Here is a 243,793-nt window from a genome sequence, read left to right as displayed (position 1 = left end):
CCCCTTTGATTTTTAACCATCTTTGCAAAAACAAAATGCATTTCCCAGGAGGTTCCCTTGAGGAGCTGCTGACAGTCGCCTCCGGCCGCTAGCCACGCTCGTGCCCCTGTGTGAGCGCTTTGTGGGGTTAAATCCATTCCTGCACCACCAGCTTAACACCAGCCCCCTAAAATGAAGCTTCAGAAGCCTCAGGGTCTCGTGCTGCGGGGAAAACATCATCCCTGGGGACTGAGAAAACCCCTTCTCCAAGGAAGACACACACTTTGGGCTCAAACGCTGTTGATAAGGCTCCTTCTTTTTTTTTTTTTTTCATCTTTTCTTGCAGCGAGCATTCCTTTCACACCCACGCACACCCCAGCATCCTCAGCCATTGGTCTGCCGACGCATCCGTCACACTTTCCGTCGGCCAAAGTAGATACACATTTCAACTGCTTCCATTCCTCATCTCCTCTGGTGTTAACAGCCAGCGCAAACAAAGGGCCCGAACATCCATCGCCCTATTAAATTGTTTTCATTTGTTTCTTGTGCCACAGTTGGTTTGGGTTAGAGGGTTTGTCTAAGTGATTTGGGGTGGGTGGCTGATGCGGTAACTGTATTCTGGGATGGGGTGGCATTGCATTGGATACCCGTGGCAGACTTTTTGCTCCGCTTGGGCTGCAGGCTGGGAATCACGAGGGGTTTGCAAGCAACAGGCAACATGGAGACTTTTTGGGTGAGGGGAGGGAGAAACTCCCTGGGGAGCAGCTGGGATAATGGGAGATGGTGCTCCAGTGAGGGCTTGGGGAACCAAAACCCCTCTCTCTCACCGTGCTTTGGCTTTTCTGCTTCCACTGGAGGAAATGGGAACAAGCGTTAGCTCAACCGTTAGCTGAGCTTTTCCCGATTTCAAACAGATGTTGGGTTCGTGGCTGGATTTGGGCAGAAAGCTCTCGCTTTCCCCACATTTGCTGGCCATACCTAGCCAGGGGATGCTGGCCCCGAACCGCGGTGGCTGTTCTCCCTTTAGCTCACAAGAAGGTCTCTGATCTCACCGCGTGGGTAAGGGACGATGTCCCACGCCAGCCCGTTGTCCCCGAGCTGTTCGCCTCCGTCTGCCCCCGTCACAAGCGTTTGCCGATGAATCACGGAGCCCGGATTCGTGCAGCTGGTGGGAAAACCTCGGCTCTGTCTGCAAAGCCACTGGGGCAGATGTTTGCCAGTGGTCCCAGCTCGTGGTCCCACTGTCACTGTTATCTGTCCCCAGCCCCACGCAGGGATGGGTTCGGGCTGCGGCGGTGTTGCGACACTGCCCAGCAAGGATGAGCATCCCTCTTACACAACCGCATCTGCCTCATCCGTCTCATGCTCCTCGGCCTTTCTGCCCCGGCTACCTCTCACAGCGTTAAACTGGGGGGGCTCAAATCACCCCCTGAATGGGGGAAAGACCTGTATGTGACCCGGGAAGGGGACCCCAAATTGTCTCAGCCCCCCCCCGGGGTCACTGCATGAGCTGAGCAAGTGAGAAACATTATCGGGGAGTCGAAGACGGTGTTTCAAAGCACCTTGGCATGTCCCTGTATTTCTCACCACTGAATTAATCAGATTTGGGCCTGTCCATGCAGCCAAAGCCTCACCCCACAAAGGTGGGCTTGTGCTGGAAATGGGGGCACAGGCTACCCTGGTGCCCCCGAGCTGCCCCTCTCCAGCATCTCCCCTTCCCAATGACTCCCCGGAGCTCCCCGTGACACCCCACGGGTCTGTGCCATGGGGTCGCACCTCCCGTCTGCCACCTCCCCATCGGCACGGAGCACCAGCGGGGCCAGTCCCGGCAGCGGGGACGCCCGGGGCGTGCGGGGCTCCGTGGGACCACCAGCCCGGTGGGGTCCGGAGGGATGCCGCAGAGTGCCGGGGCGGTGAGAGGCGGGGGCACGGGGGGCTCGGCGAGGCCCGTCTGGGCACTGAGCGTGACTCAGCACCGTACCACACCTTGTGAGTCACCCCAGCGCTTCCTGGTGCACCCAGAGTTTTCCCTTCCAGGTCCCTCTTGGCAGCACCGACCCAGCCCGGCCCCGTGCCGGTGATGCCAGCTTTGCCTCACGTGGCTGCCGGCCCTCCTCCGCCGGCACCAGCTTCCCTCGGCACGTGCCCACGTGCCACCAGTGCTCTGGGTGCCAGGGTGCTCCTCAGGGACCTAAATCCCCAAAGGGTTTCCAGGCAGTGGGGTTAGACCCAACCGGTGGAGAGCCCGAGGTGTGCAAAGACACCGCGGGCACCCCACAGCTGCTGGTGCCAGGGCAAAAATGGGGCAAACCCGGGGTTTGGTGCCCGGTGGGCATTGACCCGGGCAGGAGGTCCCTCGCTGGGAGCTTGGGCAGAGCCCGGCCACATGTGGGCTCTGTACGCACTTATAGGATGAGGAAACATGAACGAGGAGACCACCAACCCCCCTCTCACTGAGAGATGGAGCTACAAAATACAAACCAGAATCTAAAAAAAAAAAAAAAAAAAAAGAAAAAAAGAAAAAGAGGGATGAGTTTCCAGGATCCGAGTCCAAGAAACATCTCAAAGGGATGAGATCGGGATTGCAGTCAGCCTCATCTGCTAAATATACCCCGGGCCTGACGCTGCCATCTGCCCCAGACCAGTGATCTGTCCCAGATTTGCCCGGAGAGGGTGGCCACGGCTGGATGAGCGTCCCATGGCACTCTGTGGGCACCGTGCACCTCGAGCCACCCCAGGAGCAGCTGTAACCGTGAGCGTTCACCAGGCAGAAGGGGGAAACAGAGGGATAGGATGGGGATGCAGGAGCAGGATGGGGATGCAGGAGCATCCACCGGGCACCGGTGCACAGCCCCAGCATGCGGCCCCGGCAGCCCCGGCAGCCCTGGCACGGGTGCTACTCGCAGGCCAGCTTCCCGTCGAAGCTGGAGAGGGCGATGGCGAAGGCCTGCACGGCACAGAGCGGGTAGTTGTAGTCCATGGTGAAAGCGTCGTCCGCCACGCGCCCGAATTGCATCACGATGTAGTCGGCTGCGGGAGAGAGGGCGAGCGGCTGGGACGTCACCCGCGCACCCATCCCACCCTTTTCCCAGGGGACCCACGCAGCAGCGTCCCAAAGAAGCCACCCCCGCCTTCCACCGAGCTCAGCCCATGGTCTGTGCACCGGCGGCACCGTACCGCAGCGGGCGTTACCGAAAACCATCATTTTCCCATTGCGCGCTCCAGCACAGGACCACGGCACCCTTCGGACCCCCAGCACCCCTTCCCCAGGAGCCGCAGCCCCCCAGGGGACAGGGACCTCACTCACCCCCCCCATGGGACCTCTGCTACCGGAGGGCGGGTGACAGGAAATCTGTAAAAATAACCAGGGGCCCCCGAGAGGTTTTTTCTGTCCCGTAACCCAACACCCCGGAGGCCGAGGGTTTCTGACTGCGCCGGACAGGTGACGAACGGCCGTGTCCGGCCGCTCACGCGGGGACAGCCACTGCCACCCCCGAGGGACAACGCACCCCAGAGTGAGCCTGCCGGCAACGTGGGGTGCGTGCTGGAGGTGATGCTCTGGGATGGCCTGGGTTGAGTGGGTGGCTGTAGTGTGATAAGGGGGGGGCTCAGCACCCCACAGGATTTGTCCTTGCCCTAATCTGCCTGGCAACAGGTGACCCGCGCGCTCCCTCTGCCGGCACCCGGGCCCAGCAGGCAGCTGCCTGTGCGGTGCCGCACACCCTGTCCACCTTCATCCCAGCTCCAGCAAAGGCAGGCAGGACCCCAAAGCAGCCACGCATGGAAAAAAACTAAACCTCGGCAAAATAAGGGGTTGCTGGGACCAGCTGATGGCAGCGCTCCTCCGCCGTCACCCCCCCGTCCCGTCCCCTTCCCAGCTTACGGTCGCTGCCGTGCACGATCTGGAAGTTTTTGACGGAGGCGTGCGTGACCCGGCCGTGGAAATTGAGGACGTAGGACTGGGTCTCGTCGTTCCACACCGGCGCCTTGTTGTGCAGCTCAATCACGTTGTCCATGTTTTTGTTCTGCCATCGCATCAGGAGGCCGTCGTTATCCTGGGGAGGGGGAGAGGGGGGAGAGCAGAGTTGGGGTGACCCTACCCGGAGCCTTGCCACCCCCCATGGTGTGCCCAGGGGGATGCTCTGTAGCAGTACCCAGCTGAGAGATAGGATCCAGCGCGAACAAAAAAATACAGATGCCACATCCCCCACCTCCCGGGAAGGTGCCTTGAATTTCAGGGACACCTGAAAGTATTTCCATGCCCCAAAATGGGTAGAATCCAAGGTGAACCCCAGCAAATCCAGCCCCCCAAGGAGTTTCTCCCAGTCTGGGCCCTGACTTACATTTCGGGGCCGGATGGGCACCCTCTCGCTGTCGGCATTCATCCCGGGGATGATGACCGTCATCTTCCGGGGGCCTTTGAACCCTAAAACGTTGGTCTCCTACAAGAGAAACCCCGTTCCTAAAACCAGCAACCGCCGTGTGCTGCAGCCTCTCACCAGTGGCTGAACGAGGGCTCAGGGACGGATCCAGCCCATCCCGCGTCTCTGCAAGCCCCCAGGGCAGTAGCCCAGCGAAGGGGTGCAGGTTGGGACCCCCTCGCCGCCTGCCCAGGAGGTCCCCGGGGTGGTGGGTGTCCCCGTGCCGCTGCTTACGTAGACCACGGCCGAGAGCTCCTGCCGCACGTTGGACCAGTCAGCGTTGGCCCTGTCGGGGTTCGCGCCGTTGTCGAACACCGTGAACTTTGTACCCATCAGGTTGGATCTGCAGCCGAGGATGGGAGATGGCCGTGGCCGGTGCCACCGAGTCCCCTCCGACCCCCCTGTCCCCCCCACTCCAAGCACAACCCCAGCTGCAAAACCCACGTGCAGCCCCCAGCTAACACCGTCCTTCCCACCCTTTAGCCATTTGCTCGGGTTCAGGGCACCCCTAAATTGGGGCGTTATAGGGGGGACCCCCCAGCATCGCTGTGCAGCTGCCAGCAGTGCAACGGGCCGGGACTTGCCGGGCTCACAGGGCGCCGTTTCTAGCTGTGACCTGTCTGCTGGGAGGAACCAGACAAGCCTGTTTTCCCCTCCCGGCCCCCCGACACTCCTCGGGTCAGGCCCGGCAGTGGGGAACTCCGAATTTAGCCTCTTGCCTGACCCAGCCATTGCTTGAGGCAGCCAGCAACCCATGGAGCAGGAGCAGGGTGCTGCAGGAATGGGGTGCCACTGAGACGGGGTGCCACCTCCACTCCTACCTCAGCTTCCCGATGAAGTTCTCTCCCCCCCGTGACAGGTCGGTGGGGTCGATGGAGATGAGGTAGTTGGAGGTTTTGCTCTTCTTACGCTTCCTCCCGGCGAGGAGGAACACCTGGGAGGGTGGTGGGACCGTGTTGGGATGGGGCATTGTCATCGCCATCGCTGCCGCCGTCCCTGGCTCACCGCCCCGCCGTGCCCTCTGCGCAAGGCTTGGCCCAACAGGTCACTGCCACGACCTTGCGCAAGTGATGGAGTGAAGACGATCCCCAAAATACTGGCTGAGCCATGGGGGCGGGAGGGTCTGAGCCCAGCCCGGCATTAGCGTGGCTCTCCGGCAGACGTTTGCTCATCATTCATCCCAGGTACCATCGACATGGGGCATTTCCCAAGAGGAATTGCAGAGGAGGGGAGCAGCCCCATCCAGGACCCACCACCACAGTGGGATGCAGGCAGGCATCCCCCCAAAACCCTGAGGTTGCTCCCCGGGGTGGGTGTAGAGCCCCAGGAGTCTCCAAGCCCCCAGCCCATCTCACCTTCTTGTCATTATCCAAGTGGAGGTAATAGGTGGGGTAAAGCCCCCGGTCCATCCCCTTCTTGTCCCGAGTCACCCGGCACTTGATGGTCACCCCCTGCGGCGCCGGCCGCAGCACAAACTCCTCCAGGTTGTCCACCTCGATGACGGGCGACGGGGGCCTTTCCTCCTTTGTCTGCAACACGAGAGGGGATGGTGACCCCAAAGCCAAACCTGCCAAAAGCTCCTCTCCCAACTAATTGCTCTTTGCTCCTGATCACCCCTCTGGGCTGTGGTTCCGCAGCTGGTGGTTTTGGGGACGGTGCTGCGGTGGGTCTCCCTGGGGGATGCTCTAGCCCCCTCACCCACACTGGGGGGGGAAGAGCTGCTGCCCCCACCCCAAGGGGACCCCCACAGCTCTGAGGGGGTTTTTGTACCTTCTTTAATTTCTTCCCTTTCCCCTTCTTGTTGGAGTTTTTCTGCGGGGTGTCTGGGGTCTCCTCCTCGCTCTCGGCCGCTTTGGGAGGAGCTGCAGGCAGGAACGGGCAGGGGCACAGGGCAGGGGAAGACTCCACCGAACCCCAAAACCACACTCGGCATAGACCCATGCCAACACCATTGATCATAACCCCCCTCTGCATGGCCAGGATCACCCACACCCCCACGAGCCCCTCCAGCACCCACCACCCTCCATCACATCACTGCTGCAGGGCTCTGACCTTTCTTTTTGGTTTTCTTCTCCTTCGGGGGGTCCCCGCCAGTCTGGAAGAGAGATGCTGGGTTTTTCTTCTTCTCTGACCTGATGGGTTTGGTGCTGGAGTCGGAATCGTCCTCCTCATCGCTGCCAGTGGCGGCTGGGGGGGGACACAGGGGACACTGTCACAGGGCACCGGGTGCTGCCGGCTCAGGGTGATGCCATGGGGCAGTGGGACTGGCTGCCACCCCCTCACTCGCCCCATACCTTTCTTCTTGCTTTTCTTCTCCTTCTTCTCTCCATTCACCTGGAACACGGACATCGGCTCCTTCTTGGTGCTTTTGGCAGATTTGGCTTTGCTGTCAGGGTCGCTCCTGTCTCCTAGTGGGATGGAGGAGCCGATGAGCAGCCGGACAGTGGGATGGGGATGGTTGGTGATGGGGACAGGGAGGTGGCAGGGTGGGGGCAGCAGGAAAGGTTGAGCTGGGGGCAGATTGCATGGGGAGGGGGCGATTGCCCCGCAGCCCCCCCAAGCCTCCCGGGACAGTGATGGGGATGGGACGTGGGCCGTCCCCTCGTCCCGGCAAGGACAGATACAAGTGGCAACGGAGCTGGGCTCGAGCCGTGCCCATCCCCTGGGCACTCACCCTTCGGCTTCAGCTTCTTCTCCCGGCTCTCACCCGAGGGGGGCTCTTTGGGCAGCTTCTTCTTGAGCTTTTTTGGCGGGTCTTTATTCTCCACCTCCTCTTCCTCCTCGTCATCCTCCGAGTCCTCAGCTGGCTCTGCCCGGAGGTGACAACCACGGCATCAGCAACGCGATGGCCTCTTGCATTGGGGACCCACCGCCTCATGATTTGCGAGCAGGCAACCTCCCTCGGCAGCGCCAGCCGGCGTGGGCACCCATCCCACCATGGCCAGGGTGCTGGGGCCATGGGTGCCCGGCCCAACCACGGTGGCCAGCGGCACGTTGGACGTGTCCAGTGCCGGACACAGCGTGCAAAGTCACACTGCCATCTCGCGGCTGCAGCCCCGGGGTGTGGACTGGGGAGGGGGATGAGCCCCATCTTTTTGCCCACCCCATCTTTTTGCTCCAGTAGGATGTCCGGGGAGCTGGTGGCACCGGCCAGCCGCCAACTGCCACATTCCCAGGGAGCATGTGTGTCCCGCGGCCCTGATCCCAACTCCCCAGTCAATGCCATGCATGCCGGTCCCCTGCCACATCCCCTTTCCTCCCAGTATGCAGCTGGGTTTTGGCCAAAAAGCCCCCCAGGGACATGCGGAGCCCCTGCAGACACCGGGAGCATCGATGGCACTGGCAGGACGTGGTGCGAGGGGCCGTGGTGCACAGGGATATGAGATGCCACGAGCGGGTGCCCGCAGAGGGGTGGGAGCTGCCCCCCCACCTTGCTGCTTCTTGGGGCCCTTGGCCACGCGGGAGTGGGCAGCCGGGCTCTCCTTCTTCTTCCGAGGCTCCCGGGTTAATTTGGAATAGGGGTCCTTGTCGCTCTCCTCCTCCCCCTTCTCCTCCTTCTTCTTCCTCAGCTTCTTCACCCCTACACATTTCAAGAGATGCTCGCAATGGAGACACAGCGGGTGCAGGATAGGGCCATGGGAGGGACCAGCGTGTCCCCCCATTTCCATGCAAGTTGTGGGGGGGTGTCTGTGCTTACCCTGTGCCGGGGCACCGGGGTCCTCCGCAGCCCCCGCCTCAGCCGGCTTCTTCACCCGCAGCCGCCGGGGCTTCGCCTCAGGCTCCGGCACAGGCTCCTGCCGCTTCTTCTTCAGCTTCTGCCCCGCGGATGGTGCTGCGGAGATGGTGCCGGCCTTAAATCCCTTTTCACTTTGCAAGGCAAGCCCTGCTCATACAGCACCATCTCCCCTTCCAAAATACAGGCAGGCTTTTCCCTGGCCCCACATGGGAGCAGGGACCCGTTTCGGGGATGGGGACATGGTCACACCTTCAAATGAGCAACTTACCATGGGGCAGCCCCCCGGGGAAGGCAGAAGGAGGAAAACAGAAAAAGGCTGTTAGCAGACAGACAGGAGAGCATCAGCGCTGGGACAGACAGCCACGTGCCAGCCCCAGGGATGAGGGACATGTTGCTGGCGATGCCCTGACACTATGGACCGTGCTGGCATGGAGGTACAAGCCATGCTGTGCCATACGGACCCCGGCCGGGAGCCACCCTGGGCACCGGCTCTTCTCCCGATGGGCATCCCGGGGGACCTGAGCTGGGACAGGGGACACAGGGATGGGCAGGCAGCCTGGCTCCGCACCTCCATCTCCTCTTGTCCCCACGAAAGTCTCCGGTCGAAGGCAAGGAACCGTGGGGCTGTGCTGGGATGGAGGTCAGCCGGAGCGGAGAAGCAGGAGGATTAGGCACAGCACACCTAATCCTGGTTAGTCGGGGCTATAAATAACTCTGATTTACCAAATACGGAGCATCTGGGGCAGCACTTGCCTCCGGACAGGAGATATTTGGGGAGTGGGTGTCAGCTCGGGGCCCTCAGAAAGTGATTTAAGCAAACCCAGTTGCACCAGGGCACCCACCACCCAACAAAGCACCTTCCCCCTCGCAGGGGTTTCATCCCTCCCCGATGCCCCAGCCCAGTGGGTGAAGGTGTTTTGCAAGAGGCGGGATCTGGCCGGATCCCAGCGGGATCCCAGCGCGGTGGATTTGGGGGGTGGAAGCTGGGGGTCCCATGGCAGAGCTGGGAACCGGCTGGTTTCTTCCGTGTCATCAGCTCACACCGAAAAGCTCCTTCGCATCCTTTAATCCCTTAAGCAGCTGGGGGGGAGGACAGCCACTCTCTTCATTACTTAACGAAGCCCTTCGAGGAGGGGCTGCTGATTAAATTGGGTGGTCCATGAAATTGCTGCCGAGACCCCTCTGAGGCCGGGCAGCACCCGAGGGCTGTGCCGAAATGCAATGAGGGGGGTCTGGCCTTTGGGGTCACAGCCTGGGGAAAGTGAGTCACGGCTGCCAGCTTAACTGAGAGGCTTAATTAAATTGTTAATTAGGAACTGAGAGCCTACCTCATGGGGTGTTTCGAAATGATGGAGGGGGGTTTAGAAGGATGCACAAAGGAGCAGGGGGGAGGCTGTGGGATGTCCTCTGCCCACCTGCTCTGGAGGGGGGGGGGTCCCCAAAAGCTCATGCTCCCTCCAGAGCTGCAGCACCCCAATGGAGCAGCCCATCCAGCCCCAAGTCAGTCTCGGTGTGGGGCTGGGGTTTGGGGATCTCTGATGTCCCCAGCCCTTGGGGACAGTCCGCAGCAGGGGACAGTGGCACCGGGCATGGGGGGGGGGGGGTTCTCACCTGCTTGGGCTTGTGCTGCTGGGGGCTCCCTGGCTCCTCGCTGGGGCTGTGGGGCACAGAAAGCAAAGGAGTGAGGGATTTCAGCCCTCCGCAGCTTCCAGGGGGGACGAGAGCCTCTGGCCGAGCACCACCCCCATTTTTGGGGTGGGGGAAAGGCCAGCCTTTCGTTTGGCTCCAGAAGCAGCTCCCCCCCCCCGCCCCATCTCGACCAAGTCAAGCTCGGCCAACAGCATCCTTCCTAGCAGGGAGCACAGGACGGGCTCTGCCTTGACCAAGGGTGACAGCAATGAGGTTCATTTGGGGACCCCCCCTCACTAATGAACACTATTCCTCTCTGTAAACCAATGGGCATCATCACACCAACCCCCGGAGCAAAAAACCTGATAAAACAGCTCATTAAATTGTAATTTAACTGAAAATAGGAGAAAAAGGCGCTGGAGGAGATGGGAGCCTAGTGGGGATACCCAGCACATTGCCCACCCCGTGGGTCGCATCCTGCCCGCCAGCACTCACCTGTCGGCAGCCCAGACCTCCCGCAGGATCTCCGTCTGCAGCGGCATGGCTCCGGGATGGCTCCCTCTGCCCTGTCCTGACCTTCCCTCCTCCCCGGCACCGGCCGCTGACCCCCCCGGTGCTGTAGCTCCTACCAGTCCCGGGCCGAATCCATGGGCTCAGCCACAGCCACGAGGGTCCGAGCGGCCTCACGGCATGGGCTCGGCCACCTCCGCGAGCCCCTGTGGCGAGACGAGGAGGAGGAGGAGGAAGAGCAGGTGAAGGAGATGATTAACTTTTTATTTCTCCTGAAACTCAGTAATAGGATTTCAGGGGCTGCTGGCCAGGCGTGCCGGGAGAGCAGCTGGCAGGGCGGTAATCCCAGGAAAAGGGGGCCCTGCGGGAGCGCAGGGGGGCACAGGGGGTCAATGGGACCCCGGGTGCCTTTTGGGGGTGCCCAGCTCCCCCCACGCTGGGTGGGATCCCCGGCAGGGCGGGGCCGCTTGCTCCAGCCTGGTGTGGGCAGAGGGATGCTGCCTGACCTTGTTTGGGGTCACCCTCCCTGGATGTGCCTTTTAACCACCCAAAAATGTCTTTTTGGTGATAGAAAAGCAGGATTTGGGCTGTTTTGCATGAGTTGGGCATGGGGAGCCCATGGAAGGCAGCATCCCCGGCTCCAGGTGATGTTAAGGGCTTCCCTACAGACCACCGCTCTGCTCTGACCCCCATCCCACGTCCCCAGGTCCCTTCGGGTGACAGGTTTCACACCCTGCACGTCGCTGCTCCTGCCTCACCTCGTTGTTAACAGCACTTAATATTTAGCTGTTACCATTCCCCTCCAAAGGCTGCCCGCAGATGCTCTCCAGTTGCAAAGCCGCATGAGCCAAGTGCCCCCAGTGACCCCCACCGGACTCTCGGCCTTGCTCAGCCCACCACAGACCCCCCAAAACCCCCCCACACCCCATTTCCCACCCCGTGCCCAGTGCCACTAGATGGCATTTGAACACCGCACACCCGGCATCCCACCAGCACGGCAAAGGTTTCGACGCCTTCGGTACAAAATCTTCCTGGTTTCCCTTTAATCTCTAAACCGCATCTCATCACCTGCCCGAGTTTAATTTCTCTTCCGAGGGGGAGAAAAGCACCAAGCCACAATAAGCCAAAAATCTGCTTAAAAACGGGGGGGAAAGCCCAGAAACTGCAAAGCAAGTTGGTTGTTTTTTTCTGGAGAGGGTTGTTTCCTATGGAAAACGTGGCTTCGGCTGCCCCCAAAAAACTTTTTTGCCCTGCCTGCAAGAAAAAAATGCCAGTTCTTTGCAGAGCCCCTAGGTCTTGCAGCACCCACAGAGATGCTTTGCTGGCTACGAGACACCCCGGGGGTGGTGTAAAACCGGAGACCTGGATGAGCAGCTGGAGCAGCCGCACGGCTGCCGTGCTGGGAATATCTACTGCAAGTGGGAAAACAGACAGGCTTGAGAAATGTGGACTACAAAGGAAGTTTAACCAAAACTGGTTTATCCTCCCAGGATTGCTGTGGTGGGGATAAGAGGATGGGCAGACCCACAGTCCCGGCTCTCTGCTCCCTCTACACCGTCAGCCAAGGGGCACAAACCCGTCCTCCACCCACTCGGGTACCCCCCAGGGAGCCCCCTCCCAAAGGTACATGCTGGCAAAAAAACCCAACAGCATGAGGATAAACCCCCCCAGGCTGGAAAAACAGCTGAGACCCCCAAGTAGCATCCCCTAGAGCCAGGCATCTCTGAAGCACAGTGTGCTGGCTCTTCCCTGGCTCTCCAGGGAACGATGGTGCTGGTAAAAAGGGGCAGCAGCATCCTCGGGGACGCCAGTAATTCCTTAACGAACCCCTCGCTGGAGCCAGGGAATCTCCACCCAGGGGTGAGCACACCCAGCCTCCCCGCAGCCACCCCCTTTGCTGAGCAGGATCCAGAGAAAAAGCACTTTTTTTTTTTTTTTTCTTTCAGTTGTTTATTTTCAAGCTCCAGAAGGGGTATTACAAAGAACAGACAGGAAAAATAACAACCGGAAAGCTGTTCTCACACAGTAGTGACAGCGTCCCTTTAGTATGGAGGGGGACTATGGCCGAGGTGGCAGCAGCATCAGTGCGGGGACACGATGTGCCCCACGCACGCTGGGCTCCCCTCTCGCCACGGGAAAGCTGCTCACTGATGAGATGTAAACCCACAGTACCAGCTCAGACCCAGTCACTTGCTTTCTGAACCACAACACGTCAACCTGCTCTTTTTTTCCCCCGTATGGACCCCAAATAAGCAATAAAACCCCCATCTAAAGATGTGAGCTGAGGGATGGGGTGCAGGCTGCGGATTGAGCACCTGCAAGCAGCGGAGCTGGACAGGAGGCTTTTGCTCTCCAAGGAAATAGAAACCAGCTTCTTCAAAAGATAAAATCCGCCCCTCAAAACAGTGCTTTAAAGGCAAATTACATCCCTGCACGATGGGGCTGCAGCAGAGGTCATGCAGGTGATGCCACCTCACACCTGGCTCCACATCACAACCCCTTTGGCCACAGGCAAGAAGCCACCAGGAGAGAAAACCAATTTCCCCCCCCAAAACCAGTGAGCACCCAGGTGGCCTGGGCTCCAGCAGCCCACCGTGCCTGTGCCAGCACTCCCCTCCGTGCTCGGGGCTGGCGGAGGCAACACGGCACCCAGTGCTGTCGCCAGTACAGTACAGCACGGTCGTGTGCCTGATGCAACCGGAGGCAGCACCACAGTTTACAAGGAGCATCTCCCACATCCTAACTCATCTCAGAGGAGCCGGGATGCTGCGCCGACAGCCAACGCAAAGCCAACGGAGCCGGGACGAGCTGTCTACGGAAACCTCCCAAGAGCCAAGAGTTTCAATTTTTATTTATTATTTTTTTTCTCTTTCTCTCTGTTTAAAAGCTATTTGTTCCATGTGCGGTGGTCCCACGGCATCCCGCCGCTCCCGCTGTGCCCCCGAGTGCGCCCAGGGCGGTGGGACGGGGTTCATTTTTCTTTGCGAGGCGCTTTTTGCTTCCACGATCACACAAACTGTAACAAGCTTTACAAGAAAACACTGGCGAGTCCCGAGGTCTGGCAGCAACCTTTTTCTGCACGGGCTGAGGGCAGGAGGCTCTCCCTTCCCCTCCTCCTCCATCATACATGTCCTTCAGCCTCTTCATCTTCAGCACCGGGAGTTTTCGGTCCCTTTTCACAAGCTGCTTTCTCCACTGCTTTTTCGACCCCAGTTTTGCTAGCTGCTTCCTGCAAAACAGCAAATAAAGGACATGGAGCTGGAAACAGGAGAAGGAAGTAGCAGGCAGGTGATAGTGATGCTGGGGATGGGTACAGGCAGCCAAACCTGGCAGGGCAGGCAAAATTCCCCCCCTCTTGGCTCTCCCCTGCCTATCGACCGCTGCAGCTCACATCAGAGGCTCCTGTTTTCCTGGCTCAGTGGCTGGTGGAGGTTAAACCTCATGGGCTGTGAGCCTTTGGGGAAGGTATGGGATCATCATTCCCACCTCAACAGGAGCAGGGCACTGACACAGAGCAAGCCAGGATGGATGGATGCAGGGGCACAGAGGAGAGGGACACGGAGATAAAGCAGCAGCATTGGAGTGGAGATACAGGACTGAGCCATAGGTGCAGCCCATCCACCCGGCCGCGGGTGTAGCCCATCCAGTGGGTGCAGGAGAGGAGCACTAAGGCACGGTAAAGCCTTACGCCTGCTCCAGCAGTGACCCTCCCCATCACAGCCAGCTGCACGAGTCAACGCACCACAGTGCCAGCAGCTGGCTGGGACGGCTCCGCTCCCTGCCCCGGGCCGGTTACCCCGGCATGCTGTTCCCCAGGGTCTGCACCGGTCACTTATTCCACAGCCTCAACCTCCAGGCACTGGTTCAGAAGAGATTATACTAAAAATGACCCGTGCAGACAGCTTGCAAAGCTGTGTCCTCTCTCGTTACAGTACACCGGGTTTTGGTCAGAGGAATTTTGGATGAGAGCCTGTTACAAGACAGCAATCTCTCCATACAAGCAGAGGAGCAGGCTATTGCCTTACCAGGTTCAGGAAATCCATACTATCATGTCTCAAAATACCCTTGGCCTTGCCAGAGACAGGATGACATTTCATTTTACCGGCGACCAGGAGGTCATCAACAGTCACTAGATGGGAACAGCAAAATTAAGTACAAATGCCAACCCTGTTATCAGCCCTCAGGAGCTCGCACTGCAAATACTTCTATTGATGACTGAGCATCTGACAGCAGTCTCTACGTAGGAGAGACCAAGAAATAAACCACTTCTTCCCACTGCAGCAGGCTCTATCCCTCCATCCTCAACCTGATCTATAATTTAATTGGTTTCAACCCATCTCTTCTCATGACAAATCTGCCAAGCATCCTTCAAGCGCAGCCTGCTAGATGGCCAAAAACAGGCAACACGCACCTTTGCATCCCTCTCCGCAAACTTTGTGAACATGTTGGCGTAGATCCTCCGGTCCCGCTCGTTGTGCTCCTTTGTCTTCTTCTGGCAGACGGAGATCTGGGATTTCGCTGCTTTGTTCTGGGGATTCACTTCCAGCACTTTTTGAAAGTCACATTTTGCCAGCTCAAACTCATTCATCAATAACCTGGCTTCACCCCTCCGGTACAAGCCCTTCTCGTTGTCCTGGTCCAGTCCTAGTGCCTGGAAACACACAGGTCCCTGTTAGTAACCTGGGGATCCCCCAAAGACTCCCTTACGGTCAAAGCCTCATTTAATCTGCCAAAATTAGGACAAGGTGGCTTCAAGTCTCCAGACCACTTGCATCTCGCTCAACGAAAATTGACTCATCTACATCAGCAGTTGGCAGGTCATTAATATAGTTTAGTTATTTCTCCTTGCTTAAAATCCCCCTGAGAGTGGCAGTCAGTGGGAGACAAACTCGCAGACAAGAAATCAGGTGTAAACGCTAAACCTGAGCCCAGGGGAGCACAAAGAGCTCAGAGGCAAGGGAGCTGATGGATTAAACAGGGTTTTCTCTCCCTGCTTTAGCAATGACATTCTGTTCCTTTAGTAAAAGCCACATATGCATCTCAAGAGATGATTCACCTTTTAGATTAAAGCAACTAGCCTTACTACCTTTCCCATATGCAAAATGCTTAAATTTAAGCCTTTTATAAGAAAGGATTAATAGTTTCCTGACAAAGACAAGGTTGCAGCTCTTTTAGGGACTGGCAAAGCCCCATCCCACCCCTCAAGAGACTTGGGAGATCCGCTGCAGCTCTGGCGCAGACTGCCTCTGTCGTACCCAGATCAGCACCCAACGCCTAAATCCAGCCTGGGCAGACCCAAACAGTGTCCTAAGGCTGCCGGTCCACACGGCACCCATTCACGTGGATCTGGCTTTGGAAGAAAAGATGTTGTAAGCGCATGCCCAGGTGGATTCTCAACCCCAAAAGGCACTTTTGCTCCTGCAGTCTCCAAGCATACAGCATCCACAGAGACCTGGAGGTGCAGAAGGGATGCCACCATCCCACTGCCGCTTGGAAATTGCTTCTTATACAAAAAGAAATTAAGAAAACCCCAAACTCCCAATGAAAACATGCAGGAGGAGAGGATGCTCCAACGCCCAGGCTCATGCGCCTCTACCTTATCGCAGCACTCGACAGCTTTGGCATACTCTCGCAGCTTCAGGTAGCACATGGCCAGGTTGAGGAAGGCAGCCAGGAGGAAAGAGTCAGAGGCTTTCGACTCTTTTTCAGACAAGCCATACTCCATTTCCAGCCAGGACACAATCTTCCCATACTGAATCACTGCCTGCAGGTATTTGCCTTCCTGGGATGGAGCAAAGAAGAAGAGGCTAGAGGAACCCGTGCCGACAACGCTTGGTCTGCTCCCGAAACGTCCTGGAAACAGGTTACGAGTTTAACGCAGCATGTTAAATAAATAAATGAATGAAGGAGGATGCCTAATACCTACAAACACACTGGGACCTGGCTGGAGCTGCTGGTGTGCAGCCCCTGTAAAAAGTCAAGTCAGAGCTTGCGTTTCTCCTCTGTGCAAAGCAGAGGAGGACCAGGATGCCCCAGCCCAGGAAGGGGAACTGCAAAGCCCCTCGGCATTAGCCCTGGCCACATCCACCCCTGGGAAGAGTCCGATCTGCCATCCCGCTCCACAGGGAGCACACATGGGCAAGGCAATGCTGGGAAAGGAGGAGGTATCTCAGCGAGTGAGAAAAAGGCAGAGGAAGAGCAGGGCTCGCCATCCCCAGCACTGTCTGGGGGAACACGGCTTCTCTGACACTGATGACTGCTAAGTCATGTATCTGACAGTCACCCCCAATTTATTTCTATCTCCCTTGCTCCGCCTCCACCATCCCCAAGTTTACAAACCTTGAAGTACATCGTGCCTTTCTCCTTGACGATGGCAGCCTGCTCCAGCTTCTCTTTGGTGTCCATCTCCCATGACTCCTTGGCCTGCAAAGAAATGCTTGGAGCGATCCCAGCGGAGCATGGCAACCCACTGCACCAGCAGGACCACATGGCTTTCTAGGACTGCTCGTTAACAAGCTGGGCTCGTCAGGGCAGTAATGGAGAAGGCAGATCTGGCAGCTTTTTTAATTTGAGGGGCTGGGAACAAGGAGACACCCAGAGCACATGTGGGGGTGTAGACCTAGAGCCCTTTACAACAGCGAAACCCCCACCAGCTTTGGGACTTCACCCTGAGCAAGATGGTTTGTCCACCACAATCCCACAGGAGGAAAAACCCTGACAAAAAATAAACCCCAAAAAGGGAAGAGGAAGGTGGGGAGAGACATCCCCCAGCAGAGAAGGGATGTGGTGGGTCTTGCTCCCATTCCAGCCAGGGTGATGGGGTGGGAAGGGGACCCAGCCAGGGATGCGGCACAGCCGCACCTGTCCCATCCCATGGGCATCTCCCGTCCCCAGCCTCCCCACGGGCACAGCCAGACTGGCATGCCAGCCAAGCTCCTTGGGGTCAGCTGGCCGACCACACCAAATTTGAGCTGTGCAGCCCAGGAAAAAAAAAAAAAAAAAAAAAGAAAAGGAAAAATATAAAAGAAACAAAATACAAGGAAAAACAAGAAAAGGAAAAAAAAAGAAAAAATAAAAGAAAAAAAAAAGAAAGTACAAAAGGAACAAGGCTAGGAACAAATAAGAGAACCAGCCTTGGACCCCAGCCAGAAAAATAAAACAAACCAACAGAGAAGAACAAATTAAGAACACAGAGATCCTTGGTGACGTATCCACTTCAGCAGGGGCCGGGCTGCAGCCACACCAGGGACAAAGGGTGGACGCTGCAAAGGGACTGGCATCACCATAACCTGGGGAGGGACCAGCGTGCTCCTACCCTCACCTTTTCAAAGCTTTTCAGCGTAACCTCGTACACCAGCTCCGCATTCGCCTGGATGCCGTATTTCGGCTTCCCTGCCTCGCCAAAGCCGTACCTGAAAGGGCAGAAAGAGGCTGTCAGAGGAGGGGGAAGGGGGAAATCTTCATTTTGGCAGCATTTGGCCATAAACGCAGTCCCAGGTTACTAATTCTGGTTTCACACCCAGCTCCGTGCCTGCAGCCTTCTAATGTTTTGGGGCCAGGGTGACGTTATTCTCCACGAGCAAAGATGTCTGACAATATACAATGAATTATATATTAGGAATCATCCTCTCCGGCTGCATCAAACTCATCTTCTTATACAGGTTTCTCCCCAGTGTGAAGATGCAGCCCTAGCGATTTCCAGGGACACATTTTCCTTTCAGCCACAGGACTCGGACAAACCCCTTTTACCTGATTTTTTTAAAGCATCTTGAGATTCCTGCCTACGTACCACCGGTCACTCTTGCCATCCCTGCTGGCATTGCTAACCCGAGGCTCTCCTGGAGAGTCCTATTTTTGGGATTGCCATCTTCCATGAGCGCTAAAAAGACCGCGGATGCCGGAAGCTTAAAACTAGATGACATCCCCAGAGGGATGCTCCTTACCGTGGCCCAAGGTAGAGGATGCAGTGCTCTCCCCTCTGCATCTTCTCGAGGGCTTTGTCGATGCCGATGGGGATGTCATGGTCCTCCCCTTCGCCCACGACAAACTTCACGTCTTTGCAGTCAAACCTGGTGCCGCCACAGAATCCCTCGAGGTGAACTGCAGGGGGGACAGGGCAGGATCACACCCAGAGCCACCCAAACCAAGGCAAGGTGGGCTCCAAAGAAAGCATCTTCTAAAGTATCTTATAAAGCCTATCTCCTGAAATCCAGCAAAGCCTCCAGCCCTGGAAGGAGGAAGACACAGGGCTGGGGGCAGCCAAGCAGCCCCTGGTGAGCAGAGTGGGATGGGGAGGGCTTGGAAACATTGCTGAAAAGCAAGGCAGGCATATCTCATCTAACCAAGGACCAGACAACAGATAAACATCATGACTAATATGTTCCCCTCAGTACTCAACTGCACAAGTCAAGTCTTACTGGAACTGGATATTGCTCCTGGCACGCCGCCACACAGAGTTTATCACGGCGATTACAAATCTTCTATACGGTGCTATACTGCCTTGCCTTCCACCTCGAAAATAAGGCTATGTTCTCCTGCCTCCAAGAACTCAAAGTACAAGATATACTTTTTTTTTTTTTTTCAAATCTTCAACCAATAACCGTACTGTTCCAGCCCCAGACGCTGGCAGAAGCGCAGCCAGAGCGGACACCAGGTACCTGGCACATTCGCCACCTGGTACTCCTGGCTGGGTTTCCACAGCAAGATTATGCTTTATTTATTCAATCCTGAAGACGTTATGGGCTTTGGGGAGAGTTTTATGTTCTTTGCACTCTGCTTGCAGGATACAAGGCATACGTGTATGAGCAGGTATAAAGTAAAAGCAATTTCATAAGGAACTCCTACGTACCGTTTAAAAAAAAGCCAAAACAAACAAAAAAGCTTTTAAGAGGAAAAACTAATGGTAGGCATCACAACTGTGCTTAAGGACTTTGCAGGCTGGAAGGACACGAGCTTTACCTTTGCTCGCTGCAGAACAGAGAGGAGACATCGCCTGTGCAAGCACTGCTGAAGGGGGGAGAGGAGGGATGCTTGGAAAAAAAAACAGTCCTCGGGGTCGGGGGCTGCTCTCAGAACCCCTCCAGCACCGCACAGAGCCACAGGATGCAACCCGAGCTACCGTGCGGCACCGAGCATCTTGCCCTGGGTGGCAGGAGGCGAATGCAAGCAGATGCCGTGCCAGGCACGGCAGAGAGAGTCTGGGCTCCGTAAGGGAAATCTGCAGCCTGAAGGAAATCTGCCCATCTCTGCCCCACTTCCCTGCCCTGGGACCTATGGCAAGTCCCCGGAATGAGACGCACAGACTAAGAGAGACCACAGGCAGACCCCGGTTCCCAGGGCAGGTCCAGCCCTTGGGCATTAAACACCGTCGTAACACAACCCAAGGATGCTCTCCCCACCGCGGGGGCGAGACATCAAGCTCTGCCTCACCACCCTGCTCCTGCCACCAAAGCCACGCTAGGACTCAAGGGCGGTACAGCGGAGGATGCTCATGTGCTTGCCAGCATCCCGGGATGCATCCTGCATCCATCACTGGTGTGCAATGACCACAAGGCTCAGGCTGGTGTGTGCTCACCCAGCTCGGGATGAGGACAAAAGGCAAATCCAGCTCCTCCGGGGCTGACCTCTGCTTTTACATTACACAAAACCAAGCTGGCTATTTTCTTAAGCATAGGAAAGCGGAAAATTCAGCCTAAAGTACAGGTAACCCAGCAACCCCACAGCACCATACCATCTCCCTACATGTTCCCAGTGAGTATGGATCCATAATCTCTAACCCCAAAAGCAGCACTACAGCTATCCCGGGTCCCCTGTCCCCAGTGGGATGCGGCAGTGACAGGAAGATCCCGCTTTAAAACAGAACACGCAGGAGGATGCCGCGATCCTTCCCTTGGAGGATAGTTTCCCTCTATTTTAATTGCGCATAAAATACACCGGGCAAAGAGGGGAAAAATCTCTGCTCGGGTTTCCAGGAGCGGGTCAGCTGGCTGCAGTCGCTCTTGAATTACAGGGAAAAAAAAAGCTGCTGAAGGAACATCACTCCGGTTGCAGCCCTGACTTATTGTTCTCTCGGTGCCTGCAGCGATTTTGTTTTTGAAGAGCTGAGAACAGAGTGTACCGAGTGCGGCTGGCACACGAACTTGATGTGCTGACAGCAATTTGTACTCAGATTAAAAATGGAGAAGGAGGAGGGGTGGGGGTGGGGGGGGGAAAGGTTGTAACAAAAGCTGGAATTGCAGATTTTGACTGCAGCCTGGGTTTTAGGGACCGGAACTGTGAATTAGGGTCTGTAAAACTTAAAACCTATAAAAACACTTTCAAAACTCCAGCTTGGAGATGCTTGCTCCTGGAAGCATGGTTTTTTCCAATCTAATTCCAGTGGCAACACACCTCCCAAATACACAGCTGAGATAAACCATCACTGCTCCCCTGGGTCACAGCCTTGCCCCAGGGTGGGCTGCTGTGCCATCCCCACGGCTGCCGTGCCATCCCCAGCACAGTGCCCATCATAAATAGCGTTGCATTTGTTTAAAAAAAAAAAAAAAAAAAAAAAAAAAGCCTATTTGCATCCAAAATGCTCACTGCAAGGCTGCCTGGTGCTGCTTCTCCTTGTCCTCTCTCACGGGGATGTATTTAAGGGTCTCCTTCCCTGGGATGTATAGGTCCAAATGAATTAAAGGGCCACACGAGCTGCAAATGGAGCGGCTGGCACAGCAGGCGGGCTGCCGGCGGAATCAGTGCAGCATTCCCTATCTCTGCCCTGCACATGCAGCGCCGGCTCCACAGGATGACCTGGCAGGGCATCCATCTCCATGATTCTAACCACGCGTGTGCTCTTGCTTGCAGCGTTTGCTCCGATGGATGCATTCATTTGAAATAGGTAAAGCAGGGACAATAGGCTGTGGGGCATCAAGCGTATGAGGAGCCTTGTTATTTAGCTCCTTATGTCCTTTCAGAAAGATGATTCCTGGCTGGTGCCCCCCCCACCCCCTCAGTCCCCTCCTGAGCCATTAAAGCATCCTCGCATTCCAGAAAACCTCGAGCTGCAAAGGGAAACATAGAGGGACCAGGGCTCTCCCCGTCCTCCGCACTGGGCACAGTGCTGCCCATAAAGCGCTCAGACCTAATCAAAATAAAGAGGAATGCTGGATCTGTGACAATTTCAATTATATTTAGTCTTTTAGTTTAATCTTTGGGGTAGCGGAGCCGGCTTGATGCTCAGCTTGCGGCTGGTCCCCAGCTAAGATGCTCACCACAGGAGAGGCAGTTGAATCTGAGTCAAAAACTCATTTTTCCTTAAAAGAAAGCCTCATTAGAAGAACCAGCCATTTAAGCGGCGAGCTTTATGAGCTGTCACAGCTCAGATCCAATTTCTCCTTTGCTAAAGGGAGTTAATCTTTGTGTACAGGAGCTCTGAAAGAGAGAAAGGAAAGTAAATGCCTCCTGTACAGAGCAAGCTCTCTGTCTGTGGCTGAGTGGTTCTTGGGAAGGAAAACAAAATAAAAAAATTAGCCTGGCTTCCCCCATCCAGCCCCGTGAAATGTTTGCTCCACAAACGTGATCAGAACAGGGAGAGCCCAACGGGACCCAAGCTCCTCATCCTCCCATGTCAGCTGAGACCACCCCCGTCTCAGCAAATCCCTTGCATTAATCTCCTCCCCCCCTCCATCAGCAGCAGCGCTCTGGCCACAGGGGAAGGAAAAGAAAAAGTTCCATTCTGCAAGAGATGTGATAAAACCCACCAAAACTACAACCAACATTGGGACAAGGTGGCCAAAGAAGCTGCTGAGCGCCTGTGTCGGTGCCCAAAACGCTTAGCAAGGGATGCCATCAAGGGAAGATGTCCTGGCTACTGATGCTTTCAAGGCAAGGCAGAGCTAGGCTTTTGGCAGCCAGTGCATCCCAGAGCAGCCTGGACACTGTGTTGGATGCAAAAGGGTTGGGGGGAGATGGCAGAGCCCCAAAACCCCAGCCGGGTTTGCTTCCTCCATCCTCCCCCCAGCCACCGACTGAGCAGTTCCGGGGCTTGCAGGGATGTGTTTGTCAACACAACTAAGAAAACAGAGCGCAGGTTATATTCGAGTGGTCGCTCCATCATCGCCTGGCTGCTCCTGCGGCTTGTGGTTTTCCAATCAACCCTTCTGGCCAGCAGCTCTGGCAGAGCCACCGCCGGGGCCATGCCAAGGGAGAGCTCAGAGGAGCATCCCCGGGTGGGCGGGCAGTGAATCACAGCTCTCCCAGCCCCCCTCCATCCCATCCAGCCTCTGGATGGATGGAACTGCATCCCACCATGATGCATGGCCACCTGCAACCTATGTAGTGCCAGCAGTTCCTTGCCAGGAAGAAAAAAGCTGGGCTGCTCCGAGACCGGCTCACCCTTCCAGCCTCCCCCACAAACAGACCAGTACTCACTTTCCACTGTAGCACCTTCATTAGGATTGGAGTAACCTTCTCCCTTCCTCTTAATCCTCCGGATTATCCCTCCATCCTCAAACAAGTCCTCACCTTTGAAGTCAAGCAGCTCGACCTAAAAAATAAAATAATCAAGAAAAGGTGGGCAGAGCTTGGGGAGGGGTGGAAGGAGAAGAGAAAAACAACAGAAAAACCACAAAGCAGCAGTTCATCCTCTGGCTGGAGAGCTAAGCCAGCTAATTCTCCATTCAGCTGACGAGCAGAAGTTGCCCATAAAAGCCAGCTCCAAGCCACAGCATAATACACTTGATTTATTAGAAATTGGGACACATCCAGTACCTGAAGCATAACACAAAGTAACAGTAAAAATAAGTTTATTAAGCCTGTAAGGGTACAACACGGCTGGTGCTGGAAGATGCTGTGAAAGCTGCCTGGGACCAGTGTGGACAGGACTTTCCCCTTCATTCTCCGGCAGGACCCGCTCTGACCCACGGCTTAGTCCCCACTCGACTTGGAAGGACTAAACCTTAATTTAGGACAGACCCATTCCTCCTGCCCCACTGCCTTGTCCTGACGAGCCCTGCTCAGCAAGCACACCGTGCCAAAACCTTGGCTTTCCTACCGCCCCGCGGCACTAATCGGTTTTTAGCACCCAGAGGCATTTCCCAGACGCTTTCTCCTTCCCATGTACATTTTTAAACCGTGAATCTGCCTGCTCCCCCCCACCCGCCCCGGCACCAGGGCTCTCCCCAGCCGGAGTTTCAGTCCCAGCCTCCCAGCTCAGACACACATTTCTGAGAAAACCCTGGCAGCGGTTCCTGGAGCACAGGGACACGTTTCAGGAATCCAAGCTGGTTTTTTTGGGTTTTTTTTTTGTTTTTTTTTTTATTTCTGAGTTGGCTGGCAAGGCAGAAAGGGAGCAAGCGAGCTCATCCACGCGCCGGCTCGCCAGCATTACTTGCCTCAAAAAAGAGGGTGGCATTGGAGGGGATTTTGGGGGCACTGCCAGCAGAGCCATATGCGTACTCGGGTTTGCAGAGCAAGTAGCAGATCTCTCCCTTCTTCATGGTAGCCACCCCGATGTCCCATGCCTTGATTACCTGACCTAGGAGAGAGGCAGATGTCAGGCAGGAAAGAGCAGCTGGCAGCCCAGAAAAGACCCAGCCTCGGTGCTGCAAGGATGGCACCCCAAAAAACCCCACCCTCAGAAGTCACTTAAGGAAGGGCTGACACTGTCCATCTGTCCTGCAACAGGGTCTCACCCCCCAGGATCATGCCACCCCGCCCCGGGATCATCCCACGCTCAAGCATCCCCACAGACAGATCCCCCAGACTGGCTTACCCTTGCCCAGGCTGAAGACAAAGGGCTCGTTCCGATCGCGGCTGGAGTCAAATTTTTTCCCGTTGGCCAGTTTGCCTTTGTAGTGGACATAAACTTTGTCCCCGATCATGGGGGACTCATCTTCACTCCCAGGTCGTTTAATGATCTGAAAGAGAGAAACCACCTGTGAGAAGGGAGGACATGGGACAGCTAAGGATGCACATGGAGAGAGAGGCAGCGATACAGATATATACACACACACGCATACATATATATACACACACATATATAAAATATATACACACACATGGATATACACCCCAGTGCTGCTCTAAACTAAAGGAAGGCTCGAGGGGGAGTCATTCAATTTGTCTGCCATCAGCCCCTAAAAATAAATCCCAATCCAGAGCCACGGTGATGGAGTGGGACAGGGCTGGGAGCGGAGACCTGCCCATACTTTGCGGAGGAGTCTGGATAAACACTGCGGTTCGAAATCTGAAGCGAATGCAATTACGCTCGCTTTCTGTCCGTACGCATTTTACTCGCAGGGGTGTGTCATTTCACTACTCACATCTTGTCAACACTTCTTTTTTTTTTTTTTTTTTTTTTTTTTTTTTTCCTTTTTTTGAATGCTACAGCCTGGAACAAGCAGTTCTTAAGCTGAGGATGGAGCAGGGGAGGATGCTATTCTTAGAGGAAAGGTCTTATTCAACTGGAGAAGAGCAAGCGCTGGGGAGCAGAACTATCCAGAAACGGCCCTGAATATGAAAAAGGGGCTGTGGAGCAGACTGGATGACCTCAGTAATGTGCTCTTTCTAATGTCTGTGAGTCACACACAAAAATGCTTTGTGGATTTACAGCTAATAATCTGATTAGGAACACAAGAGCAGCGAAATTCATTGAGCAGCCTGAATCCATCAGTCTCAAACGCCACTCCGCCCTTCTTTATTCCAAGTGATGCTCATCTTTGCCTTTCAAATAAAAAAAATCAGTCCTACAGCCCTGGAAGTACTACATGACCCCAAGGGCTGGGGATGCAGCCCACTGACGTGACCATGTACCCCAAAATGCAGAAAGAAAGGCAGGACCCTCCCGGCAGCCCCCCTCACCTTCAGGACCCCTCGGTCTCGAGCCGGCGTGATGTCCTCCCCGCGCTCGGCGAGAGCCGCCGCCTGCACCTCCCCTTCGCTCTTGGTGGCCTCATCAGTGGTCATGGTCTCCTTGCATAAGCCCCGGACCTGGGGAGACATGGCACGCACCCCGCCAGCCCGTCAGGACCACAGGAGGTGGGGTAAGAGGAAAGGGTTAAAGAAAACAAGCAGCTCGCTCTGCTGCGGGCCAGGGCAGGAAGCTTCGAGCACATCTCAAGCGTGCAGAGCGGAAAATCCCTTCCCAGGGGCCACCCAGGCCGCGCAGAACCACAGGGCACAGGAAACCCCAGTGTGCGATGACGGCCGTCCTCACCGCCCAGGGACCGGGGACAGCCCCACAGGTTCGCCTGGCCGCAGCAATGGGGATGCATCACGGAGGTCCCCAGCCTTCACCTTCAGCCTGCCCAGATCAACACTGCACCCCCGGCATTGCCCCGGGAGGCTCCCCCAGCAAGAGTTTTACCCAAAAAAGCACTGGCAGGTAACGCACGTGCCAGCCGACCGACTCCTGACACCAGGAAAAACATGGAAACTCATCATGGGGTGCTGCACCCAAACCACAGGGATCTTCCGCAGTGATGCTCTACCGAGCGTCCACTTTGACACAGGACTAGCTTTGGAGCACCTACATCAGCAGACATCAAGGGCAGCAGTGAAGCCAGGAGAGATCAAAGTGCTCACGGGCAAGAAGCAAAGGGCTGATGCCCACCAAGCTTCACCAGTCCCTTCTGGCTCACGTAGAGGTGGGCACCCCGTGGGTACGGGTGCTAGAAATAGGTGCACCAGGCTAGCATTTGCCTTTTGAGTTATTTTATACAGTTCGAGATTATTTTCCACAAGGAATTGCCTATTTGTCAGAGACTCTATTATTCGGAAAGCAGCACTTTAACCTCAGGCAAACCTCGCTTTCTCTTGCCCACTAAAAACACCCTAAAAAGAGAGAGCAGGCTCCAAGTTGCAGGCAAGCAAAGCATCACCCTGCATGGAAAGACCTGAACACACAGCAAGCATCTCTCCAAAAACTGAAGCAAACCCAACACCAAGAGAATCCCAACTATTTGCGTAGATAAAGAGAAAATTCACAGCAAGACTCTAAGAAATTGGGGGGTTTTGGGCAAACTGCTGGAGCACCACGCTCCCAACATCACCGCGCGAGCGGCCGAGGTGCCAGAAAAGCCACGTTTTTCGTCAAACACAGACTTTTTCCAACAGTGCCTGGTGAAAAGAGAATTGCCTACAGTTTAAAAAACATATTTCCTGATGATTTCCTTCAGGCCGTAAGGTTATTTTGGTAGCCGCACTGCTGCGCGACACGTAATCAAGGAAACATGTGATGGAGAATTAGAAAGCGATGGGGTTTTTTAAGACATAAACCAGATCTATTAAAGTCACTCTAAATTGCGAAGCTTTCCCACAGTCTTTGGTGTGGAAGCTGATGTTAACCAGCAGGAGAAATCATTCATTCAGGGGATTCAAAAAGAGCAAAGAAAGGATGTTTTCAGCTCCAAGGGCAGATAAGTCGTGCTGCAAGAATTGCGCTCCTCGCACCCGGGTGGAAAGGGAAGAGCTGGAGCCCGGCCCCCCCCGGCACAGGAAGCCACTGAGACACAAAGAGTCCTGCAATGGAAGAAGCAAATAGAAAAATAAGGGAACTACTTGCTGCAATGCTCAATTATCACAGTCTTTGGGGTAACATTTAATGAAATTTTGCATCTGCTCCCTTTCACCTGCTCTGCTGAGGTTTCAGAGGGGAACACCCGAAAAAAAAACCCACTAAAAAAAAGCAACTTTGGTGGTGAGACTCTTCATCTCATGGGTATTTATACATTGGAAAACATGCCATTGGTTACTTCAGAAGGAATTTTTTTACAATGAGGATGGTGAAACAGGTTGCCCAGAGGGGCTGTGGATGCCCCATCCCTGGAACCATTCAAGGTCAGGTTGGACAGGGCTCTGAGAAACCTGATCTAGTTGAAGATGTCCCTGCTCATGGCAGGGGGGTTGGACTAGATGACCTTTAAAGGTCTCTTCGAACCCAAACTATCCTATGATTCAGGTACTGAGACGGTCTCCAAGCCACCATGGTCCATGCTGCCCTGCCACCACCGTGGCCATCCTCTTGGAGATGAGAGAGGAGGTGGTGGTCCCCATCGTGGCACAGGCACGCTGCCAGCACCGTGCACTAGCTCAGGGCTTCCCGGCACAGATCCTGTGCAGCACGAGGGACGCAGCATCCATAACTCATTTATTAAAGGCCAGGAGGAGCCCAAAAAGGGGAGAAGCTTGCAAAAGAAGTGCCACCTCCTGGGGCGGAACCTCCCGAAGTCCAACAAGCAGCCACCACTGGGATGCAAAAGACGGATGGGGAGGTGCTGGCTCCGGCTCGCCGGTTGCTAAATCCCACCAAGAGACATCTAAAAATACATCATACGCATCCTTCTCATTATTTTTCTACGTAAGCAATTAGTGGAGTCATCCAGGGAAGCTGGCCAAGGCGAGCGGGAGGGGAGACGCTCTGCGTCAGAAGCAGTGGGAGGGATGGAGCCCACAAGACTGGCTATTAAGATGTGGTCCATGTTATGAAAGAGCTCGAGACTTCTCTGTCCAGCAAAAACGGCTCCAACTAGGTTAGAGAAAAGACCGCGCCGTTCCTGCTTATCTCCAGTTTCGAGTGACAGAAGGAGGCTGGCTGGGGTCCAAAATCCCAATTAATTTGAAACAAATAGTTGCAGGGAAAAAAAATATCTGCTACTCCCTGAGATTTAAATACCAGGGAGCCAGGGACTGTCGCCAAGAGCCGTGCAAGCTTGCTGGAGGTGTCAGAGCCTGAATCTTCTCATTGCAGGACCACGTGTGCTCCGGATACAGGGAGGGGATTAATTAATTACCCCATGCAAAAGCCTCTGGGTGTTTCTGACACCCCAAGCAGATCCCGCTCTCCCGTTGCTGTTACCCACAAGCTTAAAGTTGTAAGTCTGTAAGTGAAGCCAGGCTAAACCATCCTCCCTCCTCCAAATACCCACACTGCTTCATTTCCCTGGGACGTAAATACGGACAGGTGGGAGGAGGAGAGAGGTTGGGGAAGGGTTAAACCCCTCCGGGGTCCTCCTCTACCGAAAGGTGCAGCAAGGTGCAGCAATTCCGCAATGCATAAGGGCAAAGAAAGGCCACCGAGAGGGAAGGTATTTCCATGCACAGAGAATAAAAGCAATGGGAAAGTGATTAAAGAAATCCAGAGCATGCCCCAGCAAAGGCGCACATGGACGACAGGGCGGTTTTGCATGTTTTGGAGCGGTTTTGCACAGCTTGGTTCTTCCCATTCTGAAGCAAAGTCCCTTGCAGGAGCCTGTAAACCCCCAAAAATGCCCCTGCTCAAGCTCCAAGCCCGATGCTGGGCTCTGGTCCGTACCTCCAGCCACCACTTGGGTGCTCGTGGCTGGGCTCGGGGCTGCTTTCCAGCCGAAGGGACCCAAACCTGCCACCTCTACGCTCCCCAGGCCCTGCAAAAGGGCAAAGTTATTCCTCACTGCTAAAGGAAAAGGTTTGGGGTTTTCACTTATTTGCTTTTAATCAGTCCCCGCTCTACCGGATGATCTGAAAATGCAGCATAGCCGTTTACTATAGCTCTTAAATTACAGATTAAACAAACTTTAAAATCCAGAGATTTCAACATCTGGACACAATCTCTCCTTCAAGTGCAACTATTTCAGCATTAATTAGTATGAAATACATTGAAGAGCTTCTAGCTGAGCAAACAAAGAGGCTCGCAAGTTCAGGAAACTCCTACACACACACGACATGCTTCACTTGGACCAGCACATCCCGACCCACGGTGCCGACACACGCCTGTTCTCATCCCCGCTAAATTAATATAAACTCCTTAAACTGCTCAAAAGCAACAACGGCTGCATCCTTCCTTCTTGCCAATCTGTTGTTTCCCCAAACGCCGGCCTGCACGCTGGCACGAGCAGTTGCAAATATTATTTTTTCCCTCCTCCAGATGGAGAGCGGCATCACCGCCATTGACGCTCATGAGCAAACGATGCCCATGTGCAATTAAGCCACAATGGATGCCCACGAGCAATTAAGCTGCAATCAATGTCCACGAGCAACTAAGCTGCCTGCAGTGGGCACAGGCTGCCCAGGCAGAGCACGCTCCTGCACACCCCAATACAGCTGGGCAGCACTACAGCTTTGACCCCGATTTTAGCACTTCCATACAATCAGACATGAATTCAGCTGCTGCTTCAGAAAAATACGCTCTGTGCTTTTTTGTCTATTTTTTCAAAAGCAGGTACAACAAAAGGCTTTTTTTTCTTTTTTAAGCTGGGCAGTGGCTAGTGTCTTCCCCACCTTCGTTATCCTCCGAGCGTTGCATGTTTTTCAGGCCGTTAGCCAACGATGCCAGGGCACCGCATGGGCGCTTGCAGAAATGCAACAGGTGCATCTCGAAGCCCTTTCCCCTTTGCACACACCTTTCAAACGAAAAAAACTCTGCTCCGGGAGGATGCACGCCGTACGACACCAGCACACACTGTGCGTAAAACCACGCCATAAAAACAAGCCATTTATTTTTACAATCCCCTCTCCGCATGGAGGTTGCTATCTTCCAGCCCGCCCAGAGAAATAGGAGAAAATTCAGAGCAGAGAATGGGATGCAGATGTCCGACCCCAGGCTGAGGACAGACAGGTATCGCACATGCTAGGGTTTCACCAAACACACGATCCCGAGCCACGTTTCCTAGAAATCGGCATACCAGGAATTTGCCAGCTCCAAATGGAAACTTCATGTCGCAGATCCCTCCCGGAGGCTCACGGGAGGGGAAAGGGAGGGGAGGGAAGAGAAAGGCTGGGGAGGGTTTTGAGGGGGTCTCACCTTGCCACCATGCGATGACTGGAGAAGGTTTGAAAATCCAGGGAGGGTCCTGGTAGGTGCCTACCCAAAGACACAGTGGGGATTTCACAAAAATACCTGGTAAGAAGAGGAAAAAAAAAAGAAATTAAAAATAAAATAATAAAATAAAAAAACACATGTGCTTTATTCTAAAACAGGATTTAAGAAGAAAAGAGAACTGAGATGGTGGTTTTAAGCCACAGACCACGCTCCACCATGTTCAGAAAGGGGTGACAAGACCATGGACAAAACCTCCTGAGGCAGCTCCTCTGCTGCCCACAGCCACGGGAAGATGCTTTGACTCGCTGTTTCCATAAAACAGCATTCAGCATCTTACCATCAGCTTAAAAAAAAAAAAAGGGGGGGGGGGAGGCTATATTCTGTCCAACTTTTTTATTGACTGTTGCTGAAAGTCAGGATGAAAATTAACAGGATGGAAAAATAAGAGCTGACTGCTCAGGGGTTTGTTTTTTAAGACCCACTTAGCACAAAGCACTTTCACTTCCAGGGCACCACAACAGCCTAAAAAGCTCCGGATTGCAACATGGGAGGGAGTTTCTTTAAAATGCAAAGGTCAGGCTAAAAACCAGCAAGTCTAAATGCACAGGGGGGAGACGTGGGGCCCCAAACCCTGGTCACCATCACCCCAAATCAAAGAACGACCCCATTAGCGCAGCAGCTGGGCTCTCTCCACTGTCCCACCGTGGTTTCACTTCCCCCTCGATCGAGAAAACTATTTTTTCTAATAAAATACCTACTTACTGAGCGAACCGTCCCCGTGCAGCAGGACAGGGAAGACCAGAGCAGCGATTTTCCCCAGGTGAGGGTGTTTTAAGACGCCTGCAACGCCAGCCTGCAGAGCAGAGACCCAGGGAGACAGCGTTTGAGTTGGTAATAAATTAAAATCAGAATATCTAAGAAAATACGACCTTCTTAAGCCCAACGAGGCAGCTCCACGTAATCCTCAGCTCCACTCCAACACATAAGGATGCACCCAGACACTGAGTGCTATTTTTCACACTCATACACCACAGCTTGAATTAAAAATTAACAATTTTTTTTTTTTTTTTTAAATCCTGGCCACTTGACGTTTACCCCCATCCTTTAAAATAAACGGGGAAGCCATAAAATTTAAATTATCGCTAGCTGAATAAGACTCACATGGATTGATTTACTTCCTAGCGTGCACGTTGTGCAAGCAGCTAACATCCCGACGGGCCAGTCATGGCAACTTTTATTCAAACAAAAAAACAAAACGCAAACAGAGCTGCTTTAATTGCCCAGCACCCTGACGAACCTCCATCTTGCCCAGGGTGAACCGGGGACAGAAGCAAACTCCCTGGTCTCCTTTATCCACAGCCAGTTGCTGCTCCAGGGTTAACTCCTTCTGCCCACGGAGACCCTGGTACCCCCCGAGCATCCCGGTGCCACCCGCCCACGGGGACACCCCGGAGAAGGATGCAGTCACCGATCACCTCCCAAGGGCCAGAAGGTATCAGTGCTATTAACAGAAGAGCAGCAGCAAAGGAAGGTTTTTATGCAATTAAGAGAATAACAAAGGGAGAGAAAAGGGAACTACTGCACACGGCTAACTTAAATACAACGGTATGTGTTCCCGTCACACTTGCTTAATCATTTTGCCTAGCTAATATTTTTAAGCTTCTGAAGTGGTTTTAGTTATGACCCAAGTCATAACTAATTTTTTTCTTTTTTAAATATGTGAATAAGAGGCTGCACTCAAGTTTCAGCTGCAGCAAGAGGAACAAGTGAGCAGGATGGCTCACTGCTCCCTGCCAGAATAAATATTTCAACAGAAAGCAAGATGGGTTCAGCCTGTCTGCATCCCCCGGGAGCGGGGCGAGCACACTCACACCAGTGACATGCAAAAGACTTTCAGAAAGGTTTTTTTTTTTTTTGCCTCCAGTTTACAATATAAACCCATTAAAAATAATCTGGCTCTTTTGCTCATTATCTAGCAAGGCACCAACGAGGAAAGGCTTGCTCGGTGGTTTTTCCAAGTTGTTTCAAAATAAGAAATCGCAGGGATAAAGCTCCTTTGGACTCGACCCTCTTGCGAGCATCCCATCAGCAGCCCATGGTCCATCCCCTCCAGCACAGGTACCCAGAGACACAATGCCCCCCCTACTTTAATGTGAAACAGACAAAACCCAAGCAATATATTTTTTTTTTCCCCTCCTGTATTCCAAAAGACAAACATATACTGAGGAAAGAAAAAGCCATAAACATTTATGGGTTGTTGCTCTTTCAAGGGAAGAAGGTGCCAGGGACGGGATGCGGTCAAGGGTTTTACACACCGATGCTTGCAGTTCCTACCCCGCCTGCCCCCAAAGCCATCCGCAGCCCCAGCAAGGATTTCAGCTGCTCCCACCACAAAAATCACGACAAGCCTCTGCCACAAGCAGCATGTCCTGAAAATACTGGAAAAAACAGGAATGCTGGAGCTGGCAGCGAAGCCTCTGCTCTCCATCAGCAGGGACAGGCACCAGCCTGCACCCATCCCACTCCTGGAGGGGCTGACACAGCCTCGGATGATGGTAAAAAAATTTAAAAATAAATAAATTAAAAAAAAAATAATAAGTGTATAAATAGCTGTTCCACATCTGCCTGAGCTTCTCAGGAAACGGCTGGCAGAGGGGCCGAGCACAGCATCCTAACAAGCTCAGAGGCCATTATATACAGACACTCACATAACAGTGGGGAATGCAATTTCCTAATGCTTTCATAAGTTAGGATTATGTAACTGGAGAGGAAAAAAAAATATAATAATATAGCCAAGCAGGTTATATAAACCATCTTTAAAAAGTGTGAAAGTACTTGACATCCCACTACCCACTCCTTGGCACCCTCTAACTGGTTTTTTTGCCATCGAAAATGAGCAGGCTCCTTTCATCGTGTCTTCTCCACTGGTCAAAACAACCAGGGAAAACAGACCCAGCCAGGCTTTTCGGGACACTGGAAAGAAATATTCCACCTCTGGCTCTTGAACGTGAAGTTCCCCTCCCTGTACAGCACACTCCGGTAAAGCTCGACCCCTCCACGGGTGGCTCAGAGCATCCTCCTGGCAGCAGCTACACCAACACCAAGCAAATTCGATTTTAAGAGACAGCTTGGGGGAACTAAAATAAATACAAAATGGGAATAAACAAGAAACGCCTTGTTTGCCAATTCTGCTCCAATTTAGCCTTTTCTCCAGAATAAATTCAACAAACAAACTTGGATTTACTTAAATTTTTTTTAATTTCTAAAAGCATCTCATTGCTCGCAACAGATTTAGGGGTTTCTCCAACAAACTTTCAGCCAGGTTACCCTAAACCACAGCCCCCCCCCAGCAGCGGAAATGCTGTATTTAATCACGTATCCCCACGCACAAGGGCTCAGCACCATCTCAAGAGCCCAGGTGCCAAATCCCAGGGGGGGATCCCCGACTCACCATCCGGCATTGCCACCGGCAGCGCCACGCACCCAGAAATAACCCGGCGCCCGAGACCTTTTTTTGAAGCCACGTGTGCACCAATGGTCTATAAATGCCAAATTATATCGGGCAAACGGCAATTCCCGGCATGTTGTGAAACACCAGCCTGTTCCCGCGCCAAATCGGGATTTCTTGGAGAGGACAAAGAAATGCTACGAGCGGCCAAACTGATGGAGGGGAACCGGGACAGCCACCGACATCGCTGGGGGGTGCTGCGAGGCGCGGGGGGCTCAGCCCTGGGGCGCGGGGGGAGTGAGGGGGGGTCAGGAGGCTGCCGAGGATGCTGCGGCTTTGGGGACGATGCTGCACCGCTGCCGGGTGACCCTCAGCCCTGCCAGCCCACAGGAGCAGAAACACACATGTACCAACTGTGCACACGCGTGTGCGCACGCACACACACACGTGTGTGCATCGCTCAAGGATGGGGAGGGAGCCCGCATCCCCGCTGGGACAGGGGTGACATCCCAGAGATGATGCTATTTGCGAGGCAGTGCCTCCTAGGGCTTGTTTTATTGAATTAAAGGGTTAAATTTAACATAAATCAAAAGTACTTGAAATGGGAATACTTTCAGTGAGGCTAATTTTCTAAGAGCGATACTACTATTTATGAAGATGGGACATCACAGGTAGAAGACGATTTAATTTCAGTCCCTCATGATCCCCCCTCTCCACTGCTGACAGTTACTTTACTACTATTTTCCTAATTTTCCAGTACACTCACTTGCAAAATCAGAAATCCTTATTTCAATCACAATTCCTGACTACGGAAAAAACTCGTCGGCTCCATGACAAACAAGTTACATGAACAACTCGTACATTAGAGCACTCATGGCCATTTCTTTATACCACAAACACACAACATTAAAATAAAAAATACCTTGCTAAGTAATTTAGTATTTCCCTGCAATATGCATAAGATCGGTACGAGCTCCGCAGCTCCCTCAAGGGGCTATAACAACTTTACATAAACATATATAACTGAGAGCAACTATAAAATAAAATATTAAATAGTGTAAAAGTATAAATAACTGAGAACAAATTATTCTCCAAATACTTTACAGAATATTTCCCCCCCCCAAAGCCAGCCTGGGGAGCCACGGGGGGGGAGGTCTTGGTGCTGAGCATCTCAAGCCTTACAGCAAACTTTCTCCTTCTGCAAGCTGGTAATTAAAACACGCCTAATTACACAGCAGTGATGTTCCTGAAGGACACAGTTTGGTTTTTACTTGGGCATTGTCCTTATTTTCTGGCTCGTCTCAGCAGGGAGATGCTCTAACAGCACTGGGAAAGGACCTCAACGTAATTCAAGCGTGTGCTGGGCAAATACAGCCTTGGAAAGCTACGATTATTTATTTGCTTTTATTTTTTTAAAAAAGAAGAAAAAATAATTGCACAAGCTCTCATCCTAGCAGACACCTCTGCTCAAGGCAGGATGGGCATCACAAGCAGCCCCCATCGTGCCAGCCTTCCCCCCCGAACCCCCTCCAGCACTGGTGCCGCTCCATGCTCCAAGCCCAAAACCACGAGAGAGGCTATGTGCCGTCATCCCTCCCAGCGAGTTTCAGCAGAAGCGATAACTTCTCCACCAATTCCCTAGAAATCTGCTTTTTTTTTTCCACACCGTCACACATTTTCTCCAGCACAAGCCCCACCTGCTTCATCACCCCAAACCCCCCCCAGAGACGTCCCTGGCCACCCCTTCCTCCACCAGTACCCCATCACCTCTGGCTCCCGTGAGCACCCAGCTCCATCGCACCCTCGCCTTCCTCCTCCTGCGTCACACAGGTTGCTGTCGTCACCCGTCACGCCGCGGGGCCGAGGACCAGCACCTCACCAAGTACCAGCATCCCACCGATGGACCCCAGCATCCCCAACAAGGGACCCCAGCACCCCACCTTTGGGCTGCAAAACTCTCAGCACCACTGGAAAGTCATTCCTGCTCAGCCCCGCACCCCTGGTTAAGCCTTCGCCAGCAGCAGCCGTCGCTCCCTCTGCTTTGGCAGCGTTTCTGTCCCCTCCCCAGCAGTTTTGTCCCATCTCTAAGGTACCAGGCTGGAAATAAAGCCTGAGCATCTCCAAGTCGCAGCAGTATCACCGCCCGACCCAAACCCACTACACCTCTGGGAAAACAGCCCATAAAAGCCAGTTATAGGCTCTGTTGGACAGATTTAATGATTTTCTTCTTCCCCTCAGCCCTTCGCAGGGCAGGGAAGGAGGCAGGAGGGATGCAGCTTCCCCACATTTTAAAGGAAGGAGCAATTTGTGCTTCCAACTTTTCTTTTTTTAACTTTTAATCCCAGTCTCCAGGCTGGATTTGACGTCCCAGCGACGCCCCAAATCCAACTCAAAAGTTTAATAGCTCATTATGGAGAGACGCCATTTAAACTCTACCTTTTAAACCCTAAAGTATCAGCTCTTGGCTTTTTTTTTTTTTTTTTTCATTTTTCAAGTTTTTTTTCACCGGCAGCGGCATGGTCCCATTTGCTCGGCATGGCGAGGACAGAAACACGGCTGCAGCGTCGGAGCCTCGGCTGGAAACTGCTGGCTGGGAACGCACCGATGATGGACGTATACCCCACAAGCTCTTATAGCTCATCGTGTAAAATACTCTTTCCTGCTAAAAGCAAGCTCACTCGAACGTGCATTTTAAAAACAGAAGCTTTGAAAGAGATTTTGTGCCCAGAGAGGAGGAAAAAATAGTAGAAGCTTAGAAAAATATTCACGTTTACCTCGCGCAATCACTTATACCTACTGCCAATGAAACTATATATTTGTGCATACACTCTATAGGGTATTTTTGGTAGGTGGCATTAAAAGAAACGTTAGAGCCGAGCACAGGAGCCTCGTTTGGCGAGGGAAAGCGCGAAAAACAAAAATCCTCTCCGACAGGACACTGACCCCCGCCCGCTGCGACCCCACCCTGCCAAGGCCACCTCACCCCCCATCCCCATCCCAGTGCATCCCAGTGTCCCCAGCAACCTCTGTATTAACTCCCCTCGGACATCCCCTGCCCTGGGGGGGGGTGGGGACCCCCATCCTCTCCTCACCCCACAGCAACAGCTGGGGGCACCATCCCCTTCCCCACCCGACTCCCCAGCCCCACGCAGGACCCCAATACCCCCCATACAGCCCCAAGGAGGGTCCCTCAGCCCCACGCACTCCTCACCCCAACCCCATACCGCCCCACGCTACCCCCCCCCCCCCCCACTCCCCCTCAGACCTACGGTATTTCTCCAGCCCCACACAGACCCGACCCGACCCACCCCAGCCCCACACAGACTTCCCCCAGAACCACGCAGCCCCACGCAGGGCACCCCCAGCCCCCCGGCCCCACGCAGGGACCCACCTGCCGCCGCCGCCCCCACGCTCCGCCGCCGCCGCCCGGCTCCGAGTGACACTGCGCGCCCGCGCCGGCCGAGTCTCCCCGGCCGTCGGCGCCCCCACCTTCCCGCCCTCATCCCATTGGCCGATCCGCCTGCCCGTCCGGGCGAAGGCGCCCGTTACGCCTTCTCATTGGCTCGGGTGGTGGCGGTATGCAAATCAGAACGTTCTCCCCTCCCCTGGCGGGCCGGCCCGCCCCGCGCACTTGCCGGGGGCGGCGGCGGCGAAGCCGGGCGGGAACCGGGGGGGGGGGCCGGTCTTGTGCGGTGGCCCTGGGGGGGGGGGTCCCGGCCCTGTGCGATGTCCCGAGGGGGGCCTGGCCCCGTGTAATGCTCGGAGGGGAGCGGGGGCAGCCCCGTGCAATGCCCCCGGGGGGGTGTTTGCCCCCGTGCAATGCCCCCGGGGGGGGTGCTTGGCCCAATACAATGCCCCCGGGGGGGTGTCGGCCCCATGCAGTGTTCCAAGGACACCTCGGCCCCACGCAGTGCTCCAAGGTTTCCCCAGCCCTGAGCAGTGCCCCTGGGGTTGGGGGGGGAACACCTTCGTGCAACACTCCCCCCCCCCCCCCGCCCTCCAAGGGCACCCCAGCCCCCCCAGGACCAACCAAACAACCGTCTCCCACAGCTGGGGACGGAGAGGTGCGGGTTTGGAGGACACAGCGGCTGCTGGGACAGGCAGAAATGTTCCCGTTCAGTATGAAGGAGAGAAGATTTTTGGTAAGAGCTGCCTCAAAATACCCCCGAGATTAGAATTAATGTGCATTTGCAATTAAACATCCGATCGCTGCTTGTGCACCGTTCAGCTAATTGCAGTGCCTGAGCCCAGAAGGGCAAAAAAAAGCCGGGGGGGGGGGTGGATCACTGGGCCAATTTAAAATTCAGCATCTCTAAGTCTTTTTCTCAAGTGTGTTTTTACCAGATTTGTGTTGGAGCTGGTGCTCGCAGCTCCCAACCTGCACCCCGATTCCTGCGCGTTGTTCCAATACCCCCCCCCCAGGGCCAGGCTTGCGGCAGCGCTGCTTTGACAGATGCTTGCTCGCAGGTCTGCTCTTTGATACGGAGTTCGATTTTCCCAGCTGTAATTTATACACCCATGGCACTCATTGGAAATAGGGAGTTAAAAATTAAAGCCCACTTTAGAAAAAAAAAGATTTATTTTCACGACGTTTCATTTTTCCCTCTCTAAAATAACCCAGGAGAATCTTGCATTTTGGTTTTAAACACTTCCCGCCCAGCCTCCGAGAGCTTTAAATTTCCATTTACCAAAGAAGTATTGTGGGTTTCCAGTATCAGGAAACCCCGCAGCTTAATTTTATGCAGGCCCCTTAGATAACACCTAAGCCCTGAAAAATAGCATGGGACTGATGGCGGCGGCAGGGGGGGGTCCAGCCTGCTTTGTTCTTGCACCACAAAAAAGGTAAATTTGTTTGCATAGAGAAAAAAAAAGCAAAATACATGGGAAGAAAACACCAGAGTGGTTTTTTTAAAAGACATCCTCCAAATCACTGCGGTACCAGCGCCGGACCCCCTGGCTCGCTCTGCTTTCTTGGGTGGTGGGATGCCCAAAAGGCACCCCCTTTCCCCAGTGCCGGGGTCTGCCCCGTCCCCCCCATCCCTGTAACACAACCTGGAGGAAATCTGCTCCATAAATAATCCCAGCCGGCTTCGGGGCGGCTGCCAGGGGCACTGCTTGTTCCCCCTCGCCATCCAGCTGGCCGCACATGTCCTGCCCCAGCCCTGTGCCCGCCACGCGACCGTCACCCGGCCCCGAAAGGACAAGGGGTCTGGGGGAAACCCTTGCCCCCCACCAGAACCGGGGAGCAAAGCCCGGAGACCTCCCTTTTGCCGGTGATGTCCTTCCTCGTGCCAGCCCCCGAGCACCTTGCGTGATGTGAGAATGGCAGTTCTGGAAAAAAAAGAAAAAAAAAAAATTTTAAAATAAAATAGGGGATATTTTTATTCATGCTTGTCTTCTGCTAAAAATAACCGGCGTTAATCTGCCTTGAGAGCGCGGGGAGGAGAGGCGTCCCTCTGCCTCGGCTTCGCGGCTAAAAGCTGCATCGGTGAATCTCTCAAGCGTGTTGGAGAGCAGAGGAAATGGGTTTTCTCCCGGTTTCCTTCCACATGTGACAGCACGAATCGATGGCCCCGGGTTTAAATCGATGGCCCCCGGGCAGATGACCCATGCGAGATGCTCCCCTTCCAGGGGGACCAAATCCATCCTTCGCCCCCGGTACCCAGATCCCTGCCCGCTGCCCATTTTGGGGAGCAAAGCCGCTTTTTGCAGCCTGGCGGTGCCGTGGCACCCCCTCCCCCCGCCATGTGCACCCCTCCGAGGGCCCGGTTTGTCACCCGGGGCACGGGGTGCAGCGTGGCAGGAGCCCGGCAGCGCGGTCGCGGGGAGCCGGGTGTTTACAGGAGGTGCAGCCGGGTGTTGCACAACAGGCAGCAGAGTACGGGAGGACACGCTGTCCTCGTCACCGGCGGCAGGGACGGACGGTGGGGCCAAGGGGACATGGGGGGACACTGGGGGGGAGTGGGGGGGGGGGCAGCAGGGCAAGACCACCCGCTTGGCATGGGGATGCTTGAGCCAGGGGGTGCAAAGCAGCCGGCGAGCTGCTTTCTGCATGAAATCCCCCTCCTAATGTTGCTACCGGAGAGGCCACGGGTGGGATACTGGGTGTCATCGTGGAGCCTGGCCGGTGGCAAGCGGCCGGATCCAGCCCTGGGTGATCCCTCCTCCGGCTGCGACCCCCCTCTCTTTGCTCGGACTCACGGCTCCTGCCATAAATTTTTACCGGCAGAGGGGCCGAGGCATCCCCGGCACGCGGGGGGACCCCCGGAGCAGCCCCTGGCTCCATCGCAGGCCTGATCCTGTCCCGTCCCCCAGCGTGGCCAGGGCTGGCCCTTTCCCCACGCATTTCCAATCCATAAATTTCCGGGTTGCGATCCGAACGCCGGCCCTCGTTGCAAAAAAACCTCATGCAAGCAGGCGGGGGTACCTCCAGCCAGAGGCTTTGCCGGGGCTGGATCGGTCCCCAAGTCCCCGTCTCCCCCCAGACACCCGGGACGGCTTTTACCGGTCGAAAGGACACAAATATTTTCCCAGATTATTTCCACCCTGGGGAAAAGAGGGAAAATCCCTGCACCCCCTGACTGGAGATGAGTTGGGGGGGGGGGGGCAGGGTCCAGAGGTCCCCCAGCCCCACCGGAGATCCAACCCCGCACAAGCGAGGGCAGGATGCAGCGGGGCCGGAGCGGGGAGGATAAATAAAGTCCGGCTTTGCCGTCCTGGCCGGGGGCCACTTCGAACACAAAGTACATTCCGGTCTGGACGTAACGAACTGTACCAGCCTCTGCCGGGGCGGGCGAGTGACTGGGGGTGGCTGGGGCTCCCCGCCGGGGTCGGGGTGTCGGGGTGCAAGGTGGCACCCCTCTCCTGGGTTAGGTGCAGGGGTCGGCGGAGGGTGCAGCACCCCCGGGGATGCTCAGCAGCGAGGCTGCACCGTGCCGTGGGGATGCTCCCACCGGAGGGATCTGCACCCCAAAAACACCCAGGAGGGATCCCCCCCCCCCCTGCCCTGGGGTGGGGGGGGGACATCGCACCCAGCAGGGACATGCACAAGCGTGACTCAGGCCAGTGCTACGGTTGCACCCCCCCCCCCTCCAAACTTTCCCCCCCTCCAGCTCCCGGGGCTTCGCTCCCTGCCGCAGCATCCCCAACCCCGTAAGCCGCAATGGGGGGAGCCCGGGGGGGTGGGGGGGGCCGGGGTCGGCTCCTGTCCCTGCTCGGAGCAGCCCCGGCCGGGCCGGGTGCCAGGAGCCCGCCCTGGGGACACGATGTACCGGCGGCGGGAGCGCAGGGACAGCCTGCCGCGGCAGCCGGGGCCGGGGGGGGGCACCGGGGAGGTGGGGGGAGACCCTGCCGGGGGGGGGGAGGGGTGCCTGCAAGGGGGCATCACCCCCCCACCCCCCTTTCAGCATCCCCCGTAGCGTATCCCCAGCACCACCCCAGTACCCCCACCCCAGTATCTCCCCTGCATTTCCCTCCCACCCCCGGTGCTGGCCCGCTCCCCCCCTCCCCAGCTCACCAGCATTTCGGGGGTTTTAATGCTAAAAATACCCAGCCGGGGGGAGCCACCCCCCCCCCCCAAACCTGGCTGTCACAAAGCACCCAGCCTCGAGCTCTCCCTGGGCTGACACAGCCCCTCGGCCCCCCCTCGCCCTCCCCACCGCCCCATATTGCACTAATTAATTCCTCCAGCAGCGCAAATAATTCAGCCTGAGGATTTTTCCACTTGTGCCCCGCTGGCAAACACCAGGAGGGGTTCATGGAGGTGCGTGGGGTGCCTGGATGTCCCCCGGGGCCACCTCTGTGTCCCCATGTCCCACTTGCAACCTCCACTACTGCCCCGAGCTGGGCAGTCCTCAGCCCTGGGCTGCTCTGGGCTGGGGGAGCATCCTCAAGGGCCCCCACCCCGGCCATGCTCCCAGCCCCAAAGCCAACCCCGAAGGATGGAGGAGGGACGGGGACCCCCACACCAGGTTTTGGGGCCCCCGGGGCTGCGGTTTGCCTGGAACTGGTCCCTGCCCTCCCACCGGGTCCTTCCCTTCTTCCAACCCCAGGGAAAAAATATCGGAGCGGAAAAACAGGAGAGTGTCTGACATTGTTCCCTCCGTCACATGTGAAGGCAAAGCCGGAGAGGCCGGGAAAAATCTTCAACAATTGGTTTTGGCAAGAAGAGGCAAACCAGAGCTTTTCATGAATTTTTTTTTTTTTTTTTTTTTTTTTTTGTTGCTAGAAAGGTTGCTTTCCCTCCAGCGAGAGCTTGAAGCATGGCTTCTTGCCAGCTCCATCCCTAAACCATCTCCCCAGGATGGTGCAAACCTGGCCCAGATTTAGGAAAACGCAATTGGAAGTCGCAGGATCAGGCCCCCACATCCCTGGGGGCTGCAGTTGGGTGTGCGGGGGGTCTGCCCCCCGTTGTACCCCATGGCTTGGACCTGCCGTGGGGGCTTTGCTGCTGCAGGTCCAGCTTGAGGTGCCCCATGTCGGCACGGGGTGGTGGGGGCAAACTGGGCCAGCTCCCCAGGGATTTGGGGTTCCCCGAGCCCCCGGTGCTGGCTGGGGTGTCCCACACCCCGCAGGGACGTGCTTCATCCCCGCGGCTCCTCCTTTGCAAACGCAGTGGCCACCTCCAGCCAAAAGCCACCCTGGCCGAGGGATACCCCGAGGGGGGCCACTGCCCCCCCAGCTGCACCAGCCACCGCCCTGCCATGCCCCAACCGAAACCGGGGGGGGGAAAAGTCATCCGGGGAGGGGGAAATAAAACCCAGCCGCAAAAGCAAGCAGGCAGCCCCAGATGCCTCTGAGCACCCCTAAACACCTCTGGGGCACCCCCCCAAATACCTCCGTGTACCCCCAGACGCCTCCAGGCAGCCCCTCGGGTGCGTTCCCGCAGCACGAGCCTCCCACGAAGCACAGGCACCCCCAGCACCCACCCACCCAAACCCCATGAGACCCCCTGACCCCGCCGCAGGATCAGGCCCCTGCATGACACCAGTCTGCAGCAAACTGGGGGTGTGGGGGGGGAAATCAGGCTGTGCCTGGGGTCTGCCCCCCCCCCAAATCACTGCCCTAAGCTAGGTGCTATGGGGCTGCTGCCTGCCCAGGGTCCTCTGTGAGAGTGGGGGGCAGCTCAGCCCCCCCCAAAAGCATTTACCCCACAGGGTGAAGGCTGCAAGAGCAAACCCCCCCCCCTGGCCCCCTCTTTTGGGGGGAGTTGGCAGAGCTAGGAGGGTGCTCCCCATTTGGGGGGGGGGTCTTTGCTGGGGGTGTCTGCGAGGATGGGCATCGGGTGGGCACCCCACTGGAGACCCCCCCCTGCACCCCCCAACTCATGATGGTACACGGCGGGGGGGAAGAGTGCGGTGAATTGGGGGTGCAGGGACACCCCGGGATGGGCAGAGAAAAGGAGCTTCGACCGCATCTTTGCAGAAACGCAAAAAGAAATTACTGCTGAGGAGAGGAAAAGGCAGCGTTTTGCGAAAAAAAGGGTTAAAGCAGCGCGGAGGAGAAGAGGTGAAGGCCGAGGGCTGGCGGAAAGGGGGGGGGAAAGAGGGAGGAGGGAGGTTGGGGAGAGGGAGCGCGGCTCTGCGAGAACATCCTGTACCCTCCTGGTAAAAACAGCCCAGGCGGGGGGGGGGACAGCGGGGGGGGGGCGGGAAAACCTTCCAGGCCACCCCCCCCGGTGTACTGGGGGACACTGGGGGCGCCCCATGGGTGAGCAGGAGGGGATGGGGGTGCAAAGTGGGGTGCAAGCCTGGTGATGGGGTGACACGGGGGGGGAGGGCGTGGGGTACCAACCCCCCCCCCCGTAACGCCCCTTCAGCCTCATACTTCTCCTTATTGCTTTTTAACCAAGGGGGGGGCCCTGTGCAAAGCAGGGTGGGAGGAAGGGGCACCCCAATGCTTGCACCCCTTCATTGCCCAGGGTGAACTGAGATCCCGGGGGGGTGCATGTCCCCATGCACCCCCCGCCAAGCTCCAGGCAGGGTGCGGGGGGGGGGCACCAGGGTCACGCCAGCAGCTGGGGATGGGGTTGCACTGCTGCCAGCCAAAGTGGGGTGTAACCCTGGTGATAGGGTGAGACTGAGGGGGGGGGCTTGGGTTGCCCCCCCGCGATGCTCCTTCAGCCTCGTACTTCTCCTCCTTGCTTTTTAGCCGGGGGGGGACAGCACTGTGCAAAGCAAGGTGGAAGGAAGGGGCACCCCAACACTTGCACACCCTCCATCACCCAGGGTCCCTGGCTGGAGGGGGGCATCCCCCTAAGTCCGTCCCCCCCCCCCCCCCCCAGCCCAGCCAAGAACCTCACTGCAACAAAATCCGCCGGCACAAGGATGCCCTGTTCATACCCCCCCTCCCAGCTCAGGGTGCCCCCACCCTGGTGTAGGCCCCCCCCGTCCCCAGGGCTGGCAGCACCCCCACACGCGCCGGGGGCCCCTTCCTGTGTTTGTTAAGACTCCGTGAGTCAGGCGTCTGGTTTTCGGTTTAAGCCAATATTTACCAGCCCAGAGCTGCCAAAATAAAGCTGCCGCTTCACCAGTAGATATAGGGCCGAGATGGGGCGGGAGCCCGTTCGTGTGGTGTCGTCCCCCCCCAATACAGAGACCCCCTTCCCACCTCTCCGGTGCCCCCATCCTCCTCCTGCCAACATAGGGACACCCCAAAAATGGGGACACCCCAAAATCCCCATCATATACACCAGGAATTGGCCCAGGCTGGCCACCCCCCCCAATATCTTCCCCCTCCAGGGAGGGGGTGAACCCCAAAGCAGGGCTCAAGGGGTGTCAGGTCTATGGGGCTGGGTGCATTTCAGGGCCCCCCCCCTGAGGCTGAGCTGCCCCTGGGGTTGGGGGGGTCCCTGCTAGGCTGGGGGGGGGGTCCCCAGGGCTGGGGGGGGGCCCAGGCTGCGGGCACGCTGCGGCTGCCCTCTGCTGGTCCTGGCACTGCCGGAGTCTGGACGTTGGCCGCATCCTGCCCATGCCAAGGATGCAAAGCCCCGGACGAGGCTGGCCCTGGGCAGAGGCAGGGCTCCCAGTATCCCCAGTACGTGTCCTGGGTGATGCCAGCCTCTCCAGGGTGCTCCCCACTGGTGTGGAATGGCGTGTGGGGCTGGGGACCCCATGTAGATGGCAAAGCCAGGGAGAGACCCCGTGTCCCATGTCACCTGCCCCACGTCCCCCCTCGCTCTGCCCGGGGGTGCCTGTCTGCGCAGGAGAGGGGCTGCTGTCCCCGTCCCTGTCCCCATTCCCATCTCCCCCTTCCTCCAGGCCTCATCCCACACCCACGAGGACGTGGACTTGGTGGCCTCCTGCCGGGACCACCACATCAACGAGACCAAGACCCTCAACGCTTTCATCACCCACCACAAGTTTAAAACTAAAATCCAGGTCAGCATTTTCCCCTCTTGCAGCTCCACTGAGCCAGGCTTGCAGGGGCCAGCAGGTCCCTGAAGCATCCCCTGCCCTGTCCCCATGCTGCCCCCCGTATCCCCCCACCACGGTGGGGACCCCCCCTGGCCGTGCCACCCTCCCAGCCGTGTCCCCAGTGTTTCTGCAGGTGCACATCCTCAAGCTGCTGGTCACCCTTGTCCTGGAAAGAAAGTTTCCTGCAGGACATCCTCAGCTGCCCTGTACAGCCCCCGTCCCCCCATCCCATCCCCCCCCGTGCAGAGCCGCCATGGGGTGCCCGGCCCCTCGGGGCGATGGGGAGCGACGCTGTGGGTGCTGGTGCTCCTTCCGCCCCCAGGGATAGAAACACGCCGGGTGAGGATGGCACCGGAGAAGCCAAGAACCCCCCCTCCGGTGACCCCCTCGCCTCCTGCTGCCCCCCCAGCTCTGCCAGGCAGGTGCCTCCTCTTCCTCACTCCTCCACAGCACATCTGTGCCCCCTCCCCATGCCCAAACCACTGGCTCCGAGCTGGGCATCACCCCCCTGCAGCCCACCCTGTCCAGGGCACTGCTCTGCCAGGGGCAGAGTTAAGGGGATTTGTGGCCTTGCTGCCAGCTGGGGCTGCTCCCAGCATCACCTCGCCCCAGGTCCATCCCGAATTCCCAAAACTCGCTGCACATCTCGCAGCCAGACAAGCTGCTGTAAAAGATGCTGGTGGGGGTGCTGCATGACGGGCCCCCATGGTGTGTACAACCGCTGCCCGTACAAGGTCCTTTTCGGGGAGGACTCCCGCCCAGCCGCTGCCCGCTCCGAGGAGGAGGAGCAGCTCCCGGCGTGCAGGGTCACCCAGCGCCCGCAGTGCGACACGGCAGAGGCAGACCGAGCACCCCGAGCACCCACAGCTTCGACACCACCTTCAAGTCCCTCTTTTTCGGCAACATTTTCTAGGGGACGTTTCCAACCAAAGCAGCGGCAGCGGCAAATAAACCGAGTCAAGCACAACCCGACAGCTCCCTCGGATCCTGGGGCTGCTGCATCTTCCCCTTCCCTGCACCCCCTTTGCTAACGCTCCCCCTGAGCAGAGCTCACCCCATGGCTCGCTGCTGGCCTGGCCCAGATTATTATACAATTGCGTACGATGTGCACGCGCATATAGGTAAAGCCGTCATGTCCCTCTGGCTTTTTCCGGCACCTTCTAGCCCTGCTGCTCCCGTCCCAGGCCAGAGGGACACGTCGAGTGAAAACGCTGGCTTGCAGCTCGGCAGAAGATGCTGTTTACTCGAACCTCCCCCCGCAGCCGGGGCAGCGCGGGCAGGTCCGGGCATCCCTGGGGAGGGGATAAAAGCAGGGTGGCAGGGGCAGCATGGGGGGTGACACCGGGGAGGGTCTCTTTTCCTTCACCGTGACCCGTCGGAGCTCCGGGGATCCTTGCAGATACCGAAGTCGCTGTTGGTGATGGAGCCCACGATGGTCTTATCAACGTCGCAGTTCAAGCCGCTCTCGCAGGGACATTCGTAGTAGACCCCATAGAGGCTCTGTGGGGAACCGAGGCACGGTGCAGCGCGGGGGACATGCCCCTGTCCCCGGCCACCCCCGGGAGAAGAAGGGGAGGACGTACCTTCGGAGAGCACTTCTGGAACTCGGCCGCCTTCGGTGCACATCGGGCCAGGCTCAGGCCGCTGTGCCGGTGGCAGCAGCCGCTCTTGCACTGGGCGCTCTGCAGGCACAGCTCCCCCGTGTCCTGCACCATGAGGCAGGGCGTGAGCACCAGGTCCTTCTCTGTCGCCCCCTTAATCCCCCCCAGGCATGGGTCCGGGGGGTTTGGGTGGGTGTCGGACACCAGCTCTGCCTTTTGGCTGGGGCTCAGCACTGCTGCCAGCACCCCCGAGCCTCCCGCCCTGCAGCATTTCCTTGGTCTGGCCCAAAATACCACCCGCTGAAGTGCTGGTTTCTGCTGGGCTCACGGGAATAGGGCTGAGACACCGCTGGGAAAGTGTCCCCCCTGCCCATTGCCTGCGAGCCCCCCAGGGAGGGGGTCCTCACTGGCACAGGCAGCTGAGAGCTTCAATCCCATCCACGTTCAGGCTTCCCTGTCCCTTTGCACAGGCACTTTCCCAGGCTCTGAGATCCCTCCAACCCCCAAAAACACAGCATGCCATCCCCACCTGCCTCAGTTTCCCCAGCCACAAAAAGTTTTGCTCTCAGCAGCTGCAGCCGTCACCCCGGGGCTCCCCCACGTAGCTGCTGCCAGAGACCAAAGCACCGCGGAACCCTCTGACCCCCCCATTGCAGCACTCGGGGCGTCCCCCGGCTGTGGCAAGGACCGGCTTAGCATCCCTCTTACCAAGTTGAAGATGAGCCCTCGCTCATGCGGGGCGGACAGGGCCGGGGCCAGGAGCAGCAGGACCAGGAGCAGGCAGGGGGACAGCACGTTGGCCATGGTGGGCTCGCTCATGTCTCCGCCACGGGGCCGGCGGGCGCTTTATAGCGGGCGTCTCCATCAGCTGATGTGGCTGCTCCTATCACACCCCAACTCGTGGCATTGGGGCTGCGCCGCGACGCCCTGCCCAGGGCAGGAAAACAGCGATGGCCGTGCTGCCAGGCGGTGCCACGGTGGGGACAGCTCGCCCTGTCTCCAGGTGAGCATCCCACACCGGCGATGCCAGCCCGCCCTTTGGCAGCTCCTTTGGCCAAAGCCAATGCGAAGTAATGGCACTCCTGCGCTTCCCCCGGGGGGGATTTCCAGTCTTCCCTCCTCTCCTTCGCCCTGCCTGCAGGGAGCCGTGGAGCTGGGGTTCTCCAGGACACCCTCCTTGCTGGGTGCTGCTGATGGGTTCGTGGGCAAAGCGAGAGCCGGTGCCACGGCAGGAGCTCTGCTCCGTGGGAAAGCACCAATCCCCAGATCCTCCATCGCTCAAACGTTATGATCACAGATGCCAAGAAACCCACTCGAGAAAGCCCAAAGTGTGGCAGAAGCAAGCCCACCCCCCTGCTAGCATCCCACCGGCCTCGCTCAGTGCTCCGGAGCCCACCGAGGTCCCCAGCCCGTGGGCTGCCATCTCACCTTGCCCTGCCCGATATTTGCTCTCGGTGTTTCAGTGCTTGGGGGACACGACTGATGAAAGGAAAACAGCCCTGGGAACGGCACAGCTTTTCGCGCCCGCCTTGGCCTGGCTGCTTTCGGCAATGATTAACGCCGGGGCAGCCCTGGCCTTCGGCGGCCGCAGGGGTGACACCGAGGCTGGCGCTGGCTGCAGGGTGACCGTCACGCTGGCACGTGTCATCCGGGTCCCACGGTGGGAGCTGAGCCTCTGCGGTCCCTTGGGATGCAGAGCAGATGTGACTCCTGGAGAAAGGTCCCAAGGTGGCTGCAAATGCCCGCAGCCTGTCGGGGCAGGCTCCCGGGCTGCCCACGTTCCTCTGGCAGCAGGACACCGGAGCCTGGCAGAGAGCTGGCCCTGCCCCAGGTGCTGGCTGATGCCCCAGAGCGTCCCGGCAGCAGGATGAGCCTTTTCCCTTTCTGCAGCGGAGCTGTGGGGACTGTCCCCTCCCTGCCTGCAGCCCCAGCCAGCCCTGGAGTTGACAGGGGGGGTCCAGGGGTCCGCAGCCCCCCATCCCAATGATGCAGCACCCCACGCAGCCCCCTCCAGTGGGGGAAGACTCTGGTGACAGCAGCTGGGAGGGCAGAGGGGAGCAGCCAAGGGGGCACAGCATTTGGGGGACATCCTGGAGGTCACGGCACGGCCCCTGGCACATCCTGGGGGGCAAGACTCACCCTGGGGAGCATCCCAACGCGCACGCTGGGGCATGTGGCACATCCTGGGATGCATCCAGGGGCGCATGGTGCAGCCCAGGCGCGTCCTGACACACATCCTGGGGGTGCACGGCACGTCCCGGGGCACAAAGCGCATTATGGGGGGGCACTCCGTGCCCCCCAGAGTACACAGCAGGGCATGGGCCGCATCCTGGAGCACAGCCCAGGGGCACAGGGCGCATCCCAGGGCAGATCCGTGGGGACACAGGGCTCATCCCACAGGCACTGGGGCGCATCCCGGGGTGCATCCCAAGGCACGTGACGGAGGCACAGGGCACATCCCGAGGGAGCATCCCAGGGATACGGGGCACATCCCGGGGCTGCATCCTTGGGGCACGGGGCTCGTCCCGGGGTCCCATCCCGGGGCCACAGGGCACACCCTAGGGGCGCATCCCGGGGGTGCAGGGCACATCCCGGAGGCATATTCCCGGCGGTACGGGGCTCATCCCGAGCCCATCCCGGCTCGGGGCGGAGCGGGGGGGGGGGGTGGTGGGAGGGTTGGGGGTCGCGCCGGCTCCTCCCGGGTGCCCCCCCGGGCTCGTTGAGAGGCGGGAGGGGGGGGGTCGCGCCGCCGCCCCCCGGGGCGGTCCCGCCGCCGCCGCTCGCCGCGTTCCGCCGGGGCGGGGCAGCGCCGGGCGCCCCGGGGAGCGGTGCCGGTGCCGGTACCGGTGCCCCCGCCATGCCGAAGCTGCTGCCGGCGCAGGAGGCGGCTCGGATCTACCACACGAACTACGTGAGGAACGCGCGGGCCATGGGGGTGCTCTGGGCCCTCTTCACCCTCTGCTTCTCCATCTTGATGGTGGTGACCTTCATCCAACCGTACTGGATCGGCGACAGCATCGACACGCCGCAGGCCGGCTACTTCGGCCTCTTCTCCTACTGCATCGGCAACGCGCTCACCGGCGAGCTCATCTGCAAAGGCAGCCCCCTCGATTTCGGCACCATCCCCTCCAGCGCCTTCAAAACCGCCATGTTCTTCGTAGGCATCTCCACCTTCCTCATCATCGGCTCCATCCTCTGCTTCAGCCTCTTCTTCTTCTGCAACGCAGCCACCGTCTATAAAGTCTGCGCCTGGATGCAGCTGGCGGCAGGTGAGCAGGGCCGGGGGCGATGCATGGGGGGGCCGGGGGCTGCCGATGGTCGGGCCAGAGCTGCTTTCCCCTCTCGGCCCCCACCTCAACTCTACCGTGGGGGGGGGCTGGCCGTGAAAGGGACACCAGCGTAACCTCTGTGCCCCATTTGCTCCCCCTTACTGGTTACCAGTAGGGAATTTGCGGTAAGTAAAGCCTGTCAGAGCAGCTGAGACCCAGCAGACTCGCTGCGTGTGGGCGATGCTCCCCCCCCCCCATGTGCTGCTGCTGCAAAATCGTGCAACACCAACGGCCCAGCCGCAGCCTGGCCCTGCTTACCTTGGGGGGGGGCTTTCCTCCAGCCACCGCCCAACACCGTCACTCCTGCTCTGCCCCACAGCGCAGCTTCAGAGCATCCATCCGAGAGCACCGAATACTGCAGGGCCGGGGCACGGGGCTCCCTGCTGTATTAGGGATCCTGCGGGAATTAACGAGGATACGGCGATAACTTTTGCTGGGTTATTTGGTACCTACAATACCCCCCGCAGCAACCGGTAACTCCCTGAGCTCAGGGGATGACACACTGGGAAGGTGGAACAGGAGGAGGGAACTTGACCATAGGATTTGATATCATCACCCATGTTCTCTTACTTTTCCACTCATCCCCACATCCCTCTGCTCATCCCTGTGGATCTCCACCTTCCCCATCCCTCCCCCAACACAGTGAGACACCCGAGACACCCGGTAACCCAGCTCCTGCCTTCACAGCCCCAGCTGAAACCCAACCCAGCCCTTTGCTGCTCCTGAATCATTTATGCCAGGACCCGCCGCAGCCCCCGCGCCCCTGTGGCAGGGACACCCCGGCTGACACCCCACGGGAGGACGGCCGTGGCATCGGGGTTGCTCCAGTTCCCGGCTAAAGAAGGCAGCTCAAAGCAAAGATTTAGATAAGAGGCTTGAGGCAGCTCAGCCTCCCGGGGAGCCGGGAAGGCTTTGCTGTTGTATTTGGGGCTTTTACGTACGTATTTGTGCTGGATGGGGGAGAGAAACCTGGCACAGGTGCCTCCAGCCACACGGACGAGCCCAAATCATCCCTGACAGCCCAGTTTCTCTACCCCAGACTGGCTCTCGGGAGTTTTTGAGCCACCACGGGGCAGTGCAGGTCCTGCTGCATTTCTGGGAGTTATTTTAAAAAGGGTTCAGGTGACAAGTGGATCCATTTTCTGGCCTTTGCTCCGCACCCAGGATGTATTTTCACAGGAGAAGCAATTTCTTTCCAGCTTCCCCCATTTCTCTGTGCCCCTCCTCTCTCTTAGCTACAGGGAAAAGTAATTAAATAGAGGAGAAACCAGCTGCTTCTCAATGAAGAGATATGCTCTCTGCAGACCTAGGAAGCTGCCCACTGGCCTTGCAGCTCTCCTGTCCCCAAGCCAAGGGAAAAAACCATTGGCAAAGCATGAGGCAACTGCCCCAAAAGTGTTTTCTGGTTTACCAAGCACCCAGTGACAGAGAAAAGGCACCGGTACGGGGCAGGGAGCATCTTGCTGCTGCAGCAGGCTGCGCATGTCCGAGAAGGGCAGGGACAAACATCTGCTTGTCCAGAGCTCCCACCACAGGGTCATTTTTGGTGTGAGAGGAGCCTGGGAAGGCCTCACACCTGCACAAAAACATGTAAAAGACCAGTTACTTCCATGGTCTGCACCAAGGTAACAGTGGAGGACACAAAGAGCCTCCGTTAATCACGTCCCAAAGCCTTGCAGATGAGCTTGGCTATTCTCCCTCCTGAACCCGGTCACTCTTCTTGTCCAGCAAATACAACAAATTCTTTGAGCTTGTGGGGAGAAAAAAAAAAGCACTTCTGAGATTTTGGGACACGAGCCGCTTGGCAGAAGATGGCCCTTCGGCAGCTCGCGCTGGGTTTGTTGCAACTCCCGTGGCAAAGCTGCAAAGTGGATGTGCCGAGGGCCGAGCGGCCGCCGAGGTCGCGTGCATGCCGGGGTCAGGCGATGAGAGCAGCCGCAGGAGGAGCCGGTGGCTCATGGCCGGGCTGGAACCACTGCAGCTGAACAAGCAGAATTAATCTGCCTGCAAAGCTGCTGCTGACGGCAGCTCTACATTAGCAAACCGTAAGCTGAAATCCAGCTACTGCACAGGGCAATAACAAGGTTCTCCCCTTCGTACAGACTAAATCCATCCCAGTTTTGTTTGGAGAAAATATTTCTTTGGAGCGACATGGCCGGGGATGTGTGCGGAGGCAGGAGAGGAGAGATGTTGCCTGGGCAACACGGTGATGGGAGATGCTGCTGCAGCCTGTCCTTGATGGGGAGCCGCGTGCTGAGCGCGTGGGAAGGCAGGGTGCTCAATCCTGCTCCTCCCTGGCTGCAGCAACATGAACGAAGCAGAGCCCACGCATGACGGGCAACCACAGGGCACCTTTAAGCCCAGTTAGCCGGCCCATAGTATTTTATCTGTTTGTAGCATCGTGTTCCATGCTCCTCCACCTACCCTCTCCCCGTGCAATTACCAGCTCAGGAGATAACTCACAGCCGCTCTAACGTCTCCCTCTCCCCACAGCTACCGGGCTGATGATCGGCTGCCTGATCTACCCCGACGGCTGGGACTCGAGCGAGGTGAAGCGCATGTGCGGGGACAAGACGGACAAGTACACGCTGGGCGCCTGCACCGTGCGCTGGGCATACATCCTCTGCATCATCGGCATCCTCGACGCTCTCATACTCTCTTTCCTGGCCTTTGTGTTGGGGAACCGGCAGGACAACCTCCTCCCGTCCGATTTTAAAGTGGAAAATAAAGGTAAAAGCAGCTGGGGCTGAGCTCCCAGCCCCAGTCCTGCTGCAGAGCATTTCCACCCTGCAGCTGATTGCTGTTATTTGGGAGGATGGTGGCTTCCTCTAGTAGAAGCAGGAGAGCTGTCATGGTCATCACACTGCTTCAGAGGGACAGAGAGAGCGCCAGCAACAGGCAGAAAATTGAAGGGAGCACAAGGCAGGAGCCCAAATTGAGCTGGGCTACATTTCACCCACCGGGGGCTTTCTCCCCATCCTGTTTTAAATTGGAAAACAAACCTGGAAACCACACCTGCACCTTCAGTTTTATACCATACCCCATTAACACTGTAATTATCTTTTTGTTTTACAGAAGAGGGCAATGACTGACAGAGCTGATCACCAAGTAAGTGATGCCCATAGTGGTTTTTAACACTTTTTCCCAGCACATGTAATGTTGCTGAAGGACTGACACCTGTATAGATTTCAGTGCTATACTCACATTGGTTTTATTTGTGGTTAAAGGGGAAATAGTCTTTGTTTTGCCTCCTGAAACCAGGAAAACAGAAATCCTTGCCAAGTGACCAAAAAAAAAAAAAAAAAGTTAAAATTTGAAGTAATGCTCCATGTGGCAACAGCTGACCTGTTCTTTCTCTTCCCAGGGACACCTAGAGCTCTTCTTCCATCAGCCCTTTTCTTTAAAGTGACTTTTCCAAGAGCTTTAAACTTACCAACTTCTGTGGATTTTCTACAACAGTTCTTTTCACCAAAGGGACCGCTATCGGCTCACAGCTCTCGTAGAGTTTATTTGATGGGAAGAGCCCAAACTGGACACTTTTTTTTTTTTTTTTGAGTCTATCAGAAAACCTGGGGAAAAGGGGAGGGGCAACAATTTGCTGCTTCTTGGGGTTTGTACACCTTCTTTCAAGGAAATTACTTCTGAATAAAAAAAAAAAAAAATTAGCATTTTGGGTTTTGTGCTAGTCTGCTCAGGGCAGGGGAAATCCTCTGCCGTGTCCCAGGTTGCCCCCTTGTACTTGAAAAAATACGGTGACACAGCCAATTCCTAGCAAAGCCATGAATCAGCTCCCCACTCCGGGCAACAATTACCAACCACAACGTTTCAAAAAGGGCACTTTTCTGGGGGAAAGCCCCCCCCCCCAAACCCATCTGCTGGGCTGCAGCAGGCCTGCAACAGTACCTGCAAACTGCAGCAGATGGTGCCAGTCAGCATCAACTCACTGCACCGCCTGATTAATCTGATTTAGCCATCATTTCTCATCACATCCAACACCTACCTGCGGCAGCCTTCGGCACAGTCCATTTCTGCAGAAGACAAAGCAGCACATCTTCCCATCCAGCTCTTACCTGGTCAGTACCCCAAGTTAACCTGTATTATGATTTTCATTTCTACTTGCTGTAAGTGGTTGGTTCCTGCAGCAGTCAATTCAGTTCAGTTCTAACAAGGACCTTCCAGTTTTACACTTCCCCCTTAAAAAAAAAAAAAGTGTTTGGGAAGGTTTTAAGACACTTTTCTAGGGAAGACAGCAGAGAGGCTTGGAGAAAAACCTATTTTAGAATGGAAAAATGCCAGCAGAGCTGTCCTGCTATTGACCACTCTTCTCCCCCTTTTAAAACAGATCACAATACCAGCAACAAAATCTTCATCTACACCATCTCCCTGCATCTCTTTCTGGAAATCAAAACTAAGTGCTCAGTAGCAAAGAAAATTCCATCGATGGGCCACTAGCTCAGAAAGAACAGACTTACAGAGGGAACATATGAGGAATAGGGCTCAGTTATTAAATAATCTGTTTATTGTATGGCTTTCACAAAGAAAAAAGACAAAGCACCCAAGTAGAAAGAATAAAAATGTATTTTCCTTCAGGTTTTAGACTGACACAGCAAGTACAAATCCTTTAGTGTGAGCACTTTACGGCAATTTGGAAATTTAACAAACCCCAAGTGAACGAGCACACGGTACAAGGCTGAATCCTGACAGCTACTTCTGCAGGTCTTCAACTCACAAGCTGGCTCTAGCCTTGGCTATCATGGTAAAAAACATCCTCCTCCAGTCAGGGGTGGCAGAGGGAAGGGAAGGAAGGAGCTCTCAGAGTCGAAGCGTGCAGACCCCTTCTAGGAGAAGTTCTTTAATCAGCCAGTCTCAAGTACACAGGACATGGGTGAGCTTTCAAGACAACAGAAATTGTTTGCCCTGCCAATGTATCTTCACAGTATGTAGACAGTAGGTATTTTGGAACCCAGTCCTGTCTGCAGTCCTTCTCTAACAGATATGGAAGTGACAGGCGACTGGAAAACTCCAGATGAAAGGGAAAAAAAAGTCAAATCAGCAGTTTAAAACTCTTTTGGTATGTTACCTTCCTTTAATTTTAGATTATATGCATAGAGAACCTGATCTACCCCTAAAAGAACATGCAGCATGATTTGCATTAATAAGCCCAGTCAGGCACCGGACTGGAGAAACCCTTTTCAAGTGGATTAAAAGACACCAAGGTTTATGAATGAACAATCCTTATGAACCAGGATTTCCAAACACACATACAGAAGTGACACGCAACAGTGGTCTTGGCAGCTTTGGCAACATAATCATCTTGGATAGCATCTGCGTGGCCTCCAGCATGCTCCTGCAACAACTTCTATCCTCTGAGAGCCACCACAAATCCAAAGGCCTGTTTGGTCCAGGGTAAGGAAGTGCCTCTGAAGTCTCAATGCTGCCAAATCTTGCTTTAGAGTAGGATGCACTGAATCTGTAACAGGACGGGCAAGTCTAGAAGAAGCCATCATAAAACTATCAAATGCCACAGTGATTTAACTTTTAATTAAAATTAACCCATTTACTCATTATATCCAACCCCTTCTGAGAAGTTTATATAGAAACCCCACAGAACATTTTTACTTGGGATAACTCTAGAAACAGCTTCTAATCCAGTATCTACATGGAAAAGTCAGTTCTCTTCCACTTCTGCTAGCTCTCCTTGTGCTAATGGCCCAGAAAATAAAAAGGCAGTCCCATCCTGGGTAGTTATTTCTGAAGGCCAGCACCTGAAGCAAGTTAAAGGAAAAGAAATCTTTACACTAGGCCTTCAAGTGTTGATTTTGAAAGTCAAGAGCTATAGCATGGCTGTGACACAGATGCTGCCACCCTTTTCTTGGGAAAAAGTGAATGGCCAAAAATTAAGGGCCAGAGTAGACTGCATCAGTGAAAGCCAAACTCTGAGATATAGCAACCGCCTCAAGCAAGGCAAAAAAAGTGCCAGTAAGGGATAAAAACCAAAAAACTTACAGCTCACTAAAATGTTAGAAGAGTTGCCTGCAACAAGGCTACGTCTCTGCAGCCAAAGGGCACACCCATCTGTACGCTGAAGATTGTGCGTTGAGTCAGTTCCAGCTTTTGCTTATTTTGCTTGTCACCTTTTAGTCACAGGCACAGGCATTAAAGTAGAAAATGTCACCAAGTTCAGAAACTATTCTGACTATCTGGGTACAGGGAAGGAAAAAGTAAAGGGGCAGGGCACTTTGGAAGAAGAAATAAAGGACACTAAAACCTAGGTTTAAATAGCTCTCTTCAAAAGATTTAAACAGCTAGAACTAAAGAAAAGTTATGCGACTGGAAAGCAAAGAATACAGTAGACACCTAGAAAATGATGAAGGATTTGGAGGTCTTTGCTCTACAAGGAACTAACACCACCTTGGTGCCATCTGTTACTTCTCACCCAATTGCTAGCTACTGGATGAACAGCAGGAAATTGACTCCTGAGTCAGTGAGATAAGGAGGCGTTCAATCTTCACATCCCCTTCATGAAGAAAGGAGAGTTGGAATTTAGCTAAGGGAGCTTATATGAGCACAGGTGAGCTCACATCTGTAACACACAGTGCGTAACAGTGAGGAGACTCAGGAAAAACTTCATATTCTAGTCAATTAGTCTTTGGCGAAGCCTAATCAAGGCAAAACACAGATGATGCCCACTGGCTGAGGAGAGTCGCCATTGAGTCACACAAGCAAACTCAGCAGAACAGGTTAGATTTATCTAAAATCTTGGAAGCCTTGAAGGAAGAACTTCACACTGAAAATGAACAAGGAAAAAAAACGGATCTGGGAAGGGGCAGCTGGGTGCATGTATGCTATGCTGTAAACCAGAGTGTAGTGCTGTGGCATTGGGTTGAAGCCTCTACGAGTTAAGCCAGGGGTGCCTGAGACACTCTGCTGCTGTAGCTCGTTTCTCTGGGATCAGCTCCAACATAGGTAATAAGAAGTCTGTGAATGCAGCTGCCTCATCTTGGGACCACTCGTATTTTTCCACCAAGACTTCAAAAAGGCCCCATGGCTTCAGTTTGGTGATGTGCTTCAGATCACCTGAAAACGAAGACAGGTTAAGTGCAAGACATGGGAGCAAAGCAGCTGAATAAAATAGGCCAAACAGCTAAAGACGACACACTGAATTCAGAAACTGTTCTGAATAGTTGGGCATAGGGAGTATAAAATGGTAGGGCGTGCTAAAGGAAGAAATAAATTATCTTACAACCCCTTTTCTATCTGCTTTTGAAGACTGTTCTAGAAATGTACTTCCTTGAAGGCTTCTTTTTTCCCTCCTGCTATTTCTGATCCAATATCAGCAAATACTGTTTAGCTTCATTAAATCACCAACTATACTGGTTGACATCACAGATAAACACTGTGCCGTTGACTTTGGAATACATGCAATACATGCAGCACTGTTTGAGGAAGCAATACACTACTAACAAAAAAGGGTTTGTTCTATAAAAAAAAAAGTATTAAACTAGGTCAAAAACTTCTTCTTGAGACTCAATACATTTCTGGGGTACTTAGGGCTTTATGGTAACTGTATAATGCATCCTGAGCAACATGGCTCAGGATGCAAGGCACTATTTAGGTGACTGGCATGCTAGAAATGGAACAAAGCTGTCTAGAGAAAACTTCAAAGGTGAGTCAACAACTGCAGCTGACAAAGATCAGCTAAATAAAGCCAAATCAAGTCTGAAGAAATATCTACAGTACTGTTTTTCTACCTGCTGCATTTGATCAACACCAAGATGTCAAGTACTAGGATGCAGGATACTTTTAGCAGTTAGACAAGAATGCCTTATATTTAGCTGCAGTTTTACTGAGAAAGCTTTTCATAAAACAAAAGGAAACACTTAAAGAGGCATCTTTGCTAGCATCTATTGTTAACTGGCATTTTCCAGCAAGGCACTCTTGTGTATTTGGGGCAGGGGATGAAGGGGTAAGTGACATTTGCTTTGTTTCCTTTTACCTTTTTTGGTGAAAAACTCCTTGGAATATTTTCCTGCCAAAATGAGCTTGCGAGGTATTTTCCCCAGAAGTTCTATGATCAATGCAATGTGATCTGCATTTTTTCAAAAGAAAAGACAATGAGACACATCCACACAAGACATCTCTATGCCCCAGTTTCTTTCTCTAGGATATAAGGACAAAGACATTCTCTCCCTTAAAAATTACTTTGAGATCCACCTGAAGTCAGATTACACTAAACAAGGACAAAGTCAAGGGGCAAGGGGGGAAAAAAGGTAAGGGCCATTTGAGGCATGAACAGTTTGAGAAACAAGATAGAGAATCCAGTGGTAAGACGAATGGAAAACATCAGAACAAGAACATGGATTTTACTGCATGGTGGTTTACTGCAGAGGCTCAAGCACAGTTGTCCCCTAACACCATTGATTTGGGTAAACAATCTTTTTGCAAGGAGCCTCTGCATTACTAACTCATAAGAGAAGGCTCATTGTGAAGAAGCATCCATTGTTTTTCACATCCCATTTTAAAAAGGAAATACACTTAGACAAACACACCTTCATCCCGTGAGTAATCTTCCCCAGAATGAGGCTCAAACAGATAGTCTCCTGTTGCTAACTCAAAGGCCTAAACAAAGAGAAATGAGCACGTTAAATCACTTTAATGCACTTCACAGTTAGACGTACCGCAAGTTGATTCTGCGTATCTCTGGGCCAGAAGCAAAGCAGTGGGAAGAATAACCTGTAGAACTCTAGTACACCATTACCATCTTATGATGTACAATAACTTTGCAACATTTTAACGACTGCATTAAAAAAACATCACAGGCATATCTATGATGAATTCTGGATCGCAGCATAATGCAGTATGGTTGTGTGAAATTGTACAAAATTAAGGCATTTCACAGGCTTAGCCTCTCTTCCGCCTCAACAGCATTTTGCAAAATGATGTCAGGTCCAAATTCTAGACTTTTTACAAAGATTCTCCCCTCCCTCCAAATTTTAGATACTAAAGACATTTTTCAAACAGTTAATTTCTGAACATTCATATGTAGATACGAAAACATATTTTAAATGAGAACATTTGCATTCACTTCACCTCACCACTTCTAAATTCCATGATGCATTTATCCTTTTACATATTCACTTTTACTCAAAACAGTACCTCTGACCTTTTGCATTCTTAGTTTTCTTTACAGACTGCTGTAGTCTAACTATTGAATTAGGCACTCGGAGTAACCACTGCATAATTTTGGCCACACGTTCTGCAGAGGCAACATGACCATACTGCATTTTGTTTTACCACATTCATCAAAAATCACAGCCTGTTTTCCAAGACGGCAAAAATGACTTCACTTACAATTTTCCGAGCTTAAAAAATAAAACCCAAGCTTTGATTTGTAGAAAACACAGAGTGGAGACTGCAAAGAGGCACATGCAGTAACTGACTAGACTGATTTTTTTTTTTTTTTAATTTTTTTTTTGTAAATCAGCATATTCTACATTTGCCAGCTATTACAGGAACAGCTTCAGCCTCGTCTCAGCATTACTCAGATTATAAAATGATTCCAAACATGCAGAGGATGCATATGATTAAAATACAAATTTATACTGAAGACATCTGTGAAACAGTGCTGGATGCAGCGGAGACGCTCTTTTATATAAAGGTTTTGTCTTCACAATTGCATAGCTGTCTTGTTTCTCCACAGAGCATGATGTCAAAGTACAGTTATATTTGAAATCTGCTGGTGCTGTACAACAAAACTAACTTTCAAAAGGAAAGCCACATGTGGCAGAAAAAACAAACAACTTTTGTATGGAAACATGGTATGCAGCAAGTCTGGAAGTTGGCTGAACACCTGTGAGGTTTTTGCCAGGCGTGGCTAGTGACTCAGCAGTCCAGAGTGCACAGCATACAGGAGTTTCCCAGAATGCTCTGCAGAAATGGTTTAAACTCTCCTGGATGACCCCACTCACCATACATGCCGTGCTCCAGATGTCAGCAGGGGTGTTATATCCCGATCCTATCAACACCTCCAAGGATCGGTACTGTCTTGTCTGGATGTCTTCAGTGAAGTGCTTGTGCTAAATAGAAGATATGTTTTACTAAACAGTTAGAGACTGTTTAAAAGAGGAGAATCAACAACCTGGAAGGTCAGAGCCGATCAAAGCTCATTCCCATTACATTTAATCCAAATTTTACATCCTCTTTAAGTATTTCCCTATATTCCTACAAGTACTGTTTAAATGCTCTACATGAGACACTCCTTGAGTAAAACAGTTGTATTGGCTTTGTGTGGCAAGGTTTTGGTAGTGGGGGCAGGTTACAGGGGTGGCTTCTGTAAGAAGCTGCTGGAAGCTTCCCCTGTGTCCGACAGAGCCAAGACCAGCCGGCTCTGAGACGGACCCACCGCCGGCCAAGGCCGAGCCAATCAGCAATAGTGGTAACGCCTCTGTGATAACATTTTTAAGAAGGGAAAAAAAGTTGGGACAGTCAGAAATGGCAGCCAGAGAGAGGAGTGAGAACATGTAAGAGAAATAACCCTGCAGACACCAAGGTCAGTGAAGAAGGAGGGGGAGGAGATGCTCCAGGCGCTGGAGCAGAGATTCCCCTGCAGCCCGTGGTGAAGACCATGGTGAGGCAGGCTGTCCCCCTGCAGTCTGTGGAGGACCCCACACCAGAGCAGGTGGGTTCCCGAAGGAGGCTGTGACCCCGCGGGAACCCCGCGCTGGAGCAGGCTCCTGGCAGGACCTGAGGATCTGTGGAGAGAGGAGCCCACGGAGCAGGTTTTCTGGCAGGACTTGTGACCCCGTGGGGGACCCACGCTGGAGCAGTGTGCTCCTGAAGGACTGCACGCCGTGGAAAGGACCCATGCTGGAGCAGTTCTTAAAGAACTACAGCCCATGGGAAGGACCCACGTTGAAGAAGTTCGTGGAGGACTGTCTCCCGTGGGAGGGACCCCACACTGGAGCCGGGGAAGAGTGTGATGAGTCCTCCCCCTGAGGAGGATGAAGCGGCAGAAAATAACGTGTGATGAACTGACCATAAACCCCATCCCCGTCCCCCTGTGCCGCTGGCGGGGCTTGGTAGAGAATCCAGGAGTGAAGTTGTACCTGGGAAGAAGGGAGGGATGGAGGGAAGGTGTTCTGAGATTTGGTTTTATTTCTCATTACCCTACTCGGGTTGATTATGAGTTAATTTTCCCCAAGCTGAGTCTGTTTTGCCCGTGACGGTAATTGGTGAGTGATCTCTCCTGTCCTTATCTCGACCCACAAGCTCTTTGTTATATTTTCTCTCCCCTGTCCAGCTGAGGAGGGGGAGTGATAGAACAGCTTTGGTGGGCACCTGGCATCCAGCCAGGGTCAACCCACCACAACAGTCCAGCAATTTAGACAAAAGCAAGCCACAAAAATAGAATAAGGGAAGACTGTTTCAGAAGCTGCACCCGCTCCTATCTGGTCATGACAGATAGGCCATGATTCAGCTACCTTAAAGCAGATAAGCAACACCAATGTAAGAGACCACCTTGCCAGACGCTGCAAGCTTGATGTGCCATTCTGAGTTTAAGACTCATCTCTCCCATAAGATCTGAAGTATTTTGCCATTGAAGAAGCCAAGTAAAACAGACATTTCTATTTGAAATGTCAACCGCTTAAAAGCAGCACAGCACAACCACCAAAGAATAAAACTGTGAGTCTCTTTCATGTGCTCATGAATCCACTGAAATAGTTTGACAAACTAATTAACTACAGAACTAGCACATCAGAGCAATTGTTTCCCACTTTCTTATTCTCCAGGAGAGCTACAGACTCCTTCAGAAGTTTCACACATGCAGATTTCTATGCATTATATGTGACACTGTTCACAGGCCTATTAGAAGTAATCTAATGACCAGCGAGGCACCCAGAACACAGGCTGAAATCCTATGTTAGAAGATCATTTCTCTTTCTTTGTGTCCCTGCGCCCCCCTCTTTTTTCCCCAACATAAGTTTCAAACTGTCACTACCGTCACAAGCAGGTCTAAGAAACTGTTTTACAGATTCTTTTCCACCTTGGCATACTGTGAATGAATTAGCAGGTTTAAACAGTCAATGTGAAAAGATTGTAAACTTACCACCCAGCAGGCATTTCCTAGGTCAGCTATCTTCACTTTGAGCTTATCTGCATTCTTGGGCTCAAGAGGATTAAGAAGGAAATTCCCAGCAGTTGATTTTCCTACAGGCAACATGTACAACAGCTGATTAAAGCTACATAGACAGTGTCACCATCTGTCACCCAAATCCTATCACCCTCTCCCTACCCAGGAAGGGTTTTGCTTACAGATCAGAACCTGTCCCTCCCCAAAGCCTAGGTATAAAAATCAGCAGTCTGCACTATGAAAAACAGAGCTACCACCATTAAGACCTGACCAGTGTTATAAAGCAGAAGGACAAGAAAGCATATGCAACAGTGACTGTTTCCCAGCACTCTTTGTACAGACTTAAAAAGTCTGTCTATATCTAGACAGGCTTTTTAAATAAGGGCATTGCCAGAAACACAACAAGCCTCTCAACCCTTAAGGCTTCTTAAATCTTTGAAGAAGGACAGTCCACATATTATACCATCTTTTTGACATACCCATCACTCACTGCTGCAACGCAGACAGTTACAAGAGCTAAAGTATACATTGGGAGAACCTCAGTGACACAGTGGAGAGCAAAAATATTAAGTCACTAAATTACACCCATCTGTACCTCTCAAGCAATTTGGGAGAGAGCTGAGAGAAGCAAAATACACCTAGTAATCTAGCAGAGGCATCCAACTAAATGCAGTTCAAGATTCAAAGTCTTGACGCTTCACTTGCTACTTTTTGTCCATGTAACTCCCCAGCAGTACTCTGCCAAGAAAATGCTGCAGAAATTTTTTTTAAAAAGAAGTACAAATGTTAAGTTTCACCCTCCTTCTCCAAGCAGATATACTTCACCTGACCTTAACTCAAAGATGCAAAAAAGGACAGTTTTATCAATTGATTCAAGTTTTTAAAAAACACACACCTGGAATGTGTTTAAACTGCTGCACGCTATTGTGCATCTTATGTTCTCCTAAACCTACAAGACTTAGAGTTTTTCTTCCCCCTGAAACAAATCATATTTAAACAAAAGCATTAAGAGTTTTTTTCCCCCTACGCTGTATAAGCTTTCAGTCAAGCTGCATTTCCAATTGTGGGAAAACATTTGCTCATCTCAAGCAACTGAGAGGAGTTACCTGTACTCCATGTTAAGAACAAAACTATCAGAACACACTAAACAGTACTTATACCATAATTTAAGAGCCAGTGGCAATTTGTAGACTTACATTTCTAACTATTAATGAAAATCACATAAGAAACACCTGATACAAAGGAAGGAATGTTCCTATACTGAAAAACAAATGTATAGGTGCTTTCTAAAAGTGGGAATACTTATGCATTCAATAGTCAAAACTAAGGTGCAACTACCAGTGGAAGCTACAAACAGCAAATGTCTCAGAGTAGGACTGTCAGGTTAATTACTCCTGGCAGGGAAAGTCTCAAACAGGCAGTTCTGATCACTTCAGCCTATAAAAATGGAGGTTTCTATTAATACTCTGCTGAAGTGTTGTAACACAACTCTCCCACATCAAGGAGAAAGGAGCCCTTTCTCACAGGGTTCCTCTTATACCTTTGTTGTCTGACGGGCTATTATTCTCATTCTCGTCCTCTGAAGGTATCTCTGTCCGGATGCTTTCTTGCAAATGGTTAATCTCCTGCTCATTGAATGATCGCTCTTCATTGGACGTGGGCTGACACACCATGGAATCTTCTGAAACTAAGGGCACGAACGAGTCCGACATTGCTTCTTGAGGCCTGTTCTCCGAGTCACCATTACGCTGACTGTAATTACAACTATGGAAGTTTTCCTTTTTCTGTGTATGAGGGTGATCGCCACAGTCATTGGCATTATGAAGGTCATCCTCAAGTCGCACAGACCCTTGATTGCTGGAGTCTGGGAAGTCCGTCATTTGTATCACTCCATTGCAGTTTATTTCTGTAACACATTTTTCCACGCTGCTTTCCATTAGAACAGATTGCTCTTGTACAACGACTTCAGCTGGAAGAGTGGAAAAGGAGAAGATAGCAGAATATGTCTAAACAAAGTAATAGCTGAAGCTGTTCAAGGGAGCTCTCAGAAGCAGGTAGGTCTCAAAATGTAACTGAACACAATCATTCATTAATTCAGTTTGTAACAGGACATTTCCTAGCCTCTTTAGATGGGTAGAACGCAATGCAAACAGGTTAAATGACAATGGCCACCTCTACTAAAGGTGCTCACTCTACTGATGCCAGCATGAGTGAAAGGACAACACTGGGCTACTTCAGCAATATTTTAGGTCTATACCTGTCTTTTTGCTGACGTTTTCCTCTGGTGGACTAACTTTTATGAGCATTTCCAGAGGGCTCTGAGCTTCTTCCTCCTCTTCAGGCTGTGTCTGCCCAGGGCTTGCTTCCTTCTCCATTTCCTCTATCTCTTGCATTCGCTTCTCTAACAACTCAGCCTGGCGTTTCTGCTTCTTTTTCAACTTCTTTTTCTTATTCTTTGACATTTTGTCAGCCTACACAGAAGCAAGCAGAGAAATTGGACTTAGCATTTCATATTTCAATAAATCTAAAAGGCATCAAGTTTTAATTTATTTTAGAGCTGAGGAAGCAGTCTGGGATGAAAACTCTGGAGACAGTTCTTCTCTCAAATAAAAAGCAGACTTTAAGGTTTTTGGAGCAGTTGTCTATGCCTCTTATCAGTGCATTTCTGTCCTGACCTGAAAAACCTCCAGTATTCTCCAAACGAGGGATCTCAGACTCCACAGACAGGTCACCTTCACAACAGACCTTGAGACCACCAAAAAGACTACTTGTTCTGGTGATATATGAGCTAATACTACTTAAATCTCCAAGACAGCATTGAACCTGATGCCTATGTCTATGACAAACACAAATCACACTTTTCCTTCTGATAGAAGGTTGCTTTCCCTTAATGCTGACTGCATTATGAAACAATGCAGTCGATACTGTAAGTAGATGGATACTTATGTATGAAAGCTATTACACTTACTGGTTTTGGCTGTGGTGCAGTGCTCACTGAAAGGGAAAGGAAGATCAGTAAATTAGTATGTTTATATTAAAAAACTGCAACTGCATTATTATCTTAAGGTAAGTATTTTTCCTACGTGGTTTGGTAACAATGTTTTAAGATATCAGCAAATGTTATTTTGAAGGCTCATTTCTCTACAAAAGTAGAGCAAGAATAAAAAAAATAAGAAAAACATTAAATGAGTAAATGCATAATTAAAATTCCAGATAGTAGACTTGCTTGACTGATATCAGAGACTTAAACTTCCTGTCATGCAGCTTCATTTACTGCATGTATTATGCACCTTACTGAAAAGGGAATGCAAACCAAAACATTAAAATACCAAAGTTAAGGGAGCTTCCCTGAGCTAAGCTATGCTATGATGGGCTCAGCTAAATGTTGGTGGCATGAGATTATGAGTGACAGAGCCTTCCAGTACACACTGCAGTAGTTCTTGAAAACTACACACTGGTACAGATGGATATTCTGAGGAGGAACAAGAGGAACTAGGAACAAGAGAACATTTGCTCTCATATCTTTAGGGATGTTAGCATGTCAAGGAAGCTGTTTCTGTTACAAGTTTTTCAGACTTCTGCAAACTGACAACAGGTAAATCATCTCGTTGAGACCTTCATGAAATGCATTTCCAGCATTATGCAATGGAAAGAAAAACTTTTGAAGAAAACATGAGAAGTACCTCACCACATTTTCACTCCAGCAATAGCTTGAGTGCATTAGCATTTATGCAGTGTGTGCTATACAAGACTGACTGCCCTACCGCTTTATCAGTGCCAGATGAGCTGTGTTAAAAGCAGATGCCAGCATGCATGCATCCTCCCTCCATTTTTCTTAGACAAACAACTGCCTTCCTGATCATCTTTAAGTTACAGCTTATGACTAACTTCACAATTTACAGTTGGCTTTTCAGAGGTTACTTGCATTATTGTTCCACTGTACTCAGGCAGACTTCCCAAGTGAGGTTAGTGATGATTTGGGGGTGTAGGGGGGAAAATAGCACCAATTTTCAGAAAGAGAAAGCACCTGCAGAGCCAGATGGTGGGGGAGCCCCAGATCTCTGCCACTCTGTTGCTTCTGCAGCCAGCCTGCGGATATACTGGTCATTAACACACAGAAGAATGTTCTCAGGTTTAATATCTGTATGAATGATTCGACATTTTGTGTGCAAATAATCCAGACCCTGAAGAACCTGCAGACAGAAGAGAAGGAAATTGATCATTAGAAAAAGCAAAGAATGAGCAAACAGAGTGAAGTGAAAATGCAAAATTGCCTAGGATGACCAATGAACCTGAAGGACTTCTGTGTTTGAGAGTGCTCCAGATTAAAGCTAATGTGATCAGTGGTTACTACTCAGTTCCAGAAAATACAGATTCACATCAGATTTTAGCTACGAATTTAAAATACTGTCTCTCTACCCTCATAATGTAACTTACTACAGTTGAAAATCTAACCTTAATACCCTACAATAAAATCATGCTTTCCTCCTCCCCTCCACCTCACATGTAGAAAGATGTTCTTTCTTAGGCAACCATCCAGTAGGAAGAACAGGTTTCTCTTGCTCTTCCCATCATTAAGCACTGTACTTACTGTGACAGTTTGAAAAAAAAAATACTTGCACTTATGAGGAATAACCAGGGTAAGAAGAAGTTAAAAGCAAAGCCGGCCTCCCATCATGGTTGAAATGTCAGAAAATAAATATCTGTAGCAGAAGGTTTTTGCAGTAGAGAAAGGAAATATTAACCCAAGAATGATTTTCTTGCATGAGAGATACACCACTAATTTTTAACTTTCGTTTTCTTGGATCTGAGAAAGATTAGTGAAAGAGTTCTCACTAGGCCAAGGGGAACAGTGCAGTCAGAACTGGAACTTACCTGTTTGATGATCTTTTTGACACAAGGGAGTGGAAGTCCCTGATAATTTGACTTGATGATCCACTTCAGGAGATGATGCCCTAGAACTTCAAACACCATACAGATATCTGGAACTCAGTCAAGGAAAAAGATGGACATCCTGACCCAAGGAGTGCTGAGTTCCCAGGACTGAGGATCAAAAGAAATCCATACCACTTAAGCATTTTCTATTAAAGAACCCTCATCCTTCTGACACAGTTTAGAGAGGCTGCCTTCCTTAACAGCACCATCCTATCCTACACATCAGTGTTGTCATCTAAAAGCTAAAATACAGCGGGATGGAGTTGGTTAGGACAATGGTCCTAATGCAGCAGTAGCAATCTCCTGCTTTGAGTGAAAGCCAGTTACACAAGCAAGTTTGCATTAGTATTTCCTGCTAGTACTGAGACAGCTTCAAGCCAACACTGTACGTTTTGGAACTGCCTAGGCTCTTGCCCCAGGCAAAACTCAATGCCAGATCTCTCTGTACCAGCGTTACCTGAAAAGATAATAAAATTTCCATTTCATAAGTCATCTTCAGAACAATTAAGTTACTTTCTCCACCCTCCCTTGCCTCTTTACCAGTAAAACAAACTTTTGACAAGCCTGGACTTCCAACAATATTTACATTATCTACTTTTTGTCCATAAGATCTCAACAGCTACAGTCACTCTAGTGACATATTCAGTATTGTGCCTTTGCTTTAGAAGCCAAACTTCTAGGAGTTTATTAGGCTGCTTTTCTTCTACACTGGCAGAAAGCACACATGTGTTTCACAAGAGTGAAAGAAATACAAGATGAAGTCAACATTTACTCGGTGCTATGTACTGGAAAAAAGTTAATTAATAGAGGAAATACATTACAGGGCTCCTGTTTTCTAAAAGTGTTAGAATGTTTATAACCTACAGCTCGAGTCTCTCAAGCAGCCTAGTAATTCTCACCGAAATAAAATTCAAGGTACCGCAAAGCAGAAACATGCGCAAAAGTCCAACTTTCAAATTTTATGGATGCATTATTAGGACTTGCCACAGATCACTGCCTATTAGAAGGCTATTCACAGAACTACAAGGGATTTGCAAAGCAATACACTTTAAACATCCTAACAATGTTGATAAAGTCCAAGGTAAGATGCTTCCATAACTAGAAAACAACCTCATTATCAAGTCATAGACTGCATGTGTTTGCCATTTTTAATTACTGATCTTAACATTTTGTACTGCTTTACTTAAATAAGGGGTTATTACCAGGCTGCTTGCAAAATTGAGGGGTTGAGATAGATGGGCTCTCTTACCACAAAGGTACCTCAGACACTAAGCCATTCAGTCCTGATTCACAAATCAGATGCAGCCACCCCATCTCTCATGTTAAAAGCATGACTAAGCAGTGCCATCTCCACAACTTACACATATTATGTCAGGCAGAATGATCATTCTGGATCTGAGCTTAGCAAGCAGTTTTGAGGCAGATGATTCTACAGCAGGTTTCCTTGGGCAGTGAAAGGGATGTCTGGGCATTGCTCACCAGCACTGACATGACGGCTACCCAGCAAACTCCCATCTTTATGCAATTCTTTGCCTTTATTCCACAAAAGGATATGAGAACCATTAACTCCTGAAATCTTGAAGTCATCTAATAACTGAACAACTCTCTCTTTACTTGGATCATTTGGATCACTGTTGCGGACCTGCAGAGAAAAAAAGGATTAATTTTGTGTTCCTTGAGGTAATTACCAGGCAAGAATATATTTTGAAGTTGGAGCTACTGCACTACTGTTAAGTTCCTATCCAAATTCTTTGCAGCTAGACAATCCAGAAATATCAAGCATGTGACTAATGTGAAGTTCTCAGAATGAATTAAAAAAAAAAAAGATTAAAGATTGAACCCCACTCTCAGGCACTCACCGATTTTAGCAACTTGATTTCATCCAGTGCCGTTTCTGTGTAGTGCTCTGCACTCTTCACCACCTTCATTGCCACAAATCTCCTCCCTCTAGGCACACATGGTAAGTAAATTGGAGACTGTTAACACTCATACAAAGAACTTATTCTCCAGGATTATCCTAATTCTTTTGCATATAAGACAGCTACTTATTTAAAGCATCATGGAAAAATAAGGTTTAAGCACTCATGAAGATTGTCTTTGGGTCTCTCTTATAAAAACATTCATGTTAATAATTTCTCATAAAATTAAATAATAGGTCAGAGACTGCTGAACACAAGAGCACTCTTTCCACATATATGGTTTGTCCTGTTAACTCCCTGCCACACACTTGCATGCACAATATCAAAGGAAACTTTTGCATTAGAATGTGGACAGCTACATTTTGTGTTTTTATCTAAAAGTAAAAAGATGCTTTCTGATCATCTTTGTGCAACGCTCTGCATTCCCACCAGAAACACTAGCTAGAACAGAAAGACTTACTGGATGTCCCAAGCTAGCCACACAGTGGAGAAATGGCCCCATCCGAGCTTCCGAATCACATGGTATCGTCCATTAAAGAGATCTCCTATTTTCACAAGGTGATAACCACCTAGAAAAACAGTGGGAAGTTTATATGTCAAGAGGTCACGCAAGTGCTGAAGAGCAGCTACATGGAACAAGCATCACAACTTGAGGAAGACTTATTTGATGTGTTTACATTTTTAATCATATAAACAAATGCAAATACTTCTCTAATTGGATCTTGCTAGAACAAATATACAGCATGTTAGAGGAAGAGCTGCGAACAGCCCTCTAGTTGATAGAAAAGTTTTAATATAATTGAACTAGAATGACTGACTTTTCCTCCTTTTCAATGTAGGTCAGCGCTGCAGCATCACAAAAGAATATCTCCTCAGTGAAAGCATCTGAAGTCTGCTAGGCTGACCACCTTTGGAAAACACAGCTTATGACGTTCAGCAACAGAATGTTACAGCTAAGTATCAGCATTGCTTTCGCATGCTCTGGCCCTGTAACATGAAAGAGTACTGCACCCAAGATCCCAACGGAGTTTCCCTTGCAACTGCTTTCCTGACTGAAAGGTACTTTGCCATTTAACATCACCACTGAAAATAGGAAAGTCTCCTCCCTGTACCCCTAGTAACTCTCAAGCTGCTGACTATGCAGAAGGATTCCATGATGGAAGCAAAGATGTGAAAAGCCAGACAAAGACACAAGGGAACTGGCAGAAAACAGAACGAAGAGAAGAATCTGTGATTGCTAAGGCATAAATTTTTGCCAGAACCTGGAATTACACCCTAGATTCCAGGCGTTTACTATTCAGTTGTGGTCAGCAAATACCACCCATGAAATTCATGCTTTGCCAGCAAGATTCGGCTCTCTTGATTGGTTCACAAACAAGACGCAGAATTGCTATCCATTACTTCATTAGCTCAAGCAGCAGAAGTCCCTTTTCTTCACTTAAAGATTTCAGTTACAACAGTGACAGCTGCACCAATTGCTAATTCACACAATGGCTTTCTTCTTCCTACTTGCTTTACGACAAAATCCCACAAATACTTGGGTAGCATGCTAAAAGTAATGTAAATGCTTTTAAGTAAAGCACTGAAGGGTAAGAAACATTGCAATTCAAGTTCCCTGTGCTATTTCTACTTTGCATTTTTTTATACACATATGTGGCATTTGTTACATGATTCTCCCTCTGTCTTATTCAATATATACAATGAATAGTATCACAGAAGTAGTCTTACAAAGCGCTTTGAAGTGGGAACACACACTCAAGCTTCAATTAATTGATCAGTTGAATTTGTATGATCAGTGTTCCATCTTTTTTTGAAGTATTTGCTATGTTAAAAAACAGCCTGACCCTTCTGATATTGAATTATATACTGTGGAATTTCCACTTGCTCTGTAATTAGTTTCTACTCAGAGAAACAGTGGAAGACTATATTTGCAGACACGAAGTTACCTAAGAATGGATACTAAGATGATGATCTTCAAAAGAAAACAGTGAAGAATTTGAAACAGATTTGAAAGTGTCCTTTTGCTGATGAAAATCAAAAAAATTCAAGGCCTACTTGCTTTTACCAATTTTGAAAGCCCTCTGGCACAGAGGAAAAGCTAACAGCTTTAAACACATGCATTAAAAACAGCTCTTCAACTCAAATCTAAACTGGTGACAGTGAGAACCTTAGAGAATAGTTTTTCCATTTCAGGTTAGCTTGAAAGTGTTATTATCATCATACAGTTTCAAAAAACACTTAAAGTAAGAGAAAGCCTATTTTCATGCTCTGTAGTAGATAGGAAATCAAGGGAATTTCTTGATTACATTGAAAAACCTATGTCTTAAACAGGCAAGTTCTCACCTTTACAGTAATCATTTGGATCCTCTTGTTCATCGTCATCTGATCCCAGGATTTCTTCCTCTTGCTCTGGAAGATCATTCTCTGAATGAGCAGCAGGGCCCCGATGCTGAGTGTCGGGTCTGAAAGAGAACACACTGCATGTCTCACACATGTTACTCTTCAATTCAGTAGCTTTCATTTCACATGAGGGACTGCTAATAATGGAGGAGATGCAATATTCAGCCTTCAGAAAAACTATTTTCACATTTAAATGCTTTTATAAATACAAAAATTGTTTCTGTCTATTTTTATATATAAGAAATACAACTTAACGCCCTAGATTCACTTTTACAGTGGAAGAAAAGACCAGACAAGATAGTGAGTTAAAAGCTTAGTGATCCCACCAAAACATTAGTGCCTTTGAACCCCTTCTCAGCCTTTCATTCAGTGAGAACTTTTCTAACGCAAGTTTATATTTTGAGACGTTACCTCATATAAAACCTGAAGATTTAAATGTTGATGAATGTTAAAGACTAACACCAATTAATTCTTACTCCTTTGGAAAAAAAATTAAACCAGTGTTTTAGAATCTGTGCCCTTTGTCCCTTTGAGATCATATGAGCATTTAACAATCCTTCTGCTTCTAACACTTTAGAACTCTAAAATCCCTAGTACTGCCCTTGATTTCTCCTGTCCTCCTGCGGTAGGCTGCGCTTCTAGTTCATCTCTTCACTGAAGGTCTAAAGTTTGTTAGTTGTCTGAACTATGGAGAGTGGGAGTACGCCAAGCAGATGTTCTGTAAACTCTTCCGAGAGCTTGTGATTACAGAGGAATTGAAATCAGGCACCAGGGTGATATTTTTTTTTTTCACTCCCACTTTCATAAATAAAAACATTACTTTTGTGTGTTTGACTTTTTACCAAATGTGCTACTCTAAGTTCCTGCTTGTGAAGATCTTGTTAGCAAAGGCCACCTCATTGCTCTCACGCATTTAAGCTGTGTTCTAGTTCCCTAAGCTAAAACATATTGCTATCTCCCCTGTGCCCCAACTTCTTCATGGCAGTACACTGCTTGCAGCCAAACAGCTCATGAAATGATAGTACTAAAACAGGTAAGTTATTTACTTTACAAAGCATTAAAGAGAATGGTTAATTGTCTACAAAGTTTTATCTTCAATATAGTTTTGTACAAAGCAAGCATTTATAACAAAAACAGTGCCTATAGCCCATTTGCATTGGCAAGATTTAATGGCAAAGTACTGCAGGATATTAACATCAAGCTTTCTTTTCTTAGAAGTATGAGATATTAAAAAAAGCTGGAGTTGTCCAAAGAGGTGGGCAACGTATTTCTTTACAGCAGTGATGTACAAGCACAAGATAACATTCTTTACAATGAGTTTCCCTGTCAGCGTGAATTAGCGGAAGTTTCTTGTATTGACACTATTGTTCCAGTGAAGCAGCAGATATAACCGATGCCTTCCACCACCCTATTTCAAATTCAACTAGTTTTGCTCAAAGGAGGAGTGGCTGTTGAGACAGCCACTGGTTATGCCAGTGGGTATGGTAATGCATGTGGGCTTTCAGATGCAGTTTTTCTAGCTTATAACTGAGCTGGAGTTCTGTGCATCGTATCATGGCCATACTAACTAATCTTAATCCATGGGACAAATTTAATATTTCGAGTAGCTATACAGCAGAATGAATGTTCAACATTTACTTACTACACATGCACTCTGCTGAGACTTCGTACATTAAATACATTACTACACATTAAAACTACAGCCATCTTAAATATCTATGGAGCATAAAAGCGAAGAAATCACACGTTCCAATCTGATCATGACTAAACTTGTAGCCATTTACAATCTGGAATTGAAGTTCATTAAACCAAAGAGAAGCTACAAAGGTCATCCCAGGCACAACCAAACCACCTGACATTTATTTCAGTCAGTTGTCACAGCTAGCAAGTCCTGCTGATTTTTTAATTCAGGAACAGATACGCAACACAGATTAGTGGTCCTGAACCGTAAAACAAGACTGCCAGACAGTCCATTCCACTGCTGCCAGGCTGAGACATTTATTAACAACCCCACAGCTTGATCTAGCCCCAAGATATTTAGTATTTAGACATTTCCCCCTCCCCGTGAGCCACAGAATTACAAGTCAGGGGTAGGAAGAAGGAAACTGGGGGAGGGGGGGAAAGTCTTGGAGATCAAAAAGCTACCTTAAAACTGCTGCATTCCTTTGGGAACAACTGAGCTACGAATAAAGTCACATACTATCCCCAAATTAAGAGCCATAGCCAAGGCAAGAAAGGGCCACAGACAGAACAGTTGAAGGGCAGACTGGAGGCTCACATATAACAAACCCTATAGACAGGGTAAAGAGAACCAGAACACAGAATTGGATAGAAAGGAGAATTTAAGCCCAGGAGCCACACCCATAGCATAAGTAGTAAAGAGTAATTCTCCCCAATGCTGTTTTGTGATTTTCACTTTGATATCTCCACAAGATGTAGGGGATTAGAACGGATTCAAAAGGAAATTCATCTTAAAAACCACTGATACAGACAGAAACATCATGCCATTCTGCAGTCCCAATGCTTTTCAATAATAGTAATTTCACGCATCAAGGAAGAAGTTACTGGAAGCACTAAACCCCATTCTCTTGGAAGCTTTCTGCACCCCTCCTAAGAAGGGGCTGACGAATCATGCTGCTGACAACCTCGTACATGACACACCCTATAGTCTGCATCTGAGTCTGTCCTGGGGATCCAAAAGCATTTCAATTCTATATTATAATCTATTATACCAACTAATGTGAGCTGTATTCAGGTCACGTACATTTCTACTGTGCTATTTCCTTTATGAAATCACCTCCAAAACACATCTCATTCCTTTGCCTTCCTGCAAAAATTCATTAGATGTTGTCACATCCCACCACCTTCTTCCCCCAAAGTGACCATGTCAAGTGCAGATATGTATTGAGAGACTTAATCAGTGCAGAATATCTATTAATACCAAAGAAAAACTGATACACAAACCCACAACCCTCATCTGTCTGCTTCGCTCACACAGACAGTACTCTAGAAGGCACAAAAGGCTGCTCCAGACAGCAGAAAAATCCATACTTGGTATTTAAAGATCACAGCTGAAACAGCTGTCAGCAATACTGCAAAATGCAGGTAAAATATATAAAGAGGCTACAAAAAATGGTTAATGGTTTACCCATTAAAAATCAAGTGTTCTAGGGTACTTTTTTTTTTTTTACAGCCATCTCTATTCTACTTAAGAACACCTTGATCACCTTTTACTTTTGCTCTCTCAGTGTGCTAATTAATCATCAGAATTAACGGGATTTGCAGGGTCTCTCTACAACTATATAGCAATATTTTACTTAAGGAAAACAATGTGGAACAGCAATGCTAAGGCAAAATACTAGATCTTTTATGGAATTTGTGTGAATCCATATCTAGAGACCCTCCCAAAAGTCCTTATTCTCTCAAGAATGGCTGAAGAACTACAAATTCATGAGGCAAAAAAAATTTAAAAAGAAAGGGTAACCTACCTGCATGAAGCACGGCCTCCCATTGATAAAGATATTCCCGAAGACAGCCCAATAGTTTTCGAAAGAGCCATTAAAAATCAGATGCCACACTGTTCAGGAAGCAGGGGGACATCAACGGCAGGCGGAGGGGCTGGTTCTTCTCGAACGCAGCAAAGCTTTGTGCAAGAGTGAGGGAGAAGAGGGATTTGCCTCCACCACCTAGCTGCAGATGCGCAGCACTGCATTGCAGGTAAAGGGCCTTGCAGCAAGGCTGGGGGTTGCTCTCAGCTGATCTTCCTGCAAATTCAGTCATGTTAGGGGTTGAGCATAATTAGATTCATCTCCTTCTCTTGATGTTTACCTGTCTCAATCTTCCCTCTAATGAAATTAGAAATTCAGTCTGATACTTTGTTTCATCTTCCTGAACAAGCCGGTTTTATTTGCCTATTCAATAGTCCACTGGATTCAAAGCTTGGATGAAGACAAGGATCATGGTAATTGCCAACAGTCCAACCCTTTTGATACAGAAATGCCAGCACAATCACACAGGAGAGAAAGGGCGTTCAAAGTAAAAATGAATTTTCTGAAGTAATTCCAAACCTCCCCATCCAGAGTTACAAGAAAAACTTATCCTTTATGCTTAAAAGTAACAAAAAAAGCAGGAGGAGTCAAATCTTCTTTAGAAAGGTGAACTGAGTATTTTTCACAGCAGCAGGCACTTAACATCATCATCTGACAATGTAGAAGAATTACCAGCCATTTCCTGTGCCTTTTTATCCTGATGGTTTATCCAAGTGATAGGGCAAACAAGTCAGCAACAATGCAACATAGCAAGTAATAATTTAGAGATATTCTCTGCTATGGAGGACTGTTTATTAGTGAAAAACAATCTGAAGCTGGCTCTGCAGTTTTAAACCAAGAGGTTTAAAGAAGAATTGGATTAATCTGATTTTACGTCTAAAATATTTTCACCTCAAAAGCTCGCTGAAGTTTGAACATCCTTTTCACAGTTTAGCATTGCCAAACCTCTTCATATTAGAAGAGGTGCTAACAACACACAAAATTTTCCACTGTAGTCAAGATTTTGCTCCACGTTCATTGAATATATCACCCGACAACTCTGCTCACCTCTGCAATACATAGCAGGGACAGTAATAGTTATTTGCAGGAACTAAGATTTCAGTCACTCACTTGTTCCTTACAGAAGGCATTCAAAGAGTTTGGAAAAAACACTTTTGTATTCTCTTGCCAGTTTCCCATAGAATCACTTATCTGGTCCACACACTAAAAATAAGGTAAAAAAATGATTAAGAAGCCTTGATTGCACAATGTGTGTTCTCACAGATCTGCACTCAGGCAGATCCAACAGCATCAGGAGGACAAGATGATGAGAGACTACAGTCATGCCCGTTAGTACAGACGGTGCAATGAAAAAGCAGTGTTTGTGCTGTGGAGTGGCACCAGCAAGGGCTCCTTTGCTGCTCTCTATACATTACTAGTGAAGCTATCACAACAGCCAAGTCTCCACATGCAACTTCACCGTCAAAACTCAGAACTTGTTTTCTCCACTCTGGTAACTTACATAACAAAACATTTGGAGAGAGGTGTTTGGTTCTCCTATTTAAGAGCAACTTCTTCAAAACTCTATTTTGTACAGGAAATAAGTATTTTTCCTTGTCCCCAAAACAGCAGAAATACTGTCCATGCTACCTGTCTACCTGCTGTGAACAGATACAAAAGCAGACCCCTTCCAACCTTCAAGCAAGGAAGGCAGCATACATTTAATCCAAATCACTTTTGTCACACCTATCATCCTCATATATGGGCTAACAAAAAAGATACTCTCCTTACTCCTCTTCATCTGTTTGCTATTCCCTTGGTATTTGCAGACATGACGCCTGTCTGTAGGAAACCAAAGACAATTGCTTTCCGAAATGATTTTTAAGCCACCTGCAGCACAACCTTTATAAACACTGTCATTCCTTATTTGTGAGCTCAAATTACACACGAGGCATCCCCAAACAGAATTCAATTCACTGAATGCAAGACTAATGACAAATCCAGCTCATACTGTAGGAGATGCAGATAAGAGTACTATAACACACCCCGGGACTCTCGCTGAAGAAGTGTTGCTTTCCACCTTAACCATCCAGCCAACAATTTCCAGGGCAGTACACCCACTGCAACAAGATCTCGCTTCAAGTGCTGTTAAAGATTCCTTGTTTTCATTTGGGGAAGAGGAAAAAAAAGCTCCATATGGCATGGTGAAAAGCCAGGATTTAAAATCTCTCTCCCGTTTTCACATCCATGCATCTAGACAATGTCTCTTTAAGGGAAGTATGCCTGCCAGACTGCATCTCATTACTATTCCTTAATGTGCCTGTAATTTCAAGATCATGTTAAGGCACATCTAGTCAGAATGACTGCTTCTGGTGCCACCCTCCAACGTGCTTACAGGCAGATCTGCTGGCATCCTAGTGTTCAATAAATACTGCAACCGTTCAGACTCAAACTTTCAGTATGAATTCAGATCTGAAATGATAGCAGTATTTTCCTGCTTTTATGCACTTTACCTTTCTGCTCAAGAAAATTTTAAGTATTTGAGGGGAATTATAAATCATAGATTGTGGGGGACTTACAAGTCTATAATCCACATTATTTTGGATTACTGCAACTTGTTCACTCTTGCATCCCTATTTTTCTGAATAAAAAACTGGTATTTTCTGCCAGTAGGTCAGATCCATAATACTTGCTGCTGTAGGGCAGTCATCCCAGAGCTACAGGAACACCATTGTCAAGAACTTAAGACGACTGGAGATGGTCTAACATTTAGTTTTGAAAGGACGGTGCTCAGACGCACCAAGACATACTTTTGTTTAGTGGATCTGTGGGAGTTCAGTTTGAAGATAAGTAATAATGAATTTCACATGAGAACGGTCCTAATGCACAAGTAACAGAGGCAATCTTGTTTCTCACTCCCCATACCCACTCCCCCACACAAGCACTTAACAAGCTGTTTGTAGAACCCTCTGCTATTCCAGCTATTACAAACGAAGGGACTTCCGTGGAAACCAGCCGATCTTCAGTTGTGTCCTCTCATAGTCTGATAATTACTTCTGTATTTGAATGAAAAAATCCTGTGGGTGATGCATTCCGACTCTACCTTAAACTTATGTTCAAAATACTTATGAAAGATGTAGCCCTGGTATTAATTATGAAAGACAAGTGAAGAAAATGTAATCCAGGATCCTGATCCCAGGCAAAGTTTTGAATAAGGAAGTCGAGGAAGAACCCAAGAGGGCTGTCAGAACTTCAGGGCTCCTCAAAGACAGCAGGAAAGTGATACAAGCAAGACATGCAATAACCAACTGGAAAGTATCAGACTCTACTAGAAATTTTCTGCTCCCCAGATTGTATAGATGGAAAAATTACCAACTTCCTTAGCTCTCTTCATAGCAATTCTGTTGAGGAGAAAGAAAGAAGTGAGGCTTCACTGCACATCAGGAGTCTGGCCAGAAAAATTGCAGAAACTAAACCAGTTTCTCAAAGATACTGAATATTGCATGCATTTGGGAAGAGGGAGAGGAAGCGAGACAACAGTACTGCACCAACTCAACTCTGCCACTGTCTTCCCTCCAGGAGTAGAGGGAGCCGGAGGAACTATTGAAAGTCCTGTGAAAAAATATCTCCCACTCAGTAAAGCCTGTAAGAAAGGATTAAATAAATTCACCAGTGCATGCGGAAATAAAGTACTTCAGATCATGAACATTTTTCAGAACAAGCCACATACTGTTAAATGTATGGCTGCTACTACCTTTGTAGTTATTCATGCTTACAGTAATAAAATGTTCTGCTTTGAGACACAATTGGTTCAACACCCCTTACACAGAACTGCTGGGTTTGTGTGCGAGTAGGCCAACTTTTCCTGAAACATAAAAGACTGCTGAAGCAAGACACTGGACTTAGTGAAACTATTATCATCTGGGCCCGCCAATGAACATACCCATCATCTACACATCACACAGTCCTGTAGCCCAGTTCTAGTCATATGCTTATTTTCTTCATTTCAGAGAAAACGAGCTATAATACAGAACTATTTGTTCAGTTTCTCATCTGTTTCTGTAACTGCTTTGAACCGGGATGGGTTTTTTAGCCTAGTTTTTAAACTCTGGGTCTTAATCTCAGTAGTAACCTAAACAGTCATTTTTTCCCAGGACAAAGAACAGTTTGAGCTTCTCAGGGTTTGCAACATACGAAGTAGACAGAAAAAAAGCCACAGCATTTTACTGGCAATTATGATCTAACAGTCACAAGTGCCTGATTCCATTACAAATTACCAGAGCCATTGGTAAAATACATCTATATTAGTATTTTAGTTGAAATAGAAGCTTGTATTTTCAAACAGAAGCATAGTTTTGAAGTAAATACCAGATATTCCTCACATATCGTGCTTTCATTCACATAGTACAACAGTCTTGCAGCATAGAAAATTAATCTCTTTCAAATGAAAGCATGTAGCTGGCATATTCCAGCTTCACTTCAGCCAGGAACAGACGTTCTGTCCACACCAGAGCTAACTCAAAGCAACATTCCCCTCCAAAAAGCACATGGAGGCTTAAAAAAAAAAAAAAAAAAAAAATCGAGCTTGTAATCTCCTGTTAGCCAGCACTGCTTCCTAATCAGACACTACCTTACTGCACCAAGGCATTACAAGCACACACGTGGCCTGGTCTGTGCTGCAGGACCTGCAAAAAGCAAGAAGCAGCCACCTCGTGGCCGATGAAAGGCTGAACTGTTGGGACACCCATCACTCCTTCCTCCTGCCACTGCGTTCATGGACATCACCATCCAACACAGCTCATGAGACACCAGAACACTGGAATTCTGTTTTCAGTTCCCTAGAAGTCATATGAGGAAAACTAGCACAAGAACTGCTCCCAGGAAAGCACTGTGCAGCTCCCCCACCTTCCTAAGGACCAGGGCAAATACTCTGCCAAACACATTTTTGTCTACCAATGCTGAACTCCAAAGATATTAGTAACTGCTTCAAACAAAGAATTGCAAAAATCTTCTGCATTTCTGACAATTGGGTAAAAGTAACTACCTGAATGCACCTCACCAGATAGACTGTAAACTCTTCAGACAGCTGTAAGTTATTAAAGTTTTAGTAAGAAAAAAGCTTGTAAGCCTACAAGCTCCTTTTTTAAAGACAGGCTTTTTTGAGTGCCTTTGGGAATCAACTGACTCTCAGTGCCTGAGATGTTCACACCTCATGAAATGATAAAATTAATACATCACATACTTCCCAGATAGCTTTCAGCAAAGCTATCTCTTGGCAGCAACACACATTGCAGTAGCCTACGTACCAAACTCCCTATGTTTTATTAGCAACTAAAGCTCTGACATGCATATTTCCTGACATATTCTTAATATTAAGGAAAAGGCCAAGCAAAAGCTTGCCTCTCATTTTCTAAAAATAATTTAGATTAAAGCAATTTTAATTCTAATTCCTTGCCTTTTTGACTGAAAAGGCTGAGATAAGAAGAAACTGAAATCAATGCTTCACTCAAGGCGACAAAGCAACCCAGTGACAGTCAACATTAGAACTCAGGATCTCCCTGTATCTAGACTTGCTTTTTGTCCCTCCAAGGCATTCAGCTGTCACTCTCCCTGTCCTTCCTCCTCCTCAATTCTCAAGGAAATGGGAGCTGGGCAAAGGTACACAGTCACGATATTCTTCCAACTCCACAATGGCAGACACAGGACTGACGAGCAAGCTGGGCAAGTAGAAGCTTCCTAAGCAAACATTTGAGACAGCTGGTTTAATGATTATTCCAGATTACCAAAAGATTTGGAGTAGTTTTACTAGAGTGGGAAGACACAGGTACCTCACCTTTGTATTACCAAGAAACTTTGCCTGCTCTCTTTCTGCAGAAGAGTATGTTGGGATAAATGCACTCACTCCTTCATTGATATCAAATAAAACTTTGAAGACAGGAAGGATGGGAAGAATTAGCAAGATCCTGAATTTGTGGAAAATTAAGAACTTGGTTAACCTTCCCATTAAAAAAAAAAAAATCCTATACACAGAACCGTAATTAGTATTTACAAGGGTTTTCTGTAAATAACTAGTTTAGGCTGGTCTTGTCTGAACCTAAATAGCAATTTTAACTAATGAATGACAAAAAAAAGGGTAACTTTCCAGTTCTGTACTATACACAGCCCATTGTGATTATTTTAACCTTTCCAAGTGGTGTGGGTTTTTTTTTTTTTTTAAACCGGATTAGGTTGATAGGGAAACTTAAAGCAGGTACAGTTCATTTCTAAAGTGAAAGATACCTTGAATTTCTTTAAATCCCTTCAGAACATTCTCTGCATTTTTACACTTACCCATAATAAGGTAATTCCTAATACTCACCAACCTTAACCTTCTAAAATCAGTTGTTTCATGCTTTTTACTGCCCTTCATATCGAAAAAATTACATGTGTGTGATCTAACCAACTACCATGGAACGTTAGGTATTAAAAGGACATTCCATGTGGTTTTAAGTTTATGTTTTATGGGAGAAGTCTTGCAACAACCCAGTTAAGCTTATTTTAGAAGATTTAACTAGAGCAGCTTTGTATTTAAATAGCATAAATGTCGTGGAACTGTACCTAAAGTTAGAGGCTGACACTGGGTTCTTTTCATTGTACAATGTAAAGCATAAAGTACATGCAAGTTTCTTTAATTTCCGAGGCAGGATCTAACAAACCTATGGTACCAGAAAACAGAGTTGAAGCGTGTAGTTTAAGAAGATAAACACAGCATTTTACAAATAGTATGGTTCTCCACTCAAATCAAGGTTAGTGGCAAAAGCAACAGCTAACCAGCAGTGCAGTTAACCTGTTCTGGCTACACAGTTAAAAAGAATTTTTAAAAAAAAAACATGCCAGCACTGGAAGTTACCATTCAGCAACCTCAGAATTTACACAGAAATCAGTCTTTCCAACTGCAACTGTGGACTCTATTGGCAGAGTCAGTATTGTTTGTCTGCAGGTGAACAAGAAAAAAAGAAAGTAACAGGTATAGAATTAAACAATGAATTATTCATTCAGAAATTAGGATGCAGATAATACTATAGAAAGAGGAGAGCTCTTAAAAAATTGTCCTAATGCCATCTTCAAGAAATACCAGGAGAAGGTACAAAATAGCACAGAAACATAATGCACATCTCCCAAAGGGTTTAGTCAATGCTCTTCACCCCTCAGAAGCCCCATCTCAAAACAACCGAATCTTTGCTGGAGACAACCAGAAAATTTTTTAAAATCCATGATTTGTTTGAGGAAGTGACTAAGATAGCATTACTCTAGGCCTAAAGAAAAACCCCTCCAACTCCCACCCCCAAAGCTTTACTTCCTAAATACCTTTGGTTCCCAGGCACCAGTGAGTATAAAACCTCCTGGGGTACCAGAGATTTTACGCGAATAAGCAGCATTTTACTGAGCACACAGAACCGGCTCTAGGATTTACATCACCTTTCACTAGAAAGGAATTCACGAGCAGCACTGAATGCAGTACTTAATGCAGTCTGGTGGGAGCCATTGTTTAGTATTTACTCGAGATCTTTTTAATTTTTATATCTGCATCCAAAAGTTCACCACATACAAAGACTTGTGAAATTCCTGTGGTAGGAGAGAAGCCACACGAGAGCATCAAAGTTAGAGAAAGAAGTAAACAACACATCACAGCATTCTTATGGCAAGATTAAAAAAAAAAAAAAAAAAAGCGGCGTTGGAGGCGGGGGGCAAGAGAATAAAGAGAAGCTAGTTCCTAAAGCCAGCTCTGGAGGCTCCAGAGAGGAGAGGGGACGCTGGCATCGCCCACCGGGTACAGCCCGGGGCCGAGTGAAGGAGCCAGCAAGGACAGAGCACGACGGCAGCTCCGTTCACCGAGTTTCGGGGCAGAGGCAGGGAACGGAGAGCCTCCTTACACACCGAGGCAGCTCCGCTCCCCCGCCCGCCAAAGGAACCACGACACGGGACGGCGAGAAACCGTCAAATCCTGAGGAAAACCAGCCCCGGCGGAGAGCCAGGGCGGCAAAACCCGCCGCCCCGGGCCACCAGCCGCGCCGGCTGCCTGCCTATGCCGCGAAACGTGCCTTCAATTAAACTCGCGTTCAAAACCCGTCTAGCCCGAGGGGTTCGCACGCTTCTCCGCCCCGGGAGCGCCCGGCTCCCGCCGGAGCTCGGGGCACCGCGGGGCTCGGCAGCCCCTTCCCCGCGAGGGAGGGCCGGGGTAACAAAGAGGCGGCGGCGGGAGGCAGCGCCGGTGGCGGGAGCTGCCGCCTGAGGGGAGCCGGGGGCCGCACTTACTTCCTCTGGGCCTTGTCCTTCTTGGCTTTGGTCCGCTTCTTTCGGGCCTGCAGCGCCAGCACTGAGGGAGAGAAGGGGAGAGAAGCGTGAGGGGCGGCGGGCCCGGCAGAGGGGATGGGGGGGGGCACCGGTGCCCCCCCGGGATGGGGGGGTAGGTGGGTGAGGGGATGGGGGGGGCCCGCGCAGCGCTCACCTTTCCGCTCCATGGCCGCCAGAGCCGGGAGCCCCGGTTGCCCCGCGCGCCTGCGCGCTCCGCCCGCTCCCCGCGCCACGCCGGGCCGCGCCGGCCCGAGCACGCGCAGCTTGGACACCTTCGCGCGCCGCCCCGCGGCCACGGCCTCGCTCTCGCCCTCGCTGCGGGTGCCGCTCGAGAGGGAGCTGTGGAGGGAAACCACGCCTCCCCGCTCCCGGCCGCGCCCCCGCCTGCCCTCCGCGGGGCGGAGCTCCCCGAGCGCCGGCACCGCCTCCGGCGGCGGCATGGCGGGCGGCGCGCGCGCGGGCGCGGGCACGGGCGCGGGCGCGGGCGCGGGGCGGGCGGCGAGAGCCGCGCGTGTGACGAAAGCCGCCGCGGCTGTGACGCCAGCGCCGCGCGTGGGACGGCCGTTCGGGAATCCATTCTGAGCGTTCCTCAGCCCTGCCGGGGAGAATAACAGCGGGGAGGCCAAGCCGCGGTCACACGCCGCGACGTCAGGGCGGACGCTTCCGAGGGATGTCACGCTACGAGCAGCCGGTCACGCACCCACGGGGAAAGCGCGGGCAGAGGGGTGAGCCGCGCCTCGGGGTGAGCCTCGGGGTGCCTGCAGGCCGGACCACACCTCACCCGCTTCTCCTGCTCAAGGGGTAGAGCTTTGCACGGAAGAGATTTGTAAATCGCGTCCCTTTAGCGGAGTGACGTGCCCGTTAGAGATTCGTTATTAAACTGTTGATTTAATCATTACGATTGAAAGAAACCTTTTCGTGCTACTGGGCCATTCGGGCATTTCCCTGTAAGCACTGAACAAATACCTGTGTTTTAAGGTGGTTATATATTCACCTTTGAACTTTTGCCAGTTCTGTTCCTATCTGCGGTTTTGCTTAACGCTATTTTACTCCTAAAAAACTTCTTACAGCTCTGTTACAAGCACGTTATATATCGTATCAGGTTTCTATCAGGGATTCTCACCCCGAGTTCCTGCTGGGAAGCCGGCAGAGGGAGTCACAACTGGAGCATGAGCCATGTCTGCTCTGCTTTTTGATTTCTAGGACACGGCATTTTAAAATGTGCCCGAGAGCTGGGCCCTTTGGCATCAGATTATAATTATCTTCATGGAAAGGTAGGTATGCGTGTGTGCAATTTTGGAAGACAGAAAAATCCTTTTCATAATTTGCGGTTGTTGCTCCCTACAAGCATGAGATGTTTAGCACATCTGTCTGTTCTCCTGCAGAGAGCTATGAGAAACTACCACAAGATTTTTGTGATGATAATGCAACAGAGAGGGGCAAATTTCAGCCTTTGCACAACTGCTGTGTTCAAGGTAACATTGAGCTGAAAGACCTCAAGCACGACAGAGTCCCCCCTGCTAGCATCGCACAGCAACTCCCTACCTCAAAGAAGTCACGATACAAACAGACCACAGAAGCTATTATAATCTCAATTTAACAGGTAGCCTGTCTGTCATCCCGTATTTGTAATAAATGACTCGTGCCGTTGGCTCTAGCAAGGTGTGTGCTCACACCTGCCGTGACTACCGCTCTGTTTCATACTTCCACTGGCCTAGGCTGGGTTTCTTCACGTGAAGACATCAAAGACGGCACATGGCCAGATTTGGAAAGCCACACAGCAAAGCAAGCATGCAGGCAGGTATCGAACAGTAGCTGCCACCCTAGTCTGAACGAGGAGCCTCATGCAGAGGTCTTCTACAGAAGCAAGATACTACTCAGCGTCTTCACTCTTGCCAAGTTTCTTCTGTAACTCTTCTGATTTGGGATAGAAAAACACAGTCTGGGGTAGCACCCTCAAAGGGTTGCTGAGCCAGGCCTAAGCCAAGATACAGTCATCTTGCCACAACCAGCCTGGCACTAATTTTTAAAGCAGAATAAATGCCTGCGAACTATGCCCATACGTAACTGGTTTATCTGGTCCTTCCTCATAGCTTCCTGCGAAGTGTGACACACTGCAGTGCATTGCTCCAAGAACTGCTTTTGCCACGTTCTGCATGACTCCTGAGGTTCCTCCCCTGCTTTATGTGTTCTGCAGCCATTTATGCACCAGAATAATATGTTAATAAAAAACCAACAGGGTTGGGGGTGGTTACCATACACTTTGCACTGTCTGCAAAGATAACGCTCGTGTCTGGGGATCTGTATCCCCTAATTCAATGCAGTGGGAGAGCTGCCTGGGTTTCTGCAGCATGTCTTACTAGGAAAACATCACAGCATCACACTAGCTGGGAAGGACATTAAAAAGTTGCTGCATGCACAAAACAACTGCAGTTGTTGCAACTAGGTCAGGTGAGAACATCAAGCTGCCTACAAACACATGATTACAGAGAGGCCTTTGAACTCTGACTTCTGTGGCTTTTTAGAGGTATAGGTGGAGTCCTTGGCCATAAAGTACGTGCTTTGTCACTTTGCAGCCCGTGTCCAGGGATTTGTGCTTGGCTAAACACAGGAGCTGCGTGTATGTATGTGGGAGCAGAGTTATGGCACTGCACAGCTGTAAGGGAAAAAGATCGGGATTGTCTGGACTTCCTCTCGGCAAGATATTTGTTTTGCAACACCAATACCCATAATTTGAATGCTAACATGCTGACGTCTGAGTTGTCCCCTGGTGCTCAACTCTGCAGAGTCATGGGGGTAGGAAGGAAAGATTCGGAACTTTGCTGAACAAGCCAAAAAAAAACCCCCAAACCTCTTTAGTTTGCAGTGGAGACTTTTGATGGTGCCAACAGCGAGGAATGCCATTTCATCTTAAATCAAGGCTGCTGTAGGAGGGCCAACAGGATCTGGAAATTAGGGCTATGCTTTTCATGGGTTTTGTATTACTCTGTTTTGAACAGAGCTGCAGAGCTGAGAGGAGCTTGGCATGAAGCCACTGTCCAAAACAATGTAGGGAAGCATATGTGGTTTGAGAATTACTCAATACCATTTCAGCTTTCAGTTTTTCCTGTCTTTCAATCCAAAAGGTATGAGGGTTCCACGACTCAGTTTCCTCTACAGTAAGCAACTGCACATAGTAATGCTCACTAAAATCCTTTACCATTGCAGTTCACACATGCAGTACTGTGGCTTCCCTCTAGAAAATGCTTGGAATCAATAAGAATTTAAATGAAAAAAAGATTAGAACTCCTCACTGGAATACATTACAGATAGTTTAATATTAATATTCCTATTAGCCATTGTATTATTGCTAAAATTTAGCAGCCAGGAGCAGCAGAATTCAGAGGAGCCACCTTGCTGTTACTGCACATCCAGAAACCACACAATGCCCAGCAGCAGAAGTTAGAGCTGGTCACATGTTAACAAATTTAGCCCAGAGCACAGGATCTGTACACAAAGGATCCATCATTTAAATCCAAGCTTTGCCCTAAAATGGGGTCTGAATGGTGTATATATACACAGTGCTGGCCACCCATCTAAAATTAATTCACCTGCAGCTCTTCACACTAGACAATTTGTGCCATGAGATAATCCTCCAGATGAGGGCATGGTGAAGCCTTGTGATGTGTGTTGCTGGTATAGTTAAATGCTTCTGCTTTCAGTGGAATCCTAGCTCACACTTCTGTACTGATATTACTACATCAAACTCTATGGCTGATCTACAGAAAATATAAGCTGATTTTTTTCCTCAAGTGCTAACCCTATCTAAGCCTACAATTTTCCTGGCTCTTGAGAACAAAGTGAATACATTCCTCCATTCTTCACTATTTCAGTAAAGGACTACAAAAACATGAAAAAAATAGTACATTGTTTACTGGGAATTAGTTCTGGTAGGTTAGAGAAGGACTGAGGAAGAAATAATGGATGGACACCATGTTATGTTAGTGCAGACAATATCAACTTCAGCATAGTGTTGAAGAGTAATAATAAAATGGTTTTTTTGAAGCTTCACATCATTCTAAATACATCTGAAAATAATGAAACTGCCTGCATGTAATCTGTTGAAATATGGCAGATTAATTTTACTTACTAGCAAGCAATAAATATATAAGAAGTGCTAAGTTAGGACATTTAAACTTCTACAGAATTTCAGAAAACAAGTGCAAATAATTTGCTAGATTTAACTACAAAGTTAGGATTGTCTTATACGTTGAAATTTCTCTGCTTTTGGCATTGCTGGGTAGCATATCTATTTGAAAATGCTTGAAAGCAGTATCATAAATGTTGCTTTTTATTCAGAACAACAGAATTACTGGAGGCATTAGGCAGGCCATCTATTTTAAGAACTCTGGAACAGAAAAAAATAAAAAGAAGATCGAAGGCTGTTGCTTAACTGTACCTTTCTCCTCTCTACTGAAACCCCAATTCCCCAACACTTGTAATTCAGGGATTGCTGGTATACTTCCATCTCTTCCCCCAGCCTGGGTCCTGGAAATCCGATTGAAGGGGTGGAGTATCATGCTGCCGGAGAGAGCTTGGCTCTGCTTTATTCTGGGCTGAGCATGAGTTATCTGATATTGGCTCTTCATACAGAAGTTTGTCATCAGAATTCTTTGCAGAGAAAAAATCTTTGTTCTTCTTCAAGAGCAAACTTCTTCCCTGAAATGTAGACAAACATTACTGTAAGCCAAGGGTGGCCAATCTGTTGAGCCAGTCAAGCGCAGTTCCCATGCCAAGGCAACATCATGTGAGCAGCGAGAGGGCCATGCTGGCGTGGGAGCACAGGGTAGTCCAAATCCCCAGCTGCCGAGGAAATGAGCCAGCAGGGACTGCGAAGCTGACATCACCGAGCTGCTGTGGGTCCCATCTGCATGCCCAGCCTGGCCTCATCTCAAAGCGGGGTCCTGGGGACCCATTGTTACCTCCTGCCTGGTAGCTGCTCCCAACCCTCCCCGCCATCTCCATTAAAGGGAGATTGGTGAATATATATTGTCACCTTCATTCTTTGAAGTTTTTCCTACAGGGGGGGAGAGAGTCCGGAAGGTCAATACCCTTGCATTAGACTATTCTGTACAATGCCAAGATAAGAGAGTTAAACAAGTTGTTCCATGAGCAGCAGAACTCAAGAACCCAGTTTTTCTGCAGATTTGGATAGGTTTTTGCCTTCATTCTCCCCTCCTTCAGCTATAGGACCCCAGCCTGGCAGTATGCATAGGACGATTCGCCAAGGCTGGGTTCTTTCCCTAGGTGGGGCAATTACTGGAATCTTCTGCTCAGAACAAGGGCTTTTCCTGGAACTTGCAACCGTCTGCCCTATTCAAACTTGGCTGAGATGGCCAGTGAGCTTAAAAATTATTGCAGAATACTGACAGAAAGAGCATGTGCATAAACTTCAGTTCTTCAGGAAATCAAGCTAGCACTGTCCTTCACTTCCCCTATCAGCCCCAAGGTAGCTGGTGCAGTAACCTCTAGAATAAAAAACTTGGAGGTTTTGCTCTGCCCTGGCAGGGTCCTTGCTCTGTTGGAGAAATGGAAACAATTTAAAATGCAACAAAGTCATTCCCTGCCACAAAACTCAGCTGGATGCCTTTCCAGCCTGCAAAGAAAGATGCCTTTCCCCAAACAGGAACACAGGACTCAAGGAAACAAATTGGATTATCGATCCATTGCAAAAAGGCAAGTACCTGTGAAAAACTGGAGAATTCACAAGAGCATCTGCTCTGCCCTATTTCCTCAGACACATGACAAGGTTTAAGTTACTGACAGGATAATTTACCAACATGAAATCTTAAATGTTAAGCTAAATATTCTACCTTCTGCTGTTCAGCTAGTGGTTCTTCAGCAAACTCTTTCACAGTAGGTTCTAGCTCATCTGGCTTTTGATGCTTGTCCAAAGCAGCCAGCACAGCGTCATGAAGCGTTAGAAAGAACCTTTCTTTGGTGACACAGCTGTCAAAGAAATCATTCTTCTCAAAGTCTGCTATCACAGAGGCTATAAAAAATGGGGGAAAATAAATAAAGCAGCAGAGTCGCACCAAGCAGTACGGCTAAAACATTTCACTTAAGTTTAAAACTTATCCTTTGAGATAAGTCAGTATTAGTAAAAAAATACTATACTCACAGTGACAGCCAGCTATAAGGACTGTAATGCCAATAGCGTGAAACATACGGATGATCTGTGGAAAGAATTCCATACAGGCATTAGAGCAATTCTGCGTTGTACAAATGCACTAGAAGGTAAAACATAAACAGGGAAATAAAACCTCCCTTGTAGTGTTTTAACTCTGAAGAAAACCCTTATTCTGGTATCTCAAATCCTGTTTTTGAGTTGAGCACTAAACAGGCAAGTTGTCCAAGATCTTAGTGAATGCTTACTCCAGAACCAGGGCAGGTCACAGCCAGACTCCATGCTGGCCCTCCTACAGTTCACTATGCAGCACCCAGTGTTATTTCTTCACTTAAAAAGTTCTCACAGGAACAGAGTAACTTGAAACATATGTCCATACGCAGATGCCATGCCCACATGTAAACAAGAATAGGAACCCCTATTTTCAAGTGTGACCTGTAATTCTGGTTGTCTCAATTTTCATGTCCAACATTTTTAGATCTATCAAATTAGTGTTAAAGGAATCAGATTTTAGAGGGGATAGATTGTCACCATTTTCTCAATGCCTGACCCTTAGTAATTAAAAGATCTCAAAGTAGTTTGTTTTGTTTTTTTAAAGGCAATGAAACTCATTATTTCAGAGAATCACAGAATTTCAGAATATGGGGATGGAAGGAATCTGGAAAAACTTTAACTTTATCCCCCTTCCCAATGGGAGGGCCATTCAATGGGTGGCAAATAAATCTTCAAGGATTTTAGGGACAACAGCTCAGTCCACAATTATTCCCAGTAGGTGTTAGTCTGACCTGTTATTAAACAAAAATCCTTTGAAGTTGAGCTACAGAGTTTGAGAGCGCTGACTAAGAATCCATCTGGAACTGTATCTTTCTGAGAAGCACAGCTACACGAAATTTATTTTCGCTAAATATATATCTCCATTGGCTAGGATCCCCTCTTGAAGATTTAAAAGTTCAAGGCATACTTCAAAGAAAAGGCTAATTAGGCAGTCAGCAATAACAACAAATTCACTCTAGGGGAAGACAGCTGGTAGTTTTATATCTGACACTTCTAAAGAGCATTTTTTTTAAATGTCCAGCTAGAAGAAAAAATAAACAGCCAGAATGGAAAAATCAAATTAGACATTTTTATAAATGTGTTTTTAGTTTATGTGATTCTACAACTGGTGACAATGCATGACAGGTTTTTGCATGTCTTTTGTGTGGACAGAGGGGCTTTGTGTTTTTTTTTTAAAAAGTGGTTTTATGGGAATTTATTAATTTCTGAAACTTGATAGCTAAATCTTGCACCCTTAAAGGTCAATTGGAAGATAAGCGGATTATTATGTAGTAGGGCATTTTAGGCTAACAAGAAACATAAGCCACTGGGTAAACTTCAGGTTTCACATTTATGTGCAGTTAGGTTGCTTACCTGTCGCAGTAACTCTGAACCTATCAAATCCACAAATTGCACCATGCTGAAGTCTAAAATAATGGTGTGAACTGGACATGGCAAATGTATCGGTTGTTCTTCCTGAGCTAACTGTACTGAGGAATTATCTATTGCAGAGCCTGGTGAAAGGCAAGCTTTTCTCTCTTCATCTTTGTTCTTTTCAGTTGTAAGTCCCGTGTTAAAGCCTGGGGGTGCACACTGCGTATCGGCTGCTCCCACCAAGAGCATCCTAGACCTGAGTTTGTCTCCATACTTTGACCAATGTACCAAATTAACTGAAGATGACGAGGAATTGCTGTCTGCGTGATGTTGCTTCACCAATTTCTCTGTATATGGTATCTAAGATGGAAAATGGAGAGTATACCAGTGGTTGGAAGAATTGGGCCCAGGAGGTGGAAAATTTTTTGCTGCAAGTAAGACAGTAATGTAAATCGTATGACATTGCTTCTCTCATGGTAAAAAACACATCTGAAATAACAGTAAATATAGGAAAAAGCCACAGGAGTATGCAAAGTAGCAGGTGACTTGGGCAAGCCCCAGATGTGGTTAGCAGAGTGCCTTCAGCCACCAAATAGTACCTCACTCTTCCACACCTTGCAATGGCCCATGATACTGGAATCTGACTTGTTACTTCTACCTTTCAGAAAAGACAAGAAGGGAAAAAAAAGACTGCCCATGGCCATTGCCTTTCTGAGCAACAGTAAGCTGACCCTTAGTGGCTCAGTTCTGCAGACCTTTGATTCATCTACTTTCTTGTATGGCAGCTGGTCACAGAATGGATCGATTTAATCAATTTTTCTTTCTTAATAGTTCCAAATGTGTTTTTTAATTTTTATAATGCAAGAAAGGAAAAGTCACTCTCTGCATTTTTATACTTTAGAAGATAATGTTAAATTACCTATCACTTCAACTCCCTAAGCAGCTCGGTGCCACGTATGTTTTCCAAACCACTATCTTTCAACCCATTTCTCATAGAAGGGCTTTTTCAAATCACATAAAACTGCTTGAAAAATGTCTTCTGAAGCCAGTCCATTCCCTGAAGTTCCTTCATGTATTGTCTAAGACAATTCAGAAAATTCAGATAAAGAGGGACAAGAGTGACTCTAGACGATGCACAGTGGCCAGTTATAGTAAAGATGAGAAATCCTCTAATCATGATAATCATAGCTGCCTTTGAGGTATTTTGTACTTGCACTTGGCAGTATTGGAAGGAACAAATTCCTCATAAGCAATGGAATTATCTCACTTCTGTGGGGAAAAAGGGGAAAATCCCTACTGAAGCACCTGACAAAATTAATTCTTTCAGCTGAGGAGAGGATACATTGAATACTTCAATTGCTAGTTAATTCACCCAGTAAGCTGAGCTACTATTGCACTATCACATAAACTATGTGTAAAGAAATACAGTGGTAATGTTTGCTTATTTTCAAACAGCAAATATATATATGCTTTATATAAACATTTACAGCGTTTTCAGTTTGGGCAAGTTAAAAACATTGTCATCGTTAACATAAAACCAGGCACCTCAAACAAACAGACTAGATAAATATACTTTTAAAGCTGACCCTAGGTGGTGGTAGAGGTGGATCACAGACACAAGAGCATTTAAGATCTTTCCTTTCCACTGCAGTGTCAGACAGACTAAGTGAAATTAAAGCTCTCATTTCACTTTCATCTAGAGGCACTGCTTTCATGTCCATCTGAAAAAGAAAGGCAGTTTTATTAGGGTTTTTATCTCCCTAATGCAGGCTCTCAGACACTTCAGCTGACTGAAAAAGTGGCATTTACCTTGCGTAACAAATAGGTTTTGAAGTGATTCATGTTTGCAAAAGAGATGGAAGAACAGCACTGGAAGATTTTGATACCTTCAATCTCCCTTGCCTGTAAAACAGAAGTTTTATCTGTGAGGGTTGTACCTAGAAGGAGCTATTTTTCCCCTCCTGACTGTCTATGTTGTAGTCTGCAAGGTCCTACCCTAAGGACAGTTTGTCTGGTCACATTGTTGACTACACTGCATTCTGGCAGTGGCACTGGCAGCATGGACTTAATTACCATAAACTAATCTGCTTCTCTGGCAATTAAAAACATACCTCCAGCACATCTATCACAGATGACAGTTGGCTGCTCTAATATAAAATAAGCAAATTACTTTTAATGCTCATTACAGAAAACATATACTATACCCTTGTCTTAGTAAATTTGTCCTTGTATTATTCCATTTTTTGCAAATCCATCAGCATCGCATTGGGAATGTACCCGTGTGGCAAAGGCAAAGCTCTCTACTGCTGTGTTGCCTAACTCTATGGTGCAGGACTTGAAAATAATGTGTTAAAAAGGCCTGTGCCCTACCTATTTTCCCATCACGGGGAGAACCTGTGAGTCAGTCTAGCACATGCACAGTCGTTATTGTGAAAACATATGTAGAGTGGACAAAACCAGACTGACAAAAGCAGGTCAGCAAAAAATGCCAAACAGCTCTGGAAATGACAGCAGTGCAGCTTCCAGCGTGGAGACAGCCCAGATGGACATAAGGAGCTCCACAGGCCCAAGCAGGCTGAGCTAGGTATCTGAATCACTTCACACTACAGATACTTAAGCATTCTTCAGTTTTCAAAGTTTTGAGTCAAATGAACTGAGTCTGAATGGTCCCCCCCAGGCATTTAAGGGAAGAAGCTAGATTAGAGAGAGATGGAACATTTGGTTTTTGTTCCCTCTTACGGCTCTGTAGACGGATAAACTTCTATAAATATTCATGTTTGGAATCTGTCCCAGCACCACCATCTTCATTCTGAAACAAGATGTTTATTAGGTTTTCACAGAGAACAGAGAAAAACCATTTGTTCCCAGAAGCTTGATCTCCATTTCTCTCCACTGGATACACCAACTGTAACTTAGAGGGTGCAAGTACAAAAAGTTATTCACTCATAATTAGGGTTCTTTGAGTAGGGGAGCAGTACACAAGCAGAGTCTTCAGCTACATTGGTGTCCTCAAGAATGTATAATGTCCCATTTCTAGCTCTGGAACACTTGTATTATTGTTATTACAGTAGAAAGCATGTATTCTCTCCATCTCCCCACAGCCCTCCTCAAAGATACATCTACACAGGCAGGTGGAGGCAGTTATAACTTGTGCTTAGAGCTGGATGCACACAGGCTAGGTCTGATCCAGAGGTCGTGTAGCAACATTAATGCAGGGGTTTGACTTGAAGGAGAATATCCTGGTTTGGGTACCATGCTTTGCTAATGGTGCTGCATGGTTTTGGGGCAGGTTCTGGTCAGTTCAGGGCATGGGTGAAATAAACATGTGGCTGGCTGCCTGGTTGCTGGAGAACTGGAAGGCAGTGGGCCCTGATGTATGGAAAATTGTTGTCAAGACAATCTATTCAAAGCAATCTGTTTGCAGATAACTTCCCATGCTTCTTCGAGTGTTGTTGGCATAATGCTCCCACTGGTAGGAAATTCATAAGTGGTTATATATTCTGAAGATAGTATGGACAACAGGGATACTTAACTGAACAGTGGCCGCAGAAATGCCCTTTCACAATGCTCATTAAATCCCAAGGCAAACCCAAGAGCATAACTCTGACTAGAGGTAATACAGTGAGCTTCAGACAGCAACTGAAGGTATTCTTTCAGAGCCACTCCGGGTCAGATCACAAGCAGTTCGATATTTGCAGCAACTGAATTATTTCCTACCTCCTTCCACGTTATTCTAGAGGCTTCAGTCTACTCAGACAAGCACCTCCTTATCATGGTAAATCTCAAGAGGTGCGGCTTGGATTTATGAATGATTTTCCTGTTTGGATTAGCAGCTAATAAACTGAGTAATGTGTGCCTGATGTAACCTCCCTCCCCTATCACGAACTGAGTTTATGGAGAAGATGAAGCAATTTGGTAAATGGCAGTGAAGACTGAGGAATGTATCTGAAACAAAGGCACAACATCTCATTTTATCCCTATAGCAGTATGTACACAGATCACCTCTCCTGGCTGATGCCTACACCACAATAAGCAGTCTTCAATAGCATGGTACATCTGCAGAAGGGACCAATCCAGAGCCCATAAACTTGAAACTGGCTTGGGATAGCATTAGAGAGACTCCAGAATGACCTGGCTGAAGTGTTTACAAACATGAAACAGCTTTTTAATTGTCACATGTATAACTATCTCCAGAACATCAACTCTAAGAAAAACTAGTATTTTGTTTTAAAAGTTACAAGTACCTGTGTGACCTAATGGTGATTATAAGGAACGTAAATCCCATGGCGATCGCTAAACCGACATCAAGATCAAAACAAAGCACTGCAGCAAAAGTTACAAGCCAAATAACCTTTGAACAAGAGACAGAGAGAACATGAGCAGTAAAAAGATGCAGAATGACCTCCAACTCAGCCCCAGCATTTGCAAATTGCAGAGAATATAAAAGGCTAGAAATGGTAATATGTGAAATGCTTTGTTGGCACATCTAGACCAACCCAGTCCTAGAAGTAGTCGCAAACAAGGATCACAAATCACAGTTCAGATCTCCAGACTTTTTAACAGGGCTTCAATTATTAGGAAAACACACATCATATTGGGGGTCTTTCTCTTTATGAGAAATCCTGCACAAGAGTTGACATGAGAATGTGGCCCCGGCTGGCAGCTAGACAATTTCCTTCTTAGGGGATGTAGGAAGCAACAACAATAATCAGTTTTCCATGTACAGAATTAATTGCAAATTGATTTGAAGAGATTTCAATACATTTCTTTCAGCGGATATTTCAAAGGATCCCTTTTCTAAAGGAATGGCCACTGCCGTGCCTTGCCCTCACAAAACATCCATTTCTTCCTTTAAGACACATTCCAAATCCTAGGTGGCTTTTTTTGTCACTTACAAAATGATACTTATCCTGTCTCCACAGGATGGGAATGTCCAGAAATTTTTCAAGAAAAGGGAGCATGTTAAATACCACGACAGCAGCCAGTATACCCTGTGGAAATCAGAAAAATAGCATCTATTATTTTGTTGTTTTTTGTTTGCAACCACAAACATGCTAAGGAACAGATATCCACAACAGAAAAACCACTTGAAATTAAAATCTTATAATAGCTTTATTTCCATAATTTTTATAGATAACAGTTCTCCTCTGATCTGCAAACCAAGATGAAACTAGCATATAACTTCTTGTTTGTTTTCACAATCACTTCTGCCAATACAACTGGACTTCCTCTTGAAATGCTATGTGTAGTTTCCATTACAGTGTTCTTCAATGAATCCCTATGCCTCCTGCAGCACTAGGAGAAAGGCCAACACTATCTACAAAATTAAGAGTTGCTGTTTTCAAAGAATGGTTTCAATTAGCATGGGTAGTTCATTGCCAGATTTAGGAAGTTGTTTGACACCATTTGTTGAAACAGCCTCTTGGCAGAGAAGAGGAGACTGAAGGGAAGTAGATGGTTAAATTTTTTTTGTCAGCTAGTTTTGGGAAAGGGATTAACTCTCCCATCTTACGAAGAGGCCAGGAAAAAAATCAGGAAGTAATGCTCCATCAGTGGTTCCCTAAGAAAACTTAGAGAAAAAAAGAAAGTCTACATAAAAATTTAAGGGAAAAGTAGAAAACTGAGTACTTTGAATAATCTACGATAACAAAATGTTTATGTTTATTGCACTGGCAATGCAAAATCCACAGAAGGCAGTTTAGGAGTCCATATGGTTTTAAAATAAACCTCAAAGACCAAGCCAGAATCAGAGACACTGAATCCAAATTTTCATTTGGAAGCTTTTATTTACCTCTTTACACTAAGGATTTTGAACCACCCATCTTGGAACTACTTATGCTGATGCAAGAGAGAAACTCATGAATTTGTTATACAAGTGTGCAAAAGCTTGGAAGATGTGAAACCAAAAGTGAAATACAACGTTTAAATTATAGGGGCTGGCAGTGAAATTTTAATCCAGTTTTACCCAATTAATTTTAGCTTGTACTGATCAGTGAGAGATGGGAGAGATGCAATATTAATTACCTAATACATTAGCCTGCTGAAATTTAGGAGAGTTTAAAGCCGTTGTTTTGGTTTGGTCCATCCCTGAAAACAATTAACTCTAGAGCATGATCTAATCCCTAACTCTCCCAGAAAAATCTTCATATTATGCTTAGAAAATCTTCATTTTATGCTTAGGAAGTAAGTAGGCTTCTGCCATAACTATTTCAGGTTCACTTACATTAGGCATCATCTGGAAAAAGTGTCCTAGTTTCAGTGCAATCACCAGCATCATAGATGCTCCAATCGCTGCTGCTAACTGAACAGAAATACTTCATTAGAGAGGCCTGACAGAACCATTTACTTACTTGTCCTCTCTAAACAAGTAGATATGTCCCATGTAACACCACCGACTGGGAAAAATAACCAGGGAACAATTAGCAAAGGCCACAGGTATGCTTCAATGCATGGTACAAATTCTAGACTACTCAAGCTGAAAGAGTTTTCTGTACATACAGATTTGGCCTAAATGGACTATTCTTAGGCACAACAGAACAATGTAACAAAGGATTTTGGTTTGATAATTTCACCTGACTAATAGGAGACTTCTCTTGCAAGTCAGACTTTGGAATAAAATCTTTATTAAACAAAATTATTTCTATCCTGCAGTGAAGCGTGTACAGACATTCAGTTAAGAGGTATGATAAAACCATTATTACATATTATTATTACATATTACACCCTCTTTCCCACCTGAAAAAAAAAAAGCACAAAGTCAAGTACTCAAAAGTTAGGAAGAAGTGACAGAATTAAGGGTGCATGAACAATTTTCCATTTGGCTTTTTGGGTATATTCACTAAAATACAGTTTTAAACTGCATGAACATATCCTATCCTCCCCACAGGATCCTGGCTTCCTTCATGGCATGTCATGTGCTGTAAATATCATGTAAGTATAGTACATAATATAACATACACAGAGAGGGTATCTGAACTCATGTTGCATGGGTATGTAACTTTACTTCTCACAAATTGTTTAGATTAAATATCAGCCTATACTCCGTATACAGGGATTTTCAATGAGAGTTTGGAAGCTTAAAAAATCCAGCCCAGCTCACCTGTGTTCTTCCACCTGTCTTCTCTTGAATGACAGTTCCAGAAATAGCACAGCTGACAACAAAGCTTTTGAAAAATGAGCTGCAAATATTGCATAGCCCCACAGCTATTAGCTCCTGTAAAACAGAACAGAAGGAAGCAGAGAAAACCCCAAACGAATGACTTACCTTCACAGAAGTAGCTTACCAGGAATTCCTTTCCCTTTGCTCACACTTGCTAGTTGCTCATCTGTGTTGCTAAGCTCAGGAAACCTTCTGGAAAGCCAGGTCTCCTATGGTTAAAATGAGCTCTCTTAAAAGGCATACCGTTTTCACAGCTGAGGATCTCATGGACCCAAAAATTCAATTCCTTCTTTCAGAGAAATCCACTTAGAACCCCAAAGCTATGAAGCACTGGCTTTCAAGCTAACATGTGGCAAATCTCAGTATGCAGCATAGTACACCTGGACAAAAGTTGAGTGGAAAAGACATTCCCTTTATATTTATCCCCAGAGGCTTCAAGAACTCAGGGCAGCTTCCTTAGTGGCTTAGTTCCATTCTAGTAAAGATCCAAAGCCATCACAACAAGCTAAACGTGGAGTAGTGCAAAATACCTAATGCTTACTAACTCTAGCACGCTGGAAACTAACATGGTTTTAGCTTAAAAGTATCTCAAAGCAATCACTGATCAGAGAATCCATACACTGGGGCAGTAGCCACATATAGAGAAGAATTACAGCTGCTCTGGACATTTACAATTTCAGCTATTAATTTATCATGCTTTTGTAGTCTCATGGATTCATGACAGCAAGGGTCCTCAGCTATCAGTTGCAGCACTATGTGTGTGTGTGAGGTTTATCATCGTAATCGCTGGGCATATACAAAGGTGTCTTGGTCAAAGAAGGCCATATTTTGGCCTTCACATTATTGGCTTATAACATCCACTTTCCATAGGGAAGGGTAACAAGTTGCTACAAAACCATCATCTGGCATATTCACTCCGTCCTTGAATTTCTACCACTGTCAGGTAGTTAGTGGCTTTGCAAGTTGAGTTCAGCTTGCTTCTTGGCCTAGGAAGTATGTGTAGTTTTGTTCTCACCTGATTGCTGGCAATATTGTAGTTGTGAAGTGAAGCATACCTCTCCCCAACAAAACCAAGAAGGAAATAGCTTACGAAAGCAAGGGAGAAGGCATGCAGTATGATCTTGCTCAGGTTTGATAAATCTGGCGGTGTAGGAGGCAGAAACCTACAGGATCAGAGAACAGATAAATTTAGACCTGTTCTGAGCTCTGTCCACAGTAACTCCAAATGCAGGATCAGAGGCATCCAGCACCCCACAGGAGATCCTCTCAATCTGTAAGACTTCCACCTCACAAAAAATGCAAATTCCTTCCTCTGTGTGCTAATAAAACCTAATACAGAAAACTATAGTCTGAATTTTGCATATGCTCAGAAATGATGATGCAATTAAAATTCCTGAAGATTTATTCCTCTAGCTGTACTTCCCAGTAAAAGTCAGCCCATGTCAGATTTCAAGAACAGGCTGAAACATCTCTTTTGTATGTCTAAAGTACAACCTCATAAACAGCACAGATTACTAACCTCTGCGGAATCATACTGACCACAGCACTACTAGATTCAGCGTGAAGATGAATGTGATTAGAAATAATGCTGAATGTGATAATCTGAGAAAGAAAACAAGAAGCAATACCAGAGATCATACAGCATTTACTCCTGAAACTGTACACAATCCATCTAAAGACAGTTAATCTTGTAGGAGTATTCAAAGGACTTAAGCACAGATTCAGTGTGCAAATATAACAGCATCCTGAAGCAATATTTGAAATGTTTTTTGAAATAAAGTATATTATACTCTCTGTTAGTTCAATTATCACAATGGCATTTTGGAGATCACTTACCAAGAGAAGTTCCATAGGAAATGCAATAGGACTATATTTATAAGTTATTGTGATAGATGTATTGACTCGTAGTGCAGCCATGCCAAGCAAAAATAGCAATATGCTGGTGGCATTAGCCTTTGGGAGTGTCCGGAAGAAATGAAACAGATTCTGAAAAATAATCATCATAAGAGAGGATCAGATACTACAAATATTTCTATATTCCAGGAGATTGATATAGGTTGCCCTGACTCCTGAACTCATCCTTTCTGCTACAGTGGTATCTTCAGTTAGAAGAAGAGAGATGCTAAGAGAAAAACAGTATTTAAAAATCTATCTTTTCTGTTGGTATCTGCAGAGAAAACGCTGCCACAAATAGCTCAGATCCAGTACCGTCATTCTTCTCTTTTCTACACTACCTTTTTCTCAAGTTGTCTGATTGACATTACTAAAGTAAATTAGGATGAATTAGCTTTAACTTGTCTTTAGCTTGGAGTCTGCTCCTTCTTTGTCAGATATGAAAAAGATACTGTGTGCCCAATAGCTTGCCCATGATGATCTACTGAAGAAAAAAAGTACCTTTTCCTCTAACCTTTGCTCTACTACAATTATAGACAAGCTGAAAATATATTATAGTGCTACATAAGTAATTAAAAATATGCACACAGACTTTTCTTCTTGCATGTCACACAATAAGCTCCATACATTGTTCAAGACAACAGGAAGGCGAAGTAAACCACAGCTGAGACTTGCACAAATATCCCTTAGCAACTGACTTAGATTGAAATTGCCTTCAATTTCTGAAGCTGTTCTCTTCTTTCGCCTCCATGAAGCATGCATTTCTTCAACTAATAATGAATTTACTCACATAGAAAATGCCCAGGGGGCCCTTATGGAAGTCAAGCATGACGTCAAAGATAAAGGTAAACTGTGATACAATGACATGCAATGCTGCTGCCGTGAGGTAGGCATCAATGAGAGTCTTCGGCAGGTATGTTGTTACAAACCCCAGGCAAAAGCAACCTAGCAGCAACTGTGTGGAACAAACGAGAAGCGAGATGTGGTATAATTATCAATGTCTAACCCCGCCCTTCTTGTTTCCATATTTGAAGAGCATGACTCTTCAATGCCATACATGATGGATAGTTATTTGAACACACTATTTTCATTATGCACAATTAAGTAAGACACTGCCAAACCCAAATAGGAGCACTTTATACCAAGTGTGTGCAGTTATGCAGGACTACCTAAGGGTCAACATATTGCAGAACTGGTCAACATAAAAGATAGTAATTTACTTCACACATATTAATCACGGACACATGAATCTTAACCTATCATATCTTTTTCAGACAGCATGAGAGGAAGAGACGACCTTCATGTCCCACTTTGCACAACACGTGTATTCAAATGTGCCAAGCTTAGTATTTGTGGTAAGAATATGCAAGCAGTACCAATTCTTACATCTGTATGAAGAATGCATGTAAGGATATGTCATTAAGGGTATAAAACAGATTCATCTTCTACCTGAATGATGCCAGTTAAAAATGTTATTGATGTGGTAAGTGTCAAGGCCTCCATGTAATCCTTCGTAAATGTGGGGTCTGAGAAGTTGTCCAGTGAACCATTAGAGGACAATGTTTGGTTGAAATTAACAGTCTTCAGAATGTTTGTCACCATCACATTTAGGATGCTGAATGAGCCTGGAACCAACAGAACAGAGAACAGAAAATGGAACTGTGTGAGATGTTGCAACAAAGAATATCTTAAAACCACACATCCGTCTCTTCCCTCCACCATCAGTCTGTGCAGTATGAGACAGTCTATTTTCATTCATATATATAATCCACATATATAATCAATTTTTATAGCTTCTGAGTAAGTACCTAAAATTTCCAAAGTCCTGTCTGAAAATTTCAGTTTCCTACCATTTTACAAGTGAAGTCTTCAGCTGGTCAGATGCACAACAAAAAGATTTTAATGTAAAGCACAAAAAATGGATGCATTACAATAAGCCGCCAGAAAGGCTGAAAAACATAGTCAGTCAGAGAAAGAACTGCCAATTTACCTAAGAGGCCAGAGCTCCACATACCCACTCATTATAATAATGTGAAGGGCCTTTGCACATGTAAACAGCATTTTAATAATCTAGCTTTTGAACAAATTAAGAATGTAAACGCATCAACAGTTCAGTCATGGCAAGAAACTGCATGTAGAAGACCATGAAGAAGATCAGGAGCCAAGTCATGATTCACAGTAACATCCTGGGGGTAAATGTGAAGCAGCTTGCACTGGTCCTTTACTTTACGTAGGAGATGCCTCCATGACACTCCAGCCACCTCCTTTGCACTGGTGTCTGTGATAGCTCATGTCCTCAGGCGTACAAATGACTTCGCAGCTGAAACTTGACTGATGTGGTGAAATTCTCACCACAGATCAGCTGCAGAAGCGGAACAACAATGAACTGAGAATCTGGGGGTCTGGATTCTCAACCTAAATAACATCTGTGTATTAGACGAAATACATTAGGACATCTTGCCAGTTTTTTGAAGCAGCATTGAACATAATCTCTAAGTCCTGTAGAAACATTTCACAGTACAAAATAAACCTCACCAATTGAGATATGATGAGAAGTCCCAAATATAACATATGTCATCGAGCAGCAGAACGCAGAAAGGAAGCCATTGATATTTGGCAGAGGTAACCTGGTCAGCCAAACTCCCAAGAGCCCTGGAAAGCAAAAATCTGTTTCTAAAGTCAAGCAAATTGGGAAGGCTCTCTATCTTTGGTTACTATTTTTAAGTAAAATTTTGCTGATGAAAACCTGCCAACCCTTATGAAAATCCCATTTTATATATTCACAGAATCACCACACATAGGTAGCATGAGCGCTGGTCTTGCTTACACTACCTGCCACTTTCCAGTTTGGGCCTAAATATGCCAAATCAGTGAGCAAGATGGCCATTCAACTCCCACAGTCTGTTTTTTTTAGGGAATTCAGGACCTGATAAAGCCAGGCCAGTTAGTGACAAAAGCCAATGTTGTTTTATGACATGGGCCCTTGCCAACTAGAAATTAGACAAAGAACCAGAACAACTCTTTGTTTAGGCCACCTACTAGTGGGGTGGCTGTGCATGTGGGTATCTTAACAGACCTGATTTTGCAAGGTGGATTTTAAAAACCATATTATTTTGTTTGCGATATAGGAAAATGCTGCTGTTAAGTCTATATTTTGAGTTAGTTTGAGGGAAACTTTATGAAAAAAGTAGTGTCCTGTCCTTGAAATTACACCATGTAACATCTGATTATAGAAAATAAGTTCTCCTGCAAATATGCAAATAAATAGGTTAATGATTTAAGGAACTTCCAAGGTTAAAGTTCCTGCATAACCTGATGACATTAGAAAGAACAGAAACACACACAGGAGATAGATAGATTATGAAAAGCATGATATACAAAAGGAAGCTAGAGTGTTTTTTTCTCTCTGCCTACCTTGAGGAACCTGAAACATCCCAACACTTAGGCCTGCATGTAGATCCCTCAAGATCCATTCTCTGAACCGATATGAAAACAGCCAGTTCAGGATAGGGAACATCTTGAGTGTGATCTTTCTGAACCTTCCCCAGGAGAAGCTGAAAAGAATCAGATAAGCTAAGCTATATGCAATGGCTTTTACAATCTCCATCTCTGCAGTACTTTTGCATGGCCTCATGCTCTGCAGGCACAGAAGCCACACTGCTACAGTTAGCTCGCTGCAGGCACCAGGTACTGTGAACCCACACAGGTGTTAGCCTTCTGCAGATCCAGCTGGCATATAACATGAATCCTACATGGGCACCCCCATTCCTTTGCATGCCATTCAGATGAATCGCAAATACTCTGTGTGCCATTTATATGATAGCCTGTCAGCGCTGGAGCCCAGAGCGCTAGATGCATCAATTACTTGACCTCATTAACACTGCAGAAAAATAGGAGATGGTATTTTGATTTCTCCTATTCTGATCTAGAAGAAAAACAAACACTACATCTGGGGGGCAAAAATAGGCAAGCCTATCCCACCTCCCCAAAACCAGTCAAATGTTTCCTGTATTACATTATTTAATAAGGGGATGCAAGCAAGACTTGACCTACATGATTTATTTTGTGTATATGTTTTTGAATCAGAATCTCCAGTAGGTAAACTCTGACTAAACACACGGCCCTGTGCTCCTTCTTCCCCTTTTTAATCCCCTGGCAATGTTGGTGATTTTCTACTTACAAACCAAATACAAGTGATGTAGTGTCTGCCCAAGGCTTCTGGCAGCCTTGAACAGTGGCTGCGGGAACTGACCCCAGTTAACATTACAGAGTTGAGTCTCCTTCCATCATTTTATTGTCCAAGGTGACTACACACTGGGCTGACAAGTGGATAAATGAATAAAAAATGAGACAAAATGGAGAACAGAGAAAACACATGAGATAGATAGGGAAGTGGAAAAGAAACAGGGAAAAGAGTATGAGGAAGAAGGCAGATACGGTTCTTAGACAATGAGTTGGGGGAGGGAATAAAGAGATTTTCTTATTAAACATCAAGTGCAATGATAAAGCTTCCAATAATATTAGCTATGACTTTAGAGCAAAACTCTCCCTTTGATCTCTGGGCACAACTTATTTTATTGCACCAGGTGTTTCTGGGTGGACAGACTGTTAACTCTAGATCACATGTCATAATTATATACAATTCAACCCTTTCCATCAAGTAATTTTGTTTCTCCGACTCCAGAACTTCATCCAATCCCCTTCTTACTTTTTTTTTTTTTAAATATATAAAAAGACAGCACTGGGACAGAAGGCTATTGCACAATTTAAGGATCTTACTACTTAATGACAAGTCTTCATGGTGAATGAAAACTAGAAAACACAATAGCAACTCAAACTATGGCTCTATTTGCCTTCACTTATCACCAGGAAATTACTTTACAGCAGCATAAGTTAGACGTGACCCATAATTTTAGGCTGCAGTCCCACACATAGCTGAGCTGATGTAAGAGCTAGTTATACAGAAAGAGAGAGGTCTGGCTCCCCTACTTTCCTTTCCCTGTGTGGTCCTGTCCCTTCTGGCAGCAGCAAGCTGTTAGATTAGCTCACCACACCTTGTGGAACCTCACCCATAGCTAGACTTGAGTCTCAAGTCCTGCCCTGGTCTCAAAACAACAGTTTAAGTTTCAGTATACATTCACTATACATGCTGAAACAAAGCCCAGATAAATGATGAATCAGAGACTTTGTATTTACTTTCTTAGTGGGACTTTGTAGAGTAGACACAGCCATAACCATTGACAGTCCACCCTGGATCCAAAAAGAGATTCAGAAAGAAAACTGAGATATTCATAGTCAAACAAAACTAAAAGGCAAGCTGATGAATGGACTTCCTATTTTTTATTATATTTGCCTAGCTGGAAGAACATCAGGAATTCTCCTATGCTGCCAACAAAGACTGCCTTCTGGTGAGCCTGCAAAGCTCCTCTGGCAGAAGAGATGCTTCTACTCCCAGTATAATGCCCAAAAGAGAATTTTGGCAGGTGGGAAAACGAGGCTGTGGAAGCATTAATGCTTTATCAGTACCCTAGCCTCACCAGTTCTTCTCAAAGAACACAGGAACATAGCTCCAAAATAACACCAAAGCAGGTCAGTCAATCTCAGTCATACCATTATGCAATTTTCCACATGCCCAGCTAAGAGGGAACAGAAAAAGGCTCCTGAAATTTAAGAAATAAAAGTATCAAAAGGCACGAATCAGAAAAAAGCAAATGAAAGCCTGTGTCTGACAGCTGGGCTGAGGGAAACACTGGAGGGAACTACAACTATTGGCAGTCTCTCTTTACAGTGCATATATCCCTCACACTATCATAGTCTTGAAGTGAACAGACACTTTTGCAGATTGCAAATAGCAACTTCGGTAGTGCAGCACTAAACTGATCTTGCACGCTTCAGGTGCCAAGTTGCTGTAAGTGGGTGTTCTGCTTTGGTTATCAACCAGTGCAGTTCAGCATTTTAACTACCAGCTGTGGAAAAGTTAGCACCCTTTTTACACTTGGGCTTGAAGAGTGTCCTTAAGTTTCTTTACACCTGATAAATTCCTGGCATAGAACTCACCTGCACTGTAGCCGTCTGTTCTCCCGAGGCATCTGTAGTGCTCCACCCAAGGTGGAGGACAGTTTTCTTTCAAAATATGCCTGGAAGTGTTCCTCAGTCTGCATTTCTCTTTGGACCCTGTAAGCTGCCGGTTGCCTGTAAGTACCAACAGTATCCTTCTCAAGTGCCATGTTTTCCTTCTGACCGCAGTCAGTCAAAAACAGAGGAACAGCAAATGCTGGAGACCATAATGAACGCTGTCTTTCTTGGTAGTGAGACTGGAAAAAAGAAACAGGGTCACTGACTGAAGTAGCTATTAAAACCAAACCAAAAAGCACGATATGTGATCAGTCTATCCCAACATCATTCCTGTGAAGCCAGTAGTTACAGCAGGGTTAAGCAAGGCTCTGGAGAATTAAATCCATGAAAGACATGCTGCTCTTGGGATCAAAGAAATCAATTGCCAAATCAGTTGTAGGAACACTGTGTCCTTCTGGAACTTCCCTTGTTCCTACTCAGTAGGAAAGACCAGCCTGGAACCCCTCCATTTTGTGATCCCAAAAGCAGGCCTGTGTTTAGGGAACTAAATACAGTCCCTCTCCATAAACCTACCACAGCTGAGGAAACAGTTTGAATTCTCCTTGTTTCCAATCCTGGAGGAAAAAAGCTTAGTCTGAATCACACAGAGAGCAGCTAACTATGAGGCTGTACAAATGCTGCAACTTGCTGTATAAAATTGGTATCTGATACCATTCAGGTTTTTAAATCCCCAAAATGTCTGACTCACATTCCTCAGTATTTTATTATCAGGAAGGGGATCTGAATTCAATCACTATCACTCAGAGTAGGTAAGATGTGAGTTCCCAGAGTGAATACTGAGTAAGTAAAGGTCCAGTGCAAGAACAGATCTAAGACAAGTTCTCATACTGACAGCTGAGGCAGAAAAAAAATTCAAATCCAGAGTTACCAAGTGAAAGTACACTTAAGAAGGGTGGTGACATGTAGGAACATATTTTTTTGCTACGGGCAGAACAAAGAAAGAAAAGAGGAAGTATAAAATGGCTGTGAGTGAGCAGTTCAGAGTGTATTTAGAATGCAATCCAAGTTTAAAGTATCAAAACCTGCAAAAAAATTCATTGGGATTTAAGTTTTCTCCTCATATTTCCTTTCCTGAACCACCACGATCAGTTCGTACAGGTCTAGTCCTTTGCATGACTGAGATCTGCTACTTCTGATACAGCAATAGGGACTCCAGCACAGTATTTACTGTCTTGTGAGACATATCTACCAACACGTACACATGCCCCAGTCATTCTAAACGACAGAGAGAGCTAGTAGTAGGCAAGTTTCAAACACACTCCATCCCTAGGGCACAGTTTCTTCTTCTTTTTACAGAGGAGATAAATCAAGGTCTTCCACAGATGAGTTTAAGAGCCATTTTGTTCATTAGCTTTTCATACCCAGTGCAAGCTTTTGAAGCCTTAGCTGTTTCTAACATCTTTGAGCACAATCACCTCTTTTCAAGGCAAATACAACAAGCAAAACTAGCAAGAAGCTAGAGTTTGCAAATCAAAGGCATTAAAAACCCCAGCACGCCAAAAAGTAGTTACTTTTTAGATGCAAGCAGTGGTAACCTTCAGCTGTTCAGCTGTGTTATTTGGACTTCAGTGATGACTCACAGCAGCAGAGGACAGGGTCCCACTCTGTTACACTGTGTAGAGAAAGAGAAGGGTTTTGACGTGGGAAGCCAAATGTTTTAAAAGCAGGCTTCCATATCCCATTCCAAATGTGTGTCTTGGATAGTACTGCTAACGAGACTCATCTTCCTCAAGCTTGAGATCAAAAGCTAAGTGGCCTTAAACACAAATCCCTAACGCTATTTATTTGCTGTGACATTCTGTACTTACTACCTGGTGAAGACACCATGGGCTTTACTCCAAAACATGCTTAACCTGCAGCACTTAATGACTTCATTGAGTCTTAGGCATGTACTTGAAAGCAAGCACATACATATCTTTGATATTGCAAGACCTATTGCAGTACTGAGAAATAGTTTATTCTCCAAACACACAGAGAAAGATCAGGACAGTGGGACATCTGGGCAGGGAGAGCTTAGCTCTCCCCATCGCTCCTGGCTTGAAGCCCCTGTAAGGGAACAAAGTGTGAACACCGGTGACCCTGACAGGTTACCCTGCAGAAGTGCTGCCTTAGGTAAGTTTTTTTCATCTATTTTCCTTTTTCACCTAAAGCACACCCTAAGGGAGGCTGCGCAGGAAGGCCAAGCAGGGTTCACGAAAAGGCGAAAAAAGGGCAGCAATTCCCGAATTTTGGCTTATTTGCGCCGGAGAAGGTTCACATCGTGACCCTCCAACCCGTGCAATACCCCACAAGCCGCTGCCCCACGCTTCGCTCCCCGGAGGCCCCTCCCCGCGGGGCAGCTCTCGCGAGAGGTGGCCGCGCTGGTTCCATATTGGGTCATCTCTGCCTTCGGCGCCTCAGCTCTCGCGAGAGCGATCGTGACGACCGACTGGGCTCCGCCGTCGCGGCGGCGGCGGCCGGGGCGGGGGCGTCCAGTGTGTGTGAGGGCGGGGGGTTCGGTCTGTGCCGCTTGGGGCGGAGCAGAGGCAGCGGCTGTGGCGTCGCCTGCGCCGTCCTACCTGCGACGGGAGTGTCTCCCCACACCGCCGCCCCGCCCGCCCGTCAGCCCTCCTCCGCCCCGCTCGCTGCCGGCTGGACGACCCTCCCCCGCCGCGCCTCTCTTCACCTCGCCTCACCTCACCTCACGGGGCTATCCCGCCCATCGCTATCCGGGGGAGGGACGGAGGGAGCCGGGAGAGAAGGGGGGTGTGTGTGTGTGTGTGTGTGTGGAGGGGAGGGGAGGGGAGGGAGAGAAGGCGGTGACAGGGCCCGCAGCGCCCCGCTGTCAGCGCGCCCGCCCCCTGAGGCGAGGTGAAGGCGGGAGGGGAGCGCAACCGGCCGCGCGAGGGGGCGCGCGCGAGCGGGCGGGGCGGCGGCCAGCGGGCGGCGGCGTGAGGGGACGGCGGCGGCGGCGGCGGCGGCGGTGGGGAGGGCGTTGCTGTTGCGGGGCCGCCCCCGCCCGCGGGAGAAGCGAGGCGGGGAGGGGAGAGGAGGAAGGAAGAAGCCGCTGCTGCTGCTGCTGGAAGAGGAGGTGGCGGCGGCGGCGGTGGCGGTGGTGGTAGTGCTGCAGCCGCGGGCAGAGCCTCCCCCTCCCGCCGGGCCGGGCGGGGCGGGCTCCGGAGCCGAGATGTCTCAGGAGCGGCCCAAGTTCTACCGGCAGGAGCTGAACAAGACGGTGTGGGAGGTGCCCGAGCGCTACCAGAACCTCTCCCCGGTCGGCTCCGGGGCCTACGGCTCCGTCTGGTGAGTGCTGGCAGGGGACCGGGGCCGTGCGTGTGTGTGCGGGGCGGAGGGGGGTCGCGTCCGGTTGCTGCCCACCCCTTCGGCTCCTGCCCGGGCTCTCCGCCTGGAAACCTGCCTCGGCTTGTAGGGAGCCGCGGCGGGATGCGTGCAGGGCGGTCACCGCGGGAAGCGGAGGGAGGAGGAGAGCGGGGCTCGCTTGTCCTCCGGGGGTTCCTCTCCCCCAGCTTTTTACCAGTTCTCGTGCAAGAAACATTTTTCCTCCCGGTTTAAGAGCGGTACTGCCAGGAAGCCGCAGTCCTGTCTCTGGAATGCGTCGGGGATTGCACCACATGGCAGGTGGCACTAAAACATTTTTGCAGGGGAAGATAATCATGTCCCAACCCCACCCCCCCACCCTCCCCCGAATGATCTCATATAGACATATTTCACCGTGCCTTCTTGCAGTTAGTAGGTGGGGGGTGGAGGGGGATGGAGGCTGGCAAGTCCCCCGTAGCTGGCTTTGCAGAGCTGAGGGCCTGGCAGCTCTTGTCCCAGTTTCTTCCTGGATCTGAAGGATAGATTATATTTGAGGCAATTGTATTTTTAACTGGAATCTGCTGATAGGCAGGGAGGGTAGAGGGAAGGCTGCGAGGACTGTTTTTGCATCCCTGACTTGTAACTGGGTTTAGAAGTACCGATGTTTTCTTGGCAGTAGTAGATCAACACAGGAAAACTTGTTTTATTGCTGTAGAATGACAGAATTACTGCAGTATGCACAGCCTGGGAGAGTAAAGTCCTGGTATGAGACCTGCAGAAATACAGAGAGCTTGAAGATAAGAGTTTAGTTTTTAATGCTTACCTAATAGGAGCAAAACATATGACAGGTTACACATGCAAAATACAGTACTTCCTTAATTTGTAGTTTCTCTGCTGAAAGTATGTTGGATCATTAAATATAAACGAACTGGGTTGCATGCATTGTTTAATCGTAAACACAAGGTTGTATTCAAATCAGTTTTACATCTAGGCTTCAGCAGTCCTATAGTAGAGCTGTATAAAAGTGTTCACAGGTTACTGTGTCCTTTTATTAAGAAATGTCTTCCACACAAACATACGGTTTTTATTCTCTGTTCTCTGGCTCTGTCAGAGTGTGATCAGAATTTTCAAATATGGGTGCATGATGATTACACATCTGCTCTGCTGCTGTATTTGAGCAGGCGTGCATATTTTTTCATTAACAGAATATGCAAATTTATATGAATTATCATTTATGTTGTATCATAAGGAGGGATGCATACTGTACGCTGGTAAAGAAAAGGAGTTGCTTTGCATGTGCTGCAGTGTTAAAGTTCTCAGCTGTTCTTAAACTATTGTTATAAAATTTTTAGTAAGTTCAGCTTAAATAACATGCATTTCTTAAAACTTCTGTGCCTCAAGTATGCAAATGCTTATATTTCATAAAAGACAAAGGCTGGTCAGTTCTAGTAGCAAGATTAAACAATGTACTTGCCGAGGTTTTTTAAAATAGAAGGGTATAGTTCTGGTGAAAGAAGGGCCTTGCTGCCATAGCTGATAAATACCCCTGTAAGTGCCACAGAGTTACATAACTCCCCGAATGTAATAGGAAATGAATTCGCTCAATGCCTTGCGCATTGTATTTTTAAGATTGACCCTGCACCATCTAGCCCATTCCTCTTCTGTTTTCCCTCTCCCACAATCTCCATTGTGCCTGTAATACTTCCAAAGTTTGTTTTCACAACCAATAACTACAGAGTTTGCATCATGAATTTCCTGTTTTTGCTGTGTCAAAACTTTCAAAGATTGTGCAACTGTTCAGATCAGATGAAACAGTTTTGTATTGGAAGCAATTTCAGACATGTGGCACATGAATCTTTTTTCAGTCCATGTTAATGGTTTTCTGTATGTTCTTCTAGAAGTATGTTTCAGAAAAGATACAGTTCAGAAAGACTAGTGGTATGGAAAGTATGTCAATTAAAAAAAACAAAACAAAACCAACAAACAAAACCCCTTGCATATATATGTAATCTTATTAAGCTGCAAATGGTGATGCATAGTATTCAGGATATTCCTGCAATGACTTGTTCTGCTCTCTGTCCCTTTAGAGATTTTTCTGCCCATTAAAAAGTTACCTGGTTTCATTTGAGACACTGAGTTTGGTGTACCTCTGTGTTAGGATAGTAAATTGTGGGGTTTTAACCACCCTTAAACTGAATGGTTAAATGTACTTCTTTGTATGTCTACTGCATTATTATATTAGAATGTAATAAAATGCTCTGTTGTTTATTTAGTTGTCAAGATGAGGCATTTAAAAATGAGGAATTTCTAGAAAGTGGGGGAAAAATGAATAAAAAAGAAAGAATTAAGCCAGCAGATGAATTATTTAGACTATGGAGCTGTCTACTGTAGGCTGCTTTAAATGTCTAATGTGAGTATGACTTGGAACACCCTAATTTAAGAACCTGACTTTATTTGTAGTCAGTGGATGGAGAGAGGGAGGCATTTTCTGCAGACAGCTTAAGTCACCTGAGGCACGTGCTTAAAGTTAGAGCAAATATTCCAGTGTTCTCTGAAGTATTGTGTGCAGTCTTGGAAGAATGATGTTCAAATGGCCAGCTCAGGTATTTTTCAGGATCTGTTTTTTAAAAGCTGGAAGTACGTGGAGGTGCAAGTAGGGATTCAGTTCCAAAACTTCGAGAAACATCGATATATATCCTCAGATTGATCATTACTAAGTCATGTAACAATTGCTGTGACATCTGTTGTGTGAAATGCTATTTCATTTATTCTGGCAATAGTTTTGTATATTTGTACAACATAGCGTTTTGCATGAAAAGGATTTTGTAACCAGGTCTACACTAAAACATGCGGGGTTCCTGAAGTATCAGTCTTGTAATACTTCATGTAAGGAGGAAAGGGGCCTAGGTAATGCAGCATCTTGCAGTGGGAAGTTGCTGAATGGAGATGGGATCTATTGGTGACTCACAGTTTAGCCGGAGGATCGCTTCGTTTCTTGTGTGTGCTGGAGGGAAGTCTCAGCAAACGGCATTAGTTCAGCCAGCTCTAAGCTAAGCAATGAGGTGTTTTGACTATCTTTGCCATCAGTTTCTAAAATGCTGTGAAGGCAGACTCGGTATACTCTTAGGAGTTTACTCCATTGTTGTATTATTTGTAGCAGTTCTTTGTGCGTTGTATCGATACCTTTGTAAAAGAAGGGGTTTGGTTTAATTGCTTTGCAGGCTATCTGTATTGCCCTATTTAATTTGGAAAGGAATTGAACAGCCAAGACTTCCTCTTCCTCAGAATCTTGCATAAGAATTTTTTAGCTTTTTTTGTTTGTAGACTGTCAGATTATATAGCCCTTCCAAAACCTGTGATTTCTTCCCATTTCAACCCACAGTTGTACCAACACTGACTCTGAATTTCCTGGATATTACAAAGATACTGACATAGTTTCCCTCTTTTTAAACTAACAGAGAAACACTATGGATTTAAGAAATTTTAAATATTAGGCTCCAGAGGAAATGAAGTAACAACACTAAATATCACCTTTGTAGTAACAGTTCCTCTGTGGATTTTTTTTTTTTTTTTTTTAACCAATGTGTGTCTTTTAGGCTTACTAATCCCTTATCAAAGCGTGCAAGTGCCTCCAAAGTATGTATGCATTTGGAGGGACAGGTGCCTGCTTCTCCAGTAAGGTGTGGTAGATATGTGAGGAGTGATATGAAGAGAACTGTAAAACTGAATGGTATGAAGCAGCCGTACAGGTAGGATTAGCAGCACGCATGTGAGGAAGGGGGATCGAGTTGGAGATGGGCATGCACAGAAAAGCCGTGAGCAGAGTTCTGAAAGCGAAGGCAAGTAGTTTGAACTTCATGGGAGCTTTGTATATTAAGAAACGAAATTAGTGTGAGCATGTCTGTCCTATAGGGAGATTTTTATTGCAACTTTCTTAGAAGTAGAAGCCAACGTAGCAGAGGAGAAGTAAGATTTACAACTCCTTATAGTGTGTTGGGAGGGTAACTGATTGAAATGCATGTATAGACTGAACTCAAAAGTGGCTGGTGTTAATGATAAACTGTCAGGTACTAAGAACTGTGTTTTTTCTGTCTATAACTAGGGGTGCATAAATTAACTCCGAAGGTGCCACTGAAGAGCTTGGGTATTTGCATAGCTGCTAGTGATGAGCAGCATACTATTTAGCAAAATAGTCTTTACACAAAAATTAACATTCAGATTATCTAATGTTCAAATAAATTGGAGTCAAGTAATTTTGCGTGTACTTCAGTTCCTCAGACTACTTCAAATGTTACTTCTAAGAAGATACAAGCTGAATCAGTGGATAAGTTCTCTGAAATAATTGTTTTATTCTGGCTCTTATGTTCTGAATTCAGTACAGGTTAGCTCAGAATTGTAGTTTTAGCTTACTTAGGGTGAAGTGGATGCAGTTCGTGTGCCATAGTGTAATACTATGTAAGAGGTTAAAAAATGTGGAAGCTGTGATAAATTCTGAATTTGTGCTGACCTTGTTTTAAAAGGGACTTAAAACTGTGGATCGTGCAATTTTTTCTGAATTGGGCTTTTTTAGCTGAAATATGATCAGTGTAGTGCAGCTGTTTTAAGTCTGTGATGAAAGCCAGCTTAGTGTTCCTTAAAATGTTCTCCAACATGACAGCTGTTCTGTAGCTGTGTGTTCTGTACTCGTGAAAACCATTAGGCAGTTATCTATATTGGCAGAAAATTACTCAGCATGCCTTTATCTGTAGGCACTCTGTCTTTAGGCCTCAAATGTGACCGAACTTAGAATTCTTCTGACTTTGAGAGTAACTCTAGATTGCGAATGTGCAGTAATACAAAATTTTCTTTCCTGGGCTTGTGCATAATGTCATAGTGCTGGTTAAATAGTTTCTCAGTACTGCTGATTGCAGTTCTCCTTGGAGGTTATACATCTACTACAGCAGAATGATGACTTGATACGACCCCAAAAATGTCATTAAAAATAATGTGAAATTGAATTCCCTTTGGACTCTGAAACAGCTTATGTTATGTCTGGTAGTTCTGAAGTCTTCTCTAAAGATAATCTTATGGAAACCAAGAGAGAAATGTGACTATGTAGCTGTGAAGGTGGTTAGTATGCAGGGGATCCCCTTCTCTTCAAGACAAAAGAAATACTGATGTGTGCTGCCTTTTGTACCCAAAATGTTTGAAAGCTGGTAAGGATTCATGACTAATTCACAACTGCATGTGTTGAATTATGATGACTAATCTTATTTTTGCTCTAAGTCTTAGAAAACACCTTAAGTAGCATTAAAATATTGTCATATAATTACAGCCTGAATTAGGTATGTTTGTATATTGCAAAATGTTGTATGTGAAACTTAAAAAAAGTTGGATTCTATGTTTCATGAAGTGTTGCAGCTTAAATATTGGTATTCCAGTGATCAAGAAGACTTGCTGAAGATCATTTGAAATCAAGATTAAAAAATGAATGCTTAACGGGTTCTTTTGTCTGCCCAGGCTGAGTGAGGTGTAAAGGGTAACTCGTGTGGAAGTGGTTGATAATGGGCATTCTTTGAGACAGTATGGTGGAGCTTGAGTGATTCAGCTATGGCAGTTTGGTGCTCCTGTGATCGTCTGTCTAGCTCTGTTTTCATATCTTTTCCAGAGAGCTCTTTCTACCGTGTGTATGCAGGTGCCCCTTTGTAGAGAAGGAGATGCTCTTCTTCCATCATGCGTAGTGGGTTTTTCCATTCTCTTGCAGGAGCTAGGGCAAGGATCGCTGTTTGTAGAAACAAGCTTGTATTTTGTTTTCTATTTCTCATAAACCTTGAAGAGCAAGTTCCTTGGAAACTGAGCAACTTTGTGATAAGGAGTCTTTTTGCAAGTTAATTCCAGTTAGTTGCTTTAAAAATAAATGACAACTACAGATAGCTTCTTTAGCAGGGGTGGAGGGTAAGAGTTGTATATGCAATTGTGGGTTTGTTCTAGGACTACGTTTGTGATTGGTTTTGAACTTTCTGTTAGTTAAGATACTTCACACTTTATAAATGTACAGCTTTGCTTTTCACTTGATGTCTATCAAGAACTAGTGCATACTCACTTTTAAATGGAATCAGGAGTTCACCCTGAATCAAAATGCAGCAGGAAAATAAACATTGTCATTCTCTGACTTTCTCCATTCCATTCTTTTCCCTTGTTTGTTATCTTGAATCAAGTGTGACCTTGATTTCACATCCTCTCTTTCTCTTCCTCCTTCCTTTTTGACAAACCAGAGCTGTTTTAGATAAGAACATCAAAGAAGAGAATAAAGAGGAATAATTTAGTTCACAGCTAAATACCTATGTTTCTTTAGTTCCTCACATATAAGCCGTAAGCTCAGGAAGATTTTATGCAGTGTATCATAAATTTAACATAGTTCTTCATGTGTTAAATTTTTGGTTGTTTCAAAAGTATCAGGCTTTTGCTTCTTAATATTACAAATAAATAGGTTGTAATATGACTTACTTCAAAAGATGATTTTACAGTACAAAATATCTATCTATGTATATATGAAGTTACCAAATAGGATAGAGTTAGTCTTCATGGGTTCCAAGAAGAAACATTATTTATATGTACAGGTTTTATGTATAAGTTTCTGCTGAAGGGACAAGTTTTAGTAATTTACAGCTAAATATCACTTATTCACATGCATTTTTTTATAACAGGAGCTTAGGATTAGATGTGATTTACCAAAGAGGTTTGATTTCAGCTTCAGTTGTGATTAACAACCATCATAGTTGATTTTACTAGGCACAGACCTTGGATTTTTGTATGGACTTAAACCATAAAAGATAGTATCTTGAGCATAGCATTTTGTGAAGAAGTCTGTTGTATGAAAATGTGTTTAGGAATACAGATAATATTTACAAGTACTCTTCCTCTCTCCAGACTTTTATTGCCATATTTATGTTTACAAGCAGAACTGGTTTTAGACAGAAAAATCATAAACATTTCTTTTTTTCTACAAAATTTCCCTTTAGTGTGTGAACAAGACTCATCTTTTAAACATCTTCTGTAGAAACCAACAGTTGTGTAAAGATGTGGGGATTTTGGGTGGGGGCGCAGGTTGTGGACCAGGATACCTAGAAATTATTTTCACTGGAGAAATGGCATTGACTGTGACTCAGTGTCCAGATAGCTGCTATCTGGAGTTGCTAAGTGTGGATTTGAAGGCATTTATAAATAATTCATTTTGATAATTTGATTACTCTTTGTTGTAGTTCTGCCTTTGACACAAAAACTGGGTTGCGTGTGGCTGTAAAGAAGCTGTCCCGACCATTTCAGTCTATCATCCATGCCAAAAGGACCTACAGAGAGCTACGGCTACTTAAGCACATGAAACACGAAAATGTAAGTTGAAGGAGATGGTATGAAAAGTTGGTCTGAAGTTGGACTATTCAGTGAGCATCCATCATGATTGCATTTAAGGATCTTGTTGCATACGGTTTTTTCTGATACTAAATACAAAGCTTGCTGTAGTCCAAGGGATTATGATTGTAGAAAAGCATGCAGATAAAAAAACCAAAACTGACATAACCAAACCGACGTAACCAATTTCGTATTTAAAAAAATCGTAATATTTCCTAGAATAATCTAGAAATTACTGCTTAGCCGGTTCATGCTGTGTTAAGAATTAAGAACACAGGTGATGTTGCTTACATTCTCCTGCTAGCTTGCTGTAGTAAGCTGTAGTTTTTGTTATGTTAAGAATTTATTTAAAAAAATAAAATATCAAAGTTTGTTTTTAGTGTCTTGCGGAGGGTTTTTCGTGTTTGTTTGTTTTGGTTTGCCTGTGTCAGAAGGGTGTGGGGTAGATGTTAACTAGATTCCTGTAGGTAAAATGGGGAGGAAAAAAGGGGGTGGTGAGGGGGTGGAAATTGGATGGCTTTTTATACAAGCCATCCACTTAAATGATCAACAGAGAAACAAAATAGGATGTGACAAATGTTATGTTGAACTATTTTTTTTATATAACCTCCATTTGGTATAGAAAACAGTTGGTTGATCAGTTCTGTGTGTTTGTGGCATTAACACACCAACGTATTTATACTGCGTGCTGTTTGGAGCAAAAGTTATGCAATGGAGCAAAAAGTCTCATAACCTGCCCTCTGTAGAGCTGTCAGAATGTCAAGAGGAAAGGAAGGCTCTTGATTTCTTTTGTCCAGGCAAACTCTAGCTTAGCAGAAGGGAAATACTGTTTTGGAAGTGAGCTGGGCAAACCTAGCACAAAAAGCCAAACAAGCGTAATTTTGTTGGAAGGTTCTCCTTGGATGGTCTGTTCAGAACTTCTTCTGTTGTGGGAGTGGTGCTTGTGTGTTGTGGCTTCTAGCCACCGCAGTCAGTGGCTGGTATCCCGTAAATCTTGATGTTTTTTAGCATGGCTAACATAATTGGATCTTTTGATGCATATATGTACTATTGTCAAAAATTCTTCTTCAGTGCCTCTGTATGATACCATTGTCTCAACAGTAGAGGAGGTAGCATTTGATCCTGCTTAATATCCATCCCCTGGAGTTTTTTCTGGACCTTCTCTCATAGCTGAGATATTCTCCAAACAGGAAAGCTTTGAATATCTGTTACCCCCCCCCCCCCCCAAAAAAAATCAGCATATCAATCCATTTTGTCTAAGCTAATAAGGTTAAACAATGAAAATTAGATTGTAACTGGTGCTACAACAGTTTTGTGTCTGGCATTCATAAATATTTTTGGATTAGTGTTGCAAAGAGCCTATGTAGCTTTAAGAGTAAGAGATAAAAGGAAGTTGTTTATATATAGAAGTATTTATTATCAGTTTATCGTACCATCATCTATCTGTGGGAAGTTTATCTAGGCTGCGGTTTAAAAATTCTGCAGATGCAGAGATGTTCAGAGCCAGTTCAGGCACGCTTATTAATGCTAGTGTCTTGACTATTCAGATCTCAGTTCGGAAGTAGAACACTTGGTTTTACGTGGCACAGAACACACCAGCAAATCTGGAAGGTATGGCGGTTTAAGGGGCTTGAGCATAGGATGGTTTTCTATATCCTGTATCTAGTCTGGTTCATGATGATCTTGAGCAAATAAATGGACCTGCAGAGCACTCAAGTGTGTCTGCATTATATTTTCAAGTTCCAGGAGGCCTTGTTAGCTTGAATAAAGCACAACGCTGAGCAGATGGGAGAGCAAATGGGTTTGTTGTCATATGAAGAAATTAATAAGCTCTGTGACATCCTAAAATGCTGGGAGGGGAAAGCAAAAAGGTTAGGAGTTGGATTCTGAATCTGCTGGTGTTCACACTTCCTTAGAAGTGAGTCAGTGATGTGCTGCAGAATAACTGTATTTAGTGTTTGTGGAACTCGATGACCGATATGGATGGTTTGATACTGTGCTTTGCAGTGTAGCAAGATAAAAGTGATAAATGAAAAAAACCTGAAGTCTGTGTAGCAAAGTCAGTTTTTGCCTCTCCATGCTAAACTGGGTGGATAATGTTGAATTTTTCTGTAAAAACTGTTACGGAAGAGTGCACCGGAGAAAGAAACTGTAAGCACGAGAATTATTATGCAGGATGGATGTGAATGTTACAGTTTGAAGATGTCATCTCTCTAGAAGTGGATTTGCTGTGATGTATATCAAGAGAGGCAGGAAAGTGTTTTTTCTCTTCAGTTTCCTCAATAAAATGTAATCTATAATGTATAATATAGATTAGACGGAAGCTTTTACTTCCTACCCACTTGCTCTCTTCCAAAAACATAGTCTAGGCTCCCCAAAGATTTTGGCTTTAATTCTCTGCTTAAAGGTTACTTAAATGACTGTGACATCCTTGACAAGTGTAAACAATGGGATAAAAAGAATGGCGCAAAGGGGAACATGGGAATCAAACTCTTGGTTTTGTATGCACGCTTGAACCATTACTGAGGTTGCTGAAATGTGTGTGATGCTTGTGTATCTGAGACGAGTGAGATGCTGACTTGAAAAGGGAAGAGGAGTTTTTTGGAGATGGATGAAGAGAACTAGTCTATTTATCTCATATATTAATAAAATAAAATATTATTTGCTATTAAGAGAGGAAAATAAGGTTTAAAAGCACATTTCAGTGAAAAACAGAATAAACTTTATTGACCAGATAGATTTTTTTTTTTTTTTTTTTTTTTTAAATGCTGTAAATGACCTAGAAGATAGTTATGGGATAAGGTATAGTTCTTCTTTTCCACAAAGTAACACATGCATGTCCTTTTGCTCTCTACTGATAGAACAGTTTAGCTGTAAAATGAAAGGTGGAGTAGCTGCTCTTTGGGTAGAAAATACAAATGACAGTGTGAAGCTGTCGGTTGTTTGTGAAAATTGGGTCCTCACTGCATTGCACTGTTTTCCTGACTTATTTTCTGGTGTAGTTGTTGTTATTCATTGCTCAAAGATCCTCAAATTTTTCTAGCCATTACTCAGTACAAGTGAAACAAATAATAGTCTCCCAATTCTGATTTTAGTATGTAAGCAACAGTATAACTAAGAATTGAGCAGGAAGCAAACAGTTTTGTCTGGTGGTTGTTTTTTTGTTTCTGTCATCTATTTATTTCCTGAACAAGCTTTAGTTGGTTTTTGAAATAAGGTATTCTAAACCAGTGTTTACACCTGCCTTTTGTTGTGGCTCCCATTTGATGCTGTAAGTGGATGGCTGGTGTGAAAAGACAGCTGTATATTTTTAACCTTTTTTTTTTTTAACACAAGAATGGAACATTTGTTTCTGATCTTGTATGAATACTAATTTGTCTACATCTGAATGATTCATGTAGTTGGAAATGAAACAGCTGCTGGAATGAGTACTTTGTATTCCACAAAGGATCTTAGTAACTGTATCATGTTATACTATGAATGTATTTCACAGCTTTTTCACTTTATCATTTTCTTTCTAGGTGATTGGCTTGTTGGATGTGTTCACCCCTGCCAAGTCACTAGAAGAATTCAATGATGTGTAGGTAACTTCTCTGAAGACTGCAACAAAACATCTTTTGTATCTTCCTTGCATCTCCCAGATGATTATAGAAATATTTGCCACCTTAATTTGTTTGCCATCATTCTCAAACAATTCTGAATTCCAACACACAAGATAGTAGGACATCCTAAACTATTGGACTCTTCAAACTTGTTCACTTGTGTTTTCTTGACCAGTGCTGTAGCAATCGGTGTACTAATCTGCTACATTATTTAAAGTGTTGTGATCTATATTTCATTCAGCAACATGCTTTGGGACAGTCAGCCCTGCTACTGGAGCTTCATAGAGAATTTTTATCGTAATTCTGTTGAAGGGATTGCTTCATAGCCTGTGTGTTTCCTTTTGTTCATAGGTACTTGGTGACACACCTTATGGGAGCAGATCTGAACAACATTGTGAAATGCCAGAAGCTCACTGATGACCATGTGCAGTTCCTCATATACCAGATTCTTCGGGGCCTGAAGGTACTTGCACCTGCCCTACCTGAACGTTGATAGCTCATCAGCGGGAGGTGGGAGTTCTTGATGAATGTCATATCCTCAGAGATTCATATGAGTACATAGTGGGACTTCTGTAACTTCCCTAATGTATCATAGGATAACCTTTTATTATTGTTCTTTCACTTCATACCTCTTTGGAGCTCTGTATCAGTAAAGTTATGTATCATTTAAGAAGATATTTTCATACATTCCTATGGGCAGAGTCTGGAAAATTACAAACTATGCTGCTGTCTAATCTGCTCTGGCTATGAATCTTGCATTTCTTCAGTTTTGTTTACTTGTGGTGTTCCACTTGTGGTGGCAGTGCTCCTGGGTGTTCCTAAGGAGAGACAAAGAGAAACACTTGCCTACCTGAAACCCATAGACACACACTTGGTTCCTTCTGCAGAAAAGCTATAGCATTTGAATTGTGTGGGATGGGATAGGGCAGTAATGTCTAGTGAAGAAATGAGAAGGAGGCTACTTGGACTGTTATATAAAATTTGTCATCTTGCCTTACAGTACATTCATTCAGCTGACATAATACACAGGGTGAGTATTTATCCTAAGATTGCTTCCTGTACTGAACCAATGTCTTTAAAAAATGTAGCACAGAATCTTACAATGCAGCACCTCTAGAAACCAGAAGAAATTTTCCAAGAATTATTTTGGTTAAACAGTCAAAAGGTTAAACATGGGAAGTGCTTGTCAAGATCCTTAGTTTCTGTTCCTGTCTATATTTGGCTTGTGTCTTTGTGAAATAGGTTCTCTATTTATTAAATATACATCTACAGCACTGGTGTTGCACTAAGCCTTTATGCTTTTTTGCTTATTTGTGACACCTCTGAGGACCACAGAAGAGATAGCTGACTCTGGGATAAAATAATTTTCCCGAGTATGGAGAGTTGATATTTACAGCCAGTTAAAATCTATTTTCTGTCTGCATTTACATTTTTTTATCTGTTAGACTTGTGAAACAACATATATACCACTGTTAATGCTGATGTTTAATTTTTTAGGATTTAAAACCTAGTAACCTAGCTGTAAATGAAGACTGCGAGCTGAAGGTAATGCAATCACAAGGTCTGATTGGTTTGACTGTGATTTGAGTGAATGCCGTGTGGATGTCCCTTTGAATTAAAGGGACAAAATAATTCCTTATGGAAATACTTTTGTGGCCCAAAGTAATAATGTCCCTCCCAGCTGTAAGAGGCTGTAAGGATGTTTTTTCTGTATCTGTTCCTGTGTTTTTAATGAATCATCATGAAAGTGAGGAGTTAACAGCTTTAGTTTGGATTTAGTTGTTTTAGAGACAAGATATCCAGATGTAATTCTGATTATTGAGTCCTACCCTGTTCTAGGCTAGTTTCTTTTAACACGTTGTGAAATTTAGTTTCATAATCTACTTTTGCAGTTGCACCACCTGTCCTCCACCCAATCCAATAACTGCCTAGTTATTTGCTCTAACTAGTTTGCATTGTTCCACTGCAGTAGTTGGTGGATGTCTTTTCTCTTCTGTAGATCCTGGATTTTGGCTTGGCCCGACACACAGATGATGAGATGACTGGGTATGTGGCTACTCGGTGGTACAGGGCTCCTGAGATCATGCTGAACTGGATGCATTACAACCAGACAGGTAATGCATTTTAACTAACACAAGGCTTTTCAGTTCCTGAATTGTGGAAAAAAAGAGGTTGTCCTTTGTATGTGCTCCTTTCCATTTGATCACATAAGGTGGCAGTCATGATAATTATGCTTCAGTAAGGGTGATTGAAAGAAGGAAGGCATAGAACTAGTATTTGAACCACAGTCTACCAGATGTAAGTTAAGAATCATTATGATAGCATTCACAAGACTTCTTTAAACTCAAACCTTTGAAATTGCAAGCAGCAAAATATTGTCAGCACTTACCCCCTATTTTTCCTAGCACAGTGGTTTTTAAAGTAAGTGAATGGAACGTATCTGGATGAGGAGAAGGTGTGTTTCTAGGAAGCTTCTGGGAATATGCTGAAAAACATCTGGAGTTATGGTGTGAAGAAATGCTAGAAAGTATATAAATCTCCCTTCCTTTCCTCTCTTCTTAGCCACTTCTTCACAGTTTTATCTTCCTCACAGTTTGCAGTTATCTTCTCAGCAACACGCCGTGCTTCCCTACAATACTTCCAGATCAGGCACAGAGAAGAAAAGCAAATGCTGAGAATAGTTCTTGTACACGAGAGCATGTGGGTCAAAGAGAATAATGTGCTACTCTGATTTCCTACTTCACTATATGTTCTTCTTTTCCTCTTGCACGTATATGGACTTGTATCTGTAGTATAATAGTTGGTGGTTGGCTGGGTAGAATTTATGTAAGGCCATATGCACATTCATTCCTCAGAGTTGTCTTGAACAGGTTTCTTCCTCTTTGACTGTGTAGATTCCTCCCCAGCTTTTTGGTGTTCAATGCATGTTATGCTCTGGAAGGAAAATTTGCCTGATCTAGTATTCTGTTATTTGGACAAGTCTCAGATGATGTAGTTACTGAACAGTTTCAGTTAGCTTGCAGCTTATCTCAGATTGTTTCAACGCCATAAGACTATTTAAGGATAAAGTTGTTTGTATTTGTTGGATAGGGTGATTCTATTGAGACTGTATTTTTCTGCATTACGTTGTTTTGTTTTTTATTTTATTTTGTTCAGTTGATATTTGGTCAGTGGGATGCATTATGGCTGAACTGTTGACTGGAAGAACGTTGTTCCCTGGTACAGACCGTATCCTTTAAAAGTAATACATTTTTTTGAAATGGAAGTTAGAGATCTTCACTTTCACATACTTTACAAGAAAAGAGGTCCTGGGTTTGGTTGTGGGGGTTTTTTGTTTGTTTATTTTTAAATTAATGGCTTCTTTTACTCACAGTACAATGAGGTGAGTTATTGATTTTGCTGCATGTGAAACAGTCACAATATGCAAGGCAGCAAATCTATTTCTTTTTATTGTCTATTAGCATCACTAGAATTACTCACATGTTTGTTTCTGGGAGTTACTTTCCTTTAAGTTTATTTAAATTCATTGCTCTTTGAGTTTGTAGAAAATAACTGCATGGAGTAGGCTGTCTGCTAAGAATCCTCTCACGCTTCAGGTTTCTAGCAAATGTGAAGCATCACTTCTGGCCTCTCTTCTGTATCCTGGTGGTATGCTGTGAAAGCAGTGGGTTTGCAGATTCTTTAGTGCCAAGGATCTCATTCCAAATTGCTCTGAAATGTTTAGGTTCCGCTTCCATGCTTGAGTGTAAACAGATTGTGAGCCTCCTTTCCCTGTGTGCTTGTATTGATGTGAAAAATCAAACCTGAATAATACCTTTTTCAAAATTACTTTTTTGCTGCACCAAAGTGGGCTGGGTAGGACACTTTGGCAAATTTACGAGCGCGCACTTTTGTGAGAATTGGTCATGATTTTCCCCAGGAAATTAGAACTGAGACTTCATGCAAATTGTTATACTTACAGCTTTTGTTCATTCAGCCACACAGCATATAGGGGTAATTTACTACTGTTAAAATTTTTCATTGCCTAGAAGTTGGACTTTATTTGCCAGAGAAAATTACATTGCCCACATTTTACCAAATTTTATTCTTTCAACCACAGTCTGTTTATTTTAATAATTTATATTAATTTATTAGTATTTTAATCTGTTAATTCAAATATGTTAGCATTTGATTTAAAAGAAAACTAGTGTTGGAAGTGCTGGCCTTCTGTGTACTATGTTACTTCTGGAAAGCATCTAGATTCCAGAACTCTTTGGCAGGGGGAAGGCTTTCATTCCAGTTTTGACACAGTTTCATCTCCCTTTTCAATGTACTTTAACTTTACCCTTTTTTGTCTTTTTCTGCCCATCTCCATCTCATAATCTCTCTCCAAATTTGTTGAACTTGCTATATGTTACTGTTTAGTCATCTCTGCTGTATTTTTCTGTTGTCAGGGTCAGAAGCAGAACTAACAGGGAAGTGGCTTAGAAGCTAGTAAAAAGTTGCCATGTTTCTATTGGCTGATTTAGCACGTATAATTTGGTTGGGGTAGATTTTGTTTGTTCTGTCAAGAAAAAATGAGAAATCAATAATTGTTGATTCAAACAAAGCAAAAGTCTTTAAGCTGTTGCCACTGTTTAACCCTAATAACACTTTAGATTTTAAAAACCTTGATACTTGCACATAAAATATTTACTAATAGGATTTGCAATATGTAAGAAATGCTTCACAATGTGTTCTTTATGAATTGAACAAAACAGTTACCTTCCAAGCCTGAGAAGATTTTTCTCCGACTGTGTTCTTAGCTGTGAATTATAGCAAATAATATCTGCAATGCAAAATAAAGTTTACCTTTAGGATCTAAATTGTTTGCTTTGTCATATCAAGATACTTTACTAATTTATATCTCCTAGCAGATGCTTGTGATTCTTTACCTTAAGTGCTAGATTTCTTTTGCAAATGACAGTAACACTTTTGAATTAAATGCTTTTTCTGTTCTGAATTGGTTAGATTTTAAGAAAAATGAGGCCCAATCCTTTCCCATTGTAGATAAAACTTTGTAGTACTATAGTTCTTAGAGTTTGTGTGTGTGTTTCCCCGCTTTAAGTAACGTATATGCTGTTTGATCATGAGGTTAGAACTATAAGGGGAGCAGGGTTTGTGGTTATGAATCTTGTTTGTGCATGTAACACTTATCCAAGGATCTAGAAAGGCACCAAGCTGTCAGCTTTCACTACAGTTTTGCTGACATCTAAAGACAGCAAGCAGAAGTAAGATAACAATGGGTTCTAGCTTCTTCCTGTCTTGGAAGGCTCTTTGAAATCTTTATATATGCATGATTTTTGGAGAAAATTTTAGGAATTTTCCAGATGCAGATCCTGTTGGTTACTTCTGAGCTCTTGATAATTTCTTTGTACCCACGGATCTGCTGAGGCCTGTGTTCCTCCTGCAGTGTCTCTATGCAATTGCTGACTTACTGACTTTGCAACTAATATTAACATGCTTAATTCAAGGTATATTTGCCATGTTTCTATTAGCCAAGGATGTAGTATATCCAAATCCACTGCCATTCTAGGGAATTCACTTTGCAGTTGGAGGCAATGTGACTATTTCTGTGTGTTCAGGAAGTTGGAAACTGTTCCTGTTTGGCAACTGAAAATTTGACATTCTTCCTGCTCTTTGGTCTCAAGATGTTAATTTTCTCAACTGTATAGCTTCACATTTCCAAAATGAAATAGATAGTGACAGAATAGGTAATGCCTCCTGTTCAGATGGTTCTCTTGTTTGAAATATTGGTCCCTTTCACCAAGGATTTAGCAGAAATGGTGTGATGTTATTTACAGTCCATCAGGTATTTCTTTATATGGCCCGGAGATGTATATATTACTTGTAAGGGGCTTCAGTACAGGCAAGCTGTACAGTTAATTTAATCTGGTAAGTAACAAAGTTGTATTCTGAGATGATGATTATGCCACTGATAAACTAATGCTGAATATAGTTTTAAGTTCTGAAGGACCTAATCCGTAGAGATTCTGAACATGGCTTGTTATTGACTTAAAGCAAGAATTGTAGATGCTCTTAGGAAAAAAACCTGTGCTTAATATGGGCTTAGCTCTGCAGGATTGTTACAATATTCCTAACTTAAAACTGAGTGTAAGCTAATTGAATTGTTCCTATTGCAATCTATGGGTGGAAATATTTGGATGAAAGATGGATTTCTAATGTAAAATCCCTGCCAGGAGGTAAAGGGGAGCAAGATTGTGGGGAAAGACTAGTCAGAGACAAAAAAATTGAGGTAATGAAAATCAGAGTCCTTCGGGCTTTTAATGTGAGGCATAGCTAGGGGCTTTCTTTTTATCATATCTGTCTTATGCCAAGATCAGTTTCTGTTAAACATGTATATTCTTAATTTTGTTACAGCTCTTGTAATGTGAATGATTCATACAAATAAGTAGGAAAGTTGAGTAAGTTTGACAATCTGACTTGCATAAAATGATGTAAAGTACATATAAGAATATCTTGAATGTTTTGTACTAGTTTAGCCAGTTTTCTTTTTCTGTATGTTTTAAGCTGACTGTATTCCCTTTAAACTCTGAAGAGTATTTTTATTACTGTTTTTATTCAGTAGTATGAGACTTCCATGATAACTAACCAGTCTGAAATTACGTATTCTTCTGATACATCTTATTCTTGCTTGTGGTGGCAGCTAAAACAACTTCTGAACCTTGCTTGCCTGGATAAGCTCTTACAATCTTGCAATGCCTGCTACTGATGGTGACGGCAGGTTGTTTTCTGAATTTTAGAATCACTGAGACTCATCAGTCGTTGGGAGTACCTTGGTGATGGCATTTGGGGTTTGCATGCTGCGCTTTCCTTCTCCATGCACATGTGTGTTCTTTTTTCTGTTGTTTCATATTTACTAAGTCTTTTTCCTGTCTTTAATTGCTTATGGCTCATTTCTCTGGGACGTGGTAGGCCCTGTAGTTAAATTAATACTGCAATTCAACAGGTTATATAGATGGCAGGCCTAAAAACTAGAAGCAGGGGTTGGCTTTTGGCATGCCTGTGGCAGTGCCAGTTACACATTCTGTGTTTTCTCTAGTTTATCTGAGAAGACACTGAAGCATATTACACAAGTATCTTCCAATAGCAGTTTTCCCTGGGAAAAGAGCTGACAGCAGACTGGGCAGCAATATTGTTGGCACACCTGGTGCACGTGATTTTAAATGCCTTTAAAAGAGTTTAAATATTTAAACTGAGGTGTGGCATGTGACTTCTGAGAATGTTAGCAGTCCGAAATTTGCACAACTGTTTCTTGCACAAGAATGAGTGAAAGATGTAAGGGCTGGTTTAAATGGCACTGAAGAAAAGCCAATTTAAATGAGCTAATTGTGGTTAGTATGGCACCCTCTGCTAATTCTGCTACGCCAGTGGATATACTGATTTCATTTTAAACACTAAGAGTTGGCAATTCAGCAGCTAAGCTAAATCCAACTAGGTACATTGGATTTACTCTTAGGTTTTGAGTGTTTAAGTAGGTGGGAGTTGGCCAAGCAACTTGAGAAGTGAGAAATTAGTTCAGCTGTTCTGACAAAGTGCTATTTCCAGGGCTTTTAATTCATTCTGTATGTAAAACTTTAGACCAAAGTTTACATCAAAAGATAAAGGTTTTAGCAAAGTATTCGTGATTTCCTTCATATACCATTTGCCAGTATTACAGGAACTCTGAGGCTTTTTTAAAAAACGGGAGTCAGTTTTTGAAGTTCTTGAAGTAGTCAAATTAAAAGATACTCTAACAAGGATTGTAACTGGATCTTAAAACCTCAGGAAAGCATTGATCCCAGAAGAAACTTTGTCTAGCAAGTAGACTACTCTTACTGAAAGGAAAATGTTTAGTTTGATATAATTTTAAGGGCAAATATAAACATTACAGGCACAGTCTGAAATCACTAGTAGGTTTTGAAGGGCAGTGTGGAGGATAATTCAGAGAAGAAGGGAGATTGTTCTTTTCATGGTTTTAAAAAGATATCTTGTGCCTCCTTACTGTCTTGAGTTTTAGACATAAAACTGTGTCTTTAGTGGATTTTTTCCCTCAAGTGTATGTTTTGTCACTTATGCCAAATATTTAACTTTTCTGCCTTGCTAAAGACGACAGCTCAGATTGGTACATGTCCTGGTGGAAGCTCTGATCTGGATAAAACATTCTTTGCATCTGCAGTGTTATGTCCCGAGAGCTTTCTACCTAGAGATTTTAAATCTGAGCCCATATCCTGTTTCTCTCTGCCGCTCCAGCGGGTCTGTAGGGCAGAAGGGAGATCCTTTGGAGGCTTTGGCCTCCTGCCCTGCTGGTCCTGGCGGGGGGCAAGCACCTCTGCCGGCTGCTCTGGGCCTTGGAAAGGTGCACCCCGATTTGAGGTGGAGGGATGCTGTAGGTCATGAGCAGGGTCCAGTCATTTTCTTACTTTTGAAGTTTTAGAAGTGGCTGAATTACCTTGGAAGGTGTTCACAAAAGGCCTCGACTTCTTTTTTAATATTAGTGCCTACACCTTTCAGCCTTCTGTTTTACTTCATCTGTCACTAACACAAGCTAATCCTGCTAACTGCTTCTACTTTGGTGTGGGGCCTGAGAGGGTGAAGTGAGCATGTAAACTGATCCTTTGTCAGTGGGGCGAAAGCTTTGACTTCTGCTCCGTGATAGTTAAGGATGCAGTGACCAATTCAATGCATGTGGTGTGTTTGTAGACAAGTTGTTCAATCTGTTTCATGTGGACAGAGCTGTGTTATACAGGGGAATTCAACTGTAAACGAGAGGAATGAATACAGTTTGCTTAAAATAGCTTTTCAGTGGAGGCCTTGGCAGGTGTTAACTTTCAACATTAATAGGCTGATATGTTGCGCTTTTCATTTTGATTTGTCCCAGCATTTTCCTTTATGGTCCATCATTAGATATTGATCAGTTGAAGCTCATTTTGAGACTCGTTGGAACCCCAGGGCCTGAGCTTTTGAAGAAAATCTCCTCAGAGTCTGTGAGTTTACACTTTGATTGTAATATCTACCCTTTCGGAAGTCCCAAGTTTGTGTGTTGCCCTCCTGTAGTCTATCTGTAGTATGTGTTGGGATTTATTTTCTCTTATTTTTCTTCCTTTGTCATTCTTTGTTCTTGGATGGCTTTGAGTTCTTCTGCTGTGTGTAGCTGATCTTTATTCCTCTTACCTCTGCCTGTGGTATGATTTCTTCCTTCCATATTCTCATTTTACTGCTTCGTGACTTTTCTTTCAGTTTGTGGGTTTATACTTCGTGATATATTGTATGATCAGATGCTGCTGGGGAAGTATTTTTCACAGTTAAGAGCTTGAGGCTGGTCTCAATTATTATTTCTCCAGATTGCCTACCCAGGGATCTTTCTTAACAGGAGCAAGTGTGTTATCCTCTAAACACACACAGTTCCTTCTGTAGTATGATTAATTTCTGAAACATTACTGCCACCATCTTTGTTTTTGTAGCATAGAATCCAAAATGCCTTTTAGGTGCTTTTATGTGGCAGCTGTTTCCAGGGCACACAGTCTGCTGAGAATATAACTAATTGTGCTGTGTATTTAAAGGGTATTACTGTATGGGGCCCTTTTATCAAGGTAATAGCAAAAAGCTTTCTGCACTCTCCTTTTTAACGGGTGACCTCTATTTTCAGCCATACTGCCATTTCTATATTGTTCTAATCTTGAATTGTGAACTTCTGCAAAGACAGTATTAAATGGCATTTAATTTTACCTGTTTCTGAAGGTGAAGTGCATAAAGTTAGAGCAAGAGATGCTGTGACAGTATGGGTTAACAAGTTAATGCATAGTGAGCGATGAGCTTGCGTAGAGGTAACTAGCAGCATACTTCAGCAAGTCTCTGCTGTTTCTGATACGTAATAGAGGATCAGCGTGGTGGAGAGCGATGATAAGGTTATGTTGTACTGCAGCTTATGTTCTTTTTTTATGTAACAGTGATGGCAAATGCAAAATGTGAGGTTAGCCTTGGCTTAGATTTGATGAAGGTAGATGCGGGGTGCAAGTTGGAATCAGTTGGTCAGCTTGCCGAATATAACACCAATTTTAAAAGTCCTGGGATGTTCTACCCTTGGAAAGGTTAGAACTGAATAAAGCAGGTTGCTTTGAGTGCCCTGTGAAGTGACCTTAAGGGTAGTCTGGTATTTGAAGTACAGGGGATTAGTGAGAGAGATAAGCTTAAAGGTTGACTAAGTTAAGCGAAAGATTAGTTTGCATACGTAAGATTGAAGTGTTTTGGTTTTTTTTTTAACATTGCACAATAGAAAGAATAATTGCTCTTAGCCAGGTCCAAATCAAGAATCTATTTAAAGAAAAGAGTGCAGTAAAGTACTGTTTCTACTAATTTTTTCCATTAGATGGAGATAGCAAAACAAGTGTTTGAGGGCCTTTAGTGTGTCACTGTAACAAATTCTGTTTTTCTGCTGCATTACTTTACTTGCTCTTACTTTCTCTGTCTGTTCACTGACATCAGCTAACTCTGTCTTATGCAATGCTAATGTTTTGCTAATTTTGCATTTATTGCCTTCTGTCACCTCACCCACGTATCAAAGTGCATTCAAAGCTGTTTAGAGGGAGGTGTTAGTTGTGAGCCGATTTCACTTTGCACCACAAGGAATTGAAGTATTTTCTATGCAGCAAGAAAAAAGCTGGTAACGAGTGCAGAGGATACGATTTTTGTTTCTGTTTTAATTTTTGTTCATTTTCCTGAGGCTGTATGTAGCTGCAGCAGTCTTGGAAAATTTTTGAGGAGTAGCTTCAGCCAAAGGAAACGTCTACTCTGGTGGCTTAAAACTGTTGGGAAATGTGAACGCAACCGTGTTGTAGTGTAATGCTACTTATGGCGGACAGAAATACTTTCTGTACTGACACTGTTACCAACTGATCAGTAATTCTCCATTGTTTTAAGTGTTCACTAGTGCAATTGCTAAACCTTTCACAAGTATTTGAAAAAATTAGTGGACCCTGCCTGTATGGCTTTTGCCTTGTGGTTTGCAGAAGAGATGCTTTGTATGCAGCTGTTTTCTGTTTAAAATGGTTTTTGCACTGTTTTTAACAAAGCCCTTGACTAGGCACTTAAGATATTAACCAGCTTCAGCAGATCATGCGTCTGACGGGAACACCCCCTGCATATCTCATTAACAGGATGCCCAGCCATGAGGTGAGACCTGAGCAGATGAGGGGGGTTTGTAGGGCAGGTCTTCACTTGCAGTGTTTGCTGCTTCTATAAATGATGTGCTCGCATGTGGCATGGGGTGGGCAATTAACTACCTGCTCTTCAGCAAGATTTTTATACTAAATGAAGAGTTGAGATTTGGACAGTGCATACTCAACCACAGACTTCTGAGACTTGGGAGAGCCTGGATGTGAGTTGGTTTTGCATTGTGTGCCATGTTGTGCGGCTTACCAACAGACACCATACTGCACGCAGCCTTACCGGGACTCCAAGGCAGTCAGCTCTTGCAGCACCTCTTTGCTTTTCAGTCTTGCATGAACCCCACGTAATGTCAGCTCTTCCTCTGCTGTCTTGAGTGGCCTTTAGTTGGGAAGGGTTAATGCTGATAGGCTTAGTAAGTATCAGAATAAGTAAAGAGAAGGCAAAGTGAGGAGACAGACCATAATAACCGGTGCTTCAGGATGATTGAAATGTACTTTGTCTTGGTGGCTGGATTGTATTATACTTCAGCAGAGCATTTATTTCCACAGGCAAGAAACTACATTCAGTCTCTGTCTTACATGCCGAAAATGAACTTTGAAAATGTGTTTATTGGTGCCAATCCACTAGGTAAGGCTTGCTTTTTAAACATGATGCTCTTGCTAGCTTCAGCTTCAGGATGTCCTGGGACACCAAGACTTTTGTTTTGACTGCAGAAGTAGTTCAGAACAGAGCTATGTATCATTTTCAAAGTTTACGAAGTATGTGTGGGCTGAGGGTATAAGAAGAAGAAATTGTGGATGATGGTTGGGTCTTGAGAAACTACAGATTCCTCATACATTGGGCTTTTACAAACTTACGTTTCAGAATAAAGTGTTGCACAGCTCACAAAATGTAAAATCCTTTCTTTTCCGTTTTGGTGCTTTTGCAGCTGTGGACTTGCTAGAGAAGATGTTGGTACTGGATACAGACAAACGAATTACTGCAGCAGAAGCGCTGGCTCATGCCTACTTTGCTCAGTATCACGACCCGGACGATGAACCAGTGGCAGACCCCTATGACCAGTCTTTTGAAAGCAGAGAACTTGAGATTGAAGAATGGAAAAGTGAGTTTGGGGGACAGGAGAGAGAGCCAGCTTGCTTCCCTTGTGGTCTGTTCCATAGCTGCAGTTTAACTAAGCCATGGTAGTTAGAGACACAAACTGATAAAAATGTGGGCATCCTGTTCGTTCTGAGGTCCTTATACTGAGTGAATCTATAACGTGCTGTGCACATAATTAGCATAATCCCTGTAATGAATTATTACTATGAGCATACAAACATGTAGGTGACATAGTTGCTCATGTCTTTTATGTTTTCAAACTTACTCACATCTCCTCAATGCTCTGGAAGTAGTATCTTTTATTGTGTATGTTAGTCTCTGAGAATGGTGTAACCATTCTTTTCTTTTTCTTCTTCTTAATTAAACCATGGTTTTCATTTAAAATAGTGTTAGAACCTTTAAGATTATTGCAGATTTTCTTGCATGCAGGATGTCTTTAGTACTGCCTGTTAAGTTTGTCATGCTTTTCCCGCCAGGCCTGACTTACGATGAAGTAATCAGCTTTGTACCACCACCGCTTGACCAAGAGGAGATGGAGTCCTGAGAAACTGCTCTCTTCTGTTTGTCCCACTTCACTGTGAGGGGAAGGCCTTTTCATAGGGACTCTCCAATTCGTTCAAGTGCCTCGTCACAACAATATTCTCCTTGGTGGAGGGGTTTTGTGTGTGTTGAATTGGGGAGGGTGGGGGGAGGGAAGAAAGCTGAGTCTATGTAAACATGCTGCATGCTCTCTTGTATTCTGTGTACAGCCTGGGGCAAGCCTCTGAAGACCTGTTCTGACTGCTCTTCAGTCCTTCCAGAGTAACAGTGCTCAACCTGTTTGCACTGCTGGGGCGAGGTGGGGAAGCTGACGTTTAAAGTTTGGTTACAATCCTTGCCATTTATCAATTCTTCTACAATTAAGTAACCTCAAAATAATGGAAGTTGTTTTATAGGCTTAGAGAGTCCTCTGTTTTCCTCAGGACTGAAGGTGGGGTTGAGGGATGTCCTTGTTCAATGCCAGATGGCTGATTTACATCCAGATCTTCCTGGTACAGCAGAATGTACAGGCCTACTAATGTCTGATTCTTGGAACATGAAAAGGTTTTGTTTGAAACTGTAAATATGTTTGTGCCTTAAATGAATGGGGAGAGAGGGGAAAGGAAGTCTGGAGTGGAAATCTCTGACCCACTGTTTTTCAGGGTGAAGGCCCCCAGATAGCCAGGCATGAACTCGATGTAATCAGGAAATAACTTTCCGAGGCAACAGCCTCTACCCCTGGATTTGGGTATTCCTGGTTTTTTTTCCCTCTTCCCCTCCTCCCGTTCTGAGGCTTCCCAGCATTAGCTCCCACGAGACAGAGGCTGGAGAAGATTCTTGCTAGCCACACGTTTGTGTATTTTGTTCCTTAAAAGGTGGGGTGTTTTTGCATGTCGTAGCTGTATGTGCATGTAGAGCTGCTTGATTTTTGTCATTACTTCTTGGGGATGGCACTAGGGCAGTTAAATTGTCGGTGAACTATTTTACTGAGTACCTCAGCCAGTGCCGTGAAATCACAGCATCCTTCCTCTTGTGCTGCAGCTCATTGTGAAATACCTGCCATTCTGGAGGCTTTGGCGAGGAAAGGATAAAATGTACGGCATAGAAACATGCACCTTTTTCTTTGCGTTCTGATCTTCTGGTTTCAGAGAAGGAGAGCTTGGGACAGAGGGTTTCTTGTGAGATCAAATGTAAAAAATGTTCTTCAAAGAAAAGTGTGCCAGAACTTAACTTATTTCCTGAAAAGAATTTTTTTAGAAGTATTGGAATCCAAAGCAAAGAAATAAGCCTGCATAAAACCACAATCTCCCTTTTACTGTCTATATCTATAAATATAAATATTTATATATATAAAAACCTGACATTTACTAGAGGATTTTTTACCCTCTCAGATAAGAGCTTCTTGGCTGTTTTTTAGCAGGTTGATCTCTGCCTGAGGAAACACGAAAAGCGAGTATGTTTGAATACAAACATGGTTCAAATATTTTGTATTTTACAGGACTCTGTGTGAAATGAAACGCCCAGAGTTAGAGACTGGCAGGAGGGAGGTTTCTCGGCATGTTTGTGTGCTAGAACTGTACCTGGGGAGCTCAGGAGCTGGATTTTAGGATTTGCGGAGGAGACGTTTTTAGACATCTATTTGTTGCAGGCATCCTGTGTGGGCAACGTACCTGTGTATGTGAGGAGAAAGGCTTTTGCAGTATTTTGTATTCTTGTTACCTATGGGACGGAGAGGAACTGTTTGTAGTGTTTTTACCCCTTGTTTGAAGAGGCGGCACAAAGGGATGGGACATGGATGACAAAGCCATTGATTCTTCCTAGGCTACTTTCCAGTGATCTCTTCAGGTCAAACACTTAATAAAGGTCTGGGGTGAGATGAAGAGAGCAGTTATTTCATGCTCTGGGATAAAACTCGCCTCAGACTGACAAAATCAAGACAGAAAACCTCCCTTTTCTGCTGGACCAGCAGTCCAGGTATTCAAATGAAAATGTAGATATACTATGTAAACCTACAGCAAGATTATTTTTATCAGCCATTTTATGTGTAGATGCTACAGTGTGATTTCATGCGGAAATATTGCTAAAAGATTTTTAAAAATATAGACGTTGTGTGTGCGTGTGTGTGTGTGTGTCTGTGCGTGTGTGTGAGTGGGAATGTTTCATCTGGAGTCCGTACTCTAATGGGAGCCCGCGTGGCATGCACTCCCTACCTTCAGTGCAATGCTGTTCGGCTGCCTGCAGCCTGAACAGGGGGACGCACTTCAAAGAAGAGATGATCTGCTATTTTGTTTCTATCCATGAATTTTGCTGTAATTGGTTATGCCAGATAAGATGTCACAATACCACTGGTTAAAAATAAAACCTATTTTTCAGATTTACTGCGCTGATGGTACTTAAAAAGCTCCTGCACTAAAGGGTTAGTTTTAGCACGGTGTGAATTTGAACTTCTCCCTCGTGCCGTGCGGGATCCTGTCTGTGATGGTTGGGGCGGGGGGGCCAAGGTTGCATGATGTGTTGACTGACTGCTGACACTGGGCTCCTGTCCATATTTGTCCCAAGTGATTTTTTTGCTACAAAACTAGCTTAAGAGCCTGACCATGAGTACTGGACACAGAAGAAAATACTTTTATTTTCTGTTTGGTATAGGGAAGCGCTTATTCAACACAATAGACCAGCGTTCTGCTATTTGCCCGGACCTGGGACCCTTCCCCAGTAGTACTGCTTTGTGTTTGTTTGCTATTTAAAAGTGATTTTTTCCTCCTCAGCTGCCATCTAGTTGGTGGTGGAAGGGTGTTTATGGGAGCAGGAGCATCGTGGCTCTCTGTAGTGGAGATTTTCCGACTTTTGTTATGTATCGGTGCCGTTCGCTCGGAAGAACGATTGACCAAAGCTGTGTTCTTCACACTAACAAAAGCCTCGGTAACCGAAGTTCCCAGGCCTTGATAAACTGGCCTTGATAAACTGAGGTGGTCCGTGTTGATCCAAGTCAGGTAGCTGACACCCACAACCTGTATGCTTCCCTGTCACAGAGCTGTGCAGCAGCTGATTTGAGTAAGTACAAAGAAAAGTGGGGGGGTGTTCTCTCAGCTCTGCGGAAGCTGTGCCTTCCTGCTTGTTTTCACCTTCTGCTTGCCTTAGCACAAATTGAGAGGAGAGGAGGAAAAAAGCCTGAAGAGGACCTGTCAGTTATTGTTTTCTAGGAGAAAAAAAAAAAAAATCCCCCAAACCTAAGACAGACAATTCAGAATGTGCTCAGTTACAGTATATCCTGGTTAGCAAAAAAAAAACCCAAAACAACACACCCCACTAAAATCAGTGAGAACTGAATTGGGGAAAAAACCAAACTAGACCTACAAAATCAAGTTACTTAACTCAAGGTTTCCTATTCGATTTGAATCGGTCACTTGAATTAATTCACCTTTCTACAGCCAAGACATGCCCTAGATATTTAGAACTCCTTAATTGTGTGCCGATTACCTGCGTGTGCACATGTAGTTGAGCAAGAGTTGTGTTCATAAAATAACAAATGAGTTACATGTTTGCTTATGTACTGGGAGTTTTTGCTGTGACACCTCTTGCTCACAGGTGTATTTATAGAACCAAGCCAATTGTCGGTTTATTTCCTGACTGTGCTGTTGCTATAGCCAGGGCTTATTTACATGTATCTGCATAAGCAAGGTTAAAAAATTCCCATAGCACCTTTTCCCTAGTTTGTGTTTTACAAAACAGCAGACCTTACCACGGCTATCTGAAGAATGAAAGGGCCAAGGCTAGTATGTATTGTGGCGGTTGCCTGTAAGCAGGTAAAACGAATCTTTTCCCAAAACCCTGATGGTGCTTTTTCTGTAATTCCTATTTATCAGGTAACTTGGCTCTAATCCTGCTGCACAGACGTGCTCAGAGCAGGGACAGCTTTGCGGATGACACGTATGGAAGGAGCAGAGAGGCTCTGGGCAGGGTTGAGGGCTGGTGGGGTAGAGCATGGTGTAAGCAGCTGGGCTGGCTCAGTAAGGTGCAGCTTAGTCACTTCCTTTGGGAATTATGTAGGATACACCTACCTCCTGTGTGGGAGCCCCACCTGAGCCTCCGAAAGTTGGAGCAAAATGTCGAGGCGTTCGCTGCTTACCAGGAACGGACCTTCTCGCAGGCTGGGTTTGCCGCTCTGGCCTGGTGACGGGAGACACAGCAGTGAACTTGGGCTTTGCGCTGTCAAGAAGACTCGAGAAGGGGTTAGACCTGCTGCAGGAGATGAAACCAGACCCAGCAAAGCCTGGGGCACAAACAGTTCTCAGGATGGTCCCATCTCGCAGTTGCTCCTCAACCTCCTTGCTGCTGTCACCTGGATGAAGGTGGAGAACCTCAGCCTGCTTTCACCACATCCCCACTCTGCTGGGAAGCCAGGCTTGGGAGAAAATCGCCGTCGCTTCCTTGCTCTTCTGTGGATGTAACGCCCTGGAGTCCTTCGTCACGAGCCTGGAGCCGTCCTCCATCAGCTGGAAAGAAGAATGTCCTCGCGTGTCTGACGAGGCGCTGTGGCTTGTTCCCCAGATTCCCTGGCTCGACGAGTCCTTACTCATCCGCTTGTTCAGAACAGGGACTTCACGAGACCCCCTGCGAGCCCCACGAGGACATTTCTCGGCTGGTGGCTGGGTGGAAGCAGGAGAGCGAGTGCTGTAGGTGACAGCGGGGCTCACGGAGGTGTGCCTGCCACGGGGCTGGGTGCTCAGCTCCTATAGCAGAGTCCAGAGGCACCTGTACAAGAGCGAGGCGTGTCGGAAAACCTGATGCCTCACCTCTGCCAATGTGGAGGCGGAGGGAGGAGGGCCCAAAGACATGTCCCTTCACGCTCGCAACAGCTGAAAACGGAGAAGGAAACTCGCTAGAGCCTTTTTTACCAGCGCAGGAGGCCTCGCTGTCCCGCTCTCACCTCGGAAGCCCTCCCATACGCCAGTACTCTGGGGGGGTGGCAGTCCCGCACCCGCTGGGCGATGAACATCGCAAGGAGAAGAGGCTTTTACAGACAGGAGGTGAACAAAACCCTCTGGGAGCTGCCCAGGAGATACACATCCCTCCACCCGGTGGGGTCCGGAGCCTACGGCTCGGTGTGGTGAGTGGGGTCCTGCCTGCACTCCAGGCAGCAGCACGGGGTGAGCTGGGGGTGTTTAAAGCATCGCGCCGGGGTTGAAACGAGGAGGTGCTTGTCAGCACCCCTCCATTAGGAAAGGACATTTGCATGTGTGATGAAGGTGGTTTGCCTCCCGCTTCAGCGCGGGCAGCGGGTTGGAGGCTCGGTCGCTTGAAGAAACCGAGATGTTTCTTGTGGTCGCCCTGGGTGGGCAGAGGGGAGCGTTTCCCATCCGAGTTCGCCTCGGCGCGTGTCCTTAGGCAGCGGCTCGAGGACCAGGTAGGCGTAGGCAGGGCTGGCCGGTGCAGCGAGGCAGCTTGGGGTGTCACCTTGACATTGGGGCTCAGGCAGCTTTTGAGCTGCCTTGGTCTCGAACTTGCATCAAGATTTCTGTCTGGCAGCAAAAAGGGTGGAAAAAATACCTGGGTGTCCAAAAGCAATTTGTAGATGATGATAGAGGTGGGTACTGGAACAGGGGTGGCTGCAGCATGTCCTCTGCAGCGTGTCCTTGCTGCTTTAGTCCAAGGCAGCTGATGCTGGGCTGCCTGGGGAAAGGAGCTGGACAATATGACCCCCACCTTGATGCTGCTTCCAGCCTGAAATCATAAAATAGATCAGTAACAGATTGGGACTTCCTTCCCGGCTGATGATAATCCTCAACCTATGAGAGAGCAGCATGAGCTGCAATTAATCAGTTGGGCAAAGGTGCTTGTAGCGAGAGCAAGCAGAAGTCAGAACTTGCTTGGTTTACATTGGCGAACCGGAGGAGACGGGCGACTTTCTGAAAGGTTAAATATGAAGCAGCCCATTGATAGGATCTGAACGGAGCCCTTGTTTCATAACACACCGAGCTAAAAAAAAAAAAAAGAAGGTGTGTCCCCTTTTGTAGGCGTTGGGCAAAGTCTATCTGAGGGCTGTCACGGCACGGATCCTGAAACCCTGGGGCCCAGGTTCTGTCCTTGTCCCCTGGCTGACTATTTACAAAGGGGCACCACTGTTTCCTTTCCCCACTTTGCTGTCCTGGTGCATTTAAGCTTCTGAGATGCTTTAATGAGTCCTGCAAAATCAGGCAAGACTAAACTTGACTTTTTTAATATTTCTACAGTGTTTTCTGGTTTTTATCATAAAGGAAAGCTGGAAGTCTAAAAGAAAATAAAGAAAGGGCAAAAAAGGGAAGAGGGAAATCATTGCAAAGTTTCCTTGCCCACCAGAAAAAAACCAAACAATAAGACAAATCTTTTACTGGTCCCAGGGAAAGTCTCGGCTGCTCTGGAGGTCTGGGGAGGGAGGGTTGGGTGTTACAACAGCCCCAGGGTCGGGGGCGGAGGGGGGGGGGTGTTGGTATCGCAGGGACAGTGCTCAGCAGGGAGGGCTTGGTGCCGACTCCTGTACAAAGCAGAGGTGGAAGCGTGTGCAGTTAGGATTTGCTGTCCTCTGCTGGGAATTGCTGGGAAGCTTTCCTATCGCAGCATTATTTGGAGCTGCTGGCTTTTACACCTCCTTGAGCAGCTGAGAAACTAACTCAGGAAAACCAGCAAAGATGTGTTTCTTCCCTCATTAATTTTGCCAAAATCTGTAGTGATTTGGCTCCCACGTGAAGGGAATTGTGGAATAAGAGTCTTCTGACCCTTCCAACACTGGTCTTGCCGATCTCTGCCAGCCAAGGAAGGGACACAGCTCTGCCTGCCTGGTGTCATCCCAAACTTCAGCCATTCATTAAACCTGTGCTGGGAAGAACACGGTGGGCTCACCCGGCTGCATCAGCTGAATTAATGCTTAGTTGTGCCTTATGGCAAGGGTGAAAGTAGCAGTGCTGTCTGTGCTGGGCAGGCTGAAGCTCCATCACCCAACTCTCCTGTGTTGAGTGGTGGGGTTAGATGCTCTGTAGGCCAGCAGCTGGGAAGGCAGGTAAGAAGACGCACCCTCAGATTAGGAAATCTGCCTTGAATTCTGCAGAAGCTGTTTGACTATCTGGTCCGGGTCCCTTCCTCTTTCTTCCCTGGCTCCTCGGAAAACTTGACACTGTGCTGTCCCCTCTGCCGACACCTGCTGAAGTCCTGAAACTGAGACAACTCTTCACTGTCCCCCTAAGATACCCTATGGCATCTTCAGTGCTGAAGCTGCCTCGTGTAGCTTTTCCTGCACTTCTTTTTTTTTTTTTCCCAGCTGAATGCGTTGATGAAATCGCCATCATACCGAAACTCCCAAAGGATGTTTTTTGCTCTCATCACAGACCACTTAGAGCAACGGGAAGGGACCTTGGTGGCCAAGAGCAGGGAGATTGCCTGATGGTATTGGGGAGGTTGATGATAGCCCAGACTGCCACAGGATGGACCACAACTGATTGCTTGTGGCTGACAACTGGAGAAAGCTGTGCAAGAGACTTCCAAGATTTGCAGCAAGGAACTGATAATCCCTCTTCGGCATTGAACCAAAGGGAAAGCCACGCGGAGCGGGATATTCCCACCTCTCCTAATGCAATCAGCTCTAAACCCAGCAAAATGCACTGTTTGATTGCGTTATTATAGATGGCATTTCCCTGTTTGTTTATCAAGTCTCGCTTCTGAGTGACAACCCTGGAGGTCATGGTAATATTGCTTTACAGCTTTATGGTACCTGCCCCTCCCCAACTGGGGTCTTCTGAGAGCCTCGAGGAAGGAGTGGTGGCTGGAGCCTGGCAGTCAGGGACCGTGGCAGGGTGAATCACGCATCCCTTCGGAGAAGGAAGCAGGGGAAATGTGTCTCTGCGAGGCTGGAGGACGCCTGCAAAGAGCTAATGCCAGCATTCACGTGGGCTTTGTTACCCTGTGCAGCTAAAAGCCACGGGACTGAACATGCCAATTTATAGCCCTTCTGTTTCCCCAGGAGATGAGATAAGGATTTACAAAGCAGTGGGAACTGCTCTGGAAACCACAGCGCAATTTGGCAGGGAAAACCCTTTCTTCATCTGTTTGCCTCTTGGAGAAGTCAAGGAAGGGTGGAGGCACCAATAATAACAGGGTGCACTGCCACCCCCTGGAAAACACCACCGAGAATCCCAAACTACAGCTATCTCTGCCTGAGGACCTCCCTCCCCACTTCTTACCTGGTGAAACCTGGGGCTGCCTTTGCAATCTGATCAAAGAGCCTCCAGAAGCAGAGAGAGTGTTGCAGGATCGCCCTGTCCAGCCGCAAACAGCAAACGTGACCAGAGGGAATAACACACTAAGTCTTCAGCGATGGCTGTTGTACTATGTTTTCATTAGCTTTATAACACTCTCATTTTCAGCCAGACCTGCTTTTACACAGAAGCATCATCAAAAATCCCAAATGCAGGAGAATTAATTCCAGCAGCCTGTATTTTCAGTGCATGACATCCACTTTCTTTGCTCCAGAATACAGCAAAGGCAGCTGACGTACCTTAAAAGACAACAACCTCCAAGCAGACGGCAAAGCAGAAATTGCTTTATTCCCTTATCTCCATGAGTTAGGGAAGGAGAAGGCAGAGTTAGAACTAATCCTGACCTTTAACCATTTGCGTTTCCCTCTTCTCACAGCTCCATTAGCTCCAGCTCATTTCTGCAGGGTAAGGGGACTAAAGACGAGTCACTAATAGTTTGCTTGGCATTCCACCTAGTCCTCCAAAGAGCACGGGCTGTGGTCTACTGCCCCGGGTCATACAGGGTATCATCTGTGTGTGCAGAGCTCCACTGGGTTTCCCAAGGGGCTTTTCTTTGCTGTTCTGTGAGCTCCAGAATTAGCTCTTCTCTAGGAGAAGACCTTTGGTATTGCAAAATTTGTTAAAACATACTGCCGATGTCAGAATTGGGTTTTATTTGTTCGCCGCAGTTCAGCCATAGACAAGAAGACAGGGGAGAAAGTGGCTATCAAGAAGCTCTGCCGCCCGTTCCAGTCGGAGATCTTTGCCAAGAGAGCATACAGAGAGCTCATGCTGTTGAAGCACATGCAACACGAGAACGTAAGTACTAGTTTCTCTCCATTCCTGCTGAAACCAGGGGGGGTTTCTTGCCACCTGGGAACAAGTCCTTTCTGGTGGCATCACCTTTATTTTAATTGAGAGGTCCTGACATTTGGCACGTGCAGGCAGTCTTGGGGTTTAACTGCTTACCTGTCTGCTGCGCCCAGTTGGCACCAGGCTGAAGCAGATGTGTAATGGGTGCTCCCGTGTATTAGTAAGAGGAAAAGCAGCTGCACAGCATAGCGAGGAGTCCTCGGATTCCTCAGATGGAGTTCTCGGTGCTCGCCCATGTGCGTGTGCTGATGGAGAGCTGCTACCCAAGTCCCATGTGCACAGCAAATCCTTTCCAGGTTTAAATGTGGAATTCTTTTCTCTATCAGGTCATTGGGCTGCTTGATGTCTTCACCTCCGCCACCTCCTACCAGGGATTCCAGGACTTGTAAGTTTGGAGTTTGCGTTCGCTCTGTCTAGACTCAGCCATTGCCCAAGACACTGGTGACTTAGCAGCAGGATAATGGATCAGGTTGAGGTGCAGCCCAACAGACTGAGCTGAAAAGGGGCCAGACTAAAGCTAGACATCCCCAAATAACAAGGAGAATCAAAAGCACAAGTCAGTTCCTGTCATGGTTTAACGCCAGCCACTTGGAATGGGAGAAGTAAACTAAGAATTTATAAAGATCTGGCTTTCTTTTCATCTTGATTCTGGCTGGGTTTTTTTTTTTGTTTTTTTTTTTTTTTGGCATTTCCCTCAGTGTTGATGGTCAGGTTGGACGAGTCGAGTCCTTTTCCCTTCCCCATCCTCAGGCATGAGCAGCGTGTGCCTGATGGCTGGGTATTTAGCAGCCTGCAGGAAAAGTGTCTGAAGGTTCTCAGAGTAGTTCCTGCTGGAAGACAATCAACTAATTAGCAGTCTCAGCAGGCAGGCCCAAAGACTGAAGGAAGCTAGATGTTGTCTTCCGAGGCAGGACTGGAGAACATTCAAAGATAAATTTGGGAGCCAACGCAGCAGTTTTGCAAGACTCTTCAAAGCTGTGCAAGGTGTTTCAGCTCCCAGATGGTGTAAGGCTGTCCCAAACTGAACATCACTTGAGGTCTAAACTAATTCAGGATCTTTAAAGTTTGGAAGATCCTTGTTCTTACTTGACATCAGATATCTGATTTAAGGGGAGGAGAAAGAGCAATTTTCAGAGCAGGCTGAAATCCCAGCATCACTGCAGGCTATGCTAGTTAGCCAGGAACACTGTCACAACAACTCGTCTTAGTTACAGTAAGTTACACAGCCAAAAACCCCCCCAAAAACCAAGTGAGAACAAGGCTAGCCTGGTTCCCTATGTCTTTCTTCTAGACTCAGGGCCTTGTCTTACTGCCTTTTAGCTACCTGGTGATGCCATACATGCGGACAGATTTACAAAAGATCATGGGACAGGAATTCAGTGATGAAAAGATCCAGTACCTGGTCTACCAAATGCTGAAAGGGCTGAAGGTAGGTGGGTCTGGAGGAGTTTAGTGACTCCCTGTGTCTCCTCTACATGTCACCTCTGGGTTGACCATAACTAAACCCCCTTCCAACACTGTATAGGGAGATTTGGGGGGTTTATGGCATCGCCTGAGAACAGATATTTGCTGTTGAACTACTCTTGTTCCAGCACACATTAATAGAATGACTGCTTGTTCACATCAGTCAATCGGGTATCGAAGCAATCAGCAGTCATAGACCTTGCGATGGTTTTTCTGTGACAGCAGTTATGTCGCTCTTTGACTTGCCAAAACCCTCAGCAAAACTCTGTGTAGAAAGGAAGAGGCTGGTAGCAATGGGAGCTTCTGCTGAATTCCTAACAGAGGCTCTCAGGGGAGAAGACAGAGGGAATGATTTTCTATTCAATAGAATAAGGAAGGAATATGCTGCTGTAACTGGCTTTGAGAGAACAGAAAGAAATCACTGCAAACCCTGGGATGTAGAGACAGTGTCTTAATGCTGCCCTCTGTAACATCCTTCACCTGGAGCAAAAGCAGTGGCTCAAAGGCATTGATGAGTTCACCTTAATAACACCTTTCCCCAGATCACTGTTATCTTGAGTTTAAATAATGGGGGAAAGAACACACAGGTTTAACTGGTGTGATAAAAGCCATGTAGTCAGTTTTTGCAATTTTGTGTTTTAACAATGAGATTTTTTTTCACATGGTTTAACACCCAAAGTAATAAAGTTTTCATGTCGTCTACTGACCATGTTCCTCCCTGTAATCCTGATGCCTTTGTTTGATAGTTTGAAGCTATTAGTGTACTTGCTCTAAGAAACTATTGCTCCATACCTCCTCTTCTGCCCTATGCCTCTTCTTTAGACTGGCAATATCATTGCAAATACTGTCAGAAATTCAATGCAGAGATTTCTTTTCAAACTGCTGCCCTGGGGGCTGGGACCCTGCAGCAGGCTGCAGAGTTGTGTTCTCAGCAAGCTCTTGTTTGTAGCTCTCGTTTCTCTGCTGGAGAACAGAAAGTCTTGTCTGCTGGCGCTCACATTGTGGCTCCTCTTTTTATTGCAGTATATTCATTCAGCCGGCATCATCCACAGGGTAAGTCCATGTGCGCTCTTACTCTGACTTTTGTCTGTTCAGGAGAAACACAGCTTGGTTGTAAAGTTAATAAATTCCTAAACATCTTTTCACTAATAGCCTCATCTGCTCTAAGGTCTCTCTGGCATCCTTCCTCTTTTCCCTCCTACACCCTATATGTGTTTGGATTTGCTCATTTGTGCAGCATTTTGAGGAAACACGGTATTTTCTGATGAGCTGAGAAGCATTTTGTGATGCTTTTTCAATTAAAACTGTTTCAGAAAAAATAGAATAGTAATGTAAAGCTGTACAGTAGAGCAGGCATGGTGTCTTTGCTGTATCAATACTGAACTCAGGATGTTATAGGACCCCATCAAAGGCAAGCAGAGGTTTGCCTGAGGCTCGTGTTGATGCATTGCAAATCAAACCATCTTATTATTCTGCTCTTGTCCATTGTAGGACCTGAAGCCCGGCAACCTGGCTGTGAATGAAGACTGTCAGCTAAAGGTACATGTAAAAGCACCAGTTTGTAGCATGTAGTATATTGGATCGTGGAAGAACTGCTCTGCCGGCAGGAATTCGGCACCATCATGTTTCCTCTTGCCTTCCGAGACTCAGTTTGAGGCGTTTCATTACTTGGCAGTTGCAGGCAGTGGGAAATACTCACCTGCTGATGTAACTTGCTGAATCAGGGCCCAAGACTTGGAATGAACATCCTGTCGCCGTAATTCCTGCGGCACGGCAGTTCGTAATGACTTCCTAAATAAATTCAATACTGCTGAGCAACACTTGCATTAGGTGAACGATCCCTGAAGGATAACTGGATTCAACCACAGTTACCCTTTGGTTCTCATTGACAGGATGGTTGTGAATCCAAAGTTATTTTCAGTATTGCTCTGAAAGGTTTGCTTGCAACTTGCTGGTGCGGCACTCTAGCGCATATTTTCTGTAACGTTTATTACAGAGAATGGTTCCGTTGCCTGTAAAGGTTGGGTCAAGCTATGTTCATCTCCAGTATTGAGGGAGAGGCCATCCCCTATCAGCTGCAAGGTGTTTTTATAGGAAAGGCTGAGTTGTGGTGGCCTGGGAGCATGCCTCTGCCACCAGGTTATAGAACAACTCAATTAAATAAAGGTCATAGAGTTGAAACTTAAGCTTCAAGAAAGGAAGTGACCTTCCAGGTAGCACACAGCACCGATCCTTTTAGCAGACTCTTCACACAACAACTGATTTTGCAGCCGGCTTGCAATTTAGGCGGAATTAAGACAAACCTGTTAGTTCTTTGAACCGTCCCGTGGGTGGCTGTGGTGTAGTTGGAGCTTCATTATTATCTGATTGGATCTGCTTCATTTCTTCTTAGAATTAGATTCTCACTTGCCCGTAGGATTTCTCTTTTCTTTCCTGCCATTCCTTCTCCCTCTTCCTTTGGTGAACTGCAGATCTTGGATTTTGGCTTGGCCAGACACACCGATGCTGAAATGACCGGCTACGTGGTTACGCGCTGGTACAGAGCCCCAGAAGTCATTCTGAACTGGATGCATTACAACCAGACAGGTGAGCTGTCTTGCTTCAGCGGTGTGACTGTCTGGTGACAAGCCTGGGGATTCCACTGTCACGCCTGGGTCAAATCTCATGTAATCCTCCAGATGTTTTTCTTCTTTATCATCAGTGTTCCCTGGAGCAGAGCGAGTCCCAAAGCTGTCGCATGACTCCCAAAGCTACTGCCTGCGGGAAATGATGAAAGCAGAGATTTCAGCAGCATAGAAAGAACAGGGGAGGGTGGAAAATGGGAGTGAAATTTAAATCGGTGCCTGCTGCAAGCAACAAAGCAAGCAACAGCCCCAGCAATCATTGCTGTCTTTTTATTGTCCTTTTTTTTTTTTTTTTTTTCCTCTCTGAACAGTGGATATCTGGTCTATCGGCTGTATCATGGCAGAAATGCTGACTGGAAAAACACTATTTAAAGGAAAAGACTGTATCCTTTCAAGCTGAACCTTTTCCCTGGGGGGGAGTAATAATTCTTGGGGTGTGTGGAAGGGCTTTTATGAATGAAGCTACTGAGAAAAATAGGTGTCAGTCTGGTTTACCAGGAGGGAATCGCAGGGACCCGTCTTTTTGGTGAGGAAAACAGAGAGGACATAGGAGGGGGGCCAAGCCACCCTTAGAAATATACCTCTGTGCTGGCCACGTGCTCTACATCAGCAGTCTAACCTTGCGTGGCCATAGCTCCATCCCCAAACCCTTGTGTTTCCCCCAAGGCCACGGGTATACGCCCTGGCAGAGTTGTGCCAGCAAAATTATCCGTTGATGAAACTGGTATCCCAGGAAAAAAGCCTTGGAGCTCTTTTTGCCAGTCTGATGAGTCTCTGCTTGTGTGGCTCTGTTGGGTTTGTATCGTAACCTACTCGTAGCTGCCACAGGTCCTTGGGCTTTCCGGCACCCAGCCCACAGGCTGAGCTGTTGGGGGGTGTCCACGGCTTGCTCCTAGGCGGGTGATCTTTAACGCAGTCTGCCAGACCTAGATCAACTAACTCAGATCCTGAAAGTAACGGGGCATCCGGGAGAAGACTTTGTGGACAAGCTGGAGGACAAAGCGGTAAGAAAGTTCACTGTGGATTCAGGTCTTGTTGGCAGAGGTGTGGTGGGGAGAGGTTAACTTGGCCGTGTCTTTGAGATGGGAGAGGTGTTGCTTCTACAGCAGCAGTGAAGAAGAGTGACAGCAGTCTTTTCCCCTTGGCAAGGAAGATGTTTCTCTTTGCTAGTGGTGCATCTGATGGATCTGGCATTGCGTTGGGAACTGGTGCGGATTGCAGGCACTCCTGGGTGAGGTGCCCAACACCCCAGCAAACCACCAACCTTCTCTGTTCTCTAGTTTGGCCCTTAAAGCAGGAATACTTCTGTATCTCAATTGATAAAAAATAGTTCCTTGCAAACTGGTCACTGAAATGTGCCATCTGGGATGACTTGCTGTTCTCTTCATTTGCCTTTGCTCATCTGAGCCGTGAGACCCAAGAGCTGTATTTCACAGCCCCCTTGCACTTGTCCATGTGCAGTAAATTTTCCTTTCTCTTTCAGGCTAAGAGTTATATCAAGTCCCTTCCTAAAATCCCCAAGAAGGATTTGTCTGTGCTTTTCCCCAAAGCCAATCCTCAGGGTAAGTCATCTCCAGTGTTTCTCATGAGTTTTCACAGATGGAAAGGAGGCAGGCTGACTGCCACGGCTCCAATCTTATTTTTCCTCTTTCTCATAATTTCTTGCTACTTTCTCCCTTGCAGGTTGTGCCCCTGCCCCTCCCCAGGGCAAATATGTATGAATTAAAAGCAAAAAGATTCTTTATTGGCATTACAATGGTGATGTTCTGCTATTCTTGGCCATTTACTTTTTTTTTTTTTTAATTTTAAAATGACGCAGCCTGTAACATACAGTATTTAAGGAAGAGATAAACTTCTGACTCTCATATCAACAAGCCAGAACAGAACGGGTGCTGGATATAACAGGATGTCTAGGTTGTGGGATGCAAATTATGGGATGAGGACAGTTGCATATATCAGCTCCACTTGGTATGAGGGTTGGGATGAATTTTGGCTGATATTGGCTTCCAGAGGTTGTTGCTGCAGCCAAGCAGGTGATATTATGATCAGTAGCATTTAGGTGAACAAAGTAGCTCTTCTTTGTTCATTATTATTTCCCAGCCCCACATCTAAGGCATCATAGGTTTTGATAAAGTGCCAAGAGAGCCTCACAGTCCACTCCAGTAATTTTTTTTTATTTTATTTTTTTTAGAGTACAGCTTAGATCCTAACTGTTTGTTGAACACCTGGATCTATCGATACTTAACAGGCAGCTGAGATGTGCAATTTTCAGGGTAAAAATTGATCTCTTACAAGGAGCTCTTTTCCCAAGTAGATTAGAGGTGAGAGTGAGCAAAACTCTTCTAAAAGCTGAAAGGAAGAAAGCATTAAGATGTTAAAACCAAGGGGGAATGGGGCTGACAGACTAGTTGGTATCTGAGTTTCCTGCCTTCCTGTTTACCAGGGACGTATAGATTTCTATATAGATTACTTGTGTTAAGACTACTTTGAGTTGCGGGGGTCAGAGTGAAAGCAAATGATTAAAACTGAAAAATACCTTGAAGTTACTGGTTTGCTCTTGCCCCATCTGTGCAGCAAGGTTTATTCAAGAGTAATTTGTTATTTCTGCACAATTTACACCTCCAGTTCTGTTAGCAAGAGCTCCCTGAGGCTGCTGTTGGGCAGACTTTGCATCCCCACTGGCAGAAGCTCCACGCTACCTTGGCCAGGTTGAGGAATCTCTTTCATTTTCAGGTCTGGAGATGTAGTACTGGAAACACTAGTCCCGTCACTTGCAGGCTTCATGCACAGGGTGCCTGTTCTCTGTCATACTGTGCTTAGCCCTGTTCCTGTCTTCTCCTACAGCAGTGGACCTGCTTGACAAGATGTTGCAGCTCGATGTGGAAAAGCGCCTTACAGCGACGGAGGCGTTGGCTCACCCCTATTTCGACCAGTTCCGAGATGTCGAGGAGGAGACAGAAGCGCAACAGTCCTATGATGATTCTCTGGAACATGAAAAGCTTTCGATAGATGAGTGGAGAAGTAAGATGTTTATCTTTGAAGTTCCTGTCTAGCATGGGACTTTCCTACCTCTCTCTCTTTCCTGTGCACATGCTGAGTAAGGCTGTGATTGCCTGCTGGTGCCTCAATGATCGTCTCCCTTGCCTTGCTCTTGCTTTTATGCATTCAGCAAAGATCTCTCCAGCTCTTCAGACTTTTTTTGCCTCTCTGCTTTGTCTATCTGTTCCAGCTTGTACCTGCCATATCCTCTCCACTGAATACCTCCTCTCTGCACATATAACATTCAAACTCTCATTTGTGTCCTCTAAAATCACACACTCATGGTTATTTTGTTCTGTTTTTCAAGAGCATATTTACAAGGAGATCTTGTCCTTCAGTCCCATTGCACGGAAGGACTCAAAGAAGCGAAGTGGGATGTCATTATAACAACCAGTGCGGCTGTGGCTGGGATTCATTTCTCCAGGAAGATGGATCGGATTTACTCCACGCTGCCTTGCTGGTGGCCATCGTTTGGCCTGTGGGACTTCTCTATGTGCCAACACAAGGATGACACTGTGCTGCGGGCATTGGACTTTGTTCTACTAAATGGGGAAGCACCCCAAACAGTTTTCAACACAAAAGATAAATATATTCTCATTGAAACTTTAAGTGGGAGAATTTTAACTGGTGTTTGTTTTTTTTTTTTAATATATTTGCCAACTTGAGAGAGCAGGAGTTTCATTGCTCCCTTCTCATTAGTCTTTCCAAGCGCAGGTTTTAGTACATTAATTATGGATAAGGTAAAGAAAAAGGTAAAATTGTCTGGGAACTGAGTCCCAAGCAAAATAATCAGAAATAGTGAAATTCAGCATAACAAGACTTTATCCAATCTAACTCTGAGTGCATCCCCTTTCCCTGAGCAGTCAAACAGCATCCAGCACAGCAAGGTTGCTGGGATGGTGTCAGCTCCAGGATGCCATGGGAATCCAGCTGATGATGGGATTGATCTGGGTGCTTCCCCCTCTGGACAGCCACTGCCTCCTCTTTTTTGCTGTGCCTATTTCATTCCCTGGGCTTTGATCAGTGCTGTCTCCCCCTTATTGCTAGCTGCAAACACGTCCTGGGAATTCAAGGCCACTTCCCACATTCATAGACTGGGTATCCCAAGGAGCTGGGTTATAATCTAATAGTCCTGCTGCCCTTTCCTTTCCCCAACCGTTCTCTCCTCACCATGCTTATCTCTCCCCGAGCACCCTCTCCCCAGCGTCACCCTGCCTGCCTGCCTGCTCCAGGCTGCCTTTATCTCTCAGCAGGGCTGGTGTTTCCTTACACAGCCCAGTGATGTGACCCCTTATATTCTCATTCCTTCTGTCCTGTGGGATCAGTTAAACCAGTTCTCTTTAACAGCTGCTCGTTCCTCAATATGAAGAGACATTTAAACTGATCATTTGGAAAATAGTCAATTGCCAATCCTAAGGCTCAGCTCTCAAAGTAACTAAAAAAAAGTTCATATATTGGGGGGAAAAAAAAGCAGAAAAGTATGTTGCATGACCAATCCGGCATTAGCAGAAAAAGGAATACAATAATTCAACTCGGTGAACACAGAAAATAAGTTCAGATACCTCAGTTTCTTAGTATCAGATTAGCTCCTTCACTCAGCATCATTATAAATTGCATCTAAGATAATCCTATTAAATAGAATATCTTACAAAAACCACTACAGGCTAAAAAATATCCTTGTGAATAAGTGCTTCACAGATTCCTTTTACTGCACTTTCATTGAGGTTTTACATTTCTTATTTGTCTAGCAAATTTTAATTCATTCACCTACTTATTGAGTAATTCTTGATAGCTGCAAGAAATTGGCTTCTCTGAGATGCTCAGAGTCCCCGTGTGTGACAGGGTGGGACTGTGCAGTGCAGCTGGCACTCAGCTGGGGTGAGCGCATGTCCCCAGCCAGCTGCATCCAGCCCTGCTCTAAGACAGTTTCTTTAGTAGGTATAGAGTTTTATACGAGATGAAAAACAACACAATAATCTCTCTTTCGCTCCTGGATGTGAACAAGAAAAAAAATATAGGATGATGTGAGAAAATCCAGCCAACTTGCCTGGATTTAATTGCTTTGGAAAGGTGTTCAGATAGCATCAAGATAAGAGGAGCATGATACATAAACAAAGGGAGGTTGTTTTATGAACACAGACCAAGCAGCCAGTCATCCGGATTCTCCCTCCAGGGGAAGTTTGTTCCATCTTTTGGTTCTACCATACACTAAGTCATTCAAATTTAAAAGTATGTTTTGATCTTTAAAGTAATTTGATGTACTGGAGATATACTGATATCATCTGAAGGCTGGCATTTTTTGATGCATATGCATCAGTATGTCCCAAGCCACCACTCAAGTACATAGGTGTTTGCTGTAAGTGTTATTACCATTAGAACAGAGGAGAGATGAAGAATAATTACAAAATAAGCAAATGGGATCTGAAAGTGACTGCAGTGTTATTACAACTGTGTCTGCACCTTCTTGCCTTGGTGAGTTTGGGTCTCCTATGAGCACCTAAACACTCATGCTTCAGAAACAAAGTGTAACTTATCGCTGGGGTGGGATATGCCAGGGTGGCAAATGTGGAAGAGCAGGATTTTGGGGAGTAAGGGGACTCCAAGGTAGTTTTGAAGTCTGATACTTTTGTTGTGTAAATTCCTGGCTCTCTGTGATAGCCCTCTTTCTAATACATCTCGATGATCTTGTAGACAATACCTCTCATTAGTCCTTTTGAAATACAGCCCATATGCACTTGTGTGGCTTATTCTAAAGCACTGTAAGTGCTAGGTCTTGACCACTGGTATCTGAGGTGGTGTCGTGATCCTTTGTCACTTTTGAGACCAGGAGATTGGACACTATTTTTTGGAGGACTTTTCCCTTCCTCCTTTTTGCTTGGAAATTCTCATTGTTCATATGCTAACCAGTTAATTACCGAACTTTCCTAAATACAATGGCATCTTTGGAGTCTATTTATCGCCCCTCTGCAGTGCAACAGAATAGATTCTTTCCTCTGACAGGCCTTTATTTATTCCTGCTCAAAATATGAATGACAATGCTTCACTCCCACAAAAAAATCTTTAAATATGTATTAGGATGCCCCCCAACCTGTCACATATTCCCTTAAATGCCACTTTGGTTAATTATCACAGTCCTGGAAACACTAATTGCTAACCCAAAATTTATAGAGGTACTTACAAAAAAAAGACACAATTTTTTGCTGAGCAGGTTGCAAGTGCACGGCCATCTGTAAAGAGTGATTCTCTAATCAGGCATCTACCTGCAGCTTTGCTGATGGATGGAAATTATTAGTTTTCTTGAATGGACTCTGATAAACCTCTGGATAGGTTACATGTCCCTACATACTAATGTTAGTGCAAAGAAAAGCTTGAACAGTAATGGAGCTATGATTCACTCAAGTTCAATACCTTCTGTGGCCTGACAAGAGTCTGCACAGGAGCTCAGACTTATGCAGTCGGTCTCTTTTGCAGGGGTGTTCTGGGAAGCTATCAAGTGTAAGGCTCACTAGCAGTAACCACAGGTTTGTCAGATGTGAAAAGTATGTATACGAATATAGATCTGTTTTGGACCTATGATTTTCCCTACGATTGCAGGTGCTATATCATTAGAGCTGCTTGGTTGCAGAAGTGCATACATAGTGACTCTGGTGCTGTCCAGCTCTTAAGATCTCTTGCCAATGTATTCTGCCTGCAGTTGACAGCAAAACCTACAAATATCTCCAAATTACTGCAATCACATCCCAAATCCTTTCCTGTACGTTGGTGGCAACGCACAGACCCACCCTGCAATCCAGAGGTGTGACTGCGGCTCGTGCAAGCATATCTAAACTAGCTTTTAGCTAATGAGCTTGGTATTAATAGCACAGCCTGTAAAGTAGCGCGGAGCTCAGCACAAGTTAGTCTGCATATTTACTCAGCATCTTCAGAAAGTTTTTCAGCCTGTGCTGAATCCGGTGTATCTGCAGATCCATGGCTTATTGACGTAGTCACTAGATAGTTCAGTGCTAGGTGGGTATGACTGTTAGTTGTGATAACACCTTTGGACTGCAGTGTAAGTATCTTCTTAGTTGGCATCATCTTCCCTATTATGGTCGGTCAGGTTCAGCCAGTCTTTCCAAAGTCCATCCCAAGGGACATGTGCCAAGAGCCAAGTGTCTTCTCTGTGCGAGAGTTTGGAGCATGCAGTCCCCAGGGCTATAGAAAAGTATTTGTTGAGAAGGTATATGAATTCAGTAATATATGCAGTTATTTCTTAACTCTCCACCCCTTCTGTAGCTGCTGAGTCATTTTGGTTTGGTTTAGCCAGGCTGTACGCTTTCAGTACTCTCTAATTTTCTTCTTTGCCTTAAGTGATATCCAGTTTTGCTGTACAGACCTCAAATAAGGGAAAAACTGCAACAGAATTTTCTGAGCTCTCATCTCCACTGGGAACCGGACAAGGTGACGTCGTGTTTCTTGGCTGTCTCTCTGTTGCAGCTCATGCCATGTAGTACTCGCAATAATCCCCCAGCGACTGTAGCTTTTTGATATGACAGTGTTGGTGTTATCCTGCTGTAGCTGTACAGATGCTCCGTGCTGGTGAGATGCTGTTTCTCTTGGCTCATATCTCTCTGGGCCGTGTACAAGCCCTTTGCCTCACTCCGCTCTTGGGTAGGGACAATGAGCACAGAACCATTGTGATGTTCCCTCAATTTCCTTGAAATTCAATGTTTTTGTTATGAAGCATACCGAAGAGCTGGGCTGGAGGACATGCATGGTGCCCTGCTGACTCTGTCTTGAAAAACCCCAGCTTGATGAGAGCAAGGGACCATCCTTTCTTCTTCCTAAGTGTGGGACAACCTGCGTTTTCCTTGAACGGTGGAAAGGAGAAGTTCCAGCTGCATCGGTCAAGCAGCAGTCGAAATGTTGCCCTTTTGAACCTGGCATCTGACTTGGCTGCCATGTCCACTGAGTAATCTTTAACAGAGGTCAGAGAGGAGGTCTCTATGGCTGCCATAAACATCTCGGAGAGCTGCGGATGTTTAGAGCTGCCTATGCCCTGGTAAAATGAGGCTTGGTGGTTAGCAGTGGAGGGTCATCATCCAGGTGAGTGTGTGCAGACGCATGGGGAGATATCTCAGGACTGTGGGTGAGGCAGGCTGGCCTCCTGACTATACATAGCTGTGGACATAGAGAGGCAGAGAAGAGTCTTAAAAGCTCAGTCTTGCAGAGAAAAATTGAGTAAATCTATAGAGACTTTTAGAGTATTCAGCTTTCTTTCAGAGTCATCTGTTAAGGTGAAAAACCCATTCAGACAGAACTCCTAAACCACTTTAAATGGGAATTTAGGGTGTGATTTCTTAACCATCTTGCTCCTCTTCAAAAGTGGATAGGCAGACGTGAAGAGGATTGGAGTTTGCTGGCTCTCTGTAACGACGGCTGAGGGAGAAAACATCTTCATGATAAAGTAATTACTGAGCAGCCTACTGGTAGTTGAAAAGGAGCCTCCATAGTTTTAAAGAATAACCTGAGATGCCCTTTGGGAATTGTCTGTCTGTCGAGAGGACAAGCACGGAAGAGGCACTGGGGACTTCTGATGTGAACGACTGTGAGAAGAACAAGTGTGAAAACAACTGATTGGGGTACGTAGATTTTGCTGTTAGTGAGAGAAAATATTAATCCCACTTGTTTCAGGGATAGCATGTAAAGTCTCTTCAGTATCAGTCTTTCTGTTGAATACACTTCCAGAAAATATTTTGTGTTTCAGGGACTGGGTTCCTCAGCAGGTTTTCTCTTTTGAGAGCTTACACTGAATGCTCTGAAATTGCGAGAGCAATCTCAACAGCTGGTGTGTGGGCTCCACGCTCTGGTTTCATTCATTCACCCACCAACCCTGTACAGCGACAGCACACTGTCCAAGAGCCAAACACTATTTCTTCTGCAATTCCCAATATCCTGACAAATGCAGGGAGCCGATGCTCTGCAAGCCCGGGAACCCTGGAGGTGTGCATGTATTTGTTTTTCATGGTATGTACCAGGCAGTAACTCAAAATAGATAGCAGGAAACGTAGCAGGTTGGTAGCGGAAAGACAGTGTCTGTTTGTAAAGACCAACCATTCCAGTGCTCGTACGGCATCTGAGGACATGCTTCAATGAAGAGGAATGAGCTATTTGAAGGAAAAAAACCAAAAAAAATCATATTCACATTTCATGAAAGGAGTTTGAAAAACACCTGCTTGACAGAGCCAGTGACTCAGGCCAAGGTTTAAAATACTTCAAAATCAGGACAAGAAACAGAGGGGGGGTGTGACCCTGACAGACACTGTTAGTCAAAGAAGAAATTATCTTGCACCGAGGTGCAGGTGCACCTGTTAGATGACCCACACTGACACATAACTGATGTACATTCCTTTCTTTATGTTTTTTTCCCCGGCGTAGTTTACATACTTAAAAATACAAACTTGAGTGATAAAAATCACTCAGCCTTTAAGTGAACATCCAAAATTCCATAAATTAGGCCAGCCAGGAATATGTTTGCTGTTCATATAAGGATGTATGATAAAAATTTCTATGGATAGAATTTTTGTGCCTGTCTCATATAACATACAGACGTTTATCTTGAAATACTATTTACTTGTTATTCCTACATTTATTTCTGAGTTTATTATCTAAGCAGTTTTTTCTATTATTTGGAAAGTGAAGCCTTCATTGTAAACAATCCTTCTGTGTAAGTTTTTTTTGACAGCTCATTAGGTCTGTGAAGTTGCATCTTTATGGGACATATTTATGAGGTACTTCCAGATGTAAGTGGGAAAGAAAAAGCAGATGAAGCAATGATTTATATATTTTTTTTCCTTTCTTAAGAGACACCACAAAATTATCAGGATTTTTTAAGAGACGCAATACTTGCCATGTTTTGGACACCACCCAGAAACCTTTCAGTGCAGAGCTTTGGAAATATCTCGAGCCTCTTAGAAAACCATATGTTTATTTTATCCTATAGACCAAACAAATAATTTTCAGGTTTAAAGCATGTGATAATGGGAAAGAAGAAAAACACAGAAAATTATAAACACATCTGAGAACTCTAGTGAGATACTGTACCAAGGTTGGTAATACCTTTTCCTATTTCCATGTCTCACTCTTGCCTGAGCAACCAAGGAAAGCGTTCCTAATCCTCTTGCAGTTTCCTGTATCATGGGTCAGCGGAGTGTTGGCTAGTAACGTGATTATGGCTCTTTTCCTTTTCCCAACTAAGAGAAACAAGACATGAAAGAGAAAGATTGAATGAAGACCAAAATAGCCAGTACTAATTCATTTTTCCCCCAAATGGGTGAACACTTGCTGCATAATTGCAGTTATGTTCAAGGCCATCAGCATTACTACACTGTGAAAATGTCAGAGCTTCCAGGTGAATGTGGTTTATGGGCTGTTTTGCCCGATTTCTTTCTACAAGGCCATTTTCTGAGCACATGGGTTTATACAGCTTTTAATGCGATGTTCAGCCAGTGCTGCTTCACAACTGATTCAGTCAGCACTTTGGCTGATTGATAACTCCTTTTTTGTTGGATTGCGCTCTATTAAATAATACTGAAAGGTTAGTATATATCTTCAACCCTCATTGATTTTCTGTTAAATGAAAGTGAGTTAACTCCTTTTAGCCAACGTTGGTTGGAAAGATAAAAATTCTTCCACCATCAACCATAATTTCAGATCTGTCTTCAGAACACTTCACCTGAAAAAAGGTTTTAAAACTATGATTTGCATGTTAAGATTAAAAAAAGAACACCACTGAGGAGATAGTGCTGGGTGCTCGTGTCACCTCTCTGAAGTTAGTGAGACTGAGCAAGAGGTTATTTATACTCCACACAAAACTAGGATCTTAGAAAGTGGAGCTGAGCACTTGCAAATCCAGCTGAAATAAACAGCAGCTGAGGCTAATCGCTTTGAGATATCAGGCTTTTAACCTTTAACGTGCACAGGTCCTTTTTAGCAGGCCACATAACAAACAGCTGAAGCAGAGATACAAACATTACTTATTTTTGAGGCTTAATGAATCAACAAAAAAGGTCAGTTCTCAATTCCAAATGTAATTTTCTCCCCTTTTAAAGTATGTTTTATATACTTGAATAAAGATGAAGGAAATTATAATACCATTGAAGGTACCCAGCTCTGTTTGAGCTGTCTTGGCTGCTGCTTTCATTTGAAGTGACATTGCTGGTTTTGAACTTGCACCCTTTAAAAACTGAGAGTGCGAAGAAATTGAATTAAGTTGTGCCTCTGGGATTTGAGGTAAGTTCAGAATGTTTTTTCAGATAACACATTAGTTCCACAGCTCTATTATAAAACTAAGTGATGGATAACTTGTTTTGATGTTGTAACATATGGCCCCCAATCTTCAGAGATGTCTGTACATCGCTTTGTGCACGAGTCACCCTACTGAACTTAATAGGGCTATTCACATGCTTGACGTTAAGCATGTATGCAAATCTTTGCAAGACTGGAACCTAATGTGATTATAATAAGCCAATTCCAGTGCGAACCTAAGAGTATGAAGTTTCAAAACTGAGGTCAAAATGAGAGTTTGCAAAAGTTTGTCATATTGGGGAAAAAAAAAAAGTTCTCATATAAAGAAGGAAAATGAGATAGTGAAGTTGCTCATCAGTTATTGAAATAATTTTATTTACTGTTTAACATTCAACTTGGAAGCAGAAACACCTATAGTTTTTTTTTTTTTTATCCTTCACGGTTAGGACTGTGCTGTTGCATAGCTGTTCTTCTGGGGTTAGGTGAGATCTCTTGTAAATCACTGAGAGTATTGGGACTGTATTTCTAAATCTTTGATAGGTTATTTTTCACGCAGGACAAGAACAGAATATATTATGATTTATTTTTGAGTTCTATAAGTTAACAGCAGATTCTTTAAAAAGTATACACAGAAAGGAGTACTTAAGAGGTTGACATATAAGACTGTTCAGCATTAAGCAACATGTTTTCCCATGCTTAAGGCTTCAACAAGCTCTGGTCCAACCCGAGTACTTTGCAAAACAGACTTGTCATAGACTGTTTGGCTGCTCTCAGATTCCACGGTTAGCATACGTTAAGAGACAAAAGATCTATAGTTGGACTGTAAATGAGGGGAAATAGCATTCATTTTTTCCTTTGAAAGCAGTTAATTCTATAAATTCAGATGGTAATACTGTGCAATACTCTGCACGATCCGAGTGGGAGGTGGAGCGTACATATGCCCAAGTATGTGATACACTCTATAAAAAATAAGTGTAGGAGCTGCTGCAGTTCCTATCTCACCACTTATTTCAGTTGCAAACCTAACTTCTCCCTTGCTCATTCCTCTTGGTCCCTGTCTCACTGTCCTTCCACCCTGTCACACCTCCGCACGTTAGAAGGCCACCTGGACCTGAAGTATCAGACTAGAAAATAAATACAGGCTCTTATTATTCCCACCGTTTCTTCGATGTTGCTTGTTTGGGCTAACGGTGGCAGAGACAAGGCTACAGGCTCTCTGGGGGTGCAGCTGGGTCGGACGCTGGTGCCTGGCAATGCTCCTGCGCATTTTGGGGGACCCCATGCCTCCTGCAAAGAAGCGGCCGCGGGATGAAAGCATCCTAATGAGCCTGGGGCACAAATCCAAGCTGCTCATCTCCAGTGGCCTGGGGGCTCCTGGGGGCAAGGCAGCTGCCTAGGAAGGGACCCCCACGGCTGTACCCGAGCCCCCAGCAAACCCCAACCCGCCAGGGGGAGGGGGGGGCTGCGGACACCCGCTCCCCTCCGCCTCGCCAGGCATGGCGGTGTGGGGGGGCGGGCGGTAGTGATGCCCCCCCACACCCCCCTCCCCAGCCATGAGGCCAGCGCCGAGTGACAACCCCCCCCCCCCCCCGCCTCCTTCCCGTCACCCCGCAGCCCCCGGGGGCCTCCCGCTCCGCGCGGCCCGGGGGTGGGAAGGGACCGGGGAGGGGCGGGCGGTCCCTGCCCGCGGCGGGAGGGGAAGGGGGGGGGGGGGAAGCGCGAAACGCGGCAGCCCCCTCCCCCGCCTGCCCGCTGGCTGCCGCCTTTCCTCGCCGCTCGGCCGGGCTACGCTGCCGCCGCCACCGCCGCCTCCATCTTGTGCGTGTGTCCCCTGCTTCCACCGCCCCCCCCCCTCACCTTCGCCTCCACACAGCGGCGGGAGCGGCGGGGGCGCTGGAGCGAGCGGGGCCCCGGGGAGGGGAGGGGGGGGGGCGGGAGGGGGGAGGTGAGGGTGGGGGGGGTGTTGGGTGGGGGGGGGGGCGAAGCGGCACCGGGGCCGGAGCGGCAGCGGCGGGAGCAGCGGCGGCAGCGGCATGAGGAGGCGGCGCTGAGGAGGCGGCGGTAGCCGGAGCGGACGGAGCCGACATCTTGTGCCCTCCCCTCCCGCCGCCGGCTGGGTGAGCCCGTCCGCCCCAGGGGGGAGGGGAGGGGGGAGGGAGAAAGAGAGAATTTAAAAAAAAAAAAAAAAAAAAAAAAGGAAAGCCAAAAAAAAAAAAAATACCCCCAAAAAGGAGGCGGCGGCAACGGTGGAGACTGCCGCGGCGGCGGCGCGCTGAGGCGGCCAGGTAAAGCGCTGCGCGGGAGGCCGCGACACCCTTCCCTCAGGGGGTCTCTCCTCCCTCACACACCCCCGCGCCGGGGTCGCGGGAAGGTGACCGGGCGGGCGGGAAGGAGCCGGGGGAGGCCGGTTCGCCGCAGCCTGCGGGCTCCCCCCGCGCCTCCGCTCGATCCCCGCGCGGCGGGAGCGGCCCGCGGCCCCTCGCCGAGGAGGGGGCGGCGGCGGCGAGCGCCTGGGGAGGGGGAACGGACAGCGCCGTGTCAGCCGGGCCCCCCCCTTGCCGCCATCTTGGCCCCCCCTCTTCGCGGCGTCCGCGGGGGCCCCGCCCACCTTCTCCCACGCTATTGGCCCAGGCGGGGCTGAGCGCAGCCCCGTTTAGACCCGCAAAGCCTTACGGTGCTATTGGCGGTGGAGCTGGGATGGACGGCGGCGACAGCCAATAGACTTCTGGTGCTGCCTGCGCTCTCCCTCGCTCTCCCCCGCCCTGGTCCCTTTCTCCTTAGGGACTTTTTTCGCTCCGCGGGGGGCGGTGGGCCCGCCTGGGCAGGGCCCGGTGCTGAGGACCGGCGTAGCTCATCACACGCACCCGCCGCGCCTTCTCCTCCCTCGGGAGCGGCATTATTTTTGTCCGGGTTCCTGCTGTGTCTTGACCCAGATCGCTGACTGCTGGCTGGGGCTCCCTGCAGGGATCCCGTGGCCCTAGCTGCACAGGGGAGCTCCTGAGAGGAGCTTATGGCATGTCTTGGTTCCTTCAGAGTGCTGCTAAGGCCAGGCACAACTCGTGGCGTGTCATGGTTTCCTCAGATCGCTGCTGCTAAGGCCGGGCACAACTCGTGGTGTGTCATGGTTCCCTCAGCTGCTGCTGAGGCTGGACACAGCTTGTGGTGCGTGGCGGTTCTCGGAGCACTGCTGAGGCCAGACACAGCTCGTGGCATGCACGATCTGTTGCTGAGCCCAGATTTTACCTTAAACTTCATCCGCAGCCTGACATAATGGCTCGCACCCTCTCTGCTCTGGAGGGTTTTCCCTCCTGCGGTGTGGCACGTGTCCCGGTGTGTGCCACAGCTTGACTTGATTACAGAAATATCAGGGGGTCGATAAAATTCTCTGTGTGTGCCAGGGCAGGCACTGGGTTGACAGCTCTCCATGACTTCTGAGCACTGACACACTTCATTGTAGGCGTCACCGTGGGCATGAGAAGCATAAACCCTCAGCAGACGTGTGGGGTGAATATGGGCCTGTGGAAAGCACGGACATGACGGGAATGTGGAGGGACACCAGCATTTTTAGTTGGCAAAAGAAAGGTGGAAAGGGGGCTGTGACTGTTCCAGGCTGTTTCTTCCATGTGGCATCCATTGCCTTTATGTTACGGACACGTTCCTTGAATAGCTCTGTAGGTGTCTGTTCCCCACTGCGCAGGAAGGGGTTTTAAATCCCAGCAAACAGCAACAAGTGGCTGCCAGCATGGGACGGCAATGAGGAGGAACGTCTCCAGACCTGATGTTTGACTTGGTGGCCCGGAGAGAGGCAGTTTCCGGTAATGCCGGAACCCAAACTTTTTAGGGCTGTATGAGCTGTAGCCAATGCTGATAATCACAGTGTGCCAAAATGGAACGAGAGCTATGTTGTTCCCATTTGCTGCTGCCCGCTGAGGTCTAGGTGGCCTTCTCCTTGCTCCAAATCACTGAAGATCTTGATAGTCGAGGGACCTAGCTCTTCACTGGGATCCCCAAGCCATGCTGGAAAGGGCCAGGAAACTCCCCCAGCAGCACTGCCTTGAGCTCCAGCCTTGTCCCCTCTGCAGGTTAGCAAGGAAACCTGGTGCTGTAAAGAAAATCCTTGGTTGTTCAGCATGGGAAGGCTAGAAAGGACTGCAGTGGAAAGGAGGGGTGGGAAGGAGACTGAGGTCTTTTGTGGTGCGAGAGGGTGCCTCTGACCCTTGGAAATGGCCAGCGCAGTGTTGCATGGATGTAAATCACGGCAACATTTAGCCCGCCCTTCAGGGGATTCACTTGTGCTGGATTTTCCAGGCTGTGTGTATAATAGGGGCCTGTATTGTGATGTTGTTCAATACGTGGATCTCTAGCTTTTTTCGGTGGAGCTTTTGACCCCTTTGTAGTAAATTTAAGTCTCCTGATGACGGGCCTGGTTTTTTAGTCACCTTTTGCAGCCCCCCAGGCATCTCTGGCCCACAGGTGTGAAAGCTGCTGCTCAGGAGAATTGAACTGCTCCTGAGTGAACTCCTGGGGTAGAATTAAGTTCATCCTCAGTGGCTTTGTGGGTTGTAGCTATGTTGTTTGCTCAGTTGTGCTCTCTAGGAACCTCACCCCCTGCTCCTAGCGCAATATCCAGCGGAAATGGATGATGGGTTTTTGGAAAGCCTTGAGCACACTGTGGCGACGACTGTTTGAACTTTCTGCTTTCACATCAGCAACCTTTGTCCATGGTGGGACAGAATCAGCATGGGCTGAAATAGCATTTAACCCCACTGAAGTCAAGTCTGTTTAGCATTTCAGCATGCATGGGTGCTGTTTGTGGAGGGATTCTTTTTTATCCATGGCTGGGAGGTGTTTTCAGGTGTGTCAAGAAGATCAGAACATTCCTAGATTGCTGCTTAGAAGTTTCTGTTGTTGCACACAAGGTCGCAGTGTTCAGCTCAGTGTGTCTGAGTTCATTTCATTGCTGCTTTCAAGGTATTTTGGAGGTGGGTAGCTGTGTCTCTCCTAATGTCCAGGTGCATGTCTTATCCCAGGCACTCAGCTCTCACTGACAGCAATTTCCATGCTGTTTTAGATGCTTCTGCATAGTGCTAAGTAATTGTGTGTTTTACAAATGGGTTGTTTTATGACAGTCGGTTGCTGTAGTGGAAAGCCCACTTTGGGTAATTTCTTTAGACAATATACTGATTGTTTCACTAAAGCAACAGGAACCCCGTACCCTTGTTTTTCCTGTCAACAGGTAAAATAACCTTTCTTTCAGGTGCTTGTTTTGCTGAAATTTGCTCGTCCCTCAGCACTCCCAGCAATTGGCTAACGCCAGCTTATGCTAATTACTTTATCCTCCAATATCTTTTTTGCTCATATATCTTTTTGCCTCCGGTATCTTTTTTGCTCGTACCCGCCTGGATTGTAAGACAGTTGTTTGTCAGCAGGATTTTCTAGTTTTTCCATTTGATGATCAAGTTGCCTTTATACCCTTACTTTAAAATTCTTTTTTCCTACTGATTGAAACCATTGGAGCTCAGCTGGGACAAGTGCAGTTGGGTGTCTTCAGTCTGCTGATCAAGTGGCTGACTAGAGTTTTAAGAAAAAAGGTCCTGAAATTTGTGGTACCTATCTTTGCAGGTGGAAATTGTCATCTCACGTTCTGCATCTGAAATTAAATTGTGCCTACAGGCTCCATCACTGTGGGTGTGTGTACTGAAACTGGCACCTGCAGCTTATTTCTATGGATGCAAAGGAGAGTTTGGAAACTTTTTCCAAAGCCTGTTTGTTTCTTAGGACACATGTTGTATCATCGCTTAATCTTGTGGTTCACCAAGCCAGTACTTTCAAGAGAAACATGTCGCTCCTGGAATTTGTTGCATCTTTCTGGAATAAGCTCAGGGCTTCTTGTAGGTCCTGGTCCTGTGAGGTGCTGCTTGCTCTGACCCACATGATTGAGGGTTTGTGGAGCTATGTCCTTCACTGAGCAGAAATAATGCAATGGCTAAGTAGGAATTACGAGTTTGCAGTGTCTTTTCTTGTCTGCGGGTCCCACAGAAAGGGGCTGAAAGTGTGGATTGCTGTAAGGGTGAGGTGCTGATTCAGGCTTCTGCATAGCAACAGATAAGCTCTGGGCTGACTTATCTTCTCAGGGAGATTTTACATTTGCTTTTCTTTGTCTCCTCTCCCTCTTCCCTCAGCTTGTTTCTGCCCCAGCCCATTTCTTCCCATAACTCATGTTCCCATCCCTGACACTGCCCTCCTCACTTGCATTACTCACTTGGCTTCCTTTCCGCTTTCCCTCTTCGCTGCCTCCCTCCTTCGCCCTCAGATCGCCGGGCTCCTGCCTCCACGTCTCCATCCTCCCCCAGCTCATCTTGCCGGCTCCAGGCTTCTGCTCCGCTCCCCCTTGACGGGCACCTCCTTAATGTTAGGAGCCGACTCTCAAATGATTATCTGGGTTGCTGATTAGCAGTTTGTGAGGGCAGAGCTGGCTTGGGCTTTTCGTTAAGGCTCTGAGCAAATACCACAGCATTGCACAGTTCCTGGTGCATTCTGGAAGCTGTCTTGCTGCTTTCCTGCTCGTAGCCCCATGCACCAGCAGAACCCCATGCAGAACCAGCTCAGGTGCCTGAACACGGATTGTGGCTCCAGAGGGGCTGACGCTGAGCCGAAACTAGTAAGTCCATCTGGATCCATGCTGCTTGTTCCCATGCTCATTCCCCTTTGCTTCCTCATGGATCCCACCAAAGAGCAGAAGGGATGCACATCTAGCATCCACTACGTTTCTCCGTTCATCCTCTGGTTCTGTTTGGGCTTTTGTGACGCATTTTGCATGTTGGGAAGGACACGGTCCGCTCAGTGCACACTGTCTGGAGAGGGGTGTAAGGAACAGCTACATCTGCGAGGGAAGGGAAAGCAAAGCTGGAGGATGGTTTTTCATTACAGGATTTTTGCATCCACAGTGTGGGAAAGGAAGAAGAAGTGGTGGTGGCAGCCCTGAGGTGGGAAACTTGGAGGAGCTCCCTCCTGGACTGAGGGAGCACTGCTAGTTTTCTCATATGGAGCTCAGTGACAAAAAAAATTGGGAACTGCTTTCACAGGACAGGAACAGTGCTTTCCTTTCCACCTGGAAAACATCCAGCACACTTTGTGTGCTACTGGGGATATAAGAAAAAAGCCACAGGCAAAAGAACAGAGAAGAACTCCTTGGCTTGTGTGAACTTAGTATTTGAATGGTGCAAGCAGATGTGATAAGTGCTATTTGAATTTCGGGGGATCTGAATGGTTTGCTGAGCTGGATGCACAGCAGAGTATTTGGATGCTATGCTGTAAAATTAATTTGAGCTCTTCTCATCTGGTGTTATTGGGGGTATATACATCTCCTGACATGCAAATAGAGAAGGTTGGAGGGTGCTGTGCATTGCTCTGATACACATTGTAAGAAGTGGTTGATATATCCATTACCTGCTTGTATCTAAGAAGGTGTAAAGACTCAGCAAGCCTGAAATTGCTGGAGTCTCCAGTAGAAATGTTGCTCTGTTGCAATGCTGAGTGAGTTTTTGAATCTGTGTTGCTCCTTGCTCGTCTCCTTGGCTTACACTGTCCTCTATCCTGTTTTGTTACAGGGTCTCTGGACTGCAGCGATGAGGAAGCCTCGGAGGAGGTCCCGGCAGAACTTGGAGGGGAGGCGTTCTCCCTCGCCCTACAGCCTCAAGTGCTCACCGACTCGGGAGACACTGACATACGCTCAGGCCCAGCGGATCGTGGAGGTAGATATTGATGGGCGGCTTCATCGCATCAGCATCTACGATCCCCTAAAAATCATCACAGAGGACGAGCTGACTGCCCAGGACATCACAGAGTGCAACAGCAACAAGGAAAACAGCGAGCAGCCCCTATTCCTTTCCAAATCTAAAAAAACACCTTCCAAAGGCAAGAAGAAAGAGTCCTGCTCCAAATATGCACCAGGGACATCTTTACACTTACCCCAGCCCAACTTCCGCGTGGTGGACTCCTTCAGCCAGCCAGATGCCCCTCCTCTCCCTGCCGCCTACTACCGGTACATTGAAAAGCCCCCTGAGGACCTCGATGTAGAGGTGGAGTATGACATGGATGAGGAGGATCTGGCATGGCTGGAAATGGTCAATGAAAAGAGAAGGGATGATGGTTATGGGACAGTTTCTGCTGACACTTTTGAGCTGCTGGTGGATCGGTTGGAAAAGGAGTCATACGTCGAGAGCCGGAACAACGTGGGTCAGCAGTCCCTCATCGATGAGGATGCCTTCTGCTGTGTCTGTATGGATGATGAGTGTCACAACAGCAATGTCATCCTGTTCTGTGATATCTGCAATCTGGCCGTGCACCAGGAGTGTTATGGCGTGCCCTATATCCCTGAGGGGCAGTGGCTTTGCCGCTGCTGCTTACAGTCCCCTTCTCGCCCTGTGGATTGTGTCCTTTGCCCAAACAAAGGTGGAGCCTTCAAGCAGACCAGCGATGGCCGCTGGGCTCACGTGGTTTGTGCCATCTGGATCCCAGAGGTCTGCTTTGCAAACACTGTGTTCCTGGAGCCCATTGAAGGGATAAATAACATCCCCCCGGCTCGGTGGAAGCTCACATGCTATATCTGCAAGCAGAAGGGCATGGGAGCTGCTATCCAATGCCACAAGGTGAACTGTTACACTGCCTTCCACGTCACCTGTGCCCAGCGGGCTGGTCTGTTCATGAAGATCGAACCCATGAGGGAGACCAGCATCAATGGCACAACATTCACCGTGCGCAAGACTGCCTATTGTGAGAGTCATTCCCCACCTGGGACAGTGAAAAAAGGGTCTCCAGCTGCTAGCGTTGAGAGGCAGGAGGACACTGTGAAGGAGGAGGGAGAGGAGGAAGCCAATTCTGGCCCTCCCAAAGGGTCTCTGAAAAAGAACCAAGTGAAATTGAAGCAGAAGATCAAAAAGGAGCCTGGTGATGTGACCGATGGGCATTTGTCTGTGCCCTTGGTGACGGTCACACAAATCCCCTCTTACAGGTGAGTGTTGCAGGTTTAGGGAAGGAGCTGGATAGCTGGAGCTGGACAGGGTCTGTTTTGAGGACTCGGTCCCTCTCGTTGTTGACCTTGGAAACACTGAATCTTCTTCAGTCAAGACCTAGCAATAACTGTGTTCAGAGAGTGCTCTGCAGAATCATTCCTGACCAGTGTTCTTCCATGTGAGTGTTGCAGCACACTGTGGTTTCCCTGCTTTGCTGAGCAGCCGTCCCAAACTGTTGTGTAATGCAGAATCCGTGGGGGTCTCTAACAGCAAACGCTCGTCTAGCATCTGAATTCACATAGATGGCTGTGAAGGTGTTTTTAAAATACTTCAGGCATTACAGGTTGGCAGGCAGATAGGGGTCATCCCACCATTAACATTTTTTTTTAATCTCCTCATTTCATAGTTTCTTAATTCCTCCTTTTATTACAGAGCATGTCAAACCTGTCAGTGTTGCAAGCACCTTTGAATTTGGCTGTGTATTTTTTTCTCCCAGCTCTCTCTCATGCAGAACTAGGTAGTGCTGAGTTTTCGTTTGGTGCCTGAGGAAGTGTGGTGATGTGTCACTGGTATTTTAACAGATAAACTTTGGAAAACTGCTGATAAGGCACCATGTATAATCCAACGAATGGTTTGAAAAGATTAAAATAGGTGATACGTTATTCTTGGACTCCCACCAAGTTAGTTTCTGAGACTCCAGCTTAATAACATCACACTTAAATGGCCCCCTGGAAAGTTCTTGACACTGAAAGTAGTTTTGAAATTAAGGCTTGGAGCCGAATTGATGATTGCATAGTTTGACCGTGCTGTGGCAAGTCCTTGGTGAGAACCTCCATCTGAGCTGGTACTAAAACAGGGATATGTTGTGAAAAGTAGGCACATATGTCTTCATGGTGGAGAGATCCCAGATGTACCAGTTGCATGCGTAGTTCAGAGTGTGCATTATCAGAACACTGTGAAGCTTTGTTGGGAAACCTGATGGTATCACCAGGGTCTGCAGAGTCACGATTTCTTTGCAGTTGGCTCCATGACACCTCTTTGCTTCCTTCAGGCTGAACAAAATCTGCAGTGGCCTCTCATTCCAGAGGAAGAACCAGTTCATGCAGAGGCTCCACAACTACTGGCTGCTGAAGCGGCAAGCGAGGAACGGCGTGCCCCTGATCCGGCGCCTGCACTCGCACCTCCAGTCCCAGAGGAACGCGGAGCAGGTACTGGTCCGCAGCTGAACCCGCATGGGAGGATGGAGAGCTTGCATTCTGGGGGGAGATGCACTTGATGTGCGGCTGGGAAGGGGAATGAGGGTGAAAAGATCAGAGGTTGACCTGAGTTAAGTCTCTTCTGGTCTCCTCTTGGTATGCTCACGCCTGAAGAGCTGAGTTAGTGTTTCAGTGGGATATCCATCGTGCCGCTAGTATTGGTGTTGATGAGCCAGCAGGTAAGAGTTTTTCCCCTGAGTCAGGAGACCCAGGATTGTGCAAGGGTGTGATGGGCCCTTGGTGGACTGATCTCTTAGCTGAATCCTAAAACCACGTTCCTCATGAGTGATTAAAGATCCCCTCCTCAGGAAAATGGGTGTTAGCTCCAGAGTCCTGGCCAAATTCCAGTTTGGGTCATTCTTCCTGCAGCTTCAATTTCCGACCCTCCCATGCACATTCATATGGAAGTTTAGACATAATCATCAGCACTGCACTCCTTTGCTTCCTCCTCTGAGCTGGCATCCAGAGTTGCTCGATCTTGATGCTATTAAACAGCAGTGCCTTTGGCATGAGAAGTAGTTGGTGAAGTAATGAAGGCAGTCGGACTCTACCCTCTAACATAGCCTGTCAGTAGGTATTGTGCACGTTGTGCATGTATATTTTTACTGTAGTTGGAGGAATTTATAGGCTTTTGGTTTGCATGAAGACTGCTCTGGATGATTAATAAAAAAAATATTTCCCACTCGTCAGTCTGGAGCTTGGGGAAGTGCAGCATTTCCTTGGTGTATTAAGTTGGCAGTTGGCAATTTACCGTAAGTAAGTTCTTAAGAAAAAATGTCCTATAAATATAAACCATCAAGACCTTGTGAAGCAGTTGTCCTCTCTTGGCAATCACGCAAAAATGTATGCACTTCAGCTATATCCTCAAAACCATTTAAAAAGCTACAGATTTAGGAGTGGAAGGATGATTGCATTGCGAAGCCACTGAACTGTGTCTTGGAAGGTGTGAGCTCATCTCCCAGCGTTGGCTGTTCCTTTGTGTTTTGGCGAATCTCTTTCCATGGCTCTACTTCTTATTGGTTACAAAGAGGATAATAATAGCTCTTTTCTCCCATGCTTTTGCTCGCCTTGCCTTTGTACTGGAAACGCTTTGGGCTGCCTCTTCGATGCACAGCGGCCAACAGAAAAATTTCCAGCCTCTGTAATGAACTTGGATATAAAAGCAGGGAGGGTGTAAATGAGCATGCACTGAAGCATGTTTCCAGAGTGTAGCTACAGTATGATTTAGGCCTAACTTCACAGATAACATAAAATCCAGAAAGGCTGATGTTGTGTTTGTTAGACAGCTAAATGCTGTAGGAAGGAGTGGACATAGTCTGAACAAGAGACAAGTAGACAGGAGGAAGACTATGAGGGCAATTCACCGGGGATGCCTAGAAAGAGGAGGAAATGCAGGAAGCAAGTCATGTTTTTCATCTCACACCACTGCTATGTCTTACAGAAGGAGCAGGATGAGAAGACCAGTGCAGTGAAGGAAGAGCTGAAGTACTGGCAAAAACTGCGGCATGACTTGGAGAGGGCACGGCTGCTCATCGAGCTGATCCGTAAGCGGGAAAAACTCAAACGGGAGCAGGTAGGTAGTTTTGGCTGTCAAGTTGCTGCACTTAGCTTCAGTCCCATGCAAACACTGTGCTGCAGGAGGCAGAGGAGGAACATGACAGTTTTTCTTTAGCCTTTTCCTCTTTTCATAGTGTATGACTGTTGGATGTGCAGAGCACATCTCTCCCTGTGTCAGCCACAGGCTCGCACTGCTCAGCCTCTGCCCTCAAAACCAGGGCTGGGCTGCAGAGTGCTGGAAAAATGTATTTGCATAACTAACTGTGGATTTGATTCCTGACCTACAGCACCCCTTCTATTTCTGGGCATGGACCAAGTGTTTTGCCGAGTAGAAGTTAGATCTCCTTTAATGATTATTTCAGGGGTTTGGTAACACCTACTCCAGAGAGAGTTCTAAATCACAATTCTGCTCTTCATTTCTGAAGCTAAAAATTCCTGTGCTTTGCCCTCTAAATACATTTTTTAGAAGAAAAAGTTTTAAGATGGAGACCATTTACTGAATTTTCCAATTTCCTCTTTGATCTGTGTGCAATTATCCAAAGTTGCACCAGTTAAGGTTGCTTCCCATGCTTGCCAGCTTTGCCTGTTGAGGGTCTTTGCTTGCCATACCTGGTTGGTTGCTGCAGCGGCAATTGTGGTGTCTGGCATGAGTATCTTCAAGGACAGCTTCATGAAAGACTCGCCCTGCGCATGGTGAGCCTGTACATGTGGCCTCAGGCATTGCCTGGGTGCTCTCAGGCTGTCTACAGGGAGCCAGGCAGAGGGAAAGCGGCATCCTCTGTGATCACAGCTCGTCTACAAACTAATTTTTTGTGGCCAGAAACTGCCCACAGCTTTTCTGGAGTCCTTTTGATGCCAGCACTGGTTCATTTGCTGCATTGTCCTTGATTTACAGCAGTGGCTCAGTCCTCCTTGCTGTGTGGACGTATTTTAGGTAGGAGGATCAAAAAAAAAAATCACTCTTGGGCTTTGTTTGCTTTTGGTATCTTGATATATCCCTATCACAGTTGGCTAAATCCATAAAAGCTTGTTGAAACTATGGTGTGCTTTATAAAAGGATGAGATATCACAGAAAAGTGTATCTAGTTTGAGCTCTATTCCAGCCCAGCTTTTAGGTGAGTGGAGAAGGATGCTCCAGGGTCCTGAGTCTTTGTGCGGCTTCTTTCCTGTTTTGGGGGAAGAGTGTGATCTTTACGTCTGTCTTCATTCATTCTCTTAGTGATACTGTCTTGTTGCTTAGCACATCAAATACAGTTTGCTTTGTGTAAACAGACTTGCTTTCCTTTGCTACTGAAGTAGTTGATTTAATGACATAATGAGGGATTATAAGATCAAAGAAATTAAAACGTTAAAGGAGAAACAAATACTTCTATCCTGTTCCAGTCTCCTTTGAATAGTTTCAGTGTAAGAGATCAAACCAGTCCTACAACTTGTTTGCTTGAAATCAGGCAGTATTAGAGACTTCATAAAAGATGTCAGAAACTGTATTAGGAATTTGCAGACATCTAATCACTGTTGTTGTTTGGCTTCTGCCTTGAAGTGTGAGAGCTTATATCTTAAACTTTGTTTATGCTCTCGTCTAATTATGAATGTTGTTGTTCATGTGAACGCCTACATACTTTTAACTTCTGTATAGTGTTGCTAATTGGCATAATAATATCTTGAGGCAGGGAGTTCTACAGGATAATTTACCAGGCATGAAAAGCTTCTTCCTGTTTTCATTTTTAGTTGTATTATCTTTTAATTTTCTGGGGTTTCCTCTTGTTTTGCCTTTATGGGATTGGATAAACAGGAGTTCCCCATACCAAAGGATCGGACTGTGCAGTTAGACTCTGCAAAGTGCCGTCTGCTAATGTGCATCCTACACATGGAGAGGACAAGATGTTTGCCAGAAATTCTTCAGCAATGAGTCTACCAGGCTAGTGGTATGATGCCCTGAGGTTTCTACCACGGAGTAGAGCTGGGGTGATGATTCAGGAGAAACCGGAGGGAGACACCACTCACATATCCTATCCTCGATAACTGCTCATCGCTGTTTTCCCATTCCCAGGTCAAGGTTCAGCAGGCTGCTATGGAGCTACAGCTGACCCCTTTCAATGTACTTCTGCGCACAACACTGGACCTGTTGCAGGAGAAGGATGCTGCCCAAATCTTCGCAGAGCCTGTTAACCTGAACGAGGCAAGTCTTTTTCCTAGAGGTGTCTAATGGGTTGTAGATGAGGTATTGCTAGGCAGAAGCTCATGTGCTGTCATAACCATGGAAGCACAAACTACCTTGTCCCAAGCTGTTGGTCGACTAAAGAATATCTAAAGAGGACTCACAATGTGGGTATCCTTCTGGGCCAAAAAAGGGTATTGTTTTCTGGAAGCTTCAGCACGTCTCAGACAAGTAATGTTTTGCAGAGCCAGGATGTGTCTGCCTTGACTGGGTGACACAGAAATGAACTGCTGGCACTGTCCCTTGCCAGTGGAAAGGGCATTAAGAGTGCTTGTGATGGATGCACTCTAGTTGGCTAGTAAATGGTTTTTGTAATTGTACAGGTTTTATATGTTTAGGTTCCAGATTACCTGGAATTCATTTCCAACCCAATGGATTTTTCCACCATGAGGCGGAAGCTGGAGTCCCACCTGTACCGAACATTGGATGAGTTTGAGGAAGACTTTAACCTTATAGTTACCAACTGCATGAGGTATAATGCTAAAGACACGATTTTCCACCGAGCAGCTGTCCGGCTCAGAGACCTCGGAGGAGCGATATTGCGTCATGCACGGCGGCAGGCTGAAAACATCGGCTTTGACACTGATGTGGGGATTCACCTGCCTGAGTCACCCAAAACCGAGGACTTTTACCGCTTTTCTTGGGAGGATGGTGAGTGTTTATTAAGCTTTTTTTTTCGGGCAGATCATAACTGTGTTCTTTGTTCTGAGCATGTCACTCAGCCTGCATGGAAATCATAGCCATCATTCAGCATACAAGAATTTTTCTATCCATGTATTTACCTAAGTGTATATCTAACTCCTTTAGAGCCTCAAAGAGCAGGATTTCAGGTGAGCCAGGCACTCTGAACTAGGTGCAGCTTAGCTCCAGCTCTCCTAGTGTGTGTCGGTCTCGGAAGAGCCTTGTAACTGCCCATGCTGTTTGATTTGTGCCATGGCTGTAGTACAAACTTGGTATTTTAAAGAACAGTGCAAAGGTGGATCTAGGATTTTTTGCTCTGAGAAAAGCTCATAATTTCATTGTAAATTGGCAAGGTGTAGGGCAACTGGGTTAGATGGAGCGCTGAGGGCTGGGAGGGGGTGATGTGAGGTTAAGGTACTGTGACCCAAGCAGTCCTTCTAGCTGATACTTTCCCTTCACAACACAACCACATCCATTCCCACAGCCGTCTTGAGATGCAGCTCCAAAGCATTGGTTGAATAACTTGGCTAAACTTAGTACAGAATACTGCTGCTATCCAGCATGCAGAGCTTGCAGTCTGCCGTCCGATTCCTAAATGTTGCAACCCTCTTGGATGCAGACAGACAGTCTGTTATGAAATTTGTGTTGGTGTATGATAGCACGTCTCTCAGCTGTCTGCCCTGCTTCTGTGGATGCCAGCCCTTCAGCAGAGCCAGAGGAATGGCAAACATGTTATGTTTTGGCAAGTTCTGTTTGTGGTGGGATTTTGTCATTTAATCTGGCAATGAAATAGGTTCCGGCCAAGGACCTGGACTGTGAGCTGTCTTGTGTGGGGTGCAGAGACATGTCCTTTCACTGTTGCCCCGGGACAGTAACGGGAGCTGGAGGACAGTGCAAGTTAAGTCAGCTGCTCTTTACCCAAAGGAAGGAGGTCCGAGCTCCAGGGTTAACAATTGCTAAATCCCCAAACTAAAGCAATTGGTTCATGAATACCATAAAAGTAAATGAGGCATGGCAGTGGTCCCAAATGCTTTTTCAAGAAGCCTTACTCCTTCCCTTCACTGTTACAATCTCTTTTGATGCAGTGGATAACATCCTCCTCCCGGAGAACCGGGCTCACCTCTCCTTGGAGGCCCAGCTGAAGGAGCTGCTGGAGAAGCTAGACATGGTGAGCACCATGCGGTCCAGCGGCGCCCGGACACGACGCATCCGGCTCCTGAGACGGGAGATCAACTCCATTCGGCAGAAGCTGGCCCAGCAGCAGAACAAGACCATACCCAATGGGGAGCCTGTGCCACGGGAAGAGGGGACAGATAAAACATCAAGGGAAGGGGACGAGGAAGGGGAGAAAGGTGAGAGGTTGCAGCAGGATTTTAGCTCCAGCTTTCTAGTACATGTCAACAGTCAAGACCTGCTGTTTCTCCTGTCTGTGGCCCTAGTGAAAGATGGGAGTGGCTGTTGGTAGTTCTGGGAATAACTCTTTCTAAAATGTTCAAGCAGATTCTTTATTCCTTTAGCAGATGATGCCAAGCCCCCGCACCCTCCAACTCTGGAGCCCACAGGACCCGCACCCTCCCTCTCGGAGCTGGAGTCTCTGCAGGACCCTCCAACGCTCAAACCCATCAGTGAAAGCAAGTCCTTGAATCAGCTGCAGAAGAGGGTGATGTCGGACAGGGAACTCTTTGACAAGAAGACGCTGCAGCGGGAGAGCCAAGCCTTCCAGCGCCTGCTCAGCGACAACGGCCTGAACGGACTGGCCTTGCCGCCTGCAGACACCCCTGCCAGCCCCCCCTTCAGCGGCGTGGGCCGACGGACATCTGTCCTTTTTAAAAAAGCTAAGAATGGGGTGAAGCTGCAAAGAGGCCTGGACTGCTCCCTGGAGAACGGGGAGGACCACAGGCAGAGTGGGCAGCTTTCACCCTCCCGCCCTGACGGAGAGCGACAAGCTCGGAAGCGGCCACAGAGCAGGACCTGCAGTGAGAGTGATGGAGAGAAGTCGCCCAGGCAGGCAGGACAGAGAGGTAATTCCTTGGGATTTCTCTTCCTTCTGTACCCATGGAAACTGTGAGATGGGGCTGAGGGAGTGGGAATCCTGGGGCCGAGTAAAGACACCTGCATCCGAACTACTCAACTGAAACTCAGTTTATGCTTGAGAGAAGCGTAGTCTCCATAACCAGACGTGCCTGATGAAAGCTTCAACTCTTCCACAGTTTTCTAAAATAAGGCAGACAAGACATGTCTGTAATGAGTTGCACTTCTCCACTAACTCTACATGGAGTTTCTAGTAACTTGGTTGAGCTGTAGACACCTCCATTTTAAATATTTAAAGGTACCAAGATGAAGCCCAGCGAGGTCACAAATAGTTCTTCCCTTTACCAGTCAGCAGGGCTACTGTAAGAGAGAGTTTGCCATTTTTTGTAGGGCAAGCCAACACGCCCATCTGCTTGCAAAGCTGTTGAATGGCCTGGCTGGAGACTCAGGCTCTCCAGTAAGGGCTGAGAAGTGTTGGCATTCCTGCCCTCGTGGAATCGTTTGCCTTGGCTTGACCACTGTTAGGAGTGAGAGTTTCCTGCTGCAGAAATGGTACATTAGGTTGGAAGCGTGCAGTGGACCAGCAACACAGCACCCATGTAAGATGAGATGTTAAACGTTCCTTTTAAATCATCTGTACTCTCAGTTCTGGGATTTAGATAAAATTAGTGGGAATACTGAGCAGGTTCCTCTTCAAATTAGATCTGCAAATGAGAATAAGCAGCAGAGATGAAATTTGGAAAAACACAAGGTGAAAAGGAACATCTGAGTTACAGCAATGTGATTTCTTTTTAATTCTGTGTTAACAACCATTGTGGGATAGTTCGCATCTGTAGGGCTTGACTTAGCCCATACCTCAAATATTGTCTTAAAGTTATTTGGCTGTCAGAAGATCACTAGCAAATCAAGAGTGGGAGGAAAGCAATTGAGTGTGGGGATTGACTTACCAGGACAGGTTAAAGGAAACACAAATGACTTCTCCAAAGAGTTGAGGGACTCACTGTCATCATCTGCCAGTAATTAAAGCAGAGGGGAGTTGCCCACAATGGATACAGGTCAGAATGAGAGGTTGAAGTTAAAAATGGAAAAATACAGTCAGGATGCTGGAAAATCACTGATAACTAGGCAGTGACATTTTTCCTCTGCTGAAGCAGCACTGGTGTTTTTTTCCTATGAGTTGCAGCACTGCTTTTGTGATTCAGCTCCTTCCACTGTTTCAAACACAATCGATTTCTCCTAACTGGAGGGGAGTGTCTGGTGTGCCAAATTGTGTTACCACAGGAGCAGGTCAGCGTGATCGGGATTGTCAGAACAAGAGGTTTCCCAGAAATGTGCTCCTTGTGGCCATTCCGTATTTACAGCTGGAAAAACAATAGGGGCCTTGACATGAATTTGCCCTTTGTATGGTTGACGGGCTTTTGATGCGCCCACGGGGAACCTGGGGTTGGTAGGTCCCTGCACGGGGGAAAGCAGTGGTTATTTGCCTTCTTGTACCTGCTCTGGGCTCGGGGATGCTCTCGGGGGTCATTCCCTGTCGAGTCCTGCCTGTCCCTGGTTGTGGGATCTTGTCTAAGCACAGAGGTGTTCCCAGCTCTCTCTGTAGGTATCCCTGTGGTGCACAGAACAGGAAGCCTGGCAGTGGAAGGAAGATTTCCAGCGCCGTTGGTGTCTGGGGCAAAGAAGTGAAATATTCCGCTTACAGCTACAGTGACATTTGTACTGGCCAGGGTGGAAGATGGTGAGGAGCCTTCTTCTACCCAGGGGGAATTTGCTTCCTCAGTGTCTGCTCTGTCCACTGGAAAATCTCATTTTGAGAAATTGAAGCAACGAATTTTTCCTAGAGTGGTTTTCTCTCAGCAAGGAACCTGTAACCGAATAAGCTATGGTTTTATATGCCTGCTTCCGTGGGCAGGGACCAGCCAGGCCCGGGGTGAGGCAGGGAGAAGTCCGTGGCAGTCAGTGTGAAGCCTCCATGTCTTTTCCAAATACACTTGAAGCCAGATGAGCAAGTGGTTCATTTCCTGGCCTCTGGGCTTCCCTGGCAAGCTGGGTGCTGCGTGGACCTCTCCTATACCATCCCTGGGCACTGCTCCAGCACTTACTTCTTCAGAGACAGCCTAATTTTTCATGTGTTAGGGGTAGAAATAACTTTTATTATTCACCTTTTGGTGGCAGCTGAGTCTTGGGAACTCAGTGCAGAATTTCCCTCTCTGGTCAAAGTACTTGGCATCTTTGTGGCTGGCAGTCATGGGACAGTGACCTTACCTGAGCCTTGGTAGCATCACTGTGTGTTGCTGCTGCTTCTTTGGGCTGATTTCCATTTGTCTCCTTGGCAGGAGTGACTAACGGCTTTGCGAAGCACGCAGAAAGCGGCTCTGACTCTGAGTGCAGCTCTGGCCTGGGTGGTGGACTGGTGTTTGAAGCCTGCAGGTAAGTGGCCTGTGCGAAACTGTTCCCCAGAACACCTTCTGTGTCTGGATTAATCTGCCTGGTTTTATTGTTCGACTTCTTTGTTTCAAACCCAACCCAAATTGTTACTTATTTTCTGTGTTGACCCTAAAGACAAAAAGCTTCTCAGATTTCATCCTGTCCTCTTAAGCTATAGGTCCCAAACGCAGTGCTTGATTTTTCAAGCAAATGGGTATCATCTGTTACACTTCTGTTTTTCAGTGCATACACATCCTCTCTGCTGATGGTTACGTTCTTGCAGTTCTTGAGAGACAAAGCTAGAAAAACCGTGAACTCAAATGTCCAGTTCAGCACTGCAGGTGAAGCTTAACTTCTACCACCTACTGAATTGCTGCTTTCTTCCTCTCAGAGGTTTAAAAGCAGAACTGGGCGCTTCAAACAGGACTGAACAGTCTTAAAGGAAACATCTGTCATCTTTTGGTCAGATGCAGTAGGCATATGTGGGTACCATATCCATTTTCTGGTCTTATCTACCTGTCCAGCCCTCCTAACACTGACTCAAGTCATTTCACAGCCCTTTTACTGCACGCTAAAACCTATATTATGCCTATATTATGCCATTATATCATATTGTATTATGTCTGTGTGTGTTGTGAGTGGCAGGCTGAGGACATTTAACCTTGATGAGTGAGATTGTGCAGGACAGGCAGAAGCAAGACTTTCTTAGTTGATAGTAATATTTTCAGTGCCTTGAACATATCATTGCCCTCTGCTTGTCTTTGATGACCCTGAGGGTGATGACCCATCACTAGAGAAATATGTTCAGACATTTTATGCTTCCTCCCAATGCATGTGCTCAGTAAGTCCTGTAAGATTTCAAGCTTGCAATGTCAGTTGGGCACTTAAAGCTCCCCGTGCACACCCATTCTCAGGGCTGAAGCTACAGTTTAAAACTATTAGCTGTGTAACAAATTATTCTGCAGCAGGGTTGAATCCCAGGAGCATTTTTCAAATGAAAACTTCACTCTGCTATGCAGAGTGATCCTAAATGTTAGCTGTCAAAAGAGGTGTATAATTTTGCAGTTGTAGCTAAGGTTTGATTAGTGTTTCCATTATAAATCTGTTTGCAAAGGCTTTTGTGCTCATGACAAGGGGCAAGGCGCTGGGTTTGGAGGAGCAATTTTGGTGCGAGGGCTTTTCCCTGCAGCAGAGTGATCCCACCTCAACAGTCAGGTTCTGGGCAGCCCAAGGGAAGCACGTGTTGCCCCAGTAAATTATCTCTCTTAGCACATGCTGAGCCCCTTGGAGGCGTAGGACCAGCTCCTCTCTGAGATGGGACACCCACCCAGTTCTTCATCTCTCCCTTCTTCTCTGGGCTGTGTGCCCAGATCTTCAGCTCAGTCATTGCTTCTTCTGTAAGCTGGATGCTACCATGACCCCTGTGCAGATCTCACAAGAAGCTTTTGCAATAAACTTATCGTAAGCCAAGGAGCTGCACCAAAGGGAACAAAAAGGAGAGACCTGGACTTACGCATAGTTGCAGTGTCATTTAAATGAGGGCCCTTGAGTCATGTAGAAATCCTTCATGGGGTGAGGATACTCTCAGAACAGGACCGGGAGCCGGAAACTCACCTTTAAACCATGTCTTGGCTTTATGGCCCCAGCTTATTTGCCTCTGTTTCCGCATCTATAAGTGAGGGAGACAAATCTGAATTCACAGGGGAGCGTGGAGACTTGTTAGTTGATGTTTGTATAGTACTTTGAAGATGAAAAGTGCGGTGTAAGTGCTTATTACAATAATTGCAAGCAATTCACATAGCAAAAATTACATTACAGCTATGTGACACCCACAAAACAAGGAATTAAAAACAAGCTGATGTCTCATGGATAACTTGTACAATTATTCTATTTAGGAACAGCTCCGTTTACTGCTATTTCTGCACTCTTTGAGCACCAAATTCACTCAGAATGTGCTGGTTATTAGAAAACTGTAAATAAAAAAAAAGAAAGAATTACAGTAAGTGAAAAAATATGATTGCTTGAGGTGGAGATAGTCCATTTTCTGAAATGTTTGTAGTAATGAGGTGAAAGGATGTTCAGGACATGGGCTGATAGAGTCCAATTGCATATATGCTTGCCAACATGAAGTCTTTGCTGGGTTTCTTCCTCATGTTCATAGCTTGGTTTCCACTAAGCCCCTTTCATTGCTCATGGCAAAGCTGGGGTGATGTCCAGCGTACTTGCACCAGAAGAGGCATATTGATGACATTTTGCTCGAGTATTCAGTGTTCTTTTCATGTCAAGGGTGCACCAGTACAGTAATTTTGCAGTATTTTAAACAGAGCTGAGGAATCAATTTACTTGGCTTTGTTTTCAAGGGCAATCTGTTTTCTCCTAATACTTAATTTTCCATATCTTTCTAATAGTGGTTTGATGCCTCCCAAGCGAAGTCGAGGGAAGCCAGCTCTTTCTCGGGTGCCCTTTTTGGAAGGTGTGAATGGAGACTCTGATTACAGCAGCTCAGGTGAGAATGGCCGTACAGCACACCCTGCTCCCGTCCCACCACACCGTAGGGCTGACATCCATCTGAACCAGAGGGAGCAGGTCTCAATGCACGCCGGGAACCAGCCCTGCACAAACTATCCATGTTGTATGATCAGGCTGCTGACCTGCCCATGCGTTACCTGCTTTGTTACAAATTTACGTTACTATAAAAGGTTTTTGCTGATTGCCTGTGCCCTGTGTTCCCCTTGGATGGGTGCTTTCTGTAGGTCTGGTGTGTGTAATGTGCCTGGCACTGCTTTCTCCTGTTTTGGGACTAGTCCTCTTTAGTGACACTGCAATACAAACAGTAAATCATAATTATAAGAGGGGTCTCTCTGGAGATGACTTCATAGCTGTTCCCTTTTGTATTGCTATCATTGCTTTCAAGGTCTTTGTAACAAAGTCATCTTTGTCAGACTGTGCTGTACATCAGTAAAATTAAGTCACACTCCTCTAATACTACCCAAGGCACTACACCAATCTTCCAGCGCTCACACGACCAGATTCTTGTCTTTCTTATGGTGTGTTAATAATAGAGTTATTGCAGGTTTATGCTGAAATCAGAGTTCAGCTTTGACTCCCTGTTATGCCTGTGCCCTTCTGTACAGCTCCCATGCGCTGGCTCCTGTCTCCCTGGGAACCGTTATTATCCTGGACCCCATGTGCTCAGCAATCTGCTTTGGAGATAAGCTTACAGAGCGGGGCTGGTACTGGGAGAATTAGAATCAGTGCGACAATTCTGTGTTTTAGAACATCAGTTCATTAATGGAAGAATACATCTGGAATGCAATAGTGGAGAAGCATATCAGATCCATCTTGGCAGTGTGCTCATTTGGGTTGTACTCAGCATTTTCTAGATTCATTTTGACTTCTGATAAAGCCAGTGTTTGACCATTCCCCACCCCCCACTCCCTGAGCAAGCACTACTTGCTGTAAAATTCACATTAATGAAAATTACTCCTTTTCCAGGGTCAGGAGCTGGCAGGTTAGTTATTCATGTCTTGAATGGATCTTTTGCAATTCTTCTAACTTAAGTTTGAAAAATTTGATGGCTAATACACTTCTGTCAACTAGAACCAGGCATTTCCTGCAGAGATCAAATAGCCCCAAAGTATATGGTATCAGAATCGTCTAGATATTTGTATTTAGGAGGAATAAAAAGGGGCTTTCTGAACAGTGGTCCAAATTAATCTCAGATACAGCTTCATCAGTTCCACTGAGGATGGATTTGGCCTGGTGGAGCCTAATGGACCAAATTAATCTCTTGTATACCCATTTGATTTCAGTGATATAGCAGCTATTCACTTCAGAACTGAATTTGATTAATATTTCCATATTGAAGAGCTCATCTGAAGCTATGCGCATGCATAGACTTAGACCCATGATTTAGGAGACTGTGGCATTATCTTAATGTGGAACGTGACTGTATTGACAGAGCATAAAGAAGGCTGGACATTCACCGTGGCCAGGCTGGATCTCACTGCATGTTAAATTTTATCATAAACTTACTACAGATGAGATGTGTGTCTTATCACCTCTGGTTTGGATACCCAATGCATATAAGTACAAACAATAAGTGGCTTTCCATTTTGCTCTAGATCTTGACTGAGAGAAATGGTTTGGAATTGTGCGTATGTGCACACAGTAATGATTAGATGTATGCTTTTGTGTGATGAATAGATGGACAATAGATTTGTTGTTAAAAAAAAAAAAAAAAGGTGAAATTCCAGATTTCTGCTTGCCGCAGAAGCAAATAGGTTAAAAAATTAAAACAAAAATATTGTCAGTATGTTTTAAGTACAATAGTAGTTCATCTGTTTTAGCTAATTGCTACTGAGACAGTGCAGACCATCATGCCTGGGTTAGATGACAGTGTGGTTTCTTGTGTTATCATAACCCCATTGCTAGTAATTGCCCTCCTAAGCCATGTCTCCTTCTGTCCCTTAGGCAGGACTCTCCTGATGTCCTTTGAGAGTCAGGCTGAGCTGGAGCCCTTGGAGCTTGTGTGGGCCAAATGCCGTGGCTATCCCTCCTACCCTGCCTTGGTAAGTACCCCATTGCTCTCTCGCAGCCTGTACCTGCAGCGCAGGTAGTCCAGAACACAGTGCTAGTGTGCAGTGTAACCAGACAGAAAAGGAAAACTTCCCGAAATCATGCAATATGTGCTTTTTTTTTTCTTTCCCCTTTGCACAGTTAATTTTCCCTGTGCTCAATGTTTCAGAGCATTGCAGAGGATTCATAAAACATTGGTCTCTCGGTGCCAGGGATAGGAGGAGATCTTTCCTCTCCTCTCCTGTTCACTCTGCAGGTATGGGGAAAGTAATCAGTACTGTTGGCATGAGAAGACCTAAATTTTGTAAGGGCAGGCACCAGGTTCCACTGGTGTCTAACTGCCTGCACCTTTTCCTATATAGTGAGTACATCTCCACATATAGGTGCCCAACTGGCCTTGTGATGTATATATCCTCTTGCAATAACCATATGTTTGATTTAAATATGAGAATATATGCATGTGTTTGCACCTAGTCCTTTGAATGATATTTCCTTAATATTTATCCGTCTTTGGATATTTGACTATGAACGTGAAAGCCATAAACCTGGCTTCAGTGAGCATCGTGCTTGGTTCCAAAGCAAGACATGACATGCAGCTGTTGCTAGGAAGTGCCAGTACCACTGCAGGCTTTTAAGTGCTTGTTAAGTTATCAACAGAGATTGCTGAAGTAAGTATATAAGTAAGAACATAAGATAAGCTGACTATGGTTTGTTGTTTCTGCTACTTTTAAATATATCCCTTGAGATGTGGCTCTTCCTGCCATCTCTGCTCCACGTAATTTCTGCATGGCTGCAGCCATCCCCTTAAGTACCTTTATGGTTGGGATCGTTAAGACAGACAGCGCTTGTGACTGTTGAGAAATTGTAGCAAGTGTAGTCATCATGGAAATTATACAGGTCTCTACATCCAAGCAGCAGAGCTGTGAAACCGGGCATAAGCTGACACAGCATGTATGCCTGGCCATGGCTGAGCACAATTCTGATGCTGTCAAAAAGGGCAGATTCTGCTAAAAGAGTGACCCTCATCCATGCTCTTACTCTAAGTGGGAGGCCAGAGGAGGGAACAGCTATGGATCTGCTAGCTGTGTTGGCCAGCCAAAGTACTTTTAGATCTTCATGTGGCTACAGCCAAAGTTAAACTATGCTTAGCATGGCTTTAAACACTGAGATTGCCCCCCAAAAAGGTATTTTTTTTATAGCAATCTGTTGCTGTGGTAAAGTGTCTTAATGAATTCCTACAGCTGGCCAATGTCAAAGCCAAGCTGCTTTTTCAAGCCCTTAGGAGCCAAGATCAGGAGGCAAAGAAGAGAAGACTGAGTATTGCATCCACCCTTTGCTGTTTCGTTCTCCTCCTGTGGTCACATAGCACAAATGTTGGATGTTGACATTTCTGCTTTATATGGGACAATCGATCCATCTGTTGTTACTTCTCTCCAAAATGACTATAGTCTGCGTTCCCCTAGCCTGATAAAGCTGGCACTGCTTGTCGACTCTCTCAAAATATTGGGCCTGATTCTGATTTAATAGCAGTATAAATCTGAGCAATGCCGCTGAAGTCAACTGAATTGCACCAGAATGGAGCTGTTGTAAAATCGCATTATGCCTGCTGAGTACAGCAATGGTGTTACACTTATTGTATGAGTTTGCAGTGAGGGAGGGAAATCCTTTGCTGAACACAATACTGAGTTTGTACTAAATTACCAGTTAGTCTAAAAGCATCTACATCCACACAGAACCACATACTTAGATCCTTTCCCTTTTTTAAGATCAGGTGCTTGGCTTTTGGACTGACTGGTGTCCCTTCCACAGGAGAAGCCTCGAGGACAGGAGAATTCTTTAAAAGGAGCTGCTGAGACAGGACAAGCAATTTTGCTTATCTGTCCTAAGTAGATTTTAATTGCCTAGCTTGGATAGACTGAAAGAACAGAAAAAAAAAAAAAAAGGCATTCTCTGCAGTACTTGAAAGGTTTTGTGCTTAAATATCCTTTCCCTGTGTCACTAGATAATCGATCCCAAGATGCCACGCGAGGGTTTGCTCCACAATGGAGTCCCCATCCCAGTCCCACCCATGGATGTGTTGAAGTTGGGGGAGCAGAGGCAGACAGAGGCAGGAGAAAAGCTCTTCCTTGTCCTTTTCTTTGACAACAGGAGAACCTGGTGAGTGTGTGCAGACAGGTGGGGGCCTGTGGCGAGTGCTGTGGCAGAGAGGGAAGATTCAACGTAATCTTTGGTATATGGGAGCATACAGGGATTATGATGATGATAATGTTGTATGTAAATTGGAGAATTTAAACACGCAGCAGTCAAGAAGACTCTAAATAAGGAAGCCAGCCTACTTTCCCTGCCCAAGAATACAACATCTGACTGCTCCCCTTCCACGGTGAACAGCCCAGCATCCTTCACCCAGGGGTCACATCACCACAAAAATACTGAGGCACATGAAGAGCCAATTTAGTAGTCAAAATCTGCAGCAAATTAGAGAGAACATTTTACTTTAAAACACCAGCAGACTAAGCAGCCAGTTCCACTGCTGCACAAAAGATTTGCCAAAAATCTCCAGGGTAACATTTTCAAAATGCTGGGTTTATTCCATATTTAGACTTGCCTGATTTTTCATAGGTGCCGAGCACCTGCAGTTTTCAAATCAAGATACTTGTTTAAGATGGAAAATGTAGGTGTAAGCACCTGATTCAGGGCAAGTGAAGTATCTCAAGGCCTTTTACTGCTCTGTCTCAGACAGACTGAATCTGCTGATTTTAGTATCAGTGGCTGACCGTGCTCACACAGTAACAATAACCCAGCCAGATATAAGAAGACACAAACCACTAAAGTGCCTTAAAAATAAGCAATAAGGCTTTGAAATCCATGTATGAAACAATGGGAAACTTGTAGAATTGGAGAATTATGCTGGAAGAGGCGAGTCCCCACAAGGGAGGAGGGGCAGGCAGCTGCATGCTGAACCTGCTGGATTATTTAAGCAGCAAATGCCAAATGGGAACATGAACCAAGCAAATAAATTGTCACACAGGAGGCAATACCTGTGTGCAGCTGGGATCACAGATCCAAAGAGTTTATGCTGCGGACAAGGCGGATGCTGGGCCATTGGGGTGCACATGGGAATGGAGGAGAGAACAGGCTTGCCTCTTCTGATGCTGCCTCTATAAAATAAGATACCAAAAGTTTAAAAAGGAGCCTTGTAGTACTTTGAGAGCCCTTCTCCTCCTTAGTCTCCTGGGGAAGGTCTTTGCTGGCATCCCTGGAAGAGCAGGGAGCCACGAGATCAGGGAAGGGTGAGGGGCTGGAGGAAGGAGGTCAACGTTGCACGGAGGCTGTGTCACGGCTGGAGGGAAGGTGCATCACGGGGAGAGAGCAGAGCCAAACACACAGCGGGGTAAAGCAGCAAGGGGGAGTGTTTCCCCCTACATTTTGGGGCTGCTGCAGTGTTTTATGCAGTCTGAAGAGATGGAGGCAAGGTGCAACACAGGCAAAGGAAAAGCATGTGCTGTCTTCTCGGGAAGCTGAGAAGGGGACCTCATTTGCATCACTTGATGAGTATGTTTGTGTCCTCTGGGGAAAAGAGGTGCCAAGGAACACGCTCCTGAGGCTTTTCATTAGTACACTGCATTGTTTCACTGTCCCTGATTACCAAAACCACTTGATACAGAGCTTGTTCTTCAAAGAAGTACTAACGATTTTTAGTGGAAAATCAATGGCAGTGCCATGCTTCCTGTTGCTGTAGTCATCAGTTTTGAAAAATCTAAATCCAAACTTGTAATTGAAACTACCTTCCCAATAAAAATCAGCATTTCCTTGGCTTTGCCCTGCTCTTGTTGAAGACAAGCTCTGGTGGATGTTTACACTCTTAAGTGGCCACTCAGAGCCTTGTTTGCAGTTTGTGGGAAGCCTCAGGAAAGTCCTAAAAACCCCTCTAAGTGCCAGATCCAAATTCTGCTGACTTCAGTGATGCTGCAGACGGGTCACAAAGACTGAAATCGGGCTGTTGTCTTTGTGGTGAAGATAAGCTGAGCTGCCCTGGGTTGCCCATGCTGGCTGGCTGGGAGATGCATTAAACTGTGGTAGCAGTGGCTGAGCTTGAACTCCTGGGGGCTGGACTTTGTTAGGAAAGACAGATGGCATGTTTCTGGGTGTGCTAGTTAACCTGGGCTAATGACTGCACAATAAAAACTTGCTATAGCAAAGCACTTGCAATTTAAGTCATCAGTTAGTTGGGGTCAACCTGGGCTTGGGTTGTGTCTACTAGAAGCTGCCTGTTTCTGGATGATACTCAGATAGTTTTACCCACCCAAACCCTGATGCTTACAGTCTCTTGGAACATGGCAGAGCTTTCTCGGGGATAAAAACTTAGTTTCCACCATGGAAGTCCCTGTATTTGCTGCTCTGTGGAACACAGGAATTTCCAAGTTTCCTCTGGAGCTCCAAGGATCATTGAAAGCCTTGAGTAAGGACTCCAAGGAGAGAGAAAACTATGCTCGCGCAGGAAGGCATTTTGCCTACGAGTGGTTCTTCCATGTCAAATGCAGGCATTTAAACATTTGTAGCATCATTGTGGGGTGTTAACTATAAGCAAATAGATCACATGAGCATAGCTGCTCCTGAGGAGGAGATGACAACCAGTGACTAATTGCTGCTGAGACACGTGGGGAATGCTTGAGGAGCTGGAGTACTTGGCCGTGTCTTGGAAACTCTTAGGACAAACTCCTTGGCCTGCAGCAGCCATGCAGTGGGTACGAGAGCCAGGCACATCGGAGCAGTCAGCCTCCTGCAGAGAGCTCAGGTGTACCATTGCAAGGACAAGAGGCCTCCAGGTGTTTGCTCTTTCTTCCCCATTTCCCCTCTTGATGCCCTCGGTGATGGGGCTTTCTGTTGCAGGCAGTGGCTTCCACGTGACAAAGTCTATCCCCTCGGCGTGGATGACACAGTGGACAAGTTAAAGATGATGGAAGGACGAAAAACCAGCATCCGCAAGTCTGTGCAGGTGGCATACGACCGAGCCATGATTCACATGAGCCGCGTGCGGGGAGATCATCCCTTCGTTACGTCCAATTATCTGTAAGGGGTCGGGGTGGCTGGTCCTCCTTTTCCTCCAGACCCCGCGCTCTCTGCGTTGGCAGAGTGGACCGTCTTGTGCACTGACCGGCCAGGGGATGCCGTTCCCAGCAGCTGTCAGCACTCCTTGAAGTACCCTGAAATGTGCCAAAAAGCCTGTCCAGCTTCTTTCTGAATGTGTCTTGCTGAAGAGCTGGCAGGAGATGAAGTGTATAGTCTACAGGGCCAGGAGTAAGGTAGTTAGGAAAAGCTGCCAGGTGACGGGAGCCAAGGTGAGCTGATGCAGTGACCAGAGCACAGCTCTGGGATGTTCGGACCTCATGCACCCTCCCTCGCCCCTGCCTTCCCCGTGCCGCCGGGGTTTTTAAGTCATCAGCCAGCCCAAGTAATTCCCAGGAACCCGTCACCACTGTAACTGAACCAGGAAATCCCAACTGGACTTTATTGTGCCAAATTTACCCTAACCATCATTGGCCTTTTCATTTTTTTAAATGACATTGATTGTCCCATCGCATTAAACAAAAAAATCGTAGCTGGGAGTTCACATTACAATTTTCCTGCCTACGTACGTAGTGTTTTCATGTTAGATTTCTGTCACTGCATTTAGAAAAGCTTGAGATTTTTTGGTAACCTTCCCCTCTGCTGCACACACTTACATGCATAGATGCACAGAGCTTTAAATACAAAAAGAAAATTACCTGATTTTTGTGTGTGTGTATGTCCTAGAAATTTATTTGGTAGTTTCACATTTAAATTCTGATTTCTGTGACTGTGCTTGTTCCAGTAACATTTCATATCATGGTTTAGTACAATACTGAGTCTAAGCAAAGATAACTTCCTTTTTTTAAGAAGTAAAACTAATTTTGGAGGTGCCTAATGAGCTGGAGCAGCTTTGCAGGCACTGAGGTTGATCAGGGTTGGAGAGAGATACATCTTTTGTGTTGGTTTATGCACATTTGGTGTAAGGCTTCTCTTCCTTTCTTCCCTTTTTTCTGTCTCTGACGTTTTCCTCTGGCTCGGTTTGGGTTGAAACCAAGCGCTAACTAGAGCACACGACCATTTTGCCTTTTCGCCTTCTCCCACACACACATATCCTTTCCCTGGTGTGTGGGTCTCCAGCGTTGTCATCCATTAAAACCCAAGTAAACCCAGCTCTGCAGACAATCCCTGTTTTTTTGGGTTTGCATTTTAAAAACAGGGACAACTGATGTTTGGAAACTTGATGACAAAACCTTTTCTATTAGCCAAGGACATTATGATTTCTCTGATCTCTTCTGTTGTGTATCCCTTTTTGCTTTCCCATTTTAAGAACCAAAGGTGCAGAGCAAGATTGTAGATTGAATATCATCATTTCACTTTTTAACTCAATATTTTTTTATTATTTTAACTTTTTCATACTGAAGAGAATGTGGGGTCAAAATAATAATAATTAATAATAATAATGAATAGTGGGGAGTAATCACTGCCATTTCTACTTGGTCTACTTTTTTAAAATACCACTTCTTATACATTGGGACATGGAACCACACTTTAGGGAAGATTCCTGTAACATATAGAGATGGGGCATAGGATTTTGTAATAATAATAATAATAATAATAATAATAATAATAATAATAAAGCCTATGGAGTGTGGCTAGGGAAGGATGTTGTGTATATAGTTGTAAAATATTGTTCTAAATTATTTAGACCTATTGTCACCATTCTTGAAGTCCTCAGTTGTGTTGCTGGGTCTTTTATATGCACACAGTGTAATTTATTTAACGGAACATACACTTTTCCAGGTGGTAGCTCAGCTGTGGACTTGTGACCTGTGTATATGTTTTAAGATTTTGGGAGTTGGGTTTTTTGGTTTTTGTTTTGTTTTGTTTGTTTTTAAATGACATTTTAGAATTGGAATTGGCTAATATCCTGCTGTTGCTACGGGACCTAAACGTTACTGTCAGTCTGCTGTAAAGCACAGATCGCTCTATTTATTGTAGAAAGTGAGTTTATTTGCTTTCTAGAATTGTTTATATCAGATGGTATAAGAGAGGTAATAAGAAAATCTATGCTTGTAAAGAAAAAAAATGCTAATTTTACCTACTATAATCTGACTGTCTGAGACTATATTTTCTCTCTGAGAAATAAATGTTCTAATGTATAAAAAAAAAAGAAAAAAGAGTCCTTCCTTGCTAGTGTTGTCCTGAGGTCCAGGACCCCACTTACCGTGATGGTGTTTATTCGTCCCAGTTGTCCTAAATGCAGGCGTAAAGCGGTTGCAAAGAGCAGTGATAGGGAAGGGACACACGGAGGGATGTTTCTGCCTCAAACGAGGTGAGTTTGTTCCCTGTGCAATGGGTAACAGGGTTGGGTGCTGCAGGATGGCATCCCGCCGGGGGGTGGCCAAGAGCCCCGAAGGAATGGGAATTGGGAATTGGGGGCTTGAATCCCATCTGCTGGTGATGTCCGTGGCCCTTGGTGGGCCTGAGGGCTCCTGCGATGCCGGGCCGTGGGCAGTGAGATGTGCCAGCAGACGGAGACAGGAGCCAAGCGATGCGGCGATGGCAGGGCCGGACTCTGCAGCCGGGCTGGTCCCTGGCTCCTGGCTGGGGAGGGTTTCTCATCTTAGCAGGGCTCTCGCATTGTCTCTCTTCCCTAAGATGCATTTTCCCTCCCTGCACAGGTTCGTGTTGCCGCAGGCGGTGGTGCACCATCGGGACCCCTTTGCTGCTCGGCCCCTCTGTGCAGACCCCGGGTTTCGCTGGAAGCTGCTGCTCTCCGAGGATGCAGGTATCGTTCCCATCCACCACGAGCACAAAGCCCTTCTGGGGCCAGAGGCACAGATCCACTGCTGTGATGCAAAACCCTGCAGGAGCCAGGGGATGCTTTTCCCTCTCTTTCCCGCCATCCTGTTGTCAGCTCCAGCACCACAAATTCAGCAGGAGACAGATACGGTCACCTGCTTCGAGGCCTCATCCTGGCTCTGACCTCCTTGCCCAGCCTCTCTGCCTGCCTTGCTGGCACATCCTCTGCCTCCTAGGCTCAGACAATTGTCAGCCTGATCTGTGAAAAGCCCCAGTTTCCAATAATCTCTCGTCCCCAGCAGCTGCCATGCTGTAATGGTCCCTGACCCTCATCTCCAACTGATACTGAATACTGAGTAATTAAATTCCTGTTTTCCCCCTAATACATTTGTCCTTTCAGATACTTCTGCCTTCAATTTGAAGGCAGGGCTGCCATGGGTCTCTGCAATACCAGTTTGTAAAGCTGGGTTTGCCCTGCCTGGATCCAGCCCTGGCAGCAGCATCTGCGGGAGCTGCCGAGATCCGCTGTCCCTCCGGAGCTGGTGCAACAGCATCTCCTGGGGCTGCCACCAACGGCACCTTTGCCTGAAACCAGTGATTAATTTGCAGTTTTGCAAGCAAAACTTTCTGGCAGAGAAGTTTAATTTCCCCTTGATTACGTGGTGCATGTTGGTTGGTGTTGTCAATGCTGCAGGTGCAGCCACCAGCCCTGCCCCATCCGTTTCTCCGTGTTTCTTTTCAGAGTTGCAAAAAAAGAAGAAACAAAATCAATGAGAACAAGAAGATCCCATGGCTCGGCATGCTGGCCAGATAAGGACATAGCTCTTCATCTGGTGTTGGGGCGACACTGAAGGCCGGCAGATTTTGATCAAGGGGAAGGGAAGTTCATTGGATTTCTGCAACCATTCCTAATTTTCTGAATTTTGTTTTTTTATCGAGGTGCTGGGCGCAAGGGTGGCAGGTAATGGCCATGAACGAGTTATGTCCCAGAGCCAGAGAAGGGTCTTGCTTGTGGACGTGCCCTTCAAAAAGTCTCCCAGAGGAGACTGAAATGCAAGAGCAGGGTGGTCCGTGCCCCTCCGGCCGCTGCAGCACTGGCTCAGGGGTGCAGGGGGGGTGCAGGGGCCATGCCCAGCCCTGGGTGCCCACAGGTAGGTGCTCACACACATGTATTTATTTGTGGGATGGGTCTCCTTATGGCAAGTGCTGCTTCCACACCGACAGAGGATGAGTTTTTCAAGTACTGACTACACACCCACAGCCATAGGTACATCCAGGGGACAGCTCTCCTTGCATGCTCATTATAATTGTTGGTAAGTATAATTAGCACTTTCTATATAGACATAGCATATATATGCAATGCAAGTATGCTTCAGGAGAAAACGGGGGCAGATTTCTCCACTGTGTGTGACTCAGCCAGACCCTTGGGGAGGTCCCAGTCCCCTTTGGTGAGGACAGGGGAGTTCACACCAGGCGCTGTGCATGGGTTTGGCCTCGGGCTTTTCTGCGTGAGAAAAAACGACGGGAAGGAAGGAGCGGCGTGGAGCCAGCTCCTTAGAGGCAGATGGATAGCAGGTGACAAAACCTAATGGTGCCGCCGTGCTGAGGATTAATCCTCTCCTGCTCCGGCCTCCCAAAATAGCCCTGGCTCGCTGGGCTGTGCCTTGCAGGATGTGTCCAGGATTGGCAGCCCCTGGAGCCAGGGTCCCCACACTGGCCTGGGTGAGGGCCACCGTGGTGGGGAGTGGGGGCTTGGGGCAGCGATGGGGAGGAGAGGGAGAGTAGCAGGTGGGTAATACATATTTAACGTGTGCTTCAGCACTTGGAGTGCTGGAGCTTGGGTAGCAGCTAGGAGGAAAGCCACAAACTATTTTTATTTTTCTTCCTTGCAGCAGCAGATGTGGGCAGCCCGCGTCCTCGGGGCAAGCCAGGGCCCCTTTGCAGCTCAGGAGGGGAGGGGAGTCTGACCTGGGAAGGATGGAGATGGGGAAGAAAGGCAGCATGGATGGACAGGACGGGCAGATAAAGGTGAGGATGAGGAGGGAGGGGCAGGCGAGGGAGACGGGGGCTCTGCTTCCAGTGTGTGATTAGTTTTCTTTAGTGTTGCTCAGCCTTTGATGGATGATGCTCCGCTGTGAAACGCGCTGTAATTACTCAGCGGGACAGCAGGGATTCATCAGTGGTGATCAATATTCACAGCATCTATCATGCCTGCGGGCAGCCCGACCCACTGCGCACGCAGGGTCTGGCACAGACCCATAACCTGGAATGCCGTGTGTGTCCCTGCAGACCCCCAATCGTTTGGGGTGAAGCCGTGCAGACCCACAACAGTCTGGGACCATGCACAGGGCTTGCAAGAAGCTGCTAATGATGGTGCATATGGTTTTGGCGTGTGTTGTAGCGTGTGTGCAAGCATACAGGTGCATGAAAAAGGGAAACGTTAAAATTTCCAGCACTCTCCTCTTTCACAACCCGCATCCCTTTTTCTCCCAACATTTCACAGCTCCTCTCTGGAGCTTGCACCCAAACCCAGGGGCTGGGAATGGGCATCTCTTGGCACCTCCTGTGGGAAAAGCACCTTGCAACAGCCGCACCGTCAGCTGCTGGGCAGCATCGGGTGTGTGGGAAGTTGGCAAGGAGATGGCTCCAAAATGCAGTTACTTACTTTTCCCAAGTGTAGTTTTAGTGCCCTTAAGTCCACAGTCCCTGACTGAGGGATGTCCTGATGTAATGCTGATGTTAAACTGACACCGTCAAGTAATTAAAGAAGTCCTGCATTTATTGTAGCCTGGTTTAGGAAAGGGAAAGGGGATTTTTTTCTAAGCATGCCTGGAATTTTTATTTGCCCTTATTTATTTACTACCATCTGTGGAAATGGTTATAAGTATTTTTTTTGGTTTTTTACTGTAGACGTTTTGCAGCGTTTGCAGATCAGGAGCACTTCAGTGCGTGCCAAGCAGGAGGTGAAGCTGATGGCAAACGGAGCTTGGGCCTCGCTCCCTGCTGAGGGAAATACAAAAGGAGTGTGTGGCCGGGCTGGGGAAGGGTTTTGTGAAAAATTTCCACAACCAGCAGGTGTTTTCCTTAAAGAAAAGCCCAGCTTTTGCTCTGATCAGAGCCCTTTTGATAATGGAAATAACTATATTTTGTTTGCCACTCTTGGTGTGAGCCAGGCGAGCTGGGACGGTGCTGGGGAGATGCCGGGGTGAATCCGTTGGGATTCAGCTGCATCTCAGTTCTGTTCCTGGCAGGAAACCTCCCCTCACCCACGGTCCTGACCCAGCAAGGAGAAGCTGAGGCTGTAAAATGTGTATTGGAATTCGGTGAGGTTTTCAGCGACGCACCAGAGTTACAGGGGTAGCCAAAATGGGGGGATGGACAGACAGACAGACAGAGAAAGGGTGGACGGGCAGTGCTAGAAACCGATGGCTCTCGCAGTGCTCACATGGATGGGGAAACTGGATTTTCTCTCCAGTTTATTGACTTCATTCTTGGCACTGTCCTGATCAACTCCTCTCTTCCCACCCGTAGGTATTTTCTTAAAAGAATTCCTCCAGTAAAAAAAAATACAGAACACAAGAAAACCCACCTGGCTCATTCTAAAAAGCACAATATTAAATTTTATATCCTAATTTTCTGGCTAATCAGATCCCCCGCTGGCTGGAGCAAACAACCAGCCTGTTGTACAAGACAACGAAAAGCGGCACTTTAATAACAGAGCAGCGAGCAGCTGCCATTCTCCCCCGCCGCCATCCATCAGAGAGTGTTTGATGGAAAAGAAATAAAGGAACCAGTAAGACATTTTCAATGAATGGAAATAAATGTTAGAGCTTTGCCTGGGGATTTATGGAGACCATTGGCCAGAGACATGATCCGAGTTTGCTGGGACAGGCAGCGACACATCCTGAGACCAGTGCATGGCAATCTTTTGCCCCGGTTCTTATTTTGGCTGTGTCAGATTTCCTGCCCATCAGCCATGTTTGATCAACGCTCATTAGAGCAAAATTAATAGCCCCTGCACACGGTACAGGTTGCTTGGAGTCCAACTCCACTTTGCAAGGTGATGGAGCTGTGCAGCCCCACGAGCTGCAGCACCGTGACCCCGGTGCGAAGCCATGGAGCCCTGTGAGCCAGGGAACCTCTGCAGCTACAGCACACGCTGGGCATTTCCACGGGCACGGAGAGCTCCTGCCGTCGGAGAAAAGCCAGGAGGGCTGCCAGCACCGCTGAGCTGTCATGGGAACTTGCATTGGGATGCTGGTGAAGAAGTTGCATCATAGCTCATGTGTTTTAACTCCGTTTTTACTTCGACACTGATCAGAAAGGAAATGAAAGTGTCATGCTAATGTATTTTAATTAGTCCATTAGCATTGCTAAATAAAATAAATTTTGCAGGCAGACGCGCTTGCTGAAGCGTGAACTTTCATTTCTCATTCTTGGTTGGAGCTGTGCAAAATTATTTCTTCTACCTTGCGAGGAAATTTTAAGCTGCTTCTTGTTGCCCAACCCTGGCTCCTTCTGAAGGACCCGCTCCCTCCACCGCAGGGGTCCTGTGGGGCCGCGCATGGGCTGGGGAAGTGGCGCGGAGCGAGGGCGAAGGTTTGGGAAGAGGCTCTTTGGAGACCAGGTTAGGGGAGCTGGCAGGTACTTAATTGAGTGGGGTGCTGGGTGGTGGGAAAAGGATATTTGGACTTTGGTGGGGATGAGATGATTTAAAAGAAACCCTTGTCTCTATCTCCAGGTGAATTTAAATTAAAGGGAATGGTGTGAGGAGCTGGAATGTGATACCCAGGGCAGGTGAATCTGGGCAGACCTGTAAGTCTGATCGCAGCCATTAGCTGCGGCCGAGGTTCCGGGGAGCCGGCGGAGCTGCAGGAGCAGCAGCACAGCCGGGAAGGAGGCAAGGGAGCATCATCCTGATCCTAAGGGTGCAAAAACCACAAAAAGCACAGGTCTGCCCTGCATGTGACTGCGCTGGGAAGCCATCCCGCTGCTGCCCAGCTCTGGGCATCACCCTGGAATGCTCCAGCCATCCCCTCGCTGCCTTCCTGGCCATCTTGCTGGAGCTGTTGCACTGCAACTTTAATGCCTTAGTGTTTTAAAGCAAAAATAAGCTCCCTATCACCATTCCTAGTCTTTCCCCCAGGGCAGCTGGTTTGATGGACCAAAAAAAACCCCTGATTTCCCAAGACCCTGCACCCTTGGCTGTCATGCGCTGTAGCATCCCCAGGGCCTCGGGCGCTTCCTCCTGCTGCTGCAGTCCGCCCTGACCCTCCGCTGTACAGTGCCTTGTGCTGTAATTTTGTGGGTTATTTGGGGGACTGAAAAAAAAGGAAAAAAATTTTCTAAGTCTTACTGTCAGTATTTCAAGCCTTTATACCTTAATTTGGAGTCCTATAACTAGGAAGAATTTATGGTGTGCAGTGTTCCCTGGCTCAGGGAGAGCTGCAGATGTCGGTGAAGGTACTAAAAGGAGAGTTCTTTACTTCTTTTTCACGATTTCCACCTGTTGCAAGAAACGGGAGGGAAAGATTTAGCAACAAGAGGGATGTTGGGAAGCTGCTTTTGTGGAGGAAAGCACCAAAAACCAGCAGCTGCAGACCCACCTCAGCCCAGCCACTGCCTATTAACTTCCCGGCTGACATTTTGGGATGAAATTATTACATATTAATAAAATAGCTTCCCCCTCCCGCCCCGTCTTTTCCTCTTTTAACAAATGAAATTATGACTTACTGAATTACTCTGCGGCTAAAAGGTTTCCATGACAATGGCATCTTCCAGGCGCACCAGCTGCAGCGCGGTGCCCGTGCCGGTCCCAGCCCCGGCACTCGCCCCCGGCTTCATCCACCCCCCCCGGCCCAAAATGGGGGAGATGAGCGAGTGCGAGGAGTCACGCCAAGAAATTCAAACCGTGGTGGGGCAGAGAGGATGGCTGGGTGATTGGGGAGGGAGGTCAGCATGAAATGAATTGGGTGGGGTCTCGGCACAGGTTTTTGGGTGGTCTGTCTGTGATAGCATCGCCCCCAGCCCCTCGTTGAGTGGCACCAGGGCAACAGGTCCTGAAAATCCCTTTGAAGTAATTAAACTGAGCCACCAATTAGCGGTTTGGAGACTTGATTGCAGTGGATGGGGCAGGGATTTGGGGGCTTAGGGCTGCCCCAGGCCCTTTCTGGAGCTCTTGGAGGGGGCCAATTTCCACCCCTCCCCGACAAACCAGCACTTTTCACAGCTGTGTAATAAAGCTGACTTTTATTTCCTTGCACCATCGATACCTCGAAGCCGCTGGCTTTGCCTCTGTCCTCGCCAGCCTCTTGCAGAGAGCACCCAGCCGGGTCCGTGGGGGTGAAATGCCCTGCAAAGCCCCGCACCCACCCCCCACCCCCCCCCGCAGCAGGGTTGTCCCCCCCACTGCCCCTGGGTACCCGCAGCATCCCCCGTCCCCGGGACCCCCACCCAGCACCCACAGCTCCCTGCACCCTGAGAGGCGGCCAAATTCGGGTCAGGCAATAATGCTGCTCAACTGCTGCAAAATTCAGGGCCTGCAGACGGGTGGGGGGGTCGGAGCTGGAAACTGGGACCCCCAACAGCTTCTTCTTCCTCCTCCTCCTCACCACGGTGAGCCCCAGGGGACCCTCCACAGGCAAAGGGAGCCCATGGGGTGAACGGGAGCCCAGTGACCCTTCCAGCCACCCTGCCCGAGGCGGCCAGTCCCTCGGCTGGCACCGGCGGGGGGGTTCAAGGCCATGACACGGCAGCACCGAGCAAACCCCGCTCCCTGCCCGGGCTCGTCCCGCCGGCTCCGGAGCGAGTCCCCTCATCCTCACGCGCTGGCTGCGGTCAGGACACCTGCGGGAAAAATATTGGGACAGTATTTCATGGGTGCCGAGTGATGCTGCAGGCTCGGGGGGAGCTGGGGCTGCGCTGGGTTTGGGGGGGTCCCAGTGCACACAACCGGTGGGTGCGTGGGGGGGCACCGAACCCTCTCCCTGACCCCAAGAGCCTCTCTGGGCCCCTAATAAACCACCCCTCACGCATTGATACGTACTCCCCCCCTCCAAAGGCTCCCCTCTTGGGGCTCCAGCATCCCGACCCCTTCCCTGCTCCCATTGGCCTTGCACCCAGCCCTGCCTCAGTTTCCCCGACAAAAGGTGGGAGTGGGGACAGGGGGCACAGAGAAGGACTTACCGTGATGGTTTGTATTCGTCCCAGTCGTCTCATGCAGCTCCAGCCCGAGCGGTTTCGGAGCAGAGCGCACTGCTCCCCCTCCTCACACGGCTCCATCCCGCACCACTGCCGGCTGGCGATGAGCCGGGCTGCCGGAGGCACGGGGGAGACGGGGACGGGGATATTTGGGAGCAGGGGAGGCATGTGGAGAGGTGGAGATGGAAGGAAAAATGGAGGGAGGGATGAGTGGGTGGAGGGAAGGATGAAGGGGTGGGTGGATGGAGGGATGGATGGAAGGATGAAGGGAAGGATGCAGGGAGGGGTGATGGATGGGTGGATGCAGGGAGGGATGGATGTGTAGATGAATGGAGGGATACGTGTGTGGATGGAAGGAGGGGAGGGAGGGATGAGTGGATGGAGGGATGGACAGGGGAGTGGATGGAAGGACACAGAGGGGAATGGATGGATGAAGGGATGGACAGAGGGATGGGTGAAGAGATGGAGGGAAGAAGCACATAAGCTCATCCAGCACAGGACCAATTTGGGGACCACAGAGACGGGCGCAGAGGACCATGGTCAAATTGTGGGGAGAAAGTGGGAGAGGGAGATGGAGAGGACAGAGGCGGGGCAAAGGGGCGGACAAGGGGCTGTCAAGGACTGCCAGGCTCCGACTCCAGGCCAGAGCAGCCACCAGCCCCACTGCGCCAGCCAGGACCCACATCTCCAGCCATGGGCCCTTGCACCCCCCTCTCCCGTGGGACCCCACGGAGCAGCACCGATCCCCCCCTCCCCGGCATTGCCGTTACCATCCACGCAGGCCGGCTTGGCGCGGGCGGTGCCGGCGGCTTGGCCGTGGCGGCAGGCGCAGCGTGCCGTCTGCCGGGTGATCGCCCGCCGCGGGTGGCTCAGGTCCCGATCCAGCGCCGTGATCTCGCACGTCCCCATCTCCAGCTCCTGCCCTGCAAGGGGATGGGTGCGAGGGGGCACCCGTAGCGCTGAGCCCACTCGGGGCGGGTGGGGGGCCCTGGAACGACTTCGTCCGGGGCCAGGGTTCACCCATCCCCAGCACCACAATGTGCTGCTTTACCCAGGGCTGGCAAACCCTCTTCCGCTCCAGCCTGGCCGAGAGGGTTTGCAATTTCATGGCAAACCCCAGAAATCAGGAGGGAAAAACCCCGAATGAACCTGGTTGGGGTGAAATTTTCTGGCAAAATCAGTCTCGGTCATTTCTGGGCTGCATGCAACGGGGTGTGCAATGCGAAGGAGATGCCATGTGTCACCTCCAGGTTGGTCGACCCCCTCCTCAGCTAAATTTTGGGTTATTTTCCTCTGCTTTTAAACTGATTTTTATGCACGAATTGCTGCTTTCAAACCTTGAGCCCAAAACCAGCCCCAGCCTCATGGGAAGATGGGACCGAGGATGGGAGCGGGGCAGGACAGGAGCTGCTGGGGCAGAAATGGTCATGGTCCCCCCCTCATTGCCCACCTTTTGGGGCCGGGGCAATCCTGCCCACTGCCCAGCACCCTCCTGGCCGTGCAGGAGCGAATTCAAACCACTTTTCTCCCAGTTTCCCGGTCCCCCTGGGACACTGGGAACTGCGGCTGCATGCAGGATAGTTCAAAGGTGGCGAAGTTCAGATGGGTTGGGGGGGAGGGCAGCATTTCCTGGGGTTTGGGGTGGGTTTATTGGGGGTTTTTTCTCTTCGGGGTGTGGGACCAGCACCCTCCGGCAGGGCTAGCGGCAGCCCCCGGGCCCGAGGGTCCCACGGCTGGGGGTGGGTGCAATGGCTGGGGTCCCTGCCCCGTCCCATCTGGGGGCACATCCCCCCCCAGAGCAACACCCTGGGGGTCCCCACAGTCTCGCAAGCAGCTCGGGGGGGGGGTGGTGGGGTAAGGACCTTGCAGGGAGTGGGGGACACATTGCCCAGAGCCCCCCCCCCAGCCCAGCTCAGCCTCCCTGGGGAGCTCCAATTGAACCCCCTGCAAACAGCTGAACCCCCCCCCCCCGCCTCCAAATCCCATCCCAGCAGCTGGAGAAGTTTGTGCCCCGCTCCGCACGCTGCTAACGGGGTGCAACCCCCCCCCCCCCAGGAGAAGCCCCCTCGGCCGGGTTCCCCCCGAGCAGGAGGGGGGGCCCGGGGGTGGCGGCGTTACCTGCTCGGGGGGGGGCGGAGGAGAGGAGCCAGAGGAGGAGGAGGAGGAAGAGGAGGAGGAGGAGGAAGCAGCAAATGGTCGCGGCGGCGGAACGCTCCTTCCAGGCGCCCGGCATCCTGCGCTGCGGCCCGCCCGGCCCCCCCCTCCCCGCCCCGCACCGGCCCCGGGGCCGCCCGCCGCGGGAGAGGGATGCTCCAGCCGGCCGGGAGGGAGGGAGGAGAGAGAGGAGCCCCCCCCGCCTTCCCCTGCACCCCCCACCGCAGGGGAGAAGCTGCAGCCTCCCCCCCCCCCCCCACTCCATGCAGGACCCCCCCCAGCCCGGTGGAGGTCCTGGTTGCCCCCCCCCGGTGCAGCTCTCCCACCCCTCGGTGTGGATCCTGCCGTGTCTTCAGCCCCAGTGCCCCCCACCCCATTCCAGTCCTCATCCCCATCCCTGTCCCCAGCTCCCTCCATCATCCCCAACTCCCATTTCTATCCCCACTTCCCCCCCCCCCCCCCAGTCGCTCCCCCTCGGTGGGAGCTGCCCCCTCCTGCCCTGGGCTCCGGGGGATGCTGCAGCCCCTGCAGCTCAGCCCCCCCCCAACCTGGGGCCATTGGGAACAGAAAAAGAGAAGAAAACAGAGCCAGCGTCCACTTCTCCTCCAGCCATCGGTGGCACGGCCGTCCCCAGGAGCTGAGGCCACTGCTCGACCTCTCCCTGTCTCCTGGGAGAAGGGGACTGGACCCACTCCGGGTGCTTCATTTGGCCCTTTCCACCTCCTGGGAAGAAACCCTAAAACTCCTGAGCTGCTGGAAAACTTTTCCTCCTCCCCAAAAAGGCTCCGAAAGAGCCAGTAACTGGCCGGCGCAGGCAGCACGTGCCGGGAGGAGCGAGGCAGGAGGTGGATCAAGGGGACGAGGCTGTGGCTTGGCCAACGCAGGTGGCATTTGCCAGGGAAATGTATGAGCCAACTGAACCTGCCCAGGTGGGCTCCGGTCCCAAGAAAGGGCCGGGAGGAGATGCAGCGGGGTTCCTTGGATTTTAAGCCACTTGGAAACCCCTCTCCGGCTCTGGGCTGGCTGCAGCCCCGCTCCCCGTTCAGCTCGCCCAGCTTGAATCCGTGAGTCTGCGAGCGGGAGGGACATGAGCCGCTGTGCCGTATCCCCGGCACCACTTGGAGCCGGGCACGGGGTTGGGACTGGGAAGCCCTTCTTCCTCATCTTCAAGCCCATCAGCTTCTCTTCAAGGCTCTTTTCCATCTCTCATCCTTATGGCCCATAGTTCAAAGTGGCCCTAGTCTCATCGCGAGGGTTTCCTCTCCCCTCCACCCTCCTCTTGATTTTATTTTGTCCTCAGGACATCTCTCAGCCCACCTGCCTGCAATGGCAGGAATCAGTCGGGGCTCCATTATTGCAGCTCCTCAGGCTCCACGCTTTAATAAAAAAATCCTGGTTGCATCCAACAGAAACAGGCTTGCAGATACAGTCACCATTTATCGTCATGAACGGCACAGGAATGTAATGCAATTTCCCCTGGGGATTCCATAAAGGCTTCATTTGGGAGAGGAAAAAATGCCAAAAATGCAGTCTTGGGTTAGAGGGCTCCACGAAACTCTCCTGAGGTGTTTACAGCCCTCAAACACCCCAGCTTTGCCGCAGAGAAAAGCTGCTGCCACCAGCCCCCGGACCGGAGAATTTGCTCCCATTAACACCTGAAAGTGTTTTATTTCACAAGGCTGTGCTGGAAGCAGGTGATGGGAGAGGGGCTGCACCGTGCTGGGGCACAGGTGAGCTGGTGGGGACAAGCCAGGACACGGGCACTTGTCCTCGTCACGGTGGCAGTGGCTGGCCCTGGTGACACTGGGGACCTGCTCCCTCCTGGCCAGGCTCTCCCCAGCCCCCAGCGCTGCTGGTTTGCTCATCTGCAGCCCGAGACCGAGGCAATCGCATTTCCATCGCTGGACCTCACGCGACTGTGATGCAAGCCCACGGTGCAGTGTTAATGGTAATAATTAAAGGAGAAATAACGAGCCCTGCAGCTAAACTCCCTGCAGCGGGTCCCTGCCTCTTTTGCTCCATCCCAGACAGGACCTCCAGCTCCTAAAACCTGGGTGAAACCCCAGTTGCTGGCGGGTGCCCAGTCCTGCTGGGGCTGGCGGGGCTGGAGGTGACACCGTGTCTCCTGCGGACGCAGAGGACAGCGGGGTGGTCCCCGCCGCGGCAGCGCAGCCTGCCCACCCTCCAGTGCCACCGGCCACAGGGACACCCTGCTCCCTGCCTGCAGGGACCCGAGCTTTCATCCGGAGCCATGCCGATGTTTCCAGGCTGGGAGAAGAAATCCCGTTCAGGTGGGATGGGGCCTCATCCTGGGTCACCCGGGGATGGGGATGCTCAGAACCTTGCAGGATCGGGGGTACGGTCACCCCTTGGCTGTAACAGCCTCAGTTTCCAAAGGACAACAAGGCACTTACTCCGAAAAGGGCGCTGAGCCTGCAGCAGGATCTGGCCCGGTCGGGGAAGGCCGTCTGAAACCCAGACCAGCTCCTGCCAGTGTTGAGGCCAGAAACAACCTTGGCGGGCTCTCCTGCCCCAGACTAAAGGCTCCCTGATTTAACATCTCTGCAAAGCAGGGGGTGCAGGGAGCAGAGCCCAGGAGAGGGGTCTGGGGACCGACTTGGTGCTGAGGACACGGCCGTGACGGGGGACAAACCCTGGATGGGGAGAGGGGCTGCATGGGCCCGGTGGGACCCAGGGGAAGGAGCTGGAGAGCCAGCCCTTCACAATCAATTGTAACAAAGCCTGGGCAACAAATGCAGGTAATTAGACTCGCCCAGAAGTAATTATATTTGTTCTGCTCCATTGAACTTTAAAAAGTAATTAACGGGATAGAAAGCGACTTGGGGGGCGGTTAAAGGTTTGACCTCCCATAAGCTGCTCTGACCAACAGCAAACTCAGACACCACCACCGAGTCCCCCAGCAAGACACTGAGAACCTCCCCTCATTTTACAGCTGGGGAAACTGAGGCACAAGGCAGCGGTAGGTGATGTGCCCGAAGCCCCTCATGAGGCCAAATAAGGACTGACCACCCTCAACCCCACCGCAAACATTTGCCAGACCACACAGTTCAATTGTTAGTTTTGGGTTTTGTTACTTTTTTTCCCTTTTTTTTTTTTTTTTTTAATTCATCATGTTAAACTAAGGACCACCAGGCCTGTCTCAGAGAAAACAACAAAAGGCACACACAAAAATAAAGTGAAAGTCCAAATGCCTGAGAAAAACAACTCCAGGTTAGGAAAGTGATTTCTTGAGACGCTGTTTGGAGTTTTATTGGCAACAAGGCTCTGCCTTTCACATGCTTGGCGCCGGCCTCACGGCCCACCGCCTTTTCCCACCGGGAACAGCAACGGAAAGCGGAGGGACCAGAAAACTCCGCACCCTGCCGAGATAGCCTACATCACCCCATGGGAGCGCCGGGAGAAACCTGGGGTGGCCCAGATCCGTCCCCCCACGCCCTCCCGCATCCAGCCCTTGGCACGACGTGGACAGCGCCTGCCTGCGGGAAGAAAACAGCTCATTAAAACATTTACGATGGGTTTGACTTAAAAGCAGACGGCAACGAGGCCAGCCCGGTCCTTGCCGGCCCTGCGGAGGAAGTCCTGGGAGGACATGTCCGCATGGCCGGGGAGTGCTGGGGGCAGCCAGTGCTGGATCTGGGATCGTTCCTCCCGGGAAAGTCCCGCTGGCAGCACCAGCACAGCTCTGCCCTGCAGCGCTCGGAGGGGCATATGCCAGCAGCCGACAAGCCCAGATACCCTGTTTCCTCAACACGGCTCTCCCCTGCTTCCCACTGGGAGCTCCCATCTCCTTTAAATGCCCAAATCCTCTTTGTAAGGGAAGCCTCGAGATACATATTTCTATCGCACTTCTTCCTGGCAGATCCAACACTGCAAAAACACGGTGGGGCAGAAATACCTGCAGCTCCGAAATGCCCCCCATCTCCGGAGGGGTCCGAAGCCCAATGACGCCGTACCCAGGTATCCTTCCCAGGCATGGAGAGGATGGGGAGAACAAGGGGTGCACGTTATAAATATAAAATCATTATCTGCTACAAACAGAAGACGTATATTGTACATCTTTGACCCATATACACAAGAACACAATATACACAGAATGTCTTGGAGGAGCGGGGGCTTTGCAAGGGGGTTTTGGGAGATGCTGCTCCCCTACCAGCCCCCCCGCACCTCCCCGCCATGCCGGAGGGGGCTGTACCGACAGCACATCGGTCACCAAAAGTCCCGTCAAGCTGGCACGCATCATTTGAACTGCACATGGATGGAGTGGTCCCCCTGCCGCCATGCCCACCCTGCTGCCCTGGGGAAGAAGGAGGCAAAGAGGATGGAGAAAGGGAGAGAGGGCAGGCGCGAGGGGGTCTCTCGCGAACCCACAAAGTGCTTGGGGTCTCCAGACCCTCAGAGCGAAGCTAGGCCCTGAGAGAAACTTCTTGCCCTGCCGCCCTCGTGGGGAAGGATTTTTCCGGCCAGGTGGGTCTCTGATAAGGCATTTTCATCTGGGAGTTGGAGCGGTGTCAGAAGAGAGAAGGGAGCAGCGCACGTGGTGGCAGGTTAACACGAGGCAGAGAAGCCAAGGTGGTCCCAGCCGGACAAGCCCAGGGTAGGGAGTGGAGAGGACAGGAGGGCTTTATCCTCAGCTCAGTTTATCTGTAAAGCTGCCCGCCATGTCCTCCCGCAGCCCCTTCAAGGCTCTCTCCCTGGCTCGAGCCACCGGCACGGTGTGAAATACTGACGTCGTTGGAGTGGCACATCCAGGCGCATGGAGTGGCAGACAGGCACACGATAAGAGTTAAGACAAGAGTCGATGTGAGCTTTGTACAGCGAGGAGCAGCTCCCAGTCGGAGTGTCCGAGGACTTGGGACGACAAAAATGCCACAGTGATCAGATTGGGCCAGGACAGGGGTGTGAGCACGGGGGAGAGGAGGGAGTCGAGTCCTGGCACCTATCGGCGGTAATGATTGGGGGCATCTGCAAACATGTACTTGAGTCTGTAGGCTTCAGCGAGCAGGAGTCCAATTTCTTCGTTACCCCAGTGTATCGTGGGCAGGTTTTGTAACAACATCAGAAGGCCCTGAAAGAGGGGAAGGTGCTTAGTTTGGGGTGGTTGAAGGCTCCAGAGCAGGCTTGGGGCTGGCACGACCAGAGGCAGCAGCACTCAGTAACTTTCGCTCACCACACTCACAGGTCTGAAAGGCTCAGAGACAGCATTAAGATGTGCTCGTGTCTAGATCCGAATCAGTGAAGCACCTCAGATACCCCCAAATCCCTTGAGATAAAGGTTGCTGCCATAGTGTTACAGCTGGACACCAGAAGGCAAACACGAAGGGACTTACCGTGATCAAAGCTTGAGCCCAGGGAAGAGCTGGTATTTGATGCCTGAACCCTCCAACAGCTCAGTTCTCTGTCCTGAGTGCTGAAGCTCAGACATTACTTTTAGGCAAAGATCCTGAGACTGGATGATCTTGGAGCCAGCTTTGAGATGACTGTTGACTGTGTCCATGCTGGGCTCCCACTCAGAGCAATTCCCTCCCCTCTACCCCCAGGCAATTACCCCCAGCCCCAGGGACTTACTTGGAAGTCTTCCTCATCTAGGATCTCCTTCCGCCACTTGATCAAGAAGGCGGCACAGACGTACAGGTGGAAATGTGAGAATCCTTCTGGCTCTGACTGTGGACAGCAAAACTCTGGGTCAGCTCCTGCAGCTCAGCTGGAGCATGACTTCCCTGGACACAGATATCCTACAGGGCCACCCAGCTGGCTATAAATGTCCCAGGGCCACACTGCTTTCCTTCCCTCATCTCCCCAGCTGCACTGTGCTGCCAGAAGACCTCCATCCCCTCATCTACAGGGAATTGGCCCCACAGCAACCAGCCAAGCAGGGAAGGCAGTGGGAGCCTGCGTACCTGGTAGGTATCCCAGAGGCGGATGGTGCAGCGAAGAGGCAGCTCCCTCATAAGCAGATTGTTCATCCAGCGAAAGGCAAACTGCAGGTATTCGACCTCGTACTTCCTAAAGTGATTATGTACCTGCTCTGAAACAGCACATTTCACTTACATACCCGGGGACCACAGTGCCCCAGCTCCCGCGTGCGGCACTGCCCCCAATGCACCAGCTTTCACACACTTTCAGGCTGAGACCTTGCTCTCCCAAATGCCTCTACTACCTCACCCTGTGCTACCTGGCCAGAAAAACCCTGTCCCCAGGCAGTTTCTGGCTGACCCTACCCTGCCCTGCTTCCGTACGTGTTGTAGGCAAGTGTCTACCCTTGCCCTGAGAGTACGACTTGCAAAGGAGGCCTCCCGCTGTTGTGACAAAAGAGGCTCCAACCTGCTCCGATCTCCTTGTCACCTACCATCGATCCGGCTGACTAGCTCCTCCAGGGCTTTGACTTTCTTCTGGATCCCTGGCTGTGCAAAGGTGTAGTTATCCTGTGGGGAGAGGCCATGAGTCAGAAGCAGCAGCTCTAACAACAGCTAGAAATGACCAAAACCACATCCCCAGCTCCACAGGGAGCCGAGATCACCATGAGCCAAGGAGACATGGCTCTTGAGCACTAGGATCATCTGCCTGCTTATGAAGTCCCTAGTCAGGGCAGTGCCAGTTGGACAGCCACAGCATCTTATTTCCCCAGGATTTTACCCATAGGTTCTGCTCAGTGAAGTAGCAAAATCTCCCAAATGCTGGGACAAACAGAGCGCTCACCCAGACACAGAGAGATGACTGCACTGCTACCCCAGCAAGGGGAGAGAAACCTCTGCGGCCCCAGAAGAGGCTCACCTGTATCCCGTCCAGCAGCTTGCTCATGCACCAGAAGCTATCGGCTTCGATGCTCCGTAAAACATCCTGCGACAGGTTCGTCACGTCAAAGTTCTCCACGTCCTCCTCTGCAAAATAGAGAGGGAAGAGCATCAGGAGGACGGGGGACACGAGGAGGCTCATGGGACACATCGAGGGGTTTTATCAAGCCAAGGCAGGGCAAGAGGCACTACAAGGCTCCCTGCATGACATGAGTGGCCTGCCTGGCACAGACCACATCACCCATGCACTGAGCTACTTCTCCAACCCAGGCGAAGGGCTGAAGGACCTGAAAGACTCAGTGGCCATGACGTGAACCCAGCCCAGCTCCCCAGGGGACCGTGGGAGGGATCCCACAGAACTGCCGTTGTTGTTGTCATCCCTCTGGGGCGAGGGCTGCACATGGACAAAGCTCCTGGCATATGGGACCCCTCTTGCTGGAGCGCATCCCGCCTTGGTGACAGCAGGTCTCTGCCAGCTGGTGGCACCACAGGGAGAACCGGGAGAGGTGAATCCATCACTGCAACCAGAAACCAGGGAAAAAAATGCTGCTTTTGACCTGGGGTAGCACGAGGGACCTGATCTCCCATTCCCTCTTTGGTAAAGATAAGATTCATCAGTGCCAGCCTAAGACCAAGTCACAACAGGGGCACCCAAAAACTGGCTGCCAACTCCGAGGACCTGTGAGGAAGAACTACCAAAGCCTCAGAAATGTCTACAGGAGAGGAAGACTCTCGGGCACAGTTGCAAGGACCCAAAAGCATGCAGACATCTTCCTGGAGAGCAAAAAGGCTCTGAGTTAAATCCAGTATGGAGCCTGACAGTGGGGGCACACGGCAGAGGGACTGCTCAGCCTCATAGAGCTTCTCCTCCTCCTCGAGCCCGGCTAACAGGAGAGCTCCAGCAAACAGAAGCAACCCCATGCACAGAGGAGCCTTGCTGCAGGGGAAGCAGAGATTTGTGCAAGCTTGTTTTTCAAACCCAGTGAACCAGGTGCCTGAGAGCACAAGGGTTCGTAGCAGCTCTGTCCCCAAAGAGTACTCACAGAGTGCAAAAGGTTGCCCTTGCTTTTAAATAGGCTTATGAACCCCCTGGAAGGGCAAGGGAGAGATCAGATGCCTCAAGGGTGGGACAGCGGTGATGCTGGCTGAGTTTGGAGCAGAGATCACCTGCTCCAGGCCAAGCTCACCCTAACCTGGAGGCTGTGGAGGGCAACAGGCAAGGGAAGGCAGTGGAAGTTAGGAAGGAAACAGTCAGGAGACACAGGTCTGGCCCTCCTGGCTTGGCCGATGCAGCAGCTCCCTCCCTTCCTCCTCAGGAGGAGAGCGGCTGTCACGCTGCTGACGGAGACCTCGGAGGGAGCTGTCATGCCGCTAAATCGGATCAACAGATGCCAGGGCTGAACTGGCCTATTTCCAAATCCAGAGGCTCAGAAATCCAAACAAGTGTCTTTGATCTTGCTTGTAAAGGAGCAAGAGGGAGAAGATGGGTCTCGGGGCTGGAGCTGGGCCACCTTCTTGGCTCAGATACACCGCAGGGCAGCCGTCGCAGGCTGGCAGCGCTGTGAAAACTGACACTAACAGATCCTGCCCGCAGGAGGTTGGGAAGTGCAGAGCCAGCAACTCCAACGCTGCTTCCACCTCTGCCCCTCCTCTGGGGCAGAGCTCAGCTCTGGAGCAAACTGCCACAGGGAGCTTTAGGGACAAGCAAGGGCTTAAACCTGCGTTAATCTGGCAATCTTGTACTGCAGAAAGAGCAACAAAGCTGTGTTTCAGTTGCAGGTCATCATCCAAAACTACCACTCTTTTGCTGGCTTCTCCACAGCCACTCTCAACCAGGTAATGAAAAAGGCAGGCAAAATCTGTTTAACACCCATGTCCTTCCCTAGATAAATTCCCCCACAGAGGAAGGAGGATGGACAGGAGAAGGAGCGGGACAGGGCCACATGCGTACAGTCAGGTTGGACTGGTGGGAGAGGCAGGCTCAGCCACGCAGGAATGAGCCTTGTGCAGCAGACCTCCCCGTGCAGCTCCACGCATGAGGACCGAGATGGAGAAGGGGATGTGGTGACCTGCCCATGTGATGGGCAACACCCTGCTGCTTGCACCAGTATGGGGACAAGAGGAGCAACCCTGCCAGCACCCTAGTGTCAAAGCAAAACAGTGGTAGGAGATCCCCAGCATGAGCCAACACACATTGCAAGAAGCTTTGAAAAAAAAAAAAAACCCGGGTCTCTGGAGTGTGTGGCTCAGCACAAACATCTGCTCAGCAGCATCATTAAAGAGGCCCTGTGGAAAGGAGTGAGATACTCAACATATGGCTCCGACAGGGACTGAAAAGGAGCCAGCGGCACAGTGATAGCTGCCTGCAGCTGGGCTAGAGGCAGCCAGGACACCGGTGCCAGTGTCACAGGGTGCCCAAGGGCAGCTGGGCATCACAGTCCCACTTGAACCCCTGCCCCAAATGCCAGGCAGGGCATACCATGGAGCAGATCAGAGGAGCCAGGGCTCCAGCCTCCCACATCCCTGCTTTCCATAGGGGAGCTTTAATGACTCCCCATATTCTGGCAGCTGGGGCTCAGTGCAGGACTAAATGCCTGGAGAACAGTTAAACCCAGTCTCAGCTCACAGCTCTGCACAGTAATGGGCAAGTCTGCACTGCGTGCAGTGAGTGACGGGTCCAGGGCAAAAGCAGAGTTCAGAACAAGCTGGGTCAGTCACAGTGTGACTAGCAACACCCAGGTACAAGGCTCCCCTTCTCTTCACCCAAGCTTCATTTCTGCTCCTGCTTACAGGGAAACAGAGTCTTAATTTAACCGTGATTAGGATTTAGTAACAAAGCCAGTTAGGAGTGAGCAAGATCAATACTTTCCATGGCACTGCTCCCCTCTAGAGACTTGGTGAAATGCCAAACAGGTCCCAAAGCTGGTACAATCCCTTATGCAAGGCCTTGAAGAGAGGATGGAAGTGGTGTCATATGTTGACATGGGCAGAGAGCACTGGGAGAGGGTGCGGGGGCCAGCACTGACACTACCTGGAGATGCTGAACTCATTTCTGAGCTCTGTCACTGCCATTTTAAATGCAAACACAAGCCACGAGAACTGGGATTGACTCAGTGCAGCAGGAGGGGCTAAAGGACCTGAGCTGGGAGGCAGTTTTAGCAGGACTAACAGCTCAGCATCCCTGTGCTTGGCAGGCCCTCTCTGATCACCTGGAAAAAGGGGCATGTGGTTTCCTCCGGCAGGTGCTGAGGTGTCATCCCTGCCCCAATTCCACAGATGCCAGACTGCCTCTCCCCATCCTCACCGCTCAAGCTCTGCATCCCCAGCAGCACTGGCAGCCTGCGCCCATCCTAACCAGAGGGCAGCAACAGCAGGCTCAGCTGCTCCTGCAGCCTCAATACTTCCCTCGAGCTCTTCCTCACAGCGGCACCAGCTGAAAACAAGCAGTGCTCAGCAATCTGCAGCAGAAGCCATCGATCAGCTGGGAGGAGGAATAGCTCCAGCTATGGAGCTGGCAGTGGCAGGGGCCCAAAGTGCCCATGCTTGCTGCCAAGTAGCCGAGGCAGCCATGTGTGTGCAGGAGGCAGGTAGAGCATCACAGGAGAAGGTGAGCCAGCTTGCCACGCTAGGGTAAACGGGAAAACACAGCAGTTAAATCTATCCCATCTGCCAAAAGCTCACAGCAGTCTGCACAGCACCTAGAAGAAGCACGAGTTTTGCATTCGGACTGGGTGCAAGTACAGGAAAAGCAACGGGTCCTGACTAGCACTGGAGAAGGGGGCAAGGGAGTTCACACACAGGGATGGGAAGCTCTGGGGAAGAGCTGCTTCTCCCTACTTCAGCCTAGGTGGTATTTTCTGAAGCTGGTCAAAGGGGCACACACACTGGATTCAAGGCATTGCTCAGAAAGAAGAGGGAAGCAATATCAACGGGACCCTTTCAGTCAGGCTAGGGAGATGCAGGTTAATAACGGGCTCATCCAGTTCCCAGAGCATCCCAGGGCAGCTAGAAGAAATAGCTTCCCACAGATGTTTTTCACTCACTGGTCTGTTTACCTCCTTCAGGACACAGAGAAGCATATACCCTTCCTTCCCATACCTTCTATGGTGACGATGGAAAGGCATCAAGTCAAAGACACAGCAGTATGGCCAGCCAAACTGCTCTAACTACTACCCCAAGCAAGTTGTGTTTAATCCCTCTGCACACAAGGGCCTGGGAGTTTGCTGGGTTACTGCTGACTGTTGGTTCATTGCTCCTGTCCATTTCAATGGAAGAAAACTGCCGAATTGTTCCCTGAATGTGCTTGATAAGCTACAGACCATCCCCTATGCAAACCACCCACGTTTTCCCCATGGACACGTTCTAGCCTTTGGTGGGAAGCCAATCAAGCCCTCTGAAGGATGTTTTACGCCTTGGTCTAGTAACTGATATATAATGGAGACACTACCACCCAGACACATTAATCAGCTGATGAGCACCAAGGAGAGGTTTTAACTGATCTGTAGAAAAGTTGATTGTTTGTCTGCAAATGCAATGCCTGCTCAAAGCATGGGATGATGCGTTAGGAGTCTACAATGAACTTGGAGATGGGGACCAGCCCATTATCAGCAGTGAGACTGCTTTATGAGAAGCCACTAGATTGAACAGTAGAAGACCAGGGTGTCAGCCTGGCCTTGTGCTGAACAGCTAACCAAAGTCAACAGCTTGTGAACTCCCACCTCTGCCTGTCAGTTTGGAATCACACATGTACACCACGGTCCCTGGAGAGCTGTGATGGTCCTGCTGAGTCAGCTACTGCGGGAGGCAGCCCTTCAAAGGCTCTAACACAAACAGCCCAGGGAAGACAGTGGGCATCCAAGCAGATGAGCCAGCCGGCAGCACAGTGGGTCCCTTCTAGCATCTTGCAGTCAACAAAACACCTGCTCTGAAAGGAGAGTAGGGGCAGCAAACCCAAGAGGTTTGAGTATGGAGCCAGGGCTGGTGCTGACTTCCCAGAGCCAGCTTTAAAGGAAAAGCGAGGGAAAATTTTCCAGGCCAGTTGTACACACACCTTTGAATGTGGAAGTACCCTCAGATGACACACAGGTGTATGAGCCCTCAGTGGCTCTGTGGGCAGGGGTTGCCTGAGCCACACAGATTGTCCTCTTTCCCAAGAGGGATACAGCTTGAAGAATACAAGCAGAATTTCCTTTGAACAAAAGACTTCCCACAGAAAGGTGAGTTGTCCCTTCGCACGTGCTGCACAAGGATTACCAAACTGTGCAAGGCCTCTTTTGGCTCTCCTGCTGCAAGAACTCAGGTACAGTGCAGACTTGGCTGATCCAGGGATCCTGAGAATTAGTGATCCCACAAAGAGAGCCTCCAGACCTGCCCTGCCCAGCACCAGCTCTTCAGGGGCCTGTCAGTAAAGGCAGCTGTAGAGAAGAGCCAATGCTCCAAACCAGCGACTTAAATCCTGTTGCAAAAGGGGTTACGTGACCATGAGCACTGCCAGTTCTTTCCCGCCTACATTCAAGGCAATTACTGATTTTGTCCTTAAACTCTCACTGCTACACAGGCAGACCAGAGAGCAGGTAGCCACTGAGACAGCTTGTGACCTAAAGGCTGGCTTTGAATCCCAGGCTCTAGGGACAAAGGGGATGCACGATGTTGCTTGGCCAAATTCAACTCAATGGGTCTCATGCAGAGGAGTTTTTTCCTCCAACACAGGTTTCAGAGACAGCTGGAATCAGGAAGGCCACATTCAGAGAGGAAGCTTCAGTCAGGGGTGAAAACAGCCCTGGAATATGGCAAGAAGCATGACCCTGGCAAGAGATGGACAGGTCTGATGCAGCATGAACTCTGCAGCCACAAGCAGAGAGAGTTGAGCCCTGACACCCAACACAGTACAGGACTGCAAGAAGACATACCAGCTACCTGCAGGCAGCTCTGATGCTTCAGACCAGCTCTCTTCTTGCACAGACAACTCACTGTGCACAGCTCTACTTCTAAGCCAATAAAACAATCCTGGGCAACCAGCCTCTGCCAAGACTAAGTGCCATCAATGCCGCTCAAGCAATAAGGCACAGGAAAAGCCACTCAAAGGGAACCTGCTAAGACCTGACAGGGTCTTGACCTCCCAGGAATGGGAATTCACTCCAGCTGGTAGCAGTGCCACATTTTGTGCCTTCTTCAGGCTGTGAGGAGCAACAGCACTTCCAGGGATCAATCCTGACCACACCAGCTAGCACAGTGGAAACCGAGGTGGCTTACCTCTTCACAACATCCTCAGAAGAGGCAGATCAGTACTAGTTTACAAAGCCTTTGCTAGATAGTGGAAGGCTTCCACTGACTCAACAAGCTTTGGATCAGACCTTAAAAATATTTGTTCGACAGGATTTCTCTGTCACTAATACAGCCTTACAAATTCCCTTTTCCTTCTATTTACAGTGAAAATGAAGAGCCTTTAGGCATAGGGATTACAGCATCCCAGCATTAATGTCAACCCCAAAACACAGCTAGAGCTGTAGAAAGAATAAAAATGCTATGGGTGGAAATGACTTGATCTCTGGCTAAAAGCAACTGGCTGATAAGCAAGCCAAAAGCAGCAGGGAGAAGTCAATTTGCTTTCTGAAACTCTCAGCTTGAGAAACACACCTGTACTAGCAGCACAGGAATCTTTATTTAAATAGTTTATTTTACATTCTCAGCAGGGTCTCTTTATACTTCACTCATTCCTCCTAGAGCAATAACTAGCTCCAAGCCCAAGCTTTGAGAGCAAGACTCTCCCCTCCCCCAACTCTGTATATCAGAGGTTTGCCTAAACTCCCTCAGCGCCTAAAAGACCCCATTCTCCTCCAAGCTGTAAGGATGTTAAGTACATTCAAATGCAAATCCTCCCTTAGCACTTCAACTTCCGTGGAGCTCAGCAAGGTTATGAAACTGAAGTCGATTCAACCAGGCAGCAAAGATACAGTAAGAGGTCAAGATGCATCTCCAGCCTGGCAGAGGCGCTGAAGGAAGAACACATCATCCCCTCCAGCAAGGCAAGCTTTTCTGATGCTAGCACTTCACACCATTTCAAACACCGTGGTCGAGAGGCAGCACCGTGCTTCAAACAGCAAATGTCACTTACCAACATACTCAGAGAGGAACACAACAAAGAATGGAGTGACCAGGTCATTGATTCCCTGTACATAGCCGCTGGCTGGGTGTCGAATGGCCCAGATAAACAGGATTCTTTCAAAGATCTAGGGAAGAATGAGGGAAAGCAGGTACTTGCATTAGCCGTGCACAAAGGAAAGGCAGAAAAGCATAACTGCTAATCTCAGGGAGCAGAGATCATGCGCTGACAGGCTTTTCTGCAGCAATATGGGTAAGATAAGAAGCACGCAAGTCCTAGGAGAGACTCCTGTATGATCCACAGATCCCACACACAGGCCAGCCCCCACTTCACAGAACAAGGCAGCCCAGGCTCCTCATCAAAGCCTCCACTTGAAGAAATGCAGATCCAACTTTTTAAGATCCAGGTGGCTTAAGACCCTTCCACCCACAGGGCAGGGCTGCCTACTAGCAGAGCAGCACGCCTTGCTGAACATCACGTGGAAAGCTAAGGCTACTTACTTTCCGTTATCAGCACAGTATTCCCAGCAAAACATCACAGATCAGGATAGTTTCCAACAGGTCAGCCTTCCCCCAACAACCAAGGTGTTATTTCCAGAATGCCCCAGCCCCAGGACACCACTCTCTGACGTACCACATACACACGCTGAGCTTGTTTCCGAGGAGGACAGATGCCCACACCTCCTGGGCACCTCTCAAACCCATCCCTGCCCAGGTTTCTCACATACTGCTTCACACAAAAGAGGTTTCATAGCAAAACAGAACTGATCTCCTGTTCTGGTTCAAATGCCTTGAATTTGTCTCAAAACAAAAGCTTGAGGTCTTTTACCAGCTCTTGGCTACATCTCGCCACAAAAGAGCTGATCTCATAACCCTGAGCTCCAAGTCTGATGTCTTTCAGAAACATGGGACAAGACCAAACAGTTTCAGCAGGTATTTGCATCAGGAGCTGTCAGCCAGGTAAATTTCCCCACAAAGCTAACCCAGTAGTGGCAGTGCTAGTCTAACTCCACACACACGCCCCGCGGCAAACGTGGGGCAGGAGCTTCACTCCCCCTTACCTCCTGGACGAGCGGCTGCTGGAAGAGGGGGATGAGTGGGTTGGTCCTTGGAATGTCGATGTGGATCTGGAAGAGAGGGTGGGTTACACACACCAGCCGTGCTTTCTGGGGGCACAATAACTCATGACAGGCTAACAGAGGACAATCCACCCCTCAGTGTCCCCTCAAGCGAGAGCTGCACTGGCTGACAAGCACAGCAAGGGCTACACATGACAGCTGCACTGAGAAAATCACCTACAGTTTTATCTCCAGTCTCTGCTGCTCAGGCATGGGCAGGTGGCCAGAGCTGGGAAAGAGTTGGGGTCTGAAATCTAGTTATTAGATCAATTTAGGGAAGGCGTAAACTAATACCTGTAAGAAGATGAACAGAAACATGGTGCCCTGTTCCCAAGGAGAAGACTCCTAATAGCTACAGCTACAGGAAGTCTTAGCATGACCCCAACCACATGGACAAGCAGCAGCAAGACAGAGGAAAGGGATATAACCAAGGCAGAAAGCCAGGCAACAGGCAGAGGGCTCGTACCTGTCGGTAGGTGTCCTGATGGTGCTCCTCATTGCGGGAATCGTAATACTGCTGGATGAAGCCGAAGTACTCCTCCCGCTTGCGCTGCAGAGTCAGCTTTCGCCGCTCCATGTTTGCGGGGAGATAACCCTGCAGCAGGAAAACCCGTGTCAGGGCAGACCCTCTTCCCTCACCACAAACCATCCCCTGAAATCCTACCAGTCAGCTGTGCACGCGGAATCATCAGGCACAGAGACTCAGGAGCTGGGGAAAGAGCTTTCATGGGATTTGGCTTTCCCAGCCCCTGATGCCTTTACTGATCTTGGAGCAACCCAGCTTCATGGGATTCAGTTTCCCAAAACAGTGACACACACATTCCCAGCACCAGTCTGGGCTTTGTGCTCAAAAAGGATGTAGCAATTACACTCCCTGACCAAAAAAACCTACAGGTCACCCATAGGCTGGGCACGGATACAACATGAGCAAACCTGGTTATGGGACACATGAAGGTCTAGGAGCGCATGTCCCTGGCTCAGCACATTCCCCCCACACTCCTGTGTCACAGCTCCAAGTACTCACTGAGAGGAGACGCCACGTCACAGGCCGGACCTCTCTCGGCACACCAGGCCAGCTGCATTTCCTCAGCTCATCTGCAAACGGACAGTGGTGGCAATGGATTAGATCCTAGGCACGTCCAGGCACCACTACACCTAGAAGGAGAGGAAAGCCCAGTCTGCTCCTGCAGGCTCTGGAGACACTGAGCCTCCAGGAAGGCTCCACATTAGCAATGACTGGGGATGTGGGTCTGCAGCAAGGGCAGTAGAGATGATTTCAGCTTAGCCTGGGCACAGAACTGGTGGCTGCAGGGGCCCCAGTGTGCTGGAACGTCAGTTCTCATGCAGAGCCTAACAGCCCCCAGTGATCACAACCATCATTTGTCAGATGGAGAAAGACTGGGAACAGGCAGGGAGGTGGTGGAGGACATTACCATCTGCCAGCAGAGCAGTTTGTGCAATCATCCCACCTGGTGCAACTGCAGGCAGTCATTTTCTCCACCCTGGAGCAGATCCAATTACAACCTGAAGCAGGCAGCAGGCCCCCTTTGCCTTCCCCTTCCCACCCACAGGCACCCCCATTTTGCCACACTCACCCAGGTCTGTGTTGTGGCTGGAAAGGAGCTGCCGAAACTTCTCCAGGCGGGTTTTCTCCCTCACCGTCATGGGGGGAGCACCCGAAGCATTTTGGTCAGAGATTCGGGCAACAAGTGGAATGACGGGCCGAAGGGGAAGGGACTGCTGCTTCTGAAGCGGGGTCCGAACACAGGCCTCCTCTGCAAGGAGCAGATGCTGCAGTGAGGTGGGGAAGGAGATCGTGCCTCTCCAGCCCTACCTTGCTCCTCTGACCACTGTCAGAGACCTGCCACTGCAGATTTCACCCCTCTCTTCCCAGCCCCCACAAACAGAGCATCACTGGCCCACTCTGATGGATCAGCTGTTGTGGCTCTTCCATCATTTCGCTCCCCTTTCTCCTTCCCTTCCTTCCTCCTGCATCCAGACACCTGGCTGCCAGTGGATCAGACTTCCCTCTTCACATGCGAAGCCATGGGCAGAAGGACACACAGGAGATGAAGCAAAAGGAGCTGTGGGAATCCCAGAAGAACTGACCTTCAGATCTCCTCTGCTCACCTCTGATCTAAATAGTGATCAAGCTAATTGCTAGCACAGAGAGAGGAGGTCATGGGCTGCCAATGCCACCTGCTGGCAGCAGGGACCTGCTGGGTTACTTTCACAGTACAGGCAGCCGTCTGCCTGCGACAAGGCAGAGTGAGCGGGGGCTGATGCTGCCCAGTTCCCTGCCCAAGCTGTACCGACCTGGGCTCTACAGGGCCTCATCCAGACCTTTACTAAGAGCAGCACACTGGGCCACAAAGGAAGCAGAAGGTGAGCAAGCCCAAGCAAGAACTTAACAGATCTCCAAAATCCCTTAGCACCCAGAACACGGGATCCTCTGGGACAGACGTTCCTGTATGCAGGATATTGAGCAGCAAAGGACACTGAAGCATTAAGGCCAGGACTCCAAAAATGGCTCCTTGGAGTACAGGATACTACAAGGAGCCAAAAGCCTCTGTTGAGCTCACAGGCTGTGTCACAGCCTCTCACCCATAACATGCGAGTAGCGGCAAGTGGCTGAGTTCAGCAGTCAACCAGGAGAGCACCAGAGCAGGAGGCTGCTCCTGAAAACAGCTCTTACCAGATGTCCTGGACAGCTGGGCCTCACTGCTGGACTTGATGACCTTGCAGTTGGTGGGCATGTCGCTGAGAGTGGATTGGGCCCGCTCGGGTTTCGCCCGCAGCTTGCTGTGGTTCTCCAGAACCTGGGCGGCCGTGGCCTTGGCCACTTTAGAGTTCAGAGTTTGCAAAGAAGAAGAGGAAGAAGAGAAGTCCTCATCTTCGTCATCACCGATGTCCCAGGCATCACTGGTGTTGCGGGCAAACTCATGAAAGCTGGAGGCCTTCTTGCTTTTCATAGGCAGTGTGTTGGTCTTGGAGCGGTCCTTGATGAAGCTGGGAGCCAGAGAGAAACAGTATCAAAGCCATGCTGTCAGACGAGTCCATTTTCTTTCCTTCCTTACGTCCTCACTCCAATCAGCCAGTCCCTTTTTCCAGTTTCCCTGTTCCTCCTCCCAAACCCAAGGAATGTGTAAAGTCTCTCCGGGCTGCCCGCTGCCGGGAGGCAGAGCCTGAGCTGGTGTGATGGCAGGGCACAGAGGCCACAGTGCCAGCAGACAGCTGGAGAGGCGCCAGGCTTCCCAGCTCAGAAGGGCAAAGGGGAGAGACGTACAATTCCTCCAGGTCTACCTCCCCCCACCCTAGAGGAAACTGGTAAATAACACACAAAAAAAGTCTTGCGACCTGGGAGAGGCATGTCAGAGGTTGGATGGAGCCAGTCTGCACTTGTGGACACCCCTGATACAGCTGCGATGGCTCCCAGCAGACAGACCAACCTGATTCTTTTCTCAGGCACAGGAGGAGCTTTTGCATTTACCCTTAAGCTACAGGAGTCAAAGTCCACCACCTGAAGTGTCACAGACAAGGGGGAACCTTCACCGCTACGCAGCACGAGATAGAGACAAGGAGGCAGTTCAGCTCAGCTCTGCCTTTTCCTGCTGGGAAGGGTGCTGCAATTTTGCAGCCTCGCAGCTGCTGGGCAGCTTTACCTCCCCTTCCCTTAATTCTTCTGTCTCCGAAGGGGAGCAGAGGGCTCAAACACCATTGCTAAAAAATATGCCTGTCTCCTCTGATGTGTCTGGTACAGTATGGATTTCTGGCTGTAAAGGGTGCCAGCAAATAAGCTTTCCCTGCAAGCTTTTGCAGAGCTCAAGACAGCACCGCATGCCACTGCTGCCCTTCTCCGCTGGAACATCACAGTGCCAGAGGATGCTGGAGACCTCCACCTACTGCAGGACTGAGCCAAAAAACCTGCAAAGCCTCGCAGCCTGCATCTCCAGAAGATAAACACTTACTTTTTGGTGAGCCGGGGATCCAGTGGAGGATGCTGTGCACCATAGACAGGTTGAATGCTGCAGGAAGAAGATAGAAAAAAAAAAAAAGACAATGCAAAAACCCACAGAGCACCCAGGAATAATCTCCTCAGCCTAGACTGGGGTAACACTTCTTGCCTGCTGTCGGAAGCTGAATAGAGACCAAAACCAACTTCAATAACCTTCTGTCTTCAAAGCCTTAGATCCAAAGCACCACATTCAGCTGAAGATTTGCTCTTTGCACCAGCAAACAGAAGCCTTGTTTAAACTCTTAGGGTCTCTACGGTCTGAGCTGGGATTTGAGATCTGCTCTTTCCTGCACCACCGATTCACTCTGAGTGACCATGTCTCTCAGTCTCCCTGCCTTACACACTGACGTTCAGTCTCTTTTCCATCAAGGGGATTTCCAGGTTTGGAAATTCACACTTCCAAGCCCTGCGGGACAGGGAAGCCAGCAACGTGGGGCTCCTCCACAACGCACCTGAGGGTTTGAACCCCATGCTGGCTCTCAGGCTCGTAGCCAATGCTACAGCAAAGCAGCCTCTGGTACGGTACACGGTTTGACTCAGGTCCAAATCCCAGCTTAATCAACTACTTCCTATGTGGCCTGAAATGAGTCACCACATCTCAGTCCCTCAGCTCCCCTCCCTGTGGAGTGGGACTAGTGGGACAGGGAGCCCGAGGGCTGCAGGCACTACATGGGGAGCATCGCCTTGGGGAGGAACTGCTAGACGAGTGCTCCTCACTAGTTTTACAGGCTCTGGACATGAGACAGGGATGCCGAGTTATTACCTCCATTTGGGTGACTATTCACAGCCACCCCACCCTGAACAACCATCTCTGGAAAACAAGTCCTCCCCATCCCCTGGTACACAGCATGGTCCTGCATCCCATGGTGGAGACAAGGGCCCATTCAGAGCTGGCACACAAGGGACAGGCTCCTCTTGGGTCAACAGAGCTGGCCTGGTTTCCAGGAGCTGCAGATGGTGCCCGGCAGTAAAACGAGCAGAGCCCAGCTGTATAGGAGGGGGATGGCAGCCTGGCACAGCTAGAAAGTGCACTGGGAACCAGCTGATGCTGGGGAAGTGGCAGCAACAGGCCCAGCTGGCAGGGGAGAGATGCAGAGATCCAGGGCAGAGGCTGGAAACAACCACAGCACAGAGAGATCCTGGTGGTGAAGCCCGGCGAGGGGTGGGCTCGCCGCTGCAGCGGCCGTCCCTCGTGGCTGGAAGCGCTGAAAAGGCTCACTGTGTTTACCCACCAGCAATCAAGCCTAGGAAAGAGTTTGCTGACTAATTAGCATCTAGGAATCAGGACAGCTATTAAGCAGAGGCACCCCCGTGGGTGGGCATAGCAAGCAGATTAACAGGAGTAAGAAAAACAGCCCCTCCAGATCAGCGTTGCTTCCCAATGACTCATGACAGCTTCTTGCAGAAAAGGAGCCAGCAGAGCCTCTCCAATACCCAGCACCAAGCTCACACCATCTCGTGACAGCAGTCGCAACGCTGCTCCTCTCTGTGCAGGGATCCACGTGCTGCTGACGGGTGACCGCTTTGATTCACGAGGGAAGGCCTGAACTTCACAAGCCAAACGACTGATGTGTGTTAGAGAGAGAGGAGGGGATGTGGCAGCCAGCTCCGGGTGAGGAAACCCTTCCCTGGGGCTCTGAAGCAATCGGCTGATGCCTTCACTGGCTAACGGCCGCTACAGCAGCAGAGGGTCCCACCTCCCAAGCAGCTCTTAAAGAATTTGAACCCAGGCTCCCCCAAACAAAGCATCCCGAGCTGATCTATTTGCACAGCCCATCAGCCTGTGCTCCCACACAAGCGGCTGAAGATGACAGTCTCGTTTCCAGCAGGCTACAAAGGCAGGGCTGAACACCACCATCCTGCATCGGTGACCTCCAACTGCTGCATGGAGCGGGTTCACCCCATGTTTGTCCCATCTTTGCTGATTCTCTGCCCTATCCACCCGTGCAGAGGGTGTAACAGGCTGGACAGGAGGAGTGCAAATGCTCCGAGGTGTGCAACAGGTGATTTCTAAGATACACGAGCACATGCACAACTACCAGACGGCAAGTTTGTGCCACCCTTGATGTCTGATCCCGCTCCTTTAGCTCACGTCCTTGTAGCTGACTCCCAGCAGATACTACAGCTCCACACAAAGGTGCATTACCACATCCTACTTTTACAGCTGAGAAACTTGAGGGAAGGGAGTGATACCACCAAATGATGCTCAGTAACTTTACTTACTCTTGCCTGGTTTTCCCTGATGCTGCTTGGCTAGATGAATCTGCTGTCTCCAAGCTGTCCTCACCTGACTTTTGCATGGACAGAAAGCTCAGGGCAGGCACCACCTCTCAGCAAACACACCACTGAGACAGGAACCAAGATCTAAGCTGACACTGTGCTCCCAAACTGACTGGACAAGTCCCCTATCCTGTCTCCTTTTAAGCTCGTTGGGACCGGCGTTTCTTTTTACCCTGTGTTCAGTGTCTGGTACAACAGCTGTAGTATCTGTGTTATACCACTCACGAAGAGATCATCGCAGAGTGTGGGTTATTGACACTGCAGCAGAAAGCATATCCATGAAACCTCAGTGCCACTTCGGACACAGAATATATCTATTCCTAGCAGATTCTGCTTCTCTCCTTCTAAAACAGCATTTAAATACCCCCCACTGGAACCTGACTGCCCATCTCTCTATAGAGCAGGAAATAAACAACCCATCACACAGGATAACACACTAGAGCAACCTGCCAACGCATCCCCAGAAAATTACTGGGGCGAGAATTCCCAATGCAAAAACCACAGGGCAGTATTGGAAACATGAAAAAACATTTACTAGTTCTGCCACCATAGATCTACAGGGAAAAAACACCAACTAAAAGCTAATAAAACTCAGTGACCAAATGCACAAAGTGTCACAGAAAAGGAAGCTAACAGTCTCCACATCTTTACAAAGCCTCCCTCTGCCAGCTTGTCAGGGCTGAGAAAGGAGAGAGCCAAGAATATGTACAGCAAGACCTCTCAAAGCTCAGACAAAAATGAAGAAAGGGAGTTTCACATCTAGCGACCATGGATGCAGCACGTCCCTCCTCTACCTTTCATGGTTGTGCTGCCCAAGACCTGTCAGTAACTGTTCCTGGAAAGGACCAGCGCGCAGGGTATTTAGAGGTGGTAACAAGGCTCCTGGACAGCAGGATATTTGCCAAGCAGCCAGTTAGGAGCAGGGGAGAACTTTGCCAAAAACTTGACGTTGGAGTGTATTGTCTAGGCAGGACCGGCTGCCTACCAGACTGGTTCACCTGGTTTGAGCTTTCCAGGCCAAAGCTCGAAGTCACCCCACTGCAGAAGAGAGATGCTGTCTAAGACCACCAGCTGGAAGCACGGCTGTGACCTCTGGGTAAGGGATGGGAGCAATCAGGAGACAAAATGACCCAGGGAGAACACAGCATTTTCTGCCCCCATGAGCAGAAGAGGAGGAATGTGTTGTGCTTGTTGCTTTCCCTTTGCTTGCCACAGACCTGTATTGTCCCACCAACCTGAGGGAGCCGGCACAGCGACAAAGAACCAAGTGAAAGCACATTAGAAAGAGAGATTTAACTGGCCTAGCAGGATTTAAAGCCAACTAAGCATTTCAGACTGCGTCCGCACACGAAGTGGGGAAGGGCACGGTTCAGATAAGGCAAATGAGAGCAAACGTGAGGAGCACCAGATGGGAAGAGCACTTGTGAAAGCCTCCCCAGAGAGGTGGGTGCCCTCTCCCCATAGGAGCCTTGTAGGGAGCATCTCCTTCATCACCACCAGCCTCTTCTTCCTATACACCGCTTGAATCAGGCATTTCACTTGTTTCTCCCATCCCTGGGTGAGTGCAGGTGCCTCAACAGGAATTGGGACATCACAGCCAGAGGAACCAAAGCAGGGGAGGTGCACAGAGAGCTCCCCCCAGTCCCTCATATTGAGTAGAGGTGGACCAGGAGTGACATCCCACGCAGGAGAGCATAACGGGGGGGGGCGCATGCGTTGGCAGGGGCACTTGTTTGGGACAGAGCTGCTGCCACCCAAGGCGACACCTCTAAGGGCTTCGGGAAGGGATAAGGTTTCTTCAGCATCTCTGGAAAGGAGAATGGTACAGCCCTGGCTCCGAGGCCAGCCCAGGGGGGCCTTCGAGGCCCTGCCGCCCATGGGGCAGAGGGTGCACACAGGGCCCCCCCAGCCCCCACACGGCCTTGCCCTGCCCTACAGATGAGGGGGCAATCGTGGCGCTGCCCTTGTCCCTCGCACAGAGAGAGCTTCCTCCAGCAGAACTCCCCTGCTCCATAGCCTGGGGTGCCCCTGGCATCCCCCCCTATTGCAGGGGGGAACCCCGGGGCCCCCAACCAGCTCCGCTGCCCTACAGCCGGAGTAAATACCGCTGGTATCCCCCCCGCCCACCCTTGCAGGGGGGTACCCCGGGGCCCCCAGCCCCATAACCAGGGTGGGTGCCGCCGACAGCCCCTTCCCAAAGCAGAAGGGCTGCTCCAGCTCCCCTACCCAACGCTCCCCAGCTGGGGAAGGGGGCTGCGGCCCTTCCACCCCTTCCCCGCCGGACCGGGGGGACCGGTACCGGCCGGGCCGGGCCCGCGCTCACCTGCCCGGCAGCTTGGCGCTCCGCTTCCAGAACTGCCTGCCGCTCTCGGCCGCCATGGCGGAAGGGAGGGGAGGGGCGGGCCCGGCCGGCCAGCCAGCGAGCGAGCGAGCCCACCGGCCGGCCGGCCCCGCGGCGCGGCGGCGGAACGCGGAGGAAGGCGGCGACCCCCCGCAGGCCGCCTCACCGCCGCCCGCCCGCAGCCCTCGGCGGCGCCATCTTGGGTCCGGGCGGGGAGAGGGCCGCCATTGGTCGCTTCGGGCAAGGCGTTGCGGATGGGCCAATCGCGAGCGGGAGGAGGGAGTGACGTAAGTGAAGGGGCGGGGTCTGAAGGGCTGGAGGAGGGGCTGTGTGGGGCGGGAGAGACCATTTGAGGGGGGGAGGGAATAAATCATCCCGCCCCGGGCGGGGGGGAGGGTGGAGCAAACCACTAGCATTGAGGGGCATGGAGTGGGGCGCGAAAGCGGCGCCATGGCGGCGGTGCCTGCGTGGGCCGGGGGACAGGGGGGACCCTGAAATGGGGAGGGCGGGTAGAGTTAAACACCGCCCTGGGGAAGGGGAGAGACCATTCACGCTGCGGGGGTGGGGGGAAACACGCCCAGCAAGCACCTGGGCGAAACCATCGGGAGAGGGCGGGAGGGAAGAGGACTAAATCACCTACAGGGCCGCGAGGGGGAGCTGGTGGACAGAACCATGCGCGGGGCGGGGGGGACCCACCGACTGGTGATAGAACTCAGCTGGGTCCCTGTGGCACCCCGGGGTGGCTGTGCTGGCACCCGCGGCTGTCATGGTCCCCTCAAGTATTCAAGGCCATTTGGGGCCATTTCCAGCCCCCAACCGAGCCCTGGTGCTGGTGTGTTCCCTCCTAACGACAACCCGGGGTGAAGGAGGAGCCACCATTACGGGGCAAGCCGTGAGGCGCAAGTGGTCACCCCCCGAATAAACGAGGATACACTGAGAAAAAACCCACAGATGTCAAAAACCCACAAACTTCCCAGGCAACGTGGGACCCTGACAGCCCCCAAGGCGCTGCCATCCCTCTCATGCTCTGAGGAGAAACCCCACCACAGAGGGTGGCGAGCAGCCATCAGGCCTCGATGGCGCCAGGTGTGGGCAGAGCTGGACATGGCTGCTGTCACTGGCCTTCCTGGGCTGTGGGGACATGGGGACCTCCCGCTTCTGGGGGGGAAACGTGTGATGGCCCCTGCCTAGTGAATTAGCAGCTGCCTCTCATGGTCAGGCTGCCAGCATGGCCGTGCCCCACATGAGTCAGTTCCTCACGAGGTGCCTCAGTTTCCCCTGTTTGCAAAGGGCAGGGCAATGGCAGGAGGGGACCTGGGTGTCCCTCGGGGTGTCTCAGGCAATTGGGGTCATCGGAAAAAGGGATAATTGTCACCCCCAGCTCAGCCTCCTGGCTAGGGTGGACACAGAGGGCTCTCGCCATCCCCTCAGGGTCGCATCCCGGCTTGGCGGGATCATGGCTCCTGCCCAGCACTGGGGGAGAGGATTGGAGAGTCTTTTGGGACGCAGGAGGGTCGGGAGCACTCAAAAAAAAAGGGAACAAAAATTAAAAAGCGGGCACATGTCTGTAAAACCAGCCTGTTGTGGGAGGACAGGGCTGACAGCAGAGGGCGGCACAGGCTCATGGCTGGCGCCTCACTGCAGGGCCTGGCCTGGCACCTGGGTGCTTTGCCCTGACCCAACCTGTTACTGCTCTTTTCCTCTCCATCAGCTGCTCTTGAGGTACAGGGAAATATTTCGGGGGGCAGATGGAGCCCAAGCCTGTGGCAGCGAGCCCAGGATCTCTGTCAGCGAGCCCAGGATCTCTGTTAGCTTTCGATTCTGAACGAGAACGAAAGCTGAGAGAGAAGAGTCAGTTCCTTTTCCCATCCTGAAGCTGAAGTGGAGAAGGGAAACTTAAGAGCTGGCAAAAATAGAGCATTTTGAGGTACCCAGCTGCAGGGAGATCACTGCCCTCCTGGTTAGGAGGTGCGGTGTTGGATTAGCAAAATTTCCAGAAAGGAGCTGGGGTGGAGGAAATCCAGGAATTCCACCCCATCCAGGGTGGAAACGCCGCTTCTTCCACCCAGAGTTAAAAACCTGTGGGCTACAAGATGTGACTAACAGGGTTATCGAAAATCACTTCATCCCGTAACATGACTGCAAACTCTGAGAAATGGAAACTATCCCACATTGGAGCGGGAGCCCTTGGTGTCAGTGGGAGGCTGAGCACGCCAGAGAGTCTGTCCATCTGTCCTAGAGTCCCTTTCAGCATCCACGCATCCCTTTGGATGACTGCCATCCCCTCTGTCTAGGCAGGGTGGGTTGGCTTTGCTGTTCCCTCTCAGCCCGAGGGATAGATCCTCCTTGGAGGAGTTTTCCCTCCCACTTTTCGATGGCAATTCACACATTTTCTCCTGCTTCCTTTATTGGCTTTATCAAAGACTTTGTTTGGAAACACCCTGCTAGAGAGACAGGAAAGTGACCCCTCCACCCTGGCAAGGGAATGTGGCTCATTGTCTCTGCTCTGGCCACATCCTGCTCCTCTCCCCAAAAGGAGAGAAAACCCACCCAGAGGATGGGGGAAAAGGACCGAAATCCAAGTCCTTGGCATCCACGGCTGTGCTTCAGTTGCCGTCAGGTCTCTGCTGGCGACGGCAGGAGCCAGCCTGGGCCAAATCCAGCCAAATCTATGTGCTTTGGGGGGGAATCTCCACACACCCATGCACACACACAGGGATGCTACAGCGAGCGATCTACTACGAGTAGTAGCCTGGCACCAAGATTACGGCTGCTGTGGCACATCCGTGCCGTGCGGTTGGCAGCGTGGGGGTGGTTTCCGTTGGGGTCGGTACCGACGGCTTACGAGGCTGTGTGCGTGTGCCGGGGGGCCCAGCCCTGCTTGCCCATTTTGGGGGGAGGGCGGGGGGGAAGATGAAGAATTTCGGCAGGGGCTGACCTGAAATGACATTTTGCCGCTTCTGTTTTTCTCACAGCTTTCACAGCGGGGTGAGATCTCAGTCCCTGCAAACCGCTTGCCCTTCAAATACACACGCGTGCCTGTGTGTCATTTCAGGTTAACTGAAGTGGCTGCTTCAATTTGAAACAGGAGCTGTTGTTTCACTTTTCGGGTTGCTTAACCCCCTCCTAACTGTAATAAACATGGTGATTAAGGACACAGAAATAGTACCCTGGAGGAAGGGGACCAAAAGCTTGGAAAAGGATGAAAGAAACACTCTGATTACCCCTTTTAAAAATAAGTTTCTTTAGCTGAAGCTGCTAAATTTGACTCAACTTTACACACTGGAAAGGTTTTGCGGTTGTGTTTTTTTTTTAACAGTGAATAAAGTGGTTTTTCCTCATAAAAACCCCCACCAACTCTCAGGCCGAGTGATGCAGTTTCGATGTGTCATGGAGGCAGGGTTAGTGCAGATCCCACCCTCAGGAAGTTTGGTGTAAACCCCAAAACAAGACTCTGGTCTCAAGTGGGGCTCCAGGTGCTTGAAACCAGCACCTGGCCCCCCTCACCATCACAGCCCTGGGGTTTTTCTTCAGAGGAGGTCTGGGAAGGGACATGTTTCACCCCAGGTTCATGCTGAGAGGGTGCAGGGCTTTGGTCTCAGCTCCTGGAGGACTAAAACCCCTGCCCGGGGGACGTGGGGACGTTGGGGGTCTGAAGCTGGCAGCTCCTCTGCAGCCAGTCCCAGCCCAAGAAGAGATAGGGCAGGGAAAGGCAGGCAAGCCCAAGCTCCACCGCAAAAGATCTCCAGCGAGTTGGGGCAGCGTGCCTCAGTTTCCCCACATGCCCTATGGAGATAATGTTATTGCCACACAGGCCGTTGGCAAAAAGCATTCGGAGACCGACTTCCACAAGGATTCATTACCAGGGAGCTGGAGCTGTGGGACACCTGGTTTGCTGATAATTCACCTTGTCCTAGGGCAGGTGTTTAAAATAGCTCCTGTGACTCACTGTGCCAAGAAGGGCCAAAGGGTTTCAGACGCTGCCTCGGGGGCAGCTGGATGTTTTCCTTGCGACGGGATGTGGGGTGAGATGCCACCTCCAAGTCTCCAGCTCTTCGGGTCCCTGTGGCGAGCCTGGCCCCCGCTCGCTCGTTGGAGTGGCTTTTCTCCTCAGTGCTCATCTGCGTTTTTCCAGCTGTGGCAGACTTTTGGCTGTTGCTCATCTCCCATTCCCAGAAGGGGATGTGGAAAATATAAACGTCCCTTTTGCTGTGGTTCCAGGCTTCCTTGGCCAGTCCTTCCTGCAACACCAAGCACCTTAGCTGGGGATGGATGTGTACAGGATGAGTGCTGGCCCTTTTCAAGTCCTTGGTCATCCATGGGACTCCAGTGCTCCCAGAACGGGAGGTCCAACAGCCTGAAATCTCATTCTGGTCCTACTTCATCGTTTTTTTTCTGCTTTCTGAATTGCGCGTACTTCCCCTGCTGACACCGGGGAGCAACAAAAAGTTGTGAAAGGGAGGTGGGAGAGCCATGCTGGCTCCAAATTGCTTCCCATTGGATAACTCCTGCATCTTCATCCTCTCCTATCATACCCGATGGCCCCAAAGGGCAGTGAACATAGAATCATATAACCATAGAATCATTTAGGTTGGAAAAGACCTTCAAGCTCATCGAGTCCAACCATCAACCATGCCCACTAAACCATGTTCTGAAGTGTCTTGTCTACACGCTTTTTGAATACCTCCAGGGACGGTGACTCAACCACTTCCCTGGGCAGCCTATTCTAATGTCTGACAATGCTTTCAGTAAAGAAATTTTTCCTAATATCCAACCTAAACCTCCTTTGCCGCAACTTGAGGACATTTCCTCTTGTCCTATCTCCAGCTACCTGACAGATGAGACCAGCACCCACCTCACTACAACCCCCTTTCAGGTAGTTGTAGAGCGATAAGGTCTCCCCTCAGCCTCCTTTTCTCTAGACTAAAGAGCTCCAGTTCCCTCAGCCACTCCTCGTAAGACTTGTGCTCCAGGCCCCTCACCAACTCTGGACACGCTCCAACACATCCTTCCCATCAAGGAGAAACGAAGGGTCAAAAGGCCTTTTCCTTTCCTCCAGCCCCTGTGTGCAGTCCCCGTGCCATGATAAGACGGTGATGGGCATCATGGAGGGGAGCAATGGGCAGCCGATGCTGCAGCTGCCCATCTTCAGGTCTCCGATCACATCTACCGTGGTCCTTTCCCCATGGCAGAGGACCAGAACACGAATCTGGTGGCTCTCAGCCTTGTGACGGTATTACTGCACAGGAAGGTTGGTGCACAGGGGATCAAACATGCACCGATCCTTTTCCAATACCCAAACCTTGGATGCACCCAATCACCCTGGCAGGACAAGATGGTACCCGGGCAGCAGGATCTTGCTGGGGGACATGATGGCACCGTCCCCCTCCTGCAGCACAAGCCCAGCGGGGACAAAATCATCAGCAACAGGCGGAAACGAAGTGACTATCAGCTCCACAGCCCCGTGCCGGACCTGCTCAGCCTTTCTGCGGCGAGTTTTCTAAGAAAGAAGGCAGCAGTTAGCGAGTGTTTACGGGAAGGGTGGGCCGAGCTCAGCCTGCAGCCGGGGCAGCTGCGATAGTGTTTCGGTGGTGCCGGCGGGGGGGACGGTGGCTGCCTGAGGGGCTTGGGCTCCTCGTGGTAGCAGGCAGCGTGGCAGAGAGGTTTGCTTTCGTGCAAGAGCAGTTTCCCGGATGGTCCGGGGAAAAAGCGAGAGAGGAGGTTAAATACAAACCACATCTCAAAATAGGCCTAAACTTTGAAGACGTTTGGAGCTGCGCTTCCTGCTTCTAGCAGCCTCGAGGAGGAGATGAAAGATGCAGCTGAGTTTAAAAAAAAAAAAAGCAAAAAAAAAGCAAAACAAACCGAGTTAACACTTTCTGCTGAAGGCAAAGGGCAAAGGCACAGTAGTGACACAGCACGCCAGGTCACCCCGCAAGGCTGGAATGTGGCTCCAGGACCCCCCATTCCCTCGGATAGCAGCCCCATGGCTCAGAGAGTGGTGCTGCCAAGCCTGGGGTGAGCCAGGGAAAGGAACCGCTCCCTGGGCATGGGGGTTTTAAGCAAGAAAGCCCTGGGGCAAGCCAAGGAAAGGATGGTTCTGTTGTGTCAGATCTGGCCGGGGGACTTGCAAAGTAACCTGCAGAAAGGGAAACATGCCCCTTCCTTGGAGCACACAGCCCTGTGTGCACACAGCAGCAGGTGCTCCACGAGGTCAAGCAGGAACAGAGCTTCAAAATTCAGCATGTTAACTTAATTAAAAAAAACAATCCCAAGCAAAAAAAAAGAAAAAAAAAACAAAACCAACACCCCTGAAGCCAAAGCGCCGCAGAGCTGGGAAGTGGGGTTTGACAGTTTGGAGGGTAAAAGCTTGAGCGAAGCGTTACCGCTGCTGACTGATAGTGACCGACTTCTCGTAATCCGAAGATCGACTTCCTCTCGCTCCGCGTTCGCCGCAGCAGAGCTGGAGGTGGGGACAGCCCGCTGGCGGCTTTCTTCACCCACCGGCACCCGGCATGCAACACCCGCTCCACGCCAACAGAGCCGGAGCAACAGGATCTGCCTTACCAAAATTTAATTTGGCTGACAACATCCGGTGTTTCATAAGGTTGCTTTGATGTTTGTTTACTCGCCAGCCCCAGCACATGCTCCGCACCAGCCCGCGGATGAATGGAAACGAAAAGGGCTCCACACCCCTTTGATCTCTCCCAGGAGACCTGCCAGGAGCAGTCGGTGCTGGAAACACCCCGCAGAGGGATGGATCCAGCCGTCCCCGTGGTGCTTTCGGCTGGCTGGTCCTGGTTAATGCCGCTCGGCAAGCCTTTGGGTGGGACCTTTGGAGTTAGCCTTGGCTAGAGACAAGCCGGCGGTCCCCACAGTAGCCACGGTGTGGTCACCAGTATCCCGCGTGCTCGCAGCATCCTTCATCCCACCCCGCAATAAAGGGATGTCTCCATCACATCAAGTGGTTTGTTTTTATTTAAAACCGCATAAAAAAAATAAGATTTCTGAATTCCCCTGTACAATATTAACTATTAACAAAAAACCCGCCGGCTACACACTTGGTTACATGTAAAGACTCGACAGCGCGGACAGCCCGGGCCGGCTCCCCCCTCCCCAGCCCCAAACAAGACACCCGTGGAGAAAACCAAAACTCATCTGCAAACTGAGATCTGCACGTGGCAAGGAAACAACAGCAACCAGAACTATGTACACAGACAGCTGGGGAGCAGGCAGCCACTCCGCACCTCCACCAGACATCCAACAGAAACACTATGGGCCCGGGGATGGACACAGGACAGACATGGAAGGAAGACCCGAATGGAAAACCGGGGGATCAGCAGCTGTAGAAGCAAGGCGTGGATTGGAAACCCACATGAATTATAAATAAATAAATAAGTTATCCTACCGGCTAGAACTCTTTCTTTAAAAAACAACAAATTCATGAAAATAAATTAAAAACAAAAACTGGAAAAAAGAAAAAAGGTAAAACGTTAACACTATTAACAACTGTACATCAAACTTTGCTCCTATATAACTTTGTACACATTTACAGCTCTGTTGGTTTGCATTGTTTGTGCATTCATGAGGGCACAGGGAAGCAAAGAACACCAGAAAATCCACGCGAAACGAAGGCACAGGAGGCGAGGCATCGCCCGTTTGGCTCCCAAGTGTCTTCTGACCTGTTTTCTTTTTGAAAAGGGAAAAGGAACTATATACCCAGGCAAGTCTTGGAAAAGCAGCAGTGTAGGAAAATTCAAGTATTTCCTCCAGCACGGCCCAGATAGCAACTGAAGGCACTCGAGTACGGTGACAGCAGAGAAGAGACGGCCATTTGGCCGCAGTACCTGCCCTCCACCCCAGTCAGCCTTCCCCTGTTGAAGCTTTTCTCGCAATAAGGTCTCTGATCCTCTCGCGGTCCCGAATTCAGCAGGTCAGGAAGACACTTGGAAGCTTCCAAAACCAGAACCAAAACCAAAACCAAAAAAAATTTACTGGCAAAACTTCAAATGAGGCAGGGTCATTCAGATGGAGTCCAGGACAGCTGGGTTGGATGGTGGCCACCAGCGCTTGGAAGACCAGGTCTCCAGCCCAGCTCCAGGACAAGATGTGCGTGTTCCCATCTGATGATCCCTGCTCAGTGCTACGGTCACGAGGAAGAAGTCTGGTCTTCTTTGCTTCTTATGGCCAGGAGAGGCGTGGAGCTGTTACTTGCCAGGCTCCTGGATCAAACTGTGCAGGTGGATCTCTGCTGTCTCCTGAGGCAGGTGAATGCCTTGCAGCCAAGGATGGTTGAAAATGTCTTCCAAAGATGGCCTGTCTGAGGGGCGCATGGACAAACACCACCTGATGAGATGCTGGCACTCTGGGGAGAGAAACCAGAAACTGCTGGTCAGTCGGAGAAGGCTCTTGTCCACCTGGTACCACTGTCCGCAGTGCCCAGGCCAAGCTGGGTGTACTCAGAGCTGCACCCAAACCTCCCAATTTATTATCCATTTTGGAGGACAGCAGGATGGCAGGATATGTGCCACCTCCTCCAGCTAACCAGGGGAGATCAACCTCCTCCACAGCTGTAAGAGCAGGATGCTCATGTGCCTGGTGCCATCTCCCAAAACTCGTTATCCTCCCCCGCCACAAAGTCCGGTACCCACCTAGAGACACCCGCCGTCGGAAGAAGAGCTGGCCCTGGATGATGTCCTCATCCTGCTCGAAGGGGACATCCCCGCAGACCATGTCATAGAGCAGCACACCCAGGGACCAGATTGTCGCCGAACGGCCGTGGTAGCGGTGGTACCGGATCCACTCCGGTGGGCTGTACACCCGTGTTCCTACAGGATACCGGTGGAGCTCGTCAGGCAGATGCTGCCCGCTCCCAGATCCTCGTCCGAGCATCCCCGGGGATGCGGGGGCTGCACCGGTGGCGGGGGGGGACGACAACACGGTGTGACCCGCCGCCCCCTCGCCAACACGTGACTCTTGTTTACAAACTTTGGGTTGTAAAAAAAAGCTGCCGGTGCCGGAAGAGGGCAGCACGGGCCCAGGGAAGGCCCAACCGTTACATGCAAAAAAAAGAAAAAAACCCACGGGTGGGGAAAAACCACGCCTTTTCCCCCCCCGCCGCCTTGGCCAAAAAAAAGAAAAAAAAAAAAAAAAGCCAAGGCAAACAAGGGGAGCAGAGCAGCCCAAGCCCTTCCGCGCCTGCAAACCAAACCAGCCGGCGCACGGGCTTTGCAACCCCCCCTCTGCTACCCCCACGGGTGTTTGTTTTTGTCGAGCTGGCTCCCCCCGCCCCAGCCCCGGGCAGGGTGGGTGGCGGAGACAGTCGGCAGGGCCGGGAGCCGGCTCCCGTTTCACAACATCCGCCCTGCGCCAAAAAGCAACTTGGCAGCCAGCTGAATAATTAATTCCTCCCCTCCCCGCAAAGGGGGGAACCTCCAGTGCCTGGCCAGGCTGGGCCATACAATGCCCGGTACCGGGAGCATCCCCCCGGGTGTGGGCTCACCGTCAAATTCGGTGTAGACTGTGTCCTTGAGGAAGGTGCCGGAGCCGAAGTCGATGAGCTTGAGCTCACCGGTGGCGAGGTCGACGATGATGTTCTCGTCCTTGATGTCGCGGTGCAGGACGCCGCAGTTGTTGCAGTGCCGCACGGCCTCCAGCACCTGGCGGAAAAGCCCCCTCGCCAGCTCCTCCGACAGGGACCCCCGTTCCGTGATGAAGTCGAAGAGGTCCTGTGATGCCTCCGGACGCTCCAGCACCAGCACGAAGCTGTCGGGCAGCTCGAACCAGTCGAGGAGGTGGATGACGCCGTGGAAGCCGGAGCCCACCTTGTTCAGCAGCACAATCTCCAGTGGCACACGGGTGCCGCTGGGCTGCGGGGGGACCATGATGCTGTCAGTGGGGCTGATGCTGTGTTGGAGGTCCAGTAACCCCTGCCTGGGAAGCTCTGGTGCCCCCCTGCTCGGCCCCACTGGTGCCTGGGAATCCCCCCTGCTTGGGATGCTCCGGTGCCCCCCTGCCTGGCCCTACCGATGCCTGGGCATCCCCCCTGCCCAGGGGATGGTCCGGTGCCCCCCCGCTCCTGCTCAGCCCCACTGGTGCCCGGGCATCCCCCCTGCCCAAGGGATGCTCCAGTGCCCCACCCGCCTGGCCTGCTGGTGCCTGGGCATCCCCCCTGCCCAGGGGATGATCCGGTGCCCCCCTCCTGCCTGGCCCTACCGGTGCCTGGGCATCCCCCCAGCCCAGGGGATGCTCCAGTGCCCGGGCATCCCCCCTGCCCAGGGGATGCTCCAGTGCCCCCCTGCTCGGCCCCACGGGTGCCTGGACATCCCCCCCGCCCAGGGGATGCTCCGGTGCCCCCCTGCCTAGCCCTACCGGTGCCTGAACATCCCTCCAGCCCAGGGGATGCTCCGGTGCCCCCCTGCCTGGCCCCACCAGTGCCCGAGCATCCCCCCAGCCCAGGGGATGCTCCGGTGCCCCCCTGCTCGGCCCCACCGGTGCCCGAGCATCCCCCCGCCCGGGATGCTCCGCGTCCCCCGGTGACCCCAGGCCCGCTCCCCCCGCGGTGTCCCGGTTTCCACCCTCCCGGGCCTCGGCTTATCCCCGCCCGTGATGCCCCGGTTTCTCCCGGTGGCCCCGGTCACTCACCAGCTCACCCCACTCGGAGATGCGTTCCCGAGCCACGTGCTTGATGGCCACCTGCAAGCCAAGGGGAGCGGCGGGCTGAGCACGCCGCCCGCCCCGCCGCCTCCCCCTCCTCCTCCTCCGCCCCGCCGCCGTCCCCGCCACTTACCGGGGTGCTGTCGGAGAGGCGGATACCCGAGTAAACCGAACCGAACCCGCCGCTCCCCAGCAGCGGGCCCACCTGGTAGAGCTTCTCCAGCGGCTCCTTCTCCTTCCCTGCGGGCGAGAGCCGGCCGTCAGCGCTCCGCCCGGGGCCCCAACGGTCCCCCAACGGAACCGCGCCGAGCAAAACCGGGCCGGATCTCGCTTACCTGGCTGTAGTTTGGCGGCGTGTAGCTCCCCACCGGTCCCGGAACGTAGATGGGCCAACGAGTTAATTTTCGAGAGCAGCATCCCGGCCCCCTCGCCCGATTTCGGGGCCGGTCCCGGCTCCTCCCGAACCGGACCGGCCACCGCTGGCTCGGTTCCGGCGGTCGGGCTGCCGAGCGGCGGAGGTCGGGCGGGGGAGCCCGGAGAGGAGGAGGAGGAAGGGAAGGAGGAGGAAGGGAAGGAGGCGGTAGCTTGACGGCAACGGGGCGGGGAGGGAGCGGCCGCGGCGCGGCTGCTCCGCGAACTGCCGGGCTCCCGTGTGGCGCGGCGGCCCCCAGCCGGCCCCGGGAGTAGCGGGGGCCGGGGGCGGGCCGTGGCCAGCCAGAGGGAGGAGCTGCCACGCCAGGCCCAACCACGCCGGCCCGCCCAACGGCGCCACAGCCAATAGGGGGAGAGCCGCGCCGAGGAGAGACGGCGGCTGGTCACGACGTGGCGGGAAGGAAAAGGCGCCAAAGGCGGGCGGGGGGCGGGGGGCTCCGTCTTGGAGGGGTTTGGGGGGGGGGGGGGGCGAGCCGAGGAGAAAAAGCGAGAGCGGGTGGCGGAGAACCGCTGCCGCCGTCCGCCGGTGCGGCCGTTCGCGTCCCCGTTCTCAACGGGAATGCCACCGCGTCCCCCGGTTGCCACGGCTTTGACAGAACGCGCCGTTGTTCGCTAAGCGCGCGCAAGCCGGGGCGGGGGGGGGGAGAGCGAGAGACCCCTCGGAACGGCGGGCCGGGGGCACGCGAGGCTCGTCCCGGCCCCGCCGCCGGCTCCGGGATCGGGCCCGCCGGCACACCGCCGGCTCTCCCCGGCCGGCTGCGGCATCCCCGCGGCCGGGGAGGCAGAACCCAGCCGGGCGGGAGTCACGGAGCCCCCCTTCCTCCCAGTCCGCCCGAAAATCCCGGGCTTTTTTAGCTTATTCTTCGCTTTATTCTTTTTTCCTGCAGCCTCACAACTTCCCGGTGGTGCTCGGCATCCCCCGGACCCCATCCCGCCTGCTCCCGTTACTTCATCGCGGGCGTCTGAACTTTTCCCTTTTCTAGTAAAAGTGGCGATCCCAGCTGGAGACTCTTGACTGACAACCCTTTTTTAAATTTTTTTTTTCCGCAGAAGTCACTGGCTGAGATGCTTTCCCGAGTTCCAGAGATAAGATAAATAATTTACTGGATGGAGGTCTCTGATTACTCACTCTATTAGCATGTAGAGCAAAGAGCTCCAGCCACCGGGAGCTGAATTATTCCAGACGAAGCCCATCTGGGCTCCGGCGCCCGAGCGAGACCGAGGAGTTCCCAGCATCCCACACATACTTGTGGGATGAATTGCTTGAAATCGAATGGGGTTTACTGGAAATACTGGTGAGCTCCCGGCTCCTTTAGTATTTCTTTTTTAAAAAATAATAAAACACAACCAAAATGCAAACCCCAAAGTTGGCTACGGAGCTGCGGCTCAGCCCTTGCACCGGCCGGGAAGGGCTCACCACCACCGTTGCCTCCTATAGATTTACCAAGAACTCGGCACATCCTCTTTCAGGGGCTGAGGCAACTACAAACCTAAAAACTGGAAAATCTACGTTGGTTTTTACCCAGAAAGCGACATCTTTATTTGGGGGAAAGTGTGGACAATCTGACGCAGCAGCCTTCATCCCATTTTTGTTTTTTTTTTTTAATTTTAAATATATTATTGTTATTATTTGGGGTGATGCAAGTTGAGGGTGGAGGAGAGGGACGGGCAGCGCCTTTCTCCTGCCTTATTCCCACCCGACGCCTGGGCATATTTGGGACAACTGGTTCTGCCAGTCGGTGCTCAGCCATGGGACGAGGTGACTCAGCATCTGGCCCCAAACTCATTATCAAATTCTTTGCCGGGATGATGAAAGGTACCGAAGGGGCTGCCCTGGAAACCCAGGCTCTTTATTGACAAACAAAGCTCACCCCGGGAGTGGCAGGGCTTTTCCTGGGGGCTGCCTTCCCCTGACCTCCTTGGGAGGTGCAGCCTTCTTCCTCGCTCTGCCCAAACCTGCTAATTAGCGTCGAAGGGAGCAGCGTGTCTTGCAACCTGGATGATCTGGGGCCAAATCATCCCTGTGCGTAAACCTGCCCAACTGCTAATATCCCCAGGGGACTGAGTCAGCGGCCGTCTCTTCCTGCCGGCGCGGAGGGGTTGGGGAAAACCCCCCCGACTTGGAGGCGATGGAGAGACATTTCTCCATGCCCTGGCCGTGTGGAGCAGGGATGCGGCCCTGTTTCCCAGCCATATCCATCTGTTTCCAGAATAACCCACCCAGACGCGTCCCTGTTCCCCAGATGACCCCAAACCAGAGCTAGGAACCACCTTTTCCCCCCAAGCCCATCCCACATACTCACCTTTCCCCCTGCCAGCCCGGGCAAGGCCATTGGGATGTGTCAGACATTCAAGCTAACATGAAACAAACCCCATCCTGCTTGCTACACGCTTTGCCCTCATCCGGAGGAATCGCTTCTTTTCCCAACCCTCTTCCTCCGGGATGAAAGCCGCCAAGGATGGCGGGTGCAGGAGAGCAGCCCGCATCTTTTGGCATGCCTTGCACTTGCATGGACATACGGATGTCCAAGCAGGACTGCAGGTCCTGCCTCGACCAGGGAGCAGCATCCCTGACCCAGGCTGCTTCTTTCCACTCCTGGGTCAAACCCAGTGCTTGACGTGAGCCCCCCCCGGGTAGCAGTTTGAGGCTCAGAGGAGATTGCACAGAGCTTGCAAGGAGGGAAAAAACCCAAGCAGGACCATGCCTGGGGAGAAGCAGGACCCCAGGGTGGCACACGGAGCTGGTGGCAGGTCTGGGGGAAAGGAGCTCCCAGCAGACATCAAAAGATCAGTTCTCAGCCCTGCAAACAATCCCGGCAGCTTTCAGGCTCTTCAGCGGCATTCCAGTCTAACCGGGGCTGCCTTGCATGATAATCAGGCTTAATTACTGCTTTATCGCTTGATTGCTGTGCTGGGCCCTTGGAGCTGCAGTGTTGCTTTCGCAGTTTACTTTTTGTATTTCCGCCTTCCCCTCCAGCACAATTAGCAAATAGGTGAAAATGGGGAGGGCCAGGGCAATACCCAGGGGGGAGAGCGGGGCGATTTGCTGCCTGGGAGTCCCTGGGGTGGAGGGGGAGCAGATTTGCAGCCCGTGGAGGGTTAAAATTGAGATTTCCACCGGTGTCCTGCAGACAAAATAGCAAGGTCAATGCCAAGCCAGGAGCACAACCCCATATCAGCCCCACGAGCATCCCCCTCCGGAGGGGACAGCATCCCTGGAGGAGGGAGGGGAGGATTGCGGGGCGATTAAAGCCGTGACACAGAAAAGCTGTGGTTTTCCTAGCATGAGCTTTGAGTCATTGCGTGACCTTGGCTGTGTCTGCCCGTGGCTCCCTCCGCTCGGGCTCGGTTGCCCGCAGAACCGGCTGGCCCAGGGCGTGGGGCAAAGCGGAGGCACGGACCTGCCGGTCCTCAGGGAAAGAGTGAAACCTTCCTCAGCTGGGCCAGCAAAGATGCTCCCACCTACGTGCAGTGAGCCATCCCTGGCCGCACTGGCGAGGAAGCGGGCGCTGCCCTCGGCCAGGCAGTGGGTGCCATGGTTGGGACACCCCCAACGTGCTGTCACCCACTTGAAGTCACTTCTACGGCAGCGAAAAGGTGCCCTGGTGTTTCACTGGTGACTTCGGAAATGCAATAAAATGTGTGTGCATCCCCCAGCATCGTCATTGTGGTGCAGGTGATGGGCATCGCCCTGCAGGATGCGGCCGATCCCGGGGTGCACAGAGGGTCTGGGGGGGCTGCGGAGGTGCTGGGCTCTCTCCGCAGGCAATGGGTCGGGATCATGGATGCCAGGAGCCAGTGCAGCCACGGGGTGCTGGCTGGGTGCTGTTTCCCATCCTCTGGGTCCTGGGAGTCCCCCCAGACCCAACTGAGACCCCAACGCAGCGGCGACAGCTTGGGAACCGCACATCCCATCCTGGGGCTGGAGTCACCTGAGGACAGGAGGAGAAAGGTCCTCGCTGGTGTGCTGGAGCACCCCAAAACCCCTCCAAGCCAGCACCCAGTCCTGGGCCTTTGGGTGCCAATCCCCACCAGTTTAGGAAGGTGATGGGACCTGCGAGTGGGGCAGGAGATGCAGGGACCCGGCCTGCTCCCTGGGAGGAGCAGATGTGGGGATTTCTTCTTATTAATTTAATTTTTTTTTCTATGTTGGCTTTTAGCGCGGGCTTTTTGGGAGAGGTGTGCGTGGAGGCGGCAGCATGGCTAATCTGCTTTGTGAATGGAGCCGCACGGGGGGCGGCGGAGGGGATCGGGGAGGTGGAGGGAGCCACATATTTGGGATTCCTTCATCTGGGTGGGCTCCTTCTCCCCAGACTCTCAGGATGTGGGAAATGGAAGATGAAAGGAGCTGCATTTCCAGCCTCTCGGGTTACAATGTCTAAAGCAGAAAAGGGTGGTTGGGGGAAAAAAAGGGGGGGGAGAGTGGGATGCTACAGGGAAACCTGGGTTGGGAAATGGCCCGACGAGGTTGGGGCAGGGAAGGGGGCGGCTGGGGCCGAGCCGCTCGTGTTTCACATCACGTCAGGGCTGAGGAATTTCCTCTGCTCTGGGGGTGCCTCGCAGAGAAAAAGGGGGAGGCTTTAAGGTTAGCTGGGGATGAATAATAGCCAAGAGGCGAGGGATTAAAAGTGTTACCCAGGGGCTGCTGTTTACAAGCAAACCCTCTTGCAGAGCGGAGGGGAAAGAGGGATGCATCGGGGCGACGGTGGGGACCCCAGGCCATGCATCACCCGCATCCCATCCCCGGCGAGCACAGCGGGGCCATTGTCCTGGCCCCTGCGTGTTTTCCTCCCCGAGAGCCCCTCCGCAGGGAGATCCCAGCAGCCGGTCCCCTGCACGCGTGGCATGGCCCGGGGTGCCCGGCCTGGCTTCCCCGCCGTGTCCTCCCGTGGCCCCAGGAGCTTTCCCATCCCTCCTGTCCCCCTGAGTTGCAAACAGCCGGATCAGCTCTGTGCACAGGCAGGAAAATCCGCTCCTCCGAGAGGGCTTGTGCCACCCACTGGGTGCCCAGGAAAGGGGCAGGGAGAGGGGGCATGAGCAGCGGGGAGGGGGCAGCTGGAGACACAGGGCTCTGCGCAGGGGGCATGGGCTCTGTGCTGTGCCCGGGCACGGGGTTTGTACCCTGCCAGGTGACACAGCCCCCAGTCCTGGGCATCGCCTGGCATCATCCCACCACCTCCTGGGCTGGGGCCCAGGTTTTGTCCCCAAACACTTCATTTTCATTTCCCCTTTATCGCTATTTTGGGTGATGCAAGGTCAAGGTGGGGAGGAGGGGACGGAAATGCATTTCTCCTATGTTATTCCCTATTATCCTCCATCTCTGATATGACAGCTGGGAAGGGACTGTCACAGGGTGGAAGTACAGCCCCCAGGCTGGGCCAAGGGATGCTGCAGGATCCGACCCAGCTGCTTGCCCCGGGATGGCAGAGATGCCGGCACGTGCTGTGGGCAGCCAGGCTCCACTTCCAGGGGGTGTGTGCTAGGGACGGGCTGTTGTCCCTGATTTAGCTCAGGGAAACTGAGGCACGGGGGGGCCACAGAGCCCCTGCAGGGCTGGAAGGTGGAGACAGGCTTATTCTACCCCAAAAAAAGGATTAAAGGGCAAAAAAATGGTTTGCAAGCCAGGGAAGATGTGGATGGGATCACAAGTGCTGTTCAGAGGAGGATGAGCGGGTGCACCTGCACCGGATGGCTGTGCTGGGGGAGACCCTGCACCCAGGTGAGACCCCTGACCGTGCGTGGAGACTCAGGATCTGGCCCAGTGACCAGCACCATGGGCTGGCAGCCTGGGTGGCATCACCTGGGGGAAAGGACACAAAATACAGCTACATCCAAGGCTCAGAGAGCCCGGGCAGCCCCAGCCTGCCCCGGCAGAACGGGTTTCTTTCTGCAGAGCATTCGCACGAGAAAAGCACATTTTAAAGGTTATAAAAATGATTTTGGTGGCTGATGGGGGACAGGAGGGTGCCCAGCTCTCCTCTTCCCCCTCCAGCCCGCAAAGCCCTGCCTATTCCCAGGTACATTCCTGGCATTGCTCCGGCCGGGAGTGCAGGGAGAGCTCTGACCCCCTGAGCATGGGAAAAATGTCTGTCTGCGTGCGGGAAAGGAGGTGCAAATAGTATGGGGTGAGGAGGTCAGCCGGGAAATCCCTTTCATCTTTTCCTGGGCCTTTAGCCGACACGCGGCCGGGGAGCGCGTGGGGCGAGCGGGAGAAGGTTTTGTCTGCGGCTGGAAAAGGGGAGGCTACTGAGAGGCTCCTGGGAGGCTGGACGCTGTTTCCAAGCTGAAGGAGGCTGAATCGCCACGTGGGACGGACGGTGCGGAGATGGGATGGATGGGTCACAGCGGTGACCCGCAGGATAGGCGATGGGCAATTAGGTTTGGCCTTCATCCCTTTGCACGGCTCAGTGGGATGCTGGGACCCCCCACACCCTGGGGCGATGGGGGCGAAGGAGCACCGTCCCCTGTGATGCCCATGACATGAAGGTGCTTGTGGCTCAGCCCCACTGGGGACCCAGAGGTGCCTGGGTACCAGTTGCTGGCCCAGTTCACCCCGGGGGGACCCTCGGTGCTGGAGGGAGCCAGGCCAGGGTGCTGCCCCCAGCCTGAAGAAATCCCGGTAGAAACCCAGCCTGGTTCCCACAAGGACAGCCTGCAGACTGGGCTCTCCCCTTGCTGGGTGCAGAGGTTCAGAGCAGCCCTGGTGCAAAGGCTGGGCCTGACGCTGCATCGGGGTTGTTGGGGCAGGTGCAGGTCTCTTGGCAAGTGCAAAATTAATAAAAGGCAGATCTCGCCCTCTTTGCCTGCTTGGCAAAAAAATCTCGAGTGGAGGAGATAGGGGGAGCCCCCAAGGAGCCCAGGAGATGTGGGGCCATCTCCTCCTCTGCCACAGACCCCTTGCATGTCCTCGGTCCGATCCCTCCGTCTCTTTATCCCACCTGGACCATAATAAACCTCTCCCGGTGGCTTGAACCCCGGCATCTCCCTCCCAGCAGCCTCCGGGGAGCGCGGGGCCGTCGCCGCCATCGCCTGCCCTTGTTGGCCAAAGGAGGAGTCCCAGCGCAGCCCTGCCCCGCGCCGAGCCGGATCCAGCCTGGCTTCCAGGAATCGGGGCTGGGGCGGGCGGCCGTGGATGACAGCTGGTGCCTTGGGTGGCATCCGCTTGTCCTGACGTGCTTGGGTCTCAATGCACCCGTTTCCTAAAGCACCCACGTCCTGATGCACTCGGGTCCTGCTGGGACTCCAGCTCTCCCTGGGGGTTTCCATTGCCTCTCCCCAGCTGCGCCATGGGGCGAGGGCTTCTCCTGCCTGTACAAAGCAGATGGTAAAACACGGACTAACAAGATCAGAGATTAATCTGCACTTTGCTTCCAAATCGCATAATCATCTAATTATTCTTGGTATCGGGGTGGAGCAGGCTCCAGGCTCCTGCTCCCGCCTGGGCCACTTTGCATGGCAGGATGGTGGCAGGGAGTTGGATCCTGCCCCGATGCTGCTCCGGGGCCCCGTTAGTTTGGTGGGACTGCCCGATGCCCCGCTGTTTTGCCGGCCCCTGGGACTGTGTCCGGCAGGAGATGGTGGGAGAGGACCCAGGCGTGTGGGAGCAGCAGCTCCCCGTCGCACCCTCCCTGCCCTGCTGTGTCCCGGTTCGACCTTGCACTGGCGTTACCTGCCTTGTGCTGGGGCAGACCAGTGGGAAACACATCCTCGAGCACCTTCCCACTCCCCCGGCACAGCCCAGGAGCAAACCCAGCCCAGTGACTCCCAGCTCCCACCAGTAAGAGGCACGGGGGTGGAACTGGGTCATGGCCGATGCGTGATGCCGCTCTGCATCCCACACAAGAGCTGGGCGGCATTGGCATCGGCACCGGCCGCTGCCGCCCCAGCACCACGGCTGGCTTTCATGGGAGAGGAAACGGGGGGAAATCTTGCGTTTCGGGTGGCGCGTGCAGCTGGCGGCCCCAAATTCCTGCATGGCTGGTGGCAAGGCCCCCATTATCAGCACGCCTGGGCTGTTTGCTGGAAAAGGGCGGCGGTGAGGCTGGGTGACCCCACACTTCCTTCCTTTCCTGGAAGCCGCTCGCTCTGAGCGTGATGCTGCTGCTCTGATAACCGGCTGCTTTCACAACACACGCTGGCAAGCGCGGGGCCGGGTTTGCTCCCCGCTCTGCCGCTGTCCTTCCCGCCTGGCTTGCATCGCCCTGCGGGCACCTGCTTGCCCTGCCTCAGTTTCCCCCCCTCCGCAGAGGTGGAAACACAGCCCCGAGCGCTGCAAACCCCAGGTGCTTGCAAGAAGAGTGAGAGCATGGATGTGTTTCGCTGCAAGGTGTAATGAAGCGCGTCAGGTCTCAGCCTCTTTTCCCCCTCATCCAGCCACCTGAGTAGCAAGGGCTGTGCTGCAGACACCCGTTTGGAAAACTTGGAACAAGAAGTCAGGTTCCTTCATCTCCGTGGCAGCACCCAAGAAAGGACTGGTGGGTCCCAGGGGCTGAACCATGGGGCTGTGCTTGTGGCTAGGCACCTGCTGGTCCCCTTGTCCCTTGGGGTGGATGTAGGACCTCAGTGCAAGTTGTACGATGGAATGGGAGCAGGTTAGGGACTTTTTGGTCTCCTGCGTGCCTGGAGCAGTGCAGCCGGTGGCTCCCGTTTGCACCGAGGGGCTGAGCAGTCCCAGCTGCCTTTGAAGCCGCCGGCAGGGGAAATGGCAGGCAGGGTCCTGCCTGAGTCAGGCAGCGTAATGGCCGGGCACGTACCTGGCGTGGTCCCCTCCCTGCGTGGCGGCAGGTCCCTGCATGCCACCAAAGCCAGCGCCGCGGGTCAGGGAGGGACGTGTGGGGCAGGCGAACTCGGCTAAGGGGGAAACTGAGGCAGTGATGGGGATGCCACGACCTGCTCGAACCCTCCTGGAAGGGGACCCAGCAGCCCTGCCTGCTCCCTGGAAGTTTGCAGCTCCTGGGGTGCTCAGTGCTGGGCTGACGTTAACAGGGTTTGGCCCTGGGCTCGGGGACCCAGCAGGGGCTGGCTGCTGGATGCTTGCATCCCCCAAAACCCTGTTGGGATCCATTCTGTTGCCCGCAGCACTGCCCTGTGCAGGGACCAAGGCATCCCCAAGGGACCGCCATCTCCCCAGGACACCCAGCTCTGGGTCAGCGGCGAGGCCGGGGTGCTGGGGTCCTCCCTGCAAGGTTGGTGCAGAGCTGCGTGTGGCTCCTTCGCCTTATCTGGGCCATGCGAGGAGGAAGTTTGCAGGGTGGATTCCAGTGGGCAGGTAAACAGCGGCCAGATGGGACCCAGATACCTGCCCGGAGACACCCGCCAAGCCAGGTTTGCACAGCCTGGATGCTTATTTGCTCTAGGGAGCGCTTTTCCCTCCATCGGACGTCAGCAGCGGTGCCGTGACGTCACCCCAGCAGCCTTGCCGGGCTCCTCTGTCACCCTCCTGGCCAGGTGCCTGCATCCGGGGTGCGGGTGCTGCTGCGGCATGGCAGGGCTGGGACGCTGCGCTGCTCCCCGTGCCACCGACCTGGGTACCACGGCCTCATCGCCCATAGCCAGGGATCACCATGATGCCCAGGTCTCCTCTGCCGTGGCCAAAGGGGCTTGGGGAGCCTTGGGTGCCCGGCAGTGCTGGGATCGGGGTGGCAGGATGCACCCACCGTCCTGGCGCTGCCGGACCCCTTTGGTGCAGGGCAAGGGGAGGGGGGCTGCTGCTGTCTCCCCCGTCTTGGGTGGAGAAGGTGGCCGGGCAGGGCCAGGCTGCTGGCAGCGGATGCCAGGCGTGCCCTGGCACACGCACGGGTGCACCTTGCACCCAGCCCTGGTCTGCAGCGCCAGCAGGATGCTCCCGGCCCCGGTTGCGAGATCCTCTCTTGGCTCATCCGGCTCGCCCGGCTCACCCTTCTCCTACCACACCCAGAAAGCCTGCACCCTTCCCTGCTCCAAGGGGGAAACTGAAGCACCGGGATGTGCAGGACTGATGCAGGGACATGGAGGGGAGCTGCCGGAGGGACGCCGTCGGGCAGCCAGGGAGGGCAGAGCGTGGCACCAGGGCTGCCTGCACCCAGCATCACCCACCCGTCGGACCACAGCACCCTCCATCCCAGGGTGCTGCTGCATTACCCGAAGCCCGGGGGCTGTCTGCAGCTCTCCTGTGGATGCTGCTGGGGTGTTTCTTCTCCCAGGTCTCCATCTCCCCCCCCACCCCTTCCCCATCCCTGCAGCCCAGGTCCCCGAGGTGGGATGGCTCCGGGATGCAGTGCCCACCGCAGCATCACCCACATTTCCCTGCACTTTGAGTGGTGGTAAATAATGCAAAGCCCAGCAGGTTTCTCTGCCATGGGAAGAGGACCCGTGGGATGCTGCTCCCTTCGCTTGCCAGGGCACGGAGGGGAAATGCCGGGTCGGGACCCCGTCGGCCGCTCGGAGCGTGTGTTTACTGTGTCAGGAGAAGCCGTAAATTCGCCTGGTTTAATTGAAAGCCGGTGCTGTGGGTTTGGCTTAATCCGCCCTCCTCCTCCTCCTCCATTAGATAACGTCTCGCTGAAACCACTTTGCAAACTCACAGCATTCCTGTGTGCTGA

At 49.3% G+C, this 243,793-nt stretch overlaps 13 protein-coding genes and 2 long non-coding RNA genes across 43 annotated transcripts; 6 read left to right on the top strand and 9 right to left on the bottom strand.

Moving 5' to 3' along the window:
- Positions 1–496: 496 nt before the first annotated feature.
- Positions 497–10,520, bottom strand: TULP1 (TUB like protein 1). 3 transcript variants are annotated; one of them, XM_052815761.1, is made up of 14 exons: positions 10,261–10,520; positions 9,748–9,793; positions 8,098–8,215; positions 7,831–7,980; positions 7,075–7,209; positions 6,695–6,808; positions 6,453–6,587; positions 6,171–6,262; positions 5,756–5,929; positions 5,222–5,334; positions 4,635–4,743; positions 4,323–4,421; positions 3,863–4,034; positions 497–3,009 (listed from the first exon to the last, which is right to left on the bottom strand). In XM_052815761.1, the coding sequence occupies exons 1-14, from the start codon at positions 10,305–10,307 to the stop codon at positions 2,876–2,878; spliced, it is 1,638 nt and encodes a 545-aa protein (XP_052671721.1). In that variant the 5' UTR covers positions 10,308–10,520; the 3' UTR covers positions 497–2,875. The 3 variants fall into 3 exon arrangements, with proteins under 3 accessions (XP_052671721.1, XP_052671720.1, XP_052671722.1); XM_052815760.1 differs by having other exon boundaries at positions 8,098–8,222; positions 9,749–9,793; XM_052815762.1 differs by lacking the exons at positions 9,748–9,793; positions 10,261–10,520 and adding an exon at positions 8,705–9,001.
- Positions 10,521–13,108: 2,588 nt separating this feature from the next.
- On the bottom strand, positions 13,109–30,909 carry FKBP5 (FKBP prolyl isomerase 5). 4 transcript variants are annotated; one of them, XR_008239314.1, is made up of 13 exons: positions 30,815–30,909; positions 30,035–30,130; positions 25,117–25,245; positions 24,029–24,173; positions 23,649–23,791; positions 22,687–22,801; positions 18,219–18,375; positions 17,597–17,687; positions 16,615–16,698; positions 15,872–16,057; positions 14,687–14,926; positions 14,301–14,404; positions 13,109–13,504 (listed from the first exon to the last, which is right to left on the bottom strand). XR_008239314.1 is itself a non-coding variant. In XM_052814734.1 (12 exons), the coding sequence occupies exons 3-12, from the start codon at positions 25,219–25,221 to the stop codon at positions 13,397–13,399; spliced, it is 1,374 nt and encodes a 457-aa protein (XP_052670694.1). In that variant the 5' UTR covers positions 25,222–25,245; positions 30,035–30,130; positions 30,811–30,909; the 3' UTR covers positions 13,109–13,396. The 4 variants fall into 4 exon arrangements, 3 of the variants coding, with proteins under 3 accessions (XP_052670694.1, XP_052670693.1, XP_052670695.1); XM_052814734.1 differs by lacking the exon at positions 14,301–14,404 and having other exon boundaries at positions 30,811–30,909; XM_052814733.1 differs by lacking the exon at positions 14,301–14,404.
- Positions 30,910–38,060: 7,151 nt separating this feature from the next.
- Positions 38,061–40,272, bottom strand: LOC128154825 (uncharacterized). 2 transcript variants are annotated; one of them, XM_052815960.1, is made up of 2 exons: positions 39,928–40,272; positions 38,061–38,831 (listed from the first exon to the last, which is right to left on the bottom strand). In XM_052815960.1, exons 1-2 carry the CDS (start codon positions 40,247–40,249, stop codon positions 38,683–38,685), a joined length of 471 nt encoding a protein of 156 aa, XP_052671920.1. In that variant the 5' UTR covers positions 40,250–40,272; the 3' UTR covers positions 38,061–38,682. The 2 variants fall into 2 exon arrangements, with proteins under 2 accessions (XP_052671920.1, XP_052671919.1); XM_052815959.1 differs by lacking the exon at positions 39,928–40,272 and adding an exon at positions 39,580–39,905.
- Positions 40,273–42,962: 2,690 nt separating this feature from the next.
- Positions 42,963–45,680, top strand: LOC128154199 (uncharacterized). 2 transcript variants are annotated; one of them, XR_008239291.1, is made up of 3 exons: positions 42,963–43,007; positions 44,759–44,878; positions 45,567–45,680. It is a non-coding gene; the product is annotated as an uncharacterized LOC128154199 (long non-coding RNA). The 2 variants fall into 2 exon arrangements; XR_008239290.1 differs by lacking the exon at positions 42,963–43,007 and adding an exon at positions 43,058–43,105.
- Positions 45,681–46,137: 457 nt separating this feature from the next.
- On the bottom strand, positions 46,138–48,800 carry CLPS (colipase). Its single transcript, XM_052814442.1, has 3 exons — positions 47,224–48,800; positions 46,498–46,620; positions 46,138–46,414 (listed from the first exon to the last, which is right to left on the bottom strand). The coding sequence occupies exons 1-3, from the start codon at positions 47,332–47,334 to the stop codon at positions 46,277–46,279; spliced, it is 372 nt and encodes a 123-aa protein (XP_052670402.1). The 5' UTR covers positions 47,335–48,800; the 3' UTR covers positions 46,138–46,276.
- A 385-nt stretch (positions 48,801–49,185) lies between these two features.
- Positions 49,186–53,509, top strand: LHFPL5 (LHFPL tetraspan subfamily member 5). Its single transcript, XM_052814443.1, has 4 exons — positions 49,186–49,784; positions 52,338–52,574; positions 52,920–52,952; positions 53,209–53,509. The coding sequence occupies exons 1-3, from the start codon at positions 49,373–49,375 to the stop codon at positions 52,934–52,936; spliced, it is 666 nt and encodes a 221-aa protein (XP_052670403.1). The 5' UTR covers positions 49,186–49,372; the 3' UTR covers positions 52,937–52,952; positions 53,209–53,509.
- An 895-nt stretch (positions 53,510–54,404) lies between these two features.
- On the bottom strand, positions 54,405–83,373 carry SRPK1 (SRSF protein kinase 1). Of its 4 annotated transcripts, none has more exons than XM_052814437.1 (16): positions 83,244–83,373; positions 83,051–83,111; positions 71,172–71,305; positions 69,289–69,397; positions 68,769–68,856; positions 68,464–68,551; positions 66,850–66,956; positions 66,002–66,167; positions 64,943–64,968; positions 64,232–64,445; positions 63,515–63,943; positions 61,951–62,051; positions 59,813–59,920; positions 58,394–58,463; positions 57,841–57,933; positions 54,405–56,921 (listed from the first exon to the last, which is right to left on the bottom strand). In XM_052814437.1, the coding sequence occupies exons 1-16, from the start codon at positions 83,254–83,256 to the stop codon at positions 56,737–56,739; spliced, it is 1,992 nt and encodes a 663-aa protein (XP_052670397.1). In that variant the 5' UTR covers positions 83,257–83,373; the 3' UTR covers positions 54,405–56,736. The 4 variants fall into 4 exon arrangements, with proteins under 4 accessions (XP_052670397.1, XP_052670398.1, XP_052670399.1 ...); XM_052814438.1 differs by having other exon boundaries at positions 66,850–66,962; positions 68,470–68,551; XM_052814439.1 differs by lacking the exon at positions 83,244–83,373 and adding an exon at positions 74,717–74,992 and having other exon boundaries at positions 83,051–83,110.
- Positions 83,374–86,981: 3,608 nt separating this feature from the next.
- On the bottom strand, positions 86,982–108,776 carry SLC26A8 (solute carrier family 26 member 8). 2 transcript variants are annotated; one of them, XM_052814666.1, is made up of 21 exons: positions 108,530–108,776; positions 107,361–107,461; positions 105,772–106,028; positions 103,129–103,268; positions 102,250–102,366; positions 101,164–101,339; positions 100,505–100,669; positions 99,658–99,807; positions 99,341–99,423; positions 98,837–98,984; positions 97,762–97,875; positions 96,886–96,963; positions 95,558–95,653; positions 94,907–95,013; positions 93,402–93,471; positions 92,472–92,564; positions 92,249–92,383; positions 90,663–91,022; positions 89,250–89,304; positions 88,942–89,120; positions 86,982–87,787 (listed from the first exon to the last, which is right to left on the bottom strand). In XM_052814666.1, exons 3-21 carry the CDS (start codon positions 105,939–105,941, stop codon positions 87,572–87,574), a joined length of 2,652 nt encoding a protein of 883 aa, XP_052670626.1. In that variant the 5' UTR covers positions 105,942–106,028; positions 107,361–107,461; positions 108,530–108,776; the 3' UTR covers positions 86,982–87,571. The 2 variants fall into 2 exon arrangements, with proteins under 2 accessions (XP_052670626.1, XP_052670627.1); XM_052814667.1 differs by lacking the exon at positions 92,249–92,383.
- A 103-nt stretch (positions 108,777–108,879) lies between these two features.
- Positions 108,880–135,315, top strand: LOC128154300 (mitogen-activated protein kinase 14). Of its 3 annotated transcripts, none has more exons than XM_052814676.1 (12): positions 108,880–109,131; positions 116,388–116,517; positions 120,057–120,115; positions 120,489–120,600; positions 121,138–121,167; positions 121,635–121,682; positions 122,137–122,251; positions 123,294–123,365; positions 131,248–131,327; positions 131,873–131,951; positions 132,253–132,426; positions 132,899–135,315. In XM_052814676.1, exons 1-12 carry the CDS (start codon positions 109,016–109,018, stop codon positions 132,964–132,966), a joined length of 1,083 nt encoding a protein of 360 aa, XP_052670636.1. In that variant the 5' UTR covers positions 108,880–109,015; the 3' UTR covers positions 132,967–135,315. The 3 variants fall into 3 exon arrangements, 2 of the variants coding, with proteins under 2 accessions (XP_052670636.1, XP_052670635.1); XM_052814675.1 differs by lacking the exon at positions 131,248–131,327 and adding an exon at positions 129,063–129,142; XR_008239309.1 differs by lacking the exons at positions 132,253–132,426; positions 132,899–135,315 and adding an exon at positions 129,063–129,142 and having other exon boundaries at positions 131,228–131,327.
- A 226-nt stretch (positions 135,316–135,541) lies between these two features.
- MAPK13 (mitogen-activated protein kinase 13) lies at positions 135,542–150,152 on the top strand. 5 transcript variants are annotated; one of them, XM_052814673.1, is made up of 12 exons: positions 135,542–135,992; positions 141,895–142,024; positions 142,405–142,463; positions 143,399–143,507; positions 144,566–144,595; positions 145,034–145,081; positions 146,014–146,128; positions 146,478–146,549; positions 147,091–147,170; positions 147,650–147,728; positions 149,011–149,187; positions 149,513–150,152. In XM_052814673.1, the coding sequence occupies exons 2-12, from the start codon at positions 141,995–141,997 to the stop codon at positions 149,590–149,592; spliced, it is 879 nt and encodes a 292-aa protein (XP_052670633.1). In that variant the 5' UTR covers positions 135,542–135,992; positions 141,895–141,994; the 3' UTR covers positions 149,593–150,152. The 5 variants fall into 5 exon arrangements, with proteins under 5 accessions (XP_052670633.1, XP_052670631.1, XP_052670630.1 ...); XM_052814671.1 differs by lacking the exon at positions 135,542–135,992 and adding an exon at positions 137,315–138,048 and having other exon boundaries at positions 149,014–149,187; XM_052814670.1 differs by lacking the exon at positions 135,542–135,992 and adding an exon at positions 137,315–138,048.
- A 3,427-nt stretch (positions 150,153–153,579) lies between these two features.
- Positions 153,580–157,788, top strand: LOC128154301 (uncharacterized). The gene is made up of 2 exons (XR_008239310.1): positions 153,580–154,290; positions 154,747–157,788. It is a non-coding gene; the product is annotated as an uncharacterized LOC128154301 (long non-coding RNA).
- Positions 157,789–159,481: 1,693 nt separating this feature from the next.
- Positions 159,482–193,504, top strand: BRPF3 (bromodomain and PHD finger containing 3). 11 transcript variants are annotated; one of them, XM_052814663.1, is made up of 14 exons: positions 159,482–159,608; positions 165,102–166,504; positions 167,557–167,713; positions 169,203–169,334; positions 171,369–171,497; positions 171,875–172,187; positions 173,303–173,569; positions 173,735–174,238; positions 176,585–176,678; positions 179,084–179,181; positions 181,149–181,246; positions 183,256–183,410; positions 186,144–191,132; positions 192,015–193,504. In XM_052814663.1, the coding sequence occupies exons 2-13, from the start codon at positions 165,120–165,122 to the stop codon at positions 186,325–186,327; spliced, it is 3,516 nt and encodes a 1,171-aa protein (XP_052670623.1). In that variant the 5' UTR covers positions 159,482–159,608; positions 165,102–165,119; the 3' UTR covers positions 186,328–191,132; positions 192,015–193,504. The 11 variants fall into 11 exon arrangements, with proteins under 11 accessions (XP_052670623.1, XP_052670622.1, XP_052670614.1 ...); XM_052814662.1 differs by having other exon boundaries at positions 159,566–159,776; XM_052814654.1 differs by lacking the exon at positions 159,482–159,608 and having other exon boundaries at positions 186,144–188,634; positions 188,984–191,132.
- A 2,065-nt stretch (positions 193,505–195,569) lies between these two features.
- On the bottom strand, positions 195,570–198,533 carry LOC128154514 (chemokine-like protein TAFA-5). 2 transcript variants are annotated; one of them, XR_008239361.1, is made up of 3 exons: positions 198,423–198,533; positions 196,290–197,227; positions 195,570–195,950 (listed from the first exon to the last, which is right to left on the bottom strand). XR_008239361.1 is itself a non-coding variant. In XM_052815284.1 (3 exons), the coding sequence occupies exons 1-3, from the start codon at positions 197,211–197,213 to the stop codon at positions 195,942–195,944; spliced, it is 276 nt and encodes a 91-aa protein (XP_052671244.1). In that variant the 5' UTR covers positions 197,214–197,285; the 3' UTR covers positions 195,570–195,941. The 2 variants fall into 2 exon arrangements, 1 of the variants encoding a protein (XP_052671244.1); XM_052815284.1 differs by lacking the exon at positions 198,423–198,533 and having other exon boundaries at positions 196,290–196,417; positions 197,075–197,285.
- A 3,169-nt stretch (positions 198,534–201,702) lies between these two features.
- Positions 201,703–222,353, bottom strand: TBC1D22B (TBC1 domain family member 22B). Its single transcript, XM_052815102.1, has 13 exons — positions 222,108–222,353; positions 217,458–217,514; positions 216,185–216,498; positions 215,085–215,264; positions 214,514–214,584; positions 213,956–214,084; positions 213,433–213,498; positions 212,385–212,499; positions 205,251–205,357; positions 204,826–204,901; positions 204,377–204,504; positions 204,045–204,140; positions 201,703–203,544 (listed from the first exon to the last, which is right to left on the bottom strand). The coding sequence occupies exons 1-13, from the start codon at positions 222,161–222,163 to the stop codon at positions 203,416–203,418; spliced, it is 1,524 nt and encodes a 507-aa protein (XP_052671062.1). The 5' UTR covers positions 222,164–222,353; the 3' UTR covers positions 201,703–203,415.
- A 6,727-nt stretch (positions 222,354–229,080) lies between these two features.
- PIM1 (Pim-1 proto-oncogene, serine/threonine kinase) lies at positions 229,081–233,443 on the bottom strand. Its single transcript, XM_052815411.1, has 6 exons — positions 233,117–233,443; positions 232,915–233,021; positions 232,770–232,820; positions 231,628–231,994; positions 230,777–230,953; positions 229,081–230,490 (listed from the first exon to the last, which is right to left on the bottom strand). Exons 1-6 carry the CDS (start codon positions 233,196–233,198, stop codon positions 230,333–230,335), a joined length of 942 nt encoding a protein of 313 aa, XP_052671371.1. The 5' UTR covers positions 233,199–233,443; the 3' UTR covers positions 229,081–230,332.
- Between the last annotated feature and the right edge of the window lie 10,350 nt (positions 233,444–243,793).

This window comes from Harpia harpyja, chromosome 19 (assembly GCF_026419915.1).
Source record: "Harpia harpyja isolate bHarHar1 chromosome 19, bHarHar1 primary haplotype, whole genome shotgun sequence".
Taxonomy (NCBI): Eukaryota; Metazoa; Chordata; class Aves; order Accipitriformes; family Accipitridae; genus Harpia; species Harpia harpyja.
The sequence above is the reverse complement of the archived record's forward strand: the minus strand, read 5'-3'. Positions and strand labels throughout refer to the sequence as shown.

Coding starts and splice junctions, on each gene's coding strand:
- TULP1 (XM_052815760.1), bottom strand. CDS start 10,307: ATGCCGCTGCAGACGGAGATCCTGCGGGAGGTCTGGGCTGCCGACAG. Junction 8,223..9,748: donor CAGCAGCACAAGCCCAAGCA/GGTGAGAACCCC, acceptor AGCACCATCCGC/GGGGCAGAAGCTGAAGAAGA. Junction 6,809..7,074: donor GAAGAAGCTGAAGCCGAAGG/GTGAGTGCCCAG, acceptor CCATCCCACTAG/GAGACAGGAGCGACCCTGAC.
- FKBP5 (XM_052814734.1), bottom strand. CDS start 25,221: ATGACCACTGATGAGGCCACCAAGAGCGAAGGGGAGGTGCAGGCGGCG. Junction 18,376..22,686: donor TGAAGGTGCTACAGTGGAAA/GTGAGTACTGGT, acceptor TCCCCCCTGCAG/TTCACCTCGAGGGATTCTGT. Junction 16,699..17,596: donor CGCTGAAAAGCTTTGAAAAG/GTGAGGGTAGGA, acceptor ATTTCTTTGCAG/GCCAAGGAGTCATGGGAGAT.
- LOC128154825 (XM_052815959.1), bottom strand. CDS start 39,846: ATGCGTGGGGAAAGGGCCAGCCCTGGCCACGCTGGGGGACGGGACAGG. Junction 38,832..39,579: donor TCCCACCCGTGGCCTCTCCG/GTAGCAACATTA, acceptor TTTTTTTTCCAG/AACTGCCATTCTCACATCAC.
- CLPS (XM_052814442.1), bottom strand. CDS start 47,334: ATGAGCGAGCCCACCATGGCCAACGTGCTGTCCCCCTGCCTGCTCCTG. Junction 46,621..47,223: donor GAGGGCTCATCTTCAACTTG/GTAAGAGGGATG, acceptor CTCATGGTGCAG/GACACGGGGGAGCTGTGCCT. Junction 46,415..46,497: donor TCCAGAAGTGCTCTCCGAAG/GTACGTCCTCCC, acceptor GGTTCCCCACAG/AGCCTCTATGGGGTCTACTA.
- LHFPL5 (XM_052814443.1), top strand. CDS start 49,373: ATGCCGAAGCTGCTGCCGGCGCAGGAGGCGGCTCGGATCTACCACACG. Junction 49,785..52,337: donor CTGGATGCAGCTGGCGGCAG/GTGAGCAGGGCC, acceptor CTCTCCCCACAG/CTACCGGGCTGATGATCGGC.
- SRPK1 (XM_052814437.1), bottom strand. Junction 68,857..69,288: donor TGGCTAGCTTGGGACATCCA/GTAAGTCTTTCT, acceptor ATGTGTGCCTAG/AGGGAGGAGATTTGTGGCAA. Junction 64,969..66,001: donor CCCACCATCTGGCTCTGCAG/GTGCTTTCTCTT, acceptor TTTCCCTTTCAG/TGAGCACTGCACCACAGCCA.
- SLC26A8 (XM_052814666.1), bottom strand. CDS start 105,941: ATGGCACTTGAGAAGGATACTGTTGGTACTTACAGGCAACCGGCAGCT. Junction 99,424..99,657: donor TTCCTATGGAACTTCTCTTG/GTAAGTGATCTC, acceptor TTTCTTTCTCAG/ATTATCACATTCAGCATTAT. Junction 92,384..92,471: donor AAACCTATTTGTTACGCAAG/GTAAATGCCACT, acceptor TTTCTTTTTCAG/ATGGACATGAAAGCAGTGCC.
- LOC128154300 (XM_052814676.1), top strand. CDS start 109,016: ATGTCTCAGGAGCGGCCCAAGTTCTACCGGCAGGAGCTGAACAAGACG. Junction 116,518..120,056: donor AGCACATGAAACACGAAAAT/GTAAGTTGAAGG, acceptor TTTTCTTTCTAG/GTGATTGGCTTGTTGGATGT. Junction 120,601..121,137: donor AGATTCTTCGGGGCCTGAAG/GTACTTGCACCT, acceptor CTTGCCTTACAG/TACATTCATTCAGCTGACAT.
- MAPK13 (XM_052814670.1), top strand. CDS start 137,930: ATGAACATCGCAAGGAGAAGAGGCTTTTACAGACAGGAGGTGAACAAA. Junction 144,596..145,033: donor CAGCCGGCATCATCCACAGG/GTAAGTCCATGT, acceptor TGTCCATTGTAG/GACCTGAAGCCCGGCAACCT. Junction 146,129..146,477: donor GATGCATTACAACCAGACAG/GTGAGCTGTCTT, acceptor CTCTCTGAACAG/TGGATATCTGGTCTATCGGC.
- BRPF3 (XM_052814663.1), top strand. CDS start 165,120: ATGAGGAAGCCTCGGAGGAGGTCCCGGCAGAACTTGGAGGGGAGGCGT. Junction 173,570..173,734: donor GGACGAGGAAGGGGAGAAAG/GTGAGAGGTTGC, acceptor TTATTCCTTTAG/CAGATGATGCCAAGCCCCCG. Junction 174,239..176,584: donor CAGGCAGGCAGGACAGAGAG/GTAATTCCTTGG, acceptor TCTCCTTGGCAG/GAGTGACTAACGGCTTTGCG.
- LOC128154514 (XM_052815284.1), bottom strand. CDS start 197,213: ATGGGGACGTGCGAGATCACGGCGCTGGATCGGGACCTGAGCCACCCG. Junction 196,418..197,074: donor CAAGCCGGCCTGCGTGGATG/GTAACGGCAATG, acceptor TGCCTCCGGCAG/CCCGGCTCATCGCCAGCCGG.
- TBC1D22B (XM_052815102.1), bottom strand. CDS start 222,163: ATGGCGGCCGAGAGCGGCAGGCAGTTCTGGAAGCGGAGCGCCAAGCTG. Junction 217,515..222,107: donor AGCGCCAAGCTGCCGGGCAG/GTGAGCGCGGGC, acceptor TTCTTCCTGCAG/CATTCAACCTGTCTATGGTG. Junction 213,499..213,955: donor ATCAGGACACCTACCGACAG/GTACGAGCCCTC, acceptor CCTCTCTTCCAG/ATCCACATCGACATTCCAAG.
- PIM1 (XM_052815411.1), bottom strand. CDS start 233,198: ATGCTGCTCTCGAAAATTAACTCGTTGGCCCATCTACGTTCCGGGACC. Junction 233,022..233,116: donor CGCCGCCAAACTACAGCCAG/GTAAGCGAGATC, acceptor TCTCGCCCGCAG/GGAAGGAGAAGGAGCCGCTG. Junction 230,954..231,627: donor AGTCTACACCGAATTTGACG/GTGAGCCCACAC, acceptor GGTATCCTGTAG/GAACACGGGTGTACAGCCCA.